General features: G+C 38.9%; 3 protein-coding genes across 4 annotated transcripts; 1 reads left to right on the top strand and 2 right to left on the bottom strand.

Annotated features, from left to right (window-relative positions):
* The first annotated feature begins 7,046 nt into the window (after positions 1-7,046).
* LOC121854322 lies at positions 7,047-12,339 on the top strand. Of its 2 annotated transcripts, none has more exons than XM_042348919.1 (5): positions 7,047-7,306; positions 7,644-7,775; positions 8,287-8,454; positions 9,484-9,568; positions 12,060-12,339. In XM_042348919.1, exons 1-5 carry the CDS (start codon positions 7,112-7,114, stop codon positions 12,152-12,154), a joined length of 675 nt encoding a protein of 224 aa, XP_042204853.1. In that variant the 5' UTR covers positions 7,047-7,111; the 3' UTR covers positions 12,155-12,339. The 2 variants fall into 2 exon arrangements, with proteins under 2 accessions (XP_042204853.1, XP_042204854.1); XM_042348920.1 differs by having other exon boundaries at positions 7,049-7,285.
* A 9,149-nt stretch (positions 12,340-21,488) lies between these two features.
* LOC121854236 lies at positions 21,489-27,187 on the bottom strand. Its single transcript, XM_042348750.1, has 5 exons — positions 27,052-27,187; positions 24,491-26,071; positions 23,001-23,272; positions 22,601-22,717; positions 21,489-22,369 (listed from the first exon to the last, which is right to left on the bottom strand). The coding sequence occupies exons 1-5, from the start codon at positions 27,185-27,187 to the stop codon at positions 22,046-22,048; spliced, it is 2,430 nt and encodes an 809-aa protein (XP_042204684.1). The 3' UTR covers positions 21,489-22,045.
* An 80,908-nt stretch (positions 27,188-108,095) lies between these two features.
* Positions 108,096-231,595, bottom strand: LOC121854328 (nephrin-like). Its single transcript, XM_042348923.1, has 14 exons — positions 230,845-231,595; positions 157,647-157,779; positions 143,240-143,439; positions 140,144-140,254; positions 131,673-131,876; positions 129,965-130,116; positions 128,619-128,763; positions 127,643-127,773; positions 120,579-120,738; positions 117,029-117,322; positions 115,297-115,926; positions 112,391-112,491; positions 110,998-111,347; positions 108,096-110,581 (listed from the first exon to the last, which is right to left on the bottom strand). Exons 1-13 carry the CDS (start codon positions 230,915-230,917, stop codon positions 111,009-111,011), a joined length of 2,673 nt encoding a protein of 890 aa, XP_042204857.1. The 5' UTR covers positions 230,918-231,595; the 3' UTR covers positions 108,096-110,581; positions 110,998-111,008.
* Positions 231,596-250,763: the final 19,168 nt, after the last annotated feature.

Below are 250,763 nucleotides of genomic sequence, written 5' to 3'. Positions count from 1 at the left end.
TCACCTTCATCTACCCTGGCAGGATTCAGTAGAATTGACATAGAGTTGATAGCATGAAATAATAGTAGATTTCTTGCTTTGTTGCTGAAACCAGCCTGACTTTGTTCTCTGTTGAATACACTCAGTGGCTGAATGAGTTACTCCAGGGTGTCCTTTGACAAAGGCAGCATCTATCCCAGTTAGTTTGCTATCTTTGGATGGTTTGTTCTGTCATTTTTATAGACTACTTGACCAATGGTTCAAGGCTGAGGGTTTATCCTTGTACCACCTCTCACCATTATGCACTTTAATGTATGGGATACAACTATGTTCATGCATGTGCCCTACACCTAGCCCGATCGTTCAGCCAGTGCCATTTAAATCCCGTGCGATCTGTACACTGTCCGGATAACGAAAACCCCCTTTATCCTTGGCTCGGCTCTTCCGCACTGGCACATCCTGTCAATTCAGGTGCGGCTATCTAACCTTCTTAGGGGTAGATTAAACAACACTTGGGATACTAACTTTTAATTCAAGTTAGCTGACACTGAAGTCCTTGCTGAGTTTAACAGCAGTGAATATCACTAGTGTGCCCTGGTAGTGTAGACATTTACTCTTCCTAGTCTATTGCTATGATTTACGCCTGTAAGGCCGTCCAAATAACAGTTTAAATTTCTTTTCACTCTGCACCACAAGGTTGGAGTTAGACTTACTCCCTCACACCCAGCCACTTGGCTGTGTGCTACCCTCACATAGTTTAGCCAGTGAGCCAACACGGTGTACAGGGTGTGGCCGTAGCTGTGCACAAACGACTTCTAGGAGCCATAGGTGAGGGTCGGGAGAGTAGTGAGGACCAGTGTAGGTAGAGTCCACCCTGATGGGATGTGACTGACTGCATAAACAAAGTTACTACCTCTACTACTGCTTCCCCTATACCCCATTTGTCCAATATGGCGTAAAATTTTGCCTCATATTTTCTAATTTTCTCTAAAATGGCACAAGTATGAATAGAAGACATCCAGGGATGGCAACATCAGTTCCCACGTGGTTTAAAACATAAGAATCGACACTAATAATGACTATATTATTATTGTCTGGCTGTAACACCTCCCCTGCCCCTCCACACTATAACGCTACAAGGTTCTGGCATCTCTAACGTGTAGCTCTGTGCTAGCTAGTACAGCTCACACATTAAGTAGTGTACATCAAAATTTAACACACACACACACACACACACAACTGTTAAGTTGGCCCATACCAACTCCCTCCCCTGAACCCTCCTCCCCACCGGAATATTAACAAGTTCTCGCCAAAAGTTAATATTTCACTTAGGAAAGGACTGGAACCAGTGTTGAACAGAGTTGAACAGTGGTGAGCAGTGCTTAAGTCAGTGAGAACAACTCATCAGTAACAGCTGAGTCATACCCAAGTTAACCTTCACACAGTGAGGTCCCAGGTACCCAGTGATAACTGCCCATAAGACCCAACAACAACCAGCGATGTGTTAATCCGTCTACGATAGGAAGGCCTGGGACCACACCTCACTCATATAACACCATCTGTGAGGGAATTACTACACCACGTCAGGTTCCTCATAACACCATCTATGAGGGAATTACTACACCACGTGAGGACCCTCATAACACCATCTGTGAGGGAATTACTACACCACGTGAGGTCCCTCATAACACCATCTGTGAGGGAATTACTACACCACGTCAGGGCCCTCATAACACCATCTGTGAGGGAATTACTACACCACGTCAGGTCCCTCATAACACCATCTGTGAGGGAATTATTTCACCATGTCAGGTCCCTCATAACACCATCTGTGAGGGAATTACTACACCACGTCAGGCCCCTCATAACACCATCTGTGAGGGAATTACTACACCACGTCAGGTCCCTCATAACACCATCTGTGAGGGAATTCGTACACCACGTGATGCCCTTCATAACACCATCTGTGAGGGAGTTACTGCATACACCACGTGAGGCCCCTCAAAACACCATCTGTGAGGGAATTACTATACCACGTGAGGCCCCTCATAACACCATCTGTGAGGCAATTACTACACCACGTGAGGTTCCTCATAACACCATCTGTGAGGGAATTACTACACCACGCGATGCCCCATAACACCATCTGTGAGGGAATTACTACACCACGTGAGGTCCCTCATAACACCATCAGTGAGGGAATTACTACACCACGTCAGGCCCCTCATAACACCATCTGAGGGAATTACTACACCACGTCAGGTTCCTCCTAACACCATCTGGGAGGGAGTTACGTTTTTGCTGTTCAACACCTACATTAATCTGTATGTTTACTGTATGTTCCTTTACCTTTCTCTAATGAAGGCTTTTGTTAAACCACCACTGTATGTATTAAGTCATTTATGTCCAATGTATATTTTCAGCCTTCGGGCTGCAGAACTTTTTCAATAAACCGTTAATTATTATTATTATTATTATTATTACAGGAAGCCGGCCTTCTATACAAGCTTTGAATTTTAACTATTAATGTTTAAATAATGTTTACGAAAGTTCTATAAAATTTGTTACTTATGTATTTCACTTTGCATTGTTTGATTTTAGTCTTTTAAGCCTTTAATTTAATTCGGCAACATATGACCTAAGCGTCGCCACGGACATAATTACCACAATCAATCATTAATGATCACTCTAAGCACTTGTCAACAGCACATAGTCTTGTTATTACTTCCAGCACCATCAATTACTTGAGCTTTAAATCGTACTATTGCTTGATTAATAAACATGGAAAAATACACCAGCATACATCAGCTGTAAGGACAGCTTATTCACTCTACATCCATAGTAAACACCAGTACTGAAGTATTAAGACCATACATCTTAATTCTCGACCTAGGACAGTTATACTCCTGATAACCTGTCCATCATGACACAAGGAGACTTAACATATACAAACTGTCTGGTACCCACTATATGTTGGATAGTTCTTTGGGTTTGTTGCTGTGTCCTAGGGTTTTTAGTTGCTAGCAGCAGTGGCGGCTCGTGAAAAATAAAATGGAGGGACTGCAAGCCTCACACAACAGTAGGATACACAAATTTGACCTACCTCAGGTATGAGTTGTAGTTGATGTCCACGAATTCCCAGGGCATGGTAGTAGTGTTGGTGGTGATGGACCAGTATTAATTGAAAATAAAGTCGGCGTGTCTGCTCTTCGATGTAGCAAAATTGTTTATTACTATTTCATTAAAATCCTTTATTTCTTTTATCATTTTATTTTCAATGGATATCACTGCTAAAGCAGACAGTCTGTCATTCTGATAAACACTGATGTTAAACTGGCGTGTATATTCTTTGTTCCTGCTTGTACTGTTCTGTTGAATGGATAAAACTGGTGTAGGTCTTCCTCTTGCTTTGATTTCAGTCTTTTCATTAAATGTCAGCTGGGAAAAGTTGATGTTTTGCAAATACTTCACTCGATTTTCCATCGTCAAAGGGTAATTAAAGAAAGCACTATTTAACCACACCGTCCACACGCAATGTAAACACGAGACTGAGCTGCTTCAAGTGCGGCGGCGGCGGCGCCAATTAATAACAGACATGAATCGTACAGCATTGACAGCAACTATGAAAGTAACTTAAATTTTGGTCTGATTTTAATGAAAATTCACTTAGCAACGTATTGAAAATAATTAAATAACATATAAAATGATATATTTGTTGGTAGTGTATTATTCAGCTGTCTCTCTAAAGGAATCATACGCCTGGCAGTGAGTGTCTGGGGGGACTTCAGCTCTGCAGCCCTATGCACGAGCCGCCACTGGCTAGCAGAGTTTTGGGGGTATTTTTATTTTCATCGATCTCATTGTTTAAGTAATCATTTTTAGCTCAATTTACATCTCTCTGCTTTGTTTTATAGTCTACAAAAATTCTTTGTGTGACTCATCATGTCTGTTTTCTTTAAACTTACGAGTGAGGTGATCTCTGTGTCTGAATGACTCCAATATCTCATTAGCCACCCAGAGTTCTGTCCGAGCTCTTATTCCTATCCTTCAACCGTGCTACATCACCAAGAACGCCTGTAAACATAGTTTTGTACTTCTCAGAGACCTCGTTAACTTCCATGCAATTTTTCACATTTTAGGGAATTCTTTTCTAATTTAATTATTTTTATTCTCTACCCCACTACTTTTAAACAATTGTAGGGAAGGTGTTGTAATTATATTAAATTTTCTCCTTTCTTTCTACCTTCTTCTCTTCTTTCTTTATTTCTTAATTGGTTCTCTCTTCAAACTTTCTTTCTTTCAATTTCTCACCTTATTAATTCCATTTGTTATTTATTTCTTAGTTACCTTTCTTCTCATAGATACCCCCTACTTCTTATCTGTGGTAGCATGGTTCTCGCTGTAGGAATATCTGACTTATGGCTACTCGTACACGTTAGCTCTTCAATTTAAATTTACTTTGTATGATAGATTTCAAGACGTTTAAGAGAAAATGAATGGCACCTATTGCTAAAGAAAACACGTCTCTCTATAGGGATAACTTTTCAGTTTCGCACATGTTTTGTGGACGGTGGAGCATAATATGAATAATCGAGTGTTAAACATACTAGCCGTGTTATTATGACCATGACAAAATGATTGATCAATATTTTGTAGTTTATATTGGAATTCTTCTTTATTGTAATTTTTTATTGGCCTTTATAAAGTGATCACTAAGGCCGTCAGGATTGATCCCTATCTGACTAATTTTGTATTGGCTACTGCATATTATATGATCTAATATGGTGGTTGAAGACTTTGTAATTCGGGTTGATGAATTGATTAGCTGCTTAAAGCCGTTATATCTGAGATTTGGTAATATTTCTTATGCTGTTCTTACTGTTTTATTCTTGCTTTAAACAAATATTAAAGTCCTCTGTATTATTGTTTCACAGTCAGTTCTAATATTTGATAAAATCTTAGCAAATTGATCCACAAACTGACTGTCGTTGGGTGGGCGGTAGAGAGTGCCGACGAAGATGTGTTTAGTTTGGGGTAACATTATCTCTCTCTAGTCATAAGCTCTCCAGATGGTCTTCATGTAAGTCATATCTAAGGTTGCAGGCCAAGTCATTTCTTATATAGGCACAAACAACACCCTCTATTTTTATTTCTTCATTTGTGACTGTGTCATCTAACTACGATTCTAAGATGGAGATTATAACAGCCCTAGTTTTAGTAGCTATAATTTTGACTTCCGACATCTTTGGCAGCCACGCCTTGGGTTAATATGCAGAAGATTTACGTAAGCCTATACGTTTGAAGCACTGTGAAGTCTGTTGGTGTGTTTGAAGGTACAAGTGGTACAGACTGTTGAGCATCTAGGCATATCTTACACGCAGTCAGGAATTGGACCACTAAGTGACAGACTGTCATATTCCTCCTTTGTTACAAAGTTTGTGCATCTTTCATGCACCCATTCTTCACACAAGTTACACTTTATAGCAAGGTCCACCTATTTCTTTTGTACAATACACACAGAGACGCCTAGATCGTCCTTTTGGTGGTTTTTGTTATCTGTAAGGTGAAGTCCTGCTGACAGGTGGCAGGGACTGCCATTGCTCACCTACTGGCAGGTGGTTGACGGGTGCTGACGGGTGGCTGGGAGTTGGTGGGGACTGGCTGGCCTTGTTATCCTCAAGCAGTGTACAACCCTATGGGCTGTGTGTAAGGGGGAATTTGTTGTTTTGTAATTTTGTGTGCCATTTGACCCTCTCGTGCATAACAAACTTTGGGGCCTGATCAGAAGGTTTTCAGTTAAGCTGACATAGGGATGTCGAAATTTCTTGACTGGTGTGACTTGTCAGAGGTTCATTCTTGTGAGGAGTGTATGATATATATGGACACAAAGTAGTACCTTCAGCTGTGTATTATTATATTACTCTTATATTACTCTTATTAATTATGTATAGTAAAGTATTACAGAACCTGTATTAATTCTATGTAATATTCCATTTATTGTGCACCATGTTATGTATATAAATTATCATATTTATACTTTATGTATTCAGCTTGTGAATGCTGGCATCTGTACATCCTAGCGCGCAGTAATACATAGAGAGAGTGAAGACAGAGTCCTCGTGGTGTGGAAACGCGAGATTCTGCGTCCTACTGTATATATATCTCCCGTACGAGAATAGAACCTACTTTTAAGACAACAAGTGTTTGTATATACTCTCAGTAGTATAGAACATTTTGTGAGTATCCGCGACATACGTCAGAAGGAGTAGTCTACCATAAATCAGAGTTATGCTATATGATGTTCCCAGTTTTCCACTGTCTGCAATTTGGAATTTCATTAATTCTTTGTTAGGCAATTTTGATTATGGCATCATTTAAATTAGACGAATTTCAAGCTAACCTCAAAATGAATGATTGGGTTCAGTTAACATGGGGATATAGTATTAAAATTAGAACTTTTTGGAGAAAATTATATTATATTAGTTACTGCAAGAAATTTAACCTTCGTCGATTTTTCAGTCATCAAATCGCAACATAATTATGAAGGACCGTTACTGGTGAGACAAAACAGCAGAACTGCACCTACCAATGATGAACACTTGAGCAGACGATAAGATAAAAGTGCGTGGTTACTGTCCAGAGAAAGCTGCGCCATACAGAAAACTCCCACCAACCCATATAGACGGTACAGCTGTTCTTACATTTCAGTTCTGTTCCCACGGGCAATCTTAGACATACTTATTGCCTGTGAGCTAACAGCTGTGTCCTCAATGTGAATAACATTATGTCCTTATCTCAGTAGCTGGTTATACTACATCTTTATTAATTTACTAGGTCTTATTATTAACACCTTCGGCTTACTGCGTCTTTCGCAAAGAATTTTTAATACTAGTAACCTATGACTCATATCACAGTCCTGTGACATATCTGAAGGAAAGCTGCCCGCGGTGTGTTAAGTTAGTAATATTGTGTTCACCATACACTCACGTTGGGAAGATGACTCTTTGTTTGCTGGTGCAGCGACCTTGAAGCAACTACTGCCCACGGGTATAAATAACGGCACGTCTTATCACCGAATCACAACGAAATTTTCGCTTGGCACTGTCTGTAAGGTTACCAGTCAACAACCGCGATGGGCGTAGGTAGCTGCGTGTGGATGTTTGGTGTGGTGGTGCTGTTGGCAGCAAATGGAGGGGATGGCCACGGGCGTTTGATGGAACCAGTAGGTCGATCGTCCGCCTGGAGGAAGGGCTTCAACACCCCGATCAACTGGGAGGACGATGAGCTCAACTGTGGCGGTTTTGGCGTAAGCAAACTCACCGACGGGGTACTAGGACTCCTCAATTGTATATGAAGAGAACTTTCACAATGTAGGCCAAAATAATTTTTCCCACACGTGATTCTATCTGACTTTAGCGAGGAAAAACGAGCAGGAAGCCAAAATTCTTCATCATTATTTACGCTCTTTCATCATCTCATCATCCCTAAAATGAACGACTCTGAGTAGGGTGGCATACCAGACGATAACAAGGATTTACTGCATCCATGTTTCATATCTAACATTATATCACCTGTTAAGCAATGAGGGACAACTTTGCCCTCTTCATTTGTTAGCTTGCGTATGTAGTGCAGTGCAGTAATTTACCACTACTCACCTTTCACAGTCACAGTGGGACCAGAACGACGGCAAGTGTGGGGTGTGTGGCGACAACTGGGCCGACCCCCAGCCCAGGGACAACGAGGCTGGTGGAAAATACGGCAAAGGAATCATTGTTGCTAACTACAATATGAACCAGGTACAAGAGGGACAATTAATTCCTCGTTGCAGGTAACAGATAGCAGAGTAAAAAAAATCTAGGTACTGTATCAGATTCAGTTAGCTCCTTAATTTGGTGAAGTAGATGCAGCATTTGCCTCCTGTTCCGACGGTTGCTGCTGCAAGCTTGAAGCATCATAGGTCCACTCATTTAAGTGAAGGCAGTTGAGTGCAATGCTTAATAAGGCTTAGTGTTCAGTGAGAATTGTCAGTAACAGATAAACTGTAATGTTATTGTAGCTTTGAATAAAGAAAATATAAGGTGGTGTACTTTTGCAAGCAAGATCTGATACATTATACCGTGCAGTACTTGTATCTAAATAGCATCCAATTTATAATTCTAGACACCTTCCACAGCATTATTAGCACCTCATCAGTGCATCCGTCGCCACTAATTTCTTCTCTTGCTTCCGAGTCTTCAACTATTTTTATACTATTCACTTATACAGCATTCATCAGAGGTCTCATTCTTGCCATGGTATCTACCACAGAAATTACCCATCGAGGTAGAACTGACTACTAGTCACTGGGGCCACTTCGAGTTCCACCTGTGTGTCAACAATGATCCGACTCATATTGTTGAGCAGGAATGTCTGGACAAGCACATCCTAGAGCTAGCTGATGGCTCTGGCACCAATTACCCAATAAATTACATCTTCGTACGTCTCAATCTATCTAATACTTCTCTTAGTGTTTGTCTAGTGTCAGTGTCCTTACTGTACTGCTGAAGTGTGTTGTGGTGTTTCTTGGGAAAGCTTTAGATTGTTTCATTACTTTGTGGTTTTGGTTCACACTGTGTTTTGCTATACATGTACTGTATTGTAGTGAGTATTGATGTTCCTTGGGAAAAATTACTAATATTTCATTTGTTTGTAATTCTTATGCTTCTCTTATAGCTGTCATGTTGCAGTGGATAGTTGTCTCATGGGGGAAATGCTTTAGTATTGTCAAGTCTTAAGTTTGAACGGTGTCACAATTTACACTTTACTCCCTAATTGGTAAAGATAATAAGTGCTATATCATAGCTCTGTTTTGATATTTCATAATAGTTTTGTTCATATTATATTCAATAATTTATTTGTGCAGATGATCAACTACTTTATTGGTGTGCCCCAGATAATTTTGATTTTCACATAACTTAACATAACTGCAGATCAACAGAAACTGCAAAATATTTCTCATATCAAGTTTATCTCTACTTAAAATAAAGCACTCAAATTATCAGTAAAAAAGGAACGTAGTTGATAATCGGCAGAGGAAGAAAACCTATTATTTTTATTTACATTTTTCTATGCACTACTGTAAAAGTTGCCTTTCACTTTTGAATATATATATATATATATATATATATATATATATATATATATATATATATATATATATATATATATATATATATATATATATATATATATATATATATATATATATATATATATATATATATATATATATAGTATATATATATATATATATATATATATATATATATATATATATATATATATATATATATATATATATATATATATATATATATATATATATATATATATATATATATATATATATATATATATATATATATATATATATATATATATATATATATATATATATATATATATATATATATATATATATATATATCTGTACTGTACTGTATCAATTAAATAAATTTTTTACAGGACCCAGTGAACCTTACCATCCCAGTGATTCTGCCAAAAGGTGTATCATGCACCCAGTGTGTCCTTCAGTGGCACTACAGATGCGGTGAGTCGTGTTCCTCCACACAATGACTCATCTGTCATACTTTTTTCTGTAAATTGAATACTGTATAGAAGTTTTAAGTCTTTTGGTAAGGGATAACTCACATGCGTGTACAGATAAACAGAAATACGGATTCCTTCATTATCTAAAAAGGTTGGGTCCCTTGAAAACCGTTTGGATAGCAAATAACAACATATGGGAAATTAGGGTTAGGTGCCCCAGTTAAAGGTAAACCCCAATATTATACCCCAAAACATGAAATCGTTTCACGAACACCAAAACAACCTAACAACTGTAATTTAGTAACTACCTACAAGAAAATATACTATACACTTGTTACTTTACCTTAGTGGTCAGGGCTCACCGTAGGGAGTAAGGAGGGGTGAGATGAGTGAGGCTGTCCACCTCATCACTGCTGAATATGGGTACAGACATGCCAGAGGTGAAAGGGGTGAAAGAAATTCCGTTGGTGGAAGAAGTTGAAGAAATTCCTTTGGTAGGAGAAATTCCGCTGATGGAGGGAGTGGGACTGGAAGATGAAGATGCAGTTGTCCTGGGTCTGAAGACGGTGACAGGGTTGAAGAAAGCATGAGATGGTGAGCTGTTTTGCCTTGTTCTTCAGCTGATGACGCATTTCAGTATAGATGCGTATGTTTTCCTCCATACTGGAAGTAACTGCACCAATCCTTTCCTTTCCACACGAGGGTCTTTCGCGTGGACTAACTCGAGCCTCTTCTGAATGAGGGTAAGATCCTCAGAACATTGAGAATGAGCCGGTTCTCAGGCTGCTGCTCATCTTGTTGTTTGTCATCATCACCTACCCTCTCCTCGACACACCTTTCAGTCCACCTTTAAAGTTCGTGCACACACTCAGGCCAGATCTTTTGCCACAAGTCGCCCATAGTTTTCTGTGACACTTTCTTCCAAGACTCTTTGATGTGATCGATGGCCTTCTTGATGTTAAATGGCTTCCGGAATTCCTTATTGGTCTGGTTGATCATAATCCCGCATCGTTCACCTGAGGTAGTAAGCCCTAAACGTGGAGATGACACCTTGATACATGGGTTGTAACAGTAAGGTGGTGTAAGATGGAAGAAACATCACCTCAATATTGTCTGTCCATTTGTCCATGCTGGGTGGATGTGCAGGAGTATTATCTATCACCAGGAGGAATTTGTTGGCAAAGCTGTTACTGGCACAATAAAACTTTGGACACATTGGAGAGGTATTGGGTGACATAGTTCTGGGTCAGTTCCATTGTCACCCATGCCTTCTGGTTGGAACGCCAAATGATGGGAAAGTGATTTTAAGGAAGTCCTGGGGTTCTCTGAGTGGTAGACGAGCATGAAGGTAACCTTCATTGTTACCACCAAACAGGAGGGTGAGCCTGTCCTTGGTTGCTTTAAAACCAGGTACAGTTTTCTCCTGAGCAATGAAGGTATAAGATGGCATCTTCCAAAAATGCCCAGGCTTCTCGATGTTGATGATTTGCTTGGGTGTGTAACCACCTCCCTTAAACTTCTGCTTCAAGAGGTCTGGGAAGGATTGTGCAGCTTCAGCATTGGCATTCAAAAGTTTGAAGATTATCCTGACACTTGAACCGCTAAAACCACCCTGAGCTGGCCTTAAATTCGCTCACAGTTGAAGATTCGTCAGATCCCGGGTCCCTCCTGCAGTCTTCCCACAAAAACAAAGCCTTTTCCTTGATGATGGAGAAGGGCAGGGTGGAGCCACGTGCAGTCTGCTCTTCTAGCCACAGCTCCATATTGCCCATAGAAGAGTTAAGAATCCAGGTTAACCAGCTTGCTCCTACCCGTGTGACGTTCTCAGCTGTTTGCTTGATCTCAGCATGTTTGAAGATCGAATCCACAGTAGAAGCAGACTGGGCCTTCACCCAGTTCATGATGCTTGACTACCTCCAGCTTGATCTCAAGTGTAACAGTTTTAAGCGGAGAGGGAAACCAAGGAGTCGGCACACTGCTTGGATGCTATTGCATACAGATTCATGTACAGATGGTACGAATACACACATATAAAGAGAGAACACTCCAAACTCACTGCGAATGGCAGGCGAGCGTAAGACACTGAAAGTGGGGAGGTTTTTTTTGTTATGCTCAATGAGCAACGAATATGTTTCTGTTCAACACTTCAAGATGGCTGCCTAGGCGTGTGTAATTAGAATTTTCGATCAGATCATTTTTGTAGGTAAGGAAGGATCTCTTTCGGATAGTGAAAGAGGTGTAAGAATAGAATTTTCAGATACAGCTGTACGGAACATTCAGATAACGAAGGATACCTGAACAATAACATATACAGAACTGCACAGTAGTTCATAAGACACACATACAAAATTACTAAGAAACATTTAAATTACAAATTCACATATAGTAAACTGTACATCTGTAGATAAATGCAACATGATACAATTATGCAAAAAATAATAAAATTATCCATGTAAACAGGTACAGTAGAATAACATAACTGTTTCTCACAGGTAACAGCTGGGGAGACTGTGGCAACGGCACAGAGGGCATGGGATGTGGACCCCAGGAGTGGTTTAGAGGATGTGCTGACATATCCATTTCCTAGAGGGAATCCAAGTAATTTCCCTACAAGAGCCTAATGCAGCCCTAAAGCTTCCAAGTTTCATGTTCTTCAGATATACTTGGGTTAGTTCGGGAAATTGTCTTTCCCAAGTGTAGAGGTTTTATATTATTAAATAAAACCTAAACTAAGGCATTTTACCACCATTTTTAAAAGCATTTGCAAGGCAATTTTCCTTTTTTATTTTCCTTTGTTAAGACCCCCCAGCTCCTTTGACCAATTAATTACGAGAACCCTAAAATAACAGCCTTGGTTAACAGTGAAATATGTAAACTCTATGATTAGATAATATAGATAGACCATCACCTGAAAGCTGGTGTAACTTTGGAAATACCCATACAATGCTATGGGGTTGTATAAAACTTCACTGGCAGCAATAAACAAAGTATATTAAAGAAAGAGGAATACACTAACAGCTCAAATTACAAGTTTACACTCGGCCGCAGCCACCCAGCACAACACACAGCATAACTCGACTCTAATTTCTCTCAAATATCTATCCTCTCAATAATTATATGGCTTTCTCTTATAACCCCCAACACAGAACTCCACCACAATAATAAAAAAATGGATCCTGACACCGCAATTTTACAGTTATACAAACCCAAATTCCCCCAAGGACGCGCCAATTATAAAGCGACACCACTCGAAAGAGAGCATGAAATCAGAGATGTTACTTTCGTATAAATTTGTTAAAGCTGCCGATTAAATTCAAGCACTATGATTTACTAAAATATTTAAAACATTAAAACAATATGAATAATCATCCTAACATACAGTATTATAAATGAAAATAAATAATTTTTACTGAAGAAATTCAAGCACTATGATTTACTAAAATATTTAAAACATTAAAACAATATGAATAATCATCCTAACATACAGTATTATAAATGAAAATAAATAATTTTTACTGAAGCATCTATTGAACTGAAAGAGTATGGTAGTACCTTAATGGATAACTAATCAATTCTCTTAGAAGGAGCCGACTGTAATACCTCCCCTCTTCAAGACATGAACCGATCTCGAATTGGCTCATGAGATGGAGATGCGGGACAAAGCATCTGCAACAACATTAAGTCTGCCCATAGTGACCTTTGTCAGACCAAACCAAGCCAACAGAAAAAAACATACAAATTAGTAACTATGATGGAAGTGCTACTGATAGGTAGCAGTTATTTTTTGTAAAAATGTGGTTGCATTTTCGCCTCCGGGGCTATTCTAAATACTGCATATGATATTACCATGATCACTGTCTATATGTGTCATCTGTAATGAGTGTTTATCAGACCATAGCTTGTAGCCCAGAGAAAAACAGCAAATATAACAGTAAGCAGAAGTAAGTTGACCCACCCTACAGTAACTAGTGAGATTAAGATCTGACCCAAAGGAGGTCACGGTCACAAAGGGAAACAGAGTTCTCACCGCCACGTGTTTAGTTAAACCGGCGTCATGACGGTGTTAACTCAAGAAACTACCCTTTAGCCAGCACCACCCACCTGGGCAAACACAGCTGTCTCGACACATCCAGATTAGTGTTAATTAATAACGGCATCTGCCGGCCTGACACCGCCAATGTAAGGGACCGACAGTTCCTTCCGAGATACACACAGGGAAAGACAGAACTCTGAGGCACACAGTCACAAGTTGAGGTCGGGAGGGGGACTTCCCTCCCTTGTATGGGAAGTTCGTTACTTCCACCCACTTTGACCTGACCACTAACAAATCCTGTTTCAAGGTTTACATAATGCAGTGGAATAGTCAGCCCTGCTCCTAACCCTCTCAGTCTAGCCACTTCACCAGAGTATGAATCTCCTGTCCACTCTGTTGAATTTTTTAGGGTTACGCGTTGGTTAGCTCCTGTGTCCCTCAGGATCACAATCTTTTTCTAAGGACCCTCGCCCAATGAAATTGTTCCCTCATTTATAAATTAAACTCTTAGCACAACGTTTATCTTCACTGTTCTTAGTACCTCGTACTTCAATACACTCATTCTGAGGCTTCCAACAAGACAGTTAAACCTGCCGACTTAGACAAATTTGTACATTTATATTTGGCCTGACCAATGACTCCACATGCTAAACACTTGACTGACAGTCTCCCCTGCCTGCTCTTATTGTTATTATAACTTGAGTGTGGTCTTGAGAAATTTTATGGATGACTTTGAGACACAATGCTATTTTGTCCACCTTTATAATTATTTGACCCTTGTTGTCTTGAATATTTATTATACACTTGGTTCCTCTGACCTTTGTCACTAGATTGATACCGAACCTTATTTATATTTTGTTTTCATGATACCTCCTCCCTATACATTTGTATGCCACATTTAACCGGTCCGCCATCATATTATTCTTATTCAACGTACAGTTTCTTCTCACAATAACATATCACCTCACCTAGCTGCGCACTTCTTCACTCACAATGGTAAAAAATTACCTTATCCACAGTATACCACGATGCACCTATCCACTTACAATGGTACAATTCTCCTAGGACAGGCCTCTATTACATGTTACGACCCTCCAGCTCATTTGACCAACCAAGAGAACCCTGAAATAACAGCTTTGGGTAACAGTGAATGGTGGTTTGAGCCTCTTAGTAGGTTCCACTAAGCCACTCTGCAACAGGAACTTCACCTCCTTTTGAAGAAATACGTTTTCTTGGGTTAACTCGGTAGGGTGCTTGCTGATGGGTCGAGCACCACGTCATGTTCCACCAATGTACAGGGATGCGGAATGTCATCGAAGAGTTGCACGAACTCCTCCAATAAAGACATACATTCATTATCTGTCAGGAGCACTCCAGTATGAATGGAGAAATCCTGAAGCTCTTCTACTTCTGGTAAGGTATCAGGCATGACTAAGGTACAGTTTCACCCAAAAATTCGTTAACTCTCCCAGCCAGCCATTGCTGCACTGCCTGCTTCAGATGTATGAATTTGAGTCTGTTACTTCGAACCTTTAGACTCATTCGTATCGGTTTCTTGTTCTGGTTGGTACGCATTACATTTTACATATTTTCCGGAGAAACTGATATGCCAACATTTTCCCCAGCACTAATCGCATCATGTTTTCATTTCACATTAAGTCTCTTGTATTATCTGTTTGGTGTATTAGTGTTGGTTATAATAGTGATCAGAATGGGTCGTAAGTGAGGACCGCTATTTCACACCACATGTGAAAGATAAAATATGTTGAGTTTAACTGAGTGTGACAGCGAAGGGTAACCTGACTCAGTAAAGCACACTTGGTTCAGTGTCGCTCTCCTCACGCTTATTAGTTGTTAATATGTCAAATACTGAACCTATATCACTGGTTTTAATTTGAAAATTCAATCTATATATATATATATATATATATATATATATATATATATATATATATATATATATATATATATATATATATATATATATATATATATATATATATATATATGCAAGTTAATCGCTGTAGGTGCGCGTGATCCAGGTATATGCTGATAACCACAAGGAAACAAGAAAACACGAAGCTTGATATAGAATATGCTTGAGGTCCCGACTAGTACCTGACCATTTACCCGTGTTTGGCTGCTGCACGACCACTGCTCCATCCCCGTTACTCGATCTCCCAACTCGTTGTTCCGGACCTCGAGTCATCGATTATGGAAACAGTGGATGGCCTGAGCTTGGGCCCATAGCTTGGGCTCATGGTTAGGCTCTCCGGAGCTCCGTATCTGTGTTGTTCAGATCTCGAACAGAGTTGTAATGAAGCGGAGGAGGGCAGAGCATTCCAGGACGGACGAGGGTGTGGAGTTGGTGGTCGCTGGTCGGCGGAGCCGGTTGTGGTTGATAGCAAATTGTGTTACTATGGCTTAGGATGTAATGTAAGTTTATAATATTTATGTACATTTCTATGTGGTAGGATTAGGGTGATTGTTTGGGTATTGTTATATATTTATATAACTGTTGTATGAGTGTGGCGATTGTTAATGTTTGATTATTGCTGGTTGTTGGTGTTTCTTGTCAATATATTGTGCATTCCAACATTGCGTTTGCTACTACTCTCCTATAGTGATACAGAATACCTGAGTGAGACTGAATAATGCAGGAGCAATAGGCTAAACATGAGGTGAAATGTAAGTAAACAGAACGTTCGAGTCTTTGGGGGCGGATGCTTGGTAGTGTAATTATTTATTCCGAAAATAAAAACACCGGAAAGAAGCACGAAACTTGTAAAAACTGCGCAATATGCAGTTTTTTTCGACCTGGGTAGAAAGTCAACAGAAATAGTAACTAGTCAGAAAAATTGGTAGTTTATGTGCAAAATTAGTGTTAATATTACATAACAATGGTTTCACACAGAATAATTAAAGCCTTATGACCTTGAAAGATAACTGAAACCTGACAGTGGGCACGACTATGAAGGGTAAAAGGACATACAAGTATTTGGCATCATTTGTTTAAGAGAAAATGGTTGAAAAATAATCCTGAATGTACGATTAAGACTCTCAGCACCGGAAAATTATCATTTGAAGTTTGTCAGTGAGTTACTCTTTGAGGTTCTGTATCGAGTTATATCGAGGATCTATACTGATGCTTGTTGAAGGATGAAAGAATCCACCAGCTATTGTGTTACTGTTATAATTTTTCGTTTAAGTAACAAAGTTGTATATAATCAGAGTAAGGAAAAGAAAACTGTGGCCTCATTAATGAATTTTGTTTCAGGCAGGATGGTCCATGGCCCAGGACATGATGGGTGACGCCAAGGCTTCCTCTACCTCCAGGGCGAGGTGAGTACTGTTTCTGCTACTCGTATTATGGAACCATGGACGTGTATATTTGAGGGTATTTTTTATTTATTTTTATTTTTTGGTGGAGCAGACACTTTTCGAACAAGTTTGCTGTGACGCACAGATGCTTATCTACAGTAATAGGAGATAAAGAAAGCAAAATAGGAATGTGAAATAGTATATACAGTACAGTTTTCCATCAGAACTGTTAACTTTCACCAACCTGGCAAAAAATTTCAGATTAAACTTCCATCCCGCTTTACTCGTTATCTACTGGAAGGATCGAGAGGATGTGCTTGTTTTAAAGGAAAAATGTATATTAAGGCGGAGAGCATTAAATAATGACTGCATACTCTTGAATCTGTTAATTCAGTTTACTGCCTATGAGCAGAAAACATAAATTTGCTGGTGGAAAATTATAGTTATCACTCCTGTGATGTTTACGTTAAAGAAGTTTCTGAACAAAGTTCCTTAAAGTTTTTGGGTGGTTTGCTGGTTCACCCAGATGTGATTTAAGTGCCTAACATGACAATTGGGCAACGTGAAGATGGTCGAGTGCATTACCGGCTAAACTGCTCTGTTGCATACCTAAATCAGGGTTAGTTTAAACTGTGACGTATACCTATTGGCTGTAACAGACCTTCTGTAACTGCGACATCGAGATGGCAAGTATGATGTTTTTTTGCTTAGGCAGTTTCTACACATTTTCTTTAGTGATTTATTGGAGAAAAAGTTACAATAAGCTTATTTCTTCGACAATATTATACAAGGTTATTATAAAGGTTATATATGTTAACGTCTCCGTGACCAATGCTTACTGTTAAACATGATTAAGTTTAAGGATATGGCGCTATGTGTAACTGTGGGCTGAAAATAAGCATTAATAGTAAAAAAAAAAGAATGTAACAACCGTTAGTACATGAGGGCGTCAAGGAGACAAGGTAAAGTGACCCGCTATTCTCAGCCATTGAAGTGTGAACTAAGATCTCGTGTGGAAGGTGCGTGGCTGGGGTCCTGGTATCATCCGCTGGAGGGTGTGTGGCTGGGGTCCTGGTAGCATACACTGGAGGGTGTGTGGCTGGGGTGCTGGTAGCATCCAATGGAGGGTATGTGGCTGGGGTCCTAGTAGCATCCGCTGGAGGGTGTGTGGCTGGGGTCCTGGTAGCATCCACTGGAGGGTGTGTGGCTGGGGTGCTGGTAGCATCCACTGGAGGTGTGTGGCTGGGGCTCCTGGTATCATCAATGGAGGGTGTGTGGGGTCCTGGTAGCATTCACTGGAGGGTGTGGGCTGAGGTCCTGTAGCATCCACTGGAGGGTGTGTGGCTGGGGTCCTGGTAGCATCCTCTGGAGGTGTTTGACTGAGGTCCTGGTAGCATCCACTGGAGGGTGTGCGGCTGGGGTCCTGGTTGAATTCACTGGAAGGTGTCTGGCTGGGGTCCTGCATCCACTGGAGGGTGTGTGGCTGGGGTCCTGGTAGCATTCACTGGAGGGTGTGCGGCTGGGGTCCTGGTAGCATCCACTGGAGGGTGTGTGGCTGGGGTCCTGGTAGCATGCACTGGAGGGTGTGTGGCTGGAGTCCTGGTAGCATCCAATGGAGGGTGTGTGGCTGGGGTCCTGGTAGCATCCAATGGAGGGTGTGTGGCTGGGATTCTGGTAGCATCCACTGGAGGGTGTGTGGCTGGGGTCCTGGTAGCATGCACTGGAGGGTGTGTGGCTGGAGTCCTGGTAGCATGAACTGGAGGGTGTGTGGCAGGGGACCTGCTAGCATCCACTGGAGGGTGTATGGCTGGGGTCCTGGTAGCATCCACTGGAGGGTGTGTGGCTGGGGTCCTGGTAGCATCTACTGGAGGGTGTGTGGCCGTGGTGCTGGTGGCATCCACTGGAGGGTGTAATAATAATAATAATAATAATAATAATAATAATTAACGGTTTATTGAAAGAGCTTGGCAGCCAGAAGGCTGAAAATATACAGTTACATATTTGGGGAATGGGTTTCGAATTACAAATAATATACAAGTAACATAAGTGATACAAATAAGATATATAATAACTAGATGGGGAAAAGCTCAAACTACAGTTCATTTCAACATAGTGACAGTGCAAGGAGTAGTGTTTACTAGGAGTGAATACACTGGTTTATTACAAGTTATTGATAATTTTTACAATGGTTGGGACTGGGCTGTTCTTATAGCGATCAGTTCGTGCACGTATGGGCTGGATGCGGTTGTGGTGTCGAACAGCAATTCTCGGGCTAGGGATCTCAGGTGGTAGTAGGAGCCGGTGTCGAGGATGGTGTAGAAGCTTCTTACCAAATTTGCAGATGAGGTCGTGGTGATGGTCAGTGAGAGTCGAAAGGGTCAGTGTGTTGAGCGCTTCTTGATATGTGGAGTAGGAAGGGGAGAGAATAATAATGCATGCCCTCTTTTGCACTTTTTCTAGGTGTTTACGTTGTGGGGGAGGCATAGGTGAGCTTGGGAAGTATGAATGTTGTTTAAACACTGAGGAGCTCGGGTGCAGGAACTCCGAGGGACTTGAGTCGGCGGAGGAGGTGGAGACGGAAACTGGAGGATTTGACAACTTCACTGACGTGTGGTTTCCAATTTAGTTTGTTGTCTATGGTGACGCCGAGGAGCTTCGTGGAATCTGCAACCTGGAGTGTGTTCGGACCTAGAGTAATGGAAGGAGGTGGGACAATGTCGGAGGAGAGGTTGATGTGCATAACCATGGTCTTGGTATGGTTGATGGTGACATGGTTGTTGGTGCCCCAGTTTTGGAGACTGTTCAATAAATCCTGAAGGGCGGTATAGTTGGGAAATTGTTGGCTGATCCCAATGGTGGAGTCGTCGACATATTTCCAGCGAGCAGGGGTTTCTCTTAGGGCATCATTGATGAGCATAAGGAAGCAGAGTGATCCCATCTTGGTGGCTTGGGGGACGCCACAGGTGAGTGACTGAAAGGTGGAGACAGCCCCTCGGAAGCGTACAGCTTGGCGTCGGTCACTGAGGAAGTCTGTAAGCCATGGTATAAGACTTCTCCGAAGCACGAGGTCAATAGCTTTGTTGATGATTATATTGTGGTCGACTAGGTCGAATGCCTTATGAAATCAATGAAGGCGACAGCTACAACGTTTTTCGTTTCTCGAGATGGCGGTATATGTAATCGAGAAAGCTGACAAGACAGTGAGTGGTGGAGGAAGTTTTCATGTTGCCAAATTGCTGAGGGTCTACGACTCCTGCAATATCAGCATAAGCCCAGTCGAACACAAAACTTTCACAGATTAGGCTGGGTATTGGGGTGATTGCAATAGGTCGTAGCTGATTTAAGGATTGTGGGCTGGTTGACTTGGGCACTGGTGATACATAAGAGGTCTTCCAGTCAGCTGGGCATCTGGCTTGAATGAGAGAAGCATTGATGATGGAGCATAGGGGTTTAGCAAGCTCCGGGGAGAACTCCTTGAAGAGTTTCATTGGTAAGTCAATGGGGGTGGTAGAGCTTTTTAATTTTAGTTTGTCCAGGCGTTTTGCTACTTCAAATTCTTCTACTAAGTCGGTGGGAAGGGGGGCTGGTAGGTAAGCAGGGAGAGTGGTTGTGTCAAGCCGGGGAGCGTCTGGCATATAGTAGCGAAATGGTTATTTGTTTGCTCAGCTGCGTCAACATTGTGTGTGGCTTGGGGTCCAGCAGCATCCATTGGAGGGTGTGTGGCTGGGGTCCTGGTATCAGCCATTGGAGGTGTGTGGCTGGGGTCCTGGTATCATCCACTCAAGGGTGTGTGGCTTGGGTCCTGGTAGCATCCACTGGAGGGTGTGTGGCTGGGGTCCTGGTAGCATCCACTGGAGGGTGTGTGGCTAGGGTCCTGGTAGCATCCACTGGAAGGTGTGTGGCTGGGGTCCTGGTAGCATCCAATGGAGGATGTATGGTTGGGGTCCTTGTAGCATCCACTGGAGGATGTGTGGCTAGAGTCGGTGTCTGCTAATATATTCAGAGGAACGAGTGGAACGTCGTATTTTTTTCATGGTTGTGCAGCATTTTTTTTCCACCTGAATGAGTTAGCTGTGAGATATCCAGTGTAGGGAGTTATCTGCCGCACTACGTGGGTAGTGAGCGTCATGCATGTGATGCTTCTGACAACTTTGGTCGCTAGGCTGAGAACGTTGTTTATATATGACTTCTACCGATATAATTTCTTGGTGTTCTAGCATTTTCTTATAACTTTTAGGCGTTAACTGAGGAATCAAAATAAAGACCATTTTATTGATCAGTCAAAACACCAGAAGATGTTCAAACACCCGGTGATCTTTTGTTATAAAACACAATTTATACGTTGACAAACACGACCTTCAGCACAGCCAATATTCTCATAACGATGAGCTAACTACCGTATATTACCTTCACTACTCTCTTATAGCTCAGGTTCCTCACCCAGTCACTGTGAGCCGAAACAATATAGATACACCAGGCACAAAGAAGCTTATTATTTACTTTTGGAAAAAATAATATATAAATAGAATAATAGATTATGGATGTTTATTAGTATAGATGCATGAAAGGTAGTGTATGAGAGATGGTAAATTGTTCACACAGGATGTTTTAACTCTAGAACAATTATGTCTTTGATAACCTATTAAGGGATGATTTAATACCACAACAAAGGTGAGACTAAAGAAAAATAAAAGTCCGAAAAGGTTGATTAATAATATCACTCGAATTTCGATTAATATGAGAAGTCGTATAATCTTATTCTCTGAACTACAAGATGTAAATATTGTTTTTTTTAATCCAAGTTTACATCTGCTGTATCTGAAGTTTAAACGATGGATGATACAGGTTAAGTTCATACCTTTAAACTTAAGGTTTTTAGAAGAGACAAGCTAGTCATACTTCTAAAACCAGAGTTTGAGAGTTCGGTTAGGGGAACGTTATACAGTGACTTCTGTTTGACTGACAAATAAGGGAGGGAATAGTCCGTTATATTGAGGTTCTTTAGGTATGTAACCTCCATATGACAGAGTATTTGGGAGAGTAGTCCACTATATTGAGGTCCGTTAGATATGAAACCTCCATATAATACATTTAAATCAATGTCCACCATAAGCGAGCGCAGGACTATGTTAAGAGCATAGTGAAGTAGACAACAGTGAAGACGAACGCCGCGACAGGCACCAGCACCAAGCGGAAGAGGCGCAACAGTCGATCTGGCGTCAACCTCGAAGGCAACGGGGAAAACTTTGGCCCTACACGAATCATGGCCTCTGACTCCAGACACTCGACGAAGACGTGGACAATGATGATCACGAAGAGGAGAATGGTGCAGGAGAAGAACCACACGTCGATCATCTTGACGTACGCCGTCTGAGGCAACGAGGAAGACGTCTGGTTGAAGAATGTGTAGAGCACCAAGAGAGTCGTTAGGCTGACTACTAGACGAACCTGGGCCATGGTGAGAGTTGATAAGCATTAGTATCACGTGACTGTTAGAATGATATAAATGATACGTTATTCAAAGTTAGAATAATATAACCCTAAATGCCAACACTAACACAAACTCATAATATAAATATAGCGCCAAAATCTCTCTTCCATCACGTCATGACGCTCTTAGTTACGGAACACACGCCAGGCGAACGCTCGTCAGCCTACAGGCACTTATCCTCGACACACCTGCAGCAGCTGGACTTTAACGTAGAGTGTAGAGTAGCCGATGGTGAGCAGCATGGTGGAGGGCATGAAGACCGAGAGTACTATCAGGGTGTAGCGCCTCGTTAGTGTGTACCCCACCTGCAGGGAGGGATGACACCTGTACACTCACCATCCTTTATCACTTAATCAAGACTACAGACGATGTATCACCTAGGACTGTCTTCTTTTGATTCCTTATTTAATACAATATAGCGAAGTAAAAGAATAGATAGATGAGCATAATATAATTGACAATAGCAAAAAACATCCGCAAAACAGTACTAAAAATATTCGTGACACGTTAACATATATTGGTAAAAGAGAGTACCATGACCTAACAAACACCAAATAACAAGTACACTAACAAAGACAGTTAACAGACCTCCAGTAGACTCTCCCTGTTGGTATTTGTTTTGTGATGGGCGTAGAAGTCACTGATTATGTAGGTGGGGAGATTCTTGTCCTGGTCGTACTCCACCTTCGCTCTGCTCTTGGTGAAGGCAACCAGCTCTTTACTCAGTGAGGACAGCTGCACCATCACCCCGCACCGCTGCACATCAAATGGGTAGTAGAAGACGTCGAAGGTACAGACGAAGCTGCCGCTGTAGTGTTGATGTTGGATAATGAGGGCAGCAGATCCTCCGTACATTTTGTCTGAGAAGTAAATGTGGTCGTCATCGATTTATCATCATCCATCCAAACTAAGAGTCCCAGGGATATTTCCACATCTTTTGGGCTTTTAGTATTGGTACCATCACGCACGAAAGGCATCTAATTAAGTCGGCAAAAGCAGATTATTACTTAGCTGACATCATGCTAATAAGATAGTGTGAAGACGTTTGAGAATCTAGCCGAGTTACCTCTTTAATGTATGACTCGCGTAAGTGGCGAGTGTAAATATTTGGGTATGAAAAGACTCCGTAAAATGAGAACAGATTCTAACCATGATTTATCTTAAAGTATATACATTCAAATATGTAAATAATATGCTTTTCCGTGATGGTGATGAGGAGATGGAGAGAAGAGAGCCATTTGCTCCGAAGATAGAAGACGGTGGAGGAGGACGGTAAAGTTAGGATCTGTGTTCTAGCACGTTTGTATTTATTTTTGTCATTGTTTGTACTCGTCAGTAAATCATGTTTGTAATAACGACATGTAAAGATAAATTTTTCTTACAAAAAGTCATTGGAATTTAATGGGTAAATGGTAAAAAACTTACTTAATTTTATTACACATGTTTATCATTATCTTTAACTAAGGAAACTTTATGAGAACTGCGTCACATGTTTACAGTACACCAGCTTACTTAAACCTTCTCACGGTGTTTAAAACTTAGATATTATATTATGTAGAAAACTAAGTAAATAAATTATATTAATATTAAAAAAAGCATAGTTATTTTTGTCGACTACATGATTTTACAACTACCGAGAAGATTCATAAAGTTAATGAGTTACTTTAATGCAACAAAATTAATTAAACCAATTTGGTTAAAGAGCATAAAGCGATGACAAGGTCTTTGTGAAGACTGACGAAGCAAAACCACAAAAGACAACATGAAAAATACATAGTTAATAAACACCAATCATATTGAATGTTTCTGGCGAGTTGCACAGATCATCTCAAGTGCTAATTGAAACCGATTTTAAAGTATTAAATAGTTAACATGGGAATATGTAATCAAAATATATCATTCACTAAGGATGGAATTCATTGGCTGCAGAATTAAATATAATCATTAAAGAGAATTATATTGCGATCTGAGCTAATAAAATGGAATACGATATTGTCTAATAATGTACTCGTATAAAGAACTATTGATTCAAGGTAACACATGTTTGTAAAGTACAAACATTACAGCACGCGACTCACCCATATTGACCACGTTAAAGTCAACAGGCAGCGAGTCATCCACCTTCTGTACGAAAACATTCTCCTTGAGGAGATTCAACTGTCCATCTTTGACGTTGGGAAACTCCAGCTCGGGCCTCCAGATACTGCCCTTCTCCTCACTGGAAAGCTTGTTGGCGTGTATGATAGAGCGGAGGTTACGATACTTGAGTCGGGAGTCCATCCAACTCATTGTGACGATAAACTCCAGATGAATCGCTTGTTGGACGTCGGCAATGTTTAGGAAGCGTAGGAACTTAAATATAATGTGAGGCTGAAGTGGCTGTGAGGCGTTGGCTATGTTCTTGGGAGGTTTGAAGCTCCGGTATCCTGCGGGAATCTGGAGGATGGAGCAGTTGTCCTCGTCCGTCTCATCATCACAGTCATCCTTAGCGTCACAGCGAGCGGCCAGGTCGATGCACTGCCCGTCGTCACACATGTATTGTCCCGCCTCACATATAGATAAACTGAGATCACGTTCACTCCCCTCTGGCTGATGACATATGGGAGCTGCCAGTGACCACCTTTGTCTCCCTAAAGGATACTGATCACTGGATGCCAGACTCAGGTACGCCAGAGTCGAGTTAGTCTCAGTGTTATGAAGTATCCATTTTTTGCTGTCGTACTTTCGTATCATATATCCGTGAAAACCGTGAAAATACGGCTTTTGTGAGTAGTACCCGAGATTCTCAAACATGGTACTGGTCCTCATGTCTTGGCAGGTACCTCTCAAATAGAGCGTCGTTCCTGGACGTTCCTCACAAGAGACACAAGCTTCGTTTTTTTCGTAACATTTAAAGTCCGCCCAACTTCCTTCATCGCCGACCATCATCATACAGTTCTCTGCCCTCGTGTTGTCAGGCTGGCCACCAGCGAACGGTATGTTCTCTAACACTTTACCGTCAGTGATACGTCTCCAAGTTCCTTCTTCCTCTTCATCAGTCACACCGATCCACATGTTCATGGCTCCGCCACAGATGTCGAGTTTCACCATAGTGGCATTCAGTTGTGTATTCATTTCACGGTTTAGAGGAGCATACAGTTGAGATCCAACTCGACGGCAAAACTTTGTGCTTTCCACAAAGATTCGTTTCTCTGGAAAAATTATGAACTTCTCTTCCTTAAAGCAAAAACTTTTAAGTGATCTCTTTTCTTCCTCGACATTTATAAGTTCCACTTCGTTTAAGTCGGCAGAGAAAATATTACCAATGATGTTTCTGAAGCAATTTGCTACAGCCGCTATCTCGTGACTAGAGAGGCCATAATTCCACATGTTGATCTGAGTGACGTAACCCTTCAGAATCTGTTGACGATTCATCTTCATTGACAGACTATCTTGTTCCTGACCCACCACGAAGGTGCCGTTAAGGGGGAGGACGCGGTCGTCCACTTGGATAGGGCTACTAGCTAGGGCCACGCCGTCTACGTAGACCGTGTACGTGTCACCGGAGAAGACGTGGCAGTAGCACCTCCACTGTCGTAACACCGTCGGTAGCTCTAAGGTCTCGATGATCGTCTGCGGAATGTTGTTGTAGCGGATGAAATGAACTCCGTCCCTGATGTCTGAAATAAAAACGGTATCACAGGTCACATCACTTAACCCGTGAAAATTCCTTCCTTTTAAATTACTGCACAAATTTGAAGAAAGCAGAAAGTAAACATAATATCACTGTATTTAAAAAAAGACATCGTACACTACTGAACAAAATTGTAGAGCTATCAAGATTTCTTCTTTATCTTAATTGAAATTTATTTAATATATTTTGTATTGTAACGTCATTCTCCGCTTTCAAACTTGTGTAATCGAATAAGACATAATATGGTTATTTGTGTATTATAGCCTTGTTATATTTTATTGTGGAAGAAGGTTGAACGTATCTGGCAAATGGCTTTGGGAAGGAGCCAGAGGCGAGAGATGAATTAAATATATTTCCGAGTTGGTGTATTATGTTGTTAGGTAGATGCTGGAGTATGAGTTGTGTATTTTACTAATGCTTGGAGCCTTGTTCTTGAAACTATTTATTGCTCTGTGTTTGTCGTCTGCTGTGATATGTTTGGTCAGTGGGGATAGATCGTCGAGAGTGTTTGTGTCTATCTTGGTACTCGGTTGTGTGTCATGTGAATGGTCATTTGTCGGTCGGTGTTCATACAGAAGTTCAGGTTTTCTTCGGGAGTGATATGAAATATTTTACTTCAGTAGTTCCTGAATTTGGGTTCTTGTTCTTTCGGTTTTGTTCATTTGATTTGATTGTTATTTAAGATATACTTTGATTTAATTGCTGGAGGTTCCCATTAGGTGTTCATTTTTTTCGGCAGAATTGTTTCGGGTTGGGGTAATTAACGTCTGTGTCTGTGATTAGTTTCTGACAGTTAATACTGTAAGCTTCCTTGGACATGTTTCTTAATTGATCGTGTATGATATTATACTGTCTTTGTATTCTGGCGTCCATCCTTGTTCTGTGATTACTTTTATTAGGTTACTGAATAGTGTCTGTAGGATTCATTACTTTTTACCCAAATTACGTCATTCTGTACATACTTACACATCATAAGGGCGTTGGAGAAGTCATCAGCAGTGGCGTAGGAGAAGAGGACCTGTAGTTTAGTCAAGGCCGTGAAGAACACTCTGGAACACACGGTGAGGTTGGTGAGGCTGGTCGCTACCTTTTGTTGGGTCATGTTGAATCTTAGATAGACGTCATCTCGAGGTGGACTCCAGATATCCGGCTGTAGCGAGAAAACCCTCACCTCCTCCCCTGTTAAGTGAAGAAATGATGTCATTATGTATTACTGTGCGCTAACACCCATTGTACGGTCGCCTGCACTTACACTTGGTACAGTGGCTGGCACGTTTTGTGAGATGTGGCTGCTCTGTGTTTATTTACATCTTATGAAAACTCTCGGATTGGCTATAAGGAACCTCACAATAGTAGCCAGACTAGGGATGCTAGATAAGCATTCCACAGAGTTGCCGCATCTCGCAAAACGCGCCAGCCACTGTACCAGGTATAAGTGTATGTGACTGTACTGTACATACAATTGTCGTCAATAATTCAAAATTAAAGGGTAGTACTCAAAAGTCCCAAAATTACAGCAATCTTATGCTGTTGATGAATTGAATTGAATTTTGCCATTTACAGTGATTTTGTTGTTGTGCACTCCATACTCCTCCTGTGAGCGGTAAGCAAGAAGATTACTGAGTAGAAGTGGTGACAAAAGGTGTGTTTAAGAGAGCCTAATGGTTAGAGTATTGAAGCATTGAATGTTACAGAATATTTCAAATACTGTACATTGTTTGTTTAGTTTTGTACATACAGGGCGACTTATTCACAAATGAGTGTGTACAGCAGTGCGAGGCAATATTCCTGGCCACACACACTGTGTTATTCACGTTTGCTCGAGAGGTATTCAAGCACACTTTGTTTGGTTCTATACATGGGAAATGATGTAGCTACTGAGTGTAAAAAAAGTGGATAACATTTTTATGTCAGCTATCTTGCCATTAGAGATAGTGTTGTGCCATTTCACACAGTGTGTTTGGACGTGTCCCTAAATGGTTCTAGTTTCACACGGTCAAGGACGTAGTGTTGGAGTGTGTTTGATATATGTCTGACCAAACACTTTACATTGAGTTGATGGGTGCTACATTAGGGTGTTGCTAGGTGCTATATTAAGGTATTATGGGTGCTATATTAGGGTGTTGATGGGTGCTATATTAGGGTGTTAAGTGCTATATTAGGGTGTTGATGGGTGCTATATTAAGGTGTTGCTGGGTGCTATATTAGGGTGTTGATGGGCGCTATATTAGGGTGTTGATGGGTGCTATATTAGGGTGCTGATAAGTGCTATATTAGGGTGTTGATGGGTGCTATATTAGGGTGTTGATGGGTGCTATATTAGGGTGTTGATGAGTGCTATATTAAGGTGTTGATGGGTACTATATTAGGGTGTTGATGGGTGCTGTATTAAAGTGTTGATGGGTACTATATTAGGGTGTTGATGGGTGCTATATTAGAGTGTTGATTAGTGCTTTATTAGGGTGTTGTGCTATGATATATATGGGTGCTATATTGATGGTGCTGGATGGGTATAGGTGTTGATGGGTGCTATATTGGGGTGTTGATTGCTATATTAGGTGTTGATGGGTGCTATATTAGGTGTTGATGGGTGCTATATTAAGGTGTTGATGGGTGCTATATTAAGGTGTTGATGGGTGCTATATATTGATGGGTGCTATATTTGATGGGTTAGGTATTGATGGGTGCTATATTAGGTGTTGATGGGTGCTATATTAGGGTGTTGATGGGTGCTATATTAAGGTGTTGATGGGTACTATATTAGGGTGTTGATGGGTGCTGTATTAAAGTGTTGATGGGTACTATATTAGGGTGTTGATGGGTGCTATATTAGAGTGTTGATTAGTGCTTTATTAGGGTGTTAATAAGTGCTTTATTAGGGTGTTGATGGGTGCTATATTAGGGTGTTGATGGGTGCTATATTAGGGTGTTGATGGGTGCTATATTAGGGTGTTGATAAGTGCTATATTAGGGTGTTGATTAGTGCTTTATTAGGGTGTTAATAAGTGCTTTATTAGGGTGTTGATGGGTGCTATATTAGGGTGTTGATGGGTGCTATATTAGGGTGTTGATGGGTGCTATATTAGGGTGTTGATAAGTGCTATATTAGGGTGTTGATAAGTGCTATATTAGGGTGTTGATAAGTGCTATATTAGGGTGTTGATAAGTGCTATATTAGGGTGTTGATAAGTGCTATATTAGGGTGTTGGTGGATGCTGTATTTCATTACTATAAAACCTCGTCTCTTTCTGTTCAGTAAACCACGAATTTCAGGATAATTTTCTTCGCAATACTGTAAAAAAAAATGTTGTGGGTTTTCTTCTGTATCTTTACTGGTATGAAGAGGAAGCGCTGCCCCTCCTTCCAGTCTGTTATCTTTTTTACACTGTTGTAATAAATCTGCTGTACATGGTACTCCCTGTTATAAGACCGCTTATAGGTCCAGTTACTCGCCTCCCACACTTTGATATCATAAATAATGGCACGTCAAACGCCTTAAAAATACCCAGTGCCGTGGTCTCCTGTTATTTACGACTGATTCTTACATTATTTATTCCCTCTTTTAGTGCCACTCTTCCATCTCCTTTTAGGTCTTCCACTCTTTCTTCAATAGTCTCCTTTCAGTTTACCAAACGTCCACGTCTCTTAGTATATTTAACCTTTAAAAACCCTAAGGCATCCAGGTTCCAAGTATCAATAGCACTTTCTTTCCATTCTGGTCACAGACACACACACACAAACGAGACATATTTTATTCACACTCGCCTTTTGGGTCACTGAATACGAAAAAGCACTTTTATTATTGTGTTATACCGAACTGAATGCATCAAGAAGTCTTTGGTGATAAACAATAGATTTGTCTCCTTATGGTGGCAAGTGAATTGGTGCTTGAAAGCCACCCTCACTCATGCACTTTATTAACTTCACTCACGCACTCGACTCGCATTCATTCATGTATTCATCTTGCACATACCTTTGTTTTCTTCCTCTGAGCGGCAGCAAATTTTGGTTTGTTGTCTCTTGCACTTAACAGACACTTGCATGCTAATAAAAGTATTTATGAACCATAAAGTGCTTTTTCTATTCACTCATACTACTCAATTAGTCTTGTTCATGTACAAACACTCGATTCCGGCTTCGCTTTAATGTACTCAATCATGCATTATTTCTTATCTATATGTACACCCACACTATTTCAACAATACTACATTCACTTATTCATTTATATTCTTATACATTCACACTCACTCAATCTTACCTTAGTAGACTCAATTAGTGTTAATATGTCTTAATATGTAAACTTTCCCCTTATGATTTATCTATCTATTTAGCATCGAGCGCCTCTCATGCTCTCAGTACAACAGGGCCATGATAATTATGAGTTGTATGTTTCTTACTGAGTACACACACCTGGCTGCTGCAATAAACGGATCCATAAAGAGTGTGTTGAGTTTGATGGAGTGAAGCTCTCTGTAATAACCAACTGAAGAACACACACATGCGCACGCACACACACACACACACACACACACACACACACACACACACACACACACACACACACAAAGAGTGTTCATAATATCCTCTCCGGTACCTGAAGAGTAAAAACATTTGATTCTAAAGGTCGAAGTTTCAAAGGTTCTTAAGACAATTTTTCCCCTTAACTAGAGACTTGAAAACACATGAAGCAGCCACAAAGTTCTCACGCCCTGAGCACTCTGGCAACACAATATACAGAATATGTTACAAAAATCTCTCTTCTACGTAAAATATATGAACTTACGAATTGTGGAGAATGTGGTTCTCTGAATTAAATTATAACAGTATAACACACCCTCACTGATCAATGTGTACACTTAATCGCCCCTCGTTTCTCTCTCTCTCTATTTATCTATCTAAAGTAGTTTTGTATTCTTAATCGATTTCCATATGTGTAAATTACTGGACGTTAACTATTCTCTTTGTTGATCGTGTATCAGTGTAATGTTTTTATCGCGTGAATGTACTGTAGATTGAGCTGTCTAAACATCATTACTTTTGATAAATGCAATAAAAAACTAATGTGATATTCGTTATTACTGATGGAGTTGTGGTGGTGATGGAGGTGTGGTGGTGATGGAGGTGTGGTGGTGATGGAGGTGTGGTGGTATGGTGATAGAGGTGTGGTGGTGATAGAGGTGTGGTGGTGATGGAGGTGTGATGGTGATGGAGGTGTGATGGTGATGGAGGTGTGATGGAGGAATGGTGGTAGACGTGTGATAGAGGTGTGGTGGTATGGTGATAGAGGTGTGGTGGTATGGTGATAGAGGTGTGGTGGTGATGGAGGTGTGATGGTAGTGTTGTGATGGAAGTGTGATAATGGAAGTGTATTGTGGTGGTGAGGCGCGGCAGTGTAGGCATGATGAAAACAATTGATCGTGTTGGCCCCATCTGCACGGTTGGCTAGTGTAGTGTAGTGTAGAGGAAGGCGAGGTGTTGTGAACCAGGTATTGGTCTTATCTTGTTTACACTTACGCCACACCCTCACTGATCAATGTGTACACTTACTCCCTCCCCCCGTTCTCTCTCTATTTCTCTATCTTTTCTCTCTCTCTCTCTCTGTTCCGTTTTCTCTTTTTCTCTTGTCTCTTCCCATTGTCATCTGTTCCCACTATCGACCAATGAACGTATGCAGCGGGTGAATACAAATGTTTGGTCGGTTACTATGATAAAAATGCTCATTAGGACCTGGTTGCGACGTTATTATGGGTAATTATCTGTGTCCCTTTGTTTCTAAACGACGCTTGAAATGAGCAATTGAGACTTAAACCCACAGATGAATTGTCGTTGCGTTAATTAACAATTATCAATGTTATCGTTGTCACCATCTCTGTTGCTTTTATTGCTGCTGTTGTTATTGAGGTTGTTGTTGTTGGTGGTGGTGGTGGTTGTTTTATGTTGATGCTGTTGTTTTTTGTTGTTATGGTTGTTGTTTATAGTGTTTTTTATTGTCGTTTTTATTTATTGTTTTAATATCATTGTTGTCACGGTTGGCTTTTGTTTTTGCTGATCTTGTGGGTTTAGCTTCTGTTCTTGTTGTCGATTTTTTGGAGATGGCGTTATTATTATTATTATTATTATTATTATGATTATTATGATTATTATTATTATTATTATTATTATTATTATTATTATTATTATTATTATTATTATTATTATTATTATTATTGGTGTCTTGTCCGTTAATGTTAATATAACATATATTTTTTAACATCCTTTCTCTGAGTTATTTGTTCTTGTCGTCGAGGCTATTATTTTTTGTTGTTGTTGTTGTAGATGCAAATTGTTTATTTTCTCCTTTTGTTTTTACTTTAATAAACCGTAAATATTAACTCAGACACCTCGAGCTTCCCTTGGACCTGCCCACACACACACACACCCACACCCACACACACACACACCCACACCCACACACACACACACACACACACACACCCACACCCACACACACACACACCCACACCCACACACACACACACACACCCACCCACACCTGTAACTGTATAATCTCACAGTTTTCCGATATATTTACTTTGTCTTATTCATCGGTGCGTCTAGCGAAGCAACAGGAAATATACTGCCATATGACCCAATCAGATTTATATTATCGACTTCTCAGGATAACATCAGTGTATTATTGACAAGTCCAATTCAGTGTATTAATTAAAGATAAAAAAAAATATTCCTCGTATTGCAGTATTCCAAAGCTTTACATATGTTCTTTATCATCACAGTAAACATATGGATAGAATATTAAAAGGCTGATTAAGAATGTCATCATGTTTGTATTGTTCTTCTATACAATAAGTCTCGTGCTTCAACTTTGCTGATCCATATACAATACCCAGCAATATAAACACAGGTGCTTATCAAGGTAAACAGTGTAGATGCAGCTAGTCTTCAGTGGTGATTAATCTGTAATTGTAGAAGACTATAGTAGTAGTAGCTGGTATTGTATCACCCCAAGTTGAGGGAAACATTTGAAATAAGACATCTCTCTCTGTGGGTACAGTACTGGCAACATAAGTTTTTATTTTATAACATAATATATAATAGGAATATAGTACTTTCATACACGCACACACACACACTCGCTTCGTATATATATGTTTACTCAAAGTCAGTGACACACTTACAAGCATACATATAAGCTAAAGTTGCACTCTCTCTCTCTCTCTCTCTCTCTCTCTCTCTCTCTCTCTCTCTCTCTCTCTCTCTCTCTCTCTCTCTCTCTCTCTCTCACCGGAACAAAAATCAGAATAAATTTCGGTCACTCACAACAAGATACACTGGTAAACATCAGAATAAATTATCGGTCACTTGGTTGTATCCTCTAGCAGTTTATTAACGCTTTTTATATATGTTATTGATGAAATATTAATATAACTTTCGGTGACAATTATTCACCTTTGTTTATACTGTAACCATAAGCCTCTATGACGCACATATACAGCAGTTACGACAGGCGAGGGTACACACACAACTTCTGCCTACACTAGCAAACTTCTTGGTGTTGCGATCATAAGAAATGTCCTAATAAAATAAAGGTCCTACATACAATAAATATACCGACATAATGACGTCAAAATAACAGTGAGAGCAATGTAAAAGGAATTGAGGATTGATCGTAGATTCCACGGTTACTGCCATCGATCGAGCTGTGTTATTGAGTAAGGTTGTGTGTACGCTTAGTGTGAGTTGATTCAAGGGCAAACCTACCTGCCACACCCATATACGTATTGCTGGAGGGAGAAAAACGACGTGTGTAGAAAGTTGGGTGTTTATACTGGTAACATGCCGATAATTTAAATATATTCGAGTCGTTGATATTTTGAATTGATGTGTACTTACTGGAGGAGCCACCATGTGGATAAACATCGTAAAACTAACTCAACACAACCCAACACAACCCAACCCAACCCAACCCAACCCAACCTAACCTAACCTAACCTAACCCTCCTAAACTCGGTAAAATATGGTTATGATGACATAGAGGAAGGCAATGTTAATTAAGGGATATTAAGTGACATATTATTTATAAACACTAACTTTTATTAAGTTACAAAAGTAATTACATAATTCTACTCGTAATTGGCAAGAGAGACCATTACAAATCGGATTATTATGACACATTTGTTATAATCCTTCACAATTACCAGATATACAGTATCATAATTTTATTTACTGTTGCGTCTGAATTATTGATATTCGCCATGACAGGTTACCCACAGGTGTCGTAAGGGCAAAGCTAACATCATATTACGGAATTTAATTATTTATGTTCCAGTGTTGCCAATTCGAACACAACCCTTGGCATCATCAACCATACATGACAGACTCGTACAGTGATTTACAGCTGTGTATCTTCGGCCCGAATCTTTAATCTTAGTTTTCTGTAATAATTTGTTGAAGCCTCGTGTACGATATTAATCCATTACAAGTATATGGCACACACTCACCTACACGACTGTTGGAATGTTAATGAATAGTTTGCATGATTTCTCATAAGATAATCACCATAAAGTGCACATACACACACACACACACACACACGCACACATACACGTACGCACATACAGACACACACACAACTGAGGTGTGTGAAAGGAAGGTCGAAGAAAGTTATAATAGTGGGGGGTAACGCCTTCATAAGTGCTACAATCAACATACTTCAGGTAACTGTTGCTGCTGAGGGTGTGTCCCAGTTTGGGTGGGAGGGGCGCCCGTCACTTGGTTATGTGGGTATTTGTTCCCACCGCAGAGGATGGACATGTAGTACCCGAGTTGGGCGTCAAGGCAGAATACTCCTCAGGAGTCAGGCTGAATGGGGGCTGGCTCCCTCTTAGGTGGGAGAGGGTAAGATTCCGCGCCTCCACGGTGTGGGTTGGGGTTTTCGTTGTGACCATGTGAGGACAGCTACAGTGGTGGAAGGGTGTCCACTTGACCGAGAGCTCCTCACAACAAAGGTTTTGTGACTGAACGTCACGAATTTCCCTTGTCTCTTGGCTTCCCTAAATTGGTCATGGCAATCACCTGTCCCCGTCCCCACTCGTCTGTCGCCATAAGGCTTTTGTGGTTTTAGGAGTTCTGATGATGATGGAAAGTATGATGAAATGGAGGATGGTTGCGTGTGAGTTGATTTATGTGGTGAGGCAGGAGCGCAGACTGCAACCACACATCTTGGCTCCCCTTTCCTGAACCAGTGGTTAAGATAGCTGCAATAACTTTGGAGAGGGAGAGTTGCAATGGACTGTTGATAGCCCATTTTGTTAGGTTTCGCCTTAGTAGCCTGTTCATCATGCATTGCCTTCATCCGTTGGTGTAGTCGTTGGGTTCCCGTATTGGTCACCTCTTCCGCCTATACCGTTGTTGGAGTCTTACTGGGGCACTATAAGCATGTGTTGCCAAAGGTGGTTGACTGCAGGGGTTACCAGAAGAGGTGTACTCTTATGCCCTTTATCTGCTTCTGAGCCCAAGCCGGTGTTCTGCAATCACCCACCTGCCCATTCCAGCACACATATTCACCATAGCCCACTCACTAACCCACTCGCCCATTATTTCTACCACCAGCAACACCCCTACTACCCCACCATCCAACACCACCACCATCCAACACCACTACCATCAATACCACCACCAAGAATTACAAACAAAAAACAAAACAATAACACTTGGCACTCATCATTATCGTACATTAATAATAACCACGAGATAGTAAGGACCTCTGACCACCACGACCCTCTTCACGACTCAAAAGTGACAGGGACGACAAAGGATGGTGTAGTCGCTCTTTGCCACCACAACATAGGCCAACAGTGGTCATACACACACACACACACACCATTTTCTTTTTTCTTTCCATTTACAAAGTCAGCACCTAGAGGGCTAAACATGACGACAAAGTGCCATGATGTCAGGTAAACACGAAAATATATGTTGAGGCAGTGGTCAAAACCAATTCAGGCGCTGCTCCTGCTGAGCAGCGGCCCCCCTTGGGCATGTCGGCCCATTTCTGAAGTCCCTCTCCCCGATTCATCGTCACCACTGGGATATCAACATAATCAAAAGTGACAATGTCGTTTCGGAAAGTAGTGGGATCAGTGTTGAGCAGTGGTTAAGCCAGTGAATTCAGCACTAGACAGTACCAGTGAGAGCCGTGACCCACCAGTGAGATAAGCACCCCTGGGAACCATCCTCTGACCAGAAGGCGTTAATCCGTCCACCCTGGGAACAACAGGGGGCCGGCTATGCACCTGACTACGAGAAAACACAACACCACCCAGCAGAGTGAGGTACTGTAACACCACCCCACACCAAAGGGTGTCCTCATGACCACGTGAGGTCCTTCATGTCAACACCCGAGGACGACTTACTGTACACCACGTGAACACCACACCAACCCGGTGTTCCCTGACCACGTGAGATCCTTCATATCAACACCCGAGGACGAGTCACTACACCACGTGACCACCACACCACCCCACCCGATGTCTCTATGACCGCGTGAGGTCCCTCATATCAACACCCGAGGACGAGTTACTGCACCACGTGAACACCACACCACCTGGTGTCTCAATGACCAGCCCAGGCCCGGGCCATCAACTGTAAACTATAATAATGTGTATGTTCAATCATTGTTCCTCCTTTCAGTAATGAAAGCTTTTGTTAAACGACCCACCTACCCAATGTCTCTGTATGTAATAAATAATTTTTGTCCAATGTATATTTTCAGCCCTCGGGCTGCAGAGCTTTTTCAATAAACATTATTATTATTATTATTATTATTATTATTATTATTATTATTATTATTATTATTATTATTGTTATTATTATTACACACACACACTTTCCTGTAGTCACATTTTTCTTTTTAGGATATAAATACGTAGATTATTTTACGGACTTCTATAAACACATAATGAACGCATAAATTATCACTGGAAGCAGACCAACTGACGAGTAGAAACATAATATATTGATTGATATACTGTAGTTATCCAATTATTGAACAACTATTTGAGATATGAAAAAAAAGTATAATACATGACTGATTTAGTGATTGAATCGTCAATTTAGTGCTAAAAGTTGTGATATGATGAAGTAAAATTCGGTCACTCTTATATACCAACAGTGATTAATTGGCGAAGATTATGAAATGCAAGAACACATTTAAATATTTTACTTTTGTTTCAAAGTATGTATTGCATAATTACGTAACTTCGTAAATACGAAAAGTTATTAGAAAAATACTTTAGTCATATATACATTAGTAATCGCTTTGTTTTTAATCGTTTTGAATAGCGGATAATTACGCACATTTACCTTAAATTATGTAATACAAGGAACCAACCAACCAATAGCCTGATGTGAGAGTAATGGTGGTAGTAGTAGTCGTAGTAGTAGTAGTAGTGATGGTAGGTTTATGGTCCACACACAGCTGTACGCCATGGTGGTGTTGCTGCTTCCACGGCCTCGACCAAACTGTCTTGACCTGCCTGCCATCCCCGCCCACGACCCCCGATACTCCACTTCTGTCCTCATTCGCCTCCTCCTCCGCCTACTCCTCCTTCGCCTACTCCTCCTCCGCCTTCATGTCCACCGCCTTCATGTCCTCCTCTTCCTACTCCTCCTCCTTGACACTACAATCGTGGTTTGGTAGTTTTGTCCTCCCATTCCTCTTTCTTCCCCTCGATCCTTCAGTGTTAATTCCGGTTTCCATGCTTGAGGAACAACTCCTTACAATAACCTTAGCGTGACATTAAACTCCTCCTGAGAAGAAAAAACAATTGTTGAATCGTTTGGCAGAGTACATGGGGTAAAATATTCCTCACTGACGCCCCACTTTTTCCAGGAACACCAGTAGGGGAAGTGACATCTCATTGCCAAAGGGGGGTCACAGGCAGCAATACCCAGACACCCACCATTGTGCATATCCACAATTCTTGGTTGAATATTTACGGAAACTGCTCCATTAGTGCCTCGTTGTATACTGTATATTCATAGACCATTATTTGTCGAGAAAATCTAAAATAGGTTCTTCATAATATACACTTCCTCATTACCCATGAACAACCTTAGAATTCACAGAGGCAAGTCAAACGCTGTTCTGTAGTGGTCAGATTTACTCCGATGTGTTGCTAAGAGTGGGGAATTATTGACAGAAACCGGAATCCTCATCTTAGGCATCACAATCCACACATCTAGAGTACTCAGAATACCTTGAATCGGTGTCCTTACCTCAACCAGAACCAGGAAACCTAAGAAACCCAGCAATAAAATGGGTACTATCATGATAATCCTTGAGCTGTAGGAATGAGAAAATCTCCCCAAACAGACCTCTATTCCTCATATAAATTCCTTGTTTGATTGGTGGTCTAGTCTACCCACACCCAGGCGTCATCAGGGATAACTATGAATTCTTTATGGCAGCACCGCGGCACTTCAGCATGTTGTTGACGTGACGATACTGATGAATCTTGCCATTGTTCTACTTTTATTAGATGCATCGTAGATTGGCTGTTGTAATAAGTCATATGAACCCCCAATTGTAATGGATTCCCATCTTAATGGTTAGGTTAGGTGAAGTTAAATTAGGTTAAGTTTGTTTAGATTATGTTAGTGATGGGGATAGATTAGGTGATGTTAGATTAGATGATGTTAAATAAGGTTAGGTGAGGTTAAATTACTTTAGGTTTGGTTAAATTAGGTTAGGCTAAGCTAAGCTAAGTTAGATCCCATTGGGACTAAGGGCAATTAGGATTAGGAGCCATTGACTCTCGGCTACCGTACAGCAATCGGTAGCAGGTGGTAACAGTAGCGATAAACAGATGTAGTATGAGGTCATAATGGGTGTTAATAAAGTTTACGGTGGATTTTTAGTTGAAAACAGAACTCTGAGCCTAATCTTCATTCCGTGAATATTTGTTCTGTTATGTCGTAAAAAGCAAATTAAAACAAGGTATTTAAAGTCGCCGAAACCCAAGTGATATATGTTTGTCACTCAGGAAAAGAAACCGTTTTCTTTAGATTCTTTTGGTATAAAGAAAATGAGTTTTGATGGATGCCTCAAGCTTTACCGTACACAGTGAAATTAATTGTGCTTCTTTACGATGTAAAATTATTTCCAAACACATACATTCACTTTTACATAAAAATAAACACAAATACCGTTTAATCGATAAGTCTTAACATACTATTTATAAATGGGAGAATCTAACTATTACGTTACCAAGCAATGACAATCCGCCAATCAATATAAGACATAATACACAAAAAATAAAACCTGAGTGAAAAAATGAATATTTAGATGAAGTAAATATAGAGAATGTATAAGTACAACCTGACACTCGAGAGAGGATAGCGAATCAGACAAGAATAGGAAAATTCACAATAACCGGATCGGACGAGGAACACGAGAATAATTAATCAATGATGACTGCCTATACGATATATTACGTTGATATTTAACCACAAGGGGACCATAATAACCCTGAAGTGCTGTTAGGAAACAAGTCATATTTTCAGGTATTTCCAACTTGAATTATACCTACCATTGTCGGGTTGAGAACGAAATGCTGATACTTATGATTGAACAAAATGAGTTCAGTCCACACTGTCAGGCAGTTCAAACACGCAATATCCTTCGAGGTGTTCACCTAGAACGTACATAGACGAGCACCTCAAAAGTAAACAGAGCTTCATCTATCCAGTGTAACGGCTGCCTTGTACAAGAAGCCTGTTGAGAATACTGTCTTTTTTTTTACATCTTTATAATGAAAATCAAAAGATGTAGATGGCAAGTGATGCTGTTAGATAAAAGAAGCATATTAAAGAGGATGCTGTACTATCTGCCATCAAGGTGAAGGAGATAAAGTTGTGTTCCTGTACCACTATACGACTAAAGTAGAGTTCCATTAGATTTAATTTTATGGTTTCTGTTTTCATTCCGGACTTTTATACAAATACACTAGTAATTAGGATGTAAATTAAAATGTATTGAATTGGAGCATTGTCCTAATATTCGGCAAGTTGGAAGCAAACATAAAACACAGGGACATACAATCAGGCAGACGGTACTTGCTCGATCTATGGAAAATGTGTTGTACTGTACTGATGGTAATAGATGAGGGACTCTTATTATGACGTCCCCCAGTATCTCTTAATCCCTCACGCCCCATGAAATCTGCCTTCCCCACATTTAATTAAAATTTAGGAATTGGTGAGCCTGAGGGAGTTACTGCACTATGATGTCATTTGCACTAATAATATTTCACATCTCAATCAATATTTTGGCTTTGTGTGGAAAAAAATAAATATTGATGTAATTTTACGTCTTGATTCATTTCATAAAGTGTATCAGGGTTTTAGGGGGATACAAGGTACACACAGACACGTGGTAGTTTGATCGCCTTAGTTCTTATTACAGTATAAGCAGTACACAGAAAAGTAAATATTTTTCTAAAGGTATATATATCAGAGGAAGTTACATGGTCTTTGTATTATCATATTGATTTTTTTGTTTTGTTTACGTCAAATTCCTCTATTTTTATCACGTCCTATGCTGGGTGTACGGAAGTTATTATGGTGGAATATTAGTACATATGATCGCATATCATTATACTCACCTTGTCTAATATAATGAATTTAAATATTACTTATGAACGTTGATATCAGCTGAAGACTTCTGAATGGGTACGAGGTTTACCTATCTGCTTGTTAGGTTATGAATGTTAAAAGTTACTTTTCCATACATAATCTAACGACTGTATTCTTTTTAATATTTATTTGGGAATGATTTTTTGAGCAACTTTCCTTTTTGTTATTTTTTCGTCTCCTCATAACTTAAAATCTTTCATGCTTCTGTGAGACTCCGAAGCTTTTATGATTCAGTGACGCTTCTTGCCTGCTTGTCTCTACACACACGCAAGTATTATCTATTTTTTATTATTATAGGTCTGTTGCCTCATTCCTTGACGGTACAGATCCCCACTTCTTACGAAAGAACACGAAACAATACTCAAATTACGCGAAATTCCGAGAAAAGATGGTAAACACGAAAGTATTACTATGCACATAAATCTTTGTTTATCTCCAGGGAAGGCAATATCCTCCCTAGCGGTAGTAAGTGACGCATGCGCAGTCGAGGTCGTGATCTCTATTTCCATGCAGGGTGACACGATGGGAGTAATAACCCCCAGAAAACTGTCATAAAGTAGACCCCTTAAATTCAATGGTGACGTTAGTGTTTACGCAAGAGATCCATACGTACGTCATTACTTGATACCTAGCAATAATATCTCGGTATTATGGTTATGTTACTATGTGAACATATCTCCCAGTTAGATGTTGAGTTAATGATAATCAACTTATCCTCATGTTGCAAAATGGAATAAATTTACAGCGCTTATATCATATGTAACACAGTGAAATATCGATGTCTTGTTTATTATTGATTCTTAACCTGGTGGTCTCTGGGGGAACTTCCTAATCTAATGGTAAATACAGAACCTTATTAATATGAAGGGATAGTAAGCTATTAATTCCAACTCAGAGGATCAGTATCCTAGATTGATAGAAATACACTCATATGTATTTTAATATGACCAGGGGATCACGCTCATATGTTCTCACTCATAACCTCATTAACACAGGTACCAACATCATCAGGGAGTTGGAAGGTCCTTGTGAGGGGAATTGGGTCATTATTTTTCACCCTGTCGTGTTGTTTAGTCACGAATAGATTGACTGAAAATGACCAAAATAACTACTTCTTTCCAAAGGTCAATTTCTCGGTCAAGTTGTGAAGCACCAAGAACGAAGACAATGCCCTGAGATTGTAGACCCTTCTTAAAATACCACAATGTTTATTTTCATTCGAATTAGAAATAGAAGGGAAAGTTTTCACGGGCGGTGGGAAGGGGTGGAGGAAGGGGGTGGTAGGGAGAGGGGTAGGGGAGGGGGGAGGTGGTGGGTGAAGGGGAGAGGGTAGGTGGTGGGATATCATATTTTACATTGCTCTTACACCCGCCGGCTGCCAGATATTACCGGAGGAGTCAGGCGAAAACGGTTAATATGATTTTTTTTTGTCAGAAAGTCGAGTTTACGGTTAGAATTGTCCCCAGTTTATATACCAGGTCAGACGAGTCCCCATTGGCTGGCGAGTGTGTGATTGGCGAGTGTGTGACTGGCGAGTGTATGACTGGCGAGTGTGTGACTGGGGGAGTGTGTGACTGGTGAGTGTGTTATTGACCAGAATGGTGAAAGGATTCCAGGTGACAGGTTATGATTACAAGCATTTTGGAACCTTTAAGCAGAACCCAGGAGATGGCCAGCTGCTCCTCAATATATATATATATATATATATATATATATATATATATATATATATATATATATATATATATATATATATATATATATATATATATATATATATTCATTTATTTTACACTTTTTTTATGCCACGAAGATTTTTTGGCTCTATACTTATTTTCACTGCCTTTTTCACTCGTCATTTTTCACTCAGCACTTTTGACTCAACACTTTTGGCTGCACACTGCAGCATCACGCCCCTATTATGTTACATAAGTTTCCTCGCTTGGGTTGACCTTCATCGATCTATGGTCATGATCCTTACTCCTGTCCGATGTTGACCTTGACCTAGACCGATCAGCTGTGTAGTTTTGGTAAAGACTGGATCAAAATTGCTGACACATGAGGTTGAGAACAAAGTAACAGACAGATAACCCAAAGTGATTAATATATATCCGAGAACTGATACCAAGTGAGAAATATACAACAAAAGAAAACAAGAACAAAGACTTAGTCGCTGAGGTGAGGAGAGTAAAAATAAATTAAAGAAAAAATAACATAGCAAAGACAAACAAGGACAGACGCACAAAACAGGAGGAGGACCATAGGCTGAGCCCTCCTGACGGAGTGCCCGGTAAAAGGCTTCAAGAACAGCTCGTGAGCGTTGTCTGAGGCAACATCTTCCCTCTCTTTCGCCTCTTCCTTGCAAATTGTATCGCTTGCACAACATCCTTCGCGTGTGAGAGAGGAAATTGTTTGTCTCTGGCGAGGCAGTGCGCGAGTGTTTCTGGCATGTGTTTCGTTGTGCTGATGGTGTTGTGCGTGACTGTTGCTGCAGAGTTTTCCCACCAACAGGCCAGTTAAGTGTAGTGGTAGCCGAGGAACACACAACGAAGTTCGCCATTACGGAGACTCTCAGCACCAAAGCTTGGCAGTATTACCCCGCGGATGCACTACGGGAGAAAATACTGGCCTAGGATGTCTTTGAGGGATTGCTTGACTCTTCAGTGGAATGAATCTTCCTGTAAACTTTCACTTACACCTTGCTTGTGTAGAAAACAATGTTTCATTTAGACTTCTGTTCAGGAGGAATATTTATGCAGAAAAAAAAATTAAAATGATTAAATGACCTTTAGACACTAGCACTAGCTCATGGAACCTTCAGGGTACATACACCGTCAGGAGCCGGGTCATATGTTAGAGCATTATGATTCATGATTCATGATGTTGGTCTTGCCTCTGCCATCATCACGGACGAGACACGCATGTTATTTTCCGACAGTGACAACTGCGTCTACAACAAGGTTGTGTAATTGTCAGATTCTTAATAAATTACACACAATAGATCCCCATGACTAAGCTTATGTACTGTATGTGAGCATATATGTGTAAGAGTAAACATGCAAGTGTTTTTAATACTTACGATCCACTGTAGGAACGCCTGACACTGCATCGTGTCTCGGCCCCATACAATAAACTCGAAGTGTTGATCAAGAGAGGGAAAGCAGCGAGAAAATTGTGTAGGGTTGCGGCGTGGTGCCTCTTACCGGGTATTTTATTCTGATGCAACTCCCTCTGCCCTTACCCGGATTACTCCCTCATTCCTCCCTCACCTCTTCCCTCATTTCTCCCTTACCCCATCCCACCACCCTCACACCCTCCCTCCATTATCACACCCTACCTCCACCCTCAAACCCTCCCTCCACCCTCTTAACACACCCTCTACCCTCTTAACCCACCCTCTACCCTCTAAACCGACAAGAAGTTCCCACCCACACCTTCATCTCCTCCTGAGACACACAACCTTGGTAGTACCTGGTGAAGAGGGCTGGAGTTGCTCATCATTCTGGTCATACCGTTGGGTCATAACATAGTGTATGTGTTACGTTCATTTTGCGGAATCTGTTATTTTGCAAAATGACCAGCATGCAAAATAACTTACAAAAAGACAACTTAGACTAAACTAACCTTATGGGTAGGACAGCACAGTCCAAAGTTAAAAAAAAAGAACAGCACCACTTAACTGTGTATCAAGCTACACGAGCTAAGCTAACCTAACTTAACCTAACTTTAAGGTTAGGTTAGTTTAGGTTGTCTGTTTGCAAGTTGTTTTGCAAAATTACCAATTACCAATAGCTAGTTCCTGAACCAAGACCCAAGACATGTTACCAGACTGTACTTCTCGAGATAACCAAAAATAAAACCGTCTATGAAATGGTTTTCTTTAACAACTTCCATAAAAAAAAAAAATATACCATGGTACTGCTATTTTTTTCCGTACGATTTTAAGTATTTTATTTTATATTTCTCCCAACTGCTGATACTCCTCCTTCAATCTTAGATCTGGTGTACATTGTTGTTTTTATCAATAGTTAAATTACACTTTTTTCCCTCGTGGTGGTGTGGGAGACGCCCTCACCCATCAACCTCCTCACCAAGTTGTCGTCGTGTGAGGAGAGTCGCAGTGTCTTGGGCAAACTTTGTCTAATTCTGGGTTATATAGAGAACATTTTACACATTGCATGAGATAATGGTATGATTTGGTATGATTCTTATAGTTACGTTTTCGTACAGTACACCGCCAACACGAGTAGAGGAGGGACAGGTGGAGGGTGTATGGTGAGCGTTGTTCATTTGTTTCTGCTGGAGCATCAAGTGTAAATATAATTATACTAAAATAATGAGGATATATTAACGGATTAGGATATGGTAATTGAAATGCTAACGAACAGTACTGTTTGTTAGTTAAGAAACAAACTATATTATAATGGGAAACTTAAATTAAACTTTATAACCAAAATGACAGACAACAGACGACACTTGGCACCAAAATATGACTGTTGTTGGACGTATGAATGAGGTGAATTATTCGTGTGGCCAGATGAGCGAACTGTGGACTGGACTGGGCCAGACAGTCACCATCTGGAGAAGAACGTATTGCGGGCGTCCAGTCGTTACCTTTAACTGATGATCACAGGACACTGATAGTTCATCTTGGTCGTTCACGTAATACGGTGTTGTATTTTATATTTTGTTTTTCTGAGACCTTCCGAAAATTAAGAGTCAGACAGACCAGCTGATGTTGGACGGCTTTACCAGATCGGCGCCAAAATAACCTGACTTGGTGTGGTGATCCGGGGATAATTACGGTACAAGGTATGGATATAGGAAGCTCATAAAACTGTAATTTTCAACTGCACCAGCCAGTAACAGCTGACCGTCATGCCACCTGTATATAACACCAGCTGGCAGCAACAACAAATAGCAGGTAGATTTACCGCTAGTGTTGACGTATTTTGCCAGACTCCGGTGGTCATAACATTACCATAATACGGAGGCACCGACCTTGTGGGCTGCGAGAATGTCATCAAATGTTGGGTCTTAACTCTGTGTAGTAAGTCTGGTGATGAACGCGGCTTACCACTGCTGGGTTTGGCAGTTTCACATAATATTATATATCATGGAACGTGCACGTCTGTATAATACATAAATACGAGTAAATGTGCATCAAACATAAATAATGAACGGAAATTTTACTGTTTAAAGATGATTTTGATGTTGTTTCCGCTATTCGCCTTGGAATGCAGAGTGGAAAGTGGCTAACTTTTACTAATTTGGTGGTGGGCAGCTCTGGTTAGGGCCAGAATCTTGAGTCAAGTGCTAGCTGCAGTGTCTGGTCCGAGCATTGCCTTAGTCAGTATATACACATATCCTTAAGAACCAGTCTTAATTTATGAGAACAGTCGTGCTTGAGTGGAGAAGCAGCGTCCCTATGTTGCTACCGACACGCTCATCAAGTGACAGCTCTGACACAGTGTGGTCTTACGGTTCATTGATCGAGAGGGGACTTTGGCTTACATGTTGTGGCTCTGGGCTGCTGTAGGTGTCACTCTGAGTTAATTGGTTTATTTTTTCTTTTATTTGTATTTGTGTTGCACGAGGGGAGGTACACCTGAGGGTGTTTCCTGGCGCTGGGAAGCAGGTGATCAGCATTGAGACTAATTACCTCTTTGAGGGTAAAGTATAGAGACTCACGTTGGTTATAATTTACTTCATAATTCATATACATCTAAGGTGAGGTAATATATTTTTGGAAAACTTTTACTATTTTTTCTTTACGCCTGTATCTACACACATAGGCCACACAAACACTCATACACCCACACATACAAGTAACTCCTCGTGTTGAAAAACAGTGGACAGTCAGGTCACCAAGGAATGTATTTACGTAAGGAGAAGAAGCTGCCTCACTGTGCTCTTGTCACTCGGTGTAAAGGATTAACACAGAATAATCGGTCAGCCGCCTTGATAAGCTTTACTCAGGAGCACGATCTATTAACACCCAGGCCCCAATTACTGCAGGGTAGACAGAGACGAATGATGTGAAGAAACTTACCTTTTGCTGCAACTCGCTCAGGGGTCAACACATACCAACTGGCCAGCGAGTATATTCCCTCTACCATGGACCACCATCCCTCACACACACACACACACACACACATACATCAACATAAAAATTTTACCATAAATTATTTATCTTCCATTAATTTGTGGCAATTAAAAGAAAACTTTGTCTATTTGGCGAAACGTCTCTTGATTGTAAAATTTAATCAGCGATTATCCAGATTTAGCTAGACAAATACATACATACAGTACATACATACATACATACATACATACATACATACATATATACATACAGTACAAACAAACATACATACATATATGCATACATACATACATACATGTGTGTGTGTTTGTGGTTTTAATCATGCACACATATTATAATGATGTGTATTTCTACTTCCTGGTTCCGTCATGTACCCGGCACTCAGCATATAAGAACCCTGCTGGCTGCCTGGAGCAATTCTTTTATTTCCCTCGCTGGTGATTCACGGGCCAGCGATTTGAACCCCGCGAGGCGCACTGCACGAATTTCTCACTGACGTCCTCAGATAACACGAAAACCTTGATAAAAAGAAAATCCTGAAACGAAACATTTAATTTCTATCTTCGCTGTAAATGGTGTACCGATGCATTTCCTGGTCCATAATTCAGAATATTTACTCGTGAACTGAATAAACATAAATCAGACAAGTAAAAGAGAAGCATATAACGTAAACAATTAGATAGAGAGAGAGAGAGAGTTAGACCGATTAATCAAGAAAGGTAAACAAAAACAGATATACAGACAAATACTTATACAGACAATATGACAGATAAATGGACAGAAAGACACATTAACAAACACAAAACCTATCGACAAACAGAGAACTATCACACACACACACACACACACACACACACACACACACACACACACACACACACACAGAGGCAGGGACAAAGAAAACCCAAGGGGAGAAACACAAACTTGCAGACAAGCCGCCCCCCCACACACCCACGACGTACATAAGAAGCAACCTTAAGCAATATGTTGATTGTTGTAGTTAATAAAGAGACTATGTAGCGAAAAGACCAACAGGAACAGTAACACTTAGCGAGCGACAAATGGACGCTGCTTCTCTGAAATGCAAATTTGATTAAAAAGTTGTGAGCACTTAAGAGAGACAATGTTGCAAGTTTAAATACTTTACACTAATTACTTTTCACCGCAGGTAGTGCAGAATTATCTTCGTCTTTTCTCTGTTTCTCTCGTTTACTCTCTCTCTCTCTCTCTCTCTCTCTCTCTCTCTCTCTCTCTCTCTCTCTCTCTCTCTCTCTCTCTCTCTCTCTCTCTCTCTCTCTCTCTGTCTGTCTCTCTCTCTCTTGTATTTATCGTTCTTTTTGTCTTTTAAACCCTCGAGAAACAGGTCAACTTGAAGCTTTACAGTGATAGTGAATATTCATGGCTGTTTAATGGCCTGTGTTTGTACCATTGTGTGACGTAATGTCGAGGTCGCTTAGAGTACATTTTTCTCTTATGTGGCGTCAATGATAGATTACCGATACTTGTCTTATCCCGTAAAGAGATTTTTTTAGATTTTTTTGTGGTCATTATGTAGTGAGGTTAATATGCAGTAAGGTCAATATGTAAGGATGTTAATATGTGGTGAGGGCAGTATGTTGTGAGGTTAATATGCAGTAAGGTCAATATGTAAGGATGTTAATATGTGGTGAGGGCAGTATGTAGTGAGGTCAATATGCAGCGAGGTCAATATATACTGTGGTTATCAACATAAATTTTTTTTTTCTCGATTTTTGTTGACTATTTTCAGCATTAGTGGTTTATTATACAAGGCGAGAAATGAACATAAATGTGAATAGATAATAGCATTAGTGTTTACCTGATACTTTTGTTTCTAATTAAGACCATCTGCACCTCATTACCTGGATATTACACCTGGAAAACGGTAATGCCCTCCAGCCTACTGCAACATTATCCGACACAGATTTTCTATGAATACTGCTTAGGAAAAACAATACGAAGAGCAGAATACATACACGCCAGTACACACACACACACACACACACACACACTTACCAAAAGATTTATAATATATAATTATGGATCATGTATAGCGGCAAAAATACACTAATTAAGTAAAACGTTGTCATTACTCTTCTAAAATACACTGCATACATACAAAATACATACATACATACATACATACTCACCTTTACACACGAAACACATAAATATGGCTGCCGGTATATACAGTACAGTATATACCAACATAAATACTCCACCAACACGTAAACTATAGTTGCTCACATCAGCCTCTGTTCTCCCAGAATACAACTTTTTTGTTCACTCTCTCTCTCTCTCTCTAACAAACCGTAACAACACCTAATCACTCTCTCATGAACACAGTGATGAATATACAAACGGTCAACTCGGCTTCAGTGTATCCATCCCACCACACCCTTGCCTAGCATCCAGTGGTCTGAGGTGTAGTTTCCTCATATGTTCAGTAGGGGGTTGAATTACAAGGATAAGAACTCTTAATTCCAGTCTATATTGGGTTAAGTATGGTTAGGTTAGAATAGGTTAGGTTCTTCTAGATTGGGTGATGGGTTAACTTTTGCTTAGATTAGCTTATGGTGTGTTAGATAAGGTTGGTTTAGTTTACTTTAGGTTAGGTTAGTTTAGTGGAAAAGATTAGCGTTACGTTAGATTAGGAGAGTTTAAGTTAGTTTACATTTGTTTAGGTTAGGTTAGGTTAATTTAGGTTAGGTTAAGCTAGGTTAGGTTAGTATTACGTTAGATTAGGATAGGTCAAGTTCGTTTGTTAGTTTAGGTTTTTCATTTGAATCCTCAGTAAAGCACCCAACGTGGACCCTAGTCCTTACCTGCATCTTCACAGTATTATATATATATATATATATATATATATATATATATATATATATATATATATATATATATATATATATATATATATAAACTGCCAGGTTACCACACGTGTAGTGGTGGCGGGTCATGGAAACAGTTAATACATAGTTCCCTTTATGATAAAGCGTCCCTGTTTTACATTTTTTGTTTGAATTTTGGCTCATGTTTGGTAAAATATAAAACCATGCAACGATACTTTGTAAATACATAACGCCTCTACATGAATATGGAAAACCCGAGTAAAAATTTTGTGGACCATCGTTCCTTTTTGCTCGATATGTCGGTGGTGGTGTTGGTCGCCGGGGAGGATAACGACCAGCATGTCAACAGTAGAATTATCCATTCCGTCAGGATTCGATCCCTGGAACTCTGCGCCACTAGTTCATTGTCATGACCCCTGCACCACTACGCCAGAGTTAATATATCAGTATTATGTTAAGGTGTTCAGAATCACCCCCTTATAACGAATATGTGACGTCGTTTTGTATAACTAACATGTGGGCATACTTCGATAAAACTCCAAGGAAAATTCAGCTTCCTTATATACATAAGTTAAAGGTCACGTGCACCATCCACTATACAGTTTGCATCACTAGAGAATTTAATTTTCCGAAATTTCTTTACAGACAGTAAGTAAAATCCTTTATTTACATATAAGGTTTACGTTGATTTTCGCATACTTGGAATTTTAGTTGGTATAATTAACTTTTTTCAGACTCGGATATTTTTCCTGAAACTTTGTTGAGTTTTTCTCGTAGACAGATAGTGTACATGTGACGTTATTTCCCCTTTACACTTTTTTCCCACCAACACACCTAGCCCCCGCTACACACACACACACACACACACACACACGCGCATAGTTACTCTCCATTAACAAGAAATTTGGACCAGCAGAATCGCCATAAATTTCTCACCTAATAGTCACTGCATCAGATAAGTTTTCGCCGGACTTTTAATTTAACAAGATGCATTTTTGACATGACACGTAAAGGATGTGCAGTTGTGTCCGCATACATCTCGGTGACACAACATTGACTTTGGTATGAGAATAGATTTTTGTTCGTTTTTAATAATAATAATAATAATAATAATAGCACACAGATAGACAGACACAGACACAGAGACAGACACAGACAGAGACAAAGACAGACCAAAACAACTGCACATTCCTCCATAAGGGCATACAGTAATTAACACCTCCCACACAACACCACATTGCAAGTACACGTAAAGCTCCTATCGTTCTATGAGTTTATATTTACCGTAAGAAAAGGAATTTGTAAACGCCATATAAGCTGATGTGACTGAAAGAGCAAGAACAGTCACAAATGGAGATGGATGGTACATGAAGCCAGTAGACATTACTAGTTGCTGAGCTGTAACGACGTACCGGAAGCGTTGTAGAAGTAATTGAAAAGTTATTTATGACCGAAGTCTCCTAGTGGTAGCGTGAGAGATGGAGGGGTGACACGGTGAGTGTTGGAGGAAGGATGGAGGTGAAAGAGAGAGAAAGTTGGAGAGGAAGGGGTGAGGGAAAGAGGGAAGGTTAGAAGTGAAAGGGAAGGAGTTGGTGAGGAAGGGTGAGGGGAGGACTGAAGGTTAGAGAGATAGGACGGGAGTTGGAGAGTAATGAGAGAGAGAAGAGAGAGAGAGAAGAGAGAGAGAGAGAGAGAGAGAGAGAGAGAGAAGAGAGAAGAGAGAGAGAGAGAGAGAGAGAGAGAGAGAGAGAGAGAGAGATCCGCTCAAATAAAAATGTCAACACGAAGAAAAAAAAAATCATTCGAAACTATAAATACAAATCCTGGTTTATTATCATTATTTATACATCTTTAAATATCCCCGACCACTTACCTAGCTGGAGTAGTGTGGAGGCGGGGAGTAATGAATACGAGTATTTACCTCTAGTATTGAACTGGAGTAATGGGGTGGAATGGTGAGATGGAGTATTAAGGTAGAGTAGCGAGCTGGAGTAATGAGATGGAGTAATAAGACGGTTTAATGAGGTAAAGTAGTGAGGTGGGGTAATAAATGGAGTGGTGAGGTGAAGTAGTGAGGTGGGGTAATGAGATGGAGTTATAGGTGGAGTGGCGAGATGGAGTAATAAAGTGGAGTGGTGAACTAAGTGTTGACCTTCATCACACCGGCTTCAGCAACACACATGTTGTTATTCAGGCCCAAAGGGACGTGGCTGAAGTTTGTCCCTGGTTAGATCGAAACACTAAGGGCCAAATAACGACGAAAGAGAAAAGAGAGAAAAGAAGAGAGAAGAGAGAAGAGAAGAGAGAGAAGAGAAGAGAGAGAAGAGAAGAGAGAGAAGAGAAGAGAGAGAAGAGACAGACTTCCCTCTTCATTATAGCCATCCCAACATCATTAGGTCTGGTCTGCTAAGTTTTCTTTAGTTCTATTGTTGTTTGAAACACGAGCACCACATTTCAGCAACAACTGACTCAAACTGCCGATGATAAATGCAGAAGTTTGTGATAAATTATGCCAGGCCGTTGATCTATAAGGAACATTTCATGCTGAATTATTTGGTGATGGAAAAATGAAGTTGAGATATAGTTAATGAAGGTTGTGTGTATTTAGCCATCATAGGAGTTTATCATACACGCAAAACACAGGTATGTGTGGTGGTAATAGAGTAGCTTATAACTCGGTAAATAACCATTTTAATCACCATTGGTTATTACCTTCATGTATAAGACTCGTATTTACAGGAGATAATAACTTTTCATCAGTAATTTGTTTAACAATTAACTTATATATAGTTATTACTGTAACTTATTAGTTTGTTATTGTAACTATTAATTATATGTTATAATATTTTTTTTTTAACTAGTACTAGGACTTTTATTTATTTCCACTGTATATATTTATCAAGTATACAATTCATGTCACCTGGTGAAGTTCTCATAATTGCCTACACTCCAAGTCTGTAAAGGTGCTAAACATCTGAGAAAATACAGATGAGGATAACATATTCATTTAAATAGTTCCTGAATAAACACTACCCAAAGAATTAAAATAACACCTGTTTCATATGGCACAAATGATTCACCGTAGATACAGTCCAGATTAAACGAATAAGTTAATTAACGAGTCTTATAACCTGTAAATGTAAACATAGTCGAATCAAATCTATGCATGAATTGACGCCGTTGTGTTTCTCAACTCTCCAAGATAAGGTGTTGGAGTTTCAGGGTATGGCAAAACACACTCCATTCTGAGGTTGTCATGAAGTCCTTGGCCTACATGTCTGGTGCACGATGGGGTCTTCTTGGTGTTGATTGATGGTGTCAGACGATATCTAGAACAAGTTGAAACTGTCAAGAGGGAGGCAAGTGGTAGTAGATGTTGGTAGTGAGACAACGGTGGTACTCAAGGTCTGCTAAGTTTCTCAGTATTATTCCTCAGGGGGGCATATGGTGGACGAGTTACATACACCCCAGGTGATTAACCCAAGGTCTTTGGTCATCATCACTCACCACGATCTCTGTCTCTTCCACTTGGCCCATCGCAATCACCAAAGTACAAATAGTTCCCTGGTTATTGATTTTCGCTGGGAACAGGAGTGCAATTATCGGGCCAGACAATAGGGAATCGTCTCCATGAAGTTGATGTGACGGCCAGACGTCCAGCCATGGGAGCTGTTTTGATAGTGTGTCTCCGTATTGCCTGTTGGAGTTTGGTCATGAATATCGACATTGGGAGGTGTGTCACGGAGACTTGTACTGTTCATAGATAAGAGTTGATTGTTTTCTATATATATCTGCGTTCAGTTGCTACCAGCCAATCACAGTCCTCATTACGGACTTGAAATATCCACCAAAGGGACAATAATATACTACTACTATAAGCTGTCATATGAGTGGTTGTCAAATATCAAGTGTCTTGATAATTTTGGCTACAATAGTAAAAAAAAAATCAATAGTTTAATCCCGTGATGTGACAGCAGTTATTAACATAACTTATTTCTCAAGTGTGGAAGACTGTTTTCCATCGGCATTAAAGCAGTCAACAGCTATCTATCATATACCATCATATATTAACTGTAAAGTGACCTTTGGCAGTAACTGTGCACATACAAACATATTAAAAAACAGTACCTTCGTTTTCCTAATCAAGTCAAAAGTTCACACTCCGTCGCTTTAGACGATATCTTTATTTACCTTCTGAAAATGATTCCTAGTCGTGAACGAAGCCTCTGAACTGTGTGAGATGATTAACTCAGCAAATACACCTTTCCAACCCATCCAATTACCGCGACCTGCACCTACCAGTCACGATACGCCAGCTATGATTGGTAGACAGCTGCATCAAGTACTGGTGCCTATCAGCTGTATTACTCCAGCTATGATTGGTGGAGAGCTACTGTACTATATAAGCGGCTCTTACCGGTCATATTACGCCAGCTGTGAGTGGAAGAGCTATATTATTACGGGTGATTGGTGTCTAACAGTCGTATTACAATAGTTATGATAAATAGCTCAGCTCTTTGTAACTGGTTCTTATCAGTCAGTTGCTTCATGTTACGTAACTGGCGGGAGATGTATCTCTGTTCCTTTTTATTTACCAAATGATTATACGATATTCATGTCATGTGCTGGAAACTCGTCCGACAGTAGCCTATAGCACACAACAGAGTTAGATTAATTAGTGCATCTGTAACTAACTCGTATTATATTCAAGACTTTTTTTGCTATCGTAACATACCAAAGGTTAGACTGAATTAGGTTAAGCTGGGTTCGTTTAATACAAGTAATACTGATCATTGTTTTGCTATGTTTATATACATCATTACTTTTACAAATATTAAGGGTAAAACTCACTGAAAAAAAAATATAACAAAAAACAAAAAGACTTAACAAATGAAACAACAAATTAAAAAAAAAAACTCAAAGGTCAATATGGAAGGTCAAAAAGTTCAAAATCTTTTCCTTATCGTGGGTATCGCTCGCTATCTTGTGACTCTTGAATGAGGAGATTTGAGCCAGGCGCTGCGACCGACCGAGGGAGGGAGGGAGGACGTGTGGGTGTATGTCAACACAGTCGCACTAACTCAAGACCATGATTTAGGGTTGGAACCGAGTCAACACATTAATCACTAGAGGCAATTCTCTTGAAGATCTAACTGATTGCTTGGTTTTGATACGAAAGATTTTATGTCAGGAATTTGTCCCCTAAAAGCGATACATCAATGAGTTGCTTAATTGTATGGAGAGAGAGAGAGAGAGAGAGAGAGAGAGAGAGAGAGAGAGAGAGAGAGAGTTTGAATGTTGTCTAATATAATTTATATTGTAGTCATCACTAGTGTTATTGCTGTTATTTTACTAGTGGTGTTATTGTTGTTGACATAACCGCACCTCCTCAGAAATACATCTTCTAAACTGCATGAACGTTCTATTCACTTTAAAGACAGTAATGTATTCAGGCTTCACCTTAACAGATCAAAGAACTTATACTACTGCTGGCTATTGTTAAAACTGACGCTCTTTTGTTTCGGAAAAGCTAACTGGTCAGTAAGCCTAGCTTTATACACACGTAACTGATACTGTAGTACTACGAATAAAAAAGCAACTCTGAATTAAAAAACGAAGAAATATCATGTTTTTCTCGTTATTTATATTTTCCCATTGTGTTTTATGAAAGGATCCTCTCTCCTTAACGTGAAAACTATATTTGGTGTATTTTACTTAGCTCAATTCCCGCCTCTCTTGTCTTGACTGACAACGTTATTCTCGCTTAATGTATTTTTTTAAGTGATAACGCAGCCAGTTTTTTCTCAATCTCGAGTTTGTGTGAGATATTATGACACAACGGACGAAGGATTTTGACAAACCTACCGAGACAACAGGAGTTACAGAATTCATTTTGAAATTCATCGACCCCTCCGTACAGTTACTTGTTGGGGCGAGTGTACACGAGTGGTTACTCCTCATTTTTCTCTTACTGGAGAAGTTTTAAACGAGGGAAGATTTTTGTTACTAAACTCATATCTGGTGTGTTTTGAAAATGTTAATATCTGAAGTTTTATTTTCTGAAACATTATGAATTGTTGTGAGGGAAATAAACGTTACTATAAAAAAGTAATGATGTTGGTAGCGACAAGTTAAAATAATAATACTGACCATTACCAGTGTTATGAACAGCATTAGTGACAAAAAACAAATAATGTAAAAACTTTTCACGTCACATTTTTCCACTTGACAATGCTGCCATGAACTCTTGACCTGACTGATGGATAACCACACACTGGATCTGCTTTACCCAAATGAATAAATAATTTGTTGATCCATTTGTGATATATAATTGTCTATTTATATTTCTGTATTGTTTATTTACGTCTCATTCAGTCTTATAGAACACCAGGATTTCGTAATAACATAATATAGTGTTACCTGCAAGTCGTGGTTATTAATTACCTGTAGCTCGTGATAACAGTATTCACCTGTAAGACTTATGGTAAACATTTCCTATATGTGATATATGTGCTGGTATAATTGTGATGAGATGATATTGTCTGAGTACGAAAGATTAACAGCGTCACGATGGAATGTCCTGTTGTCTTTGTGCTTCTGTTCAAAAGTGAGTATGTGTGTGTTTGTTTCTGTGTGCGTGCGTGCGTGCGTGTTTGTTTGTTTCCACTTTTTAATCGACTGGGAGAGGTGCACATGAGACTGCACTCTGACATTGTTGCCTATATTGAAGCTAGGGTTGTCCACCATTCCATGAAATTTACGAGTCAACCACGTTGGCCTGGCGTCACATATCACAGGCAGGTTGAAATAGGATAAGTATATATATCCCCCCTCCCCTCTCCCCTCCCGTCTATGGTCTGGATATTTGTGAGCCAGTCGAGTTTTTACGATAAGCTGGTAGCGGTACACACCGGATTTCAATAACACATTGCATTCTACATGGGAGTTCGGACCCCGCGGCCAACACAAAACAAGTCCTGTTTGGTAATGTTTATATATCATCAGTGAGGATCAGTCTGCTGTAGGGTTATGGTCTTCCTCACATGCTGCTCTACCACAATATTCTCTGTCGGGTTTTCCTTGCCCATTGAACTCCTCTCAATCTTCGTTATTTTCATTTCTCTATCCAATCAATAATTTTCTTTGTCCACTAATGATTCGTTTTCCTTGTAATAATTCTTCTCCTTTCCATCTTAAGTTTCTCACATTACCCTTTTAACAACTCTTATTTTATTCTAAGATCTTACTCGGGATATTTTTTTGTCAGACATAAATGTCCTCATGCATATTTCAGTAGCTTGATGATTAAGTATCGTTTTTGTATCAAAGTGTCATGTTACATCTTTAAGTCGATTCTGGCAGCACGTCACACGCTTTACCTTAATGGAAAAAAGTGGACGAAGGTTTTGAATACTTGATTTAGTTTTTCACAGACGTTTCAGCTCCTTGAGAATCTTCTTTTAATTTCGCTGATTAGGTATTCATCAGGTGTCTGCTGTTGATTAAAGTGTTATTGGTGATTAAGTCCTGTTTTATGATGGTGACCTTCGTTGGCTGAACTAATATGAAACTTTTCAACTATAGTTATGGTCAACTTAATTTTCAGTTATCTTTAGCGTAAGTTGTACACCTCTTGTATTTATGTCGTCAAAATAAATGCATATTTAATAAGCACCGCAGATATTTTAACTTGCTCCATGCTAAATGAATAACTTGAGGTCCTCCCCAGTAGTGCCGTAGGAAACTTTGCAGGACAGATTTCATCTTGGATTATTTCTCCTTTATTGTTTAAGTTTTGCTGTATTTTTGCATTAGTATTATATATGTATATATATATATATATATATATATATATATATATATATATATATATATATATATATATATATATATATATATATATATATATATATATATATATATATATATATATATATATATATATATATATATATATATATATATATATATATCCATGGAACGCATATGATGCTCGTCTCGTCTGTGTGTGTGAGGTGTTAACAACTACTAAGCGACCTCCAGCATTAATCGTGTATAAGGACACGGCCACAAAGCCTTGCGTGCCGGGAGACAAAGTGTTGCTCCAGGTAAAAATTAACAGCTAGAAGCTTTGACCAATTACGTGGCTCTGTTCTGCTGCTCCTGAACATTAAGCCAACTCGTCCGGTCGTTTAGGTTACTAAATTTTTTATGCTTTTTTCTTTTTCAGGATAATTGAGCTTTAGATTAAATTTGCTTTTCACTTTCGTCGGGCGCAAAATACAGCGATTAGAAAAATTGGGTTTCGTGTGCCCAATTTTATTCAAGTGGCTGAAGCTTTCACAGTGGGTGGGTTAGTTTTATGTGCCGAATGGGGCAGTATGCGAGGTTGTCCGCTCTACCACTTGATCTAACCTACTTACACGTTTTTCTGATCGTCGGTCAGGTTATGGCTCGATATACCATTACGTTTTTTGTCTCTTGTTAACTAGGATCTCGTACTGAAACACACCAATGGGGCGGATATTTAGGCCAACAGAGACCTTCCACTGATTGGTTAGATGTATTTCAACTCACTGGCTGTAAAAATTTCGATTGGCTAAACTGCATATGGCGTTATTGGCCTGGCGATTAGTTTGATTAGATACATCTGACATCATTGTTGGCCTTCATTGAGGTAAATGACGTTTTCACTTTTACATTTTCCTCCGATTATGTAAATTATTTTACATCTTAAATAAATCTACACTCGGTGAAAGTTCATAAATGACTTTACCTTCTTCCCCTCTTGCCGTCATACTAAATCCTTTGTTTAATATTATAATGCAAACGTTAATGAATAATTTCTACCCCAGCGAGGTAGAGGGGTCGTAGGCTACACCGAGGGGGATTTCATTTCATCTCATCAGAATTATCTTTGAGGGTTTATTTCGGAGTTTATTCTGTGCTTGTCCAGTCGCCTGTCTCTGTCTGTCTGTCTGTCTGTCTGTCTGGCCAAACACGGGGGGGCGAAGAGCAGTGTCTGCTCCTTGTGCTTTTAAAGAATGATGGTAAAGTTATACTGGTGGTATATATTAATTTATAAAACTTAATATATCTAGTATTTGTTCGGGTTTTATATAAATGAACGGTATAATATGGCTTTACTCGATAATATTACATGTTTATTTTAATTTGTTTTACTTAAATTTATGTAAATTAATATAGTAACTTTTATCGCTCTATAATACTTCAAGAATCGTTTTCCTAATCTTTAATTTCATTCAAATGAATCAGAAAAAAGTTCTTCTAAAAGATACAAACCTTCAGTTTTACCTCAAAGCTTCATTTTTATCTCTAGTTTTTTACCCATAAATTCACAAACTTGTTTCACTGAATTCCCAAACTGTCTCGTTCAAAGTTTCACTTGTTCCATTGTCCGTTGCTTCAGTTGCCATGGTTACTCACATGTTCTATACCAGTGTATTTACGAACTAGTGTCGGTTAATAAAACAGTGAGACCTCTATTTAACGGACTATATGGGAGAGTCGGTTCCGTTATATCAAGGTTCGTTAGATGTGAAACCTCCATTATAACGAAGTCTGTTAAATATGAAACCTGCCTCTAACAGACTATGAGAGTACACTCCATTATATCGAGGTCCGTTAAACATGAAACCTGCATATAGCGGATTACACCTGTCAGATTATGTCCGTTAAATGGAGGTTTTACTGTAGAGATTAGGTTAGGTTAGGTTTGGTTAGGTTAGGTTAGAAGCTATCGAGACCTTTTTAAATTCTAGTTTGATTTATAAAACATATGAAATAGTTCCAGTAAGTAATCCCACAAGACTAGTTTCCTCTCCCCAACTTTTATTCAAATGAATTAATGAACAAGTGTTTTTCTGATTAATATTACCCCGGAAAATAGTGTCATGTTTTTTCGTTTTGTTCTCATAAATTTACACGTGTTTTCATTTAGTAATATTTCATAACCTAATTCTTGTATCAGTTTTACGCGGATGAATTTATGAACAAGATTCTTTACACGATATTTCAAAACTCATATTCTAGTGTTTTTTTTTTCTTTCGAGTTTTATGCACGTGAGCTTATGAACTGGTTTTCACAGAACGGGTTCCTTCTTTCACCTTTTAAATCACATTCTCATGTCCTTCGCCTCCCTCAGAGTTCAGCTGTCGTCTTCACAGAATATTTCCTCTTTCGACAATTCTTCAGATTTTTGGAGGAATTCCGACATTCTGGGCATTTTCTGCGTTAAACTTTAATATGAGGACTGGGGGAACTGGATAAAAGCTTTGCAGAACATGAAATATTGAGCGGGGTCAGGTGCTTGCGTCACCTGTCCTTGGGTAGATGTTGTAGGAGGTGGTAAGGAATGGGGGAAGAGAGGGAGGACGTCGCTTAGTGTACAGGACGAAGGAGGAGAAGGGGAAGAGGTGAATGATAGAGGGAGGGAATCACATAGTGTACACGACGAAAGAGGAGGGGATGGTGGAGGTGTGGAATGGAGAGAGGCCATCGCTTATTGTACACGACGAAGGAAGAGGAGGAGGGGGTGAGGAATGGGGGAGGGCATCGCATAGTGTACAGGACGAAATAGGAGGAAGAGAAGGTGGTGAAGGATGGAGGAAGACCATTATATAGTGTACCCGGCGGAGGAGGACGAAAATGAGGAGGAAGAGGATGAGAAATTTCCCTCACATAGTGTACCGGGGGACGAGGATGATAGACTGAATGGGAGAGGGGTAGGACGGTGCTGGATGAGACAGGGTGTGGCGGGGTAGGATTGGGCGGGGCTGGGCGGGGTTGGGAGGAAGAGGACGGTAATCTTAATTTTTATTTCAGGAAGGAAAGTCATGGGGCGAAAAGACTAAAAGAGGAAGTAAATAAGACGCGGTAGAAATCTTTGAATATGCTTGTTTGTGTAGCCGCCGGGGGAGTGTGTGGACATGTACTGTAAATACTCAGAGACACACAGACAGATACACAGACAGACTCACACACACACACACACACACACACACACACACACACACACACACACACACACACACACACAAAACAATTTGTTCCTCTGTATAAACGATATTGCTTTGCATCACAAATATTAATGAAGGTCAACCACATACAGTAATATATATACATATAGGCGTAGATAATAACGTAAAGTAAATTTGCTGACGACTCTGAAAAATTACAGGAACACCTAAACAAACTTCTGGTATGGAACTGAGAAATGGCAGATGCAATTTAATACGGAAAAAAAAAACGGTAAGGGCTGGTGCAAACAGGACTGCCTAGTAATATAGAGTAAACCAATAGTGCCACTGCTATTTCCTTCATTCTCATCATCTTATATAGTCTCTTATGTCTCTCTATCATTATAAAGAGACACTTGGGTATTGTCTCATTGTTATTTACAGTCATATGTATTATTAATCTCAAAGTGGATGTTTCCAGTAGAAAGAGAGAGAGTCAATCTTCCCTTAAATTGAATCTGAATCACAAAACAAGATTAGACCCATCCACAATTCTTGAGCCACGTCTTCCTTAACCTCGATGGCTAAAGGTCAAAATAATCCAACTTCTCTGCATTCTTACTGACGGGAGAAATTTCTATTAAAAGAAGATTTGAAAAAGACATACACAAGGGATCATTTCAGTAAGGGGTTTCTGTCCTACATAGAGCAAATGGGTTTTATATTTCACTCGCATGCGCACAGATATACATACATACATACATACATACATACATACATTCATACATACATACGACGAATCCAATTTACCTAGACGGAAAAGTCGTCCTTGAGTTGAAATTTTGTCGCTGTGTCACTTCACTGTTGTGTTTATCATTACGTGTGCGTGTGTGTGCGTGTGTGCGTGTGTGCGTGTGTGTGTGTGTGTGTGTGTAATGGCATATTTTCCAACAGACAGCTCCCGAGGGCTTGTATACTTTTACTTGAAATGTTGTGTGCTATAATATACACATCAAATACATTTTACCCAGCAAATAAAAACAACAGCATAAACATAATCTCTTTTCCTCTTTAACACCAGGGCATTAAAAAACAAAACAAAAAATAAAACACATCAGACAGAGAAAATACATTAAAACAAACCATGTAAACCAAAAACATTAAAAAAAAAAAAAAAAAAAAAAAAATAAAAAAAAAAATAAACAAAACACAATATACATAATAACACATTAAACATAAAACAATATTAGCAACTAAAAATAGACGGACAAACAAACAAACAAATAAAAAAGCCTACAGTAATGAAACCTTCCCTCCTCCGTCTCCCATAAAAAAAAAAAACAAAAAAAAACTGTATACGCAAAATATCTCGCACTGAATTCCTTTTCGTCGTCTTAAGAACGGGTTAAGTTTTTGGGGGAGGTCTGACCGTCAGCGATCACTCTGCGGGTAATTTCCCTTGGGAACGGAAGTGTAATATATCCTTTAAGGCCGATGGGCGAGACTCTCACAGTATAGATGGAAGGAATATTCATGAGTCCAAGATACAAAACTTATAAGTCTCCTTCCCCTTTGCTGACACTCTACTGATGCGTGTGTGTGTTGGGTACTCTTGAATATATATATATGTGTGTGTGTGTGTGTGTGTGTGTGTGTGTGTGTGTGTGTGTGTGTGTGTGTGTGGAGAGTACTCTTGTATGGATGTGTGGGGGATGGATGTTGGTTAGTGTTTGTGTGTGAGTGTAGATAAGTGTTGGTGTCTTAGGTGGACATGTATGTGTGCATGGAAGGTTGATAAGAGCGTGGGAGAACAGTAATATTGTGTAGGTAGGAGGAAGAATTTAGTATAATGTTTGTGTGTGTGTCAGTGTATGTGTGTGTATACAATTATAAATGCACACACATACAAACACGCGCGCGTCTGTAAACATACACTAAGAGAACGTTTATGCTAATCTCCCCTCCGCCCTTGAGCCAGACAAATATTTTCTTATTTGAGTGTTATATAGAGTCAGTTAAAACAAACATACCTCCATTTTCCTCAGTTCACTTCACTGAAATAAACAGAAGTGGAGTGTCAGGGGGAAAAAAATATATTTTTTTTTCAACGAGAAATATGTTTGTTTTCCTCCGCTGAGAACGGGAGAAAGTGGCGAGCAGTTTGTTGACATTTAAGGGGGAACTGCGGCAGGTGAGTGAAGCCCCTAAGTGACAGTGGTTAATCGACTGCTGGGACTATTGCTGCTGTTAATAGTAGCTGATGGAGTAGGAGGTATGGGTGGGTGGGGAGTCTGTGATGATGAAAATTGTATCCTATGTTGCCTATGTTGTATGAGGCGTAGCAAAAGTGATGTAATAGTAGTAGCCTGGTTGAAATATTGCTAGTCCTCCTGTCTACTCAGATCTTCATTGCTCTGCCTCAGGGGAAGAAGCTTATCGGCCCCTAAGCCAACAACAATCGCAGACATGGACTATGCGGCTTAATTAACTCAGCTAGGGTAGATATTTTGTATTCGGATTGATAGGGAGACGAAGAGGAGACGGAGGGGGACGAGGAGGAGACGGAGGGGGACGAGGAGGAGATGGAGGGGGACGAGGAGGAGATGGAGGGGGACGAGGAGGAGATGGAGGGGGACGAGGAGGAGATGGAGGGGGACGAGGAGGAGATGGAGGGAGGGAGGGAGGGAGGAGGGGAGGAGTGATGCAGTCATAATGCAGATACTGTAGCCAAACAGACGTGATATTTGTGCCTACAGTGGCAGTCTCTGTTGCACTGCTGTAATGGGTTCCAGGTCCTCAGTACAACTTAGCGTTTGCAGCAATATTAGAGATAGGAACTGGGCTAACAGCATCAAGGGGGGGGAAAGGAGGTGGTGGGGTGGAGGAAGAAAAGGAGATGAAGGAGGTGGAAGAAGAGAGAAGGAAGAGAATGAAGAGCCTGTCAGGAGGAAAACGGAGGAAGATAGACAAGAGAATGTGAAATAGAGAGGATTGGAAAATGGAGGAGGTAAAAGTGAAGGCCATGGAAACAGAGGATAAATAAAAAAGAACTAGAATGCTGAAGAGCAAAAGGAAGCAGAGACTGGTAGTGGTTCTGTGAAAATGAATAAAACTTCCCAAAAAACAAGAAAGTCACACATGGTATTCTGGAGGGAGGTGGGACTTTTACCTGGGAATATTGCCTTGTGAACCTGGAGAGTCCTCTGGGATTGTTTTTAAAAGAGAAAGGAACTTAGGATTTTGTAAGAGGTACAGACGTTTTGTATTTTAAAGCTAACATTTATCTTTCCTAAGTAAGAGCCTACTCCAGGTACTTTCTTTGAATATAATTAATGGAAGGGATATAATCGTGTAATTTATTGAATATTACATTTTTCTAACAGTGATACAGGTGTATAAGTCATAGGAAGTGTTGTTATTGGTTTATTTTCTTCAGCGTTTGGATTATAATGAATCAGTGAACAGAAATACACTTTCCCTTGATACGAAGCTCCAGATACTGCCAGGACTTCGCTGAGGCCCCTGTGTGCACTCTAGCCTCGGTGACACTCAAGTGGGAGTAGAAGACAAGGCTTCACTGAGGAAGTTCGTGTGAAAAACGATGATTCACTAAGTCAGTCAGAGTGAGAGCAGTTGGGGTGTAGTGCGTTGACTTTTTCAAGAAGCTGAAAATGTAAGTCCAAGATTCAGTGAGAAACTTGGAGTGAAAGACGGGAAGTCAATCAAGCAAATCTTACGTAAGACAGCGACTCACTCAAGCAGCTAGAGCGTTGGTCAAATATTCACTCTAACTGTTGGAAGGAGAGGGAGAAAGAGAGCAACATTATTTCTGCTCAGACGGGTCCCAAGATCATACTGTAAGCACTTTCCTTCATTTGCATGTTGATTACAATATGGAGACTATACACAGTCTTCCCGGGATTTCGTATGCAAAATCCCAGAGTAATTTTTGTGTTCATATTCAAATTACTTTAACTCCAGTTAGTTAATAACGTGAGCAGTACTACGGCTTGTTATCCTCTCAGTGAAGCTCATCACTGGAGTGAACTTGTTGTACGAGTATGATGCCTTCGCTGAGGTACTCGGCTTACTCTCGGATAGAGGGACACGAGGCCAACCGCACCCCTCTACCAAATTTCAGCTCTATGTGCACAAAGAAAAAAAAAAACACACACACACACAATCTCTCTCTCTCTTCTCTATATATATATATATATATATATATATATATATATATATATATATATATATATATATATATATATATGTATATAATGTGTGTGTTTCTCTTTCCATGTTCCGTGCAGCAGTGGACGCTCTACTATGATAGAGTGAGGCCCTGCGTGTAATGGCACACCATAACACTAACAGATGCCTTGTGTGGCACCGTCCAGCACCACCCAGAAATTATCAACTAGTAACTTTTCCCGCGGTAGTGCCACCTAACACAGCATGTTCAACATTACCCGCTTATTAAAACCTGCTAAATATATGGGACTCTCTCTCTCTCTCTCTCTCTCTCTCTCTCTCTCTCTCTCTCTCTCTGCAAGTTTATATAATACTATTAATTATTAACCTGACAAAGATTGATATTATAATCAATAATACCTGGCTCATTGTGGCGCTGGATCTCGTTATAAATTACATACTGTACGTACACACAAAGCTAAATACGGTAATATTTAGGGTTATCGTTTCGGTAGTATTGCTATTTATTTCAGACTGTCCTACATTGTAACATCTGAACTATCTACACCGGGTTTGTTTTTTCACCTTTTCCTCTGTATCAACTACCGAAACATTGCTGCTGATTTACGGTATATAGTATAGTATTGACTTTTATATATGATTTACATTTGAGTTTATATACTGTAGAGTTCAGGTTATTTACAGTATAGATTATTTACGATATAATTTATATTAAGTATAGCCTATTTACATCGTAGTGTTGAAATTTTACATATCTGATGTTTTAGAAAAATGGTTACAATAGAACAGAGAGAGAGAGAGAGAGAGAGAGAGAGAGAGAGAGAGAGAGAGAGAGAGAGAGACGTAAAGATAAATATTTACATTATCTCATTTCTCAATTAACTTTTTTTCACTATTGTTTCCAAATATCGTGTACCTTTGTGGTTTTTATTGACCTCACGAGTGTAGAATAAACACCTTGTTCTGTTAATATTTGACTGTTGACTATATATGTGTGCTCTTGATTCACTCATATGTGTAAATTATACATTTGGCTCCAATTTATGAACAAAACTCATCAACAAGACGAACTGACCGATTTTAACTAAACTTGGCAGATAAGGTTTGGTGCTGATGACGAATTTCCATTTTGATTTTGGGAAAAGTTGATAGAGAATTGAGAACAGGTCTTTAGGTCAAATTTCTGTACTGTGATGGAGTCTGTGTGTGGGGGAGGAAGGGAGGAGTTTATTTTTAGTTGTCTGTGTTTATATGTGTCTGTACTGTCGATAATTGGGGGGCTGTTTAGTTCTAATTATTTGTTGTCTAATTTTATGTGTTTCTACTGCAGGGGAAAAAATCTTGGAAGTTTACTTTGTGGGTCTTGAACTTACTGCGTCTCACTGGGTAAAAATTATAAAAGTGCTTTCCGAAAAATATCACCAATATATAGGTACAGTAATCGTTAACTACATTCTGATGATGTGTTAGACGACCAGATGTCAAGCATTGTACACTCAAGAGCCCACAGCGACATTATCGATAAAAGTACATTTCTCGGAAGAATATCGTTACTCTGTGCGTATGTTTGCCGCTGGAGGTAACATAATGCTCCCATCATATATCATAATCCTCGTTTATGTAATGCGTCACTGTCGTTAAGGCAAAATTACCTGAATTTAAAAATGTGAAATGTAAATTCAAAAATATTTTCCCGCGTTGTTGTGGTATATTAGTCGGGTGAATATTTGATATGAAATACTTAGATATAATTGATAGATTATTGTAATATTTGTCATTTCCAGCTACCATGTGCTGAAATATTTATATTTTATTTACACCTCTATAATATTAAAGATTTATGATATGGTCCGGTAACTATTTTGTGTGGCTTACTAGTTGGGGTAATTCATTGCTTGAATATATTATAGTTTAAATTGAAATATTGAATTGTTGAAAATGTAATAGACAAATAAATCCTTTTAGTCACTAAATTTCGTTTATAAGTTTTCTCATTACACACCAGGCAGTATAAAAATTCCTACCTAGGAGTTTTAATGGTAGTCGACTTTCAGAAAAACATCATGGTTAATAGTTCTCTCACTAACAATGATAAAGAATTACATAAGATTACAGCCTCTGGAGTTTACATTGCGTATCTAAGAACACTCTGAAATAACAAGTAAATTACCATATGGTAAATTCAAATTAATCAAAATCACATTACACACAAGACCTGTTCTGACTAGCTTATTCATCTATCAGTAGCGCGATATTACACATTAATAACGCCTCCAGGAATTCTTGTTGGCAGTTTCTTTAGAATTTAATGCCAGTAGAAACATAACAAAAGTTTATTAATGCTATTTTATGTTTTGTGTAGATTAAAATGAATAAAGTAACAGATCTTGGAGGATTGTGGATGAGGTATGATCTCAGAATCTACATCTGGTAACCTGAAGCTTGCTGTGTTTTGTGTTGTGTTGTGGGTAAGACCCATTGGATCACCGAGGATGTCTTGACATTCAATTAGGATTATAAAGCTATATGCTTAAGGAAAGTTGTTAGGTGGTAGCAGAGGAAACCGAGGAATGTATCACTTTAACAGAGGAAATATTCATGGCTAAGTAACCAAGTCTAGACCCGATTAATGTTTGAGTCAAGACCAGAGACTTATATCAGGAGAGGAACACAGGAAGATGATGGATCACCCAGACTGACGAGAGAGCCAGGACCAGGTGTCTGTTGCTACAAGTATATACAGGATAAAATTATGCAAAGTCACCTGCCCAGCTGAAGGTTGACGAGGAGAAGCGTGTGAAGGATGTCCCTGAAGGTTGAGGATCACGAATCACTTACAAAAAAAATCATTCCGTTCTTCACCTTGACCCTTAACACTAGGATATAAGGTCAACAGTTAGGGTGATACAATAACTCTTAATACCTGACACCGAAGAGTTAGGAGCCCTTTCACCCTAATGATTGTTTAATCTCTCAATCAAGTAAGACATTTACTGTACTGTAAGTTTGGAAAGCAGGACGGACTAGTTGACAGGTATATGTATGTGTTCATTGTTCTGTAAATGAAGACACAAACTTTTTCTGACAACATTGACCTTTCTAAGACAAGATAATGATATAGTTACAGACGTACAGACGGGAATGTTCCAGGAGACATTTCCTGTTAATCAGACACCAGGTGACATGGGATAAACAAGTAATGAGTCTGACTGTGCTGGGTGATACTACTCAGTGAAGATAAATAAATTTGTGGAAGCAGTTGGGGAAAAAATCTTGTATCAAATCGTATTTTTTTTTTTTACCCTTTAAAGGCATGTTTTGAATTAAATGTGTCGTAAAATAAGATGCATCGTAAGTCAAATGATATAGATAAAGATGCATCATGAATTAAATATGTAGTAAATGACGAAGACCTTATCATTTCTCTTCTTCTCTTCTGATTACTTTCAACCTAATCTCTACTTCCTCCTCTCCTCACCTTTTGACCTTTCCCCTCACAAACCTCTCCTCTCACTGTTGCCAAATACTGATTGCTGTGCGTGTGCTCAATTTTCTCTAATACCTAGTCTGTTTGAAACTCTCATTGCCAGTATACATAATATTCAACCTGATCCAGAACTTAAATTCATAACACCGCGTTATTTTAATATTTACTATACAGGCTGATTGTTGTTCTCTGATTGAATCTGCTAAGTCGGTGTGGAGGAGGAGAGGAGGAGTATTTTACTATTGCACTTAACAGAAAATGTCTCGAGCAACTTTCCTCACCTGTACGTTTCTCTCTCTCTCTCTCTCTCTCTCTCTCTCTCTCTCTCTCTCTCTCTCTCTCTCTCTCCATCATTATCGAGTCATAGGAAGTTCAATACAGTCAGAGATTGTGTTTTCACTGATAGAAAATATACTGTAAAATTATCATCTGTTTCTATGTATGATTCGATACAAAAATCCTCTTCTACCTCATTATATCCCACTAAGGGTGTCATCAAGCAAAGCCAGACCCTCATCACCTGGGGTATATCGTTTTACCTGGCGTTAGTTTAATCGTATACAACAACTGGTCAACACTCCGACACTGACCCTCAAGAAATACTGGACACGAGAGACACCTGTTTGATTTCCTTTTAATTAATTATCCCAATTCTTACTGCCTCAAAGTTTCTTCACCACTTAGCTCCTCAGGTCGCCAATTCTCCTTCCTCAATTCTCATACTCCGTCTGAAGAAAATATGTAAAAGTGCACAACTGGTTTTACTGTCATGCAGACTTTGGGATAGATTTGAGGATTTCAATTTTGCTTTTCCTTGGTCCTTCCCTTACTGATTTAAAAATAAAATTATGGAAAAAGAAAAATGGTGAAGGGATTCCCACACACACACACACACACACACCAAAAAAAAATATGTGTAAGAAATGGACTTGAGAAATTGGTGAGTAAAAGAGATGAGAACGGGAGGAGAGGCAGGATAAAAGGATGTGGTCGACTTCTTAAGGAAAAAATCAAGAAGCCATTGAGAATTTAATCTGTCGTCGAGAGGGTCGCACAGAAGCCACTTGTTACGAAGGGAAACTGAGTTACACAGTAATCTCAAGATGGACTGTCAACACAACTGAGATGAAAGATTTGACGTTGAATGATTATTAAGAGGACAGAAATTCATACAACTCATACAGACAAGAAGAACAAGATGTAATATCTTCACTATACCGCCAGAAATATTTGCTTGAGTGATTAAAAACTTTTGGCGTTCCCGTTCTATTAATAGTCAGAATAATGGTAACTATTCCCAGACTTCCAGAGTAAGTTTTAAAAGACCGGTAATTGTCTCTCCCCAAAATCCTGGTGTTATTCTTAGGTCCAGGATTTAGGGGTAATATCTCAGTGGATCTGTAGAACAAACAACATAGGTAGATACAATAGCAAGTACCACCTACCAGAGCTCAAATAGGTAGAAGATGCAACACCCAGCATGTGAGCGTGTGTGTGCGTGGGGAGAGAAAAAATAGAGACAGACTAACAACTGAATATAACTTTACCTACAGCTAAATATACCGGTAGACACGCAGTTCCTAAAGAGTCTCTCTCTCTCTCTCTGTCTCTCTCTCTCTCTCTCTCTCTCTCTCTCTCTCTCTCCCCAAAAAATATAAAAAAATGTACAAGTCAAGATGTTTACGATTACTATTTTTTTTAAGTCTAGTTGAGGCTGGTGGTTGGCGAGCTGCAGCAGGAGTTAAATGTTTCCTCTATTACCAGAGTCTATAAAAGTCTTTGACCTCCCCCACCCCCAAAAAAAAAAAAATCCCGAGAAAGTCTGTGAAAGTGTTTGTGTGGAACCTGTCAGTGTGTGGGAAAGTTGTTTTAATCCTTAGAGAATTTTTGTTTCTGTTGTACCGTAAATTACTCTTCTCTGTAAATGTACCGCACATACATCAAACAGTGTGACTAACTGTACTCCTTATTTTTAGTTTCGATCTTCAGTATAATTTCCCCTTTTCTCCAAATACTCGGCTTCAGGTGATGGGACGTTCTTATCTTTGTTTCTTTGCTAAATAAATGACTTTTACTTTCATTTGTAGGCAAGTGTGTGTGTGTGTGTGTGTGTGTGTGTGTGTGTGTGTGTGTGTCTAGGATAATGCTTGTGAGACTATTTGTATGACAGACCGTGTATGAGTAATGTTGTAATAATAATAATAATTAACGGTTTATTGAAAGAGCTTGGCAGCCACAAGGCTGAAAATATACAGTTACATATTTGGGGAATGGGTTTCGAATTACAAATAATATACAAGTAACATAAGTGACACAAATAAGACATATAATAACTAGATGGGGAAAAGCTCAAACTACAGTTCATTTCAACATAGTGACAGTGCAAGGAGTAGTGTTTACTGGGAGTGAATACACTGGTTTATTACAAGTTATTGATAATTTTTACAATGGTTGGGACTGGGCTGTTCTTATAACGATCAGTTCGTGCACGTATGGGCTGGATGCGGTTGTGGTGTCGAACAGCAATTCTCGGACTAGGGATCTCAGGTGGTAGTAGGAGCCGGTGTCGAGGTTGTGTGAGTGTAACTGTGTATATGATGCTGTGTGAGTGAGACTGTATGATTAAGACTGTATCTCTAAAACTGTACGATCTTATGTGTATATTTTTGAGACTAGGTGTACATATCGACAATTTTATTCCCAGGTAAACACAGATTACAATAAAAAAAAATATAAAAAAAAAAGTTTACTTGAGCCAAAATACCTTGTTTCCCCCGATGATTGAGACAAGAGGGTTCTGTCCTCCATTCCGAGAACCGATAATGAGCTCCCTTGCCTCAGATCACCAGGTCCTTCTCTGGTAAATATTTAGCTTCGTTAAAAAGATCACTAACTACTACTGTACGACCGACTGTTGACACAAGAATTGGCGTTTGATCCGATTCCAAATCAAGTGGGATTTCTATTTTGGGAGTTTTCTTTTTATCCTTCTTTAAATTGATAAGTCAAAGGAGTGGCCGATTTTGTTCATTACTAAGGGGAAGACAAACACGATGACAGAGGAAGAGGAACATGGCAAAGAAGATGAAGAAACAAACATAAAGGAAAAGTAAACTAGGCTCAATTGTGATGAAAAGTACATAATGTTTTTGTTTTTCGTACAAATGCGTTAATTACTATTATTACTGTTACTTTTCTCGACCAATTCAAACAAAGGTTAGAGGGGTTTTAGGTCGTTTCAGTGTGACATTTAAGATGAGGTCCTGACACATATTCTGAGAGTTTTATACCTTGATAATTCTTCCCTTCAGATGAGGATAGGCTAAAAGAGTCTTCACTAACTCACTAAAGTTACGGCGTTAAAGATGGATGTCAAAATGGCACCGAGCCTCAACCATAACTAAATGAGGGTCTCTTATCTCCTGTTATGGGGTAAGAAATTAGTATGCAAACACTCTTAACTCCTGCCGTGTGTAGGTTTATAGTCAGGGTGATGTCGACCACAGCAGCGAGGAGCCTCATATGGTAGTCAGTAGACGTGTGGCGTGTTGGTCCAACTCCCTCAGAATGTGTGTGTGTGTGTGTGTGTGTGTGTGTGTGTGTGTGTGTGTGTTGGGTGGGTGACGGGGTGGGGTGTGTGTGTGTAAAATAGAAACCATGAAGGAGCTCTGTTAATCGATATATAATACAGTAAGGAATTTCCGTAATATTGTAATCTATGCATTACTAAAGCATAATATACTGTAATATCACTAGATATTGAACATAACAAGGAAACATTACATTCTTCAGTGGACTTCTGTATTATTTAGTGGCACTTCAAATTGTTTTATGCAATATACAGTATTTGTCAGTATATTTTAAACATCAAATTCAAGATCCATGCCAAATTTTCATCTATTTGGCAATTACAGAATATAAAACTTTAATAACGCGGCCAGGGACTTTGGCAGGAGTTTTCGGGAAGAAGTTGACTAGTTCCTGTCATATACTGCGGACGTGGGTTTTCAACTCTGAATGTGGACTTGAGACGACGAATTAGTTCCTTTGATACGGTGCCTGAGCGATAAGTGGGGTATCGTTGGACGGAACGTGTGTCATTAACTCTGTAAAACTGACGTGAATCTTATCGTTTGTCTTCCCTCAAGCTCGCGCAGTGAGGTGTTTGTTGACTCTTGAATGATCTCTGAGTAGCCAGGAGACCTGAGTTCTCTATCTGAGTGGTTAGTGAGGTAATTTTGTGAGGCCAGGGGAAGGGAGCTCTCGGTGGTCAAGATGTAAGAAGTGAAGGAGTAAAATTCTTTAAGCTGTGTTCCTTAAACTCCTCAACAGCATCAAACATAGAATTCTCTCTTCATTTATCTCCACCATTCATTACACTGCACCTTCCGTTACCCCCAACACCGTAGCTCCAACACTGAACATCTACAACACTGGTAAGTCCCTCGTCACTCACACCCACCAGCATCTATTCCCTATATCACTGGTAACTCCACCTCTGGCGCCTCTATTCCACTGGTATCCTCACAAGTTGCCGGAACTCCTCGTCGCAACGTAACGTGCTCTGAGTGACACGTCTCGCCCCATCAGGGAGATAAATGGAGACACATCCCAGCCAGAGAGCGGCCGATTGCTGCCTCGAGCCGTCACCGTGTCTTGCATGGTGTCTTCCAGCCTCTCAAGCGCTCGACAAATCGCTTTCAGATTCCAATTTTGGTTGTGGCGGTGTGGCGTCGTGGTGGCCATTGTTGTCTGCTGGAGTGGTCGTGGAGGAGGCTGGACTGTTATCACGAGAGCGATCTAATGTTTACCCGATGCATATGTGGATCTGTTTGTGTTAGGGCGAGTCTCCTAGCCACGAGATGTTTGGTATTAAATTCCCGGAGGAACTTATTGTATATTTAAACATCACTCACTCGGTCAGGAGCTACAGCAGAAGTGAAACAGTAAGGTAAAAGATTATGAGTATGGTAAAGGTGATGATAGTAAGGTCATTGATTATAATGGCAGGTATGATAACACTTGACGACAGTAAGGTAAAATAAGCACAGATACGATAACAGGTGTTGACAGTAATATAATAGATTACAAGTACAAGTGGTGACAGAAGATAATAAATTTTAGAGATAATGTAAAAAACCTTCCGTCGTTAGTCACTTTCTCTCTCGTCTTTCTTTCATTCCCTCGTAGACCATTTGGTAAAAGCGTCGGTGTCCTCCTCTGCTCCTCCACCTCCCTGGATTTTAATTAAACCTCGCCCGCAGGCTAACGGTGTTATTATTGTTTTCATTCGGGTTTGTTGTACATTCGTTTGTCTGTCTGAGTGAACAAAATAGATAGAATAGATGAACTGATTTAAAAAAAACACATATAAGCCAGGTTGGTATTGGCAATGAATGATATTATTTATTTGGGGGAGAGGGAAATGGGTTAAATATATCCCGTTTTTTATTGCATTCTTGCTCTCTAAAACTGGTGACTAAAAAATAATTTTTTTTACACCACTCGAGATAAAGTTTGTTTTGTATATATATATATGGATCAGTGTGTTTCATATGTAATGAGTTGCTCTTTTGTATGAATGAGATAAAATTAGTACGCAGGAAAATATACGTAATGGTTATCTAATATTATAATCAGATACATTTATGCAATTTAAAACGATAAACGACCTTATTATTTCTATATTAAAAAAAATATATATTGAAAAAGAAATGGAGTAAAATATAACTCCTATACAGGAATTTGTGATAAAAAAATACGACCCCGGGACACGGAAATAAGACTTTGTCACGCATGTTCTCCGTTCACGAAGACATAAATAAGTTCTGTAAATATACTAATACGCTAATGGCAGAGAGACACTCGTAACTTATTCACATTACCATAAACTAAGACTAAGTTAGGGACTTGACGATACTTATTAACAATATTTGAAAGGATTTTGCTGAATATTTACATAGAAAACACATTGCAGATTTTGATATGAATGATATTTCTGCTCATATAGTTGGTGACATGGGGAAACTGCCTTCTATAAGTATCTTAACCGCTATAGTTAGATTGTTTTCTGTTTTCAGTGATATCTCAAAGGAATTAACAAAACAAAGGCTCGCTAAATACTGTCACTGCTAGCTGGTCAAAATTCTATCTCAGTAAGGTGAATGACTTAGCTAAAATTTCTCCAGGAAAGAGTTAATCTAATTAAAGTTTTAATTTCCTAATCCAAATTCAACCATTCTCGCAAAATTTAGAACACATTGGCTATGGACCTCGAAGAAGAAATTTGTGTATTAATTACCATAGGTCACTGATGTCCTCCCTATAGGCTGCTCCTCAAGGTAGTGTGAGTCCGGGAACACGAGTAACACACTTCCTATTCCATAATTTCACGTTTTTTTCTTCTTGCCGAGGTGTACTTGATCCCTCTTTGACGCCAGCGAGTATGACGCCTCACTTGGACCTCGTGAGTAAATTGACTAACCATTAAGATAGCTCACCTCAATAATCGCTCGACAAACTTAGCTCATTCAACAAGTGTAGCGTTAGGACCAATGGCTGCTCAAGAAGGCTCAAGTCTATCGACCACTCAGGGCGCCAGACTTTATAATGCACTTAAAGGCCTTGTTTATTGTTCAGTCATAAAGCGTGTTTACTGGCTACTCGGAGTGTTTGTGTTGCCATCCAATCATAAAGTTTGAGATACTTGAAGAGGTCGGTCACCCAGGAGGACTGAATCATCAGCCACTCCGAGATCTTGGCCTACCGTCCCCCTTAACACGACAATGCTATTATTACCTGTCGTGTAGCCCAAGAGGTCATGTTAATTTAGTACGAGTTAGGAATCGTGAGACATACATCAACAAACTAGCAACTAGCCTATACCGAGGCTCAGCCGTGTTATAGCTAGTAGGTGTGAGATACTCCTAGTTAATAAGCTTCCCGATATGTTTACAGTTCATTTACAATATATAGATAAAAAAAAATAACTGAGAATAAACACCACTCTATTTATAGACAAAAGTGGGAAGAGTAAACATTAACATCCAATTAATAAAAAATAATAAAATAACATCCAAGTAAACAAGAAAAAATACGAAATAAAATAACCATTGAAACTTATCAATGCAATTATGATTTTTCTTGGTCAATGGTTCACTTTCCACATACTGTACAGTTCCGTATTTATTATGACTTAAAGAACTCTCTCAGGTGTATGGATCACGCGCACCTACAGTGATTTACTTGTATGTATGTATATGTATGTATATGTATGTATATGTGTATGTATGTATGTATGTATGTATGTATGTATGTATGTAAGTATGTATGTATGTCCTCCACTTTCTATCATTTGAAGAGTATCCTTAATAATAGTTTACCAAGATTAGTTTAACAGGTAAACCTCGATGAAGTGTTTATCATGAGTTGTCAGGTTCAACTTTGACCTCTATGTAAACAAGTTTTATTTACCTTATTGATTAGTTATTTATCAACTCTTGTATTCTGCGTAAATTGTAAATCAAAGTAACAGGATTTAAACGATTCAATAAAAGCCGGAAGTTATCAATAATCTGTTTTTGGCAGTTATTATAAACAAACTGAAATAGTTCATCTTAATCGATACATTGATGTTCTGACTTTCCAAGATATGTTCTATTCCTTGACATTATAAACTGTATTGATGCTATTGATGGCCAAACTCGTTTATACTCGTAGCAATACTCGGAGAACACCAACAGGTTATTGACATTATCAGCGCCAAACTACACGTCGTGGAGTGAAAATATTGAGTAAGGTTTTTGCCTCGTAGGTATATCAAACACCTGTATGTAGATCCTGAGTAATTTACCGGATATATTCAGTAATATAGGTTTAATTATTTACTGCACAACAAAACTTAAAACAGGTGACAGTGATGAGCGCCAATAGATGCTGTAAATGTTAATGATTCCTTTTTTTTTAATTATACCTGACAGCTAACATTAACTTACGTTTAAGGTTTCAGGTGTAAGTTATTAATTAGTCAGGGGGAACTCAATCACCTGTATTACCCGAGTCTAAATAAAGATGATTCAAGTTTAAATACTTTAGGAATAGCATAAATTATATACTGCCCTCGGTGTTCATTAATTTTTGACCGATTTTAAGACTGAATAACCTAAATGAATTAATGATAGAACACTGGTCTTAAAATACTTGATGAATAGCTTATAATTTCTTTCTTGTTTTAGTCAAGATCCATATGTGTATTATATTGATCGAGGTTATGATGTATTAAAATGGGTCAGGTGGTTCAAGGTGACCGTGTAATACCTGGAGGTGATATTATTCTCTTATATTTTGATCGACTGTTTGGCATTCCTCAACACATCAACAGGTCGACGACAGTGATTTAATTTTTCAGTCGCCTTATTGCCGGTGATTACTAGTACAGCGTCCCTCGTCACTAGCAGCTGTGGAATACAAGTGTACACATATATCCCTACCAGCTAACCCGATTACCCTCGTTATGGCTAGTGGCTAGTATAGAGTACCTCGCAGCTTGCAACTGTGAGATACACACACACGCACAACTATACAAACTAGCTATACAACGAGGCCCACAGCCATGTGCCAATTAATGCCTAGTCGTATAACACAATATGCAACGGACTGTGCCGATTGTGGGCCTCCGTATTGTGGGATAACGGCAATTGTTGCAGCAGCGCGGAAGGGGAGGTGGGAAGGGGAGGGGCAGGGAAGGGAAGGGAGGAGGGGAGAGCCCTTCAGTGGTACTGGATGACGTTTGTTGCTCCCTATTACGCTCTCTGTATTTGATGGAGTGCGTATTGGCGTTGGTGGTAATGGTGACGCGTGTAAAGGAAAGTCACATGTTATAATGGAGGTGGTTACGTGTGTTACGGTGGTGCTCATAAACCGTTGTGTTGCTCCGGTACAATGGTGCAGTATTCAATTACGGTATATACTGTATATTGGCGCTACTGTGTGTTAGTGTTGTACATACAGGAGTTGCCTCTATTGATGAACTTTATAGTGGCGATACATTCATTAGTATTATATGTACTGGCACTACATAAAAGGACATAATGCATATTAGTACTACATATAATAGTGTTGTTTATACTAATATTGCATATATCAGAACCTTATATAATAGCGCTACATATATTAAGCTTGTATATAGTTATCAGAATAAAAAAAAAAACTGCTCTTTTAAATACAAATGGAAATGTTTTGTTCCCGTAAATTAAACTCCCAGTTGGGGAATATTTCAATTACTCGTTTATGTAATTATACAAGGAGTTTGTTAATTAATAGCGGCGGTCAGGTGATAACAGGTAAGCGGTAGGTCTCTTTGATATATAGAACGAGATAGTGGTTGTGGAAACGTGACTCTGGCGGCAAATTTGGATATTTTTTTGCAATTTTTTGGTCGTTCATTCAATCATTTATTCACTCTTTCATCTTCCCACTCACTCACCCACTCACTAACTCAACTATGCACTCAAGCGTCCACCTGCTGATGCACGTAGCACACACAATTCTCTCTCTCTCTCTCTCCGTCTTTTTCATTCGGTCTGTTTTTTCTTTTTCCTCTACCAGGCCACTCACCCATCTATGCTTCTACCCTCGAGTACCTGCCTACGATCTCTCTCTCTCTCTCTCTCTCTCTCTCTCTCTCTCTCTCTCTCTCACCACTAAATCCTCCTCATCATCCTCACTTGACTGATCAAGGAGTAACTCAAGCATTCACGGTGGATGGGTAGGAGGGGGGAGGTCCTGTGAATGGGCCAAGTGGCGTCAACACAGCCTTGGGGGACGAGACCCTCTGGCCGTATAATATTAAGGATATGATCATTACGGCTGACTGCACCTACCACCAAGTGACTCCGGGGAGGCTCAGGCGGGCACACTGATGATTCTGGAGTCTCAGCTCAGCCATGAAGAGTCTTCCAAGGGATTTGAAGTGAGGAGGATCTTAAGAAGGAGCTTCACTACTCCATGTATATAGTGTTCCCCCCCTTCTTCCTCCCCTACCCTCCTACCCCCTCCCTCCCCTACCCCTCCCCCCTCCTCCCATTCAACCCCCCAAAAAAGACACAAAAGAAACTTGACCTTAATACATACAACTTGTGAAGCTTTTTTTCGTTTATACTATTTTTTTTTTTACTATTGGGTGTTGGGGACTTTTATTCGAGTCGGAAACATTTGGTAATATTAGTTAGGTGAGTATGATATTATCACAGGCAGGTAGATAGGTATTATATCAGCTTTAACTTGGTATTTCGTGTGAGGAAAATCTACTATGGGATAATTTATACGTGTTATGTACGAATGGAACAACTAAATATACATACAGTGGTAAGTGTATGATAAGTGTATGTTATTTTATTTTCACTTAAACTTAATCTCTAATTTTCTTTATCCATTATCATATACACGGAAAAAAGGGGAAGAAAATACACACAATAAAGTATATAATCCCCTATAATGATCCATATACTGATGCTATCTATACAAACACTTCATATAGCGGCACCATATAAAATAAATTACTACTCTATATAGATTCCTAGACAAAAAACAAAATAACAACAACAAATCCTTCAAAATACAAAATCAAATCTGTATTAATCCCGAAAATGAATCTCCCTACAGAGGATTATATATCAATTACTTGCTTATATAATTACAACAAACATCGCTCGAGGCTGTGTTTTAGGACGCCATAAACAGGGGGGCGGCGTTGGTACTAATGTGGTGCCTTCTGTTGCTCGCTGTTGGGGGGGGGGGAGATGATCTTGGACGTAATCAGGACAGGAGGTGAAGTGGCTCCCATGCTTTTGTATTTCTTGAACCCCCCCTCACCATCTCGCCTCTCTTCCTCCAAGGCGGTTTTTTCTCTCTGGCTATTAACTGCGTATCTGGCTATCTCTCTGGTTATGTGTTTGGCTATTTCCCTGGCTATTTCCCAATTTCTCTAGCTCTCTCTCTCTCTCTCTCTTTAGCTACTTCTCTAGCTGTATCTCTAGATATCTCAATGGCTATCTCTTACTCACGCTAATGGCTGATTTGTATATATATCCAACTCTAGCAGATGGGGCGATTGTCTTTTGTCTATCTGTTTATATATGTTTATTACTCGTTTATCTATAAATCTATTAATCTATCTATCTATTTCTTCGGGTCTATTTCATAATTATTTTAGATCCTCTCGACTTTATCAGTTTACCTATATATCTATCTATCTATCTTTCTATTTGTATGTGTCTGTCTGAAATATGTCTGTCTGTCTGTTTGTCTGTCTGTCTGTCTGTATGTCTGTCTGTCTGTCTCCCCAAAACGCCGAATTCCCGACCTTAAGAGCTCCGAAGAAAGCACTATCTTGTATACCATTACACATCCTTAATTCTTTCTTCAAACTCCTAATGTAATTTAAATTTTTTCCTTTCCTTCTTTTCTCTTCTCTTTCCCAGGCACTCTCAGGTATGCGTTGGTGTCTTCAAGGCGGTAAAGATTATTGGGAGGTAGCGAGATAATGTTAGCCTCTTGGGGTGGTGGGAGGAGGGTCTAAGTGATGGTCTTGGTGTCTTTAAGAACAATGGTTGGAGATATAGCAGTGTTTCAGCCTCCTCCCTCCTCTCTCTCTCTCTGTAGTGGGTATACGGTATAGTTAACACACAATAGAGAATAAGAGAATAGATTATTAGTTATTGGGCATTAGTTGGTTGGTAATTTAAAAGGATAGACGATAGAAAATAGACAAATCAACAATAGGAAATAGATCATAGGGTATAGTTTACAATAGATGATAGATTATTATACATAATATATAATAGATATAAGACGGATCATATAGCATTGACAGTACATGTTGTATAATAGAAGGTAAACAATGGAATAGAGAGAATAGACACTACACAATAGACAGTAAGACATAGGTGATACAGCATACGACAGTTGACAGTATATGACAGTAGACAGTATATGCTAGGTGAAAAACAATGTAAAAATATAATTAAAAAAAAGGTAAGTTTAATAACACTTTACAATAGACCGATAGACAGTTACTAGTAAACACAAACAATAGACAGTGGACAGAAATCAATTGACAATGGACGATAGATTTAACGATAGACCTGTAAGGGGGCCGATGAATACAAGCTGAGTCAGATCTGTTGCTGCTTGTTAGTGAGAAAGGAACAATCAGAATTTGCTTTGTGGATGACATGACTTTGTGTGTGTGTGTGTGTGTGTGTGTGTGTTTTGTGTGTGTGTGTTTTGTGTGTGTGTGTGTGTGTGGTGTAGGATGGATAAGGTGTAATATAACGAGAGAGAGAGCAAAATCATTTTACCCTCACCCAGGTTTTAATTAGATACAGTTGTTCCCTTACGAAATAAAAAGTTCTAAAATATAGGAAGGAAAAAAAAAAGTTTGCTTTGAATTTCATGGGAACTGTGTACTGTACATAAACTAGCATTCATGCCATCATTAATTCATTACCCTGGGCTGGCGAGGAATACCTCTCATGTCTCCTGAGTCTTCTTGGTCTGTATGTTTTTATGTCTCATTTGTGTATCTGTCTGTCTGTGTTTATTTATGCTTCTATTTCTTCTATTTCTCTGTTATCTAGTTTTATATCTTTTCTGTTTCTCCATCTCTGTTATTTATCTATCTAACACTCTGTTTCCTCCGTCTCTCAATTATCTCTCTATCAGGGTGTCCGTCTGTAGGTCTCTCTCTCTCTCACTTTCACTCTCTCAGCACCACTGCCTCCCCTGTATATACAGAGAAAACCAATTTGAATGTACTGAATAGATTACACCATTAATCTCATACATGAATGCATGAGTTTAGTCGCTGAAATCACAGTTGGTATTCCAATTTTGGTGACCTTTTGAAGGTAAATTACTTCAGCAGTACCAGGGAATAAAACACACCATTATGGACGTGGATGAACAAATTATTCTCGGATAATGTGGGTGGGTGAAAAAGGAATGAAGAAAAAAGGAGATTTTTAATTTCGTTGGTGGTCAGTGGTGCTGTGGGTTGCCAGAGTGGTAATTTCGAGACATACAGTAGGTTCGATCTCCCGCCGCTGTGCATAGTGTTATTATCCACCTGGGTAAGATTATGTACAGAATTTGCTGCTGATGAATGGAAGAGCCTCGTCCTATATCGGAGTTAGTGGAATTAATCGTATCGTGTTGTTAAATATTGATTGTAACTCACTCGTTGATGGCTAAAACAGTATAAAACTATTACCTAGGCATTTATGACCTTGTAATATCTCATAATTTAATGTGACGATTTATTTTTTCTTTCTCTTTATTTTCATTTTACAAACAGTTTTATATTTGATATTTTCACCGGACATTGTATACCAATGGTCCGGGAACATAGAAACACCACAACGTGTTCGACTCCCACAGTACTTGTAGTATTAAATGAAAAATATTTTTAGTTCTATATTTTTAAGTCTTTCTTTATTGCTAGCTTTCTCGTTTTGTTTTCAGGTCTTGAACAACACAACAAAGCTTCTCAGATTATTTCTTTCTAATTTAAAAAAAATAAAAATTTTTTATTCAAAATCCTTTTGGGAACCGAGTTGAGCTGAGCCGAACAAATAAAGCAAAGTCCATTTTATTTATTCATTTTTTCTATATTGCCTTTCTTAAACCGAAGATAAAACATGCAGGGAGTTGACTATTCATAAAATTGACTCACCAGAAAATTTAATTGCCATTTTTTACCTAAGCTTATAAATTCATGGTGTCATCAGGTGGGGATACTCTGGTCCAGGGCAGGACTTATTTTGAGCTGCCTAAGGTGGTATTTGTGATTCTACGCTCTTATTGACTTACGACAACCCATTCTGTCTGGATTACAGCGGCTCATGAGTCTTTTTTCTCGTGCTCTTCAACCTGTGTTTGTTTGTTGACTTTGATGTTGAATGACGTGAACTTCAGGATGGTTCAGCTGATTTTAAATTTTTATTGGCGAATTTAAAACTATTTCAAAGTTTATAAATGTTATGTCGTTTATACGTTAATACATTTTTTTTTTCTTTTTTCTGACATACTTTACCTGTTTCAATTTCCTTTTATTGTTATGGTTTGGTTTTTTAATTATTTATTCATTTGGTTATTATTTAATTATTTGTTTAATTATTATATATTAATTTACCTAGTCATTATTAGTGTGTGTGTGTGTGTGTGTGTGTGTGTGTGTGTGTGTGTGTGTGTGTGTGTATTTATGAACATGATGCGAGTCCAAATAACCAGGCTGTTTCTATAGCTGGTGAGGTGACAGCGTGGGTGTACCGTATTGCCAATCTGATCCTAACCCAAATTTTTCCGTGTGGTCCCCCCGCTCTGCGCTGCCCGGTAAACAAAGCTTATTTAGCAATCATGTGGCCCATAAAAATGAAATGTTACCAAATGAAATTGAAATCATCCCCCCGTCATTTCTCGTTATTTCATTTTAGTTCCATAAAGTTCAAAAGTCATTTATGTTCATTTTTCAAATTTTCATGAAAAAAATAGGGTATTTGGATATCAAAAAGTTGTTATCCTTTTCTGATACACATATACTCTAAGAACATTTTGTGTCTAGTAATTTGTTGTTAATTGTACATTATTCTAATATTAGTTTTGTACCTTAATAAACAATTCATTTCTTTATATGATCACAGATTAATCCTTCTCTTATTCATGCTTTTGTTGTCACTGATGATGCTCACGTTACCTTAGTGTGTTGGTCCAGCTTATTGTCCCATATAGTGTGCTTATATAAATAATTTTAGTGTAATAATAATAATAATAATAATAATAATAATAATAATAGCAATAATTATCAACGGTTTATTAAAAAAATTTCTGCAGCCCGAAGGCTGAAAATATAAATTAGACAAAAATTACTTAATACATACAAATACATGGGGTAGGTGGGTCGTTTAACAGAAGCTTTCTTTACTAAAAGGAGAAAGAACATGAATTGAACATATAAATTATTATATTTCACAGCTGATGGCCCGGGCTGGTCTCTTGCCATATTGTGTTTGGTTAAGGACCTCACGTGGTCATGGAGACATCGGGTGGTGTGGTGTTCACGTTGTATAGTGACTCGTCCATAGGTGTTGATATGAATGACTTCGCGTGTGCGTGTTTACGTATGTGTGTGTTTGCATGTGTGCTTGTGTGTCTGTGTTAACTGACATGTTTTATTCCTGACATAACTCTAAAGAAAACGAAGTTACACGAAATACCAACAAATTATGGCTAATTTTAGACTGGTTTTATAAGATGAAGTTAATTACAGGGAAACAAAATATCAAAAGCTAAATGTGTTATTATAGGAGAATTTTGACGTTTTATTTCTGTGATGGTAATGGCACTGTAAAAGTAAACACCAGGAGACAGAAGAGGAACCGTGATTAATCTGAGAGAGAGAGAGAGAGAGAGAGAGAGAGAGAGAGAGAGAGAGAGAGAGAGCACTAAAATATACTCCGATGAATAAACCACACCAGTAACTGGGGCCGAGTTCTGAAATGTAAAGAAGTTGTAAATGTGTTTGATATTGCTTTCAGAACTTAATTTTTTTTATATATTTGCAAATGTAGCACGCCTAGTCTGCTCCTCTCCCGCCGTCACTCTAGCTAAACAAAGCATTCAGAATTTAATAATGAATATGTACCAGTGAGTCGCGACAGGAGTTTGGCCTTTATATCCGAATTAATGAGATTCGTCGGATTTTTTGGTTCACTCGCGTTTTTTTTTTCGTTCGTTAATAACATAAAGACTTCTCGATATGGAAATGAATGTGGCAATTAATCTGTTGTGGGAATTACGATATTAAATTCGGAACATAAATGGTTAGCTACATATGCAAATACCCTTACAAACACACACACACACACACACACACACACACATACACACATGTATATACGCCATTATCACCGAAGATATTTAAACCATGCAGTGAACATGTTTCAGCCCGTCACAACAATAAATTGGCTTTTATATATAAATTAATCAAAGTCACATACCACTTGCTGATTCAGGCCTTCCAATTTATAACATATAAACTGGTACAATATTGCGTTATTGAATTGGAGGGATTTGCTTATGTATTTATGTATATGTAGTATATATAAACAATTGTAATCACTGTGTGCTTCTCTATGTATACAAATAAATAGTTGTATTTAAACTGGAAGAAACTATCAACACATGAATGGATAAACTCAAGCTCTCTCCTATCGCACTCGTTCAGGCATCAATGTAAATATTTTCAGGTTGAGAAAGTGTCTAACTCGCGCCAGAAAATGACAGCTTTAGTGGAATTGATTTTCATTTTCTAAAGGAATATAACTCGAGCCTTTCAGGAACACAAGATTGCCTTTTGCTTTATAATGCATGTTTAGAGTATATGCTACTTCATCCAGCTTACGTAAGGCTGCCGTGATCAAAGAAACTTTTTTTTTTCATTAAGACGGAGTTTTTATACGTCTGCTGCTGTGTGTCTGAGAAGTTATAAGCAAAAGTTTGGTATTTATCCAGGAATTAGTCGCAGTGAAAGATGTTTATACACTAGGAAGTCTTGTAAATAGGTTTATTCGTGAATTAACCTTTAAGACGTAAATGGCGTATTTCTCAAATAGGGTCAACTTTGTGTTTTTATAAGTGCAACTTAATGGAAATTAATTCATATATGTTAAGATATTAACTTTCATTCAAGACGTAATTTACCATCATATGGTAGCCAAATTATATTTGACCTCCAATAGAAAAAAAAACCCCAGCTTAAAAAAGAGTAATTCATGATATCAACTCTACCTCAGCGAGTAGCAACTCTGCCTTACCAGCTAAGAAGACGTTTGAGTCCTACATATACTACCCAGTTCCCACTTACTCTGTAAAGTGGGATGGTGATTGCAAAGGTATCCAGAGTTGAAACTTGTTTCAAATTTACCTGATGGCAACCAGGATATCCTGCCGTCAGGTAATCATGACTAACCCACAAAAACGTGGAAAAGTGCTGTAAAATAGTGACGATGATGATTCTTGAAGTTTGTTATTTGACAAAGAAAACTTAGGGCCTCTGCCGTAACAATAATCTCGATCCGAAAACCATAACACATGAAATAGTCTTATGAATATTACAAACATTTCTAATAATAATGTTTCAACAATTGTTTTTTTTACATCTTAGGAAAACATTAATGGGAGTTCCTCCCTCACAAATTTCACTCCTTCGTTTAACACTGGCCAGTTTTTCTCTTTTATGGCGGGGAAGCCCAGAGAGAAATTTTCAAATTAAATTAGAATGCGAATTTGATAACACCATGAATAACAGATGATGGGGGATTCATGAGGGTTAGCCAAGAGATGACAGCCATTTAAAAGGACCAACACACACGTGTGTGTGTGTTTGGAATAAATCTTTACTTTGTACCTCGTAAAGTTGATCCCTTCGAATCTATTTGGACTCGGTTCTTGAGTGACGTTATGTCTTGCTGGGTGATGGTAGTTGTGGTGGTGGTGGTGGTGGTGGTAGTGGAGGTTGTGGTGGTGATAGTGGTGGCAGCGGCGGGGGAATATTCTAACAAGAGTTATCATGGTCTTCACAACAAGCCTTCAAGGAGGTAAATGAAACTCACTTCGGAAAATTGCATGGGGGATGGACCCAATTTTTCCTATTTGGGGAAAAGTGTGCGTGTGTGTGTGTGTGTGTGTGTGTGTGTGTGTGAGTGTGTGTGTGAGTGTGAGTGCATGTGAGTGCGTGTACGCGCGTGTGTGTGCGCGCGCGCGTATGCGTGTGTGTAAAACTTAACAGCGTCGACCACGAGAAGTTCATCAAATTTTGTGTTTTGTTTCGTTGTTTTTGAGGGACTGAAGGTCGACTCAACAGAAGAAAGACTTACCTGAGACCCTCATACATTTCAATCCTGATGTTGCTTAAGTATTCTCACGCCAATAAAAGAAAACGAAAAACAAAGTGAAACAACCGCCACCTTTTTAAGATTTACTACACAGCCACAGGGAGACACCACAGAATAAACAAATACTTCATGTTTTTTAAATTCATTCCTTAAAGATGATTGCATTACGGTTACTTAAATTAATAAGAGTCATTGGAATAATAGAATGAAGTATTGTCAGTTTTACAATTAATTTTATATCATCACAAAAGAGAGTTGTACGGACAATGACCTACTTGAAAAAAAAAAGATCACACAAGCGAAAAATTTGCTATATTGAAATTTTTAAAATTCGAAGATATTAACACCTACTGCTGTGTCCTCTTTGTTTACAAATCTATCAATCACTTGCTTGACAATAATTACTTCCAGTTCCGGAATAATCAGAGATACAACTTAAGGCACCCAGAGCTACTAAGACCACCCCCCATGCGCTCCTCTCAGTCCCAGACCTCCGTAAAATATCATGGTGTGAAGGTGTGGAACAACTTACCCCCACCCATCCGAGCAAAGACTACGCTCCCTTCCTTTAAATCATCTCTAAAAAAATATCTATTGTCGAAGTATTAATATTTCTTGTAACACCTACTATATTTACAGTACCTGCTTTTATTGTACCACCAAATCCGTTTTATCGGAAATTATTCATGTAAATAAATAAGTAATTACCATTGCAATACACATAATTGCCAACTAGACATAATCCTGACTGCTCTGTCCTCTTGTTCAACCTTATTACTGCACAACCCAGGTTGTACTGCTCCCCCATTATACTTATGTTTTTAAATTCCACTCTAATTTATATGTATATGTGTATGTGTATGTGTGTATATGTATATATATATATATATATGTATATATGTATATATGTGTATATATGTATAGGTATGTGTGTATGTATGTATAAATAAATAAAAATAATAATAATAAAAAAATAAAAAAAATAAAAATAATAAATAATAAAATAAATAAATATTGAGGTGATAACCGTGGTAACATTATGAGATGTACCTATTACCACCATGCTATTGTACTATTCCAGATGATACTAAATGTATTGTATATATCAGGTGCCTCAAAGAGAGCTCAGGTTCTCAACTGGCTCAGCCATGTTAATATTGTTATTATTATCCACTCTGTATCTGTATTTTTCTGGCTAAATAAACTGTTACAATTCAGTTCAATAATTGATGTTTCGGCAGCTACCACAGTGAGGGTGAGGGCGTGGCGGTGGGTGCTGTCAGTCACTGTTGAGCTATAATAAGTAAGAGTTTATCTGAGATTAACACAGTACTAAATGTCCTAACTTCTTATTCTGATGTTGCAATAAGTTATCGAATTAACTTTTAGATATTGTACTTATAATGTTCTGCAGAAAATCATTGAGTTATATAAATAACCGGCTTTACCTGCCTTGCTGGGTACAGTAGGTCAATATGAAATACGAAGGATCTTTGCTGAAGACAGGACAGCAGTAGGAGGTGAGGATGTTGTCGAAAGGCAGTAGTTTTAAAGTTTCTAATGACACTGACTTGTCTAGATTTTTGTTCAGTTTATTCTGCTTTGTCGTAGGACCAGTAATATATGAGTACAGGAATATGCAATTACAGTTGACCTTTAAGTTAAGTTGTGTAACATTTCAGGGTTCTTGATAATTTACCAACGCCAAAAGAGTTGTTTTGTACTTCTATAATGCACTTTAGGAAGAATTGCGGCACTGGGATAATTTCAAAATGATAATTATTTCTTTTCGCGAAAATCCGAGCTCAAGTGCCCACAGGAGTAATCATTTAAATGTCCATTACATAAACTAGACGTGGATCTCATCAATATAAACCGTATTAAAACAAAAAGATCCATAAACCACTCCCATTCTTTCTATTTGACTGATGTAACAGACCAGACATGTTGTACTATGGTGTTCCCCTCCACAACACGGCCCCAAGAGTTTAATATGAGCTCACCCCTTCACAGATCCTACTATCATCCATCAGCTGTACATTCATCGCCATAAACCAGTTAGCACACACGTCGCTGCTTCTTGGAGGTTCACAACCATCACACCTTCATTTCAACTCTTTCAGCGGCTATATCACTAGCAAGTATACGGACTTGGCGCACCCACATTCAACCACAACAAATATTTTGCCCTTAACCTTCTGGTCACTGTTACTCTCGTCTGTAAAATAAATATTGGTCATTATTCTATATATGGCTTCATCTCTTAATTAATTCACCTTTCTATACTTATGCAAGTCCTTCTTTCTGTTGTATATATTCTGGTATCAATCCTCTTATCACCACACAGTTGTATAATTCTTCTTTCTTTTCAGTTGTCGCGCTCTTATTTACCTCCCTATCATCATCTCTTCCGTGAGCATCTTCCACACCAAGGCCTGGTAGACCCCTCACTCAGAATATCCACGTCTCTCTTTCTCATCCCACTTGCAATCTGAGGCAGAGGAACTTCTTTCTATACCATCACGTATACCTGCATGTTTTCACTCAACAGGAACACCACATCCCTTTTCACTCTTAGTCTACCAAATATTCTTGACTTTACGCCTCTTACTTGTCCCCAGCAGACTTCTTGTTCTTAGCCCTGTGACCATAGGATGTGTGTATTTGTGTATGTCTGTGTGAATACATATTATCTGCTGCATGTATCTATAGAAAGAGAGACATGTCCATATATGAAGACAGGAATGTAAAGAGAAAGCGGATGGAAAGAAAGGAAAGTACAAAATAAATAGGTAGCAAACAGACAGGCAAGAGAAGGATAAGGATATAGATCGAGAGAGAGAGAGAGAGAGAGAGAGAGAGAGAGAGAGATGGAAACATGTGTAATTCAAACAGATATATAGATAGAGATATAGCGAGAGTGATGCAAATTCTACAGTGTTATCATGAATCCATATGCATGAAGTTCTCACCTGAGTGGAGCAGGTGGGGAGGAGCAGGAGCTACACCTCCACCTGTACGGCTTTTAAAGATGAGGCTCCTGACTCCTGCCTGCTGGCATCCTCGACCACCAGCCACCACGACTTTCTCAGTATTTCAGAATTTCCGGTATCCCGGATCCCAAAGGCAGTTCGGTTTGTGGAGATTTGCTAGCAACCGTGTATATATATATATATATATATATATATATATATATATATATATATATATATATATATATATATATATATATATATATATATATATATATATATATATATACACCGACTAATAATGGCCCAGCTATAACCCGACAGCGAGCAGTCATGCAAGAAATGATCTTTATATTGCATGAGACTTCATGAAGAGAAATGAGGAATGTCAATCAAGATTTTGTCCTCTGTTATCATGATAAAAATGTATAAAATGTATATCATCAAAATATTTTATAATTTTATAATGAGGTCAAAAGAAATTCAACGTGCTGGAAAAAACACATTAAGTGGGAAAGAGAGAGAGAGAGACTTTCTTCCCCTGGAAAAAAAGCTCTTTGGTTTTTTTACCTTTAGATGTACTGTATATACGACGATAATAACTGTCCACGCAACCTCTTACTGTTCAAGATAACTGACTCAGAATCGTCGAGATAACTGATTCTGACTGGTTGATATGACTGGCCTGACTGGTTGAGATAACTGGCTTTGACTGGTTGAGATAACTGGCTTTGACTGGTCGAGATAACTGGCCTTGACTGGTCGAGATAACTGGCTCCGGCTGGTCGATGTAACTGGCTGTGGCAACACTGGTCGACCAAGATAACTGGCTCTGGGAACACTGGTCAACCAAGATAACTGACTGTGGCATCACTGGACAATCAAGATAACTGGATGTGACAATACTGGACGATCAAGATAACTGGATGTGACAATACTGGACGATCAAGATAACTGGCCGAGGCAACATTGGACGACCAAGATAACTGGCCGAAGCAATACTGGACGACCAAGATAACTGGCCGAGGCAACATTGGACGACCAAGATAACTGGCCGAAGCAATACTGGACGACCAAGATAACTGGCCGAAGCAATACTGGACGACCAAGATAACTGGCTGAGGCAACATTGGACGACTAAGATAACTGGCCGAAGCAATACTGAACGACCAAGATAACTGGCTCAGGCAACACTGGACGACCAAGATAACTGGCAGAGGCAACACTAGGCGGTCAAGTTAAGTAACCAATGGATGGGATCGGCATCAGACTGTAAGCTGGATATATGGCCGGCGGGGAGCTTATCTAGCGTAGCGACGATGTTATGTTTCTGGTGTATGTACGTGTGTCTGAGTGTATGTACGTGTGGCTGAGTGTATGTACGTGTGTCTGAGTGTATGTACGTGTGTCTGAGTGTATGTACGTGTGGCTGAGTGTATGTACGTGTGTCTGAGTGTATGTACGTGTGGCTGAGTGTATGCACGTGTGTTTGTGTGTGTTATACCAAATAATTCTGTAATATCACAAACAACAACCTTGTAATTACCTTCTTTAAGAAAACGCAAACTCATCATACACAATGAAGTCATAAAAGAAGTACACACACACACACACACACACACACACACACACACACACACACACACACACACACATATACGAGAACCATAACATATTATTATTCCTAAGTTAAATTTCTTCCATTGATTTAAAAATTAAGCAGATTGTCCTGATACAAGGAGAGAACCAGGAATTATTACATAATAAAGTGGATTCCTACTGGCATTCTTCTTCTTAATTATATATAATAATTCATTCCCCCGCTATCAAGTATCATTAATGTTCGTCTAACTGCTACTTTGTTATTAATGTTCTCGAGGAACTTGTCTCATTTCCCGGAAGAATTAATACCTTCTGTCTTGTGTTTTTTTCTTGTAATAACAATGGTGAGGCCGACAGTGGTGGGCGAATGCAATATGTCTCTCTGTCTTAAAGTCTTATAAGGAGGGGGGGGGTTAAACAAACTAAAGGAGTGTTAATTAGAGACTGAACCCTCGTCTCTGTGTCTTGTATACCATAATGTGGACCTCAAGGCGGCAGTGATCTAACCCAACTTTACCATAATTAATGGTTTATACGTCTTGACTAATATATTATTGTGTGTTTATTCCTTCACTCCTTTGTGTGTGGTGAGAGAGAGAGAGAGAGAGAGAGAGAGAGAGACGGACGGACGGACGGACGGACGTATCTACCAACCAGCTACGACACTATCAAAAAAAAAAAAAAAAATCTCAGACCACTTCTACTACACACTCACCAAAATCATAACAACACACATCCCTCTTCACCTACAGAGTAAATGAAGTTTTACCATCTAATAACTTAAGATCACTATTCAACTCATTATCCCACATACCTTTGTTATTTCATTCCTCTCTTCTCGGTACAAATATTTCCTTAATTCTGTTTTTAAGAGATTGACCCAAGTATTAAACACAATGATAATATCCAAGCATCAGAGGAGAGGAGGTGGTGGTAGTCTTTGGGCTATAACCACTTTTCAGGCACTGTATAAAACATATTTCAATAGCATAATAGAAACTAGTTTGTGTGGAGTGTTTATTTATTCCTCTGTGTTATGGATAATATTCTCATAATTACAGGAAATCAGGTGTTATGCAAAATGTAAAAAAAAAAATGAAATTAATTTTTTGAAATTTAGAGAACAGTTTACCTGGGTGGTGAGATAAGAGAATTCCTTCATCAGCCAAGATAATGAACTAATCTTACAATGCTTTGATTTTCCTTTGATAATATAAACTCACTATTCCTCTGACACTAAGGAACATTATAACCCCCCCAATGTTGTTAAAAAAAAGAGAATTTACTGTTATTATTACAAGAGGGCGTTCCTGTGGCGTTTTAAAAGACACTGTTTTTCATGATGTTATTAAACGTTTTTCCTTTTTGCGTCATAAACGATGTTATTACCTCCCCCTCACTTCATATCTGGTTTTAGGTTAGGTTAGATTTATAACATTGCCACCACATGGAAATTACTTTTTTTTTTTTTACCCTCTACCGTATGAGTGAATTTATACCCCTCCTTGAGAACATTTACCCCATGCTAAATATTACTGTCTCTTAATGTTATGTTGCTTTTGTTATGAGAGGTATTTAACATCGTAAATATGTTATGTCGTAAATATAGCATTGTAAATATGTTTTATGTTTTGTGTAATGAGATGTTTTCCTTCGTTATATAATCCGGTGTACTGAGGGGTATTGTGGTCTGATGGGCTGTTCTTTTCATTTGATTGGAAATGGAATAAGAGTTGATTGAGAATAGAGAAGATGAACATAGAGAGATTGGTTAAAATAATGAGATGGGTAATAAAAAAAATTGAGTTAGTGAAATTTCCATAGGTAGAGAGATAGATAGACTAGTGAATAGATAGATAGATAGATAGATAGATAGATATACAGAAGGATATACAGATAATTTAATCGCCAGACAGCTAATTAGACCAATGATTATATTTATTTAATATAAAGAAATAAATAAACCAAATTATTATTATTATTATTATTATTATTATTATTATTATTATTATTATTATTATTATTATTATTATTATTATTATTATTATTATTATTATTATTATTATTATTATTATTATTATTATTATTATCATCTACTACAATGGTCAATATATTATGCTTACATTTTCTTAATTTATCAAACTTAACCACCATTTTTTTTTAATGGAAATCGACTTCCTTGGCGACTCTTGGGTTCCAACTTGTCGAGAAATAACTTCAAGTTAATTTGTAAAGTTTAAACTAAGTAAAGCTATTCTACTGCATATTTAACTGCAGGCGAGAAAGAAAAACGTATTTGGACAAGAGGAAAAACTATGAAAATTTAATATAATCTGAGAGAAGGAGTTACGTGGGGAGTGTGTGAGCCGGGAAGACCTCACACTGTGTACCAAATGAGGGGCGTGACTCAGGTAACACAGGTAATTAATGTCCTTCATATTATATTGTATATAATTTTTCGTCTTCCTCTTCTTTGGGTGTTTTTTTGTCTTCTATCTTTTCTGCTTTTTCTTCTTCTTCTGTTGTTGTATTATTATTATGTTTTTGTTTTAGTTGTTGTTTTGTTGTTGTTGCTATTGTCGTTATCGTCTTTACTTATATTATTATCTTTATTCTTTTATTAAGTATTGTTATTTCTAAACTTGCATCAATATAAATGTCTTGTGTACACCTGAGCCCTACCTGGAGCCTGATGAGGGTTGGCTTACCCTTCACCACAGAGCGTGTCATGATCAAAGCCTGTGTGCGGTACCTGAAATTTACCTGGTCCTCGATCAATGGCCTTGCCACTCTTGGGACGGATTCGTCTTTAGTTGTGATAATTAATTCTTCGGTATTATTTTCCTCTGCAATCGTTAATACTTTTGCATCTCCTATTTTGTATCTAACTTGTCTATTAGGTAAATTGTATTCTCATTCGTTTTGTTCTATTTGTGCATATTAATTTTTCTTATTCCTTTTATGCCTTTTTGTATTCTACTTCCATTTAGATTACCACTCTCCACTTAAGACCAAGCTGAGGGTAGATCAATGCCTCTACTCCTACTTTTTAATTAACTTGTGATTGATCAATAATTCTACCGTTCTCTCGTAGTCTACCTGTAGCTGAACACAGCTTCTACCTCCTACCCTGTAATCCACCTCTATTTTAATCAATACTTCTACGTACTATTCACTAGTATTTTTTTTATCTCCTTCAGCTGATTCAATCCTCATACACCTGAGTTAGTATTCCTCCTCAGCCTCCTGTGTGTGTGCTCAGCTGAGGTAAATCTCTCGTAGATGCTTGAGTCTCTCCCTCACGTCTCATAAAATACAACAGACTGTCGTTCCTGTCTTTCGAAATCTGTTAAACTTATATTACCAAATAGTGTTGTATGTCTATTTTTCTTAGGCCTTCTGTATCAATCAGATGAGGACAAAGATCATTCAGGAGGAAAATCTAACGAAGGTCACATACAACGAGGATATTACAGGGTATTTGGCTGACAACTTCCTCGAATCTAGTTCTGTCGGAATGAAATTTGACGAATTTAACCTCTTGGAAAAAATAAATATTTGTGTTTAGTTTTCATTTCATTTCCCCCCCCCAAGACATCTCTCGAGTCAAACCTAAGAAATAAGTAGATAATTTATGATTATGTCTTGTCATGAACACAATTACTTTCTAATAAAAGTTATATTGGACACAAAAAATTAAAAGTCACGGCACGGCATCTCGAAAGGTCAAAGCACAAAAAAACAAAAATTACATAATCCATGACCTTAACAGCTCCTTACATTTTGTTTAACTAGAGTAGATAACTAACTATCGTAAAGTGATAATAACATAGCCAATATCCCCCTCCTCCACCACTCCTCCCCGTCCTCTACTACATTCATCTCCTCCTCCTCCTCCACTCCCTGTACCTCCTCCACCACCTCCTCCTCCTCCGCCACATCCACTCCCACCTCCTCTACACCCATCTCAACCACCACATCTACCTCCTCCTCCTCCTCCCTTTACCCCCTCCCCTCCACCCTCTCCCCTCCGCCCCCTCCCCTCCACCCTCTCCCTCTCCTCCACTACCACAGACAGAGGAACAGCTTGCTCCTCTTTGTACATTTCTCTCACGCGATCTTGTGAAGGTTAAAAAACAAAGGTAGAATTATGGGCGTTTTACCTGTCGCTGCCTTTGACGTTGAATAAATATAGATTAGACTTTACACAACTATCCGTAACAGCAGCTACCCCTCCCCCCCAGGACCAAGCTGGGGATTTTCTATGTGTTCCTTTCAATTCTTCTTTGTCTCTTTTTTTTATCTGAGTTTTTTTTTATTCTTTTAACGCGTGTCCAGGTTAGAAAAAAAAAGTGGTTTAAAAAAAATCTCGATGAAGAGGTGAACCATATTGGATTCTCTTTTTGGTTTAATTAATACTGTTTCGAAAAGTGTACTGCACATGCACTTTGATGGGTAAGGTCTTATTTTTTTATATTGTTTGTGTCTGTACGGTAGTTGGGATTATGATCAAGTGTCTATATCTTTTATTTCATAGGTTAAATCACACACACACACACACACACACACACACACACACACACACACACACACACACACCTGTTCTATAATCAGTATTCTACTACACCTGTGGTCTGATCGATCCTCCCACACTCTTGCACTCAGCTGGTCATCCGTGCCTGAGCCGGACACTGTAGCGAAGGAACAAAAATGTCAGTGAGTCTGTAAGAGTTTGAGTACAACTGACACAGATATGTTAAGATATCTGTGTGTGTCGATGTCACATACTGAGAACTATCTGGAGATGGACACAAACGAAGAGGGGTGAGGGTGGCTGGTGAACTTTGGAGACTGAGTCATATAAATTGAATTGAGTGCTAGAATATTGAAGACCTTGAATCAAATGTCGGAGTGCTTGACAGCGTTGAGTTTACAGGAACAATTTTATCAGGGGGTTTGATAGTGCCAAGTAAACAATACAGGAATGTTAGTGAGTATATATGGCATTGTGGTGTACAGAGACTCAATAATGTGACTGCGCCAGTGAGTGTCTAGCACACAAATAAAAGTAGATAATGCCAAGCTGCCTGGTAACACAGACGGAGAAATGTCAGAGTTTCTGGTAGTGTCGAATACACAGACACAGATTAGAAACTGTGCTCGGCGTAGCGAGTGTTGACGCACCTCAACAAGCGTAATTGTTCACTTTGTTTGTTCTTGTGATTGTGTTCAGGACAGCCAATGGCATCGCTCCGAGTGCTGGTTCTGCTGCGTTTTACCTCCACCTTGTGAGGGCGAAGCAACAAAAAATGTGTTATTGGAAAATGTTTTGTGATTTCGAATTGTCTATTGGTAAAATTGTAATTTTTTGATAAACAGAATAAAGGGATATTTTGACATCAATCTCTGTTCACCTGGAAAACAATACTATTGGATCACATTATCAGTAAACCTTTCCTTCTCTTTGTTGTTCTACCTAGTATATCGTAACAGGCCCTACTGGCTGCTCACCATGTGCATTACGTCACCACGATTTGTCCACTATATGATATATTTTCCTTATATAATAACTCTTAGAATATATAGTTAATGAGGTAATATTTTATTATATGACTTATTAGTTGTTAGTTAGTCGACAGAACAGTTACATTAAAACAAAGCCAAGGATTTGAATCGTTTGGAAGTCCTATATAAATTTTTAATACAAGTCTTTGGGTAAATACTGAAAGGCTTTAGAAATCACCAACGTATTTTTCTCACTCGTGGTAAGTGTGACAGAAATACATACCAGTAAGTGACGGGAATTACAGTAGAGGGACCATGGGGTGGTGTTATGGTGTACCACTAAGTGTAGCTGTAGGATTAAAGGACTAGTACATGTGGTAATTGACCCGCAGGTTATGGTCGTGAAAGTATAACGGTGGCACTATAGTAACACACACACACACACACACACACACACCCCACACCACACACACACACACACACACACACACACCACATACCCACACCACACACACACACACACCCACACACACACACACACACACACACACCCCACACCACACACACACACACACACACACACACACGTATACAAGTTGAAATAAAGCGGGCATAAAACTCTTCAAAAATGTGAGTACAAAGAATGAGCGAGAGACAAACGCTGTACACGGTATCAAGTGGCGTGTAGTACGAGATCGTTTGTCCGTCCGTTCGTCTCTCCGTGATATATGTGTTCTGTTTACGCTCTGAGGTCAAGTTGAATGTGACCACTCAGAGTTAAAGGATTTTAATTGGAAAGACAACATGGTAGGCTGAACACAGGTGCCGTGGTCAGAATACTTTTTGATTTTTAGTTACGGGTGAGGCATTTTACGTGAACGAGGCCCAGAAACTCTTCCCTCGGGCAGTATAACGTGCTGAGAATAAAGTTCCGCTTAAATAAATATTTTCTAACAAATCTAAGTGAAGCTAATTTGATATTTAACTTGGAAAAGCGTAAAATAAAGGCTGTGGTGGGGGGGGGGGGGCATTAAATATAGAATCGCTAAATATTTGTTACTTTCTCGAAGGAACTGAATATCAGGATACATTTCATTACGTGAAAATCCTCTGCACATACAGTATTCACATTATAACCGAACATGTAGAAAAGCGTACGGCAGGTGTTGTGTAGAGCAGATGGCGTTCTCGTTAACAAACTGTACCTTAAGGGGTTTCAGAGATAATTATAAACCCACGTCATCAAAGGCCTATTTTTCCTAGTTACACATCCCAACATAAAACACCTTGTGACCTCAAAGACACATACACCAACATAAGTAGATGAGTTTGGTTGGTCGACAGCCACCAACAGAGCTGTCTCCATCTAACTAGGTCCATCCCGGGAGATTTTAAATATGAGATAGAGAGCGTCGTAGCGAGGATATGATTAACTAATGTAGGTTTCTTAATTATGGTTGTATAATGTATCTTGCACCTCTAGCCTCCTCACTCTGTATCTCTCTACTTCCCTATCCATTCTCGTATTTCTTTTTCAACTCTACCAGCATTTTTTCTCTTCCTTTCTTTTTCATGTATATCTACCTCTCTTTCTCCCCCCCCCCTCTTTCCCTTCGCCTCCCCTTCCTCTCCGGGATCTCGTCTGGGAGCAAGTGGGAGGATGGACCACCATCTGTTCTGGGTCCCGCGTGAAATTACCTTCACCGTGGGAGCGACGAGGAGGAGGACCGCTGGCAGGGCTCCGGGGATAGAGCATAAAGAAGCAGGTAGCTGGCTGCTGGTTGCTCCTTGGTTTGTTAATAGTTATGATGAATTATTCTTGTTATGCTTCGTAACCTCTAGCATGGTATTTACGCATACTCTTTCAACGGGGAAATCTGGTGAATCAAGAGTTACAAAATATTGAAATGTAGTAACGAGAAACTGTTATGGTTCACTGATCAGGAGTCACCGGGCAACGTAAGAGTCTTATGATTTATTCGTTATTAAGCTGAGGATTTCAATTCGTTATCCTCGACACGAATTGATGATAAAGGGATTTACATATAAATTTCTCATTTCCATAATCTACTTCCTGTCATTTTTTCCTTAGTGAAGGTTTAGGGTGTTTTATGTCTAGGCCAAACGTCACTTCAGAGTAAACAGAGGGAGAGTGGGGATAACGAGAGGCAGTAAGAAGCAGGTAAACAATAACTAGAAACTGTAAAGCGGAGACGAAAGAAAGAGGAAATAAGCAGAAGGAAAACATTTATAATCTAAACTACAGCAAAGTGACATGGGAGGGAGGACAAGCGGTGGTAAGAGAGAGAGAAACTTAAATAAAACAGAGTCATGGGAGTGTCTGTGTGTGTGTGTGTGTGTGTGTGTGTCTAAGTGTGTGTGTCTAAGTGTGTGTGTGTGTGTGTGTGTGTGTGTGTGTGTGTGTGTCTAGGTGTAATAATAAAAAATAATAATTAACGGTTTATTGAAAGAGCATGGCAGCCGGAAGGCTGAAAATATACAGTTATATAATTGGGGAATGGGTCTCTTGATTTACAAATAATATACAAGTAACATAACTGATACAAATATGATATATAATAACTAGGTGGGGAGAAGGTCAAACTACAGGGCATTTCAACATAGTGACAGTGCAAAAAGTAAGACTGACTGGGAGTGAATACACTGGTTGATTACAAGTTATTGATAATTTTAACAATGGTTGGGACTGGGCTGTTCTTATAGCGATCAGTTCGTGCTTGTATGGGCTGGATGCGGTAGTGGTGTCGAACAGCATTTCTCGGGCAAGGTATCTCGGGTGGTAGTAGGAGCCGGTGTCGAGGATGGTGCAGACGCTTCTCACCGAATTTGCAGATGAAGTCATGGTGATGGTCAGTGAGAACCGGGAGGGTCAGTGTGTTGAGCGCTTCTTGATATGTGGAGTAGGAAGGGGAGAGAATAATCTTGCATGCCCTCTTTTGCACTTTTTCTAGGTGTTTTCGTTGGGTGGCATTTAGAGAGGAAGACCAGGTAGGGGAGGCATAGGTGAGCTCGGGAAGTATGAATGTTGAGTAAACACTGAGGAGCTCAGGTGCAGGAACTCCGAGGGACTTGAGTCGGCTGAGGAGGTGGAGACGGAAACTGGAGGATTTGACAACTTCACTGACGTGCGGTTTCCAATTTAGTTTGTTGTCTATGGTGACGCCGAGGAGCTTAGTGGAATCTACAACCTGGAGTGTGTTGGGACCTAAAGTAATGGAAGGGGGTGGGACAACGTCGGAGAAGAGGTTGATGTGCATAACCATGGTCTTGGTATGGTTGATGGTGATGTGGTTGTTGGTGGCCCAGTTTTGGAGACTGTTCAATAAATCCTGAAGGGCGGTATAGTCGGGAGCAGAATTGTTGACACATCCCAATGGTGGAGTCGTCGACATATTTCCACCGAGCAGGGGTTTCTCTTAGGGCATCATTGATAAGCATAAGGAAGCATAGTGGTCCCATCTTGGTGCTTTGGGGGATGCCACAGTTGAGTGACTGAAAGGTGGAGACAGCCCCTCGGAAGCGTACAGCTTGGCGTCAGTTACTGAGGAAGTCTGTAAGCCATGGTATAAGACTTCTTAGAAACCCGAGGTCGATAGCTTTGTTGATGATTAAATTGTGGGCGACTAGGTCGAATGCCTTAATGAAGGCGACAGCTACAGACGTTTTTCGTTTCACCAGATGGCGGTATATGTAGTCGAGAAAGCTGACAAGACAGTGAATGGTGGAGGAAGTTTTCATATTACCAAATTGTTGAGGATCTACGGCTCCTGCAATATCAGCATAAGCCCAGTCGAACACAAAACTTTCACAGATTAAGCTAGGTATTGGGGTGATTGCAATGGGTCGTAGCTGATTTAAGGATTGTGGGCTGGTTGACTTGGGCACTGGTGACACATAAGAAGTCTTCCAGTCAGCTGGGCATCTGGCTTGACTGAGAGAAGCATTGATGATGGAGCAGAGGGGTTTAGCAAGCTCCGGGGAGAACTCCTTGAAGAGTTTCATTGGCAAGTCAATGGGGGTGGTGGAGCGTTTTAATTTTAGTTTGTCCAGGGGTTTTGCTACCTCAAATTCTTCTTCTAAGTCAGTGGGAAAGGGGGGCTGGTAGGTAAGCAGAGAGATTGGTTGTATCAAGCCGGGGGAGCGTCTGGCATATAGTAGCGAAATGGTTATTTGATTGCTCAGCTGCGTCAACATTAGTGAGATGGCTAAGGAAGGGGAGGGGGTGTGTCTTATTGTTTAGTCCACAGAGTTCTTTAAGCTTACCATACCATTGACTGAAGTTGGTCTGCTTCAGGTGTTGCAATTTGGTTGGGTAGTGAGACTTCTTTGCAGTGCGTATTTCGTGGATGACTCGGTTGCGAAGGGACCTGTAGCGGTTGTGGTCATTGAGATAAAAGGCTCTGTCGCTCTGTTGCAAAAGTCTTTTGATCCGAGGTGTGATCCAGGGCAAATCAGTTGGGTGAGATCTGACGGACTTCTCGGGGAAGAAGTGGTGGTGAGGTTCCGTGATGGTGTTGGTATAATTTATCCATTTGGTGTCCACGTCATCCACACAAAGTACTTCAGTCCAGGGATGGTGAACTATCCACTGCCCGAAGAGACGCACTGCAGAGTCAGTAATCGGCCTGTAGGTCTTGATGTAGGGTCTCTGTACTTGAGTGGGAGTGGCAGCTGGGGACCAGAGCACTGATAGGTGTGTGCTACACCCGATAGGAGGGATTGGTTGAGGTGGTTGGTACTGGTCCGCTAAGTCGGTTAAGATAAAGTCAAGGGTATTTTGACCGTGTTTGGGGAAGTTCACAACTTGTGATAGTGACTGGTGGTCCTGGACATCAGTGGTGTCAATTTCATTATAATCCCCGCATAATACTAACTTAGCACATGGGTACCTAAATCTGAGGTGGTAATGAGATGATTGATAAGAGTGTCTCTGGTGGGTGAGCGAGGCGGATGGTATGACACAGATTATGATGGAAGCAGTGTGGCGCGGGTGGGCCCGTGGCACAACACGTATCCATAATGCTTCCACATCTATGTGAATGAAGGTGATGAAAGAGTTGATATCCCCAATATGTCACGTTTCAGGCACAATTTGCCAAGCCTCACATATGGCAACAACGCTAGCAGCTGCTGACGGACTGTGGTTGCCAGCTCATCAAACTTGTTAGCTAGGGAAGTGACGTTGGAGAGCAGTAAAGACGGGAGATCATACCATAAACGTGGAACTTCAGTGTAATGGTACGGTCTCTCAGGGATGGGTTTCTCTGGTTTCCTAGTGGAGGTACTGTCCTAATGGGCTTATGTTTATGACGTCCCTGTCTACGGCTGCGCGCGTGGAATATGTTCAGTGTGTGTGTGTGTGTGTATGTGTGTCTAAGCGTGTGTGTAAATTATAAAATAATAATAATAATAAGTAACGGTTTATTGAAAAAGTCGGCAGCCCGAAGGCTGAAAATATACATTGGACAAAAATGACTTATTACGTACAAAGACACGGGGTGGGTGTGTCGTTTAACAAAAGCTTTCATTACTGAAGGAAGAAGGAACATGAATTGAACATACAAATTATTATAGTTTACAGTTGATGGCCCGGGCCTGGGCTGGTCATGGAAACCCAAGGTGGTGAGGTGTTCACATGGTGTATAACTCGTCCTCGGTTGTTGATATGAAGGACTTCACGTGGTCATGGAAACATCGGGTGGTGTGGTGTTCACGTGGTGTAGTAACTCATCCTCGGATGTTGATATGAAGGACCTCACGTGGTCATGGAAACATCGGGTGGTGTGGTGTTCACGTGGTGTAGTAACTCATCCTCGGGTGTTGACGTGAAGGACCTCACGTGGTCATGGAAACACCAGGTGGTGAGGTGTTCACGTGGTGTAGTAACTCATCCTCGGGTGTTGACGTGAAGGACCTCACGTGGTCATGGAAACACCAGGTGGTGAGGTGTTCACGTGGTGTATAACTCATCCTCGGGTGTTGATATGAAGGACCTCACGTGGTCATGGAGACATCGGGTGGTGTGGGGTAGTGTCATAGTGCCTCACTGCTCGGTGATGTTGTGTTATCCCGTAGTGGTGCATAGCCGGCCGGCCCTCTGTTGTTCCCAGGGTGGACGGATTAGCACCTCCTTGTCAGAAGATGGTGGTTAGTTCCCAGGGGTGCTTATCTCACTGGTGGGTTGCGGCTTTCACTGGTACTGTCTAGCGCTGAATTCACTGGCTGAAACACTGTTCACCACTGTTCAACACTGATCCCAATTATTTCCGAAACGAAATTGTCACTTTGATTATGTAGATATCCCGGTGGTGTGAATGGGTCGGGGAGAGGGACTGGGCCGACATTGGCCAAGGGGGGCAGCTGCGTAGCGGGAGCAGCACCTGAATAGGCCTTGACCCTGCGGTGGTCAAGGATGTGTGTGTAGTAATAATAATAATAATAATAATAATTAACGGTTTATTGTGTGTCTAGGTGTGTGTGTGTGTGTCTAGGTGTGTGTCTAGGTGTGTCTCTAGGTGTGTGTGTGTGTGTGTGTGTGTGTGTGTCTAGGTGTGTGTGTGTGTGTGTCTAGGTGTATATATGTGTGTGTGTGTAGGTGTAATAATAATAATAATAAACGGTTTATTGAAAAAGTTTGCAGCCCGAAGGCTGAACATATACATTGGACATAAATGACTTATTACATACATAGGTGGTTTAACAAAAGCTTTCATTAGAGAAAGATGAAGGAACATAAGAAAATAAGGAGTCTGCAATAGGCCGGTTGGCCTGTGCATGGCAGCTCCTGTCGAGAGTTACTACCACTCTCTATCATCCATGAATCTATCTAGCCTCCTTTTGAAACTTTCCAGAGTTCCCGCACTTACTACAAAGTTGCTAAGCTTGTTCCACTCGTCCACCACCCTATTTGTGAACCAGTTTCTTCTTATCTCCCTCCCTAAACCTAAACTTATCCAACTTGAATCCGTTGCTCGAGTCCTATCCTGCTCGGATATTATAAGAACTTTATCTATATCCCCTTTATTGATTCCTTTCACCCACTTAAATACTTCTATCATATCTCCCCGCACTCTTCGTCTTTCTAGGGAATGCAAGTTAAGTTTCTTTAACCTATCCTGATATGGAAGGTTTCTAAGTCCCGGAATCATTTTTGTCATTCTTCGCTGCACCGACTCTAGTGAATTTATATCCATTCTATAATAGGGGCACCAGAACTGAACCGCATAATCGAGGTGCGGCCTAACTAGCGCAAGATATAGTTGCAATAAGACCTCTGCACTCTTGTTACTTACACTTCTAGATATAAAACCCAATACTCTGTTTGCCTTATTTCGAACATTAACGCACTGTTTTCTAGGCCGTAGGTCCGGGCTTACAAGTACCCCTAGGTCTCTTTCACAATTCGACTTCTCTAGGTTGATGTTGTTCAGGCTGTATACATTATAAGTATTTGTTCTTCCAATATTAAGTACGCTGCACTTGCTGGTGTTGAATTTCATTTGCCATTTTTCAGACCACCCCTGCAGTTTATTTAGATCCTCCTGTAATGCATTTGCATCCTGCCCTGAATTAATTTGCCGCCCTATTTTGGTGTCATCCGCAAACTTGCTTATGTCACTGCTGATCCCAGTATCTAAATCGTTTATGTAGATTATGAACAAGAGTGGGCCTAGTACTGACCCCTGGGGAACCCCACTGGTTACACGGCCCCACTCAGATTTAACACCATCTACGCTGACCCTCTGCGTTCTATCGGTGAGCCATGATTTTATTCAATTTAAAACTTTCCCCTCGATACCATGAGCCTTAATTTTTCTCAGAAGCCTCTGATGCGGTACTCTGTCAAATGCTTTGCTAAAGTCTAAGTAAATAACATCGTAATTTTCGTCATTATCTACTACCTCGAAGACTTTCCTAAAAAACGTTAGCAGATTTGTTAGACAAGATTTTCCCTTTGTAAACCCATGTTGAGAGTCGTAGATTAATTTGCTTTTCTCTAGATGCGATCGGATGCTATCTGCTATAATTGATTCAAGAAATTTCCCCACTACTGACGTCAAACTGATCGGCCGGTAATTTGACGCTGATGCTCTGTCTCCCTTTTTAAATATGGGTACTACATTCGCCTGTTTCCACAACTCTGGCACAACTCCAGTGTCTAATGATTTTGTAAATAAGTTTACGAGGGGTCCGCTAATCTGTTCCCTACACTCTTTTAAGACTCGAGGAAAAATTTCATCCGGCCCTGGGGATTTTGTGTTCTTTAGTTTATTTATCTTCTTAAGAACATCCTCTTTTCTGATGGTGATATTCTTTAATTTCTCCTCTTCCTTTCCCTTAAATATCAGTTCCACCTCCGGAATTTCATCGCAAATTTCTTCTGTGAAAACTGATAAGAAGTAGCTGTTCAATGCTTTGCTCATGTCTTCACTGCCATTTATCACTTCTCCCCTCCCTGACTTTAAAGGCCCAACTTTGTCCTTGACCTTTGTCCTATATACCTGGAAAAATCAGTGAACATACAGATTAATGTTCACACACGTAGATAATGTGAGCTGAGGTGTTGAACAGCAGACACGTAGTGTAGTAACTCCCTCACAGATGGCGTTATGAGGGGCATCACGTGGAGTACTAGTTCCCTCACAGGTGGTGTTATGAGGGGCTTGATGTGGTGTAGTAATTCCCTCACAGATGGTGCTACGAGAGGCCTGATGATGTAGTAGTTACCTCACAGATGGTGTATGAGGGGCCTGATGATGTAGTAATTTCCTCACAGATGGTGTTATGAGGGGCATCACATTGCGTAGTAATTCCCTCACAGTTGGTGTTATGAGGGGCATCACGTGGTGTAGTAATTCCCTCACAGATGGTGTTATGAGGAACGTCACATGATGCTGTAGCTTATGTTCTTATGTTCTTAACTCATTCCCTACGTGTGTCGTAGCATCATGGGGACACCACGTGGTCAGTTGTAACAGGACTTCACTCACTCAAGTGGGTGAGGTGTGGTCCCAGGCTTCTCTATCGTGGAGTCTCAGGGGAATTATCACTGGGTACCTGGGACCTCTGTGTGAAGGTTAGCTTGGGTAAGACTCAACTGCCGAGTTGTTTTTCACTGACCTAAGCACTGTTTACCACTATTCAACACTGGTTCCATTCCTTTCCCAAATGAAATAGTAACTTCTGGAGAGAACTTGTTGATATTCCGGTGGGGAGGAGGGTTCAGGGGAGGGAGTTGGTATGAGCCAACATAACAGTTGACGTGGCTGCTGCTGAGCAGCGCCAGGTGCGTCTGACCCGTCTTGACCCGTCGGTGGTCAAGTGTGTGTGTGTGTGTGTGTGTGTGTGTGTGTGTGTGTGTAGGTGTGTGTGTCTAGGTGTGTGTGTCTAGGTGTGTGTGTGTGTGTGTCTAGGTGTGTGTGTGTGTCTAGGTGTGTGTGTGTGTAGTGTGTGTGTGTGTGTGTGTGTGTGTGTGTGTCTAGGTGTGTGTGTTAAACTTCACTGGAAAAGAAACGAGATAAGAAAGAGTGGTTCAGACTTCTCCTGTTCATTTAATCTCTCGGTAAAAGTTGTTCGCCAGCACTTAGTTGCATGTTAGAGAAGGGTTAAGGTATTTCTGCGTCTCTCTATTTTCTGTCTGTCTGTCAGTGTGTCTGTCTGTCTGTCTGACTGTCTGTCTGATTTATATAGGGGAAATGGGTCATAGGTCAAACAAAACTTAACCCAGATTTTGGTTAATAATTCCTATATGATTAAAAAAATAGAGGTGAATCCTGGGGGCAGTCAAATTATATAGTGAGACTTTACAGTAATAAAAAAAAAATCCCGTGAAAAAACAAAACGAAAAAGCTTCACTAATAATGTAGAGAGAGAAATTAGAATCCCTTTTTATTTCGCTGGTGTTGCTGAGGTTAAAGGGTTACCACTACTGATGCCAGGAAAAATAGCATTCACCTGTATTGTCGGCGCTTGCAGTCGCTATTTATATTTGGAAACGACTCTTCAGGTATAAAAAAAAGGAAACTTATTTTTTTTTCACTCTGGAAAGTAAATAGAAATGTGGTAGGAAACAAAAAGTTTAAAGTGTCATAATTATGTATTTTGTTCCGATTACGGATTTAAAAATACAGTGTAGTGTAAAGTAAACATAAATTTTTCCATTCAGTCGTTCGCTGACCCTCGTAAATCTTGGTTACGTAGAGCATGAAATAAATTTTTATTCAGTGTGTGTGTGTGTGTGTGTGTGTGTGTGTGGTAAATGTGCTTGGACTTGTGTAAGCGTTGTATAAGAATTGAATAAGTTGAGGGTGAGTTATATCATTAGTAACATTAGTTACGGTGAACAAACATCAACAATATTTAAAAAAAAAAAATATTAATAATTCTTAAAAAAATTATCACATTGTAAACTTGTCACATTTCGTTGTGTTTGTCTTCTCGTTTGATTAATTTACTGTTGTTGGTATAATGATGCAGAATACAAGTGACCTTTGACATATATTAATACTAATAGTTAATTACATGTTATGAAGTTAATTGGATAAATCCCACAATTCTTGAATGTAGCCGCAGTTGTATGGCTTCTACTGTTGTTATATTCAGTATAGTATGAAACTTGATATCTGCTATCTCATTTGACTGTAATTAGCCGAGTTTCAGTAAACAACTAAAATTTCGACAATCACTTGAGTTGAAACATTGACAATCTCATAATCAGTTTAGTTTCAGCGTATAACTAAATATGTCAATACTAATCAGTAGAGTTTCGATAAGTACTAAAGACTTCAGCTATCAGAAGAGTTTCAGTTAACATTAAAAATATCAATACTTGTTCTAGTTTCAGTAAACACATCAGGTTTACAGCATACAGTAGAAGAAGACGTCATAAATTAACTGGATATAATGAAGAGAGTTTCAGTTAGGATACAGCAAAAGAAAATGGAGTATTTCTTAATATATTTTGATACATAAAATACACAGAAAGTTAGCAGAAAGTTTGTACTGTACACAAGATGTTTCTCCTGGGCATATTTCTGGGCTTACCGGGTATATATCTGTGCTCCCTTGGCATATACTGAGCTCATTGGGCATAATTCTGGGCTCACCGGGTATATTTCTGCGCTCACTTGGCGTATACTGAGCTCATTGGGCATATGCTGTGTTCACTGGATAATATTTTTTAGCTCTCTTGGCGTATACTGAGCTCACTTGCCGTATACTGAGCTCACCTGGCACATTCTGAGCTCACCTGATATATTTTTGTTTTCACTGGTTATACGCTGTGTTCGACACCGGCAACACACACACACACACACCCGCGTACACAGCAGCTGTACATAGCCTCCAGGGAACAGTACAACAGAATCACCGACACAGTCATCCATCACAGTAGAATAATTAACATAAGAGAGGTTCATTGTAATAATCTCATGAGGGTTTATATTCCGACTCCTTGGTATGTGTTGAGTCTACTGAACCGATGTATCTGCACTGTCAGGTTTTACGATGAATGTTGCAGTAAATCCCCTATAACTGTCAAGTCAAGGATTATTGAGAAAGTAATCGCCTCATATTTGTCAGATTAAGGTTATATATATATATATATATATATATATATATATATATATATATATATATATATATATATATATATATATATATATATATATATATATATACACACAATATGTGTGTGTATATGCCAAGTTTCTCACACGTGTCAGGGAGGGATTAGTGAGACATTTATCGTCAAACAACTATTAAGTTATGATTACCGACGCTGTAATGCCTCATACCTGTCAGTGTGGGATTACTAAAGCAGTAATCTCCCCGTAATTGTTAGATTAGGATTACTTATGCAGTGAATCTCCCACACCTGTCCGACTTGGATTACCGTGACATTAAGCTCCTTCACAACAATTGAGATGGGGTTACCGGCTGACACGCAAATCCCGTTATGTACTTATAAATCCTCCCACGATGTCATTAATCTCCAGCCACTATAACGCTCAGACTCTCATAGACTCACAGGTAAAATGTTCCCTCCACCTGAGTTGGCATAAGAGAACACCATTAGTTACGTTAAGAGCCCCACAGAAATATATCATTATCGTAAGTGAGTCAGTCAGTTACGTCCCCAAGCTAGGAAAATTTGGAAAGAAGAGGAGACCTGTACACTAAACATAGGTTGGGTTATATATATTTTTTTCCTTTATTTTTTATTATTAAAATCTCTGAGCTGTAACTATTAACAATAACATTTACAGTATGCCTTTTGTCAGATTATTGTAACATCAAATTAGAATTTAAAAAAAAAAAGCTTCGACTTATAGCTTGTTACACATTCCAATAAATATCTGTTGTAAACATTGAAACCATCGTTGATATATGTAGCAATAAAAGTCAACAGGTGACAATGAATGGGTTGTAACCCTATAATCTAAAATGGATCTCAGTAATTATCTCTTTAACATATACGGAGTCATGACATTAATTTACAAGAATTCAGATAAAAAAGTAATTTTTTTTTTTTATTGGAAAATTTCTGAAAAAATAAAATTATATATTTCCGTTTATTCTCGTGAAACATAAAGGCATCATTCAGTCTGTTCCTGTGTTGTGAGCAGACGACAAAACATCTTACTATAGATTACTGACCAAAGAATTTCTTTACTTCAGCCAGAAATAAATTTTTGTCTTAATTCATATTGAAATAACAAATAAACACTTACGATGCTTGAAAAAAAAACTTAAATGTTGGCTATGTCGAGAGCTCACAACACCACAGGAAAATGATCTCTCATTCTCTAATTACCAATCCCTTGTTAACTTTTTCTCTTACTGTTAACATAGCCACTAACAAGGTACATCTTCACCAGAGATAATCACACGAGATTACCATTTTTTTCTCGGTATTTATATGCATAATCTTTCACTAATTCAGATACATTACCCATCGTTAACTTTACACAATACACCTGTTATAAACCACTTGTGACACCTTGTATATGTAGTACCTGTGTAATCTGTTCCCGTCGGCTGCTACCTCTGTTGTCTTGCATAAATAATCACCAAAACAACTAGACACCGAAGGATATTGACTGAGTTATTGTCTTATATTGAGTATTTTCGCTCGTATATCGACAAACATTAAGAAACTCTGACAGAATTCAATATTCTCTAATCATCCATATATATATTTTTATTATTTTGGTCTGCTGGAAAGATATAGTTATTTACACAATGAGAGCATGACACATCACCATCTGTAACATAGCCATTAGCGAATGAGATTTAGAAGAAAGAATAAGAAGTCAGGCAGAGAATTGAAGAGAGACACAGAGAACGACAAATTAAAAGACTGCATTTACTTACATAGAAACTATTTACATTGTTTTATTTTTTTTTACAATTCCCTCAATTCACGGAGAGACACTATGGGTAGTACAATAACCTGGAAGCTGACAATAGGTGATCTTGTGTGAGATGAACACTTAAATGGCCACTTTGATGTCTTGTACACTAGAGGTATGACCCAGGTGCAATGAGGAACCACAAAAAAAAAATATTCTCACCAGGTGTTAATATTCCATTGTCGGAAGTAAATTTTTCTTCGTATAGAGATTCAAGTTTGTCTTCTGGATTAATGTGTAGAAAGTTTCAGAAAAAGTTTGTTGCTTTTGGATTATAGTTTTGTATATATTTACTTTGTTAGATTTTGTAGTTTATAGTTTGTTTGTTTTTCGTTTATATATATATATACAGGAAAAACAAAACATCGACTACATCACATAATTTTGGATAATCTGATGTATTTTTAAGACTCATTCAGAGAAACATTTTGTTTTTATTAACATGCGGAAATATTTTTTTTAGTCTCTCAGCGTTATCTCCGAACGTTATTTCCAAGAGTGGTCTGTTATCATGGTCTCCAAGCGTGTTTTTTGTTTTGTTCTGCGGATTCCTGGTGTGGTTTCTCGACGTGGTTTCTCAACTTGATCTTCCTTAGTGATCTCCCAGTACGGTCTGCCAACGTGGTCTCATCTCCTAGTGGGGATATTCAATGGTGGTCTCCCAATGATATCTCCTAACGCGTCCACTGTCTGGCAATAGAAAATATTTATCTGAACTGTTACCATAAAATAAATTCACCTAAGTGCATACAGTCATAACACACACACATACACACACACACACACACAGGTACATATAAAAGCATTACTCGGGGGCAGAACAGGACGGAACATAGTAATTTTAAATGTGTTATTGGTGAGTTTATTCCCCCGTACCAAAGTTCCTGTTTCGGTTTAAATGATTCTGGTTTTTCGTTGCCTGTAATGTGGAATCCAAAAAATATCCTGTGGTTAGGTTTTTTGTACAAGATTTACACTACCTGAGTGTTCTGTAAATCTCTCCCCTTAATCACAGTCGTTTTATATCACAACACAAACCAACTCAAAGAATACCACATACATACATACATACATGCATACATACATACATAGGCATAAATACTCACCTTGTAGGACACTAAACAGAGCTCTCATGGCTACCACCATGAGCACAGGTGACAACCAGCGTCCTGGCTGAGGTACAGCCAGGGGGGTCCTGGGGACACAGGTCGGGGTGCCCCTGAAGCACGTGCTCACTCGGGGACCTCCGGATGCAGGAGGAGGAGGGAGGGGTGTCACGCCCTTCTGGGTAATACGAAGTGGCAGTGCGGGGAGGTAAGAAGGAAGAGGAGGAGGAGCGAGGACACGATGTTGCTACTCCTCCTCCCTCAGAAGGAAGGATGCCGGTGGTGGTGGCGCTGGCGGTGATGCCGGGGTCTTGAAGAAGGGCGTCCGTCTCCCGCGCCACCAGAACACCCTGGCGGAAGAACATCAACACAACGTAATATCACATCCTTAGAAACTATCTGTCGTATCAGCAGACAGGAAACAAACTCTAGCTGACACCACACTGTCTTGTAAAACTCTCCTAGTTCTTTTCTACGTCGCTTTGTGGGTGAATATTCCTCTGTGTAAATGACAAATATTTTACTGTTGCCTGTACACATGTTTACTCTTCCTGCAGTCTTCTGTGTCTATTCCAATGGGGATTTTTCAAGTAATGTAATTCTAGTGTCTGATATGTATCGTGTACAGCTATTACCATCCCTGACTGAATCAATCTGTTACATGTTAATGACTGACAGAGGCATGCATGGTGAATCAGCTGACCAGAATATTTACACAGTCATGAGCTATCATGAAGGATGCTGACAAATACATTATATTCTACATACATAACTGTAAGATAATTTTCCTTCTGGCTTATTAAAAACACTACTCTTGTCTCCACACAGCGGCCAGACAACGCCTCTGTTGGTCATTACGATGTAAATGTATGCAGCATATACGAGCAAAAAAAAATCCAAATAATGCATTGTATTACACGGTCAAATATTTCACTGATGACTTTCGTGAAAACCTGTTAAAAAGTTACTGAATTTTAATTGTTGTGTTCATGTTTAGAAGGTTATTATGTTATTATCTTACCCGACACTAGACAATTATCATACATTGTTGATAGTAACGAGTGACCTTTACAGTAATTTGTTAACAAATGTATAGTGAAAATAAATAAATAGTATTTGTAAAAGAAGACAAGCAACATGAGGCTGTGTGTTAAGGTGTGGCTGTATAATTATGTGTTCATGCGGGCATAGTATGTGTGTACCTTTGTGTGGTGTGTCTGTTTTTGTGTGTTTTTGCGTGTCTAAGTATTTTTATTCACACGAGTGTTTTCATACATGTGAGTATGTATATAAATAGGTGTTGTGTATGTATTTGTACGTAAACGTTCATGAGAGAGAGAGAGAGAGAGAGAGAGAGAGAGAGAGAGAGAGAGAGAGAGAGAGAGAGACTTACGGTGGTGAGGGGGGTGGGTGCCGGGGTGATGTGGAAGGAGCCGTCGTGGGCGCCCCTGTACTCTGCTACCAGCTGCTGGGTCTCTCCGCCAGACTGACTATCTGGAGGTACACAGGCAGCGAGTCGTGAGTGTTGGTCAGGGCTGAACTATCAACAACTTCAACGTCACATTAACTTACCTGTGTTTGTGATTATTTGGACCTCCCCCCCCCACCCCCTTCCCCCCAAAAGGTGCATATTTTAACACACACACACACACACACACCTATACTACAAATACACACATCTCCAATTATAGGTTAAGTGATTGTCAACTATTTTTCCTTCACATATAATAATAACAGCTACAGGGGCATACATAATTCTCCTCAGATAATACTACAAATCACTTCATCCACATTTCAAATAATTTTTTTTCTCGATTTACAATTTCGCCAAGATGAAATATAGGATTCACATCACCTGGATATTGGATGACTGTCAACAACTGAAGGTTTAAAAACTGACGGGGAGGATTGGACCTTGTGCAGGGGTGGGTCTTCCTCAGCAATATCTCATGCCTCTGTAGGATTGCTGTCTGGAGCGGCTATCATTATTCCAGTGAGCAATAACTCGCACGGTTTAAGAGCACTTGAACCTACTATAATCTTGCTCTTTAATGTCTATGTTTACAAGGTCTTGAAAGATATGTCTAAGGGGGGAAGAGGGAGAGGATCGTTATCTCTTTTTTTTCTTTTCTCCTTTTCTTTTTATTTTTAGTTAATGATAAATCTCACTGCCGTTTCCACTTTCAAAATTGAAGTTCCGTATGAGAGAGAGAGAGAGAGAGAGAGAGAGAGAGAGAGAGAGAGAGAGAGAGAGAGAGAGAGAACACACTAGAATCAAGGTAGTGGGCACGTATTCATCACGACGAGTGGCATCTTGGTAGTGATGGCCTCAGCCGTCATATACCTGCTGGCCACACCTATAACTTTGAGGTCACAGTCGTCGTCAATACAGAGGTGGAGGGTTGCAGTGGCCTTATGAGACGCAGGTTATGAATTACAACAAAATAAAAGGAGAATTATGAGAAGCAACGAAACCAAAAATAGACCTTATAGTATTCAATAAACCTCCCCATTAATTTGATAGCCATGTAATTTATGTCCAATATAATTCGCTCTATCGGAAATATAAGGAAAAAGAGCACACAGGTAGGAAGGAGTGTGTGTATCTATGAGAAGCTCTGCCTCAGTGAGTCAAGATGACGCGACAGTCGGGTGAAATATGCATAGACTTGAAGAGTGGCCGAGTGGGCGGAGAGATACTGCCGGGGAGCGATGATGCATGGCTGCCTTGTATTGATGATGCATTGATGATATATGCGCAGAGACCAGGAAAGAGAGTGAATGGATGCAGCGAGTGTGTTATTCTGATGTATGAAAATAAGAACAAGAAAATCATAATTTATTTTTTTATTAATGGATGTAAGGTAGAGGATTCGTGACAGATGCATTTAATGGATCTCGGATAGAAAAGCAACAGGAGTAGGAGTAGGAGAGGGCAGGATATTAATGCACAGAGGAGAGGGTAGGATATAAGTGCACAAAGGAGAGGATAGGATATGAATTCACAAAAGAGAGGATAGGATATGAATGCACAATTAGACAAAATGAATATTGTATAATCTGGTTGGCGGCCACACATGAATTGGATAAGCAACATTTTAGGGGAGCTATGGCGGAGTGAATACGGCGCTCGCCTCTTGTCTTAAGGGCGGTTGGTTCCTCCGGTTATAAATGAGTGACGTGAAGGTGGTCAAATATAATGCGGTCTAAACATCTTAATTATGTACAGTACTGATAAATGGTTTACTCCAGTGTAATGTATTCGTTTAGCCCTTGACAGGCAGTTTTAGAGAAGCAACTCTCATAACAGTTTAAGAGTAATGGGAATACTAAACAGACTCAAAGTTTTGATTCCATAAAGATAATTTTTTATTTATGGAGAATCGTTCCACACGATCAAGGAAGCGAAATAAAATGATGATTTACACAGTAGAACACCTCACCTCTTGACACACACACACACACAACCGTATAAGAGTCGTGTCTACACCAATTTCCCTTTTAGACGAACCAGACGTATTAAAGGAATATTGACCTTGGCACTCGAGATATCTTTAGGCTCACGTGTTAAAGGTTTGGATCTCCTACGGCGGCTCTGCTGTGCTAGTATGTAAATACTGAACGATTTTTTTTCTATTTCATCGTCACTAGTCTGAGGATCAAAGTGAGTAGCTCCAAGTTAAAGATAAACACCTCAGGCGGCAGTATATACAGTATATGTGACTAAACTGTGGTACATCTTGGTTCCGCATCCTGAGAGAGAGAGCGAGAGAGAGAGAGATGGGAAATATCATAACTATGGGGACATAAGGCAACTGGTGACTTAACACGGTCACTTCTCCTGTGTAAGATGGATAAGCTATTTGCCACACCAGTACACCTCTGCCTGAAACTATACCGGTACTGCTCACTTGTCGACCATTCCAGCGCAGCAAGTCGATGTACCGAGGAACAGCTGACGGTAATAGGTTTAGTCATGAGTGTTGGAGACCATCCGAGATAGCGAGAAGTGTTGGAATTATCTCCAACTTCGTATTTACGTCTCTCACTAGTTCCTAATTAGACTTGTTATTTGTCTTAGGTAATTGTTTCCATGGCAGTAAGAAAGACAAATAATTTAGATTAATGTCGAACTTGTACATCACTGTAAGATTAAACAAATATTTATATCTCCTGTGTTTTTCCTCTCTTTCTCTCTTCATTTTTGTTTGTCAGTGTCTGTCTCTCCCATTCCCCCGTCTATATGCAGTATATGTCTGCCCCCCCTCTCTCTCCCTCCCTCTCTCGCTCACTACTCACCACTTTTCACGAGGATAATATCAGGTCCTTGTTGCTGCTGCTGAACGAAGCCTCCATCGTCGGGTTTAGAGCCGGGCGCTGCCTTATCATAGACTATCTTGGTTTGGCTGTGGGAGTGGGTGTTGGCGGTGCGAGCGCGCACGACTAACACCAGTACAACAGAACACACCAACAGAGAGGCCACCACGCCCACCACTACGCCTACGATAGGCGCTAAACTTGCCAGTGGGCTCGATTCTGATGCCTCGGCGGCGGCAGCGCTCGTCTGCTTCTCAGCCACGTCTATGGGCGTGAGGTAGACGAGGACGGTGGACGGGGCGGCTCCCTGGGCGTTGGAGGCCACCACTACCAGGTGGTATTCCGTGCCTGGTGCCAGACCCGTCACCGTGAAGTGTGGCTCCATCTGGTCTTTGAGTGAAGCCAGGAGCTTCCCCGGGCCCACAGAGCCATGGGTCTTGCTAGAGCCCGTAGAGCCCTTGGGTGTGGAATGACCCTTAGGGGCGTGACGAACCTCGAGTGTAAAGGTCTGGGTGAGTCCCCCACTCCAGCCAGCCTGGCAGGCCACCACCACTTCCCCAGCAGCGCTGCCGTTGTGCCAGGCGCTGCAGTTGTGTACTGGCTCTGGCACACCTGTGGGGGAGACAAACACAACCACAGTGAGAGCACATAACCTAACTTGTTAGTCAAGAGATATGACATTCCTGGAGGGGGAGGAGAAGTAAAAGAGGAGGGGAGAGATAGAGGTGAGGAGAAGATAGATGTGAGGCAAAGATATATCTGCTCTACAATTTTTCTTAAACTTTTTATTTTCTGAGCCGTTCATATGTATGTAAAAAAAAACTTAACTGGAACATAATAAAAAGACAAGATAAAGCAGCCAACTCCATAATGAGGGAGATGGAGCCAGTAAGAAATCCAGTTTACAAGTTAGAGAATTCCAGCATAAAGAGCGTCAGACAAAAGTACACAAAACTATGTAAAGGCCTTGAGTAACGCTCGAGTATCTTCTCAAAGACACAAAAAATTTTTATTTTCTTTGAACTGCGTGAGTGGCAAGGGGAGATGCACGTGACACCTCCAGCGGCACAAAGAGAACTCCGCCAACACTGTGTCTTTTACTCAAGCAGAAGGGTCTGGCTTGCACCTTGTGAGAGTGAAGGAGTGTAAAAATTTCATGGGTGTTGTGAGGTACCTGGTCGCCTGACATTTGAAAGGCTGCAGGTTTTAAGTAGGAAGTGAACAGCGAGAAAGAGAACCACAGACACAAACTAAGTTCCGGACTAGGAATTAGACCCAAATTATCCTACTGTTACCGCAGGGCAGAGTAAATAGGTTAAGTTAGATTAGGTTAGGTCTGATTAGATTCCAGGTCTGGGTATTAGTGTGTCCTAGATCCACTGTCGTAAGGAGTAAAAGGATGAGATGGAGGAAGACTGGTGAAGGTATAGTGTTATAGTCTTTTGTAATAGAGAAGCATAGAGAAGTAGCAAGCTAAGCGTCTTTATAATATATCAAGGAAGGGATTATCTGCCTTATCGGATTCTTTACCACTGTAGTAGAAACAATCGAATAATGAATGGGGGAGGAAGATGGTTAGATAGAGAATGATGTAAAATCTAAAGAACAATAATTATCAGATGAATTTGTAGATTACGCAAAATGATAACCCCTTGTGGCTGCATATATGGGGGGCGATAATTGCGGCTTCGCAGATACTGAACAACAGACTCACCTGCCGGGACAATATGGAAGACGCAGGGCTGGTGCTGGGTGTCCACTTGGTTGCGGCCCCAGCACAGGAGGGACCCGAAGTCGTGGTGTGTCTGCGGCGTATACACCACCAGGCTGCGGCCGCGCCCCGAGTGGACTCTGTCCTCCGGGAGCTCCGCAAACTCACTGGAGGTATTGAAAGCCCAGCGGAAGGTGGTGGCCTCCGGGTGAGCCTCCACTTGGCAAGTCACGTTGACTGGCTGCTGACGTCCCCCGCCGTAGACCCACTTCTGGCCGGCGGAGCACACGGGGGAGACTGTTGGGAGGGATATATATATATATATATATATATATATATATATATATATATATATATATATATATATATATATATATATATATATATATATATTATATATATATATATATATATATATATATATATTTGGATTATCTGATGTGTTCTAATATTTTACGACGCTATAAAAGAACAATAAACCACTTTAACTCCTTCCCGTTGCACTCCAACTTCATAACACTCGGCAAGAGGGCACTGGGGAGACTGTTTGGGAAGGATATATACGGCACCTTTAACTTTTACCGTGTTCTGATTTCACGACCCTTGGCGAGAGAACACACGGCCGCTTAACTTCTGCCGCGTTCTGACTTTACGACACTTTACAAGAGAATACATGACCGCCTAACTTCTCCCGAGTTCTAACTTAACAAACACTTTACAGCAGAACATAAAAGTACTTAAATTACGACTCGCCTCTTGCCTTTCGACTCTGTACAGAGGTGAAAAGTACGACCACTAAACTGCTGTTGTATTATAACCTGAATTTGTAGAGAAAAACCTAGTTCCATAACTTCTGGTGTGTTATAAACCAACAACAATTTATGAGGACAGAACACAACGATTTAATTCCTGTTGTGTTTTAAGTTTAAGACACAACGCGCAGGGACACACGGTACTGTCTTGAATTCCATTAGTGTTGTAAGTTCGTGGTATAACACAGCCCTCGACAGGTGATGTAAAGATGAACGAGAACACACGAACCAACAAAACTTCCTCTGGATTTAGGTTGTCTCCGGTGTGAGCTTGTACTGACCTCCCTCTGGCGTTTGTTTTACCAGAAATATTTTATTCCGTCAGTGTGTTGGGATATTGTTTCTCACACAGTTTTGATTTGACGTGTGTGTGTGTGTGTGTGTGTGTGTGTGTGTGTGTGTGTGTGTGTGTGTGTGTGTGTGTGTGTGTGTGTGTGTGTGTGTGTGTGTGTGTGTGTGTGTTAACGTTTAAAACACATTATGTTTCATGTGACGCAATGTGTCATATGCCAGACTTGATCTTTACGAGAAATTACTGGATGTGACGCAATGTATCCCAATCAACATTTACATTAATTATGAAAATTCTCCTAATCAACGAATTTTGTCCTAATCCAATATGTGTGATATGACGCGACGTATCTCTAGAAGGAGTGTTTATTATGTGTTCATGACGACGTGTGTTGCCAAGATGTCATACTAACACTCGTGACAGTAACCACACCAGACCGAGAAGACACAATCATTTTAAACCACCAACTCAAAAAAAAAAAAAACACTACTAAAATGAAGTGAAATAACAGAACCCAATATTGCTCTTGACAACAAAGCGGTAAAAAAACAATTGGGATAATATATATGTTTTTTAGAAGTAATTTCCTATTCACGTAATTCACAACAAGTCCCGGATTGCGCGAAAATACTCAATGGTTTGTTTTGTTGTTTTTCAATGTAATGTAATCTATCATCATGCAGCTGGTTGTAACGTGATGGAAAATGGGAAATTATATACATATATAGTTTATGCATGAAACCCTACCCCCTCCCCCAGATAGAGATCAGGCTGAAAATCAAACTGGAAGGGTACGGAATTCGGGGAAATGTCCTAGCGTGGATAGAAGACTTTCTACATGACCGCAAGCAATGTGTGGTGATTAATGGCACGAAATCGTCATCTGTACCTGTAACAAGTGGGGTACCGCAGGGTAGTGTATTGGGCCCGCTGTTGTTTGTTTGTTTCATAAATGATATGCCTGACGTTGTACACTCCTCCATACAAATGTTTGCCGATGACGCCAAGTTATTTCGGGAAATTAAGAACCAAGCGGACTGTGAAGAGCTGCAGAAGGACCTCTGTGGGCTCCAGGAATGGTCGAAGGAATGGCTGCTGAGATTCAATGTCACGAAGTGTAAGAGGATGCACCTGGGGCGTACCAACGGTAAGGAGGCGTACCATATGTCCCAACGGGATGAAGAAAATGTACTAGTTGAGACTGTGTGTGAGAAGGACCTAGGTGTGTATGTTGACAATGAGCTGAAGTTCTCGGGCCATTGTGAGAAGAAGGTAAATCAGGCAAATAAATTATTGGGTCTTATAAGAAGGTCGTTCAGATATCTAGACGGTCCGTCCCTCGTGACGATCTTCAGGAGTGAAGTGCTTCCCCATCTGGAGTACTGTCACCCCATCTGGTCCCCGAGATATGCTAGGGACTGTCAGTTGGTTGAAAATGTTCAAAGGAGGGCCACCAAACTGGTGCCTGCACTTCGGCATCTCAGCTACCCTGAGAGATTGGAGCGCCTGAACTTGCCTAGCTTATACTACAGACGGGCAAGGGGGGACCTAGTTGAGGTTTATAAGCATCTCAGGGGGCACTACTCAGTTGAGTGTCCTTACTTGGAGCTGGCGGACGCTCGCCCCACAAGGGGTCACAGCTCAAGATTGAAGAAGCCGCAAGTCCGGAAAACCGTGAGGGCAAACTTTTTCGGAGTGAGGGTTGTAAACTCTTGGAACAATCTACCAGAGAGTGTTGTGACGGCACCGAGTGTGAGCTCTTTCAAGAGAAGACTTGACCAACACTGGAGCGGGTTCAGGTACATTCAGGAGCCGGTGCATGCCCAGTATTTGCCAACAGTGCGTGACAGAGACGTGACCGATCGCCCGGGCGGCTAGCGAGCCGACCTTTTGGTGAAGAATATAAAGGAAAAGAGTCGTGACCGATCGCCCAAGCGGCTAACAAGCCGATCAGTGGCGAAGAGGATAAAAGTAAAAGTATGTATTATTCAGTACTGTCCGCCCTGATTGACAGTGTCTCGTGTGTGTGTGTGTGTGTGTGTGTGTGTGTGTGTGTGTGTGTTTTCTTTCTTAAGTACTGTGGTGGAGGTATTGATGGTTGGTATATGAGGCTGTGGTGACTTATATGTCTGTATGTCTTATCTTACTTTTTATCTGTGGCTATAAGGTTTTTTATTTTTGGTCTATGTCTGCCTGGTCTGTATGTCTTGATAACTGTTTCCGTTTCGTTTTTTTTTATATAATCTGTCTGTCTTTGTCTCTCTCTCTCTCTATGTTTGTATCTGTCTGTCTGTTTCCATCCCTGTCTATCTATCTGTTTCTGTTTCCATCCCTGTCTATCTGTCTGTCTGTTTCCATCCCTGTCTATCTGTCTGTCTGTCTGTTTCCATCCCTGTCTATCTGTCTGTATGTCTGTCTGCTTATCATTACCCTCCTTCAGTATACTCACACTTGACGTTCAACTGTAGAGCATTAGAGGTAGCAGAGCCGTGGACATTGAGACCTCTGCAGGTATAGAGTCCCGAGGAACGGCGCCCAACCTTCTGTAGTACGAGGCTCTGGTTGCTCTGTATCACCCCGGCTGTCACATTCTGATGTAGCTCTATACCCTGGAAACAAAGAGCGAGAGATACCTGTGAGAGCTCTATAATTAACGTTTGAAACACCTGTTGTGGTTAATTCATTGCGGAACACCCGTTATAGCCCCGTAATTAGTAGTGAAACACCTGTTATAGTCCCGTAATTAGTCGCGAAACACCTGTTACAGCCCCGTAATTAGTGGCGAAATACCTGTTATAACTATAATAAAAGTCTAACATACGTTGTAATTCTGTTATTAACTGAGAAACACCTGTTGTAGCTTTGTTTTTAACGGGGAAACACCTGTTGAAAGCGTGTAAATGCTGGCCAAAAACCTGTTGAAACGCTGTAATTAACGGGGATTTACCTGTTAAAGCTATGCAATTAATTTGAATTAACGCTGATAGCTTTTGTAGTCAATAGTGACCTAACCAGATGTAGCTTTGCCATTAATATTGTACCTCTGTAATTAACGACGAAGCCTCTGTTGTAATTAATGGTGAAGCATATGTTATACCTGATGTATCTCTGTAATTAAAGGTGAGGTTCCTTCTTGTAAACCTGTAAATAAGAGTAAGACACCTTCGTTATTTTGGTAATTAAGCACGTGTCATTTATTGCAGCTCTGTAATTACCATAGAGTCGTATTATGTAGTTATATTGTTTTTAGAGTCAAATTCTGTAACTATATATTTATCAACTAATCATGTATCGTAGTTTTGTATTTCTCAGTGAGGCCTATTCTGTATCACTAAATAAAATTAGGTTCATATCTTGTAGCTCTGTAATTATGAAAGCCCGATTCAGCAACACTGTAATTAACTACGTCGTATTTTGAGACTCTGTAATCATCAGAGTCATGTTCCGTAGCTTTGTAATTATCATAGTCGTATTCTGTATTTGGGTTATTTTGTACCTGTCCTCAGCCTGTAATTTACTGAGGATCACCAGTTAGTTTTGTAGTGCCCCACAGTTAAGCTTTCACCCCTACACGCTCTTCCTCACTCTCTGGTCCCTCTGTTGCCTGAGTGTTGACAGTCACGCGTGAGCCACACCCTCACACACACACACACACCTGAATGTATTGTACAGTCTCATACAGTCATGAGGTTACTATATACAGTTTCTCAGTTATGGAATTATATGTACAGTCTCTTACAGTTATGAAGTTGCTATATACAGTCTCTTACAGTTAACCTGTGTTCTCCACCCTTCTCATCTACGGTAATCATCCACCAGTTACCACTTGGCGACAGTCACTCCTCCATACTATAATTAACAGTCACCCACACACAGAAATGTAATCTCAACCTCTGTTAACAGTTAGTAAATAAACTTGATTCTTAACTCTCAGCCTATACAGTTAATTATCCAACAATCTTTCCTATGCATCGGTTACCTCACTCATACTACAGTTAACAGTTACCCAGAGCTACAGATTTTCCTCCCTTGTGGTTAACATTGAATGATTATAAATGTGTTATTTTCTCTCCCTCTCACCTGAGCTGATAATCAATATCTGTGCGGCTGGTCGCCTCTACCTGTAATCAGCAAGGCCAGGTGTGCTCTACCCTCCTCCCCCCCCCCCACCAGGTGTAACTCAAGACAAATAGTGGTGAGGGAGAGAGTGGACGCCTGGTAAATGATCACCCTAACTTTTGTGGTTACTACAAGAATAAATAATACTTCTTTATACTTTTACACAAAAAAGTAGATTCCTTCAAAAAGACGAGTTTATTCTAATGCCATTCAGGAAGCTCTTTAGAAAATAGAAGGAAAATTAGCCCACTGGATTGTACTTATCACCTTTAAATTTACACGTGTTGTAAATCCCTTGTCAGTCCTACACTCAGAGAAGTAAATAAAAGGTTACGATACCTATGTCTTGTGAAACATTGAATAAAAGACAGTGATAGGGGAATATTTTCTGTCTGCCAACCTATCAGAAACAGTCATGGTAGTTCTTCCCCTCCAACACACCCTCTATTATCATTTACATTCCATTATTTACGATACATTTACAATATCTTTCGTGGTTTTTTTTTCAAAGTAAAACAATTCACACTTGGTAATTATGTCGTGTCACTCGTCTCCTCCTCTCCTGCAACATTACGTAACCAACATTAACTTTCCATGATCCACGCGTTGGTTTGAAATGTTTTAGTCTTGTTTCTTACCGATGTGTGTCATTCTTAAGTGGGAAAGCTCATTCTTCTGTAGTAAGACGTGTGTGTGTGTGTGTGTGTGTGTGTGTGTGTGTGTGTTTTGACCTTTCTGATATTACTGAGGTTTTTCTTTCTTTTTTATTATAATTTGATGGTATTTATTCTACACCTACACCCTCCTCCTCCTCTTCCACACAAGTTTACTCTACACCTCCACCCTCTCACTCCACACACGCTGACAATGTACCTACACTCTCCTCCTCCATGCACACATTCCCTCACAGGTATTTTCATTTCTCCTCTCTCCATTCTCTCTTGTTTTCTCGCTGCCGCTTCTCTCTCCATCTCTTTGTCTATTTATGCCTGAGTTTATTCCTCCAAAATGACTAATATTTCCCACACACTTTTATTTCTAAGGGAAAAAAATTTGTCGACAGTAGTTTTTTTTTCCCATGTATGGTGTATGGTATAAACCCCTGTATGTAATTTCTAATAACTAAAACAGCTTGGAGGGGAAAAAAATCTGGTGTGCTTTTTTTCCCCCCGGCTGAGAACATCCTCCACCAGAGAAAAATATTATCACGGGATCAAACTGAAGATCCAATCCGAGATCTAGCAGGAATTGTGATATGAAGTGGGAGAGAAGCTATTTCCTTTAATACTCTTACTACTCTCCTAGATCACTAGACCTCTCTCTCTTTTCTCTCTCTTCTCTTTCTCTTCTCTCTTTATCTCTCTCTCGCTCACACACACACACACATAAAAAAGTTTTCTTTGAAAGCTTGCAGTAACAGAAAAGGTTTTACATTTACTCTGTCCGGAAAAGATCGTAATGAAGTGAACAAGTGTTGACAGACAGACAGGCACTGGAGGCTTGACGGTACTAGATGGCCGTATTTTTGCTTCGTTCTCGCTCGTTTTCCTGCTGCTGGTATCATCCCTTCTATTGTCTGCCTTCCTTGGATTCTCTCTCTCTCTCTCTCCTTTTCACTTGAATTTACTGTCACGTTTCCCTGCGATATCGTTTGAAATACTGTGTATATATTTTATTATATTCTGGTTTGAAGGTAAGGTGTGTGTGTGTGTGTGTGTGTGTGTGTGTGTGTGTGTGCGCGCGTGTGTGCGCGCGTGCGTGTGTGTGTGTGTGTGCGTGCGTGTCATTTCTCTTAGTGTTGTCAAATTCAAGAATACTTTACTGCATCTACATATATTATGAAATTCCATTTTAATTTTAAGGTGAGTGGGAACACGAGGGATGCTAGAAGCTCTAAAACACTGGAAAAAATATTTAATTGAGTTTTCAGGTTTATAAAGAGTTGTCCTAGAAACAGTTGTAGGTCTGTCTCTTGTTGAATACACGTCTCCCGCTTACTGTGTAAAAATGTTGATTCACTTTTACAACACACCAGTTTCAGAACCCTCCCATTTTTCCCCTTTCTTTTAACATTTTTTTATTGTGTTTTTTATCCTATCTGCTCCAGTCTTTGTTTACCAACAGCTCCTATTTCATCATTTTTTTTAAAGGCAAATTTGCACAGCTGAGTCTTTTTTCGTTAGATGTTGAACCAACCTGTTGTAGATCTGTTTTGTTACTCTGTTACCCAAAGGATATTGTGGAGTTGGTAGAGATCCTGTGTTTATCTCTCTATCTCTCATAGGATTCTTCTCTCTCTCTTTCTCTCTTATCATCACTTACAAGTCGATTTTAGTGTTTCTCAAGTCCAATACTATAAATAATCGATGTTACATGTAGTTAAGTGGTTAATTCGGAAGTTAGAATGAGAATAACGTTGGTAATGGTTAAGTGAGTAAATAAGTCTGGTTGTCTTAGCGCCTCCGAGAGCTCTTCTTATCCTGACTGACTCAAGAGATTTTTCCCAGCCAGTCCCATGACCACCTATTGTCTTACTCGATCTTTATTGACTCAGTATTATTATTATTATTATTATTATTATTATTATTATTATTATTATTATTATTTATTTCTGTTAAAGCGACATCACTTGCATTCTGTTTTAAGTATGTTTGTAGAATTTCCCTCAAAATACAATTGTTTTCTCTTGTATTAATAAATAAATCTTTGAGTTTGATGAAGTAGACTTACAAAATATATACAACGGAATCTGAATATATACAGAATTCATATACACAACGAGATGAAAATACATAGGAATTACATACACAACCAGAATCAAATACATTAAATTATATACACAACGAAATATGAATACTGTACATGGGATTTATACACACAGCGAGATACGAATACATAATCACTGTAGCGTATACTCAACGAGATGCAATTCATACAACGATGGACCAACACATACGAAGTCTACCAATCATACACCAGATTCATACACAATCAAAGATTAATACATAACACAGGATATACAAGATTGAATATAAATGAACAAGAGAGCTTAGCATAATTATTGGTCAACACAAATATATGAAAAACCGAATGTAGCACACACACACACACACACACACACACACACACACACACACACACACAGATCGTGTACTCAGACCTTCAAGACGAATCTATTAATAACACGTGCGACCATCGGATCAATGAACAGTGTACAAGATATCAGAGAACGACCCTGACACACAAATACTAATAAATAATGAGTCTGGGGTAACTGCTACTTGTCATCTGTATATTAAATGACAGAATTGTGTTGTAACGTTAATATTCTGTCATTGGTGGTCGTTGATATGTCTTCTGGTGATATTTATGTCGTCTTGTGTAGAAAATGACTTAGTGATTTATGATGAAAGATACGTTACGTTGATGTAATCTTAAATACAATATAAAAGTGATTTATTCATGTGGTAAGGATTAAAATATTTTAAGTGGGGTTCAATTGTCAGAGGGACGTTTATATTGGGTTTACCTTATTTCTTATTAATAGTTGATGTAATTAAAAAAATAATCAAATATGACTTCCTATAAGCCTCCTCTCCCTCGGGGTGTTCGGCTTATACACTTCTGTGTTGTTTACTTGCGCCAAAAAAGATAAAAATTGCAGTAGGTCGAGAATAACAGACAATTTTTGACGAAAGAAAAATGGCTCGTGTCCCGTCGAATGTTTACCCAAGTAGAAAGTCTTGAGAACATGACCATTTCTCTTCCTGAATTTAGTGTAAGTCATGAAGGCTCCATGTTAACAGATGCCAGAACCTTTCGCCTCAGGGTGAAACATGCTGACAGCTGAGTGAATGTATTTATCACAGCTGCCATGTGCAGCATTACTACAGTACTGCAGCAATACTAATGTGAATTATTGTAGTGAATCTGTAGAGTATAGAAAGAGAAGAATATTGCTCCTACTACTACTACGGGTAATAATAATAATAATATAATAATCATAATAATCATAATAATAATAATATTAATTATAATAATTATAATTATTATAATTATAATAATTATAATAATAATTATAATAATTATAATTAAAAGAATTATAATTATAATAAAAATAATCGTCATCGTAATAATAATCGCAATTATAATACGTAATAATAATAGTCGTTATAAATACTTAAAAATAATCGTCATAATAATAATAATAATAATAATAATAATAATAATAATAATAATAATAATAATAACGTAATAATAACATAGAAGGAAAAAAAAATAGTTAACTCACTGAATTCCGTTTAATCCTAAAGGAATTCAGAGGGAAAGAATGTAATGTTTACCTCTGAAAATACTGTCAAGAATAAAGAGGAGAGACTCAAAAGCGTCGAGCCCTGACACTGAGGAACCACTGCACGCTAGAGACCCCGGCAGTGTTATGTTGCAGGCATATATAAATAGAAAGAGAAAACAAAATAAAAGCAAAACAATAACTATTAGAGAGGGATAATAGAGAAGAAAAATGAATAAAGAGTGAGAAAAATATACAGACGTTGGAGTACTGAAATTTAGAAGTACTGTAGAATGATGAAGGTGAGAATGATGTGTTGAAAACAGAGGTAAATGAGTCGAAAATGGAATAACAAAAATCAAGATGATAAAACAACAGAGGATAACAAAAATGAAAGACTCGAGGCACTTGAATTATCCTTTAAAAAAATCACGAGGAATAAAGAGGGAGGATTCAGGGCTGACTTTCATGGACCACTCGACCTTAAGGACACTAGGAACTAGCTGGCTGGCAGGCAGGCAGGCTGGCATTTCATATATATATATATATATATATATATATATATATATATATATATATATATATATAAATAAAAGTGAACAAGGTGACAAAAATAAACAGAACGGACTCGACAAAAAACACTTTGAAATGTGAGAGAATAAAGAAAAATGGCTCAAAAGACAGCGATATTGACGTTGAGGAACCACTGAGTTCTTGAAGCGCAAGAAGGGAGGGAGGAGGAAATTCTTTAGCGTACGACTATAAACAGAATGAGAGCAGAGTAAAGTTGAGGAGAAAATATAGTAGAATAACAGCGAATAAAGACGAGAGAGTTAATTCTGACATTTAGCCTCGTGATAAAACGTAATACAAAATGACAAAACAAGTAAAATATTAAATAAAAACCAGACTCAAAATAATGCTTCATTCTAGTCTAAAAACAGCTATACTGTGAAAAATCTTTAAGGCAGTGTAATAATAATAAAAAAGGCGAAAATAAAGACTTGCCAAGAAAATCATAAACCATAAAAATATGAGAAAAAAATTACAAGAAATCAGACTAGAATCACAGACACAAGACTGAAACCATAACGGGTACTGACATTGAGGAACCACTCGACTCTGTAGACTGGAGGATTAGCTTGGATATCACACTCGAAGTACACGTCGTCTCCCTCCTTGATGTTGCTCATGTTGAGGTTCTGGCCAGCACGCAGGTGAAGCCTTGGCGAGTCTGTAGGGGAAGAGAGAGGGAGAGAGAGAGAGAGAATTACGGGGGGCGTGAGTGACAGGAGAGAGCGAGGGAAATAGAAGAGAGGGGAAGAAGAGGGGGCGATACTAGAGCGAGAAAGAAGTAGGGAGAGAGAAAAAGAGAGTGTGACGGTAGCGTGAGTAACGCGGAGATGAAGAAAGAAAGAGGGAGAGAGAAAAAATAAAAATGAATGGGGAAGAGAAGCGATGAGAGAACGAGAAGGAGTGGAAGAGAGAGAGAGAGAGAGAGAGAGAGAGAGAGAGAGAGAGAGAGAGAGAGAGAGAGCATGAATAAAACAAAATTATAAATGATGATAAAAAGAGAGCCATTGAAAGACCAAGACACACACACACACACACACACACGTCATAATCATCCCCCGCACCACCACCAGCTCCACAATCTGACCGAGGACTTTCACCCACATAAATCAGTCAACACTACACATATTTACTACTTAACTTTAATAGTCTGCAAGGGCTTTTCCACGTAAATAAGACCACCAACTTCTCTTAAATTTATCTCAGAAATGTCTTAAAGATGAACTTGAGTAAACTTGATATTTACAGTAGAGGAGGAAGGGAGAAATCGACGAGTGAAATATCAGTTTTATTTTTCTTAGCCGACCGTGATTATTTTCATGATAATACACACACACACACGCACACGCACACACGCACGCACACACACACACACACACACACACGCGAACGATAAACTTGCTCAATAAAGACAAAAAGAGAGAGACCAACATATAAAGGTAAATAAAGGCACAAAGGGATATAGAGAAATAAAGATAGAATGTAAACAAAGACGCAGGTACTCACAATATACTTCCAGCCTGCGGGAGTCCTCCACAGCGGCCGCCTGTAAGAGGGAGTTGTCCGCCCTACACGAGACCACAGCGCCGTTGTTCATCCTGGTGGGGGTCAGGTGCAACGTCGACCTGCTTACGTTCCCTTCCGCGAGCACCTGACACCAGACCAAGCGCTTAGTTACGTTCATATGTGTGTGTGTGTAACCTATGATCCGTTCACTACATCTGACACCACTGTTATCGCACCTTCAGTGTTATTTACCTGTATGTAATCAAGCCTTGTGAGCAGTGACGATAAAATGCTCGTAAACATGTGTGTTTCTCTATAATAAACACATCATATAATGTATATTTTATGTGCAAGTATGCAATGTTTACTTAATATACATATCCGTGACAAAAATAATGATTATCGGAAGCAAATGACAAGATCGGCGAGGCAACTGGAGGAAAATAATACACAAGGGCGTGTTTATATGCACTTGGTAAAATTATCTAAATGATTAATTAAACCGTGAACAATATTCAAGTACTCGTGTAAAGTATAAAATAAATAAGGGTTTTAAAACTTGTAGTGTTTATGCATAAAAAAAATATGAGTTTAGAACATAAGTGAATTCTATGTCTTACGGAAAATCTATCACAGACTTGCTAACATAACACAGACGTTCTTACTCTGACTTGTCAAATTAAGGGAATGTTTTTATCCTGTCTTATCAAAACTACGAAAACGTTCTCTACTCTGATATTTCCAAAATACGAGAACGTTCCCACCCTAGAGATTACAAATTTCTTGCAGTTTATATTGAAGGAGACACTAATCTAAAACTTTAAATTGACTCGTGAATCCCGAAGATAACTTTTATACTTAGATGAAGATATTTTTCCTCTTTATCAAGTACAGTAAAAGAGCGAATGCAGTGTTGTATAATCTCTGAGACTCACGTGGCTAAGGGGCGACTGAGAATGTCTAATTACTAGGTAGGGGGCGTTGAATTGTTCACTCTATTATGCAGGATGTGAACGGAAGCAGGAAGGACTGAGGAGGAAGAGGAGATTAGAGGGAGGAGGTTAGGAGGAAGATGCAGAGAAAGGAAGGGAAACGGGGCAGGAAAGTCGAGCGTCATAAGGGGGAAGAGAGAAGGCTTTGAGGAACGTTTGGAGTGAGTTGGTGCATTGTACCTCTGTAAGTATACCTTGTCCAGGTGTATCAGTGTACCTTCTCCAGATTTATAATTGTACAGTACTTGGCCAATTTATATGGGTGTACTAGGTATATGAGACTACTTGGTCAGGGTGTATGTGTATACCTGGTCAGAATGTATGAGTTTACCTGGTTTAGGTGTATGCATTTACCTGGTTCTTTGTGTCGGTCATGAGGTTGCCGTCGATGTACCAGGTGAGATCAGCAGATGGTTTAGAGCCTCCAGCCTCACACACCAGGGAGTACCTCTTACCCTCAGACAGTGGAGCTTTCCCTCCTAGGATCTTCACCTCCAGGGGCGGGACTGTAAAAAAAAAAAAAAAAATCAATAAAAATCAAGAGTATGTTAAAGACACACACACACGAAAGAACAATGCAGGTACTCTAGTATTTACAGGACATGTCGCTGGTGGAAGTCGAACCCGAGTCTCAAGTTCTAATGCCAGATATTTTTTTAGTTTTTTTTTGTACTCCGAACATTTATCGGTAAAAATGCGTGAGAGGCAAATTAGAGACACATACTCTATAATTTTGGCTGGAAAATAGCATGTGGATATTGGCTTAGGTTTCCTGGCAAGATTGTGTATAAGAGTAAAAATAGCGTTATCTTTTATTGGCGGTGAATGCGGGAGCAGATAAGGGAGAGTGCTGAGAGCTTTTGACTGTGCAAGTGTGAAAATAACAGATCTTTATCAGCAGAAATTCGTGATAGATATTCGAGATGCCTTTGGCCTTTGGTAGGATAAGGATGAAGGCGGTAAGTTATTTCTTACTGGTGAACGAGAGTTAAGGAGATAAAAGTTGCTTCTCGTTCTCAATACTTTTGATTGCGAAAGTTTGAAAACACGAACTTGAATACATGAAAGAAAAATATATGACAGTGATCCGTGCTTTTGCTTACAGGGTCATGGAAATACAAAGTTATCTCTGTTGGTTGGGAGTGATGTTGTTGTGGGGTGGGGCTAGAGAACCTCAGGCTGTAAGAGTGAAATTACTATACACTTCATCTTCAGTAGTTTAGACTGTAAGGGAGGCACAGAAGGTTATGAATTCTATTAAAGATTTAGGTGCGTGAATGATGTTATTATTCAAAGGATGTGTTAAGTTTTGTTAAGTCTTATTATGCTGAGTAATGCTGACTTTGCATATTTGTAAAGACAATATTGCATCAACTATTATGAACTAATAGGCGTTAGTCATATTGAGCTTTAACTCATCCTTACCTCTATGATAAGTCCCAAAAGGATTGAGACCCATTACGACTGAGGTCCACTAAGTTTGGGACCTAATCCTAATAGTTAGATAGGATTGGGATCGATTAAAAACTGGGGCAATTTGACCAATCCCCTATTTGAAGACATCAAAGTTCTGTTTAATGCATCCGTTAATTCCTCCCTTCCCCTTCCCCCTCCCCCCCTCCCCACACTCAAGGTGTAAACAATACCTGATGTGTCATTAAGAATCAAAGACTAGATCTTCCACGTGTCGTTTGCTTGTATTATAAGCAGGAAATAATCAGAAGGTAAATTTATATACCCGAGTCGACAAAAGCAAACATTTGAAATTTGAACGAGTTTTTAATTAAAAAAATATTTATGAAAAAAAATTGGCGAACATGCAGTGAACATTTGTAAAGGATATTACGAGTAGATTAAAGATTGTTTACCAGATGTAAAATGATAACACAATAAAGCTTGATACTGACCTCGATAAAGCTTGACAATGGCACTCATAACAAAGTTTCAATTTGTCACGAATAGGAAAATTAAACAATGGCACTTACAGTAAAACTTGACACACAAACACTCACAAAAGAAGTCGACACTAGCACTCAAAACAAACTTCAATCTTGGCACTTACAGCTCATGTCGAGGGTGACAGTGGCAGCGAGCGGCAAGGACAGGTTAGAGTTGCTTGCCTGACAGGTGAGAACTCGATACAGGTGTTGGCGGCTCAGGTTAGGTAAGATCAAGATGTTCCGGATGACCTGACCTTTGACCTCCTCTGCCACATCATCTAGTAGTGATCCCTCGTGCCACCAGGTGACCCAAGGCCGCGGTGACCCTGAGAACACACAGAAGCAAGAAAGTTGTCGTGAACAAACCACATTAATATTCTTTTACGGTGATGGGAGTTACGACCCCAAGACGGAGGCGGTAACTTAGTGTTTATCATAGTGATGTGATAATGACTAATATTAAATAACTGTTCAAGATTATAATAAGGTAATGATTCTCTTGCGTGAAGATTCTGAGTTTTACGGCTTAGTCATTTCAGGTTCTAATAACTGGAATAATTTTTCAAACAATTTGGTTCTACACAAGGATTGGAACTACCGATACAACGAATAAATTATCAAAACTAATCATTCATATGTATCAGGTATTAAAATATTGTATAAATATTAATATCTAATCATCGTAATAGTTTTTCTGGGAAACAATTTGGGGTCTCGGGGGTGATACATAGAGACAGTGCTGGGGATACATAGAGACAGTGCTGGGGATACATAGAGACAGTGCTGGGGATACATAGAGACAGTGCTGGGGATACATAGAGACAGTGCTGGGGATACATAGAGACAGTGCTGGGGATACATAGAGTATGACCAAAGACATTGACAACACATCAGTAGCTTCAGGAGTGACTAGATTGCATTAAGTTAAATTAGTAGAGTTTCATCGAGGAATTAGTGTAATGGTTTGTGTATGTGTTTGTACAGTGAAAACCTCTCTATTTAACGGACTATGTGGAGAGAAAAGTCCGTTAAATCGAGGATCCGATAGATATGAAAACATCATTTAACGAACTACATAAAAATGAATAGTCCGTTATATCGAGGGATCGTTAGATGTGAACCCCCTCCATCTAACGGTTTATATGGAGAAAGAAATCCGTTATATGGAAATTTCACGGTTTATCGACATTATTATAATTTTCCTGTAAGAGCTGATCACTTATAAACAAATAAAAGAGAAGAAGAACATTAAGAGAAGAAATAATAAAAGCAGAAATATCAGGGGGAAAGATAACACGAAAAAAATAATTTATATGAAGACGGAAAAACACACACACAAATATACCCGAGGTCTTATGTGCGTGGTTATCCTCTATCACAGATTCAATTTGCATGTATCATGTCTGGCTTCCAAGGCATTCAAAGCAGACTGGCGCAGGTAAGAGTCTTTCACCCAAAATATTTTCCCTTCCTGACCACCAAATGTCGAAGACTACCATCACTATCACCTTAAACTATACTAGGGGGAGAACCTTCCTCTGTTGCCACTTGTTTATACAGAGGAGTAGAGATAAACAATAGATAAACAAAGAGAAAACAACGTTGCCTCGATAGGGATATACACAAGGAGGTGAGGAGAAGAGGAAGTCAGGGAAAAGAGAGAGAGAGGAAGATAAAAATGAGCGATAAAAGATGTAGGAATTGAAGGTTAGTGTGAAGTGTGGTGATTACTTGGCGTCTCTCAGAGTGAAGTTGGAGTGTTAATGTGGATGTGTGAGGGTGAGAGACGAGGGGGTATGGGAGAGAAATAATGAGGGAAGGGGGGGGGGCGTGGTGTGAGAGAGACAAAGGAGGTGAGAGAGAAAGAGGATGGGAGAGGGAGTATGAGAGAGAGAGAGAGATTAACATTTTTCCCGATCGTGCCTGGACGGACGAGAGCGTAGCCAATTAATCTCTTGCTTACCTAATATGGAAAACATTGTGTGTGTGTGTGTGTGTGTGTGTGTGTGTGTAAACCGCATCACTTCACCCCGAAAATTTACTCTGTTGATCTCCCGCCCACTAAGACTCCACGCGGCGATGTATTTTAATCTCGTTGTTATTTTATCCGTTACGACAAAATCTGAAATGTTGACATCCTTGTGGTGGTGTTAATTGCTAGGTACACAGAGGGGGAACAGTTTGAAGACCAGGAACTTAACCAAACCAGAGAAACATAAAGTTGCAATAATGTAAACAGTCATTACGATGCAATACACTTGGCTTCCACACACGACACGAGAACACAGAAACAGGATTAACAACGTTGCTGTGATGGAGACGTTTAATCAGGGGAGTTGACACTACTATTATTACTCCAACTTAGTTTCAGAATGATTTTAATTGGAATAAAACGTTCTATAATAATTTTGAACTTACCTTGAAATGATGAAGTTTTATTGTTATTTATAGATAGAAGCGATACTTTATTTGTAGGCAAGCTTATAATTATTTATCAATTTGACTTCTGAATTAATTTCCTATGTACACACACACACAGACACACACACACACACACACACACAGACACAACCCTGTAGTCATATTCATCATCCATTGTATTTTGTCTTTTCTTTCGGATCAACTAAAGTTCTCCTGTTAAACTAAGAGCACTTCCGAGTTAACAAAACACACGGTCTTTATCCTCCTGAGACAACAGTCGGGGTAAAAAACAGAACCTTTACTCTGGGTCCCTGGTGTGTGGTCATCAGGGAACATGGCCACGTCCGTCCCCACATAGGTTGGTGAGCTCCATCAAGAAGGCTCGCTTTTACGGCCCAGTCAGTGATTCTCTGCCCGTCCCCCAGGCACCGCACTTCCTCCTCCTCACTGTGACCACCATCTCCTTCCTGCCTATGTCTTTTTCTCTATCAGTTTTATATATATATATTGGTCTTTATTTGGCACACATACACACACACACACACACACATATATATATATATATATATATATATATATATATATATATATATATATATATATATATATATATATATATATATATATATATATATATATATATATATACCGATTCACCTCATTAGTTGCTAGATAAAGTCCGTTTTTCACTTCAAAGTAACTATTAACAATTACATGCCTTCGCAATATTTATGATAGTCTTCAGAGAGCTAAATTCACTGTGCTATTCTCCGTACTCATCTGGTAACTATATGCTGGTATTGTGATATTTTCTCGTACATCCGTCACTCTAACACTATTTTTAGTGCTGTGTAAGAGAGACTGTTTGTTGTTTAATATAGTCTAGTAATTCTGCTTTGTGTAGGGTATGTGTACCTGGATAAAACACACATAAATGTAGGTGTATACGAGGTACTGTATACTCAAATGCACTTGCATGAATATATTATACGTGATCACACACGCTAGACACAAATTTAATCTACTGTAGTCAAAGTCACACACACATTTTCTTACGCACGCATGCACCGTCTTCAGCCTTCATGGGGTGAGGACGTCTGTACTCGGCGCTGCCCGCTAATGTGCCCGTGGTCTTTTAGGCCATGGAGACAGCTGCCAGCATGGTCTATCGGGCCTTCCCCATCTCCTCCTCCTCCCCATCTGGATTTATCAACATCCTCCCACCAACAATACAGTGCAAAGATTGACGATCAACTCACAACTGATAAACACAAGAGACAATTTCAACTCGAAAGAAAGAAACAACTGTTAGAGTGACAATCAGTTCTTAGAGGTCAATGTTGACCTGACGCGTGACACACCCAGGGTCCGCTGTACACCCATCACCACTGGATGAACAGACATAAGAACATAAGAAAATAAGGAGCCTGCAATAGGCCGGTTGGCCCGTGCATGGCAGCTCCTGTCGAGAGTTACTACTACTCTCTATCATCCATGAATCTATCTAGCCTCCTTTTGAAACTTTCCAGAGTTCCCGCACTTACTACAAAGTTGCTAAGCTTGTTCCACTCGTCCACCACCCTATTTGTGAACCAGTTTCTTCCTATCTCCCTCCTAAACCTAAACTTATCCAACTTAAATCCGTTGCTCCGAGTCCTATCCTGCTCGGATATTATAAGAACTTTATCTATATCCCCTTTATTGATTCCTTTCACCCACTTAAATACTTCTATCATATCTCCCCGCACTCTTCGTCTTTCTAGGGAATGCAGCACAAGAACAAAATATACCATACAGAAAAATTAGGTCAAATAAGAATGAGCCAAGGTGGATGACCAGAAAACTTAAACATGACATAGGAATAAAGAAAGGAATATATAAGAAATTAAAGGGAAGGGAGGAGCAGCTCAGAAATAGGTATAATGAACTATCTAGGAATGTTAAGAAAAATGTAAGGAAAGCAACGAGAGACTATGAAATCAAAATAGCAAGAGAATCCAAGGCGAATCCCAAGGGATTTTTCCAGGTATATAGAACAAAGATCAAGGACAAAGTTGGGCCTTTAAAGTCAGGGAGGGGAGAAGTGATAAATGGCAGTGAAGACATGAGCAAAGCATTGAACAGCTACTTCTTATCAGTTTTCACAGAAGAAATTTGCGATGAAATTCCAGAGGTGGAACTGATATTTAAGGGAAAGAAAGAAGAGAAATTGAAGAATATCACTATCAGAAAAGAGGATGTTCTTAAGAAGATAAATAAACTAAAGAAAACAAAATCCCCAGGACCGGAGGAAATTTTCCCTCGAGCCTTGAAAGAGTGTAGGGAACAGATTAGCGGACCCCTCGTAAACTTATTTACAAAATCATTAGACACCGGAGTTGTCCCAGACTTGTGGAAACAGGCAAATGTAGTACCCATATTCAAAAAGGGAGACAGAGCATCAGCGTCAAATTACCAGCCGATCAGTTTGACGTCAGTAGTGGGGAAATTTCTTGAATCAATTATAGCAGATAGCATCCGATCGCATCTAGAGAAAAGCAAACTAATCTACGGCTCGCAACATGGGTTTACAAAGGGAAAATCTTGTCTAACAAATCTGCTGACGTTTTTTAGGAAAGTCTTCGAGGTAGTAGATAATGACGAAAATTACGATGTTATTTACTTAGACTTTAGCAAAGCATTTGACAGAGTCCCGCATCAGAGGCTTCTGAGAAAAATTAAGGCTCATGGTATCGAGGGGAAGTTTCAAATTGGATTAAATCATGGCTCACCGATAGAACGCAGAGGGTCAGCGTAGATGGTGTTAAATCTGAGTGGGGCCGTGTAACCAGTGGGGTTCCCCAGGGGTCAATACTAGGCCCACTCTTGTTCATGATCTAGATACTGGGATCAGCAGTGACATAAGCAAGTTTGCGGATGATACCAAAATAGGGCGGCAGATTAATTCAGGGCAGGATGCAAATGCATTACAGAAGGATCTAAATAAACTGCAGGGGTGGCCTGAAAAATGGCAAATGAAATTCAACACCAGCAAGTGCAGCGTACTTAATATTGGAAGAACAAATACTGATAATGTATACAGCCTTAACAACATCAACCTAGAGAAGTCGACTTGTGAAAGAGACCTAGGGGTACTTGTTAGCCCGGACCTACGGCCTAGAAAACGGTGCGTTAATGTTCGAAATAAGGCAAACAGAGTATTGGGTTTTATATCTAGAAGTGTAAGTAACAAGAGTGCAGAGGTCTTATTGCAACTATATCTTGCACTAGTCAGGCCGCACCTCGATTATGCGGTTCAGTTCTGGTGCCCCTATTATAGAATGGATATAAATTCACTAGAGTCGGTGCAGCGAAGAATGACAAAAATGATTCCGGGACTTAGAAACCTTCCATATCAGGATAGGTTAAAGAAACTTAACTTGCATTCCCTAGAAAGACGAAGAGTGCGGGGAGATATGATAGAAGTATTTAAGTGGGTGAAAGAAATCAATAAAGGGGATATAGATAAAGTTCTTATAATATCCGAGCAGGATAGGACTCGGAGCAACGGATTCAAGTTGGATAAGTTTAGGTTTAGGAGGGAGATAGGAAGAAACTGGTTCACAAATAGGGTGGTGGACGAGTGGAACAAGCTTAGCAACTTTGTAGTAAGTGCGGGAACTCTGGAAAGTTTCAAAAGGAGGCTAGATAGATTCATGGATGATAGAGAGTGGTAGTAACTCTCGACAGGAGCTGCCATGCACAGGCCAACCGGCCTATTGCAGACTCCTTATTTTCTTATGTTCTTATGTTCTTAAGTTAAGTTTCTTTAACCTATCCTGATATGGCAGGTTTCTAAGAAGCCAAGAAACACTTCAAACTATATCAGGAGATAAATGCGGACTCCCTACTCACCCAGGTGAGGAATTATGAATTCCCAACTGCTGTACATCACATGAGGAATAGGAGCCATCTCCAACACCCTGTGTGAGCTGAAGGACCTACCCGAACCACGTGGTGGATGTGCTAAACATCTGCAGCTGTAGTGAGGGAGATGACCTTAGCACCTAGGTACGACACGACGGCCATTCGAACCAATACCAGGTCACAGGACTGTTTACAAGACCACAGTACCAGATCTATAGTTAACCTACATGTTGACTCAATGTTCCTTATTTTTTTTGTACTGAAAGCTTCTGTCAATCAAGTGACCCACTCCCCAGTTTCACCATATGTAACTTATCTCTGTTTATTGTATATTTTCAGCCTTTTGGCTGCCATGTTATCTAAGTAAGCCGTTAATTAATTATTATTGTTATTATTATTATTATTATTATTATTATTATTATTATTATTATTATTATTATTACACAAACAAACAAACAAACGCGCGCGCGCTGGACATTGCACCAGCAGCAGTTCTCCCTCAGGTAAGACGGCAATTCCCTTAAGCATCAATAACGATGACAGGCGCGGCACATTTCTCAAGCTTTTTGAAGATTTTCAATTCCACAATCTTGAGAGATCTCTTCAAATAAATTTTTGGCATCGACATTTAAAAGGTGTGAGGATTTTGAATGCACTCAATAAAGATTTTCTCCGCAGAATTTTATTGTCGGGACACTGACATTTCAAATACTTTTCACAGCAAATAGGAGAAACGTGAATGCTTTGAGGGGTGGAGTCCGGCAGGTTGGCGTGACGTAATGGTCTGCACGCTCACACATTCTTACATACAATTTTGAGATATATATATATTAGATGAATTTCGCCACTGATTATATTGATAAAATCGTTTCAGAATTAGAGGGGATTATTATTATTATTATTATTATTATTATTATTATTATTATTAATTTTCATTATTGTTCTTTTCATCTAACAAAATCATACCTCGCCGCACTGTAGGCTAAAAGGTTATACTATACCATTCCGTGAAAATCCGCTATTAGTAGATTTGACCCTTAATGCTCTCAGTCTGGCCAATAAGCCAACTCCCTGGATCATGGAAAGGCGACATGCGAATAGAGAAGACAATAAGCTCAGTCCTGCCTGCACAGATCTCCCAGGGCCGGATATTAAACACAGCATTGACGATAAATGATGGAGATTAATTTCTACCTAAGGAGACGACCCTCGACTTTATTGATAGGTAGTCTTGGTGTTATTTTTTCTTTGGAGTAGTTGGGTCGTTATCTGCATGTTTATGTTTACGTCTCTCGTATTAATTACCTTTTATGGTTATGTGAGTTAGTGGCGCCATGACACACACACACACACACACACACACACACACACACACACACACTCTCTCTCTCTCTCTCTCTCTCTCTCTCTCTCTCTCTCTCTCTCTCTCTCTCTAACAAGCTGCATTGTGACTAATCCACCTTGCCATTGACAAAGGGATAAACTCAATGGCCGTCTGACAATTACCATGCACAATCCTTTAATATCTTGTCTCCAACATGCAACCACCATTACCTTCTTATGAGACCAATTTGTGGACACAGGATTGATCGATGCCACGAACTTTGTCTGCAGTATACAGCGATTGTCGGCACTGTTGACCTTGTACTTAGAATTGTTTTTTTGTATAATTAATATTACTCGTATAATTATAATAATAATATGAATAATATTATTATTGTTATTATTATTATTATTATTATTATATTATTATTATTATTATTATTACAAGTACTGTAATATTTAGTGTCATTCAAATGATTGCTGTCAATAATGTGTCCTCAACATTGTAATTTGATTGTTATTATAATTGATGTCCCAATTATCAAAGTCTCCGGTATTACAGTATTATTACAGCACTTGTGATTTCTCCAATTATGGTTATTATTAGTTAGGAATTTCGTTTGACATTAAGTAATATGATTTGCTCATATACGTATGAAATCGAATTAATTCACATTTCTTAAGTTATCGCTCAATACAGTCATATATATCAGCGGCCAAGAGTTAAACATCCTGAGTTCATGCTTACCTTCAGTACAGTCACCTTCACTTTTGGCAAGTACTCCCAGTGACCTTTGACCTGCACTAAGTTCCTCTAGTGAACCTATTTACCTACGAATCACCCCTTTGTTTTTGTGACCCTTGACCCGTGTTACGCCCCCTCTTGACCCCTTACCTGTGACTTTTGGCGTACCTCCTGTGAGTGTTAGCTTTTGTTACTTACCCCCGGTGACCTGGCAGGTGAGGGTGAGGGAACCGCCCACGGGGTAAGGCCCGATGACCCCGCTCACCTCCAGTCCAGCGCCGCTCAGGATGCTGACGCGACGAGGAGGAACTGTGGACCAGAGACAACCAAGTCTTAATTGTGTGTGTGTAAGGGCAGCTGGTGACACCTATGTTGTTTTATAATTTGAAAACACCTGTGTTTATTCCTACTCTGGTAATATTTGTGTATGGTAATCATTTCATAACACCCATTTGTCTTAGGTAACTTAAGACACACCTTTAGTGGACGATACTAATTAACAAACAAGTATATCTTTATCACCTGTGTGATATACTGTACCTAATACCTGTGAAGTAGTCACTTGATACATAGCCTGTTATCAGTTGACAAAACACCTGTAGAACAGCAGTATATGAACACAGGTGTAGAATAATCATATAAGGGGTTTTCACATTACATACACTTGTAAAACAAAGTTACTCTCAGATAGTTATTCATCAGAGATAAGTTATTGTGTTATGTGATATTGAGAGATGGAGAGATGTAAGGAGAAAGAGAGAGAATGTGATTGCCTTGCCCCACCCTTGGAAGAACCACCGTGAGAGAAGTGAGAGAGATGACCTTTCTCTCACCCAAGGTCCTCCTGCTTGTGGCCACACACTCACTCTCTTACACCCGTCTGCCTCAGGCTCTTAAACTGCGCACTGATTTTCTTGATTGTTAGCCATCGTTTCTTTCTTGTTTTTCTAAGTCAAATTCTATTTTCTTTACCGTCCTCCGTGTTTGTCTGCCCCCCAACCAGTGTATATACCTACTCAAGCGAAATTCATCCTTTTAACTTTAGTTTATTCATTTTTTTTGTGGCAGTAAATCCAGAAGGAAACCACACTGACTTAACACCAGTTCTCGTCATTTATCTTGCTTTCAATTTATTCCTCCACGTTTGCGATATTCCCTTGTGTATAATTCGGAGAGGTGAGGCTCATTCTTTTAACCTGGTATACTGCTAAGTGCAAACAGTTGTCACCTGCCTAGCTCATGTGACAACCAGACCCAACTTATAAAATTATTTAGCCAATGATTCGGAAGTTGGAGTCGGGAGTTGGACACTTGGAGGTGAACAGATAGACACCAGCCAAAATACCTGGGAAGTAGAGTGAAGCAGAGACCTTCTTGCTTTTTACCTCGGGATACGGTGACATGGACACAATTGAACCTTCGATTATTGTAATTGTTGAAAGTTACTGTGGTGTAATTTTTTTCTTTTCTCGTTAATTCAGATGTTGAGCTCATGTGGGGAGGTTTATTAACAACCCGATAAAGTTTGTCTCGCGACCTGGGAACTGACCGTCTCTTGTATCAGTGTCTTCCATGTTGCAGTAGTCTGACAGACCTCGGGACACTCCTTCGTGTTCACTTCCCTTTAAACCTAGTACTGCTTCTCTCTCTCTCTCTCTCTCTCTCTCTCTCTCTCTCTCTCTCTCTCTCTCTCCCTCTATCCTTCCTTCCTTCCCTGTATACCTCGCCTTTGATCTCCCTCTTTCAGTTCATTTTTCGTTGCTCATCTCCTCGTCTTCCACTTACCTCACTTACACTTATTGATTATTCCATTATTAAATTTCCAAGGTATATATACACAAATATAATCAAATATAACTCACGATTAGATACTTAAAACTGACTCCGAATTATATATTAAAAGTCAGTGAGGTAAAAGTATAACTAATGATATAGGAAAATAATAGATACTGAATTATGTTATTTTTATCATCTTATATCCCTGGGTCCTCGTTTTCACTGCGAACTCTCCTCTCAAGATGAGCCACTTGTAGGAGCTTCCCCAAACGCGAGAGTGTCCTTGATTGCCTTCACATCAGCGAGTGTTAAGGACTCCGCATCAACACTAGGACGTCCTATTTGTAAGGATGGTATTTGGATCTATATTCAATTGTTATTATAGGGACTCGGCTCAAGACCTAACTTAACCCAAGAAGCTAAAAAGAACATTAAAATGACTTGAGAGGATAGTCAGCTGGTGGAAGATATAAGCAACGAGAGACTTTGGATAAAGAAGATAAGAGAAGATAGAATTAAGAAGAAATGAAGACAAAGAGAATAAAGTAAGAATCGACCAAGAAGGAAACTTAACTGAATACAACAACAGCTTCAAGCATAATCATCCCACAAGATCGAGACTCAGGTTGGTCAATCAACCAACTATTCAGGTAATGAGGTAATGACTACTTTGCCTAACCTTACTCAAACTGGATCCGAAATCGGCATCAAGGTCCTATAAATATCGACTCATCTTATCAATACTTGAAACTTTTCTCGCTAAAGAATTCCTTCACTATTCAGTCTCCTTCACTCGAACTGCAATCAGCACTTGAAGGGACAATGGTGAAGACAAAAGAAAGAGGATAGAGTAAAAAGAATTGAAGACAGACAATTGGAAAGAAGTTTTAAGTGAAAGAAAGGAAAGAAAATGGACTTTAATCGATCGTGGAACACCAACAAGCACATGATGGTCCCCGTGACATGAGATTCGAAAACATTTATTGAGTGACCCGCTCGAGTTGAAGCCATTACCTATAACATAACAGACTAGCAGGTATAGTATTGTTCCAAGATAAATGTGGTCACAGATGAAAATTAGTAGAGAAAGAGAAAAAAAACACCCTCAGTTCTTCACTGTTACTTCAAGGAGCTGTTAGGAAATGCAAGGTCCTATTACTACAGGATTTGATGAGGAAAGGTTGAACAGACACAATATTTTTTTATTTTTTTTTTACTTTCTGATTTTGTTTACTTGTCTGTCAATCTGTCTGTCTGCCCGTCTGTCTGTCTGTCTGTCTGCCTGCCCGTCCGTCTGTCTGTCTGTTTGTATGTTAGCCTGTTTATGTTCTCCTTTTGTCTCTTGGCCTGCCTGGTCTCCTTCTCTGTCTGTCTATCTGTTTCTACCTCTGCTTAATCATCTGTCTGTCTGCTTATCTATCTGTCTGTGTATAGTATGTGTCCCTCTCTCTCTCACCCCTCCGTCTCTCCTTCGCTTCCTTCCTTCCTCCCCTCCATGGCAACTTCTCGACTACTCACCAACAACCAGAAGCTTGACCCTAAGGTTCCTGGTGGGGGAGGAGCCGAAGTCGACCCTACAGCGGTAGTGGCCGTGATCTGTGGCAGCCACCTCGTCGATCACCAACCCAGACGGCGAAGACATCAGGTCGAAGTGTGCTCGACCACCCAACTCTGACCAATGTTTCGATCGACCCTGTGGACCAGAGCGTGCGTCGATGCTGTGTACAGAGAAAGAGACATAACACGCATGAGAGTTTCATTATGGATTCCTGCGTGTGGCATCAAAGGCAGCATTTCAGTCATGGCTTTCTATGCATGGGAACTAAATTACCTTTATATAAAAGACTGATTACATGTAGACAGAGAGGGAATTTACCAAATAAATAGAAAAACACATCATTGATTACTACTCGTGGACAGTCACCAATGGTAATGATCACTTCAGGTTTTGGTGGAGAGAATCAATGGATATCTAAAATACATTACAGAATCGCGACATTAATTGAGGAATGCCAATCTCATGAGGTAAAGAATTTATGTTGAGCAGTCGACAAAATTAACTCGATCACGTGGCAAGACTGACAGAAACGTATGTGTATTTGATATATGGCTGGTGAACATTTTTTTTTTACTATATATTATACCAATAAACCTAAGTAATTTTGAGTAAGTAGATTATACAATACTAGTGCCTCTTACCTGTCTGACCCAAGAGTAGAAGTCTTGGGAATTTTTACAATAATATTATGTCTAGTAAACTTAGTATATCGAAAAGTAATTATTAAATTTTTCATAAGAATCAAAGTTTACTGAGATATATTGTTGATATTAAAGCATACAAGATAAAGTAAAATAATGTTGTTTCAGACTTTATATTGTTAAAATTTTAAGTGAAAATATCTTGCTATCAACTCATTGCAAATTGGATTATGAAATGTGAGTTATAGTGTGGGCAGGCAAAATAGTGGCTAGATAATTTTCCATAACACCAAATAATATTGTATAAGAGTTTGCTAACATTGTTATAAAAATTTAGTACAGTAACCCGGAAAGGTAATTTTTTGTGGTAAGAATTATAATGGTTAAAAAAACAAAACGGAGGACGATGTACCATTTGTTTCCTGAGTGACTCCAAACCCACATATTAAATAATTTCTCTTTCAGAATTACCATTATTAGCGACAAAACAGGACTAACTCTCATAAAATCTGCGCCAGGTAAGCTAATGACAGCACTAATCCCCGGGGATAGTTAATAAAGCCTCTGAGTGTGATTACACAGTTGATTACTGGGACTTAATCTTGTGAGTGTGTGTCATAAACCAAGGACAAGATGTTTTAGGTGCTTGGGTCCGCTGTCTTAATAAACTGTCATCTGGGAGTTAACAAACACAACCCGAGTTTATCCCAGGACAATTTATAGCAGATAAAACTCTTGGTAACTCATCAAATACAAGGAAATTGCGCGTGATTCCTATCCTTGTCTGGGCAAATCTCTTGAGACGGGAACATTACCAACGTTCGGATTATTTGTAAGAACCTCCTCGTGTTCCTTATATATGACGAGTTTTGTATTTTCCTTTTCTTCTCCTTAAATGTTTTTAATTCATTTTAAAGCTGAAATTCATTTGGGATTTACATCAAAGGTGTTTTGAAAAGGTTTCCGTGATGGTGAATTAGCATCCTATCATCAAATGACACGACTTGAAGACTGAAGGTAAAAGACGCGTAAATATGATCTTGACTTAGGAGCTGAAAGAGCCGACCTTCCTCAGCGGCGGCAAGATGTGACCTGTGCTTCATCACCCTCCGCCTCACCTGTATAGAGGAGGCACACCGCAGATAATCTTATTATACACCTGGCAATGGACGTGGGAACCAATTACCCACTAATCCCTTCAGCCTCTAGCAACTCGCTCGACCAAGGACTGTAGATGAGCTTGTCAGAGTTCCTGTTTCTCGCCTACCACATATTTTGAACGTTAAATATGTCTCAAGTCCTTCCCTCCTTCGTTCACTTTCCTGTTCATGAATATTTAAAGAGGGAGGCGATATATATATATATATATATATATATATATATATATATATATATATATATATATATATATATATATATATATATATATATAACGTACTTTACCCAGTCTAAGATCGGGTTAAAACTCCGAGCGTACAGGCAGGCACACACACACACACACACACACACACACAGGGGTTTTCCTTCTGCTTAGCCATCAGAGGACAGTTAGACGATATGGGAAGACGACTAGTTAACGGAAATGGCAATCTAAGACTAACGACAGCTACAGAATTCCAAAAGCAATTAAAATAAATAGACAATCTAGACCAACGTTATTGTCGGCTGTGTGTATCCCCCTCCCCACCCTCCCCCCCGTTGGTCAGGAGTGGGCGCTAGGCTTTATGTTATATAACTCAGCAAATGGAATCAACGATGATCACTTTTTACTGAAAGGTGAGGCGATAATATTGGAAAATGTTTCATCTGTCACTGCCCTGATTAACAACAGCATCATCCCTCACCAGTAGCGGCTGACTGTGACGAAAAAACCCTGTCACATGACGACTCTGAAACTCTCTCCGTTCATTGGTCGGGTGGAGAGGTGTGTATTGGTTAGAGCTGTTCATTGGTCGGGTGGAAAGGCGTGTATTGGTTAGAGCTGTTCATTGGTCGGGTGGAAAGGCGTGTATTGGTTAGAACTGTTCATTGGTCGGGTGGAAAAGTGTGCATTGGTTAGAGCTGTTAATTGGTCGGGTGGAAAGGCGTGTATTGGTTAGAACTGTTCATTGGTCGGGTGGAAAAGTGTGCATTGGTTAGAGCTGATAATTGGTCGGGTGGAAAGGCGTGTATTGGTTAGAACTGTTCATTGGTCTGGTGGAAAATATTCTGGTTAGAGCTGTTCATTGGTCGGGTGGAAAGGCGTGTATTGGTTAGAACTGTTCATTGGTCGGGTGAAAAGTGTGCATTGGTTAGAGCTGTTAATTGGTCGGGTGGAAGGCGCGTATTGGTTAGAACTGTTCATTGGTCGGGTGGAAAAATGTGCATTGGTTAGAGCTGTTCATTGGTCGGATGGAAAGGCGTGCATTGGTTAGAGCTGTTCATTGGTCGGATGGAAAGGCGTGCATTGGTTAGAGCTGATAATTGGTCGGGTGGAAAGGCGTGTATTGGTTAGAACTGTTCATTGGTCTGGTGGAAAGGCCTGTATTTGGTTAGAGCTGTTCATTGGTCGAGGAGAAGGGACGTGAATTGGTTAGACATGAGAAGCTGCATTAGCTATTTAAAGAGACGTGCATTGACATGAAGTGGCGTGCCTCATCTCATGTGGCTGCACTCCAATAAATGGTAGTGTTGACGGTCGTGTGTCGGTCACTCTCTTGGGCATCAGATTCCCACACACACACTACTACTTTTTTCCCGACAGAGAGATATATTACTCCCAATACTATTACAGGACGGATCCAATGTTTTGTTCGACTTTGTTGTTTTTGTGGCGTGTCTTCATATTTGCAATTGAAATAAGGAAAACAAGATTGAGTTACCTTTACGTTGTCAGGATGTAAATGTTTTTTTTTTTTTTTAACATTCGAAATATATTTATATCAGTCTGTGGGTGGGTGAGTGAGTGTCAGTTTTTATGGATGAAAAGGTGAGTCACGTATGAATGTATCAAAATAAGAAAAGTGAGACAGTGATTTAAGTCGTGAATAAGATTTGTCAGAATACCCAGTAATGTTTAGAAGAAAAATCGAATTATCTTGTGAAATATTTGAGAAGCTGTTTTTTAACGATAATTACTATCCAGGTGTCTTGATAACGTCAGTGAATTTATACAGGTGTCAAAGCAGGACAATCCACAGGTATACTAATGAGTCTTTGCTTACCTTGACGTTAGGTTAGGTTAGGTTAGGTTACGTACGACGGTACAGGTTGGAGTGGAAGAAGTGGGAGAGACACTACATGACGTCACTGTGGATAAGGACCAATTAGCACAGGTTAATCCCGAGTACGAGTGGATTCTGCCAAATTGCCATCTTGTGGAAGTCAAGATATCTATCCTGTTTTACCAGGAGAATGTTACAATAGTCTCTCTCTCTCTCTGTATATATACTGTATATATATATATATATATATATATATATATATATATATATATATATATATATATATATATATATATATATATATATATATATATTATACGTGTACTCTTTTCGCTCTCAGTTTAATCTCTTGAGAAGAAAGTAAGTGTCTTCTCTTATCTCCGAGGGGAAGAGAATGAAGACGATTTTTTTTTACTCTAATCTGACGCTGCTGGTGTTGGCCTTTAACCCCCTCTTTTATCTTAGTCTTCTTCCTTCCTTCCTTCCTTTTATTTTCTTTATTTCCCTCTCCTTTTTTCTTTCTCTTCATTTTGCATTTTTTTCTCTTCTTTTCCTTTATTTTTATTTCCTTTTTTTTTACTTAAATTTTCTCCTTCCTTTTTTATTTTTTCTTCTTGTTTAATTTTTCTTCTCCCTATCTGCTGTTATTTGTCCTTCCTTCCTCTTCTACTTCCTTCTCCTTTCTTCCTCTTCTACTTCCTTTTCCTTTCTTCCTCCTCTCCTTTCTTCCTTTTTCTTATTACCTTTCCTTCTTCTTCCTTTCTTATTCAGTCACACGGGCCCCAACTTTTTTCTCTATAATCCTAAACCCGTATCCTTATCCCTCCTCATACACCAACCCTCATCCTTATCCCTCCCTCATACCCTGACCCTCATCCTTATCCCTTCCTCATACCCTGACCCTCATCCTTCCCTCCCTCATCCCTTCCCTCATACCTTAACCCTCATTCTTATCCCTTCCCTCATACCTTAACCCTCATCCTTATCCCTTCCTCATACACCAACCCTCATTCTTATCCCTCCTTTATCTCATTCTCATTCTTCTTTCATCTCCTTATCTTTGTGACATTCACTAAGGAGGATCAAACAAGCTCTTCTCCCTTCCTTTCCTCTATTCTCTCTCTCCCCCTCCTCCTCCTCCTCCTCCTCAACAATGCATGGGAGCTGATGAGATGCTTCGAGTAGACCGCCTGCCATCCCCTCGCTGTTGTGCACTAGGTAATATTTCTTCTTCATATTATCATCATTACTATTACTATGTACCAACGAAGATCAAAGCCGAGTGAATATATGATGGGGTGTGGGTGTGCGGGTGTGGGTGTGGGTGTGGGGGTGTGTGTGTGTGTTGTTTTTGTTTACCTACTACATAGAATATACATCGACTTACGTTATATATAGAAATACATTTTATACATGCATGCATACATACATACATACAGATACATAAATGGACACTTGCAGGGATTTATTCCGGTCATAATTTAAAAGGGGAACAGAACCCCAGCCAATTTGTCCCAGGGTTTGGAAATTATTAGGAATGCTTAATGTAAACTACTGTAACTCTCTCTACCTGTATCCTTATTTTCCTACCACCTGATGGCCTCTGTCTCTATCTTCTACTTGAGATAAAAAGAAGTTAGTTTTTATAAAGTTCACAGCACCACAGAGACGAGGAACTCATTATGTTGAAAAAAGTGAGAAAAATCCACCCACCTGCTGCTGTGAGACTCATCATGGTTTAGGTATGAACTCAGCCACGACTTAATCATTCAAACAGGGAGGTACTACCGCCTGGGAATATATTGGAAGCATTATATATGTTGTCTAATGGTAGACTCTGCTGTCTTATAGCATCACAAAAATTGCGACCAAGTCCCAGGTGGCTGAAATGACTTTCTGCCTCATTTACACGCAATTGCAGGGTCTCAATTGTTTCTCTTACTATTAACAACACAACATACATATTTTGTTTCTCACTCTTGATTTTTTTTGTCTTTATTATTATTATTATTATTATTATTATTATTATTATTATTATTATTATTATTATTATTTCCTTTTCGCCTCTCAGGCTCCGATGTGGGGCAGTTACCTGTGCCCGGGTGGGCTAATCCCCCCCCCCCCAAAAAAAAAGAACTAACCTAACCTGTTGATAAAAATAACCTATGTGGTATTAGTTGTATTGGTATTAAGGATCACGTAAGACAAAATCAAGCTAATTACTTTTATTCAAGATTTATTAAACGAGAAAAAAAAGTTAAATTCCACAAAGTCATAACAGAGAAGGAGTTAAAGAGTCGATATATAACATTTTGAAATTTATTGAATCGAGAAAATAAATCGATAGTTTAAAGCCTGTGTACGTAGTTTCAGGTAAAGGATCATTCTGTAGTGATAACCTGTAAAAAACTATCCAATGGCACACAGTCTCCCTCATCCTGTGTAAAGGTGAAAGTTCTAATTTGAGAATATCCGAGTCAGGCTTCTCAAAATAGTGCTGTACATTTAGAAGTGTGGAGTCAGGGCTTTATATCCCCTCCTTCATCTTTTTCTCTCTCTAAATTTACGGTTCCTTTATTACGAGGAATTTGTTGCTATGAGAGAGTTGCTACGGGATGTTGCTACTGAGGTGGTGAGATTTGTCCTCTCTTATGGCCTGGGTGAGGGGAAGGTAGCGTAAGTCTGTCTGCTGGAGGGAATGATTCAGTCATTCATTCCTCACTCTATAATTAATACATCCTAGTCTTTGTTTCGTTGTCAGTGACTTTGTAACGTCCTTTAGAGAGGCATAGGGAACGAGGAGTGATGATCCGATCTGAAGAGGAGAGAGAGAGAGAGAGAACACTATTGAGCTCACACCATGATAAGAGTGTGTGAGGCGTGGACTCTCGATACAAGAGGAAGGAGAGAATTACGAAAGTTTCCTCAATGATGACCGTGTGACTCAGGCTAGTATTTGGAGGTCAAGTCAGAGGTCAAGAAGGAAGGGAGGGAAGGAGGGTTTATGTCGTACCAGTTCTCTTCTGTAATAATATGGATCTCTTCTTTACTTTATTGTCTTTTACTTGTCTCTTATCTTACTTCTCTTCTTTCTTCTTCTTTCTCTTGGCTTACTTCTCATCTTTGTTCTTTTATCTTGGCTTTTTTCTTCTTCCTTCTTCTTTTCTTTTGCCAACTTCTGTTGACCTGCTGCTTAACTTCCCTCAATCTTTTCTCATTTTTCTTTATTTCTTGATCAGATTTTGACTCCTTTCTCCCTTGTTTCTTTCTTCCTTTTCTTCTTATCTTAACGTCTCCTTCATCTCTCATTCATATTTTGTCTTCCCTCATTTCTTTATCTTCTTATTCCTCTGTCTTTCACTATCCTTTCTTTCGTCCCTTCTTTGTTTATTCTTCTTCTGCTACTCTGTTTGTTTCTCTTCTCCTTTTTTACCTCATCTTTATTCTCTCTTTGATCTTCTTTCCCTCTCTTATCCTTCCTTCCACTCTCATCTTTCTCTTTTCCCCATCCCTCCTCCTACTTCCCTCTCCTCCTCCCTCTACTCCCCTCCCCCCCTCATTCTTTTACTATTATCTTCATCCTCTCCCTCTCTCCTCCCTCCACTCTCCTCCCCCTCCCTCCCCCCTCCCTCCCCCTCCCTCTCCCCCTCCTACTCCTCCCCCTCCCTTCCTCTCTTGCCCTCATCGCATCCCCGTGACCTCCAGGCTAGCCATTATTTTTGCAGTTCCCGGCCATTGGTGTTCATACAGCGAGGAGAATTAGGTTAGTGGCAGCCTCATCATAGCTGATCAGGATGGAGGTAGTGAGAGCTATCGTGATGTATGGAAGAATGTGATAAACTTAATAACTATCTGGGGAGATCTGGGGGGTAGAAAGGAAAGGAAAGAAATGGGTGTGAAGGAAGGAAGGATGGAAAAGAAGGAAGGAAAAAAGGAAGGTAAAGAAGGAAAGGAAAGGAAGGGAAGAGGGATACAGAAAGAAGATTAGGAAAGAGGTAGGGCTGGTAAAGAGAGGGAATGGATGGTGGATAGCAGGGGGAGGGGGTGGGGTGGGGTAGAGTGGAAAAGGAGGTTTTGATAGAGAGGGGAGCAACACACACACACACACGGAGGATATAAGAGGAATGTGATGTCCTCCACCTTAAATAATAGAAGGTAGTTTGCAACGTAAATAAACCACATACTCTCTCTCTCTCTCTCTCTCTCTCTCTCTCTCTCTCTCTCTCTCTCTCTCTCTCTCTCTCTCTTACTTCTTTCTTTCTAGTATAAAGTAACTAAAGTCACTATCTTAAATAAACGTAATGGTCTTGTTGAAACATTATCTTCACTGTTGAATAAACCTAAATGTTTCTCTATGGAGTTTAACGTCCTCTCGTGAATAAGTGTAATGTTCTCTTAGGTATATAATGTTCTTTCCTGTAATGATATTATTTTCCTCGAGCCTGATATTATTATTTTTTCCTGACCTTAACATAAAATCTGATCTTGAGGAAAATAATAAGTATATTTTTTTCCCTAGACTCCATTTAGCTCGTTTTAGTGAACCGGAAATTAAATGCCCTTACATACATACTCCTGTCTGTCTGTCTGTCTGTCTGTCTGTCTGTCTGTCTGTCTATTCGTTGAGATTTACTTATATTATTCACGTGGTGTTTTTTCTGCTACACTATTTCTCTTTCACAACAAAGGCCTAAATATCAAAATCACGTCCATTACGGTCCATGTGTAAGAAAAAAAAATCCCTCGACGCCTTGTAAGACGTTCATTCACATACACTGCTGCCTCCTGGATTATCATCACCTTCACCTCTTATGTCTTTCGTCTTAGTGTCCTCTCTCTCTCTCGACCATAACACTCATTTTAGCCATCTTTCACTCTCCTTTCTCTCATTATAACCTACGCATGAATAGATTCTGGTTCGTTTTCCTACAGAGTTTCTTGATTTCTGTTTTTATCATCACCATAATCTCCTCCACATATTGCTTTCATGTTCGTCTTTTCAATTGCCTCTAATTTGCCCCTTTCCCCTTCTCATTCAGGTGATGATGTATCATGCTTGTAATATAATGCTGGCTTGAGGATGTGAATCAATATCATTATAATTTTTGCTTCCTTTCACGCGTCTCTCTCTCTCTCTCTCTCTCTCTCTCTCTCTCTCTCTCTCTCTCATTATCTGTTTTCCTCCGCCGCCTCCCTGTGGTCCACTTCGTTACTCAAATTTGTTCATTTGCTGACACAGGCACTCCGAAGTATATGAGATGTGTTACTTCCTGCAGTTTGTCTTCATATCAGCTGACGCGAATTCCCCCAGTTAATAATATTAATAATAGTAATAATGATAATGATAATAATAACGACGATAATAATAATAATACTAATACTACTACTACTACTACTACTACTACTACTACTAATAATAATAATAGTCATAACAATAGTGATAAACCAATTTCATTCAGCCGTGTATAAGCTAAATACCTGCATACAACTGATAAATATTGTAAAAGGTCATTAGAACCCTGTCAGGTGTGAGGCTAATGAGACTCCCTCTGGAGATGCATAATAAAACAACAACAGACTGGAATTATATATCAAGAATGGCAAGTGAAATGTTGTTCGTAACAGGAAATTCAGAAGACAACATACACACATATATTCAGGGTATATTCTTACTCTTTATCTTCCATGTAGTAATCAGACAATCATCATGTGGAAAGCAAACAAAATTAACCTCATATACAGGATGAACCTATTAATGATGCAAAACTAACCGATTACTTATGTTAAATTGTACTTGATTAAAATAGTTTATCCCTCCAGTGGAAAAAAAAAATCAACACACACTATCAGTCAGGTCGTAGAGAGGTAATGTATTGGGCTAAAGTGCATCCACAAAAAATGTATTTACTTGATTCCGTTTGTCAACTTTTTTTTTTCTAGTTAACAGTGTGGCCGCCAGACTACTGAATTCTTTAGGTGATCTGTGATGCATTGTTTAGGAAGACTTGTAGAAGATAACTCGGAATAATCTCTAAGGCATTTTTTATATAAGAATTCATTGACAGTTTAAGGAATATGATTTCAACATTATGAATTTTGAGGTGCAGACAGACAGACAGACAGACAGACAGAAGAACAAATATAGACAGACAGAGACAGAGAGAGAGAGAGCGCACAGCCTCAACTTTGGGTTCTGTTTACAAATATGACAACCAAATAGGCTCAAAGCGTCATAATTAGCCCATTTTCCCGGGTAATGTGAGGGTAATTGACTAAACCTTTTTCTCGTTGTTGTCGAGTTGATAGTAAGTGGCCGTAGGTGTAGCTAAAGTGTAATGACAACAGCTAGTTGTAAGTGGAGTATATAACCAGCTAGTGTTGTGGCAAAGGAAGAGTTGTAATGTGTAAGTGTGAGTGTTGTAGTGTGTATGTTTAGTGTAAAGAGCCAGTGTTGTAGTGTGTATGTCTAGTGTAAAGAGCCAGTGTTGTAGTGTGTGTGTCTAGTGTAAAGAGCCAGTGTTGTAGTGTATGTCTAGTGTAAAGAGCCAGTGTAGTAGTGTATGTCGAGTATAAAGAGCCAGTGTTGTAGTGTATGTTTAGTGTAAGAGTCAGTGTTGTAATGTATGTCTGAGTGTAAGAGCCAGTGTTGTAGTGTGTGTCTAGTGTAAAGAGCCAGTGTTGTAGTGTGTGTCGAGTATAAGGAGCCAGTGTTGTAGTGTATGTCTAGTGTAAGAGCCAGTGTTGTAGTGTGTGTGTCTAGTGTAAAAGGCCAGTGGTAGAGTGTGTGTCTAGTGTAAAGAGCCAGTGTTGTAGTGTATGTTTAGTGTAAAAGTCAGTGTTGTGTGTATGTGTCTATGTAAAGAGCCAGTGTTGTAGTGTGTGTCTAGTGTAAGAGCCAGTGTTGTAGTGTGTGTCTAGTGTAAAGAGCCAGTGTTGTAGTGTGTGTCTAGTGTAAGAGCCAGTGTTGTAGTGTGTGTCTAGTGTAAAGAGCCAGTGTTGTAGTGTGTGTCTAGTGTGAAGAGCCAGTGTTGTAGTGTGTGTCTAGTGTAAAGAGCCAGTGTTGTAGTGTGTCTAGTGTAAGAGCCAGTGTTGTAGTGTATGTTGAGTGTAAAGAGCCAGTGTTGTAGTGTGTGTTTAGTGTAAAGAGCCAGTGTTGTAGTGTATGTCGAGTATAAGAGCCAGTGTTGTAGTGTGTGTGTCTAGTGTAAGAGCCAGTGTTGTAGTGTGTGTGTCTCGTGTAAAGAGCCAGTGTTGTAGTGTGTGTCTAGTGTAAAGAGCCAGTGTTGTAGTGTATGTCAGTGTAAAGAGCCAGTGTTGTAGTGTATGTCGAGTATAAAGAGCCAGTGTTGTAGTGTGTGTCTAGTGTAAAGAGCCAGTGTTGTAGTGTATGTCGAGTATAAAGAGCCAGTGTTGTAATGTATGTCTAGTGTAAAGAGCCAGTGTTGTAGTGTGTGTCTAGTGTAAAGAGCCAGTGTTGTAGTGTGTGTGTCTAGTGTTAAGAGCCAGTGTTGTAGTGTGTGTCTAGTGTAAAGAGCCAGTTTTGTAGTGTATGTTTATTGTAAAAAGTCAGTGTTGTAATGTGTGTCTAGTGTAAAGAGCCAGTGTTGTAGTGTATGTCGAGTGTAAAGAGCCAGTGTTGTAGTGTATGTCAAATGTAAAGAGCCAGTGTTGTAGTGTATGTTTAGTGTAAAAAGTCAGTGTTGTAATGTATGTTGAGTATAAAGAGCCAGTGTTGTAGTGTATATCGAGTGTAAAGAGCCAGTGTTGTACTGTATGTCGAGTGTAGTCAGAGGTATGCAGCCGGTGATATATTCCAAATATTCCGGTAAATCCAGTCAGCATTGTGTTGTATTTTCAAGAAAACCGTAACTCAGGAGAAGCTCAGTCATGCAGAAATCTTTTGTTGTTGTACCATTCAGATCTGCAAAGATTCTAACCAAAAGGAATGGTTTAATATTAGTATTTGTGTATCGAAGCATCTGTGTACTTTAATTAGGTGTATCTGAGGACGAAAGTATAATCTCATGTATTCAGTCACTGGTGTCTTGTATAGGTAGTTAGGCAGGTGTACTTATTGATATACTATAAATGGGTGTATCCAATTACTTATATACTGTATACATAAGACCTTTAAGTCCTATTAGATAGATGTCTGGTCTTAAGTCCAACGAATATGAAAGGTTACAAGGTCCGATTCAACCGCACCAAGTTCACGTCAATACATTTTTCCAAAGTCCAGATATCAGAAGTTAGTTTATAAGTACTAAGATATTTAAGAGTTCCCACAAGCGCGTCAGGTCCAAGTCATAGATATGTAAAGGTAAAAGATCCAAGGCCTACAAATCTATTAAGGAATCGTAGGAAAAAACACTCGAATTAAGTCCTCAAATCTAGGTAGGATATTCACAAGTTTAATAGCTCCCAAAGGTCCAAAAATTACATCAAATTCACTCGTCCTATTGTCAGAAGTCCTAAAGACCACCGTGGCCCCACAGTCCATCGGAGAAAAGTCGTGGGCAAGCGGCAGTAAGCCACAAGTCAAGTATGAGGAGACACTTTATGACTGGCCTATTTTATTCATAGCTGGAGGCCATTATAGCTGTCCCCCGAGACCCGGGTCTTTCCTCGGGGGTGTACTCCTACGCTGTATATATATAGAGAGAGAGAGATGGCGAGATACATTCTCAGGAGGACACTAGAAATTGAATAATATATATATATATATATATATATATATATATATATATATATATATATATATATATATATATATATATATATATATATATATATATATATATGCTGATAACCACAAGGAAAGAAGAAAACACGAAGTTCCCAAGCGCTTTCGTGTGATTCACATCTTCACGGGTGAGTACAGTCTAAGGAGAAGTACAAAACAAGGTGTATATATACAGAGGAGGGTGAGATCAGGTCCACAATGGTCAGGTATTAGGTAATGACCATACTAATCTTTAAAAAAAAGCACCGCAGCGGTCGGTAGTCAGGTCAGAGGGTAAGGTGACCCAACCTTCTCACCTGGTTACAAATCTTCTTAATTACAAAATTGTCCAGTTTGTACATGCCATTACTCAAATTCATGTTGACTGCTTCGGTATGTTTAATGAGACTAGATTCTATAATGATCCTACTGTCAATTGAATTACAAGGTAATATTGAGGAGGCATTATCCCAGTCAATGCAATGCTTATTATCCCTCAGATGAACAAACAGAGCATTGGATTCCTGGCCTGTCCTAACACTCCTCTGTATATATACACCTTGTTTTGTACTTCTCCTTAGTCTGTACTCATCCCTGAAGATGTGAATTACACGAAAGCGCTTGGGAACTTGGTGTTTTCTTCTTTCCTTGTGGTTATCAGCATATACCTGGATCACGCGCAACTACAGTGATTTACTTGCACATATATATATATATATGTCTGTGTGTGTAATATATGTGTGTGTGTGTGTGTGTGCGTCAACCATTTATGTATATGCGTAATTGAATATTTGTTTATGTACGGTGTACGTATATTACGAAGGTTTTAAAGGCCGATAGATGGATACAGAAGGATACAGTTATCACACAAACACACATACAAAATTATATGTTTCGTACATACGGCCATACAAACACAAGCAAAACACTTACCTACGCATGTATTATGTATTATTTAGGTTTTACAAAGCGACAAAACGATGCACATTTTTACAGAATTATACATGGAAATTATTATACAATGATACAATGTTCACTGTAAATACTTTGTATGCATATGAATAATGGCTGTGTTGGTATACCAGCATCATAACGCTTATATCTGTGTTTGTTGTTATGGAGGAACATGGCATATTATATCTGGTATTTACGCCGCCTCGAGCTTACGTCCCAAGCAAACATATTACCGGGAGATACGGAAAGAAAACACCGGGAGTATTACAGTGAACAATAAATTACCAGACTTAGATATATAATGCAGGGTAGAGCCTTACCCGTGTGGTGGTAGTATCAGAATCGGAGCTTAAACATTAATAGGAATTAGAAACATGACTAAGAAATGCTCATGATCCCTGTACTGTACTAGCGTGTCCTCACTCTGTCTACAGGTGTCAACAACTAATTATCCTTACTGCGAATTTGATACAGGTGAATCTCTTTGTGGTGGAGACTGGGTATCTTTTATCTCTTGGTGAGAATTTGGGTGGCAGAGAGTGAATGATTTTATTTTTCTCTTTCTGCATGATAGCTACACAAAAACTGCCACTGAATGGATCTGTTTGTCACAGTTAGCTCACTCCTGATGCCTGGAAAATGTCTTATAATATGACTTCGGATACCTGTCCCTCTTGCCTGTCTACAAGTCTCTGTCTACACCTTTATACACGTTAAATGTGTATGAATTAATCTGTACACCTCTAAATATTACTTTGTATGAATTGTTCTACACATCTGTCAGTATTAACTGTTTTGAGTTTTTCCACACCTTTACATCATTTATGCCAAACACCTGGCAACACACCTGTAAATTGGAAGTCCTGTAGCACCACCGTAGAAGAGGACGAGGATAGGGAAGTCCCCAGGTGTAGGTGGCGTGACGTCACAGGGGAGGAGGGCGCGACCCCCCTCTATGGCGGACACTTCCGTCAGAGGACCTGTCAACACACACAAATAACATATATTTAAAGTGAATCTAAATTTACACTGTATTTGTACATTACACACACACACACACACACACATACACACACACACACATACACACACACCTCTCACACGAATGAGGCAAAAAACATGATGCCCTTTCGATATCACTGGACGCACAGGTTAAAAACAACAACAGCAAAAAACACACATATAACTTAACTAGGTGTGGCCAGGTACAGCAGGTAGGAGCATTAGGACAGAATACGTATACAGCCAACATTAAAAAAAAAAACGAAGCTTTATAGCACTGCTTAAACTGTTAGCCTTTGTACGAGTTGCCTCCCTATCCAAGCTATTAAAATTTTACACATGATTGATATCAAGTTTGAATCACGCTAATAATATTAATTGTCCTGAACAAAACAAGAGTTGGCATTATCCGATTACAAAAATTATTGATATAAATGTGTAAAAAAATAAATAATAATAATAATGAACTAGAGGTATAAAAGCAGAGTCCGCGAGGGAAGAGATATACAATAAATGATGTGGGGATTTTGTTGTTGTTTAGGAAATATGTATTGGAAATCTTTTATAATGAATTGTGTTGTGTTTTTATAATGTGGGGTGAGGGGTGGAGGATATGGTAAGGGTGGAGGTGATGGGTGGCGGGTGTGGTGGAGGTTAGGGGTGAAAGGTGGGGGTTGATGGTTAGGGGTAGGGGTAAAAGGTGGGGGTGATGGATAGGGGTAGGGGTAAAAGGTGGGGCTGATGGATAGGGGTAGGGGTGGAGGGTTAGGGTTGGGGTGAGAGGTGACGAATGGGGTGTTATTAATTACAGGGGTCAATAATTTATCAACATTCGTGACTTTTCCCCTGACCTTGGATGCTTCCCTCTGTAATACCGAGAAACAAGGTAAAAAATTACATTGGTTACGTTGTAATTAAGAAAGGTGAGGTTCAGCTATTATTCTTAATTGTACCTAACCTAACCTAACCTAACCTAACCTAACCTAACCTAAGTACATTGTCAATCCATATTCAACTTTTACTACATTCTGTTCCAGTTTCCCAAACAAACCAAAAATATGTGGTAATTATCCCCAAGACACAATTATTCATACAGTACATAACTTCACCACAAGTTTAATGTACAGACGAACAAAAGGCATTACTATACACCACACAAGCATAATATTTCCTGAACATCATCTACCTGTCAGTATTATAAGATATAATATACAATACACAATATAAAATGCATAATAAAATTGGCATAACTTCAACAATTTCCTTTTCCAAATACCGTCGACAGTGCACCATTTTTACAGAAGTATTAAATATTTAGAGGGTATATTTCCATACGGACCGCGCGCTCTCTGACGTCCCACTTTTATGTGATTTAATGTTGCAAGAGACGCGGTGAAAGCTGGGATGATCGCGTCTTTCTTTTTTTAATTTAACAAAGTTGAATGAAGGAATGGTTAGCTTCGTGTAAGCCGATTACTCTCTCTGGCCATCAGTGCTTCTTGACAATTCTGAGTTGATGTATATTATAAATCTGCCCAGCTACGTACAGTCGAGGTCAGACGTTAGCTCTAAGGCCAAAATGAAGCAGCATCGACCCCAAATGAGATGAAACAGTCAGGGTAAGTCAGTTCGGAGAGTCATTCCCGTGACTCAGTTTCACCACGGGGAGCGAACTTTTGTCCCTGACTGTACAACACAGTTACCAAAATACTTGCCATGTGACCTCCTTCTTGCGCTAAGTGTTATAATGTACTTAAACTTTCAAATCACAGTAAAAATATTATATAAATTAGCTGAATTATATATACGCTAACTGGCATAATAATCGTTGACATTATTGTTATGTTGCGTTCGTCTTCTAAATATTCCACAGCACCGCCCTTGTTTACGAGACCAGCACCACCCAGTTCAACTCTTGCCTATTCCCTGGCTGTAGTGTTTGATCTTTATATTCTTGGTGAATCATCTATTAAGGCCTTAATCATGCCCCCAAAGCGTAAAATGAGCGCACAAAGTGTTTCTGTTGCAAAGAGAAAGAAGAAAAAGTGAGGTCATTAAACGTAAAATTATAATTAATAGATAGATTAAAACCATCATCATTGTCATCACTATAATAATAATATTATTAATAAAAATAATTCAGTAGCATTATCCATTTACTGTCTTATTTTAGCTTTTATTTCTTCTTTTTTTTTACATTAATTCTTCATTGTTGTTGTTCCCAAGTCCATTTTTACCAAAGATAGAAGTATTACCATCAAAGACTATAATATTTCTAGGCACATTGCCCTCACAGAGTCCTGCCTGTAACCTGCCACTCGCCATACAAAAAAAATATATATATATAAATAAAACAAATCATCTTATCGAACATTCAAACAACGGGAACATGAAAAGGAAATATTTCTTTTCTCTCAAGGTGCTGGGGGCAGTATAGGTGGCAGCTGTGATGATGCCGCTTTCAGAAGTGACTTGTTACGTATGGGATGAAGAACTTAGTGCTGTTGTTAGCTTAAAGCTCCTTCAACTATGACTTTGACTTGATACAAAAAAAAAGGTGTATGGAGGTGTATCTGACTGGATAGGACAAAGTTACGGAGGTCTAGTGTGTGTGTGTGTGTGCGTGCGTGCGTGTTTACAAGTTAAGGATTGGGATGTTCACCATTACATATATATGATTTTCATACCATATCCTTGAATTACAACAGTTTTACGTCACATCCCTACACATCACATCACCTTTTCTCCACACAGTACCGCCACATCATCACTACATACATACGTAATACTCTAATCCCGAACTACCATACAATATTCAAATTTAGGAAACTTTACCCCTAGCCTATACAAGATTCTCACGGCCCAGAAGTTCCGACCAAACTAATATGTGAGTGTATTACCATATTCTGGTCATTGTGATAACAGCAGCGGTAACAATAGTAAAAACGAAGGTATTATACACAGTGATGGCAGCAATGGTCCTGGTTTTTAAGACTAGTACTGCTAATAATATTAACAATAATAATAATAATAATGATAACAAAATTAATTATTATTATTATTATTATTATTATTATTTTATTATTATTATTATTTTATTATTATTATTATTATTATTATTATTATTATTATTATTATTATTACAAATGTTCTCTCTTCCGCCCCTCACCTGGACTCCTGAAGCTGCAGAATTCGGCCTTGCTGGTACTTTTCAGGCCACTCTAATAATCAAACATTTATTATTCATGCTTCAAAGAGTCGTGATTCGTTCTTCAGGTCGAGCCATGTCTGACGAGTGGTTATGTCTCATGTCTCCACTTGACTCAGGTGGATATGATTCGTCATGGTCGGTGGTTGAACTGTGAATATCGATTCCTTGTGTCATGATTCGCGCTAGTTGATATATGACTTATGATTTGATGTTAATGATTTATTACAGTCGATCCACGATCCATCATTTCATTGAGGTGTGACTAACCATAGTAGTTGACCCCTGATTCGATGAACCTGAGTTAGTTCGATAAGATCAACCCACAATGGTTCACTATAAATGATCCACAATACATAGTTTGTACATCCAGGGTTCGCTATAATCATGACTAAAAGTGCATGATAGAACACACACATTTTACAAACACACACGGGGTAACGTCGCAGACACGTTGACTGAATGCAAGTAAAAGCTTAGTTTCATGCACAGCAGAAAAACAGTGAGGATCAATGTACAATCGAGCCGGCGTACAGTAGTTGCGTGTTCAGTTTTTCTCTGTGTACTAACCTAATGTCTTTTACTTCTAAAGTTTTCGTGCACAGAACAAGAGGGATCAGGAATATATATAAAGGTAAAATGATATATATATTATTTTATTTTTTCGGAGTAAGAACAAAATCTAAAGTATATTTCTCTTACAAATTGTTACGTTCTAGTATATTGTGATGGATAAAACAGCTTTGAGGTTATATGAGAGGAATATGACATCCTGGACAGCATAAAACACAAACCAAACAAACAAAATCAAACAAACAAAAATAAACAAACAAACAAGAGACAAAAGACGGGCAGGTGAGGTGAGAGGAGGTGAAGGTTGGACAGGTAGACCCAGGAAGCTGCAGGGTGGCCAGGTGTGTAGGAGGAAGAGGAGGAGGAGAACCCTAGCTAGTAGGAATCAATAAGTGAGGTGTGGAGGGCAACAGTGAGGAGCCCAGCACCATACTGCCTCCTATAGTGATATCAACAACATGGTTTACGAATCTTCAGGGAAAAATAAGGATTGATATAGTGAAACCTCTATTTAACGGACTATCTAGAGAGGAAAGTCCGATATATAGAGGTTCTGTGAAATGTGAAACCTACATCTAACGGATTATAAATACAAGTTCGTTATATCGGGAGTCCGTTATATGTGAAAACCCCCATATAACGGCTTTCATGGAGAGAAAAGTCCGTTATAGGAAGGTTTTACTATATGGCACTAAACAGGCAGATACCATTTGTTATTTTAAATGGGAAAAATATACATAGATGAAATTCTAATATGAATTTATGTCAGACATTAGTTCCACAGCGATACAGGTAAACGTGATTTATTAAATTCAACCTAAATTAAAAACAAAAAACCTAACCTCACCTAACCAGAAACACTCACACAGACACCCGTTTTATATGCCGTGGGCAGGTGGCGACATAAAAGCAGCTGTAAAAGACGTGGTTCGTAAAAAGATCATCTCCATAAGGCTCTGTTATATAACCTGCCGCCGCCTACCCTACCCTAACCTAACCTGGCACCACTTATACAGTTGTATCAGGCATTATATAACAAAATCTTTAAACTATCCCTGTATGATAGTTTATTTTAGTTATACCTTCTATTTATTTATATTATACTATATTATAGGTATATAAGAGTTATATAGTTTGGATTAATGCATATAATATAATACGGACAGATAGATACCATGTATAGCGAAATCTTTATTTAAAGGACTATTGGAAAGACATTATATCAAGGGTCTGTTAGATGTGAACTGTATAGAGATGAAAGTCCGTAATATTATGAGTCCGTTAGATGTGAAATCCCATTTAACGGAATATATGGAGAGTCCGTTATATGGAGGTTGTACTGTAGACAATAGAAAACCCAACCACGATTCTAGCCCGAGCGACTAGGCAACACTTTTAACCAGTAGTGAAGGCAGTACCAACCCGACCTCCAGTGGATAAAACGAACACTTAGCTAATGGTGAACTATAACTGCCGCAGACGTATATATTGCTGTACAGTACAACACAACACATCTTAATGGTTGTCACCCGCGACCATTTGGATTTGGCGCTCAAACTGATGTGGCTGGCCCCCCCTGTGCGTGCGTGTGTAGTAGGCATGCATTGAATTTATCATATGCAGTCTACAGTTCTCCCTATAACCATATAAAAGTACAGCCGTGCATCAGAGAACTGGGAAGTATTCTAGGCAGGGAGGTGAGTGGGCGCGGGGAGCCACCCGACCATCGACCACAGGCGGTCAAGTGTCGGCACCTGAGTGACGTGACCTGCCAAGCTCCTCTTATTTTTCAATAAATTTATAGCCTCACTCTCCCGCCTCGGTCAAATCGGGTTCCATAGTTGCCAGAGCTGATTGGTTCGCTGGTTATGTGCCTTCCTGAGGGCTATTTACGTGTGGAACTGTACTGCTGCTCCACTAGTCTGGTGACTGACTGCTAACTCAAGCTGTTTTATTTTGCATCATGCCTGTGTGAGGCGATGACGTAAACCATGACTGATGAAACATACCTAAATCTCAAAAGCTTATACAAATATAGTTCTTAGAAGGACAAACAGAAGAAAGTACAAGCAAATAGACGAAGAGGATGTAAAGTCGGGGAAATTAGTATATATGTAAAAGAACAAACAGTAATAGGACTCAAATACTCACAAAATATAACTCCAGGCTGAATAAGGAAGCTTTAATCTCACAAGACATGCATATGTTTTCTCACATATCACCAAACTTGTTCTGGAAAATCCTTTATTTTGTGTTTCACGCTTGGGAGACATATTGTGCAAGAGTTGTACCTTTCCAATATATATATATAACGACCAGAGTTGAAACACGTTGGTGTAGGTTTCTTTCAATTACCTTCTTATGATTGATTTTACTAACATAACCTTTTCTGGCGGTCGCTCCTTGTAGGTATTGAAATATTACAGTGGGATGATGTGGAACTGAGACCTGTGTACAGCCAAAAGTTTGAGACTGGAAAAGTAAATAAAGTTGTTTCTGGCTGCTGGTGACCTTTTCGGAAAAACAGTAAATAAATCCAACTAGACTTCGATATTCTTAACAGCAAATAGCATAATCTGGTCAAGGAAAGCAGTATCACACACCGTTTGTATATATTGGAGGTATTTGGTTTGCATGTTAGTACAGGAAACAGTAAACACTACTATGTGATATGTCGTGGCTGGACAAGGTCAGGCTGCCTTTTTTCATAAGTGAGTTACCATCCAGTGACCTTCAGACTCGCTTTCCTCACCACACCAACACTTCACCAGTCGGTCAGTCTATTTGCGTCGGAGTCACTGAAGCTGATTTTTATTTTTATTTTTTTACTCAGTTTACAAATAACAGATGTACAGTATTTTTTTATTTTTTTGTAACAACAGATGAGTCCCTCTTTCTGAAATGGCACCTGGTTAAATACACAGTACATATACAGTACATACATATACATCGACATATATGTATCGACAGGGATAACCCGATTCCCATCTCCAGTCAGTTCAGCGTCATTATGATCCTCTGCTGTACCCAAACTTTCCCTTAAGTTAACAAGTCGCCCAGAGGATAAGTTGAACTCGAAGACTGAAACTATCTAAAATTCAAATGTGTTTATACAAACACTAGGAACTGCGTCAGAATTGAGCCAAGTTATTGTTGCTCGTACTTGAATCAAATTGGAATAACGAGGACAATATTGTACATCATTCACACCCGCGTCATGGTCTAACAGCGACGATGATGACGCCACACCCACACAGGCCTCAGAATATTCGCAATGAAAATACCTGTCTTGTTTTTTGTATCTTATTGATTCATTAATGGATTTGATATACTTTGACTGATTTGTAGCTGGATACCTTAGTCTCAGGTGGGAAGTGTGTTGGAGGGCAGTAAGTGTGTGCTGGCAGGCAGTGAGTGTGTGCTGGCGGGCAGTAAATGTATGTTGGCGGGCAGGGAGGGCAGATTGGCGGACTGTTCTGTTAAAAAACCTGATCCCGCTCACAACAGTCTTCAAGAATCTTTTGTTTCTCCTGCCATCTCCACTACTTCTGCCCCCGTTTTTCGCCCTTCATCTAACTCCCTCACCAAACCTTCCAACTCTCCTGTCAAACTCTTGGCTCATCCCCTTCATTCCTGTAATCGATCAGGATATTCCTTTTTCCTACTTTACTGGCTTCTCTCCCTTCCTTCCCGCTTCCTGATCACTCTTCCCGCTCTCAGTTCCCGTTTTCGACCTACCTTCACTCCCTCTCCCTCCTACCACTTTCTCTTCTTTTATTCCCTCTCCATCCCACTTTGTCTTTACCTTTATTCCCTCTCCGTCTTCCCACTCTCTCTCTCTATCTCTCTCTTCCCTCTCCTCCTCACCGTCACCTCCCTCTCCCTCCTAGCGACAGGTACAATGTTGCCCTGGGGACCGCGGCTTACCAGCGATTTAAGTCATTTTTAATACGACACAGCAGCGACCACGGAAGAAAAATATGAGTATACAGAGAGTCGACTTTTTCCCCACATAACCCCCTCTAGCTTTCCTGTCCCCAGCGTGCGGTCAGAGCCTCATCAGAGCGTGAAGCTATAGTGTCAGTGTTATACCGTGAGTTTATAGTTAATTATTTTATTTTTAGTTTCTTATTGGTAAAATAATCATGATATAAAGTTAGGATATACATGAAGGGTGGTATATGATATCTACCTTAAGTCTCATATTATTGTATTGCATTTCGTGATTAGTGTGTGTGTGTGTGTGTGTGTGTGTGTGTGTGTGTGTGTGTGTGAGAGATCATACCTCATGTTTCACGCAAGGTTTTATAGGTATGATTTTGGTCTTATAGGTACTAATGTAAAAAAAAAAATCTTCGGGGTTATATTATGAAGACTGATGTTATGAATTACATTTGGTGTTATTGGAGTAAATGTTTTATATGTCGTTGATTCCTCAGGTATGCAAGGATTTAATGCAGGTTATGTTGATTATCCAACTTGTAATGTTCAATAAATAAGTAGATATGTCTTTCTTTCTTTTCCTTGAGAGAAAGACAGACAGATACCGAGATTTAACAGGAAATATAAAGAGACTGAGAGACAGAGAGAGAAAATTGGAGAATTTTCTTGATAACGGACAGGTTTTAGTACCCTTGTGGAAACAAGTCAACACAAGCTAAGGTGGGATGTTGTCAATCTCTTTTTCATCGATACATTCCCTGCCCAGGCGAGTTCCCCCCCCCCCTTCCCCACGGTACAAGTCCTCCCCCAGCAGGTCCCTCTTGCTTCCCCTAAGGTAGCCTGCTTGCATGGCCTCAGACGCCGGCAGGGGTACCACACAAAATATTTCCTCGCTATAATTAAAACATAACTCAGCTTCCACACGGTGGCTCCGAGACCCACTGCTTGGTCAATACGGCCGGCCAGCTGCTCGATCGACGCGTAATTGTAGAGTGTAGTTATCAGGCGAGGGAAGGAAGACCTGTTATAACGAAATACCAGAGAGCGTGTTCGTTCACTCGCTCTTGTAAAACATACAAAATAACTCTCCGAACACGTTGTAAAAAATAGTGAGAGCGATATATCGAACAGGTAGCAAGTGTCAACAGCAACCCCCAAAAATACACGGGAGACACATTCATACAGGTATACGAGAGAGAGCCAGTGTAATGTATAACTGAAATACTCTAACACAACCCCCTCGGTAAACCCAGACTAGCGTAATGAATAAATAAAAATCTATCGGAACGAGATAATTTAATATAACAAAGGGTAGCCTAGTCCCTCGTCCCCGATAAACCGTTTGCATTTATCGTCGTTTTGCAAATGTTGCCACGAACTGCACCCCGATCAGTTTAGCCTGGCCCTTTGTGACACGACAGACACGGGGATCACAGTATGTCTGTCTATGTATGTATTTATGTATGTGTATGTAATGTTATGTCTGTCTGTCTGTCTGTCTTTACGTTTTTTAATCTATTGTTTTTTTTTATATCTGTTAATTCTCTTCCACAATTTTCTTAATTTTAATCGATAACGAAACGATTTTTCATTGTTTTCCTGGTGCTATGGGGGTCAAAATCCACTAACAATATAAGGAAAAAATCAACCTGTCCTCACGAATGTCAGTCTCTCTAGTTAGCTTGTGTGTCAAGATAATGTTCGTCACGGCATATAATATTTACCTGGTCAATTACTCATATGCAAATTATTACATCAATTATTCAGTGTAATAAGATGTTATGAAGTGTTCTGCATTATGTGAAGCTTTGTAATATAACAGTTGCTCTTTTAATATTTTCGTTGGAGTATTCGGATGATTATTTTTTACCTGATAACACCTGCGAATTTGCCAGTGATATTGTTCAGAATTTTACAGAAGCCGATGATGACGATAAGAAGCTTTGAAACGTTTTGAAATTAATCTGTTTGTTGAAGCTTTTATTTATATTTTCGTTGTATGTATAAGTCTGTCCATCTTTTATCTATTTATCTATCTTGATCTATCTCTTAATGGGTTTGTCTGTTTATGTCTGGTATATATTGAAGCTATAAAAAGACCCTCTCACTGACTCGTAAATGAGAATCGTGGCAAAATAGGATGATGACAGAGGAAAAGATTTTAAATGGAGGGGGATAAGGGAGGAATTTTGTTTCGACGGTATGAAGGAAGAGCATAGGAGCTTTAACACCACCAGCAACAACAAGTGTTCACATCTAGCCAGCCTCATTACACAGAAAATCAGATTATAAAGCTGTTGCCCAATCAAACTCATTCTAATCTATCTCAAAATAAAGAGTAATTTTTAAAGGCCAACTCTATTTTTTGGGGGGGTTGTTTAAAGTTTTTGTATGAACCAGAGAGCCAATTATGATTTCAAAATAATTGGAATGGAGAATTCAATTTTGTCTAGCAATGGCAATCTGAGTGAAGTGACGAAATTAATTTATCTGATAACTCGTGGCTTTCAAGATATCTATAATGGACATCTCATTACGGGATAATATATTTAAAAAAAAGGGGGTATTTTATTTTATAATATTCTGGTCACCTGAAGAAGAGGCTGACGAAGGGGTAAGGGGAGCGGAAATCTATGAGGTATTCCAGTAACAAGGAGGAACACGGTAACACATTATTCAGGATAGGTTTTTGGGGGTTACTCCTTCACCTGGAAACGAACAACTGTAATATAACATCGTTAATAAAAAGTTGTAATGTTAACCCGATAATACAGGTTGTTGAAATTCTAATATAATTTATTGACAAACAACAATAGGGAAAGTTATTTGTTATTTATTTATAGATATAAGGATAGTGTCTTCACCTACCTGTTAATATAAACTGATCTAAAATGAAAATGGAAAATACTTAAAATTGTAACTGACTAGATTGAGCATCACCCGTTAACAAGTACTGTACATATAAACGAAAATCTAGATCCCCAGAAACTACAAATAGTGGAGGGTTTCCAAGACAGGCTTCACTGGTGGGTGGACACTAAGAGAGAGGTTCACTTCACTCTCAGAAGCCTGGCATTCTCTCTGGTCCTGAGTGGAAGCTCAATTTGGGCGGGAATTTAATCCATCAGGTCCTGTCACTTGCATGGAATCTTTGAACGTATTATAGAGATGGATAAATACAGTTATGTGTATTATATACACAAGCAGACACAGACACAGACACACACACGCACACACACACACACACACACACATTATTGCAGAACCTATCTTAGGATATTAAACCCCTTACAACTTCCCAAACTATGGACATAAATCTGGGAAAAACGATTTAAGATATTCCACCCTCACCTCCCCCTCCACCCTTACCTCCCCCTCCTCCCTTACCTCCCCCTCCACCCTCACCTCTCCCTCCACCCTTACCTCCCGCTCCTCCCCACTCCTCCACCCTAACCTCTCCTCCACCCCACCTCCCCCCACCACCCCACCTCCACACCTCCACGCTCACCTCCTCCCCCCTCCACCCACCTCCTCCCCACCTCCCTCCTCCCTACCTCCCTCCACCTCAAGGCTCCTCCCACTCCCGCCCCTCCCCACCTCCAACCCACCCCCTCCACCCCACCTCCCCCCCCCGCCCCCCACCACCCTCACTCCACACTCACCTCCACGCCCACCTCCCTCCACCCCTTCACCTCCCCCTCCACCCCACCCCTCCCTCCTCCCCACCTCCCTCCTCCACCTCTGCACCCCACCTCCTCCACCTCACCTCCCGCCTCCACCTCCCTCCAATCTCAGCCAATCCTCTCCTCCACCCTACCTCCCTCCCCACCTCCCCACCACCCTCACCTCCACACTCACCTCCCCTCCACGCTCACACCTCCCCCTCCACCCCACCTCCCCCACCCCACTCCCTCCCCCCTCCCCACCTCCACGCTTCACACCTCCACCCTACCTCCTCCACCCCACTTCCTCCACCCTTACCTCCCCCTCCACTTAAGATTTCCGTAACACGTAGGAGTAAACAACCCTTCAAAAAACTACCACAACTAAAGGAGCAGCAGCCTAACCAACAACTGAGACGTCCAGGAAAATGAGAATTGCATTTCGAGTAGCTTATCCTTTGAGCTCGCGGGAGATCGTCATCGCGTAGGAGGCGAGGCTGGTGAAGACTGCAATGAGTAGGGTCTTGTCTTGGTAACTTTAGGAGGTTGGACGTGTGTGCTTGATGACGTAGTGTGAGCTTCACTTGATATAACAAAGATGATTGATATAGGGAGGAGGAGCTATAACAGGAACCTAATAGGGAAGGATTGATATAGGATAAAGGAGTCTTCATGTGATTCTCTTGTATATAAAAACTGATATAGGATAATATATTCATGTTTTGCTCTGGTATATATGAAAGAGATGGTATGTAATTTACAAGGAAGGGGAATAACTTGACACTAACTACCGTATGGAAGAGATGATGTAGGTTAAGAGTCTTTCCATGGCACTCACCGATGTAGAGACAGACAGTGAGACCGAGAGACAGAGAGACCGAGAGACAGAGAGAGCGTGTGTGTGAGAGAAAGTGTATGAGTGAGTGAGAGGGAACTATAAAAACAGACAAAGTTATAATTGGATGCAGAAGCCCCAAGGTACTTGTTCAAGTTCTATTATTTTGTGTGTGTGTGTGTGTGTGTGTGTGTGTGTGTGTGTGTCTGTGTGTGTTGCTGTTCATTCGCAATTTCTCCTGTCGCCTCCTGATTCGTAGTTGATAGACTGCCTTAATATGATATTTTGCAGTGAAAGGCAGAATTGAGTTTTGATTGGTTGTAAGTGGCGGTGGTGGTGGTGGTAGCAGTGACGGCCATCTTAAATTTATAAAGCTCTCAGGTAATCTATATTTTATGAATTCTTTCGGATACGTTTGAATTATTTCTCTTGACAAGCTGTGGTGCATAATTCATAGTGGTAACATTTTAAGCTGGCAGGAGTCGATTACTTTTAAGTGCTGTTGGTCGAGGTGCCAAGAGAGGTTTCAGTGTACAGGTATGTTAACTCAGGTGAGGTTAAGGGTCTTTTAGATTAAGTTTGTTAGTTAGGGGAGGTTAGGATTATTTGAGGCTAACTTAGGTTGAGTGAACTTAAAAGTAATTTAGCTTCACTTGGGTTGAGTAGAATTAAGGATAGTTTAACTTATGTTGGGTGATATTAACTTAGGTTAGGTTAACGTGGGTTAGGTGAGATTAAAAGTAATGAAGGATAATGTAAGTTATGTGAGGTTCAGGTTCTAGTGAGTTTAAAGTCTTTACAACATTTATCTCGTGTCCCACAAATAGATAAGTAGGTACAAATAGATAGATAGATATATAGATAGATAGATATATAGATAGATATAAATAGATAGATAGAAATAGATAAATATAGATAGATAGAAATAGATAGATAGAAATAGATAAATATAGATAGATAGATAGATAGATAGAAATAGCTAAAAATAGATAGATAGATAGATACAAATAGATAGATAGATAAAAATAGATAAACGAAAAGAAAAAAACCCCTCTAAGCTACAATTCTCTTCTAAGTTGAAGAGGGAAAGCCAAGAGTGACCAGGAAGCACAAGAGAGTCTTTGAGGTATAGGTGAGTCTTATTTGGAGGCGTGACACTGAAATCCTCCGTTCCATATAAAGAACTACAGCCGCATATTATAACACACTGAGTATATATTCTTAATTAAGGTTCCTAACAACATTGTCCATCATTAGAATTCTCCCAAATTTCAGATTATTGTTTAAGCGAAAAAAACAAATTACAAATCAACAAGCATATAGTACTATTGAAACTCTCCTATAAAAAAAAAACATTAAAAAAGAATTAATCATATTTTTAACCTTGTTCAAACCGATATTATTGTTACGTGTTAATGTTCTACGACCTTTCCAGAAATGTGTTAATGGTCAATGTTAACAGCGAGGATTTGAACCTTCGTCATGTTGTAACCTGATGATGTTGTCTATATTTTTATCCCCCTGACTGAGACCTCCAAATGGCTCTTCATTTGTGGATATATCAGTAATTCAGTGGCAGTGTGTCTGTCTGTCTCTCTCACTTATCGAGATCACAGTTCGAACCTTGTTGATGATGGATGTTTATATACATGGCAGTAAACTTAAGTATATGATTTTTTTTCAGATATTGGGATATAAAACAGTGAAAATGTACCTTAGGAAAATCTTATAGGATCGGGAGATAATTTTAGAGAGAGAGAGAGAGAGAGAGAGAGAGAGAGAGAGAGAGAGAGAGAGGAATATAAAACAGTAATGCGGATGAGACAGAGTGAGGCAGTGAGACAGAGTGGGACAAAGAGACAGAAACCAATAAAATTATTCACTGTCTGATGCTAGTGACATTACGACGGCTGATCATTGATTACTGCAGCCCACCTTACTGCTCGTCTCTCTCTCTCTCTCTCTCTCTCTCTCTCTCTCTCTCTCTCTCTCTGTTACAAAGTAGGTTTCCTGCTTACGGACGTTAAAATGAGTGTATTTTTGTTTAGCTTGGTAAAGCGGGTTGTGTAATTGCCACAAACCTTACAACTTCACAATCATTTTATCTAAATAGGTTTTAGCTAATTGGCACACATCTATACATCTACTTTATCTAAATGGGTCAATGACTACTTGACACACATACACAATCCGGTTATTGAGTGTCCCTATTCGACACACCTGTATACTTGAACATTCATAGCGTCTACGTTGATTATTGGCTAATTGACACTCGCCTACACAGGTATACTAATTAGGTTATAGATAATTAGACACACACATATACAGTCAAATTATATACGTTCATTATTGGGTAATTGACACACACCTATAAAGTCGTGTCTTATGTATAGGTACGTCATTAATTGCTTACCTGGTTAAGTGGTTCGTAGGTGTGGTGTTTGTTCACAATTGTACGAACAAAGTGAATGTTGGGAGTAAGACGAGGATGGGAGAGGCGGGCTGAAGACAGGTAATTATCGTACCTTTCTGTATCTCTGTCTTCTTGTCTGTCTATGTCTCTTTCTTAGCTTCACTCTCAAGTCTTTTTGTACTACCAATTTTTGTCTGGGTCATCTATCACCTTCTGTTTCTATTCTTTGTCCTTCCTTATTCCTCTGTCTGTCTGTCTGTCTGTCTGTCTGTCTGTCTGTCTGTCTCTCTCTGCACTATCTTCTCCCCCTAATACCGACCCCGTGTTCCCGGTATAATGGCCTAGCAGGGCAAGATGAGGTCTGCACTACCTGGCGATGATTAAGTCATTATTCAAGGTGCTAATTCCCCTCCGGACAGTCGCGGATCCACAGGCAGTTAGTCCCAAGGGCGGGGAGGGGGAGATGTGGCCTATCTATGGTGTGGTGTGATGTGCTGTGGTGTAGTGTGGTGTGTACCAATATGATGTGGTGTGATATATAATTTGGCATGATCTAACGATATTTGGTAGTCTGGCAAGCTGGTATAATTCACAAGTATAATCTAGGAATTTTCTGGTATAATTAAGAATGCTTTAATATAACCTGGTATGTTTTGGTATAACATTAAATCCTCTGGTATAATTTGGTATCGCCTTATACAGAGCTTTGTCTGGTGAATCTATGACTCGGGGTCTGACAAAGACTAATTATTTAGCAGGTATGGACAGGCGAAATATTCCAGGCATTCTGAAAGCGTTTTAAGGTTGACAGGTTACGTAAATGGTCTGTGTAATTTTATCCCTCAACCTCTACCATTATATTGTACTCTATTTGCTATTAGATGTCCACTATAAGGCGTAATGGACTGTGTTATATTACCTACATTATTAGCTATTAGGTCTCCATTATAGCGTGTCATGTCATCCCTCAGGTGCCTCCATTGTAATATATATCTATTCGCCATTAGCTCTCCACTGTTGCACCAGAATCGAGGTATTTTCTTCATGACCTCCATTAGTAAAGAGGATACACCTTTTGCTACAGTGTTCAACTATCAAATGGGAAGCATAATATTACGAATGGTTAAAAAATAAACAATTCATTTTTGTTTTGTTATGATATTGGCAGTAAGTACTTCAAAGACTTGTATTTAAGCCTCTTTAAAATGGGGGTGGAGGTAGTACTAAAAAAAATCCCTTTCTCATCAAAGTATCGTTAACTTGTTAGTTTTTTATTTAATATAGAGAATATAAACGATAGTGTTCTTACCTCGTTACAAGTGAGCCATAAAAGGTAAAGTACAGAATAAAAATTAATGAAGTAATGACATAAACGATGAAAGTTCCCGCTTTTGAGAATCACAAATGTCGGTAAAAATCTTCTCAATCGAGGTTTCAAGTGACACGGGTGTAACTTTAGTGGGAATTATTAAATTAAATGGGTAGTTATATATTTGTGTGTGTGCGTGTGTGCGCCCTCGAGTGAATTTCATGATAGCAAAATCTATAAGTAAATATTGCTAATGAGTGACAAGTCTCCTTCGTAAAGTTTTAGCGACGGAGAGTTATTCATGAACTTGGTGAGCGGATTCCAGGGAATTATCAGTATCTCTCGTCACAACAAATTTTATAAGCCGAGGTGTGACACAAATCACCTGCATCTTTCTTCAAACATTTCGGAGAGGGAACAGTCCTGTGCGGCTGAGGGGCGTCCTTCAGACATAAGAGCCGGCGGGAATCCTGCAGGACGTGTGATGTGGACCGTTCACAGGCTCGGGGGGAATGTCCGCTTGTTCCACCTAATGGACAGTCGATTTGTTCTACCAGGGATTAAGTGTTCTCTGTCCCTTGTACCTTTACTTGCTGCACACCGTTACCTGCTCTCTCTCTCTCTCTCTCTCTCTCTCTCTCTCTCTCTCTCTCCAGCACATCATAAGTCTGTAAACATTAAAAGCGATACAATTTGAGCAGGATATATTCTTTTCCCCGTAACAAATATCACTTTCCCCTCTTCTTTCCTCAGCAGATATCTAGTCTTCAGTCTCTGGAACGAATATCTATAATCTTCAACAATCCGAAAAGCGAATATCTAGTTTTCTCTCGCTACTCTCATTTCGTTTCACACACAGAGAAAAAAGAGAGAAAAAAAACTCGTGACTGCACCTGTGAAATAATTTTTATTTTGGATATTTTTTTTACCTGATGTAGTATTTTAGTTTTGGGGAAATTTTGATGTTGGTTGAAGTTCAGTTTCATTGAGATAAATAATTAGTCTTACTAATACGTTGGCCTTATATTTGAGGAGTAAATTATTTCATGTTACTGAAATTTCTCTCGCGGTGATTGAAGTAATATTTTATTGTATCATGATAATAATTAAAACATATTAGTATTGCAATATATCATTAAGAAGTATATTACAACATAAGTTTTAAAAGTATATTCTCAACTTTTTTTCATAAACAATATCTAATTATATGTGGTCTCGTGTCATTATCCACAGCAGCTAAGTGATACATACGTTATCACAATAAACATTTAAAAAATTGTTTTCGATATCATAAATATTTAAACGTCAATAACTTCTTGGCCAATCAAAACACAATAAAATCTTGATCGAATCTAAATGGAATAATAAAGTATATCTCTGTTTGTCTTCCAGTCTCGTCGTTTTTGTCTGTCTCTCTCATTTGTTTTGCTGTGTATTTCTGTCTATTTGTCTCTTAGTTTTTTGTTTGTCTGTGTTTTCCTTTTATTACACTCTTGTATCTCTTTCTTTTCCTGTTTGTCAGTTTTCTGTTTTCATATCGTTCTCTCTTTCTCTCTCTGTCTCTCTCCAATTAATAAAGTACAAATAAAACATAATATACTCTGTCTGAAGTATAAACACATCCAGCAAGTGATGGTGTCAAAGTAATGACTTCACATTTCCATGGCAACCGGCTCCCTGGTTGTAAACAAACAAACTCGTGTTTTTAGCAACGCCTCTTCTTCGATTTCTGTCAGCGTAAACATCTTCCCACACACGGGAGAGCAAAACAACACAATATGGGCGAAAAAAAAAATATTTATAACCAAAGAAACATTATAGATCACATTCCCAAAACAGCTTATGGTATGTTATCGTTGTGTTAAGAGTAATGTGTATATTGTTAAGAGTAATGTGTATATTGCAATAATGCTTTTACCTGTGATAATAATATATTAAGTTCTTGGACTATAGTATTTCGAAAGGATCCTTCCTCCTGGTTTCGATGTGAAGATAGGGTGTACAAAAATAAATGAAAATTTGTTCATAAAAACAAAAACAAAAACACATTCTGTTCCTTTTACCCGTTGAATTGAACATCTTTGTTAGGATGTCAAACCTCGCCTAATAAAAGAATAATATGCCGATCTTCAATTCCTTCGGTATTTACGTTCATCATTATTTAATAGGCTTTTGTTAATTTCAAGTTCCTTACTCCCCATGATGCCGTTAGTAATAGAACAATCTGTACAAACTCAACAGAATATATAAAACAAATACGATAAGTTTTCTTTACTCATAAATCCACTCGTAGTAAAAGGCTTCAGAATTTCATAATATATTTACAACATTTATCAGAAACAGAACGTGGCCACAATTTATTGAAGTAAAATGTAACTCCATCTGGGTCTGTTAATACACCGTGTATGATAAATAACTACAATATTTAATCAATTATCATTTTTCAGTTATTCATGTCAATATTGTTGTTGTTATTCACGTTGTATCTATATTTTTGTGGCTAAAAAAACCTTTCAAGTCAATTTCACTTCAGTGTAAACAAACCAGTGTTTTGCATATAGCCATGTAAGCTAATACTGTGTAAACCGGTGTCAATCAAACTGTTACAGTGTAAACTAGTGCCACGTAAACTTGTGCCATGTATACTGGTAACAAAGGATTAGAGAGGAACATAGGCGTCATTGCCCCATAAAGATGTGTGGTCCCTGGCCGTCACACGCACGGATGCTCACTGTCAGCCACACCGCCCACCAACCACGGTAAAAAAAAAAAAAAATAGTTTGACATAGCGGGTGGTTAGGTGACGAGCACTTGTTGACCGCTCCCAACGCTGTGATCTCTATCGTCCCAGCTCTCCCCGTTGTAAATATCAGATAGATCATAATACTGAAATCCCACTGTGTTTTATCTTCTACAACAGTAAGATATCAGTTCTGTACTGTAGGGCTAAATATATTTGATCTATAATTATATATGTAAACAATTATATACATGCACTAATTATATTATCTCGGATTTCTCGATGCATATTGCAGGGAAAAAACATTCTAATTAAGTTACCATTTTTCCGAAGTCAGGTTTTTCTCCACAGTTATATGAAAATGTTAAATCATGTAGGATTTATTTTAAAGCTTTGAGGATTGAGTCGTGAAGAACATAATAACACACTGACCTCTGATTAACAAACATACTTTGACATTTCTTCTTGGTAGTAATTAATGTTTGAGATTAGTTTATGTAAGGAAAATAAGATGAGCGCCTCTCTAAGGATCGAATAATTAGAGAGAGAGAGAGAGAGAGAGAGAGAGAGAGAGAGAGAGAGAGAGAGAGAGAGAGAGAGAGAGAGAGAGAGAGAGAGAGAGAGAGAGAGAGAGAGAGAGAGAGAGAGAGAGAGAGAGAGAGAGAGAGAGAGAGAGAGAGAGAGAGAGAGAGAGAGAGAGAGAGAGAGAGAGAGAGAGAGAGAGAGAGAGAGAGAGAGAGAGAGAGAGAGAGAGAGAGAGAGAGAGAGAGAGAGAGAGAGAGAGAGAGAGAGAGAGAGAGAGAGAGAGAGAGAGGAGAGAGAGAGAGAGAGAGAGAGAGAGAGAGAGAGAGAGAGAGAGAGAGAGAGAGAGAGAGAGAGAGAGAGAGAGAGAGAGAGAGAGAGAGAGAGAGAGAGAGAGAGAGAGAGAGAGAGAGAGAGAGAGAGAGAGAGAGAGAGAGAGAGAGAGAGAGAGAGAGAGAGAGAGAGAGAGAGAGAGAGAGAGAGAGAGAGAGTTATTCTGCAGTACAAACCTAATACAGAGAATCCATTACTAATAACACCAGTAGTAACACACACACACACACACAACTGTCTCCATTCAGGGGATCAAATTTCAGGTCTCGTGGGTGTTCATCATGTAAAGTATTCTTTGTGTGTGATACCGTGAAAAATATCCTTTATATGTTGGTGTCAAATTCTTCACCTTTTCCACCGAGTAGGATAATCAAACTGGGGTCAAAATACGGAGAGTAATCTTGGTATGTAATCAAATTCCCCCAAATTATAAATATTATCATCATAAGTTACCTAAAGTGTTGGTGAAAATATATATTCCGTGTAGATGATTAGAGTGCATAACGGATGTAAGTGTTTCTCTCTGCTCTCACTTCTTATCGCGTATTTTCTTTGACAGGAAAATATTATATTTTTTTCTTCTCACAATACTAAAATCCATTGTAATGCCGTATACGGTGTTAGGTGAGTGTTGATATATGATACTGTACCAACACGTCACCCGCGGCTGTGAAATACTGGTAACCACCGACATTATACCCGACCAAGTCTATTCAAGTCTTCCAGGATTATTCGTCTTGCTATACTGAATGTCCTTTACCCTGCATCAGCCTCGTGCAGTGCCCTTAACACACAAAAACCAGACGTCATTAGCGGCACGCCAGAGGGGCAATACCTTGTTCTGCCCTAATGATGTAATCTCGAGAGGCCGAGGAAGTCATTTACTCGTAACGAGACATCACCAAGGCCAGTCGTATTTATGTTGATTTATACCTAGGACAAAAGGTTCTGCACCATGATGCTTTATCCATCAACGTGCTGGTGTCGACTACACACAGGTGAGACTAATTAAAAGTTCCTGCAGCCGTGGAGACAAAGGGGGCCATGCAGCGTGTCATTGTAAAGAGGTAGTTTTTCGTACCTCATGACACTGGGTCGATCCCCACTAGCAGCCACGAAGCGATTCCCGTAAATATTGCTGTTTTATATCTTATAATTGTTAGCTATCACGTTGCTTCACTCTGTTCATTCCTCTTAAGATGATTACGAGATTATCTTTTCGTTCCTGTAGGTGAAGTGGAGGTAACACGAGTAGTCTGTTTACAAAATGAAAGGACTCACGCCCTATTACCTTTCCTGACATACTATAACAACTATGACTTGTAATTGTCCTCTAAAACCAAATTTACTTTTAAACATATTTACAAATCATATTTTCATCGACTAACTTAAAAAACAAAACACGAAAGTTGTGACAATTTCTCCGTGGCATTCTCTCGCCGTAGTGACAAAGTTGACAGTTCACCACAATACAATAACACGGCAGAGCTACACATCATCATTACCACACAATCCACGCCGTAATACCACACCCAATTTTATTTATAACATTACCACAATAGAGTCAGAATAATGGCACCACCACTCTAACAACCTCTCTTATAATGACAAAACAACAACAATAACAACACAACCTTAAATGAGATTAGAAAAATACCACCATTACACCATAACACTATAAAAACAGCGCCATATTAACACCATAGGACCATATTAGGTGTGTAACTGTCATTATCTTCCTAAACACATTACATAAGTATCATAATCACACCGTAGCCTCTTAACCACTATGACACCACAATATCACCACAGCATAGAATACGGCATCTACCACAACAGCGCCATTACAAAAACCCACAACACCATAACACCTCTACAGCAGCAGCCACAATAACACAAAAACACCATAGAATATTTAATAGCGACAAAATAAAATAAAACCTTCACAATAACACCATAAAACCGTAATAACTCCACCATAACAAGGACACGGGAAATAACATATAACACCAAAACACTCCCAACCACAACAATACCCAACAACCATAACACCATAACCATCCTTATATAAAATGATTACAATACCATTATTATTCCATTCTCATAACGTCAAAATAGCCATAACAGATGACACCATTACTTCGTCAAGACCACCATTGAACTATCGTAAACATTGGTCTAGGATGCTTTAGGTAGCTTCAGATGTAGATAATTGTTGTTATAATGAGGCCGTGATGTAGGCCCTTCAGGCACGAACTGAGAGACGAGGATGATAATGATTGAGAAAGTGGACGAGAGAGGCAGTATTAGTAGTGGCGTTTAGTTTGGCGGCAGGAGGAGAAATGGTGGCGGTAGTGAGGGTTAGTATGGTGGCAGGAGGAGAAATGGTGGCAGTAGTGAGGGTTAGTATGGTGGCAGGAGGAGAAATGGTGGCAGGAGGAGAAATGGTGGCGGTAGTGAGGGTTAGTATGGTAGCAGGAGGAGAAATGGTGGCAGTCGTGAGGGTTAGTTTGGTGGCAGGAGGAGAGATGGTGGCAGGAGGAGAGATGGTGGCAGTAGTGAGGGTTAGATTGGTGGTAGGAGGAGAAATGGTGAAAGAAAATAACAGAAAATATTACTAATTAGGATAAAGGAAGGAGATAATAACTTTAATAATAATAGAAAACAAGTGAGGGTAGTAATTATTATTTAAACGAATGACAAAAGAAAAAGAAACTGCTACTTACGAGTGTTACCTGCGAGTGTTACTGATAATATCAACCACAGTTCCAAAATGTCAGTAACGCATTCCTAGGTAAAATTTTGTGGCATGAAAATAGGCATTTGTGGTCGGTGTTTTTGCTTGACAGTGCTGTCATTAGTGGCGGGTGTGAACAACAGGGCTGTTAGCAGGGAAGAAAACACCCTCTCTACCACGGACTGACAGCTAAAACGTCAATGATATTTCTTTATTTTTTTCAGCGTTGGTAGGAAGTGTTTTGAGGCCAAGTATTGCTGTGAGAATTGGTAATCGATTAATCCATGAAAGGAGAAAGGCAAAAGAATTAATAGACAGACAGACAGACAGACAGACAGACAGACAATTTCACTCATACGGATATACGTACCAATAGATAGAGAGATAAGACGAGAGAGAGAGAGAGAGAGAGAGAGAGAGAGAGAGAGAGAGAGAGAGAGAGAGAGAGAGAGAGAGAGAGAGAGAGAGAGAGAGATTGGCGTACCAACTCCCCCCTTTGTTGTTCACGTCGGTGTGTGTACCTGTGTGAGTCTGGCGGTCCAAGGTGAGCATTTGTAGCCTCGGCCACGTCCACTCTCCCCCCAGTCAATTATGGCTCCCCCGGGCCACCTGGGCCACCCTGGCCACCTCTTGTTCCCATTTGGGTTGTTATAGCGGCGTGGTGGGTGATACTGTTATGGCCAGACTGTGGTTCACCTACGTTTATTTTTTTATATATTACAGTTGGCCAACAGAGAGCAGGCTTTACGGCGACTCTGGCCACAGTGTTGACCCCGCGGCGTGTCACTGTGGTCGTTCAGGACACGCTGTATGGGCCATCTAGGTAAAGGAGGCCATATAACGTCACTAATATCCTTCTTTGGCCACAGTGAGCTATCTTAGGCCACAATGAATCTCAGTGGGCCACTGTACAGCAGCAGGGGCCATCTTGGATGACATTGACTCTCAATAGGTCACAGTGGGTCACCGTGAACCACCGGTTGATCTACCAGTCGTTGCGTGTGTCTAGTGGCAATTTATACTGACAAATTACACCTTTATAGAGACTGAAGTGACAGGCAATCCATCAAGGAGTTTATAGGAGTTCCGGCCAGTGACGCTTGGTCAGCCCTCTCTTACCTGTTGTTATGATCGCAGGGATTGTGTGTGTGTGTGTGCGCTATTGGGCTAATGAAGTATATATATATATATATATATATATATATATATATATATATATATATATATATATATATATATATATATATATATATATATATATATATATATATATATATATATATATATCGTGAAAGTGACTTATAAAAGTAAATGGTAAACGTAACTCGCAAAAGTAACTTGTGATAAACTCATGCAGTACCTGGTGAAATTAGTTGGTGAAAGTAAGTCTTAGGAGGGAGTACAGCCTGGCCGCAGTAAACACACAACCCAGTACGTAATTACTTGGTATAAATATTTAAGGCAATGTTTGCGCCTTAAACATATGAGTGAGATCACTGGTACTTGACTCCAGTTATTAGTTTGTATTATAAAGCCTTTCATGTGTGTGTGTGTGTGTGTGTGTGTGTGTGGAAATAACAGGTGTTTGTGTGTGAGGAAATAACAGGTGTTTGTGTGTTAGAGAGAGGGGTGGCAACTGTGTGTTCGTGTTTTTACATATATTTTTGATGGTTGGTATTTCTGTTTACAAAACTGTACATATAAATAAAGTGGGTTTCTGCACCTGAGTGTGTTTGCCTGTACTACAAAATTGGTTGTATGCATTTGTTTACGTATGTATGTATGTATACGTACAGGGTATATACAAGAATAATATACCTAACCACATACATGTATATATTCTAATACATATATATTCAATCATATATCTACGGGTGTATATGGTTGATTAATTCATCCCTTCATACGAACCTATATTAGAAAAGTCTTATATTATAGTAAAGATATAAGGAGGAGGAGGAGGAGGAGGAGCCTTCACCAAGTCGACGCCATCACGTATTATGATTAAAAAAATATATTTGGTTATAAAGCAACTTTCATGCAAGTAATTACTACAGATTAGGTTCCGCATCTTCCATGAATACATTAAGTCTCCTGGCCTCCTTCAATCTCCCCCCTTCTCTCCCTCCTTTCTCACCCCCTCTCCAGGGTTACCTCTCCTTCCTTCCTTCCTTCCTTCCTTCCTTCCTCACTCTTTTTCTCTCTCTTTCTCTCACCTTTTATTCCTGTCTCTCATATCTTCCTATGCTTTCTTCCCTTCCCTTCCTCTAGCTTTTCCTACCTTTGTCTCTCCCTTCCCCGTCACCTCACCTCTGTTTTTATTCCCTCGTCTCTCCCAATTCTCCTTCTCCCTAGTTTATTTTTCTCCCCCTTGGCATCTTCTTCCTCACTTACATCCCTCCCTCCCTTCCCACGTTTTTATCCCTAAATCAATCTATCCCCCTCCCTTTCTATCTTTCTTTCTCTCTCTCCATCTTTTTTTTTTCACTTACTCCCACCTATCCTTTCCTCTCCTTACTTTTTCTCACTCCACCTCTCCTAATTTCTCCCGCTTTCTCCTCACTTCTCCTTTTCTGTCTCACGTCTCCTCTTTACCCTCCTCCTCTCTTTACTTCTTCTCTTCTCTTATCGCCTCTCCTTTACTATCTTCACTCCTCATTTCTCTCTTCATCTCTCTTCTCTTGTCTCCACTTCACCTCATTTTTCGCATCCTTTTCCAAGTCTCCGTTTTTCGCCTAAAAATCACCTTCCGTGATTAAACTTTCATAATAAGAAGCTCTAGCAGTGTTGGGTGTAGATCAAGGAGCAGTAAGGAAGATAGATAATGAGAGAGAGAGAGAGAGAGAGAGAGAGGAGTGGGAAGAAAAAGAGCGAGACAGAGACAGAGAAAAGTAGATAAATAAATAGACAAAGACGCAAATAAATAGAGGAGATGAATGTAAAATTTAATCACTATCTTTTTTGTTCTTATCACTTCCTTGTATTTTTTTTTGAGGATTTAAAAAAAAACAAAGAAAAATGAATGATAACAATAAGCAATACTAAAAGATATCTATTGCACTTGAGCGAGGTGTGAAGTCACTCTAGATGGTGTCATTTTATTCAGAGTTGTAATCCTGACATTTGACTGAAAAAGCACATCATCTGTTTACCTATCACTAGCTAGTCTACGGACTTGGCGCACCCACATTCAACCACAAAAATCCATATGTTTCATCACCGTGGTTAGTCATATATACATTCATAATTATATTCGTAGTTAGATATTAAAGGTAACCCTAACTACGAGAATTTTGTTGACGTGAGTAAAAAAAATAATAATTCGTGTCATTTTTCATTTTTTTGTATTAATTTTTGAAAAGAGTAAGGCATGAGTAGTGTTACCTTGACATGACCTACAGATGATGTACACAACGAAAACTGTCATAATAATGTCACTTCTTAACATAATAGTGACATATAACACCCACCAGGCAAAGGTTCACCTCACTGATAACTTTGATACGTCAGTCACTTTTCTAACAAATATAACAGTATTATACAAAAAGATAACAATTTCATTAATATTTTTCTTTGTTCTGGTAGCCTTTTTTGGGTGTATACTTGGAAAATTGTCATAAATATGTAACAGCTGGGTATCGGACCTTTGACGGGGTAAATTTCTATTTTTTGTAAGAGTTTTTGTATCTTGATGTGTTTTTCTGGTGTCTCGATTGGTGTTCCGTAATTACGTATCGTTATTTATTTAATTTTTCTTCTTTTCGTTTGATTCTGAAAATTTATTCGTTTGATGTGATGAAAAATGTCAATGGTTACTGCTAATGTTATTAATAATTTTAGCATTGGAGGTGCAATCTAAATGGATTTATAATTAGAAAATTAATTATTAATCGCAGTGTGATTACGTACGAGTTTCCTGGAATATTATGGAAGGAGGTGATAGAAAGGTATTAATTAGTGCTGAGGTAATCATGCTACAGTCGTTTACCTGGACCACAGTCGAGGTGGAACTTATATATATAGAGAGAGAAATATAATAAATTCTAATATAATTACTCATTAACTTTCTCATTGGGTTACAGTCATTAATTAGTTAGGGATTTCGGTTAATAACTAATACAACTGATTGATAATTTACTTTCTTACCTACAGTTTAAATACAGTTACTCAACAGTCAGTAGACTTGGTTACATGGATGACACTCTACTTACAGTAATTCAACAGTTAATATGAGTGGTTGGTATTTCCTTAACCCTTTTATTATGGGGACGCAACTTTTATTATATTTGGATAACGTCAGACTATTTCATTTAGCAGAGAGAGAGGTACAGAAGGGGTTAGCAGACTATATCCCCTAATTGGATTACAGCTTTAGTTACATAATTGACTAATGTAATTCTGTAATGTGTTACTGGAAAGCTAAATCAAGGCACTGGAAGACTAACTCGTGATAATAATAGCAAAGAGATGACAATGGAGAACTAAAATTGGCACTGAAAAGGGTATACCATATATAGCCTTTCAAGGTTATGGCACCGAATACATAAACCACCACAACACTGAAAATACCCAGTTATGACCAATGGATAAACACCGACTCTCAAAAGAAACTGTAATTCGTATAGCCTTTACCACTTGCATCCTTTCCTTTGTTGCAACTAGAGATACAGATGTACAGTTTATTGCAAGGGTCGTGTGTACTGCGGTAACTGGTCTAGTATGTACTAGAGTATTCAGGTATAAGGTAAGAAATAAGAAAGTACATGTAATGATGGTACAATATGGTACAGTCAGACAGGAGGAAGTAAGATTATACAGCCATACAGATTATTTCATGAATATTTACCATTACAGAATAACAGTGTGTAAACATAAGGTGGTAAAGTACATTGAAGGAGCCAAGAATACAGTAATATATCAAAATGTACACTATTATTACCCACATTATTATGGGTAGTGTACCAAAAAATTATACTCAGAGGAACAGAATACAATTTAGTACAACACTCACCAAGAACGAGGCGGTAAAAGAGTATAATTAAGGGAACCATAGGCCAGAATAGTATGCTAATTACTATGAACGAGGCAGAACAGTAATGCATAACTGCCAGTGAACACGCATACTGAGATGGCTACACTTGCGGGACTCACGAATACATTACACTCACAAATACATTACTCTCGAATACATTACACACACGATTACACTCAGGAATACATTACACAAAGCTACAGGTTCAAACTCGTCTAGAGTCTAGACGAGTTTGAACCTGAAGCTTTGTGTAATGTATTTGTGAATGTAAATACTGTCTAGACTCTAGATAGTATTTCATGCCTGGTCCCCAACCCGCCCGACACGTTCCGCTTGTTCTCTTTCCTCAAAAAAACTTTTCTACTTGTTAATTGCTATCCGGACCTGAATAGCTTGCTGTCTGGTTGATGGCGTGTATGTTTTATAAGGCAATTTGGTTCACTTTTGTGTGTGTGTGTGTTTGTGTGTGCGTGTGCGTGTGTGTGTGTGTGCGTGAGCTGCTTGACTGGTGCTATGCATGTCTTCCTTAAAACTATTATAGAGAATACATTTGGGATAATAATAAGTATTTTGTTTTGTTTTGTTCTTTTACTTATTTAGTTTTATCGTTAATGTGCATAGTTTTCCTTTTATCAGACTACCTGGGTGTTTGTTTGTGTTTTTCAAAGTTATCTTCGTTGATTTGTGTCCGGTTTCAATACTGTATGAGGGGCCGTGATTGACTGTACGTGTTTTTAACTATATATGATGGTGTTTGTGAAGATATGTTTGAATGATTGTATTTTTTTTTGTCAGGTTTGGTTAATAATATTTGTTTGAATACTTGTTTGGTTAATGGTGTTTATTATATGACTATTTTTGTGTTGATATTTTTGCTCGTGTTTGTTTATCAGTGTTTGGTGGATGATGTTTTGTGTTCAACTGGTTTAACTAATTTCATTGCTATTACTTTCCTTATACACATCCAGCATACATAAATACATGCACATGTCTTGCAATAAGACGAATTCTCGAGTTTCCAACGAGATATTTCTTCAGAAATTGTTTTGATGTGTCGAGAGGAATAAAACATACAGCTGGTGATGAAATGATATGGAAATTTAATCTCGTCTGCGGTGGAAAAGCCTTGAGAGGGCTTCCAAGAGGCAATTTATGGAAGCCTAAACCATTTTTTGCTCATTATCTTTCCTGTGTACTCGAGAAATTGTGCTAATTCTGCAGAATGCTCGAAATAATTCGTCTAATGTGTTATATTTCCATAATTTACTTAAACGTATTTGTGTTGTCCTGTTTGGATTATGTGAATTTCTTTTGGTTTGAGATTTATCGTAACATAATTTTCCGTGATAATTTTCCCAGATTTATTTTGACTCATTTGTCTTATAAATAGGACAGTAGATCTTGTCTTGACTACAGTGTTAGTGAGAAGACAGGTAGCCAAAGACGCTTACGATTACCTAAATTCAACGAAACAGGCACCAGATTCTCAGACCTCGTCGGTGAAGATATAAGAACACACCTAACTGCTTGACTAACACTAAACATAAAACACCCATTATAATTACACTGAGGTTCTACCGTATGTACAGTAGAAGCCTTTATTTAACGTCAGTTGAGGAACAAAAATAACGTAAGGAATATCTGCCAAAGTTTTCTGGTTCTCGCTGATGCTACGTTAAAATATCTGCCTTAAAATAAAGACTAATGTAATTTTTATGGGGTCTATGGACGATTTTTTTCTGCTTTAGTTTTACTCAGTCACTTAGTAACATTCTTAGGCCTTCAGTTACGAGCAATATTTATCGTAAGGATCTATGAGAATCTTGACACTTGATGGTGATGTTGGTGATGTTGGTAGTGATGGTGTGTGTAAGTGGAGGTAACGTTGGTGTAATGGTAGTGGTAGCAGTGTTCGTAATGGTGGTAATGGTAATAATGGTGGTGGAGTGTTCCCTGCACTATAGACAAAAAAAAAATAATAATAATAAAAAAAAAATCTTCATGGATACACTTGGTTGATCAATTTTCCTTTGAGGCAGAAAACCCTCGTTTCCTTAATTGGTCAATTAACACGTTCACTACTGCTTCGTGAGGCTGACGTGGACAGAAACAGTGTTGATTGGCTGACACACTACAAAGTGAACTGGTGTACGAGGCGGGCTCTAATGACTTCCTTCACCAACCTTTCATCACCAGTAAAATGAGTCACATGGGAAACACCTGTCCCATCAATCATCACCAGCCCCATCCATCACCTGTTCCATCATCCATTACCTGTTCCATCATCCATCACCTGTTCCATCATCCATCACCTGTCCCATCATCCATCACCTGTCCTATCAACTAATACCTGTCATATCAACCATCACCTGTCCCACCAACCATCACCTGTCCCATCATCCATCACCTGTCCCACCAACCATTACCTGTTCCATCATCCATCACCTGTTTCATCATCCATCACCTGTCCCATCATCCATCACCTGTCCTATCAACTAATACCTGTCATATCAACCATCACCTGTCCCACCAACCATTACCTGTTCCAACATCCATCACCTGTTCCATCATCCAACACCTGTCCCATCATCCATCACCTGTCCCACCAACCATTACCTGTTCCATCATCCATCACCTGTATTATCACCTACCATTAACCAGCTCATGTATCACTCCCATTATCCGCCACAACATGTATCACTCCCATTATCCGCCACAACATGTATCACTCCCATTATCCGCCACAACATGTATCACTCCCATTATCCGCCACAACATGTATCACTCCCATTATCCGCCACAACATGTATCTCAACCGATCTTTTGCTATGTGTCCATTTACATTACCATTGTAGTGTTGTAAAATTCCATTGATAACATTAATACAAATAACAAGATCCATTTAAACAATAGAATGAATAAAATATTGAAAGTAAAATCAAAACAGATAAATTTTTGACCAAGGGAAAGCGAGTGGTGTGTTGTTGGCGTGTGAAGTGACTGTGGTGTTCAGAAGCGTAAATACTAGTGTTTCCTCGAAGTTGATGATACGTTTGTAGTGGCTTTGTTCACTGACGTGGTGGTGCGTGGGTTGGGAGGTGCGTGGGTTGGGAGGTGCGTGGGTTGGGAGGTGCGTGGGTTGAGGGGCGTGGTTAGGGGCGTGGGTTGGAGGGCGTGGGTTGGGAGGGGCGTTGTAAGTGTGTGTGTATACAGTAAAGGTCACCTTGTTTAGTTTTCATTTAAATTTTTGAAATCTTTTGCTTTTATTAATTCACTTGTTTGTGTAATTATTAATTATTGTTATTGTTTTTCTTGTTGTTGTTGTTATTGTTGTTTTTGTGTTTTCATATTATTATTATTATTATTATTATTATTATTATTATTATTATTATTATTATTATTATTATTATTATTATTATTATTATTATTATAGATTAGAATAAAAAAATTCCATTCCAAGAACAATTGGCTCATTAATCCATAGAGAAGGTTGAAAGCTGAACTGATGATATTCCAGGGAGGAGATGAATAGATTTCGTGGAAACCATCTCAATTAGCCTTTGGTGAAGTGAGTGAGTGGCAGAGAGCACCCGAAAGCACTTGACAGGGAGCAGATTGTGGAAAGTATGACAGTAACTCGGAAGATATCCCTTGAAGGTTGCGAGATAGTAATGGGTGTAGAGATCTGAGACAGACAGACAGACAGACAGTAGTCGAGATAAATGTATATACACATTCTCTATTAATTTTCTCGGTCTCTCTTGCTGTCGTGGTGTTACGTGAGTGTTAGTGATCGAGGATTCCCAAGGTTGATGCTCCTTCTTTCATTGAGGATCAAGAGCAAGATGAATGTTGGGAAGATTACGAGTATTGTTATTAATGATATTGCCTCGAATGGCAGTATCAGCCCCGAGGATTTGAGGATTGAGAATTTGCTATATTTTAATGGAGGCTGAAATGATTTAGTATTGATAGAGACAACGATTGACCCTCTCTCTCTCTCTCTCTCTCACACACACACGAATGGTTATAGATAAGAGATAGATTTTTTTAAAGCCAGGGATCTCAAGATTGACATAAAAAAACATCTTCAAAAGAATGATATGAAATAAGATAAAACGAATAACTTGAAGAAAAAATAAAGGGTCAAATCTAACCTTTTTTTTGGTATTAGTTGTAGAATTCATGGTTGTGTGGATGGGTGTGCGGTGGACTAAGGGGTTGAGTGAGGTGGACTAAGGGGTTGAGTGAGGTGGACTAAGGGGTTGAGTTTTAGTCCGTAGTGATGAGGAATGTTTCTTTTTTTTTATACAGAAGATGAACGAGGTGAGGACAATTTAGAAGACGATGAGGGAGAGGTTAGTGATATTTGAGAAGTGGATCATTTATCTTTAGTTTCTTTTTTTCTTTTTAAAGTGATATTTAGTGTGTGTGAGGAGATGTGGTCATGACTGTAAACATAAGACATTTCAGATTATATGGATCGAGTTTTCGTTTCCTCTCTCTCTCTCTCTCTCTCTCTCTCTCTCTCTCTCTCTCTCTCTCTCTCTCTCTCTCTCTCTCTCTCTCTCTCTCTCTCTCAAGAAAATAAAAAAAGAAGGAACCATAGAAATTTAAGTTTTGAATCATTCTTATGCAATACATCTACTTATCATTCTCCAAAACATTATTCATTCTACTTTACTGTTAATCTATCATTCTTCTTTAAAGCATTATTCAAGTTCTCTCCTATTTCTTCTTCATTTAATTAATAGTTTCTCAGACCAAGAATATTTGAAGATAAATGTGTTTTAGTTTTGAGTCCTTATTCATATTTCCTTCTTCTTCTGTACGAGCTTTGAGAAGATGAGGCAATGTGAATAATGTGGGATAGTTTTAAAATTTTGAGCCATGTTTCTTTATTTTTTTAATTTTCTTCTAATTCCTGTACTTCTTCCTCATTCTTATGCGGTTTTGGTTGTTCTTGTTTGTTCCTGTTTTTCTTGTCCTTGTTATTTTTGTTCTTCTTTTTCTTATTTATTTCCTTACTTTCTCTGTTTCTCCTTTTCTTTTTCTAATCCCATTATTTATCATCTTCATCTATTTCCTTATCTTTTTAAAATTTCTTCTTATCGTCACTTATTCTTGATTTTAAGACCCGAACAAATACATAAACACAAGAGAAATCTGAAAATCGGATGTAGCATTGATCAATGTCTTCTTATCAGTCCTCTCGTTCCTACCATCCATCTCACTGTCAGGATCAAGAAGACAAAAGACGTGAAGACGGTAAGAGAACTTCACGCTCCTTGGTCACAATAGATGAGGTGGGAGGTCTAAGGGGCGGGAGGAGGCGGGGAAGGGGAAGGTCGTTTGTCAGGGTAGACTCAGGTGCTGAACGCAGGTTAATTTTATACCCTGTGGATATTTGACTCGTAGTGGCAATTTATGACATTGAAATTCTGCAGGTAAATGAGACTAATTTAGGAGATGAAGTAATTAGTGAGGAGGGAGGGGGTGGCATCGTCAGGTAAGGGGAGGTAGGAGAAGTGGGTAAAGTGGATGGATGAATGGATAAGAGGATGGATGGTATTGATATATTCATAGGTGGATTGGATAAATGAAGTTAAGTGTGATCCAAGGTTTTGTGAAGAGGATAAAAAGGAATTTAAATACAAAAATAATACCTCTGAATAAAGAAAAAAGTGAAGACAAAAATAAACATAAAAGAAATTTGTGTAAAAATATATGACAAACAATTCAAAATACAGATGAATAAATGACTTTTAACAGAGAAACGAAAAAACAAAAATAGGGGAAGTATCAAAAGCTGCAGGGAATTCTTAAGAAAAACAGAACAGAAAAAAGTAAGGAGCATTGTGGTGTAATTACTGGCAGAGAAAGAAAAATAAAACTCCCAAAACTTAGACGAAGTTTATAATGAAATGAAGGAAAAAGTCGTACAAAATTATGCAAATGTATATAGGAAATTATGCACCTCTGATAACTATTTCATATGCATATATTTGTGTGTGTGTGTGTGTGTGTGTGTGTGTGTGTGTGTGTGTGTGTGTGTTGAAACTTGAGTGATATTAACCTGAACAAATATGCTTGGCCGTAAAATAATTAATTAATCTCCGAAGCATCTAATATTACTGGAGGTCTATGTCTCTTCCTTGTATAACATGTGGGCGTGCCCTTCTACAGTATGTGGGCGTGTCCTCCTTATGCAGTATGTGGGCGTGTCCTCCTTATGCAGTATGTGGGCGTGTTCTCCTTATGCAATATGTGGGCGTGTCCTTCTACAGCATGTGGGCGTGTCCTCCTTATACAGAATGTTGACGCCGCCTCTTTAGTCAGTATATGGGCGTGTCCTCCCTATACGGGTTATGGGCTGTCCTTCTATGGGCTAGTTAGTAAGTTTGATTGTTTTCGATTCAATAGTTTTCATACTGACTTTGAACACCGTGATGATCTGTATAAGTGACCTGATGATCCCTTCATTATTTGTAATATATTTTTCTCGCATCCATGAGGTTCATAGTCTCTTAATGGAGCTACGCACGCACACAAAATTACTTAGATATAACAATAAATACTAAGGGGGGAGGGAGACATTTGGTACCCTCAGCAGTGTACCATAATGGGCATTACGAAATCGACATTACGTATATTTCCCCCAAAAAGTAAAAAATAAACGACGCTAAAAGCAGCAGTATCCTGTTAACTGAACCCGGAGATAATACTTAATAAAACAAAAAAGTAGGATGAAAAATGAGTATAAAATAAAACATTCCATTTTGGCTAAAAAAAAAAATACTTTTTTGGGGGGTGGGGGAGGTGAGGGTAACTAACGCTAATTATATGAGAAAACAAGTTAGTGAGGTAATTCGGTTTTGAATAACATTTGCATTATGAATCAGTTGTAGAATATTGAATATGGGAAAAAAAAGGTTTTCACAATAAGCTTCATTTTTCTCAGGTATTCTTAAAAACTATGTTGCTGAGAGTAAGAAATTGTATCTTGAGGTTTGTTAATATTATTTTTTTTAGAAGTAATTACTTAAGAAAAATACTTTTCATGCTATTCAACATTTTTATCGAAAATTCCTAATTGAAATATATACAGAACAAGCCCATATAAACATAATGCTAACCTAACCTAACCTAACCATACACGATCTAATATAAGTAAAGTCTGGTAATGTTAAGATGACGAGGGACTCCTGCAAGAAACCAGGCTTAAGTTGACCACATACACACCTGAAGAATAACAACAATAATCATAAAAGTTTTCCCTGTTACGCAAAAGTCCAGACTACTTAAAGGCTTAATCGGACAGTTAGCCTTAAATTACCCGACTTAATCATGTAAAGTACTTGTAGTGTTTAGAGTAACTGCGGGAATTTTTAGCTTTTAAACTGATTTTCTTTTATTCAAAGTTAGCAGTAGGGTAAAAATGTGTGCATAAAAAGTAGGTGACTGAAGATTGTATAAGATTGGTGATCATTGGCTGTTGGGGTGAGGAGGGGGTGGCTGGGGGTGCATGAGAGCTGTGTCTGTGTGGGCGGGCCACGGGCGTGGGGGAAAATGTATGTCAGTCTATCAGCCAATCAAAAAAGGAGTCTATAGAGCTGACTAATGTAGTGGAGACTATACTCATTAGCTTACCGTTGAAAATAAACATACAATAAATACGAGATTTTTCTGTTCATGATCAAATCCAAATTCATTTATCTTCGCCGTTGTTGTGAATGTTTTTTTTTTGCTGAAATAGAAAAAAAACTTGAATGAATTTATACTTTTTCCTTACAGTTACAGCCTTTCACTGGTACTTGGAAAATGTGTGCAAATTTGTCCCTTTAATTGGTATTCAGGCGTGATGTCACAGACCCTAATTGCATGTAGGATCATACCTGTACCAGGCGGCTTAATGTCCATTTGGGACGGCATATTTTGACGTTGGACAGAATTTTGAAAGATCCCTCCGAAGTTTCAGCAAAATTGACCAAGTAATTTTTGATAAAAAGTGAAAAGTTTACAGACAGGCAGAATGAAGCCAGACATTCGGCCATAAAAATAGTCCAGAGAAAAAAAACAACATAAAACGGACACAAATGCAGTGCTTCAGGCAGAGCTCGTCATTATAGTCGATGGTGTTCAATACCATGAAATTGACGATACAAATACTTAGCCTACACAAGTTGCTAAATAATCTCCCTAAAGCTAAAATTAAATGACAGAATTATTATTTCCCTCGTGAATTTACTCCAAGTCAACTAGTCACTTTAAATATAATATTCTTGACTTACAACCAATATATATATATATATATATATATATATATATATATATATATATATATATATATATATATATATATATATATATATATCTATATCTATATCTATATCTATATCTATATCTATATCTATATCTATATATATATATATATATATATATATATATATATATATCTATATATCTATATCTATATCTATATCTATATCTATATCTATATCTATATCTATATCTATATCTATATCTATATCTATATCTATATCTATATCTATATCTATATCTATATCTATATCTATATCTATATCTATATCTATATCTATATCTATATCTATATCTATATCTATATCTATATCTATATCTATATCTATATCTATATCTAATTATTGGTAGCTGTCAGTGCTGAACTACCCAACTACTTTGTATATATGTACTGTAGATCGAACGGGAACTTAATTTATATACATTTTAGTTTCAGCTGACACGAGAAAATATAAGTGTTTTTCCCTTTTTTCATCTTTTTTTTAATTGATAAGACAAACTAGGTCAGGCATTTTTATTATCGTTCTATCAGTCACTACACACACACAGTCACCATACATTAACTCATATGAAAGATACACCACAATATTCCCCGTTTCCTCTGCCTTTTCAACAATAATTAAATCAGCTAAAATTCAGCCAGAAACCATAGGGAGTCATAAACCATTCAATTAATACCGTCAGATGATTACCTTTCAAAGCAAAATAAATACGGAGTCACCGATATGTTAGGGTTGGAAGCTGTCATTAAACTTTTAATATATGCAATTATTGTTATTGTTATTAATACTGTTATTATGAATATTGTTGTTATTAATGTTGCCAATGTAATATATTTTATGATTATTCTTATTATTAGTTTGTGATTACTATAATTATTATTGTTGTTATCATCATCATCATCATCATCATTATTATTATTATTGTAAATTCGAGTATTATAATGTTCATTAGTATTATTAAACATGTTAATAGGCTTATCATAATATAAACATTAATATCATATCAATCAACGTCATTCCTTTCATTATATAGTTATCATGATTCTTATGACTCAATACTTATGGAACTTTTAAATTATATCTCACGACTTCGGTTTTAAACTAAATGTAGCGAATATAAACACTGACATGATGACTTTGTGAATATATCTTTTAATAACAACTCGGCAGCATTTAAAAAAAATAATAATAGTAATAATAATAATAATAATAATAATAATAATAATAATAATAATGATAATAATCCCTTCTCGCTATTGGATTAATTTGAATATGTTAATAGACAATTTAAATAAATTCATATATCTCAAACATACAATTATACACCATGATATTGATATATCCGGTATATCCGAGTATAAGGTCATAAAGGGCAATATGTAAAATATTACCAATTTCGCCTGACTACATATTTGCGGCTAATCCTGATTCATTAATGGTGATCACAGAGGACTGGTACATATCGCGAATTGAAATGTATGCTTGAGCGACCTTGGGAATGGAATATATTGTGGTGTAATAGCCGGTCAACCACTGGGTCAAGCCTCTCACGGGTCCTGGATACCGTGAAGTATTTCCTTGAACGGTGACCATGGAATACTGAAACTGTTGGGTAGTCGACAGAACAGTGACCTAGAACAATCGACTATTGAGCGTCGAGTGCTGAGTAGTCGATATTTATTGGCCTAGAATGTGAGGAAGACTGGGAAGAAGGACAAGAAACACTGGAAAACACTCATTATTGCCCTCAAGCACGGACTCTATATCAGCCAAGGTGGACAGAATTTTGAGAAAGACTCGTCATCTCGTTTGAAATATAGACCAGGAAACATCGGGAAAACACTCGACTTTTTTTTTTTTTTTTAGAAAACATCGATTATAAGAAGGCGTAAGACACAAGGTATTCTTCTGGATACAACAGCGACCTTGCAACACTCTTATGACGTGCTCCCTGCGGTCGAAGGTGTTGCAACCGAGTGCAACTTTGTGCGGGTTATCCAATTAGTGTGAAAGGTATCTGTTCCTCTTAATAGTTTGCGCCATTAAAGAGAGCCGTCTAGGTGTTATTGTTAATACAGACAGCAAGGGCGTTAAGTCGAGGCTAAATCCAACATTTAGAAATTGCAGTAATTCAGTTGTCTGCAATAAACAAGTGACTGTCGCGGGGTGGCTGTAACTTAGTTGTGTCTCAGTATTATTCATGGGTGTGGCCGGAAATTGGCTCCCAGGTAAATAAATGAAATAGATTAATAATAAAACAGATTAATAATAAGATACATAAATAATATATTTTAAACACACACACACACACACACACACACACACACACACCTTATTCCATTCGTCGCTTGAGATCAAATGAGGCGTGTGTGGACAGACGATACTGATAGATTTATGATGATAATTATCATAATCATGAGACCTTCAGGTATTAGTCATGGGTATATTTGACCTGGGTGGAGGCGCCGCTCGCTCCTGAAGGCTCGCGTGAGGAGACCCGAGACACGCTACCTGGCTGGCTGCATAATTGTATTTTTAGATTTCTGATTTTGTAATTTGATGTTTAAGAAGAGATCCTGTCTGTCTGGTTCTTTATCTGTGTATCAACACTAGTGAAGGGGACTGTGCCTCATACTTTCCGTTTTTTATGTTAATTTTTTGCGTAATTGAGTTGTCTCGATATAATTAACTCTAGTATTAACTTTCACTTGTCTTACAGAATCTCTGTTTCTCCTTTAATAATTAACAACATTTTCCTCACTCCTGTTGCTGCTACTTGGATCGTAAACTTGTTCATTTTTAACGTCACTCCTCACGCTCCTGTTCCATATATCAATATTGATCTTAATATTTTAGTGCATAGACTCTATCTACTCTCCTGGAACACGAAGCCAATATTTCTACTACATTTTATTTGTATTTTTATTATTAGTTTATATATTTTTTATTTTAATTTATTTAGTTATATATTTTTGTATTTATGTTTAGATTTTATTTTATGCTATTCTATCTATCTATTTATTTTTATTTTCATCCGTGTATCTTTATTCATCTTTACTTCCGAGTATTTATATTTCCGTACTACTTGTGTAGGTGACGTATTTTTAACCATGACGTTTAGGCTTGGCTGGGCTGGGCAGGGTTAAGGTTAGGTGAGGTTTGTTTCAACTTCAGATCAATGTTTAATCTTTTAATTCCTGTTTGTAATTGTTCAGTCGACCCCATGGTAATACTATTGTCATTGCCTTAAGCTTGCGTAATATCTCCCTTGTCTCAACACGTTGCTCTCATTATTCTATGTACGAACGAAACAAAGAAGAGACAAGAATACTACCTTGAGTAAGAGGAGACCCTGGATAAAGAGGACGAAGAGGAGGAGAAGAAAGGGGAAAAAAATATCAGAGAATAGGAAGAGGCACAGAAATAATAACCCCAAAAGATGGAATAGATAACGACGGATAAAACCAGAAAGAGAGAAACAGAATCAAAATGAAGGGGTGGGATATGGAGTTGAATAATAAATGAAGCAGAAGAGCCGATGAAGGAGAAGTGAGGGAACATGGTTATTGAGAACACAGACACAAAGAGAACTCCGGAGATTACGAAAGGGGTGCAAAGGAGAATAAAGAAACAAATGATAATTGAAGTGAAAAACGAATGAAAGAAAGTAATTTTATTTGAAAACGAAGACTAGCATAAAGAATAGTTAGTAGAATCGAATAAATAAACGAATAAATAAGTGAAGTAATATAAAAAACGACACAAACTGATAACACAAAGAAGCAAATGAGTTAAAAAAGGGATAATAAAATTGATAAAATAAGCAGGAAATGAAAGAAAATAGAGAATAGGTAAGAGACTTTAGAGAATGATGGATAATAAAAATACCAGGTCCTATACAGTTACGGGAAATAAAAATAACAATAACAGGTAACGAATGGAGGAAATAAAACAGAATAAAAGTTATGGAAATAATAAACTAGATTAAAATTTTATACCAAATACGAATACAAATATAAAATAAACTGGTTGTTAATGTAAATATAAATGTAAAATCAATGGATAGTGTAAATGTAAATCAGAGCATAAATATAAACCCAAATATAAGTGTAAAGGTTATTGTAAGTGTAAATGAAAAAAATAAAAGTTTAAACAATAATACAAAAACATTCCTTGACATTACACCCCACAATTTTCTTACAGGATCCCTTACCAGAAATTCAACTACAAAATCATCATGAACGAATAAAATTTTAATACATCTTGTACACCCTTCTGCATCTGTCACTTCTTCTCTCTTGACAATAATACAAACATTATTCTTTTAACTCATTCATTTGTTCATTGTCTCCTCGACGAAGGCTATAACAGAATGTAGATTTAATACACAACACCAAAACTACACTAACCGGATCCTTCAATTTATAATAAGCTCAGAATGTAATCATAGTGAGACTTTAATAAATCTATGATAATGCCAGATAATGAATGATGGAATTAAGAGATATACGGATAAAAGCATTACCTCAACGGGTTGTTATAAATAGCGTTTGTAATGCAATGTTGTAAATTATTATGGTATTAATAGGTTATATATTTGGTCAGGTAGTAACGTTCTGATGGTATGTTGTTGTTACTGTGGTTGTTGTGGTTACTGGGGTTATTGTTGTTATTGTTACACCAACTCCTATATTATTACAACTATATTAAACAGTTTGTATAATTCTCATCCCTATATCTCCCTCACCTTATACACCCACCTCTATTAATACCTGTGGAATTATTTTTATTTATCTCTTTATATACCTACACCTGACTTCTCTAATTTATTTGGATAAGAAAAAAGTATCTGACCATCATCCAATCCGTAAGTTTAAGAATCTAATCCCGAGTCTAATCGAACCGTTCTTCTTCATTTACCACAGGGAGTCAAACGTGTTGTACATTTTCATTACGCTGTGAGGTAGTTTTCACGTGGTCTTGAGTACCCAATCAGTAGGCGGAGGGGTACCAGAAGCCCAAGAGATTCACCTAATCATGTCGTTTGTCTTAGACTTCAGTCACTCAAGGCCTTAGGATATATCACAATACTCTCCTCCCGGCTCTTGGTCTTCACGATGCTCCGAGTATAGCCAATCAGGGCAGCTGGGATGACGAAGAGCAACACGGTGACAGCCAATGGTATAGCCAATCAGGGCAGCCCAGACTTTGAAGGGTGACGCCGTGGCAGCCAATGGCGTAGCTAATCAGTGTAGCCCATGGGAGGGGAGATGGGGGTGACTCAGTGGGGGGAATTAATAGTGAAGGTGTGGTGTATGGTAAGGCAGAGACGTGTGGTTGTTTTGTTGTGTGGTTGACGTGTTTGAGTTGTCTTTTTTGTGTTGTGTGGTTGACGTGTTTGAGTTGTCTTTCTTGTGTTGTGTGGTTGTTGTGTTGTGTAATTGTCGCGTGTTTGTTGTTGTTGTTGTTGTTGTGTGTAAAGTTTATTTATTTATACTATGAAATGGTTGTAAAGGGGATAAGCAAATTGACAAATATTATCCATCCCTCGGCCATAAAATATTTGTCAACAAGTATTTTAATATTTATAATTAAACCATTTACACACATGAAAAATAAATACAAATTGAGGTAATCCTTTTTCAGTCCTTTAGTTTAGTTCATAAGAGAGTCATGGAAATAAGACCAACTCTCTGGATACAATTTGTTTTACAGGTAACAGAATCCTATAATTTACATAGTCGAGGAATTTGTGTTGTGTTACGGTGTTGTGTTACGTTACGTTGTTTTATAAGTTGTAATGTGCTGTGTTGTAATAATCGTCTTTTATATAGTATTGTGTTGCGTTACAATGTCTTATAACGTGTTTTGTTGTTATAGTTTATTTCTGTATAAGCTATGCCGCGGTGTGCTGTAATGTGTGTGTGTGTTGTATTGTGTTGTATTTCATCGTGATATCCTGCAACTTCTGCTGTATTGTGTTTTATATCACGTGCTATGCTACAAAGTGTGCTTCACCTAACACCCCATTGTAATATCAAGTTCAGTTACTTAATATTGCAGCTTTTATATTTCTGTCTCATGAGTCATGTATATATATATATATATATATATATATATATATATATATATATATATATATATATATATATATATATATATATATATATATATATATATATATATATATATATATATATATATATATATTATAATACGTGTGTGTGCCTGTGTGTGCTTGCGTTTGCGTGTGTGTTTATATTGGAATTCTATTTGATTAAAATATAACTAAAACCAGGGGTTGAATTGGAGTGAAATATTGCGTAGCTTCGGGTTATGGAATGGAGAAAGTTAAAAAAGAACTATATTGGCAAAGGACAAGGTCATATCGTAAGGTAAAAAAAACGAGATGCAAAGATGAATATTAAGGTATGGTAAAGGGTTATATTTTGACTAAAGTATCTGTATGAAAATTACGAGTCTCACCGCATAGATTTTAAGGTATTGTCTTTCCTGCTTTTCCTAATGATTTGAAAATAAAATTGTTTCCGTAGAGTTCCAGTGTAATGTTGATACCAACTTAGTTACTATACTCATGAAGCAGCCTAAGTTATGATCCGTTCCCGCGTTTCTATTTAGAGGAAATTTAATGAACTTGAGCTCAGGTGTGTCTTTTACGGTAACATTAGTTGATCCTCTTACAGCAGATCTTATCCCAGTAAATATTTCCCCTGACTATTACATTTTCTTACCCCCCACTCCTCTTTAACCCATATGGTCGAGAATCTTCAATAATGCATTGGGTCGTAGACTTCCTCACCCTCGTAATATCGGTTGGAAACAGACGGAGACTCGCAATCGATGTTCTATGCCTCAACGCCTCCCCTTATCGCAAATATACTTTCAATTGTGTTTTTTTTTCCATTTTATAAATTTTGTGATGAATTTCAAAGTATAAACTCTCTTATTTGGTATTTTATTTATAAATTATGATGAATTAATGAAAGTAACAATAACCTGACAATTGTGACTCTGAGGTCGAAAGTCTTCCATTACAATATTGGTTGCTGACCTTGTGATCCTTTCCCGTGTGTATTACTGTCACAGATATCGCGCTCACTACTACCGCCTCAGGCACTACTGGCTATTGACCCCTCGAGTGCCACTTAAAGTCATCGATTGACCACTTGAATGCCACTTAACTCTTCAAGCGAGATTATTTTGGCTGGTGGCTATTGACCACTTGGGAGAACTTCAACCTTTAACTTGGCCACTTGAGTCTTGCAAAGTCCTTGAACATGATGACTTTACGGGATAACTGTTAACCACTCGAGTGCAAATTTACCCAAGAATATGATGACTTTACTTAGGAGTTATCGATTGCTTCACCTTCTCAACATATAATTCATAAATATATTTATAACTTACTGAATGTACAAATTCCACCTTAATCTCCAAGAGGAATACTATTTTATTTGTAACCATTGACCCTTCAAGTACCACCTCACTTTAGAACACGACGAATACACTCGCATTACCTGAGACTTGTGGTTGATCAAGCATGACTCAAGACCTCACACAGTACAACACAATGTACAGTATAACACGTCAAATCAAATACAATTCTTAGTTTAAAAGTTTCCATTACTCTTTCCTTGATGCTTTTATATATTTGGATACAGTGACATCTTCATTATATCTTCATTATATCTATTATCACCCAAAATATTAACAAAACTCTTAATGCTGATGGAAGAAGGTAGATAAATTACTATATATAGGCACGATAGATAAAAGTAATACACGATGAATGAACCATAATCCTTCATTCATGTCCGTACAGTTATGTCTTCTGAATCTATAACTATCATCCCTCTTCTATTGTTCCAAATACAGTATATGAATGCAAAAATATCTCGTACTATAGTATATGTCACTTAAATCAGAATATATTTTGGAATCTCTCGGTAAAGTTGAAGTTTTGTCTCGTAGTCAAGTACACACTGAGAGTGGCAGTGGCCTCTAGTGTACTATATAAACTTTTTTTTTATTGTCTTTGTAGCGACCAACATATTCATACCAGATTATTTTTTATTTGTATTTTCAGTCAGATTAAGTGATCTAAAAATGTGTTGGGTGAAATTTGACGGTGTTTCGTGATTCAAATTTTTCCTTGTTTGTTTTCTCATGATATTGTGATAATGGTACATAAAACAGAAGTGCGACTACTCCTCAGCTGTCAGGTCTAGAAAAATAAAGGAAAATATATGACTTTCGTAAGGGCAATTGATGAGTGTGTTAATATCATCACAAAAATTTGAAGACGCAGATTTGTGAAAGCTCGTGGATGTGATATTGAAGCTTCGGTGTTTTGGGACAAGTCAAGAATTCCGATGCGTCCGGAACACAGTGTCATGGCTATATTTGATCATGTGTGTGCAAAACGAATGATTCTGAATGAATAAGTGAATAGGACAATGGAGACACAGCGAGCGAACGAAGCCGAGTTTGTGAATGTTCTGGAAGACCTCTGTGACATCTCCCGTGGCGGCGCCAAGAATTTGATTAATATCCAAGATGACGAGACTTCCATCTTGCTCGGAAGGAGAAAGGTCGCGCTCTGTACATGGTTAATATTTTCAACTTATTATCAAATATGAGACTGTGAATCCCGTCCTCATCACAGTTATAAACAATAAATTTAAATGATACCTGCGGTATTTGAGCGAGAAACTCGTTGGGGTGGCATTCATCGTTTCAGCAGTAGCAGCAGGCTATAGTGAAGACATTTAATGGAAGGAAGTACGAAGCTGAACTTCTGAAGCATATTCAGGTACACGTCAAAAAGTCTAGTTTTATTACAAACGAAGACCTCTTCGTGAGCAACACCAGGGAAGCTTTCCGTTGTCGAGGACTCTCGACTGGATTTTTGGATTATAACCCCGACTCATGGGGACTCAGAGAGGATTTCGGAGATGGTCTAAAGACGAATCTCTACTCGAAGATGGTAATCGACATTACCCGAGAGGGATGCAGCCCTCACCATACCGACGAAGGAAGATAAAACAGACATATCTCCTTCCGGTTGCTTCATCGACAACAATAAATATTCTACGAAGAGGCTGCTGTGATCAGACAACACCCACCAGTGCTGGGTGAACCTCTTCATAGGTCTCTGAAAGTGAGCCAAATTGCCCTCAGGTTTTGTCACTTCGTAGAACAAATTTGAGGAGTGAGAGAGACCAATAAGATTTATTAAGAGCCAAACTCTTTAACTAAAGACCAATGTGTACCGTCTCTTTTGTGTCACCAAAAGTTTCTCTGAAGTCATTCGATATATGACTTGTGTGTCAGAAGTTTTATGAAGTATACCGAGAACAGAGACAAATGTCTAAATACAAGCAGGCAACATTGTTTTATCTGGAGAGAGACTCATTCTCACTCTCACTCTCTCTCTCTCTCATTCTCATTCTCACTTTCTTTTTCTCTCGTTGGATGTGATGTTAAACAATATATGAGGTGCATTATCTAACAATATATATATATATATATATATATATATATATATATATATATATATATATATATATATATATATATATATATATATATATATATATATATATATATGTAAAGGGACTAATGCCTACAAAGACGAAAGCCGATTGATAATAAAAGTCAGCGAGAATGAGTACTAAGGTGTGTCGTTTCGGGGCTGGTTCAAAGGATATTTAGTCGGTCACCCATTCTCTTTGTCAATCAGTGATTCAATCTGTCAGTCAATTGGTAAAATAGTAAATTATTCAGAGAGTTTATAAGCTCGTAAAATACCCAGTAGGTCGATAATTCAGTGAGTTAGTCACTTACTCAGTGAATTATTAAATCATTCCATTGGTCATTCAGTCAGGTACTCCATTACTCCGGCAGTCACTATTAATAACAGCACAATACACGAGAGCTCTTTAAAAAGCTCTCTTGGGTTACATAGATCAACGACGGAGTTAAAATGCCGTGTAGTTTATTTTTTCCTTGTGGTCATCTGATCCTGTATCACTCATGGCAATCTATAAAAATACTCGCGTCCATGGTTGACTAACAGGAATCACAAATAAACGACAGAGAGCGTCTCCGAAGTGGTCATAAAAATGCGCCATAATGTCGCTCTGTGGATGAAGCTTCTCTTGAAGAAACTAATAAAAATAGTCGTAAAAATGACGCATATAAGGTCGATGTGGCGTAGCTGGTGCGTGAGGCTTTGACCCGTGGTGACGGTGGTCGGTTGGGCCACGCAAGAGACGCCGCCTGATGGTCCATATAGTCGAGGGAAATTTTTAGATCGATCTTTACGTACTGTGTCGGTCGAAAGGCGTAAAGACTGACGAGCTCTCTACATATTTCTCAAGATTTCCGAGGGTATCAATATCTGTTTATAGGTCTGAGAGGCCGATAAAACCAAGAAGTGGTAATAAAATACAAGTGATATATTACTGAGGCATCTCGTTCGAAGTATTTCTACGTCTTGAACTTTTCGCCTTTCGTGTTATTGTTTAGCTTGTGAGTCAGGGTCCCGGAAAAGGTATTATTATTTTAAGTCTTCTAGGTTTTGGCTCCAGTGAAGGTGGCAGCTTTGTAAAACTTGTCACGTTAGTTTTAATGTTTATCTGAAGAAAGTTACTTAATTGTGTCCATCAGCTGTGAGGAATACTGACACTGAGACCTGTTAACGAAACCAACTCGAAATTGCCACAACGATGCAGGATCTTACTGGAGATGCGGCAACCTTAATCCACTTTGGCTCAATTAATTAGCAGTTGAGGGTGGATTAATCTGTTTTGGTTCATTATGAGGCTTACTGTAACTGGTCTACCTCACTTTAGTAGAGAGGAGATTGTGGTTGATGGCTGGGAAGAGCGGAGGGAGAGAGACTGTGGTCTTTACTCTGAACACTTTGATGTGGCACTCCTAGGCCCCGGCACTCATAGGCCCCGGCACTCATAGGCCCCAGCACCTCAGCATCCTACACTTCTAAGGCACTTCACTTTAATTGTTCTTTCTCTCTCCAACTGCTTATCCGATTTTTATTTCTTTCTGACTAATCTATCTTTGTCTCGCTTTCCCTCCCTCATTCAGTTACTTTCCCTATTTATTCATTTGATCATCTAGTTATATATTTTTTTGGTTTATCTGTATACAGTATAAAGTCTTTGGCGTAGTACAACTCTTGTTTCCTTTTATTTAGCTTGTGTATGTTTCCCAAAGATCTTTATTTCTTTTCTTCACTACAAATTGTCTTGGGAATTTTTACGTGAGAGGTTGAATACTCATACCTGGTGCTGACCGCTGACTACTAAAAAAATATAATGTATGGATCTCTATATGACCAAACATACTAACCTCATAAGGATATAGTGTAAATAACATGACAAACGCTGATCATATTAGTCTCCCAGGTGCATAAAGTTGGTGATTATGATAAGACATCTATATAAATCGTTTCCTTTGACAGGTGAGGACAGGTTGATGATAAAGTAGAGGCGTTAATAGAAAATTATGATAAATGTCCCGTAATGGTCGAAGTATAACAAGGAACATTCATATCACAGCAAAAATTACTCAATTACAGCTAAAATTTAGGTATGAAGTTATCACAAGTGCCTCAGGCTTACCTCATCAGATATGCTCAATAATTAGCCTCGAGAGTGACCAGGAGGGGGAGGAGGAGGAGTAGTACCGTATCTGAGACACTCATTTACGGGCTTACTAAAGAGTGACCCGAGGTGTATATGAAGTCCGTTCTTAATACAGGGAGAAATTCTGCTTCGGGTCTTTAAATCTTATTACCTGGCCGTAGTGACACTGAATATGTAGTACTGTATATTGTAGAGTGAATGAGTGTTTCAATGTTTCATTATTTTCTCTCATATATGCGATTATATTTGATTAGGTAACGTTAACAAGATGATATATTGATTTTGTCATTACTAATACAATTCATTGACAGTTAATAAATTAGATGGTGGTTAACTTACCATATGCACACCGAAATTAAGATATACACACTAAAATTATCAGGTAGTGTGAGGTTTCTGAGGTGGAACGATGTGATATGATTCGTTGATTTGTTAACCTACAAGAGGCGACTAGCAGACATAATAATACTAAACCCCTTCCTCCCCCCACACACACTTGTATTTAGCAGCTCTCCTATAAGACCTACGGCATCTTATCTAATCATTACCTATTTTTTTTAATACATTATTCCCTTTCGATCACTTGAGCAAAATAATTCAGGAACTAATTTTAAACATAAGGACGAATAAATTTACCATCAAAATAATAGTTTAATATCAACATTCCTTCAGTAACTACAGAAATACGATAAATATTCTTGGTATATTGGTTATTCATTTATCATCAAGCTATCGCAGCGTCATAAATAGATAGAAAGTGAGAAGGAGATTACCAAGCCGGAATTAATAGGATGATAGAAGTTAAAAGATTAATGCAAGTAATCCAGCGATTTTGGTTATTAGTTGCATGATTTTGCTATCAGTAGGATTATCTTCAACGAATATATTATTATACACACAGTAAGACTTACATACACACTGGAAGACGATCATACACACTGGAAGACGATCATACACACTGGAAGACGATCATACACACTGGAAGACTATCATACACATTGCAAGATTATCATACACAATGGAAGATTCATACAATTTATAGAACGATTATACACACTACAAGACGATCATATACACTAAGAATTTCGTACATATTGCAAGACTACCATACAGGCTACAATACTACACTACACAATACAAGAATATCATACATAGAGGAAGACTATCATACACTTTACAAGACAAACATACATACTGCAATATAATAATACACACTGGAAGCTTATTTTATACACTGGGGGATTCACACATACACTCAAATTATCACACTCTTTACAGTATTATTATACATACTGTAAAATTAACGCACGCACGCACGCACACACACACACACACACACACACACACACACACACACACACATATATATATCTATATCTCTTCACCCGGCCATGGCAATAGCCCAGTATCTCTCCAACGTGCTATTCTGTGTTATCATATTCAAAACCATACAGCCAGTTTAAACGTATACTTTTACCTCTGCATACACCCTGTAAAGTTTCTCTGTAAGGCAGCAGATTATCATACATCTTCCACACACATACCAAAACAAACACAGACCATCGTACATTACCCACAAAGCTATCGTTTACCTCCGTGATTATCCTCAACGTTTCTGGATTAAGGAACATAATCCATGCATTCCCTTCTTTAAAAACTTCCTACAACATCATATAAATTACTCTTGTTCGCGAACTTGTTAAAACTCTCAGAATATATTAACCGAGTGGATAGGACGATCAGGGAGGCTGCTATACTGTTTCCTGAATTACGATCCTATAATTCACGCTTCCCAAGACGTCAAGATCCTACTTATGGAGATTGAACCATTATACTTAAGATGGTCTGAGTACGATATATATCCTTAATGAATAAAGTAAAGGGAGAGAAAATTATCCTAGTTAAAGGAGGTTAGTTACCGAATATGAGGGAAATTTCTATTATTGTACTTTCTAAAAAATTAAGAAAGTTATCACTGTTTTTGAAAGTTAAAACGTACATAAAGGGAAAGGAGTTATGGTAATTTGAAAAAGTTGTCCAATTCAAGAAAAAATTTCATACTCAAGGGAATTATTTATCGTATTCAAGGCAATATTTAAGAGTAAGTTGTTATGTTCTAGTGAAAATAATCGTGGTAAAGGGAGAAAGTCATCTTACTTAGGAAAAGTTATCATACTCGAGGAGAAAAATTTATCTCACTCCAAGAAAAGTAATCGAACTCAGGGGAAAGTTATCGTACTCAAGAGAAAGTTATTGCACCCTGGGGGAAAAATTGCACTTACAGAAAACGTATCGTGTTCTCGGAAAAATCTTCATAATAAAAAAAAAAGTTAATACAGTCCAGGTAAACTCATGGTACCCAGGAAAAGATTTTTTACCGTACACGAAGGGAAGTTTTCCTACACAGGGGAAAGTTATCATACTCAAGGAAAACATATCGTACACAAGGGAAAGTTATCATGCTCTAGGAAAACATATACGCAAAGAGAAGTTATCGTACCCAAGAGAAAGTTATCAGACTGGAGGAAAACATATCGTACTCAACGTATCGCAAGGAGCAATAAGCCTTCTCAAGTGACCTCATCGTCATCCGCACACGTTCAATACATCACCATTAACGGATAATTTATTGTCTCAAATGGGATGATTCACCGTAGTAGAACAGTTAGAGGCAGTTTAATCACAGTAATTAAGCAGATGCCGTCGTGCAGGTGAAGGTAAATTATCGTGCCGCTGGTGTTGTCATCCTTCACGGGAGGGGGTAAAGAGCTTCTTCAGAAGGGTTGGATCGTTATGCTCTTAAACCTAATTAGTCTTTTTAATGAGGTTTAACCCAACCCCACCCTAATGATATAAGTCTTCGTTTGACTCTTCTTAATCATTGATCAAGCTGTGTTGAGTCCTTGAAAACACCGGATTATTTATTCCCGAGACAGATAGAAACAGCACTCGGGTGATTGTTTCTGTGTTGTCATTGAAAACACGTAAGTTATTTATTCCCGGTACCAATAGGAACATTAAACGGGTTATTGATTCTCTGGTGATATAGTGTTGAGCATTGACAGTAAGGGACTCGGTGATCAGTGACAATATAATTCATTCTTTGTTAACATGAAGTTGACTTGTAGCTCTTAACGATTCCATGATCAATAGTTAAGTTATATATTGACGGTAAACACGAGGGGGGGAGTTAAAGTTCTTATCGTTCACATAAACAGTAAGGAAAAGTTTAATAATCCTCTCAAGTTACTTGATTATTTATTTTGTCATATGTGTGATGAATCTTAAGCATTATGAGATAGAATTAATATCATGCTCCAGTGATTAAAATAATAATAATAATAATATATAAATAATAATAATAACAGAAATATTAAAACGATATACTGTACACGTACATACATAGACCAACATATACAAAACCGTCTCTCTCTTGCCTCCCGTTGCGAAAAACTCTATGGTAATCACAACCCAGGTTTCACTTACTCCCTCTATTAAAATAATAATAATAATAATAATAATAATAATAACATAAATAATAATAACAAATAAATAATAATAACATAAATAATAATAACATATAAATAATAATAACATAAATATTAAAACGATATACTGTACACATACATATATACACCAACACTTCATCCATGACCACCGACGGGTCAAGACGGGTCAGACTCACCTGGCGCTGCTCAGCAGCAGCCACGTCAACTATTATGTTGGCTCATACCAACTCCCTCCCCTGAACCCTCCTCCCCACCGGAATATCAACAAGTTCTCTCCAGAAGTTACTATTTCATTTGGGAAAGGAATGGAACCAGTGTTGAATAGTGGTAAACAGTGCTTAAGTCAGTGAAAAACAACTCGGCAGTTACAGTTGAGTCTTACCCAAGCTAACCTTCACACAGTGAGGTCCCAGGTACCCAGTGATAATTCCCCTGAGACTCCACGATGGGGAGGCCTGGGTCCACATCTCAGTGAGTGAGGTCCTGTGACCACGTGGTGTCCCCATGATGCTACGACACCACGTAGTGAATGAGTTGCTACAGCATCATGTGAAGTTCCTCATAACACCATCTGTGAGGGAATTACTACACCACATCAGGCCCCTCATACACCATCTGTGAGGGAATTACTACACCACGTGATGCCCCTCATAACACCATCTGTGAGGGAATTACTACACCACGTGATGCCCCTCATAACACCATCTGTGAGGGAATTACTATGCCATGTGATGCCCCTCATAACACCATCTGTGAGGGAATTACTACTTCATCAGGCCCCTTATACACCATCTGTGAGGGAATTACTACACCACGTCAAGCCTCTCATAACACCACCTGTGAGGGAACTAGTACTCCACGTGATGTCCCTCATAACACCATCTGTGAGGGAGTTACTACACTACGTGTCTGCTGTTCAACACCTCAGCTCACATGAACTATATGTGTAAACATAAATCTGTATGTTCACTGTATGTTCCATCACCTTTCTCTAATGAAGGCTTTTGTTAAACCACCAATGTATGTAATAAGACATTTATGTCCAATGTATATTTTCAGCCTTCGGGCTGCAAACTTTTTCAATAAACCTATTATTATTATTATTATTATTATTATTATTATTATTATTATTATTATTATTATTATTATTATTATTATTATTATTATTATTATTATTATTATTATTATTATTATTATTATTATTATTATCCAAAAACCGTCTCTCTCCCGCCTCCCGTTGTCGAAAAACTCTATGGTAACCACATCCCAGGTTTCACTTACTCCCTCGATTTTATTTATTACAAGTAACCAATGATCATTTCACCTTCAGTCATGGGGTATCCGAAATAAATATGTACTCAAGAGATTTATGTAATCGAGTTTCAAGGGGATTGCTAAGTTAACATACTGAGAAGGATTTAAAGCATTATATTCTTGTCTCTCGCTGGTTTACACTGTTAAGCGGCAGACTCTATCTTACTCGATAGGCTAAAGATTCGCACTCCGGGGATTTCAGGGATTAAACAGTCGCACTGGAGTTTAATTTACCATTCTATTGTGAATTAAATTACCTTAGTCTTAAACAGCTACACTATATATTATTTTAACGTACTATGGATAAATTTAACATACTATTGTGGATTAACTAACATTATTTAGATAGTATTTAAACAACGAGCCTTAGGGAGAGTTTATGGTAGAGTTATTATTAAGATCTTACAATATAAACAAGGAGACTAACATGGGGAAGATCAGTGTGAGTTCAAGGTACGTAGAAGAGAATTTTCATTGAAGACCTCGAAAAAAAAAAAGTTCTGGTAAATGATAGATTTCTTTTTGTGTGTGTTTGGTATTTAGTAGCAAAAAAAAAATCGTATGACAGAGTAGATAGAATATCCACTAATGAAGACAGATGGTACTACTTTAATGAAGGAAGCGACTGAAACGATTAAGTTCTAGTAAATGAGTTAGAAGATTGTGTATTTAAGAAATGCTGATAGAAAACAATAATTAAAAATAGAGAAGGAAGACATAAATTTTCTTTAACATATATAGAGATAAAATAAAGGAAGTGGAATGATTCATATAATTTATCTAAAAGTGGATGTGTTGGTAAATAGGATAATTATTGGTGAACTGAACTACAGACTATTGGAAAGACAGAGAGGAAATAAAGATAAGATGAGCTGATATTATTACAGGGGTGTGAAGCTTTGACTTAACACCCAGACCGAAGGAATAAATTAGAAACAACTATTTAATCTGTTGTGGAAGAATATATAATGAACAATAAGTGTCTTAGAGTCTATTAAGGATTTATTGAGAGAATGAGAAGTGAAAGAATATGTAAGAATATATGGTTTAGGGGAGAATAAAAGGAAGAAGAGGAGGGAACCAAGGAAATCTAAGGATGGAATGAAGGACACGTTAGAAATCTAAGTACAGTACATCCTGGAATGAATGGTGTGCGTGAATGAGCGGATACCGTGAAGTAGGTAGCTGGCTGTGGTGAGGAGGCTGTACAGTATATAACATCGATGAAACATGTGGCCTTATTGGGGCTGAAGACAACGCATCTATTATTACGACGGTGAACATGAATACATCACAATAAATGAAGACAAAATGTGGATTCTGATACGTTTTTCTATTTCGTTTTATTTTTTATTAAGGTCTTTCATTTATTTTCTATTTCGGTGACCATGCATTGAGTTGTAAAGGGCATGACAAAATAAAAGTACATACTAACATAATACTTATACATATGCGTGCAGTATGTATATCTGAACCGGTAATAACGATACCCATAGAATATATAAATACAGTATATTCATATTATTTACAAACTACCTTTGGAAATCATTAATTTGAGAGAATTTTAATTGTCCCTAAAAAATATCAACGCAAATGTATATTTAAAACTTCATCGGTAATATAACACTAAATCTACATGCAATATGAATTTGTTTTCATTTCATAAGTGTCATGACAATTTGCAAAAACTGGTCAAATATAATACAAGTTTTTGAATATGAAATAACCTAAAAAGGGAGGGACTTACTAAAATAAAAGAGTAGTGTTTGTGTGTCGTGTTGTTGTTGGGGGGGGGGGGGGGGGGGAATTTTTATACACGTAATGTTACCTCCACCTACCGTATACCTGAACTAATCTAATTTATGACTCATTCAGTTATTAAGGTCAAATGAGGTACACTTTCAGTTTATTGTATTTTGTTTAAATAATTAATAAATTAGTAAATACTTAAAAAAGTTTGATAATCGTTACTTAAATAGAAGAAAGAGTTTTGTTGTAATTTTTTGTTCTTGTGTTGTGTTTAGATTTTCTTACACGATAAACACACACACAGAGCCATGATTCAGACAACCTCCCTCCTCACACACTCATCTGGAGGTTGCCTTTACTATCAACTATTAATATTACTCAAATGAAAGCCCTTGATTTTGAGAATTTTATTACGATTATTTTTAACGAACGGAGCTTGAAATTACATGCGTGACTTATTTTGAAAATGAGATGGAAATATTGGCCTCCTCTCCTCGTCCTCTCTTGAGTGACATCATCAACCATCTGGCAAATGGTAGACACTTTTTAACATCGGCTTATGTGCTGCAATTAAACTCAGTAAAAATGATTGCCTGTTCGACGATTATTTTGCCGTGAAAATTTGACACAAGTATCAGACTTGAAGCGAGCCTGTGAACAGCACTTTAAAAACTGTATATATTTTTATCTCTGGAAATAATTCAAATACCCAAATTGTGTTCCCTAGTTTGTTCTATTATTATACTTCCACGTCCAGAGTAAAGAGGTCCTAGCAGTGAGTGTATCTCTGGTCACGGGGGATGTTGTCTAACTAGATCACTTTGTGTTTTCTACAGTACGTTCTGTTATTTGTGAGAAGTTTAATGATCTTCCGACTTCCTCTCATCGCCGTGACTCTGTGGATGGTTGTGGCGCTACAAGTTAATGGTGGTGATAGTGGAGTGGCGTTACTCTACCATGACTGAGGATGATTGTGGCGCTACAAGTTAATGGTGGTGATAGTGGCGTTACGCTACCATGATTTTGTAGATGGTTGTGGCGCTACAAGTTAATGGTGGTAATAGTGGCGTTACTCTCCCATGACTCTGTGGATGGTTGTGGCTCTACAAGTTAATAATGTTGATGGTGAGGTTACTCTCTCGTGACTCTGTGGATGGTTATGGTGCTACAGGTTAATGGTGTTGAAGTTATATTCATCTGACTAACTATGAGTTTGAAGATGTTTGTGGTGCTACAATTGCAAGGCGGCTTAACGCCCCTGAACACGATGAAAAGCAAACAACGTTCTTTGGTTGGGTTTCATCCTTCACGCCTTGTTCTACGCTGTGTTGTTAATGCCTCGTATAACGCTGTCTAGTCCGCTAATTAACAGAGTAACGAACTTTACAAAGATCCTAAGTACCAATAATATTAGAGGGTAAAAATATAACTCATTAGCAAACTTCGCTGTCTATCTATCACTATGTCTGTCTGTAAATTTATCTATATGTGTGTGTGTGGGGGGGGGGGTGTGAACTTGAACTTACAATCCAATATTCACAGCTTGTCCAGCAGCTTTTCATTTTACTCCAAGAAAAACTGAGGCATGACGTCACTGATTCATTATTTTGGCAGTGTGGAGACAAAGGACACTCGACGTACACGGAATCTATTTCATTATACAAGCTTTTCTTTTTCCGGCAAGCAGAATCCTTGAACGTCATCTGCTGAAACAAGTTATTTGCGATTTAATTTAGTGATATAATTCTTCTCAGCTGGTTGAGTGAATCCGCTTGGTGTGTGTGTATGTTTCTCGTTGACACAGGCAGTAAAATCATGGCGCTGGGAAATTACGTCTAAATGAAGAATATTCCATTTTTCGGAATACTTTCACCGGTTATTATTCTCTCCCTTTCGATGTAACAGGTCAAAGAGCAGCTCGTATAGAGTTCCGGCGCCACAGAGTGAATACTAGACGAAATCATTCACTGATTCAACCAAGAGTAAAGGTTCACTGCTTCAACCCGACAGCTAAAGCATCAACAATTCACTAAGTGTGTGTGTGTGTGGCACCCTGGAGGAGAGAAACTTGTGGCCACCCAGATATAAAATGTGTGTGTGCGTGTGTGTGTGTGTGAGTAACCTCATAACACAGTCCGGGTAATAATTCAACATACCGATGGAATACCGCAATACTAGTGAGGCTGAGGGATGGTGGCAACAGTTGAAAGTTCAGAATATTTTGTAAAGGTTAGAGAAAAGATTGGTCGGATGAGGGGAAGGGAGTTGGGAGATTGAGATGGGGATAAAGGCGGCTATTCAGATTGGTGAGGGATTCAGGCGTGGCTGAAAGACTTAAGATGTTCGAGATGGTGAGTGCATGACGTGGGTGAGTGGGTTTGAGATGGAGGATGGTGAATGTATGTCAAGGGTTTAGGGCAGGATTAGAGGAATAGGGGGATAGGAAGGAGGAATAACGAGGGGAGGGATAGGAAGGAGGAATAACGAGGGGAGGGATAGGAAGAGGAGGAGTAGACTGGTGTAGGCGGGGCAGCAGAGAGTGGCGGCTTGCTTTTCCCCTTGAGGGCATGTAAAAATTAAATCAACTTGTAATTACAGGAATTTCCTACGTTTATTTTTCAACGGTATAACTCACATTAGATGCAAGCCGATGTAGTCCTTATAGCTAGTGTTGTTTGCCTTTATTTTCCCTCTTTGCAGGGAATTGTGATGATGTTGGGGAGAAAATATATGTAGTGGGGGAGTGGGAGGGACGGAGAGAAAGGTAGTCAGTCTCCGCATCCTTTCATCCTTTGACAAAATCCTGAACATGTCATTCTGGGGAAAATTTTTACCTGTGAATCTCAGGCGTACCTGTAAACACTTGGTTATTAGCAGAGTACGAGAGTAAAAACAAAGAAGGGGCAGATTAGGCATTAGCGACGAGGAAGGGAATTTAAGATTAAAGGCATGATCCAAGGGGTTGACCCAATATGCTAAAGTAGCGTTATTATTTAGTTATTGCATATTATGTGAAGATATGATAGGGAATGTAACAAGAGTAAATGGGCGGAGGAAAGAAATTTACATAATGAGATATTTACCTGTCTCGGAGGGAAAATATATAAAACAGGTAATATATATATGTTATTATTTCATGTCTTAAGCTTATCACGTACTATCTTTGTGTCCAGTTCATTGTTCAATGATCCAAGTGTTTGTGAGACAAAGACAGACGTTCTATCACTGTGTTAACATCTTGGAGACGTCTTCCAGCAGCTGCTCACGACAAGGAACTGTCATTATGTCGTCGCTGTTGTCCCCAGAGTCTTGGTTCTCGACGTCTCTTGTTATTATTCATTCATCTATTTTATTTATCCATTTTCAGTTGTATATTTTATTGTTTGTGCCTATTCCTTAATTTATTCCTTTGCATAATTTTTGTCCTGACTCTAATGTTGATTTGCTATTACGTAATGACTCTGGCACGTTTTTAAAAATTAGTTTAGTTACTTTTCTCTGTGTGAGCTGTCCATTAGTCTTTTGATGTTATCTTATTTTTTTCTTCTTATTTTATGCAAAATTTTCTGTAGGTGACTATTGATACTATTTAAAGTTATATATAAATAATATTGACACGCACGCAAGCACACACACGCATATATACACACACACACACACATATATATATATATATATATATATATATATATATATATATATATATATATATATATATATATATATATATATATATATATATATATATATATATATACACACACAAACGTTCACAAGGTTAGACTAATAAGACAAGTATATTGAATGGGCGTTGACAGTGATGTTATAGACCGAGAGTTATTAAGTATGCGTCAAACACTATAACACGAGAACGCACTTACGCACCTGTCTAGGGATGAATCAATAGCAGCTGCTGATGTCAGGTTGTCACACACTACCGGCTCGATTAATTAGTAACGGGATTAAACAGTTTGTGACTGACGAATAGGATTAACCAGTTTACAGTCAATAGATTAAATAGATTATAGCCGAGCATTGCCATCTGAGGCCGATAATCATGGAGACAACAATACTAGGAAAAAAACTATGATAAAAATGACTAGGGGTATTGCTATTATTATATTACAATTTGTACCGTAACGAAGTAGTGATGATTTTGGGTCAGTGTAGGTAGCAGAGGGCATATCAATAAGGTTTTAAAATTAGTATAGAGTATATTTATTTTTGTTATTATGTTCAAACAATAAGCATAATTAATTCTTGTTCATAGAGGTACTTGGTATATGAGTGTAACTTCATATTAAAATGGCTTCAAACACATTACCACTGGCTGTGTTATCGTGTGTGTGTGTGTTTGCTTTAGTTATGAAACATCATCCTGCACATTAAGACCTCTCAGTTTACACTTACTACCATAATGTATTTCATCAACGTAATTCTCATGTGTGTATTTTATCATAACGTAACGGGTGATCATGGGAATGTCGCTGATGACAGATAAATGAAAGTGTATAACATTATAAATACAACAACGAAGGAAGAATTACTAAGATATACAGTAATTGACAAAAATCTGGTCGTGCAGTACTACACACACAAAAAAGTGAATCCAATTACTAGACAGAAAGACAAATAGTATGATATAACTTTACACAAAACGTAAATTATACTTAAATATTTATAAGATCCACAAATGGCTATTTATACTAGGCCATTAATGATGATAATTATCCCCTGATTAATTAGAGAGAGGTAATGAGCGCTGTTTGTCACGGGAGGGGGGGTGGGATGACTGCCTCTAATGATGACCTGTGATAACTGTAATAGTTGGACGAAGAGAAGAGGAGGAGGAGAAGAAATGAGAGAAGAAAGAGGAGGGGGGAAAAGGAGGAGGGGTGAAAAAGTGAAGGTGGAGAAAGGGCAGTGGGAGAAGGAATTGGAGTAGAAGAAAGAAAAGAAGAAAGAGAGGGACGGGAAGGAGAATGAGGAGAAAGAAGAGGAGAAGAAAGAGGAAAGGGAGGAGAAAGAGGAGGACAGGATAATGAGGGATAATAGTTAAGGAAAAAGGGATAAAGAGGATTAGGGGATAAAAAGAATGAAAAATAATAATAAGAAGGAGAAGAAGAAAGGTGAGAATAAAGACAATCACAATAAGAAGAAAAAGATGAAGAGGAAGAGCAGGAGGACGATGACGACGAAATCGAAGATGATGATTAAAATATTAAACAAGAGTTGAAAGAAGGAGGGAGATAGAAGGCGAGGAGAGAGATAAAAGCGATGGAGAATGATAAAAAATAGTAAAGATAGGAGACATACATACATATATAGCGCAGACATCAATATAACACAAGACAATTTCTGAGGTCTTGTACAAATAAGAAAATGCTCTGAGTTTACATTACAACGATAGTCGACGAAAACACTACAGCATTCGTCCATCTAGTAGAATGAGGTTATATCATCTAGAAATGTTTTTGTTTTTGTTCTTGATCTAGCTTTGTTGTGTTCTTTTTTGTTTTTATTTTATTTTTTTTGCTACATCGTAATATATTTGGTGAATTACTTCTTTTTTCCTTTTTTTTTATCTGCAATATATTTACCTGAAAGTTAACAATTACTATTAATTATACGTAGGTGAATATTTTAATGATATATTACTGCCATTAGCATTTATGTATTCAATGACAATCTCTCCAGTCATAACAATTTGTCCAAAACATACCCCGTGAATGACAAACTATTAATTTATTCTGGAAATACTTTTGTTGACATTTCTATAATCTATATGCAGGTTATGTCGCTGTACAAAGATACGCTGGAATGAACACTAATATTTATACATACTGTATATAAACGAATACACAAAAACATTACTCTGCACACACACACACACACACACACACACACACACCTCACACACACACACACACACACACACAAACACATTCCTCCCCTCCCTGCTACATGCAGACAAATACGTAAATATCTTAACTCTCACTCACTCTCACACACAGACAAACACACACACACACACTCACGTACACATAAACACACAAACAAACACATAAATCGCTTAACCCTCTCCCTCTCCATCCCTCTCAGACACACACACACACACACACAATATCTGTCCAAATTACAATTAGAACGTCATATCCTTGTGTGTGTGTGTGTGTGTGTGTGTGTGTGTGTGTGTGTGTGTGTGTGTGTGTGTGTGTGTGGGTGTGTGTGTGTGTGTGTGTGTGTGTGTGTGTGTGTGTACAGGGTATGTATGTATGTGTGTGCATGTGTGTTGGGGGGTTGTGTGTGTGTGGGGTGTGTGTGTGTGTGTGTGTGGGTGTGTGTGTGTGTGTGTGTGTGTGTGTGTGTGAGTGTGTGTGTGTGTGTGTGTGTGTGTGTGTGTGTGTGTGTGTATGTACAGAGTGTGTGTGTGTGTGTGTGTGTGTGTGTGTACAGGGTATGTGAGTGTGTATGTGTGTGTGTATGTACAGGGTGTGTGAGTGTGAGTGTGTGTGTGTGTGTGTGTGTATGTACAGGGTCTGTATGTGTGTGCGCGCTCCAAGCTTCTACTGGACGCGCCGACAAGCCTTGCATTTGTCTTCGGTAATCCGGTGTTTGTTGACGCCAGCATACAATAATCCTCCCCTGGCTAATCCTCTTAGTTATATTACCTTTGTCCTTTCCAACGGCTTATAACGCAATCGTAATCTGCGTCCACCTAGACAGCATTAAAAGCCGAGAGAGGGAAGGTTGTTTGAGTGCTCGAAAAGCTATAGAAATCTGGGCGGTGCCATTGTGTGTACAGCGTAAAGCGATTGTCAGGGAATTCCAACTCACGGTAATGGCTTGAGCTGAAAACATAGTCGAAATTTTTTTTTTTTTTTCTCATTGTGGAATTGAACATTACTACCACTACTACTACTACTTATGACATCTGTGGATTTCTGGGAGGACTTGCTGTGTCATGAGTCTTCGCCACTTAACAAACATGACGTGACAAAATCTCCATCTTTATCATGCACAACACACACACACACACACACACACACGAGAGGGGATAACTCACTCCTCGTCGTCATCGTTATAAGCGGCTGTGGTGCAAGGAGTAAACACCTTGTTATTTATTATGCATAAAAATATCTGTACTCTATTTTCTATATCGGGGAACCTTGCCGTGCAGTGCCTTGACACGAGTGAAATTATGCGTTGAAATTACACCCAGCAAGAGAGGACTTGGAAAAAGAAAACTTTAAAGTCGAGGGTCTTCAGCGGTTCGGGTATGCGGGGTGGATGAAAATAGGATGACGAAAAAGAGAGGTAAAAGAGAGGAGAGGGGGAAAGGGAGACAGAGAACGAGGTGGAAGGACAGAGTGAAGGACTGCATGGGGGAGAGGGAGTGCAGGGGAGGAGAGTGGCGCTGGGCAGGAAAGGGGGATACTTGGTGTTGACTGTGTGCAAGCAACTGTTCTCACACCTTCTGTCTCTCTCTCTCTCTCTCTCTCTCTCTCTCTCTCTCTCTCTCTCTCTCTCTTTCTCTCTCTTTTTTTTGTCTGTCTGTCTGTGTTTGTCTGTCTGTCTGTCTAATTCTCTCTCTCTCTCTCTCCCTTTCCGTTCTGTCTTTGTTTTTCTGGCTGTTTGTAAGTCTCTTTCTCTCTCTTTCCATTCTGTCTTTCAGTATGTCTTCCTCTGTCCCTTTCAGTTCTGTCTGTCTGTATATATCTCTCTCTCTCCTTTTTGCCCGTCTGTCTGTCTGTCTGTCTGTGTGGAGAATCAATATACCGAATCTTAGATAGGATTCCTGGACTGACATTCTATTTTTTTTTTGCGCGCGCAAGAAAGACATCATGCATGACCTTCGGAAAAAACATGAAATTATCGAGTCAGTCATAATATATTTACATAACTTATATTACATCGTTTTCCACCCTGACTGCCACACGTCCTCCTCAATGTATTGTTGCTCTAACATTCTGAAACCTCACTCTCTTTAAATTACCAAATAACTATAATTTGACAGGAAATAAAATGAAGACCACATCAACGTACTTAATTAGTGTTGATAGATATGGTTTAATGTGGTTTAATGTTTGCTTACTAAAGAGCTATATTGAGTTATTATATATCAGGTAATAATGACACCTTGTCCACGTGGTAATAATGTATAAATTATTATCAAACTTCACTGTGCATACTTTTTAGTTGTTCAGTCTACTCGAAGCTATTACATGTACTAAATTGTATTAAGTGTATTGATGATTTGTTATTATCGTCGATCCAAGGGAATAGAACAAAGAGTGACTTTAGTATGTATGTTTGTAACTACGTGTGTACTGTATGTATGTCCGCAATAAACATCATGTATACAATGAAACTAAAGCACATGAAAAACTAAAATTATTCAAACTTTTTATACATACATTCCGTGTATAAAAAATAAATCTAAAAACAATTTACTTTAAATTGAAAAGTTTATTGGTCAATTTTTTGTCTTACTGAAGTGGAACTCTAGAATAAGCTACTATTCTTTACACTCGATTCATTACATCAAACTTAAAAAAAAAATGCTATACCATCAAAACAAAAACTGAAAGGTCGAGTTGGCAGTTCCCTTGAGACTACTTTACTTTCTCGTACAATTTGTGGAATAAAACTGCTTCACTATATATCTCACCTTACGAGGAAACTCAACTCAGTTACCTGTGATAAACGGGAGGTTTCCCAGAGGAAGAATTAAACCTTTGGTGGCAGTAATGACATTCTGAGTGGTCGCCTCTCCTCCTCCAGTCCGCCACTCACCACACCTAATTTTATCCTAACTTTCTCCAGCTGCTCATCATGGTGACGAGAGAGAGAGAGAGAGAGAGAAAAAACCAAGAAAAGGAGACGAGGAAAAAGAGATGAATGAAAAACATACAATAAAGCAAAGTGAGGAGACAAGGAAACAGATAAAGATGCAGATAGAAAGATAGAAGCAGACAGACAAACTTGAAAGGGATAGAAAGATAAAGAAAGTGAGACAAAGACCAACACAAAGTCACTGAAGATGGGATATATACTCGGGTTTGGGGGGAGAGAGAGAGAGAGAGAGAGAGAGAGAGAGAATAAAAGTGAGATAAAGAAAAACAAACCAGAATCAATTAGCCCAGAGCCATGATGGGATGATCTCTTGGACGGGAGATAAGCCGAGAGAGACTCATGTGTGGATGACAGCCAGACAGACAGAGACAGAGAGAAATAGACCGCATGAGACAGAGACGGAGGGAAATAGACCGCATGAGACAGAGACGGAGGGAAATAGACCTGTGAGGCAGAGAGAAGTAGATTAGATTCATGTAATCAGAAGTCATGTTGATATCTTAAATGAGAGACAACCAAATAGACAGACAGACAGAATGAGATGGAGAGGAAGATAGTGTAACAGAAAGAGACAGATAGACAGACAGCGAAACAAGCAGACCAAACGAGATGGTGAGGAATATAGTGTGACAGAGAGACAGATAGATAGACAGGCAAGCGGATTGAAGAAGAGAAACAGAAGAAGACAGTGTGAGAGAGACAGACAGGCAAACAGACAGACAGGGGAAGACACGAGACTCTACTAGGGAAGTAAACACAAGAGACCTTACAGTGTTGTTCGCTGGATCACGGCAAAATGAACTTCCGCCCTGAGATAATTAACAACGAAGACGTTAATGGCCGCTGCGTTAAAGGTGACGAGTCCAACCTGACGTCTGTACTCAGGGATGGGTGTGTGGATGGGTGAGAGAACGTACTCAGAGATGGGTGTGTGGGTGAGTGAGAGGCAATACTCAGGGATGGTTGTATGGGTGAATGAAAAAACGTACTCTAGGATGGGTGAGTGGGTGAGTGAGAGGCAATACTCAGGGATGGATGTATGGGTGAATAAAAACACGTACTCTAGGATGGGTGCGTGGGTGAGTGAGAATACACCCAACACCCTTCATTATTGTTATCCATTAAGGGAGTAATGACGCGAAAAACAAGACCTACATTAGTACTCAACATAGATACTAATGCTACATATTCAGTACTCAGTCGTGAGATATAGTGACTTAAGTACTCAGTGAGGTAATGTGAGTATATTCATATTGGCTTCAGAATTCAGTTGTAAGTGAAATAAAAGTTTTTATTTATTTTTTTTTTATTTGTGAAACAGATTATATAGTGAAATGAAGTAGGCACACAGATGCCCACTCAAACACGTGACATAGTACCATGCATTACCGAGAGAATTAATCACTGTAAATATAAAGAAAGGGGATTACGGATAAGTTCAGATATTAATCACGAGAGAGAGAGAGAGAGAGAGAGAGAGAGAGAGAGAGAGAGAGAGAGAGAGAGAGAGAGGTGGGGAACTGATGGGCAAGAGTTTGGAAGCTACAGATATTACATTTGACTCAAATCATTCCTTGTAAGCAAATGGTTTTTCAGTGGTTCGCTTGTTAAATTGTCCTCCCCCTTCTGATTGGATGATTCAAGAACACATTCATGATTGGGTATTCGTCGTCATATATTTTTGGTTGTCGACTTAATTAGAGTTGATGGATTCCTTGTTATGTTACCAGTTAAGCATAATGTAAGTTCGTTCTGTAATCTTCGGTTAAGGGAGAAAATAATAATAAGATATTCTGCTAATTTACCGTAATGACGTAAGTTAAAGGGAGAATTTCAGATGTGCTGTTAAGTACATAATTAGATAAAATAATTAATTATAGAACTAATGTGTCGTAACCTGCGTGAATCACATGCGTTCATACATTACCAGTTACATGGAAAGAGTAACCAATGTGTTTTTTTTAAAGATTCTAATTATGTCATAGCTTAAGCACGACACTTGAAGATGGTTTACTTAGATCTTCAGATAGGGAATAATATTATACCTACGATCTTTTGAGAATCTAGATTGAGAACGGTAATGTATTGGCATATAAAAACTGGCATACTGTACGTTGGCCTGTGAAAGAGGGGGGATGAAATTAATATCATATTCTACCAGGGAGAGTAAGGGAGAGATGAAAGGAACGAAGGTAGAAGAGGAGGAGGAAGGAGAGATAGGGAAGAGAATAAATAAATAGGAGAGAGACATAGAGATGAAAGATATAGACAGGAAGAGAGAATGGCAGAGGAGAAGTAGAGAGAGAGAGAGAGAGAGGACCAGATAAAGGCGAGAGAAGAAACAAACAGGGGAGAGATACAAAGGAGAGACAGGAAAATGAAAGCTAGACAGGTGAGAGACAGGGAAGGGGGAGAGAGATAAATGAGGACGAAACATAATCAGTGAAAAGAAATATCAAAACTAAGAGATAATGAGAGAGAGATATTGAGAGAGAGATAATGAGAGAGAGTAAAATAAGTGAGAAACGAGACAGATATGGTATGAAACGGGCAATAGGGATAGAGGAGAGACAGAGGAAGAGATAGGTAATATGACCGATAGAGAGATAGGCAAGAAATGTAGTGAGATAGAGAGACTAGGCACGATGAGACACATGCTATAAGGAGAATTATAACGGAGAGAAGATAAAGGACAAAGATGAGGAGGAAAAGAGAGATAATGAATGAGATCTCCACATAGAGACAACACCCAGGAGAGAGATAAACATAAGACATAGAAGAGGGGAAACAAAGTAGAAGGAGTTACGAGAGAAATAAATGAACAAGAGATAACATGGGAAAGAAAAGAAGAGACAGTAAGAAGAGAAGGAGAGCTAGAAGAGAGAGAGAGAAGAGACAGAGACAGAGAGAGAGGAGGCGATAAGAAACTCATCGCATCTCGACAAAGAAATGGTTTTCTTATCTGAGTCTTGGAAATGGTGAGGAGAAAACCATTATAAGAGGCGAAGAACAATATGAAACCCAACCTTCTATATATTAAATGACCAGTATAATATTACTAATAATAACTATAATGATGATAATAATAATAATAATGTGCATAAATAAATAAATCAATAAACATACATAAACTAACAAAGGCTGTAAATTTATTATGAATGAAAAATTAATGATGGAATTGAAGGAAGGCTTTCAATGAGCATTCTGAAGTCAGAGTTAAGGCGACGTTAATGCAGCTTCAGCAGACTGGAATAAACCTGACGAGGAAGATTTTCAATAATCTTTCATGCATTTTTTTTTAATTCTAACCATATTTCTCCTTCCATTATATGTGAATTATTGAATATATCAGTGAGGCTTCAGAATCATAATGAATCTCTTAATGAAGCCTTCAAATGAATTCTCTCGCTTTAAGGCATATGTTAACTGAAGCCAAGAAGTACCGAATCCATTTATTATACAGTTGTTGCTCTGTGTCACATGTGAGTAAAATGAGGCGAATTATGTGGTTTGAAGTTAATATACTAATCAGTGGTTATTCATTCTTGAAACTGTGCCTAGTTGGTGGATGTGAGAATGGATCACTGTTGAGAACGTATGTCTGTCTGTTGAGAAAGTATCTATCTGTTGAGAACGCATCTATACATTTCATAAAACTATGACACAAATATACTAGCCAAAAATGGTGTCTGACTTACACTGAGACTGTACCACTATTAAATAACCATCTCCTCTTTTACTCAATGATCATTAATCCCAACAAAATCAAGTCCCTTAAAAAAAATGGTTGCTCTCTCTATTCCTTCAGTCTTAATTATATAGTTTAACTTATGTAATTTGAGTATGGCAATAAATTAAAGAGTAATCATTAGGGAAAGAAAGAGTAACGATGTTTCTCGTTCCCAAGTGAGATAATTAGTCTGTGTCTCTGCAGTTTTATCCATTATATTAAATATTAACATAGGGTCAGTTTTACCTTGTTAGAGAGTTACGTTGGTTCTAATTAATGCCGACGATATTTTAGTGGAGGTAATTACGCCCTAATCATCATAGGTCGGCAGGTATTGTCTGTATTTCGGGCTCTGGGTATTTTTATGGGATGATTATGCAGGTTAATTTATCTCCACAGGTGATTTTGTATCGAGTTGCCGAGGTTTAACTCACCTTTATCTGCCTAAGCCAATTTAACTTGACTTAACCTAACACAATCTAACCTAACCTAACATAACACAATCTAACATGACCTAACTTAGTTTAACTTAGCCTAACCTAACCTAACTGACTATGCCTGACTTAACCTAACTAAACCTAACCCATCCTAATTTAACCTAACCTGACGTAACATGAAATAAACTAACCTAACCTAATCAAAATGAACTTAATAAATTCCATTCTGCTTTTCCCTCCCTGAACGATTTTGGTATAACCCTTATTTAATTAACTTCCGTCCTATTGTTTACGGGTACAATGATACTCCGTCCACCTTTCCAAAAATTACCAATTCTTTGTCTGAGTTCTGATAATTAATACGTGGAGAAACATTATGAATCGTGTATATACTGAGTGAATATTATATATATTTTATTTATATGAATTAATTATCATAGATAGGTGAGCAAACTTGAGGATTTTTTTTTTAAGTTGTGAAAAATATTATGGTCATTATAGCCACACCGTATCATGCTATATCATCCTGCAGCCACACCCTAAGATACCATTTTCACTTACATTCGGCCACATCAACCTACAACCACACCTTAACACATCATCATCACCCACACTTGACCACATCACCCTACAACCACATCCAAACACTACCATCATTACCTACACACGGCCACATCACCCTTACCTACACACGGCCACATCACCCTAAAGCCACACCCTAACGCCATCATCACTCACACTTGACCACATCACCCTACAGCCACACCCTAACACTTGACCACATCACCCTACAGCCACACCCTAACACCATCAACTTGCCTCACAGTCTCTTTGAATTGGTAACACATTTTCCCCTTTCAATACCAGACAATTTTCAAGTTTTCCTCGTTTCTGTCAAAGCTGGTTGTGATCCCCGTGCAGTGTTCCCATCCTATGTATACGTGAAGATTGTAAGCTGACTAAAAGTTGGAGAAAAGAAAGACGGTTTATAGAAAGTGAGGAAGTTCATTTCTCTTTTACGTTCATACAATTGCTTCCACTTGGTATTTTATAGTGCATTCATCCGCTGCTTTTACCGCTTGACAACTTTAGGACGAAGTTTCTGGGATTTCATTCCTCTTTTAGTCCAGTCTTTAATCAACAGGACATTTATATATAGATACACACGTGTACACACACACACACACATACACACTTATTCACTAATTCATATATTTTTTTTATTAATATCATTTATAGACTCTTGTTAATAGAAACTGTAAATAAGGATGGTGTAAAAGAGTGACGCATCATAGCTGCTTCACTCTATCATGTTGACTGAACATTGACGTTGTATGAACATTTGTCCTTTGTGGGGCAGAATGACAGTGACAGTGGACAGTACAAGTATTTACTGATCACTGATTTTCATTATCCTTTAAGCAGTAAAAGATTGAAACTAAATGAGATCAACAGGAAGGTCACAAGTCTTAACGGTAGTATTAGTAGTGGGTCAATCATCTGTGTTTAATAGATTAGATTGATTATTCCAGATGCTGAAGGGTGCAACGGGGGGCGGCACAGCCAACTGTTGTAACTCTGGCAAGCATCCAGTGTGTGTGTGTGGGTCACGTAGATGATCGATGAGATATTATAAAAACAGGAATGAGTGACGGCAGCGTTGAAACAATTGTTGATGCCCACCAGGTTTTGTTTAAGCCATATGTATGCCTGGTGGGTTCCTCAGTAACTCATTATTTTCCAAAAGCAGAATCTTGTTTGTGTTTGCTCAGAGCTACTTCTCAATTTGGGAACACGTGGCAGGTAATGTACTGTAGCAAGTCAAGGAACCTTTAACGGTAATTTATTGTTATCAAAGTGTTAAACGAAGTAAAGGAATCACTCAGGATCATTAACGTCCAAGATACCACGAGTGACTGTGTATTTGGTGAAGGCTATGGCAAGCATGTTTTAGTATTACAAAGGAGTGATTCACGTGGACTTCTTGCAGCTATCAGGGGGAAACGTCCGGGTCTATTGTCCAACACAATGCTACTGCTTCAGGATAATGGCCGCCCTCACACTGCCACAACACCCCGGGCCAACTGCAATATCAGAGCAAGGAGGTTCTCCCTCACTCGCCCTATAGGTCAGACTTGGCTCCAGGCAATTTTCAGTTGTTTGGACCATTCATGGAATACCTACGTGGGTAGCGACCCCAATATGACAAACAGGAGGATAACCATATCCTGAAATAGGCATGGCGAGAGAGACACCGTTCGTCACTGGAAATGTTTAGCCGCTCATGTTTGGAAGACAAGTGTTGTGTTATACAGGGAGGTACTGTGGGGAGGCAGGATGAGTTGACTTTAAACTGTATGAACAAGACGATGGAAAAGTATTTCAATAACCCTTGTGAATTACTGTACACGAAAGCGTTTGGGAGCGTCGTGTTTTCTTGTTTCTTATGTGATTATCAACACGCACGCACGCACACACACACGCACACACACACACACACACACACACACACACACACACAAGTCCGCGTGTTATATGGACTAAAAATGAAGTATATATATATATATATATATATATATATATATATATATATATATATATATATATATATATATATATATATATATATATATATGTGAAAAAATTAATAAATTTACAGAATTAAAAAAAAATATATTTTTCTTCATGGAAATTTATCCCTATCATAGATAATTAAAATAATATTAGTAAAGTGTCCATCATTTCAATTAATTTCATACTAAAGCACGGAATTATATCGATGGCGCCAGTTTTATGCATATTTAACATGCAACACACACTCACATTGCAAATTAGTTGACATAAACGTAAATTTATCTAGTTAATAGATGTAATCAGACCTTCATAGTATTTGATATTACAACATGATACATATAAAGGATGATGCTTTAAACAATTATTATTTTTTGTGTTATGCGTTTGAACTGCTAAGGTTATTTGATCAAAAATATATTCATCCAATTAATAACCTATTACACTGATGGTTTTCAGTAAAAAGTAAATTACTTTTATTCTAATTTTGATGTTTTATAAATAAAGCAATAGCATTTTGTTTAAACTGCACGCAAATTAACAGTTTTCTAGACTACATAAAGGTTGCAGCAACAGGGTGGATGACCCTTGTCTGTTCTCGAACTGATCTTTGGTATGATCGACGCGACCTAACCATTCAGCAGGTGGAGGCGGTCGAGGGCGGTGTTGTCTTGAGTACCGAGTATAAAGTGAGTTACATCCACCTTCCCTTGTGGAGAGTCACGTATATGGGATCTATTTTAACTTTCTACTTCACATAAAATCGATTTAAAATAACAAATCCAAGTGATCATGATACCGACGTGGTGACAAGTGCAGGTATACAATAAGCCACTTATAGTAGTCATTGAACTGTGTGTGCGCGCGTGCAGTGACTATCTTTTTGTGCCTAAAATGAACGGTTAGGTTAGGTTAGTAAGCAAGTTCTGAGTTACAGACAGAGGAAGACCTGGGATAGAATCGTCCTCTTCAGGTGCGTGGGTCAGTACCAGCATGTTCTCTAGGTGGCGCTGACCTCAGTCATAAAGTATTGGGGACAAATACAGAGAGAGAGAGGGGGGGTTAGGAGAGAGAAGTGGTGGACGAGAGAGGGAGAAGACTGGATGAGAGAGGAGAAGTGGGTGAGAGAGAGAGAGAGAGAGGAAAAAATTACAATATATAAGATACACACATTTATAGAAAGAGAAAGCGATGGTAAAGAAACAAAGAGCAAGAGAGAGAGAGACAGAAACAGAGGATGGGGAAACTAAATGTAGGGGAGAGTGAGAGAGAAATATATAGAGTGGAAAGAAACAGAAGAAAAAAACACAGGGAGAGAAAGAGAGAGACACAGGGACAGGCGGAGAGAAGTACAGTCGAGGAAACCGCCACATATTGGCCGTTTTGTGGACTGAGTTGAATGGCAAACTGTTTGGAAGTGTGTTACTGGTAGCCTTCATTTGTGCAATTCCATTTCAACTCCGCTTTTCGCACACTGCCATCGTTAGCATTCTCGTAACCATCTGTACTTAGATATTTCCTTGTATATTTATTACCTAGTGAAAGAGAATTGCCAAGAATATGGATCTTTTCGATTCGTTATAATATTTGTCTGTCTATCTGGCTGTCTGGCTGTGGTGTGTGTGTGTGTGTGTGTGTGTGTGTGTGTGTGTGTGTGTGTGTGTGTGTGTGTGTGTGTAAAGCATTTTGAGTATAATCGTGCAAATAAATCGTCAAATACAATATTCATGGAAAAGAATGATAAATTTTTGTTATTTTTATAACTAAGAAAAATGACTATAAGGTAAAATTGACATCAGTTCATTTAATAACTCCTTCATTTTCTCACCATAGAGGTCTACTTAAATTATGTTAGGTTAGGTTAGATTAGGTTAGGTTTACATAAGGTTAAGTTTGTTAGTTAGCTCAATACTGATGCTATCCACTGACTTATATTCCGTTTATATAAATATCAAATTGATCCTGTGTACTTGTCAGTTTTAATTTTCGAAAATATTATTTACAGATATTGAAAGAATCGCCTGTTGCAATAACCTCTGAAACACATGGCAGACACACACACACATTGATCTTTTTGCCCAATAGGGATAACATTTTGTTTTGTTGCTACAACGATGGACTGTATATATATATATATATATATATATATATATATATATATATATATATATATATATATATATATATATATATATATATATATATATATATATATATATATATGGTAACAATTCATCCTTCATTTAAGACGTCGATTACCGTTCTTCGAATGTGGAATTATACGTAAAGTAGGTTAGGTTAGAAGGGGTTAGATCTGATTCGGTTAGGTTAGGTATGGGACTATTCATTTATAGGTAACACGAGTCTCTTCATGATCGTCTATGGCCAGTCAGATATTTATAAAAAACAGAAACACGAAATAATAAAAGTTAGCGCTAATCAGTAAATTTCCCTATGTCAGAATGCACGTTAGTCTGCTTGATAACATTCTAAGTCATCTTCAAATTGATGATACCCCGACATTTTTACTGTTAGCCAGACTGTGAATCAGGTGATTAATGGTAATATCAATGTGTACCGTCCTTAAAACCTTTTAATTTACTCCCTAATGAATATACCTCTATATAATTAGTGATAGTTTGGTGGTGGATTGAGATTGACATTGGATTGCAATTGATGATGAACTGTGACTGACATAGGGAAGAAGCTCTCCCGCCTCCGTAGCATCATATTTATTATTTTCCTTCATCGCGGTCAAAACAAACATCCACTAATGAAGTTACGGAACCAGAGCCATCCTCCGCGGCAAAACAAGGTCTGATTTCAACAACTTAGAGAAGCTTATACCATCCTAGCGGCTCATGGTTGGGCTAACTTCCACCAACTTGGGGAAACTCACACCACTTACATAAAAAAACAAGTGTGAGGTGAAGAGAATTATAATTTTTTTTTTTATCTTCTCTGAACAAGTAGTCATTTGAAGGCGACACATCTTACGGCTATCATAACTCGGCAAGAAAACATTGGAGTGGGACAATCGTGGTACAATACCTCTCTCTGTACTGTACATCGTTTTGTACCAAGATTTCGTGGTATTCCGTGGATAATTGTTGGGTGAATTCAATCAATCAATCGAAGGCGAGTGACAGGGGGAAGAAAGTTCAGTGGAAGGACAAAGGGCGGATGGAAGGGAATTGTAGAAGGGGAGAAAGATTAATTTTACGATCATCTAAATACAGACAGATAGACACATTCTGATTTCAATATCCCTTCTCGCCCTGGACGGGAAGAATAAAATACACTCGGGATTTATTAAATATGAGATTAGAAAACACAGAAACACGAGAGTTGACGCTAGCTAACACCAACAACAACAAAGACGACAACCACAATGACATTACCAATACGTCATGCAGAGGCGAAAGGAGAGCGCTTAACAATTCCAACCAAATTAGAGAACTCGACAAAGGGACAAAAACAAGTTACCTTTCACAAACACAGGTTACCACACGCCCAAAATGCAGCCACTAAGCACTGAACCGCTGACTAGGGGGACTTACCGGGGCTCCCTGGGATCTCGCCAAATCCTGCGTGAAATAGCAAGATCAGCAGAAGTGAAATTGGTGACATCATTGTTGGGATTCCTTGTTGATTTTCCTTAGGGCGTCGATGAAGCCTTTTTTCCTCCTCTCTGATATTGCCTGAGCGAAAGTTTGTGGCTGTTCTTTAATTAACACTTTTTTATATATTTTGTTCTATTTTTCTTCAATGGTTGTATGTTATTATGCATATCTTATTATGTATTGTTATAAACGTATTGTAAAACTTTCGGTGATTAATTATTTTCGAATTAGAGACATTCTTAGTGTTCTGTATGAGAATGTATTGATATTTTCTCTCTCTCTATATATATCAAATCTTATATTTTTGTTCTATTTTCATGTACTGTGAGTTTAATGAAGGATATGTGTCATATAATAATTATCTCTTCATATTCTTAAAGTTAGCCAAAGTAAGTGTCACTTTCTTCACTCGCCTAAACTTTATCTTAAAAAGCGCACAACAAGAATTAACAGAAGGTGAGTGGGTCAATCATTAAGACAAACTCCTCTCACATATTTAACGCCACGATATCGTTCTTCTCACTCTTTGCTAATGCCTGAAAATATCAGAGGGCCAATATCATTACGAATACAACACCACTATATAATTCCCACAACTGAAATGTCAGGCCAGGAGTAGTTCGGCTGGTGGAGAGTACCGGAGCGAGGGAGGACTGGAGAGCTATGAAACTCTAACCCTCTGTCCATGGCGGGCGCCGCGCTACTGACTGAGCCCGAGCTGCCCGACTCCCTCCACCATCAGCACCCGACCCGACCCAGTCACTAGTAAGCAGCCTCAGAAGCCGACGGTACCTTCGCACACTTTAACTGAAATCCTCTGTTACGTTTCTTTTATACTTTGCATGTGATTATAAGGCATCAAACCCGTCTTAGAAGGTATAAAGCCTTTGTTCTACACTTTGCATTTTAGTGTAATGCATCAGCACGTCCTCATAAGATGAAGCACTCTCATACTTTGCCCACGACTGTTTTCAACTAAACCAATGGTGACAGCTCCACAACACGCCTATGCCGATAGCCAAAATTGTTATTTCACCTTCCCATATGATTACAGGGAATCAGGACACTCTCAGACGCTATTCTTTGCATATGATTATTATTAATTGAATCAATCACTCAGCGAGGTCAAGATAAGACACGAAGTACGCCTCTCTTATACACTGTAGAACCAAGCCAGTCTTAAGAAACTAAAGCCCCATTTTTATACCTTCAATGTAATTATAGTTCATTTAATCTATCTCAACCCCATTCATAAGCTAAAAGGTGAATTCTAAGGTACATTTTCCATTTACTTTACGTATGATTATAATGCACCGAATGTATTTATATTTCGTTTGTCATTGTAATGCATGAAGTCTGTCATGGAAACGAAAATCCAAGGCACGATTTCTTTTCATACTTGACCTGAGTTTACCTGACGTTCTCCCCGGGCACTCATCCTCCTCCTTCTACCGTAACATAATCCGAAACTAAATTCCCAAAATGAATACTCGTCCGTCCATTCTGGCATTGTCTTACCTCACAACCAAGCGTAAGAACTCAAAGAAACTTATCAAATTTCCCCTTGAAGACTCTCACTCCTCTCCATGTAATGTTTCTTATATATTCTGATAAGTTGAAACATCCAAGGCTTCCAGTGTCTTCATTATTTTTTCTACCTGTGTTTGTAATGATGTTCTTCCGTCTCTTACTCAAGTTTGTTTATTATATTTGTGTGAAAGTTTGGATCGAAATCTGGTATAAGTAAAACCTCCATTATTGGATATTTAACGTTATATGGAGATTTCATTTATAACGGACCTCTATATAATGGACTGTACTCTCCTAAATATTCCGTTATATGGAGGTTTCACATCTAATAAACCTCGATATAACGGACTGTACTCTCCCATATAGTCCGTTAAATAGAGGTCTCGCTGTAATCAAAACCAAATTGTTGTGTCTCGTCTCTACGTCCCAGGGAGCAACAGTCCAAGTGCTTTAAGTCTCTCTCCCAGTAGTCGAGATGCTGCACCAAGTTACGGTACTTTTGGGAAGTTATTTACACAGTTCAAGTACTTTCAGACGTTCCCAGTGGTTGAGTTTTCGTACTGAGTTAAATGAATATTCTTCGTAAAAAAAATTCCTCTGTGCCTGATTGCTAACCTTGGTGTTACGGGTTTGAATCACGGCAACGGTGAATTTTTTTTTATGTTGATTTACTTTCTTTATCTTCGTTGTTTAATTTTTTTTGACTCGAATATGACGCCAGTTTTTGAAGATGACGTGAGGGTAAATCATATCCAAGTTAGGAGGGGATGATGACACGCTATTATTAGTAGTTTACATTACCCATTTAGCTATTCTCTTTTAATCAAAGCTACATTTATTTTGTTGTATTTTTGTGGTATAGGTTAGGTTAGGTTAGGCTAGGCTAGGCTAGGTTAGGTTAGGCTAGGCTAGGTTAGATCAATATACCTAGAACTGTACATAGCCCTACCGTCCTGTGATGCTGAATGTTGCCTCCTACACCGCTCTTGGTCTTCTGTAACAAAGGAACCGACATTCTTCCCCTCCCCCCTCCCCCCAACCTCTCCTGCATATCATACTGCTTTCTTCCGACCATTATATATGCTCAGTGTGTTCAGCTGATGAGATTTTTATGCTGATTCCAATATCATTCGCGGTGGGTAACACGAAACTACACTTTGTACTGTATCCTATAAGAGACTGAGAGAAGTGACAAAGACAGCGGCACAGTGCACTCGCGAATACAACATTTTATACATGACATTTTCTAGATTCTAACATATAATTAATTTTTCTAACCTATTTATTATCAACCAAAATATTACATCATTCCCGCCTTAATAGATATGTAAAGTATATAATTATTTTATTTTATGATACGCCAGGATAGTTATAGATACTGAAATATACGGTATATCTCTTAAACTCTTTGCATGCCGTTATAATGTATCGGGCCAATCTTTGCCACATCGCCTCCTGAATCTGAAATCCTTGGTTTTTAAGAGTCTTGAGACGATGTGATTCAGAATAGAATAAAAATGTACCTGTATTTTTGTGTGTGTTTAGTGTTTTTTTTTGTTTACTGTAATAAGGAAATACTTGTTTGCTATATTTAACTCTCTCTCTCTCTCTCTCTCTCTCTCTCTCTCTCTCTCTCTCTCTCTCTCTCTCTCTCTCTGATATACTTTATCATACCACGGAATAACTCTGTATCTACTTGAAAGCATATTATAATTTATGCTTTAAATCGTTTTACAGTGAAGGAGAAAAACATATTTCCCGATACATTAGTGAGATTTTCTGAGCTTCTCTATTTACATATATTACTAATGATGATTCAATATTCCTCGTTCATGTTTGTGATGAGTGTGAACCTAACCTAACCTAACCTAACCTAACCTAACCTAACCTAACTTAACCTAATCTAACCTAACCTTATCTCATGCTGGGTAATAATTATCTATCGTCAAAGTACATCACAGTTGTTAAGTTTATTTTAATACTGTATTACTTAGAACAATTATGATCCTTATATTTTTTAATTGAGAGTATATATCAGTATATATTGGTATTTATATAGTTAACTGATTCATTCATTCAGTCAGCCAAGGTTCTTAGTCAAACAACTGGTTTATACAGGTCGAAAATGTTAAAAGCGGATAAATAGTAATGAATCCTTAATTAGACTTGATAGCGCGTACACACACACACACACACACACATACACACACATACACACCTCGCTCACACACACACACACACACCCACACACCTGGCGCACTCACAAGACCGTCGATGACAGCAAATCAATGTTGGCAAACAAACCGGTCTAGGAAATGAGTTTATCTGGGAGAGGAGTCGCTGGAGCCTTGCCGAACCCTGCCGAACCTGAGTCTGTGAGTTATAAAACGACTGAGATGAGATCTTATTCAGTGACAACTCATTCAAAACAACTAATCCATAAGAAATCAATGGTGGTAAGCCTAATAGTCGGAGGGGAAGAACTTAACTCGGAATGACATCTGTTGGAGGCCGACCGAACAAGAAGAAATCATTAAATACGTCTTGTGAACTAATACTCGGAGGGAATTTGTCTTGTTTAGTGAAGATTATGTAGGAATCTACCTCTCGTATAACATCAGCTTCCATTAGTAAACAGATCGGGGAGACTGAATCTGTTATCCGTGAGGGACTCCTTCTATCCTCGGAATCATCTCAATTCAGTGTCCATAAACTCACAGGAAGAGGAAATGAGTTTCGCTCTTAGAAGAACGTGTTGTATAACGTGTTGTAAACTCCTAGAACCATGTAAAATGTTAACTCAGCGTCGGTAAACTCACATGAAGAGGAAACGGAGAGGAATTAAGTTCAGTTACGGAACCTGTTGAATGTATTCGTCCACATAATCACGGTAAACAAGTATCAGTCTACAGGTGTTAATAATCTTCTCATGTCGTGGGCAGGAACATCAACCACGACCATTAATAACGCTTCGGTGGCTGGGGTGTGTATGTGTCCACCAGCTCCAAGGCAGAGTTTCTGAAACGTTCGTATAGTTTTGATCCGTCATGCAAGACAAACAAACCCGTCTAACTAATTTTCTTAAACTTCAGTACCCAAACAACATCCAAATATTGTATAGTCATTACACTTGATTCTACCGTAATTATATATATTCTTTTAAGCTGAAAAATAATATCATATGAATATCTAAGCAGGTGGATTAAAGTCACCCTCTGTTACACGTAATTGGATCCGGCTAGTGATTAAATAATTAAATTTTCATTAGTTTCTTAATTCATTCCATGGATCACAATGTTCAATTAATCCTGTAAGTCTTCTACGTCACATATATTGCTTCCCTACCATTGAATACCTTCGCTGACAGCCGTAGAAAGTCCGAGTATGTATTTATTCTAACCAACAATATCCATAAATCATATACAATCTCATTGGTCTAAAAATATCACAATCTAAAAATAACTGATGAAAAATAATAAAAATACGAAAAATAATCAAACTGGTTAAAAACATGATCATAAAAATGTAAGTATTCACTCAAAGAAGCTTACGAAATGTCATTACTCAACGCAGGATATATCTTGGGTAATCTTTGAGACACGAGGAAAAAAATATATAAACAAAAATATTACTTCATATCCCAGAGAAATAGTGTAGACTGCGTGGAATATACTGTGGGCCGGACATATTAGCTCTGGGATTATCCTTTGGGCTGCAAGGCTTCCATAAAGATCCTCAGATTTCTTGTGTTTGAACAGCGACAACTAGCTCATGGTAACCAAATTACATATGTGGGGGTAAAAAAGTAAATTAAACTGTACCTGATCCTAAACTGTACCAAAACGCAGGAGAAATTACAAATCTTAGTATAATAGCAGGAATGTCTTATAGTTCTCACACGAGGCGGCATAATTCTGAAGGTAAAAGCAAATCTGTGGTGTTTCAAGTAAGTTTATAGTTCTCTCCTTGTTATCCTGTATTGATTAGTATTCAGGGGAACACTTAATGAGTACCTGCTGAGGAAATAATCAAAGTTTGTAAGTGGACGAACATAACAGCCGAGTTTTTTTTTTTACTGTAAGATAATACCCGAGGAAGCTTTGTAGAGCCGAACTGAGGAGGAAACGAGAAGAGAATGTGTGTGTGGGGGGGTGGTAAACATTGACTAAATGGAACTAGTATGGAATATGGATAGCAAGGTAATGATTGACATTGATAGTGTTTGGGGTTGAAGGGATGGGAATTGAACACTCTGATATCATTGATGGTCTGACCACAGAAATAACGAAACAAAAAATAAAACAAAAGTAAAAATAGTTAGTTTATCTGACGTGCCGGAGAGCTAAAGGCAATAAAAGAGACAGGTTTGTTATTTTTCGTAGAAGATAAAGTATATATTTATACCTTAAGTTGAAGAAGAACTAGAGAGTGTTTATAGTATTTCAACAGCGAGTTTAAGTGTGCAGAAGCTAGCTGGTATAGAGACCTTTGTAAACGAGATTTGGTCATTGTGGGATCACGCAGGAGACACTTCCGAACTAAGACAAATTTGGCAAAGTTGTGGTTTACTGCACCGAGATATTGGAATCATTTTACCGATCCCATAATTCACATTGCAACATCACCTTAGCTTCATTAATTACAAAAGAAAGTTATCAATGTATTATTTTTCCTCGCTTCTCTAATCACATTTATTTCATAATTCACAAAGTCAAGCTTCAACATATTGACCTCACTTCATAGCTCACACAGGCCACTCCCCTAATCACTTAAATGGAACTGATAATCATAAACTCATTTCAGTAATTTCACAAATTAATGAATGGCTTTTGCTCCGGGAAGTGAACCTCTAAAGTGAGGGTCACGGGTTTGGGGTAATGACTTCAAGCAAATTAATATAATAAATGTTTAGAAGACATGGAGTGAATCCACTTTTTTTATTATTTAAATTTCTATATATCCAGAAGATGGACTAAATGGTGGATTAAATACACCAAAGGAGAAATACAAAATAATCTTCTCCTTACCTAAGTAAACTAACTTGCTCTAATTTAACTTAGAATACATTTTCCAGAAATCCCATTAGCGGATTTCCGTACGACTTACCTTAAGCCACCAGGTATGCGTAATTCTGCACCTGTGGCTCCTTCCAAATTAATTTAATGAACCCCCCAACCACCTCTGTGAGTTATTGGTTCAGCACACATAACTTACATAGCTCAATACATAAACATGGCTGGGAGTCGAATAGCAAATTATATCCCCATCACATAATTTATAGAACGTGTTACATAACCATGACTTGGGATCAGGCTGTAGTGTGTGATGCGTCACTGATCCTTGAAGCCAAATCACTGAATTTGTGATTTAGGTTATTCATTAATTTTCCTAACTTTTTGGTTTATTTTTGTTATTAAAGATCCTCCAGTAACTAATATTCCCTTAAATAAGATGAACTCACCCTTTAATATGATGACTTCACCCCTTAAATATGATGACTATACCCTTTAAATACGACGACGTCACCCTTTAAATAAGATTACTTCACTCTTACTTTTATCATTATTATTACTATTATTATTATTATTATTATTATTATTATTATTATTATTATTATTATTGTTATTGTTATTATTATTATTATTATTATTATTATTATTATTATTATTATTATTATTATTATTATTATTATTATTATTATTATTATTATTATTATTATTATTATTATTATTATTATTATTATTATTATTTATCAGAGTATCTTTCTCTATCAGTCATGTCATTAAGGTTTAGCTCATAAAAGTAGATTTGCTACATTCAACATTAAGGCCCGCTTGTTCCATGAATGTTGCTGAAAATATCTGTCTACCGTTGTCAAATATTAACAGCTACTAAAGAAGGTCGGCCAAATCTCCAAAGAATATTTATCTATTGATGTCACATATCGAATACCTGACTGACACTCAGCCCGGGACTTTGTGTACACAGTATTTCGTTTTATTTATTGAGACGAAAGGTAAATATCTAACGTCACTTCTCTTGACAAAAAAAGTGTGTTTTTGCTTCTAAGATACGTGCTTTTTGTTATGTGTGTGTGTGTGTGTTTGTGTACTAGTTTATTGTGCACCCCATGCTCATCCTGTGTGCGTGGTAGAGTAAAAGGATGTGTATAATAGACCCCAGTGGTCAGGAGTATTTGCAAAGTATTTCATATACACTGTTTGTTTTGTTCTGTACATAACGGGTGACTTATTCACATCTACGTGAGTACAGGAGTGTGAGGCCATACACTTTCTTATTCACATCTGCGTGGGAGGTATTCGAGCACATTGTGTGTTAGGGTTATAACTTCGCTACTGAGTGCAAAAAAGTGGGTACGATCTTATATATCTTGCCATTAGATATAGAGTGCCATCCTCTGAGGCTTCAGACAAGTGCGTGGTGGAGTGTAGAGTTGTTAATTCTAACTCTTTTCTCAATTGTGAGGTCGAGTCACAACTACAGCACTTCCAGTCCTCTCACAGGCAGTGTTAAGAGATCCATCAGAGTGTGTGTGTGTGTGTGTGTGTGTGTGTGTGTGTGTGTGTGTGTGTGCGTGCGTGTGTGTGTGTGCGTGAGTGAGTGGTGCGTGTGTGTGTGTGTGTGTGTAATGGGATTTTCACCCTCCTTCTGGTGCTTTCCTTTACTTGAACCTTACAGCTTAACCCCATAGTTCAACTTCACAGCTTATCCCTATAGTTTTTCTTCACAGCTTAATCTCATAGCATAATCTCATCGCTTCACCTTAGAACTTAACATTACAGCTTAACTTCATAACTCAACCTCACAAAATAACCTCACAATTTCCTCCAACAGCTTAACGTTACAGCTTAACCTCACACCTTAACCTCTCAACTTAACCTCACAGCTCTTAAAAATTATATTTCCGAACAGCACACCGCGAGAGTATGGACTCGTAAATCCGAAGCTTTCACGAGTGAGAGGGGGACGGGAGGGGGGGTGTTGAGAAGGGTAAGGGTGTTTTGGGGGGGTGGAGGGGTGTAGAGGGATGGGAGAGGCTTAAGGAGTTACTTGTACAGCTACATCGCAATATGTATTAAGCAATGATATAAATACGTTGAGCAAAAGACAAATTATAGTTAAAATATGTTACCGCATATTAGGGTGAAATTCCCAGCTTGTACTTCAGGTCTGAGCAATCCCGACCACCAGACCCTAATCATCAGACTACCACACTAAGACCTTGAAATGACTACCAAACCACCACACCACCACCACACCGCGACCACCCACACCACGACCACCTCACCGCGACCACCCACACCGCGACCACCACACCACGACCACCCACATCACCATACCAAGACCTTGACACTACTACCAAACCACCACACCACGACCTCAAACCGGGGGGTGGTAGAGCGTGGGAGGCGTGGAGGACCTCAGGGACGACTCCAGACCAGGCTAATGAAAGACACACCAGCCTAGAGGACCTCCTGAAAGCCTCGTTCCGGAATCCTGGGCGCTCTCCACGGTTAAGTGAGAAGTGAGGGAGGGGGATGATAAGAAGGGGAGTGGGGGGAAGGGATACAGGTAGAAAAGGATAGAGGGAGAGTGGAATAGACAGAGAGGGGGGAGGATAGAGAGGAAGTGAGGGACAGAGGTAGATAGTGAATAGAGGTAGGGAAGGAGAGAGAGAGAGAGGAAGAGTGATTAGAGATATAGAGATGAGGGAGAGAGGAATACAGATAGGGAGGGGGAGAAAATAAAGAGGGGAGGGGGGGAGATAAATGTACAAGAGATGGGTAAAGAAGGGGAGATTATCAATAAGAGGATAGATATGTCGAGAAAAAGACTGGATGTAAGAAACGGAGAGATAAAATAGGTAGGTGAAGGCAAAGACTCAAAGGAGAGAGAGAGAGAGAGAGAGAGAGAGAGAGAGAGAGAGAGAGAGAGAGAGAGAGAGAGAGGAAACAAGGATAGAAAGTGAAAAACAAACAACAGACATGCAAGAAGAATGAACAACAATGAATACATAATGAAGGAAAAAGGAAAAAGAAGTAGGGAGAGGTTGCAAGGAAACATTTGAAAGAGTACTGAAGACAAAAAAGAAAATGAATAAGAAGCGCTTGAAACAAAGGAGGACACTTGAGGGGAGGAAGTGGAAGAAGTTTAGGAGTACAGAAAGTAAAAATGAAACATGTAAACAGAAGCGAGACAGAGAAGGTCGTACGAATACCATTAAACAAAATAAAAGCTGTAGGAAATTGTTGGAGGCGTGTGATAGAACCGTATCTTTCTGTTAACTGCCTTTTCTCCCTGTTTACTCTGTCTCTCCACTTCCAAAATAAATAATAGCTTCCTTCTGTATTCACCTGAGAAGTTTGGCGGATCTAAGTTTACGGAATAATTAAATCACTCCACCAAAATTCTCCGTAAACAGGTTAATACTTTCATCAACTCCACCCACAGTCCTTTCTTCTCCACCCACGTTCTCTCTCCCCCCCACACGTTCCTCCACCCACACATTCTTCCATCCTCCGCCCCCTCCTCTCTACGCACCACCTCCTCCTCCCCACCTCCTCCCTCACTCTTCATTCAACCCTCCTCCATCCACCCTTTCCCTATAATTCTCCACTTCTCCACTCCACCTCTTCCCCACCCTCCCACACCTCCCACATACACTCCCTCCACCCACCCCTCTCCTCCATCCACCTTTCCTCACTCCTCTTCCACTCCTCCACTCCACCTTCTTCTCCCAATCCTCCTCACCTCCTTCCCCCCCTCCTCCCATATGCACTCCTCCAATCCACTGACTCTTCACTTCTTCCACCCCCCACCCACCCCCTCTCCCCCACCTCCTCCCCATTCCTACACACACTCTTCCACTCACTGACACCCCCATCCACCCTCTCCTTCCCTCATCCACCCTCTCCTTCCCTCATCCACCCTCTCCCTCCTCCACCCACTCATCCTACAGAAAATGACAAGACTTTTAATACTTGGCAAAAAATAAGACAATTACATATGCATGACTGCCTTTTACCTGTAGTCGTAATTAAACAAAAGAAGTATGACTTGATATTACGTTGTGAAACATTAAAAAAAGTAAAAAAAAAAAGAGTATATGAGTTAAAACAAAGTAAGAACAAGTTACAGGGAGTTAATAATGAGTATTGTTTCAAGGATCTATTTTCCCATGCGGTAAACTCTCTCAAACTGGGTAGTAAACAATAAACTGTTTTTTTTTTCTTTTTACCATCCTCTTGATTATTATGTCCATCGCTCGGCTTCTCCTATGAAAAAAACGCGATTCTCCCTAAAACAAAAGAGACGCACACGGGAACTCGAGAAAGAAAAAAAAATTAGGCAAAAAAGAAAACGGAAAAAAAAGAAAACGAGATGAGAGCTTATCAAAAGGTAAATGTCGTATAAGTCTTGTAGCTCTGGAGAGGGAACAAAAGAGTGTTATATAAAGACATTATCAATAGCTGGTCGTTTTTTCCTCAAGTTCTTATTTGATTTTAATATTAAGAAAAGTAAAGTGAATCTGAAGACGGTGAAAAGGAAATCTTATGACTAATATCTAATGTTTAAATATCAAAAGTCTAAATTCTCTTACACCTTAAAAAGAAACGTATAATTTAGAACTTCATGAATAGTTACGTGTGTATGTGAGGAATATACAGTATACCAGTGTTCTAGACTAGGTTATAAGATGGGGTAAGGGAGAGGAGGGAAGGGGAAGGAAAGGGAGGGGAGGGGAGAGAAGGGGAACAGTTAAGTTGAACAGAGGAGAACAAAAATGAGATAATTGCTGGGTTGTGTAGCTTTAAGTCTGTGCCATAGATGAGGTAACGAATGGATAAGGAGAAAAAAGTGAAAAGAGAAGTGAGAGGGAAGAAATAAATAAAAAGAGAGAGAGAGAGAGAGAGAGAGAGAGAGAGAGAGAGATAACGGAAAACAGAGAGATAGAGATAAAGAACAAAAATATTTGTACATAACATGTGAAAAGAATAACAAATGCAATACCTGTAGACATATGTGGAGGGTAATGAAGGGAAAGACAGACAGACAGACAGACACAGACAAGCAGACAGACAAACACAGAGACAGACAGACAGACAGAAAGACAGACAGACAGACAGACAGACGGACAGGAAAACTTGTCAGTACGTGTCTGGGGAAAGTAACGAAGGTAACACTCGCAGACAGGTACAAGGAGGAGAAGCAGGAGGAGCAGCAGCAATTTGGAGACAACGTTGTAAGCCACTCGAGTGTATGAGAGTGAAACAAGGTTCTATTGTTGGAATGACAAGAGGGAGAGTGCAAGAGTGTGTGTGTGTGTGTGTGTGTGTGTGTGTGTGTGTGCCTGCAGGTGTGTTGTATTTTTCGACTCTTAAGGGAGAAGTAAGAGAGAGAGAGAGAGAGAGAGAGAGAGAGAGAGAGAGAGAGAGAGAAAGAGAGAGAGAGAGAGAGAGAGAGAGAGAGAGAGAGAGAGAGAGAGAGAGAGAGAGAGAGAGAGAGAGAGAGAGAGAGAGAGAGAGAGAGAGAGAGAGAGAGAGAGAGAGAGAGAGAGAGAGAGAGAGAGAGAGAGAGAGAGAGAGAGAGAGAGAGAGAGAGAGAGAGAGAGAGAGAGAGAGAGAGAGAGAGAGAGAGAGAGAGAGAGAGAGAGAGAGAGAGAGAGAGAGAGAGAGAGAGAGAGAGAGAGAGAGAGAGAGAGAGAGAGAGAGAGAGAGAGAGAGAGAGAGAGAGAGAGAGAGAGAGAGAGAGAGAGAGAGAGAGAGAGAGAGAGAGAGAGAGAGAGAGAGAGAGAGAGAGAGAGAGAGAGAGAGAGAGAGAGAGAAAGAGAGAGAGATCAACAAATTTCTGGGATGTTTTAAGCTTATATGTCTGTTTTAATTCTGAGGTGGATATGAAGAACGTGTGATGAAGAAATGATGTCAGATCTATTTTCTCTCTCACACACACACACACACACACACACACATCAAAGAAACAAAATAGTGAGTATACAGACATCAATTAAAACAGGTGATTAAAGACAGATGTAACACTGGGATATTAAAAGACAATAATAAAGAAAGGTGTTAAGAGAAATAAAGAGATAATAATGTAGGGAATGAGAGAGGTGGTCGTCACAAAGTTTTTAAAGAGAAGAAGAAACTACTTTGGTGGGAAGTGAACAGAGAAAACAAGAGAACAATCGGAAATGGCAGGTAGTCACGAGAGAGAGAGAGAGAGAGAGAGAGAGAGAGAGAGAGTTTTAAGTAATACCTTAATGTAATAACGAAGAAAATACTGTGAATAAAACAAATAAATGAAAATAAAAGAAGAACCAATTGATAAATGTGGAGGAAGTGAGACATGGTGATAATACTATGATAATGTTGAGAATAAGAGGTGGGGAAAAAAATATAAAATGAACTAGCAAGAGCGTTTGGGTTGTGTAAGAAAGAGGAAGATTTGCCAAAGGAAATGAGGATACACATGTCCAGAGAGAGGAGGAGAAAGAGGAGGAGGTGGAAGGAAAGGATGACGAAAAGGAGGAGGAAGAATACGAGGAGGAGGAGGAGGAGTGGGAAGATGAGGAGTGCGATGTTAGGATGAAATGACAAAAATTTCTGGGGAAGGATAATCATGTATTTACGTATAAATCCATCTGGAAAAAAATATAGGAGAGAATCAATAAAATAACTGATAATGGAAGGAATTGGGAAAGCGTGAGATAAATGAGATAGAGTTGATTGCTATTTACAGTTCTAATAGACTACCTCCCTTAATAGAGTATATCCCTTAATAGACTACCTCCTTTAATAGACTACCTCCCTTAATAGAGTATATCCCTTAATAGACTACCTCCCTTAATAGACTACCTCTCCTAATTAGACTACCTCCTTTAATAGACTACCTCCCATAATAGACTACCTCCCCTAATAGACTACCTCCCATAATAGACTACCTCTCATAAGACTATCTCCCTTAATAGACTACATCCCTTAATAGACTACCTCCCATAATAGACTACCTCTCATAAGACTACCTCCCTTAATAGACTACCTCCCTTAATAGACTACCTCCCTTAATAGACTACCTCCCTTAATAGACTATCTCCCCTAATAGACTACCTCCCCTAATAGACTATCTCCCTTAATAGACTACCTCCCTTAATAGACTACAACCCCTAACACCTACACTACAGGGACACCACTTTAAACATTTCATCTTTTTCTCACGGCAGATGATTTTATTCAGCTTAGAGGGGATCCCGTACACATGTAATTAACAGAGGGAGTAAAGTACATGATAATCTGTGTCGGAAAGCGAGAAATTAACTCCCATTAAGAGACCACGTGAAGAATGTAAAATTGTCACCAGGATATTCAGTATTTTTATGGTTTAACCAGGGAGGAATCTAAGTGTGGTCAATAATGATACGCCTTACAAACCAAGAGGTCAGTCAGAAGCTGCTTACAGATGACATTTCTGTAATGTAAGTCTCAAAAGAAAAGTTACGTGTGTTAGTTGAGTCTTATGGAAGAGTTTGTACACGGGGGGAGCTTATAGTGTACAGAAGTATAATGAAAATAAATAGGGAAGGGAGACGGGGAGAAACTAACGTTGATGAAATAAGGACGAATATGGATAAAGTGATATATATATATTTTTTAGGCATTTGGTGATGCCGGTGATCGAGAATGAAACAATACCTGAAGCGAATCACAGAATAGGGACTGAAAACTACAGTGAAACCTCCATATTACGGATTATTTGAAGAGAGAAGTCCGTTATATGGAGGCTTCACTGTATACCAAAGGAAGCTAAAAAACACATTGTACTGAGGAAAGACAGGACTGACATTTCATATGATGGCAGGACTCAACGCAGAAGACTGAGCCAATTACAAGCCACTAATATAACTCACTTAAGAACGATGTAATGGGTGAATAGCTCACAGATTATTATAAAGACATACATTAAGAGTTGTGGATATGATAAAAGCATCGGACACAGAGAGAAAACCAAATACTTACAAAGATGGTACGAACTTGTTGAGATAAGAAGGAGAGAAAGTTCAGTAAAAGACAATATAATTCAGAGGTGGATGGTTGAAGGGAGAGGGGAAGACCGAGAGAGAGAGAGAGTTGAAAGAATTAGGTGAATGAAGCACTAGAGGTGAAGGGGATGAGGATTAAGGAAACGCAGTATTGTAACGTGAAAGAGAGAGAGAGACTTGGGGGGTCTTTATAATGTTCATGGTTGATGCGAACTTGAAGAGACTTATGTGAAGCGACGGTGAAGGAGTGGCTACATACCTCGGGAACTTGTTTTGTTGTGGATGAGGAATAATATCACTGTTGACCACATCCATCACAAAGAATGAAGGGACCGTGTTTGTCCCTTTCTCTGATCATCCTGTAGTATTATCGTGGAAAAAATGTCTGAGAGTGAAAATAAGCGTCAGTTTTCATGCAAGTGTATTTAGTGTGATATAATAACCTGAAGGAATACTAAAGATCGAAAACAAATTAATCACTTTACCTGGAATAATGATGAGTTAAACGGTGAAAAATAGAAAAATAAAAAGAAAAAAAATGTATATGTGTGTTCAGAATGGGCGTGTGTGAGGGATGGACACGCCAATAGAAGGGTAGATCATTATACAAGACGCTATCAAAGGGATACAGTGAAGCGAGGCAGGATAATGAACACACACACACACACAGCGGATGACTTTGAGAACCCTGGTCAATCAATGTTCTCTAAGGAGCCGTGACTCCTCAACACACACACACACACACGGTGCCACGAGTCAATGATTATACGGTCAATGATCCCGTGTACTCCTCCACCATTCTATTTTCATCCATTACTCTCTTGTCTACTCTCACCAACAAGGAAATGAACCAAACGTAAAAAAACTCATTACAACTATTAATTTTTATATTTACAGATGAATGAGCTTCAATTATAAATCGAATACTAATTACTGTTTATCATTTTGATCTATTAATCTATTCTTTATTCTCAACTATTTGGAAACAGAAGAAACATCAAAAATCTAAATCATATTTCTGTATCAATAAACCTTTAATGTACCTTGTGACTATTGGTTGTACTATACTTTACTGGACACTTTTATGTACGTTCAAACAAATATTAGTACCTTAATACTGTCCGCTTCTTAGACAAGGAATTTGCGGTTTTTATTATCTCTAAAACATTCACCTGGTTCGTGACAATCTCTCCCCCACAGCATACAATTTAAAGCCATATTTTACCAGGCACTTGACAATGTTTTTATGTTGCTGAAGTGGAAAGACAAAGTGAAAGGGTGTAAGTATGTAGGAGTGTGTCAAGTGTTGTCAGGATAGAGGGTAAGGTGTGTGTGTGTGTGTGTGTGTGCGCAAGGATAGAGGAGAACAGTTAAGGAGACTAGATACGTACCATTCTACTGGATAGTGAAACACACATAAATACACAAGGATAGACTCTGAACACAGTATAGTTAAGACAGCTGTATCAAACTCACTGACATAAACAGACTAATCTACCCAATAAAATAAAATAAATCTCTCACCATCCTTCCTACATGACGACAATTTATGAACGCGTTTCCTACAGTAGAATAAATCATCATATTTCAGCTCAACAATAATTTATCAGCTTCTTATTAGGACACAATAATTAATGACCAAACATTTTCAACCCAGCAGTAATTCATCAAAACTTTCTTTTGCATCACGATAATTTACAGGCATCTTTATAGCTACGTGGCACTTTTCCTCAGTCTACTTATCAACAATACAATATATCACTCGCTTTTAACCCCTGAAGAACATTTGTAACTTTATTCCTCTGATCACACTGCTATTTAGACAATTTATTAGAATATTTCCAAAGTGTGGGATTATATCCTCTACTGTATATGATAATGGAGTAATGTTTTCCATCCAGTATAGAAAAAAATCACCCTTTTATTTTACGTTACAGTTCTGACACATATATATATATATATATATATATATATATATATATATATATATATATATATATATATATATATATATATATATATATATATATATATATATATATATATATATATACTGTATAACCATTATATTAAATTAAAAGCAAACAGGAAGGATTAAAGGCAAATCAAATTAATATAGAAAGTAATATTACATGTCTAGTGCAATTATATCAATACCATTATATTTATCTTCAATTCCTCAAGTTAACAATTTGCTTCATATATAATTTCATATGCCATTCATATTATCATTGAAATTCTATGGTCAAATCTATCCTTATTCGAATCGATAAACAACAATAACAATAAGAAATTTAGATATAAACATTGAATTTGATACGATACACGCAATCTGCTCTCCGGCCTTCCAAAAAAATTCATGTTTCAGGAATTATCACGAGAGCTATGAAATATTCAATATGTAAATAAATGTCTTTCTCACTCTTTGTTTCCTCCTCCTCTATGTCTCTCATTCTCTTTCTTTATTTATCTCTCTGTCTGCCTCTTTTCTATCTATCTATCTACCTGTCTGTCTATCTATCTGTCTGTCTGTCTGTGTATCTGTCTGTTCTGTCTGTCTGTCTGTCTGTCTGTCCCTATACTTTATCTACGTATCTGCTCCCTCTGTTCTAGGACGTGGGGGAGCTTCTGTTGCAGATGTATACATTGAACGAGGATGTAAAATTCAGCTCCATTTCAATATCTGTGGCAATAAACAGGGATCGTGTACGTCTCTTGTAACATAGGTTTCTGGCCCATTACTTTAGATATTTGGTTAGGCCGCGGTGAGCCGGAAGAAGAGAAGGGGAGGGAGGTGAAGAAGGTGAGGAGGATGATGGAAAGAGGTAGGGAGGGAGAAAGAGGGATGAAGATGTGGAGGAGGAAGAAGAGGGAAGAAGGTGATAAGGGAGAAAGAGGAGGATAGGGGGGGGAGGAAGAGGAAAAGTAGGAGGAGGTAGGTGAAAGGGAAGAAGAGCAGGGAGGTGAGAGGGTGGTAATGAAGAAGGTAAGAATAGAGAGGTAAGAAGAGGAAGGAAAATAAAAGAATAGGAGGGAAGAAGGAAGGTGAGAGAAAAGAAGAGGAGGAAGTGGAAGGAAATAGGGAACGTTAAAGAGAATGACAGAACAGGGGATATATGAAAAGAAAGGGGAAGATGGCGAGGCTAAATAAAAGAAGAAAGGGTAGAAGAAGAATGAGGGAATTGAGGTAATGGAAATGGAAAGAGAAGGATTAAATGCAAGGGAGAGAAGGAGGTGACGTAACGGGAAGCCAGTGACAGAAGGAGGAGGAAAGTGACAAAAGGGGAAGAGAAGAATGAGGAGGAGGAAGAGAAGAAGGTGGAAGAGGAGGAGGAGGAGGTAGTCGGGAGTAAATTCAAAGTGAAAAGAATGTTGCTTGAAATATAAGAATGAAATAATAGACCTCAGTATTCAGCTCCACGCCACCCTGCACTCTGGTTGTATTGACAGGTGCTGTGAGTGGCATTACGAGAGATAAAGAAACAAAGCGAGAAAGAGAGAAAGAGTAAGATAAAGGAGAGAAGCATTGAGAGATAAAGATACTAGGAGAGTAGAAACACCTTTGACGCTAACACACACACACACACACACACACACACACGTATGTATATATACAAGCAAGGACGCATATACGTACAGTTTACATGAATAATGAAGGGAATTAGTACGCTGTGTGCAAGTTTGACGCGAGATTCGTGTTAATTTAGGATGGGGGGGTGGGGGGGGGGGACGTCTGTGTTGGTCCTACGCATTAATCTAAACTCCCGGACACGAAGACACATGACTCAACGCCTCAAGATACATCGAGGTTATGTGTATGTGTCTGCTATATGAAAAAAAAAGTCAAGTGAAACATGTAGTATCTATGTATGAATGTGTATTTATAATGTCGATAATTATTTTGTAGCCTACGAGTGAATAATTGTGTAAAATGCAAATAAAGATTGTGGAAATGTATCATATGTAACCTATATGTGAATAAGTATCTAAACTGTAAAAGATGGAACTTAAATGTGTAATGTGCATATGTAAATACTGCGATATATGTTGATATGTCTTAGGTAAACAGAAGAACGTGTAGGAACCCAAACAATTTAAGAACAATGTGCAAAGGGGAACTTATAAGATATAAAATTTATACTGAACTTCCTAATTTTATAAAGTTAAAAGATCGAGGAGCAATACTTAGAGGATAGTTATACATTTTACATGATGGGTACTGGACACACTGTTTAACCGTGTGTGTGTGTGTGTGTGTGTGTGGTAATCTTTTGGGAGACTTGAAACGGATCCTTTCTCTCTCTCTCTCTCTCTCTCTCTCTCTCTCTCTCTCTCTCTCTCTCTCTCAATGTGTATGGTGGTTGTACAGATGGTGGGTGTACAGCTGATGGTTCACGAGTAAGTTGATGACAAGGTTATGTGAAGTTAATGCCGGTTTTTTTTATAAGGTAATATTATTGGCAGCATATATATTGTTACTCTAGAAGTGTTAACTGATTAATGACATAATCTATGGTACAATGTCTTACACTCGCCCCTGGTGCTGATGTTGACACAATTTCACTTAATATTATAGGCGTGAACAATACTTTCCTCCGAGGCTTCCATTCTTAGGTTCTCTCCCAAGCAAGGGTCAAAGACTGCTAAGAGTGGATTTTATGTGGATTATTCGATCGGATTATTTTTCACTTTTTCTTTTGTCTCTGCCCAGTACTTGTCCACTCTTTCATCAAGTGTTGGTCCAAACTGAATTCGGGTGTAGAAATGTGTCCGTTCTTGTCTCTTTCCAATCTGACCACTGTTAAAGACTGATTCACAGACAGATGGAAAGCCTGATTGGAATACCTTGTTTTGCACCTGCTGGGGATAAAGGTATCGGTCATTACCGATAAAGGTCACGAGGCAGTCTCTTACACCGGTTTGAGCGAGCTCTTGCTCTCATACCTAGTTTCTTTAATACTATTTCAGAAATTTATTTGAGGGTCTGAGGATATTTCAGGTATTTTCTAAAGCGGTCTTTCACGGCGTTTCCATTTGCCCTGACGACCTACCAGTGTGAGAGGGGTCAATGACCTGAAAAGAAAGTGGGTTCCTCGACCAACCCCGCCCTGAGGGTGAGACGATAAATAAATAATATATATATATATATATATATATATATATATATATATATATATATATATATATATATATATATATATATATATATATATATATATATATATATATATAATTTGTTGTTTGGGCAGCGAAAAAAAATATTCCTTTT

Source organism: Homarus americanus, unplaced genomic scaffold (genome assembly GCF_018991925.1).
Source record: "Homarus americanus isolate GMGI-L3 unplaced genomic scaffold, GMGI_Hamer_2.0 scaffold54443, whole genome shotgun sequence".
NCBI classification, from domain to species: domain Eukaryota; kingdom Metazoa; phylum Arthropoda; class Malacostraca; order Decapoda; family Nephropidae; genus Homarus; species Homarus americanus.
The sequence above is the reverse complement of the archived record's forward strand: the minus strand, read 5'-3'. Positions and strand labels throughout refer to the sequence as shown.

Coding starts and splice junctions, on each gene's coding strand:
- LOC121854322 (XM_042348919.1), top strand. CDS start 7,112: ATGGGCGTAGGTAGCTGCGTGTGGATGTTTGGTGTGGTGGTGCTGTTG. Junction 7,307..7,643: donor TAAGCAAACTCACCGACGGG/GTACTAGGACTC, acceptor CACCTTTCACAG/TCACAGTGGGACCAGAACGA. Junction 7,776..8,286: donor CTAACTACAATATGAACCAG/GTACAAGAGGGA, acceptor TATCTACCACAG/AAATTACCCATCGAGGTAGA.
- LOC121854328 (XM_042348923.1), bottom strand. CDS start 230,917: ATGATGTCACCAATTTCACTTCTGCTGATCTTGCTATTTCACGCAGGA. Junction 140,255..143,239: donor GGTCAAGCTTCTGGTTGTTG/GTGAGTAGTCGA, acceptor TCTGGTCCACAG/TTCCTCCTCGTCGCGTCAGC. Junction 115,927..117,028: donor CTTCCATATTGTCCCGGCAG/GTGAGTCTGTTG, acceptor TCTCCCCCACAG/GTGTGCCAGAGCCAGTACAC.
- LOC121854236 (XM_042348750.1), bottom strand. CDS start 27,187: ATGACCCAACAAAAGGTAGCGACCAGCCTCACCAACCTCACCGTGTGT. Junction 26,072..27,051: donor CTCCAACGCCCTTATGATGT/GTAAGTATGTAC, acceptor TTTTTATTTCAG/ACATCAGGGACGGAGTTCAT. Junction 22,370..22,600: donor TTAAAGTCCAGCTGCTGCAG/GTGTGTCGAGGA, acceptor ACCATGGCCCAG/GTTCGTCTAGTAGTCAGCCT.